The sequence below is a fragment of the Tamandua tetradactyla genome, chromosome 23 (assembly GCF_023851605.1).
Source record: "Tamandua tetradactyla isolate mTamTet1 chromosome 23, mTamTet1.pri, whole genome shotgun sequence".
Classification (NCBI taxonomy): Eukaryota; Metazoa; Chordata; class Mammalia; order Pilosa; family Myrmecophagidae; genus Tamandua; species Tamandua tetradactyla.
In genome coordinates this window covers 11146233-11428595 of record NC_135349.1, presented here as the reverse complement: position 1 = coordinate 11428595, position 282363 = coordinate 11146233, and the positions used below count along the sequence as shown (strand labels likewise).

Genomic DNA, 282363 nt, shown 5'->3' with positions numbered 1-282363 from the left:
AAATTGAATCCAACAGCACATTAAAAGAATTATACACCATGACCAAGTGGGGTTTATGCCAGGAATGCAAGGATGGTTCAACAGAAGAAAATCAATTAACATAATACAGAACATTAACAAATCAAAAGGGAAAAATCACATGATCATCTTGATTGATGCTGAAAAAGACAAGGATGCCCACTGTCACCACTATTATTTAACATTGTGTTCATGTTCAATCAGGTAGGGCAAAGAAATAAAAGGCATTCAAATTGGAAAGGAAGAAGTAAAATTCTCATTATTTGCAGATGATATGATACTACACTTAGAAGATCCTGAGAAATCTACAGCAAAGTTACTTGAGCTAATAAACAAATTCAGCAAGGTGGCAGGATATAAAATTAATGTGCAAGAATCAGTAACATTTCTATACACAAGCAATGAGCTAGCTAAGGAGTCAGTTAAGGAAAAAATCTCATTTAAAATAGCAACTAAAAGAGTCAAATACTTAGGAATGAACTTAACTAGGGACATAAGAGACTTGTGCACAGAAAGCTACATAACATTGCTAAAGGAGATCTAAATACGTGGAAAGACATTCCCTGCCCACAGATAGTAAGGCTAAATATAGTTAAGATGTCAATTCTCCCCAAGCTGATCTACAGATTCAACACAGTACCAACCAAAATTCCAACAACCTACTTTGAAGATTTGGAAAAGCTAACTACCAAATTCACCTGGAAGGGTAAGAAACCCCAAATAGCTAAAAGCATCCTAAAAAAGAAGAACAAAGTGGGAGGATTAACACTCCCTGACTTTAAAACCGTTTATAAAGCTGCCGTGGTCAAAACAGCACAGTACTGGCACAAAGACAGAAGCATTGACCAATGGAATTGTATCGAGAGTGCAGAAATAGACCACCAAATCTGTGGTCAACTGATTTTTGACAAGGTCCCCAAATCCTCTGAACTGGGACAAAATAGTTTTTTCAATAATTGGGCATGGACGAACTGGATATCAATAGCCAGGAGAATGAAAGAGGACCCCTATCTACACAAAATTTAGCACAAAAATTAACTCAACGTGGATCAAGCAGCTAAATATAAGAACTAGCACCATAGAGCTTCTAGAAGAAAATGTAGGGAAACATCAAGACCTAGTAATAAGAGGTAGCTTCCTAAACTTTACACCCAAAGCACAAGCAACAAAAGAAAAAATAAATAAATGGAAACTCCTCAAAATCAAATGCTTCTGCACTTCAGAAGACTGTCAAAAAGTGAATAGGCAGCCAACTCAATGGGAGAAAATATTTGGAAATCACATATCAGACAAAGGTTTGATTTCCTGTATATACAAAGAAATCATACAACTCAACAACAAAAGAACAAACAATCCAATTATAAAATGGGCTAAAGATATGAATAGGCATTTTTCTGAAGAGCAAATACAGATGGTTCAAAAGCACATGAAGAGACGCTCATTTTCCCCGGCTATAAGTGAAATGCAAATCAAGACTACAATGAGATACCACCTCACACCTATAAGAATGGCTGCTATTAAACAAACAGGAAACTATAAATGTTGGAGAGGATGTGGAGAAACTGGGACACTTATGCGCTGCTGGTGGGAGTGTATAATGGTGCAGCCACTATGGAAGACTGTTTTGTAGTTCATTAGGAAACTAAATACAAGTTGCCCTATGACCCAGCCATAGCACTATTTGTTATATACCCAAAAGGGCTGAAAGCAGTGACACAAACAGACATTTGCATACTGATGTTCATAGCAGCATTATTCACAATCACCAAAAGATGGAAGCCAAATGCCCATCAACAGACTAGTGAATCAACAAAATGTGATATATACATATGATGGAATATTATGCAGCACTAAGACAAAATGACATCCTGAACACATGACAAGGTGGATGAGCCTTGAGGACATAATGCTGAGTGAAGTTAGCCAGACACAAAAGGACAGATACTGTATGATTCCACTTTTATGACCAGCATAAAGTTATAATCAGAGGCTTATAATACAGAAGATAGGGGACTTAGTAATAATAGAAGCTAGAGACGGGTAAACTGTTAGCTAATGTGGTTGAACTCCAATGTAAGGGAGCATATAGGAGTGAACGTGATTCTCTAGTGGGTCTAGAAGTAATATGACCTTGCCCAGCCTCTTCAGAACATCAGATGGTTTCATCTCCCTACCCCATATTAGTGACAGACCCTTCCAATATAAAAAATTTAGAATTGCTACAGCCCACACACCCCTAAAGAGAGGGATGGAAAGATCAAGGTGATGGTGGAGTTATACATAAACATAGGACTTAACAAATGAATATGAATGCTGAATCATTAAACTGATATCTCTTTTAGTCTCCAGTATTTTACAGCAGTTAGAAGTAAAAACCCAAAATTGTGAAATTGTAACCCATGTCAAAATCTGAAATATGTTCCACAACTAAATGTGATGCTGTGCTTTGAAATTTATAGATTTTTTGTATATATGTTATTGTTCACAAAAAAAGAAGGAAAAAAGTCTATTGTGATGATAAAAAAGTATTTAAGCCCTCTAGCCTCCTATATTCTGGAGCAGCTAGAAGGGAAAATATGAGAGGATTGTATGGTAGCCCATGAAAAACTCTGGGATCTGTCCTATAACCACTAGTTGAAGAGTGCTTTGAAAACTACTGCTTTTTTATTTGTTTTGTATGTATGTTATACTATACAACAAAAAAGTTAAAACAAAAACAAAAACTCCCACTCCCTCTCCATGCATCCTTCACACCAACATTTAAACAAGGTTGGGCATCTCTTATCTTAAATAAAAGTTTCCTTGACTTCGTGTCCCCAAACAGATGCCACCCAATTTCTCTGCTCACCTTGTCAAGGGGCATCACCCATTGATTTCACTTCCTCACCACCCCCATACCAATTATCCCCTCCTGTCTCCTCCTGACCCCACTATGCCATGAAAGCTGCTCTTGGCAAGTGTGATGGTTTGAAGCTTTATGCACCCCGGAGCAGTTCATGTTTTGTTTTTTTTTTTAATTAAAAAAAATTTGTGATGGTGCACAGGTGGTTCAGTGGAGAATTTTCGCCTGCTATGCAGGAGACCCAGGTTCAATTCTCAGCTCACACACTCAAAAAAAAAAAATGTCGTGAACAAACTTCCCTATGATATACATATCACATATTTGCTTGTGTGTGTGTTTATGTATAGGTATAGTTATATGTAGGGAGACACATAAAGACATTTTATTAGAGAAGTTGTGGGTTTACAGACAATCATGCATAAAATACAGGACTCCCACACACCACCCCACCACCAACACTTGCACACTGGTGTGGAAAACTTGTTACAATTGAAAACACTTTTTTTTGTAATTCTACTATTTTTTAAACAGTAGTTACACTTGTTACAATTGGTGAAAGATTATTAAACTAGTACTATAACTACTGTCCATAGTTTACAGAGATATCTTTCCAGATATTCCCAACCTAGCTTTTTTTTTTTCATGCTTGCCTTTATTTTATTACTCTCCTACCCATACCCTGCATAATGGGAGTGTCAGCCACAAGGTTTTTACAATCACAGTCACACAATAAAAGCCATATAGTTATACAGTCATTATCAAAGATCAAGGCTACTGGGTTACAGTTCATTAATTTCAGTATTTCTTTCTGTCTATTCTAATACCCTAGAAACTAAAAAGAAATCTCTATATAATGAGTCAACAGTCGTGATCATTTGTCAAAACCTAACTTCTCAGTTATACCTCCTCCCTCTCATGTGATATTCTCTCAATCTTCAGGCATATCTAGGTAATGAGCATTTTAGCTTCTCTGTGCTGGAAATGGGTGTCGACCTCATGGGGTAGAGGAATGGAACCGGCTGATGTTTTGGAAAGACTGGCATCTCTGGGTTTCAGAGCTTATGTGGCACAGGAACCATCTGGAGGCCTTATGTTTCTGAAAAATAAACTTAATAAGTAAGACTTTTATAGAGCCTTAGATAGAGCCCAGGGTATTCTTTAGGATTTTCAGGAATATTGTTGGGGGGGGCTTGACATACTGTGGCAATTTGCAAAATCTGGAGCTGCAGACTCCTCCATCACATGGAAAGCAGTTCCTTTGTCAATGCCTTAATCTGGACATTTTTCACAGCCTCACAACTAAGCTTGCAAGGAATAAATCCCCATTGTAAAGGCCAACCAATTTGGTATACTGCATTTCGTCAGCTGTGCCAAACCAAAACGACAAGGCCACCAGCGGCCTCCAGGTTGCCACGGCCAACTGCTAACTTTCCATTGGGATCTTATTCACTCTCTCCGTAGCTTTTCACCTAGCTGGCAGGCCCCTCCTCCTCAGAACCCTCTCTCCTCTCCCACCCTTTGTGACACCCCACTCCCTGGCCTCTGCCTCCCTCTCTACCCATTCCTTCTAAGTCCCCCTTCCTGAGTCAAAGTGTTCTTTTTCTCCAGTGCACTCTCTCCTTTGCTTATCTTGCCCTTTCCCTTGCACCCGCTCTGGGCAGACATCTCCTCCAAACTATAAAGAACAGTGCTTGGCAAATACATATTAAGTGCTCAATAAATGTTAACTATTATGCTATCTCATGGGCATCTCAAACTTAATATGCCCCCAAGTGGATCTCTAGACCCCACCACTAGCATCCCTGTAGAAGAAAAACATGTTCTGCTCCAGCCTTCCCCATCTCAGTACACTGCAAAATTACCTGCCCATGTGTTCAGTCCAGAAACGTGGGAGTCATCCTTGATGTTTTCCTCTCCCTTCTCAGTGTTCCCTCTCCACCTGTTTGCAAATCTGTTGATTCTAACTCCAAAATAAATCTCAAATCCACTTTTTCTAACTCCCTGGCCACATTCCAGTTACCTCCCATCATGTGCCACGTGGATGACTGCAACAGCCTTCTAGTTGATTTTCCTTTCTCTCCTCCTCCTTCCCTCCAGTCCCCCCTCTGCCCCCACCCCACTCCCATCCCAGAAAGCCAGACAGTCATTTTAAGAAATCTGCTTTGTTCAACCCTAACTCACGTCTCCTGCCTCATATGTGCCTTTCTCCCCTCGCTTTCTCTGCTCCAGCGCCCACTGCCTTCCTCTCTGTTCCTGTAACACATTATTTAGACTTTCCCACCTCAGGGCTTTTGCACATACTATTCCCTCTGCAATTCCTTTCCTACCTAATATCACCCATCCCTCTTGTGACCATACAACACCCTGCTTACTGAACGTATCACAATTTGTATTCACATATATACTTGTTTGTTTGTTTATGGTTTGTCTCCCCTGCTGAAGTCCCAAGTTCCTTGAAGAACAAGGCCAGGTAATTGCCACATTCCTAAGTCTAAGTATCATATTTGGCATTAGCAAGAGTTCAGTAAATATTTGTTGAACGAACTGTATTGGACTGTGGATTTTTAAAGAAAGTCAGTTGTAGATCAATATATATGGAGTTGTGGCAATTACACGTCAGTCCAGAAAGAGAGATGTGCAATTACATTATTTTCTATAATCCTTCTTAGTTTCCACCCTTGAAGCCCCATTTTCCCCAAACCATCGGAAACAAGCTAAACTTGTGTTCCTGAGGTTGAGCCACAATTCCGGGATCTTAAGCAAGGCCAAGTCTGCTATAGGTGGGGAGGGAAGGAAGCTGCAAGGGTTGGGGGGAGGGAATGGATGGACAACCTCCAGCCCTCGGAAAACTGTGGCCCCTGCTGAGAGGTCAATCACCCTGTCTCCGTGGCCCCTTCGGTCTTGTGGCTTTGCAATGCATCTGCCCTGGGTCTGGGGCAGAGGAATATTTCCGCAAGGCTGGCTGTGGTCCTGAAGACCATTCCTCTCTGGGGACCGTGCGAGGTGGCAGGCGGAAGACCCCCTCCCATTCCTGGCCAAGAGGCTTGTCTTTACTGAGACAGTCCCTTCAGCTTCTGAAGCTTCTGAACGCAAACGCCAAAATCAGCTTTTCTGCTCTCAGACCTACCACATTCATCCCCAGGGGCAATGAGCACAGAACCCAGAGAAGACAGAAAGAGGAAAACAAAGGGGGAGGGGTTTGTTTCCCAGTGCTTGCCCATGCAAAAAAAAAAAAGTAAAATACAGGGGGAGGAACGAAAGACATTAATAGTTTTTAAATGATTATGGGAGGGACCAAAATGGACAGGTTCCATTGGCAGGCAGTGATGCGACTGGGGCTACAGGGGGCCTTGGGGATGGAGAGAAGTGGGTAGCTATCAGAGCTATTTGGGAGATAAAAATCAACAGAACTCAGAATTAGAGGAGAAACTGCAGGGGGTGGGGGGGTGGGGACCGATAAAGCAAAAGAAAGAGCCAAGAATGACTCTTCCGATTCTGCCTCGGGACAGGGGACAGTGGGCCCATCGCACATGGTGTTCCCACTTCTGGAACACCGTCCTCCACCCATAACCCCTTCCCCCCGGCCAACTCCTACTCAGCCTTCAGCTCTCCATTCAAGCATCACTTCTTTAGAGCCGCCTGACCTGACCCCAGGGCCAGGCCAGATTCCTTGGTGCGATGTTCTCCTATTTATTCAGTGTGCCATCACATGCCCATTAGTATCTTCTCTGCCTGGTGGAAAGTCTGAGTTGATCTGGGCTCACTCCTGCACCCCCAAACATACAGTAGGTGCCCAATAAAATAAAGGCTCCCAAATCAGGCAGAGATCGGACTGTCTCCGGTAGGCTGAGAGAAGAGTGGGGACTGCTAGGGTTCAAGATGTCCAGACTCTTTTTACCATCCCCGCTTTTACAATTTACGTGTCAAAAGAGAAGGCGGGGTCACCTGGCCCACTTTTAGAATCTCTATGTGTGTGGTACAGGGGGTACAGTGGCGGCATGCATGAGTCTGGAGGTAAAAGCTGACAAGCGCCCGTGGTGAGCAGGGAGGGCCTGTGGAGGCCCTGGTGCAGCGGGCAGAGCAGGGAGAGACCAGGAAAAGATGACTCGAGGGCGGGCCGGGTGGGGAGGCGTGGAGGGGAGGAGGAGCCGGAGGCGGGGGTTGCAGGCAGGTCCTGGTAGGATGGGCCTTCAGCGCCCACCCCCAGGGGCCTCCCTAAACTGCCCCGAAGTAAACAAACACATTCCACAGAATCCATCGTTCCGCCGTTAGTGAATTTGTTTTGCTTTGTTCACCTGTGTGTCTAGAAACGTGCCTGGCACAGAGCAGAGGCTCCAGAAGTATCTGTTGATTGCAATAGGAAGGAGCGAAAGTTCTGAAGGCACAGTGAGTCCTCCGGGAGGCACACCATTAACGGGCTGGGGTTACCGCTCCAGGCTTCAGCTTCTAAAATGCAAAAGCCAAAACCAGCTTTTCTGCTCTCAGACCCACCACATTCATCCCCAGAGGCAATGAGCACAGAACCCAAAGCACAGAAAAAGAGGAAAACAAAGGGGGAGGGGTTCATTTCCCAGGGCCTGCCCATGCCAAAAAAAAAAAAGTAAAACATAGGGGGAGGAACGAAAGGCATTAATAGACAAATACATTATATGTTTTTAAATAATGAAGGGAGGGGCCAAAATGGACAGGTTCCATGGGCAGGCAGTAATGGGACTGGGGCTACCGGGGGCCTTGGGGATGGAGAGAACTGGGTAGCTATCAGAGCTATTTGGGAGATAAAAATCAACAGAACTCAGAACTAGATGAGGAACTGCAGGGGGTCGGGGGGGGGGGGGGCGATAAAGAAGAAGAAAGAGCCAAGAATGACTTGGGGCCAGGCTGCGAGCACATTAAGCCAGCTAATGGATAGGAAGTCCCGGCACGCACGTGGAAGCAGTTTAATAAACGGGGCTCAAAAGCTGGGAAGAAAGGCAGGGAGGAGGGAGCAGTGGTGGAAGGAGCCCGGGGCGGGGGGGGGGGGGGGGAGTCAAGGAGGGGCCCCCTGAGAGGAGAGCCCCGCGGGCAACCTCAAGGGGTCTCCCGCAGCCCCCGCCCGGCTTCGTGCAGCTGAGCCCCCGGCCCCACCCGGCGGATCGGCAGGAATTTGCCCCGGCGACCTCCCGGGGCGCACTCCTGTCACCAAGGCGACCCGGCGCGGAACAAGCGGCCCGATTGTCCTAGCTCAGCCGGACAGGTGAAACCCCGGCCACGTGACCGATACTGAGCCAGGTGCGGCGACGGGACACCTGCCGCCTCCCCGCCTTAACTCCTTCGACGCCGCCGCAGGGCCCGCCGGACGCGCCGGCGGTGACATCCACTGAGCGCCGCACCAGGCGTCACGCAGCCGGGAAGGAATCCGGCGGGACCACCTACTGCTGGGTGACTTGAAGCCGATCACGTCACCTCCCTGGTCTCCAGGTGGGGATTGTAAAACAAGGCTAAGGAGACCCTCCGACTGAACGGGAAGGTTGGGACCGCCGACGAAGCGGGCGCAGAGGTGGAGACCCAACCTCACAGCAGTGGCACTTTCTGTGGTCCCCCCTGTGTGTCCCCCCACATCCACATCACACCAGCATATCGGGAGCTCCCTAAGCCGCCACCAGGGAGACCCTCTAAGCCGAACAGCCAGTGCACTGGCCCCTCCCTAAAAAGCTGGGGAGGGGCGGGCAACCCTCAGGAGGACACCCCCCCCCCAAACACACCACCAGAGGTCCTCCCCAGGTAGCAGCAAACCCTCCCCTGCCCCCCACCCCCAACATCTCTGGAGTGCTCAAGTGGAAACCACAAGCGGACTGGTTTTTCTGCTTGCCACCAGGCCCTGGCCTACCACGTGACCTGAGGGCCCACCCACTGGTCAGCTCCTCCAGGCTGCTCCCACCCCAGACCCAGGGTTCTTTGGCTCCTGGGCAGATGGTTAAGGGTCCTGGGCCTGGCTCAGGTTACCTGGGTAGGTATTAGGCTGGTGGGGATGGGGGGAAGAGGGGCTGTTTAAAGCCACCTTTGAAATACAAGCCACCTGAGTCACCAAGACTGCTTCAACCCCCCCTCATTTTCACCCACCAATTTGAGAAACACAGCTTGTGGGTCATCTCCTCCAAGGCTCCCTGCCAAGCTCGGACCAGCCCCCACCCAGGGCTCAGGTGTCCTTCAGGCTCCCCTAATGACTGTGGCAATCAACTCGCCACCTGGTGTGTTTAGAGTCCCTGGTGACCTCACAGCCCTCCTCAGAACAAAACACCTGAGTCCCCAGGCTGACTGGCATCCCCTGGCCATTTTATTAGGCAAGGAGAATGCGCCTTGGAATTAGGAGGCAGCCTGATGGTTCTCCCCCTGCAGGAGAGGTGGGAGGGAGGCTGACCCAGGTGTCATGCCTGGAAGCGCCTCTGACCCAGCCACCAGGTGAATTTTCACCCAACTTCGGTTCATGCCCTGAATCTCTCCAGGATCATTCAATAAACGATTGCACTATGCATCAGATGCGCTTTGCTCCATATGAGTTAAACATAACCCCTATCCCCCAGGAGCCGTCAGGCTGCGTTGGACATGAAAGTCCAGTTCTAAAACAACATACACAGACTCCAACAAATGCTTTGTGAACATGGGGTGGCAGAGATTAATTTCAACTGGGAAAATCTGGGAAGGCTTGAGGAGGAGGCGGCAATTTTACTGGGCTTTCAAAAGATGTATGAGACTGGAGCAAATGGCTATCTGGAAGGTGGACACAGTATTCCCAGCAGGGGGAGTGGTGGGGTAAAGATATAAAGGAAGGTGTGTGTGGTGGTTCACACAGTGGATGCCTGTTTCGGAGGTAAGAAAATGGAGTCAACAAGATGGAAAAGGATCAGTCTGGAGGAGGTGAGGAATGCTACGATAAAGTTTCAACTCTCAACTTCAGGGATGGGAAGTCCCTGAAGGTTTTGAGCAGAGGAATGCCACAATTAAGTTGGCTGGAGAGGAAGAGCACCCACTCTGACAACTCAAGGATGGACTGCAGGGGCAGCCAGCTGAGACCACAGACAGTGACAGCACCATCCCCATCACTCCGGACTGAGAGTAGATGGCAGCGGGTCAGGTTCCAAAGAGGCAATTTCCCTGCAGGATGTGCTGAGTTTTGGGGGTGGGAGGACTGTTCATTTCTCTGCTGGTAAATAGTGGAAAGTTGAGCCAGGTCAGCTCAGCCCAGCAATGCCTCCACCCGTGCAGAACACCCGACTGGTGGTCCATTCTGACCACCCACCTTGACTCACCAGAGGAACAGGAGACCAGAGTGTGGTTCTCTCACCCTGCTCCCTGGACAAGTCACTTGCCCGCTCGCCACCTGCTTCCCCATCTGTAAGGGGGGATTTGGAGGAGACCTCTAGAGTCCCTACTAGCTCTTTCTACAGTCGATAACATCAGGACGTAATGGGCCTCCAAGCTGGCGCCCCAAAGACGAATGTCACCCCTGGCGTCTCTCGTTCCCGGCGGCAGCACAGGAAAGTGCTGGCACCTCCCAAGGCGGTGCAGGAGAGCAGAGGAGCAGGACAGGTGCGGGGCCGGGCGCGGGCCCAGGCAGGTCCTCCTCGGCTTGCCAAGGACCTGCCCAGCGGCCGCCAAGAACTCACGCCCGTCACCCAGGCCATTTCGAGATCCAGTTCCCAGCTTAGCAGCGTCCGGGCTTAGCCTAGTCGGACCAGTGGGGGCGTGGCTTCGCAAGGGGGCGAAGCTACCGGCGGCGAGGAGACGCCCACGTGCACTACGTCATGGCGCCAGGGGAGGCGGTGGCAGTGCTCTAGGATTACGTAAGGGAACGTGACCGACGGCGGAGGATTACGCGAGTGGGCGGGGAGAGGGCGGAGCCCGGGCTGCGGGTGGAGCTCCAGTCGGAGCTGGGCGGGGCCCTGAGCGGAGGGGGCGGGGCGTGCGGGGCGTGCGGCGCTCCGGGTAGCGTCTCCCCGGCATGCTCCGCTGGGCTCGAGCTTGGAGGCTCCCCCGTGGGGGGCTTGGGCCCTCCCGTCCCGGCTACTCGAGGGTGCCCGTCGCTCCCAGCAGCGGCGGTGGAGGCGGCGCCGGGCCTAGGTCAGTCGAGGGCACCCGGTGGGAAGCGTCTCGGCTCCTCCCGCTCCCTCCCAGCTCCTCCCCCTCCCTCCCAGCTCCTCCCCCTCCCTCCCAGCTCCTCCCCCTCCCTCCCAGCTCCTCCCCCTCCCTCCCAGCTTTGAAGACCCGACCTTCTCCCTTTTGCCCCGCCCCCTCTTGGGTCCCTACTCCATGCCCCTTTCCCACCGGCTCAGACTCCCCCCACCTTACCCCCTCCCGCCAGGCCGCTGCCGCTTTCCTACACGCTGCTGGACGGGGAGCCGACCCTCCCGGCCCTCGTCTTTCTGCATGGGCTCTTCGGCTGCAAGACCAACTTCAACTCTATCGCCAAGGCCGTGGCGCAGCAGACAGGCAGGAGGGTGAGTTTCCGGAAGGGGTGGGGCCCGGTGGGGGCGGGATCTGGGGCGGGGCTTGGGGATGGCCGGGTGAGGCCCGCTTCTGAGCCCTCACACCTGGGACCTGCTGAACAGTGGTGGGTCTCCTGGAGCAGAGGGCAGCCCCGCGGCAGAAGTGAAGGGAGGAGGAGGTGTCTTTCCAAGAATGAAGGCCGCACGAGTAGACCCAGGAGGGCCTCGGGTTGACCCCCATTCATTTCCTCATCATTCCATTCTTCCAATCCTTCATTCAGCAGCCATATCACACGTCGACATCTGCTTCCTCCACACCCAGCTTCCATGCCGAAGCGCCAACGCCTGCCCCCAGAGGGGCTTGGCTCATGCTTGTTCACCGGGGCTGTTGGAGGTCTCACCACCTCCTACGGGAGCCATCCTTCTATGCTCTTGGAAATTCCTGGAGTCTCCTTCCTAGCCTTCTCTGGGATTGCCAACCAGGCAGGCCAGACCTTCAGACCAACAGGTCATACTTACTGGGACGTCTCTTCTCTGGCAGAGTGGCCTCCTATGCCTGGGAACTGCGTCCTCTCACCAACCCAGCCCTACCCCTCCATCAGGGTCTGTCCCCAGGCCCTATCCCCTTTTGACCTGTGCCCTGACTGTGGATGCCAGCTCAGCCACCCTCTCACCCATTCCCCAGGTGCTCACTGTGGATGCTCGGAACCATGGCGACAGCCCTCACAGCCCAGACATGAGCTACGAAGCCATGAGCCAGGACCTGCAGGACCTCCTGCCCCAGCTGGGCTTGGCACCCTGCGTCCTCATTGGCCACAGCATGGGCGGCAAGACAGCCATGCTGCTGGCACTGCAGAGGGTGAGCTGTCCTGTTGGGGCCTTCAGTACAGACTCTGAGTGGCCAGCAGGCAACCTGGGACCCACATGACTCTGGGAACTGCCCCTTGAGAACCACTGTGCCTACCTTAGGCTCCGGCCTGGGCCCCGGTCTGGTTTTGTCCCACAGCCGGAGTTAGTGGAGCGCCTGATTGCTGTGGACATCAGCCCGGTGGAGACCACATCTGTCTCAGACTTTCCAACCTACGTGGCAGCCATGAGGGCCATAGACATCCCGGCTGAGGTGCCCCGCTCCTGCGCCCGCAAGCTGGCCGATGAGCAGCTCAGCCCTGTTGTCAAGGTGATACACTCAAGCCCCCAAGGGGGTTGAAGACTGGGACCCATCAAGGGAAGTGTGGCAGCCTCAGGCCCCACTGGAAGACACACACACACATACACACTCACTCTCTCTCTCTCTCCTGCCAACTGCTGGTCCCCACAGGAAGTGGCTGTGCGACAGTTCCTGCTCACCAACCTGGTGGAGGTCGACGGGCGCTTCGTGTGGAGGGTGAACTTGGATGCCCTGGCCCAGCACGTGGACACCATCATGGCCTTCCCAGCACGACAGGATTCCTACCCTGGGCCAACCCTCTTCCTCCTTGGAGGCAACTCGCAATATGTGCAGTAAGCCAGACTGGGTGGCGGGAGGGGCGTGCCTTACTCCCCCAGTCCCCACCCTGGGGAGCTGGTGGGGAGGTGGGGATGGGCGCCTGAGGACCCCAGAGAAACCTCTGGGTGTGCTGGCTCACATGGCCATCCTTCTCTCCCCATTGCCACTCGCCCTGCCCTGCCTCTTCTCTCTTTCTCTCCCCGTCTTCCCGCTCCACCCCGTCTCGGTGGCCTTCTCTGCCCTGGACAGCCCCGGCCACCACCCTGAGATGAGGCGTCTCTTTCCTGGAGCCCAGATACAGACTGTGCCTGCCGCTGGCCACTGGGTCCATGCTGATCGCCCGCAGGACTTCCTGGCTGCCATCCGAGGCTTCCTGGCATAAGAACCCTGCGTTGTTAGCTCTGCAGCAACCAGAAGTGTTGCTGGTTCCACGTTTCTGTACAGAAGGACTGCGGTGAACATAAAGCAGGCTCAAGTTTGCAGAGGTGGTCAGACCTCAAGCTTTAATGAATAAAAACCCCAGTCCCAAGGTCCTGGGCTGCACTCTCTCACCGCCAACGCCCCCACCAACCCAGGGGGGATCGGGCTCCAAGGGGCCTAGCAGCTCTGACATCCACATGGGCTCCCCGAGTGCCCCCGGACTCTCTGTGTAGCTGACTCTGGACCCGCTGCCTCACCAGCTGCCGCATGTCCTCCTGTGGTCAGAAGAGCAGGTTCAGGGGCCAGCCCTGCACCCCACTCCTCCCCGTGCCACCCAGGCCTGCCAGGCATTCTCGCCCTACCTCCCAGTCCTCCACCTCCTGCCTCAGTCTCAGTTTCTCCTCCATGACCTCCACCAGCTGGGCCTCCGCAACTTGCAACTTGGCTCTGCATGCTTCCAGCTCAGCCTCCACTGCCCGCTTCCTGCAGGTGGCAGGAAGAGCAGCCTGAGCCATAGGCCCTGCAGGTCTGGTGCTGGGCCCTGCTGGGGGGTAGGTGAGTGTGGCCAGAGCCCCTGCTTGGGTGATGGGGGAGTGTGTATATGGCTTTCCTCCCAGGAATACCTGATGTCCCCGCCACTCTTCTAGCGGGACAGGGTCCTTGGGACGAGCCACCCACCGCCTCCCCAGTCCCTGCAGCAGCAGCCCCTCACTTGGCAATGGCTTCATCCCTTTCACGAAGAACTTGGTCCAGCGAGGGCTCTGTCTGCGTGTCCCCCAGTGCTCCAGCCACTTGAAATTCTGGGCTCCGTAGCAGGATAACAGAGGAGGGGGTGCTGATCTGGGGCTTGTCTGGAGGAGGTGCCCCAGGGACGGATCTGGGATGTTCTGTTCCTGATGTCCAGTGTCCCAGTCTCATGGACTTCTGGAAAGTAGAGCGGGGAGCTGGGGACATGCTGAGAGATTGGCAGGTCTGGTCCCTCCCTGGCCTAAGGGCAATAAGACCAGGTGGGGCATTTGGACCCCCAAAGTAGAAAGAAGTTCTCACCCGAGCCCCAGACGGACGGACGAGGTAGTTTCAGAAAGGCACTTACCCCTCTAGGGCCCCAGCAGAAAGGGTGGCCTGATGACTGAGACTCTTGTCAGCGGGGTGGGGCAGGGGGAGGACATGGCCCTTTGCCCTCCCTTCCTGGCCAGACACTCCCCGTCAGGCCCCACCCCCGGGCAGGCCAGCCCAGGCTCTGTCTCCTGGACCCGGGAGTGCTCAGCCCCTCCCCACCCAGCCGCATGCAGCCCCTCACCCCAAGGGGGCGCTCTACCCACATCGAGATGAGAAAGGGACGGAGCATGGGCCTGGCTCCGGTACCGCTCCATTGCTGAGAGAGGGGGTGCCCCGTCCCCCCTCCTGGAGGGTTGACATCTTAGTACCTGGGATGTCGTTAGCCCATAATTGTAACCTTGCCTCAGTCAAACATAAAAGGAGGGGAAGAGTTCAAATATTCCTGGTAAATTCTTCCAAACATCCCAAATATCCATCCTCCCTAGGAATATTGCTCACTCTTCCTCTGTATCCCCTGTATCCTGTGCTGGGGGCACGGTGGGTCTGCTGGGCCTTCGGGGATCCCAGCTCCCCACACCCTCCATAAGGACCAGGGAATTCTCCCCGTTGACAGGCCTTTTCAGCAGCGTTCTGGCGTGGGGATCAGGTCCTCAACTCAGCTCTGAACAGTAAATGCTTCCTTCCAGGCCCCTGGGCAGCCCCCTGTGCAGTTGACTCCTGGTTGTGCATTCGCCCCCTGGTTGTGCATTCGCCCCTGTCAGCCAGGTGCTCCTCCAACAGCCGAACTTGGCAGTTGCTTTTATGAGCTGCAGGTGAAGAGGTGGCCTCGAGCTGTACCCCAGGTACACACTTTCCTGTGTGTTTTGAGAGCCCACTCTGTGCCACGGCCAAGACAGGGCCCCTGAGCGCTCTGGAGTTAGCGGAGATGAAGCATGGACATGATCATGAATGAGCAGCAGGGGGCGTCCAGGGGCAGTGGGAGCACAAAAGGGGCGGCTCCCACATCCCACTGGTTAGAGCAGATTCGGCAGGAGCTTGTCCCGGATGCATCCAGCAGGAGTGAGCCAGGAGGGGGACTGACACTCTTCCTGGCCATTTTATTTTGTTTTAAATTTTGTATTTCAAAACAATTTCAAGCTACTTTTTTATATCACTCTTCAGTGTTCAAAAAATACCTGTTTAGGGTAAAAAAAAAGTCAAGTATGATATAAAACATTGTTCCCAGTTGTGGCGACCCTCTGGTCTCCCCCCGTCTACCACAGTCCAGGCCTTTCCTTGAGTCTCATGACCTTGGCATTTTTAAAGATTATGGGGAAGGTATTTTGTAGACAGTCCATCAATTTGGGTTTATCCAATGCTTCCCCATGATTAGACCATCGTTACACATTTTGGATAGAAATGATGCTGTGTTCTTATTGTCTCCAGCATCCGCTGGGACCATGACTGGCGGTGTGGATGTTGACCAGTTGCTTGAGATGGTATCGCCAGTGTAAAATGGCTTTTTTTTCCCTTTGTATTTAATAAGTATCAGGAAGGGGAGGTGCTTTGAGACTACGAAAAATCCTTTTCTTCATCTCACTTTCATCCATAGATTTTAGCATCCATTGATGCTTCTTGCCCTAATTATTCCTACAATGATTGTCAAATGGCACTTTTCTAATTTCTACTATAATGGTTGTCGAATGGCACTTTTCTAATTTAAATGTTCTCTGTATTTATTAGTCGGCCATCTGTTGTAAAGAACTCTTTCTTTCCATTTATTTATTCATTGGTTTTTTATTTCAGGGAGACTCTGTTTTCCCAATTGTATTTAATGAATTATAATCCATGACTGTCTTTTTATTTCGATGCTCACATTGTCCCGGATTCAGCCCGTGGATATCCCTTGCTGCCTTCTTGTGTGGACATGTCTGTCATTCTTTGGACATTTCCTTTCTTTCTGGCAGAGTAGAATGTTTCAGGTTCATCTCATTTTTCCCTGCCCAGCCCTGAAATTGGCCATTTCTTCAAGGATCCCAGGTTCTCTTTAGTGAGGAATGGTTATTTAGAAACCAAGACCTGGGTATTAGGTGTTCTCATTGCAACAAGAGTAACCCTGTTTCCAGGCCCAGTAATTGGACACACGCACACTTAAACATACACATTTACATCTGTATCTCCCTATCTGTCTATAGTACTGTTCTAGTTAGCTAGCTGCCGGAATGCAAAATACCAGAAACAGAATGGTATTTAAAAATGTGAATTTAATAAATTGCTAGTTTACAGTTCTAAGGCTGAGAAAATGTCCCCCAATTAAAACAAATCTATAGAAATGTCCAATTTAAGGTGTCTGGGGAAAGATACCTTGGTTCAAGAAGGCCGATGACATTCAACGTTTCTCTCTCAGCTGGCAGGGCACATAGTGAACATGGCAGTGTCTGCTGGCTCTACTAAAAGGGCTCTTCCAAATGTTTCCTCTTTTAAAGGATTCCAGTAACCAACTCCACCTTCAGTGGGTGGAGACACACCTCCATGGAAATCATCTAATCAAAAGTTACCACCCACAATTGGGTGGGTTACATCTCTGTGGAAACAATCGAAATGCTCCCACCTAGTACTATTGGATGAGGATTAAAGGGCATGACTTTTCTGGGGTCCACCGCAGATTCAGACCAGCACAAGTACCTATATTGAAAACAAGTTTATATTTAGATCTTGAATTCCAGCACAGAGTCCATTCTAGCATCACCACTTTCCAAATCTAACTCCCTGAGAAATCTAGCCCCTGTTATCCTCAACATATCTCATCATTTGCTCAAACTCAATGTAGGTGGCTAATCTCCCAACACCACTGGGCCCCACCTTGATTTAGATGCCCCCCCATGGACTCAGCTCCTCTAGGGCTGCCCTCTCACCCACTCTGATGTCATCCTCACCCCTGGCCCTGGCTGACACAGGGCTACCAAAGATATGCTTAAGTGCTTTACCTTCGTTCATCCATTTGTTGATTCACTCCCAAAATAGCACCTTTCAGCAAACATGTTCCAGGTATGTTTCTAGGTGAGGGGTGTAGGGTGGTCAGCAAGACAAACAGTCCCTTACCTCACGGAGCTCACATTCTAGTGCGGGAAGACAGACAGTAGAAAAATAAGCAAGTATATCAGATGGTGACAAGTGTTGTGGAGAAAAAGCAAAAGGAATGCGAAAATTAGGAAGAGTAAGGAAAAGCAGATTGCTATTTTAAACAATTTTATGGTTACCCTAAAGAGATCACCGATATCCACCTACCATTTAAATGAAGAAAACAACTACCCTAATGGATTCTTGGGTCTTGGAATAGTATATTCAGTGACAGCATCATTTATAGATTCAAAAGGTGCTGTATTTCAAATTAATAGTGACGATGACATATTTGCGAACACTGCATGAGGGAACTAAGGCGCTAGGGATGTCAGTGACACGTGACAATCAGACGGTGAGAGGCAGAAATGCAAGTGAAGGGTTTGAATCAACTTTTGCAAAAACGTGAGTGGAAAAACAGTTTCTGAATTAAATTAGTTCAACAAATATGTGATTTTATGTACATGAAACTAAATAAATATTATAAGTAGAGAGTTTATTTTTTCGTCTTCATCCCTAAAAATTTAAATTCAAATGTTTGGCCTTTTGTTTTCTTTTAATCTTCTCATTGGGAAAAGGAGGAAATAACGTGATAATTTAGCCATATGGTGATTCCGTCCCAAAGCCCCAGCCATAAGGTCACACACCAAGTAATAGGGCTTAAGCCCGAAATACCCACTGCCTGCATCCTCCTCTTCCACTCCCCCAGTAGAGCTGAGCCCAGGCCTCTGGGTTGAGCTGGGAATTGGTTCCAGGTTACTGGTAGGGTGGGTTGGGGTGGGGGAAGGTGCCAGGGGGAGGGAGAGCTGCTAACTGGGCAGGCCTCTGGGCTTCCTGGTAAAAACAAAATATCTGGGATTTGGAGGACTGGGCAGCTTACAAACTGACACACGATGCTACGACCCTGTCCGTGTTTACCTCCCCAAGCCTCTGTGTCTTCATCTGTGAAGTGGAAATCATGGAAGACCTCCCTGATAGGGTCTCTGTAAGAGTTAATTAAGGCACCTCACACGGTGGCCTGTGCTTTGTGCAATCGTGGGGCCAGGGCCAGACTTCCCAGGACCCGAGAACAAGGAAATAAGCCTTCCAGATCCCAGAAGACAACAATGGGGGTCCCTCAGCAATCCAGTTGCCCATATGCACACCCTGACACCCTTCAGCCTAGGGGCCTGGGTTATGGCCCCAGGGGCAGTTCATTCCTGAATCATACCAAAACTTCCTCGTCTTCCCTCTTTCTCTGCAGCCTCTGTTCTCCCCCGTCACTCCCATCATTACCCTTGTCATGCTGTCTTGTCGCCTTCAATGGGTTTCTCCCAGCAGGCCAAGGAGTTCTCACTGTCACTGTGTACCTGACCCGGGTACACAGGTGCCCAGCCACCTGAGCAGCCTGACCCGGGTACACAGGTGCCCAGCTGCCCGACCTGCCCAACCTGGGTACACAGGTGCCCAGACGCCCTAGCAGCCCGACCTGGGTACACAGGTGCCCAGCCACAGTAGCACTAGCAAGGCACTGCTGGCCTTGCCCAGCAGGTGGCAGCAGTTCCCAACATCAGGACTCCAGTTCGCAAAGATCCCAACCTGCCCTCTGCCCGCCCTTACAGTCTTTTGGAGGGAAACCCCAAAGTACACCCAGAGGCTCTGAGAGCTCCTCAAAGCCCAGGCTTCCCCCACCCCCACAGTGCTCCTTTATAGACACACGGCTCATCCAGGCACCCGCGCGTGTATTCATTCTCCACAAACACGCTTTCTGGGCCAGCCATGGGGAATCAACAGGAAAATCAACCCGGTCCCTGCCTTTAATTGTTCCTGTCTAATAAGGGGACAGACACCTACAGAGACTATATCCATGCAATAATGCCATGCCCAGGATAAGCCTCGGTCATTGTGGGACCACACGTGCTCAGGCTCAATTTCCTGGAGGACCATGGGGTGGGGGGAGGGACCCAGAAGGAGAGTGCTCCAGGCCCGGGGGTGGGGGGGGAAGGAGGAGGGCAGGGCATGTGCAAAGGCCCCAGAGGAGGGTGCGATGCTGGGGAAAGAACTGCAGGTGGGGATTAGACCCGGTCACAGGGTGGGAAGGAAGGAAGGAAGGCAGTCTCCAAGAGGTGAGGCGGGGCCAGATGGCAAAGGACAGACATGGGAAGCGCAGGATCTTCTCCCCAGGGCAATGAGACACCTCACTACCCGAAGGAAGCCGGAGGGGTAGGAGGGGTTAGGGGCGGGCAGAACACCTATATTGGGGGCTTACAGATGCCCTGATGACTGGAGAAGGGCAGGGCTTTGCAGAGCACTTGTCCAGACTGAGGAACCATTGCTTGTCCAGTTCAAAGAAGTGAGGATAGGGGGTGATGGATGTTACGGAGACCACTTGGTTCCCACTGGGAGTAATCCCTGCCCCTGTCTCTGTCTTTGTTCACATCCTCTACCCAGAATACCTTTGCACCCCTTCTGCCCCATATGCCTCCATGGCTCGTGCCTTCGCCTTCACTTTACCACTCAAATGCCGCCTTCTCAGCAATGCCCTCTCTGACTGTCTGATTTAACAATTGTTTTAAACAATTTTAAACAAATTTAAACAACACACACCTGGCACCCTCATCACTTCTTTCCTACTTTATCTTCTCCAGAGCATATATTATCACCATCATATATTGTCTTGATTAGCTTATCACCTCTTATCTATTACTGTGTAAAGGACTTTTGTCTTTCTCGTTTGCTGCCATGTCGGCACATAGCAGAGGCTCAATAAGTACTTTACAAACTTCCGACCCTCCATTGCCTCCCCCTTGTCTGCACCATAACGTTCAACTTTCAAGGCCTCCCTTGCTGGCCTCGCCTCCTGCCTTGGCTTGCAGGGCAGCCCCAGCATGCTCCTGAGGATCTCCAAATGGGCTCAGTGCTGCCCCCTAGTGTCCATGGACATCTTTTTCCTCTGTCCTGGAGGCCTATACCTTCCTCCCTCAACACTCAGCTCAAATGTGTCACCCTTTGGGAAGCCGCCCTGGCTGCACCCAGCACTCATCACACTAAACTGAAACCAGGTCTGTCTCTTCAGCTGCACTGGAGGCAACTCGAAAACAGAACAGCAGTCCAAGAGCATCGTTACCCAGGTAACATTTGATGAATGAATAAATAATTGAATGAAGGCATATCAGACCAGCAGGGCACACATTTGTTATGCATCCTACTATTTAATACACATCTAAATGGCTGGTGCTCTGCATGACATGGGAACTTTGAGGGCAGCTGTGTCTCCCCTTCCTTCCCTTTCTCTATAGGTCCAGGCACTGGGCTCTGGGGGTGCATCCATGACCCACCCCACTGAATCACCCCTGGATCAGGGATCAGGTGGCATCTTCCCTGCCATGTGCTCCCATACCCCTGGAGGGGCCCTCCTACAAGGAGGGGCCTGGCTTCTCACTATCAACTGAGGGCATGGCAGTGCCTGCTCCGTGGGGCACTTTATGGTGAGTTCTGAACAGCTGGAATGGGTGTGGCCACCTCCCAAGCCAGGCCACATCTCAGCCAGTCTCAGGCCAGGTTTTCCAGGAAAGGAGGGAGGGCTGGAACTGTATCCTCCAGGCTGCCTGCCAGCCAGCTAACCTGTGCCCACAGTCTGGGAGGAGTGCCAAGCCCAGGCACGCTGGACAGCAGGGGGCTGGCCTGGCTCCAGAGCAACACCTTGGCAGCCCTGGGGAAGGGAAGGAGGAAGCCTTGGCTTAAGGTAAAAAAGGTCTGGTCCAGGGCAAAGAGGGAACAGCTGGTGGGAGGTGGGGGAGCTGTGTGGCTGTTGTCTCAACAACATGCTGGCAGGGACCTGAAAGGGAGCTCCTGCTACTTACTAGCCCTACAGCATGCATCCCCTTGCACAAACCATCAGGATCCCTCTGTTAGTGCCAGACGGATCTGGGCCCCAGGCTAGGGACAGTTTAGCTTCCAGATAGGAAATGGGACCTCAGGCCTGGGGCTGGGGCTCAGGGTCGAGGATGCAGCGAAAGGGAGAGATTTCAGGTGTCTCTTCCCCAAAGCTAGAGGGCTTGCTGCAGCCTGCTGAGAGTGGAAATCAAAGGAAAAGGACTGGTCACCCAGCATTAGATCCCTGAACTGAGAAATCCTGGGGAAAGAGAGGGACAGAGAGTGAGCCTGGGTAAGAAGATGCGGGAAATGTGGGAAGGTGAGGGTTCAGCGGATGGTTTGGGGGAGAACAGAGCGGGAGGTGCTGGACGTCCGGAGGCAATAAAATCAAGGCCAGGTCTGGGGGTATCAGCCTCCAGCAGATCCCGGGGGGGATGTGATTCAGGGTCAAGAGAGAGGGGTGCTGAGGGACAGAGGAGAAAGCCGGGGCTCTGGGGTCTGACCCCAGGCAGGGATCACGCAGGGCACCAGGTCCCAGGGCTTCGACCCCGGTCGGAGGTGGGGCGGGGAGCCCGCCTCCCCGGCGAGGGCGCGAATCCGGGGCCGCCGGGCGCCGGGCCGGGGCTGGGCGGGGCCGGGCTGGGGGCTGGGCCGGGGTCCCGGGGGGCCGGGGCGGGGCTGGGGCTGGCGCTGCGCAGCCGCGGGGCGGCCGCCGCGCATGCGGGGCTCACAAGGCTGCAGCCGGCGCCGCGGCCGCCACTCCCGGGAGCATGAAGGACCGAACCCAGGAGCTCCGCACGGTGAGTCCGGCCCCGCGCGCGGCCGCTCGCCGCCGGCGCCCAGCGCTCCGGGTACCCCCCGCCCGGCCCCAGCGCGGCAGCCCCTGCGGCCCCCGGCGGGCGGCAGGGAGCGGGGCGGAGCCGGGGACCCCGACCCCTGCCTGGGGTCCGCCCCTTGGCCCCCCTGGGCGGGCGGGCTCGCGTGAGCTCGGCCCCGTTGGCCTGTGAACTGGAGGTCCGGGGCGGGGTCAGGATAAACTTTTCGGCGACCCCTTGTGCGCTTTTGTTGGGGTGGGTCAGAGGGCGATTATCGCGTTTGGGTGGCGGGACGCGAGCCGGCGGAACCGGTCCCGTCTTCATCGCCCCGCGGTCCCTCGTCTCTGTCCCTCCCCTGTCCCCTGTGGCACGGACAGACGGCGGCGCCGCGGGGGGAACGGGCCGGGGGCGGCCGCCTGCCCAGAGCCCCGGCGCGGGGCGCGCTGCGGGGACGCGGCCGTCGGGTGGGGGCGGGCCCGTGTGACGGGAGCTGTCACCTGTGGCTCCCATCACCTGTGGCTCCCCGCGCGCTCGCCGTCCCCTGCCCGCCCCGGGGCCACCTTGCTGGCTTCCGGGCCGCCCGGGCCGGCGTTTCCAGGTCCTTCCGAGGTTCGCTGGTCTGATTCCGACCCGCATCTATTTTTCCACCTGTGTCGGAGGCCCCTGGGGTGTGGCTCCCGGGGCGGGGTTTAGGGGGGATAGGAGGTTGCACGACGGTTCGGCGTCAAAGACCCTCATCACCATCCTCTTCCCCCGACTCCTCTTCACTATTGCCCTTCCCCTGGCCACTGCCATTTCCCAGGACGTTGACGCTCCCCCAAGCCCCGCCCCCGCCCCCACACGCCCTTAGTGTTGCCCAGGCTGGGGGGCGGTGACCGGGAAGGAAATGCAGCCCACCTGTGTGCTGAGGGGCGCGCGTGGTGGGGAGCAGTGAAATCAGGGCTCTGACCAGGGCGGGTCTCACCCCAGTCTTGGCTGACCACCCCGCTGGCAGGCCCCGCCCACAGTCTCTGGGGGCACCCTAGCTCAGTGGCTCTCCAGGACCCTCTCTGGCTCCCTAACTTGAAGCCAGAGTCCTAGGTCCTCTCATGTGGAAAGTTTCAAGTGTCCCTTGGGCTTTTGACCCCAGGGCTTGACCCCTCAGCCCAGAGACTCCTGAGTGTACGTCTGGGTCTCCCAATTATACTGTCATGTTTCCGGTGCTGCCGGGAGCTGGACCCCATCCCTCTCCAACCTGGTTATTCCTGGCTCCCTGCCCAGCCCCTGGGGCGTCTGGGGAAACCCCGTGAGGTTCAGAAGGAAGAAGATGGTCTCTTAACACTTCCCCTGCCGGCACTTGTGGTTGCCCTCAAGTTTCCTGTGCTGGGCGGAGTCGGAAAGAATGCTGGCTCAGTGGGGAGTGGCTGGGTGATGGATGGGCTGCTGTTGGGGCGCCTGGGGGGTCAGATGAGAGCATGGACGGGAAGCCAGTGGCGAGAGGAACCCAGTCAGCCCCTCACACCTGACCAGGGCCTCTGACTCTACCGAGGGGAAATGGATGCCTAAAGGAAAATGGGCTTGCCTGGTACATGAAGATGGGTGGTAGAAAGGGGCTTTGCTAAGTCCCTGAAGAAGGTCAGACTTCGGCTTGAACTGGACTGAGGGAGCCCCCAAAGAGCCCGGGTTGGGAGGGGCTTGAACCCAGGTCTTCTGGCTCTGGTGTGTGTCTCTGGATCCACCCTTTACCACCAGCACCCATCACACTCACACAAGCGCACATCCTAGCCCCGGGGCTCCCTCAGACCACAAGGCCTGGCTTCTCGGAATCCTCTTAGGGTTCCTCTCTGGCCACCCCTACATGGAGCATTCGGAGCCCATACTCCCTGTTGGGTGGCACTACCCATGGAGGTTTTCTAGCAGTCTAGAGGGTCAGCTGGGAGGAGCCCATGCTGGGTGCGGGAGAATGGTCAGTGGGGGTGGGGGTGGGGTAGGTAGGGGTGGAGGCAGCTCCATTCCAGCAAGTCTCTTTCCTTCTGGGGCTCAGGTTCCCATCCATGAAGTGGAGACAGGAAAACCGAGAACACCACATCTCAGGGCGAGAGCCAGTGGTCACGAGTCTCCTGTCTCTGACTCTGAATTTGGGGGAGACCTTGAACCCCAGGAGTCAGCATGTCAAGCACGGAATCCCTGAGACTCAAAAGGCTGAAGCAGGCTGTGCTAGATAGAGGTAGTGATCAGGACAGTGGCTGCCCCCCCGCCACCACCACCTCCTTCTTCTTTCTCTTTCTCTCCCACCCATCGCCACCACATTTGGAAGGAAGGCGAAGGGAGCTTATTTATAAAAGTCACACTTGGGGAAGGAGCTGGCATGTTTCCTCAGAGCTCTGCAGGCCAGGCCCAGCCCTCCAGCCTCCTCCAGCCCCCACCACTCCTGGTGCTCCTGGTGCTGCTGCTTCCCGTTCTGCAGATGGAGCGTGCAGGGGATTGGTAGGGCCCCAGCAGGCCAGCCTGGGGTTGCATCAGCAATATAGACAGGCTCTCAGGGGTCAGCAAGAGAGGTAGAAGGTTTCCTACCTTCAGGGAGCAGGTAGGAAACTGAGGACAGAAATGGGTCCAGGCCACAAAGCTAGGGAAAGACAGGGTGTCTTCTTAAGGCAGGGTTTCATGCAGCTGCCTCCTCCCCCATCTCAGAGCCCTCTCGGGTTGCCATTCTGGGCACTTCTGGAACTGACCCACTCCTCCCTGAGACAGTGTTTTCTAAATGCTGGGAATGTAGGGCCTGTGGGACCTGTTGAAGGGACTCAGAGGAAGAACGTAGGAAGGTAGGAAGCTCAACCTGGTAGCCTTCCCAGAAGAGGATTAGGGATGGTGGAGGGAGGGTGATCCAAAGAAGTGCCCAGCATGAGAAAAGGCAGAGAGGCTGGAATGCTCAACCAAGTGAGATTACTGGGAGGGCCCAACGCCTGGCCCCAAACACCACCGCCTTTGCCCGCCTTTGTGGGAGGAGACAAGGCTGGGTGGGCTTGTTCCTTAACCTCTCTAAGCCCATTTTCTCTTCTGTAAAATGGAGCCAACAGCATCTGCCTTGGAGAGTGGCATAAATGAGGATGTAAAAATGGCAGGCCCAAGTCACGTATGTCCAGTAGCTGTTTCCCTCCCTCCCACAATAAAGGATGGTCTTGGGTACCTTTTCATCCTGGGTGCAGACGGAAGGGCCTTCATGCCCATCTAGAAACCTGAGGTCCAGAAAGAGCCAGGGGTTTGCCCAGTGTTGCACGGCGCCGGCAGGCAGAGCCCAGCCTCTCTCCAGGGCTTGAAGCTGCCTCTGCCAGCTGCTCTGGGGCCCTACTAAGGGGTAGACCCAGCCTGGGTCACAACAGACACCGGTGAGGAGGTGGGAAAGGGTGACAGGGCTCACACCTTTCTTGGAGACCCTGCTTGGCGTCTCACACACCCTTGACTCAGCTCTGGGCTTCTCCACACTAGACACAGTGACTCTGATTAGTCATTTAAAAGAAGAAGGGGGTTAAAAAGAGCCCTCCAGGCAGACAACCTCCGACTCCTGCTCAGCCCCAGCTTCAGTGATGGATCAACTCTGCTGGCTGGCCAGGTGCCATCCCCTGGGACAGGCTTGGAGACAGCCCGGCCTCCGGGCTTCTTGGAGGAATCAAACTGTTGCTTCTAGGAAGGTATCCTAGAATCCTGGAGTCCTTGCCAGGAGAGACCCCGAGGGCTGTTACATTTCTGCCGGGGAAAGCTGCCCACGGAGGCTCCAGCAGGGTCTTCTTTTCCTGAAGGGCTTTATGCTGGGGGCAGCACAACTTCCCATCCCTCTCAGCTTTCCTTCCTGATCACTCAGGGGCTGGAGGTGATGAGGTGGGAGCTGAGACAACTGCTCAGAGAGGGGTGAGACCTGACCTGTTGTTCTCAGCCCTGGGGACACTTCTTAAACCCTTAGCCTCACCAGCCTATCCCATAAATTCCGATTCAGTCTCTCTAGGATGGAACCCTAGAAGTTATTTTGAAAAAATGCCCCTGAAGCATTCTGGTGCTGGACCAGGGCTAAGTACCACAGAATTAGGAACAAAACCCACCAAAACAGAACAAACAGCGGATGGATCTGGGAAGGGGAGGGAGACTTTGAGACCCCTCAGGGTTCTAGTTTGGGAAGCCCTGAGGAATAGGCATGTGGGTTCTGAGAAGGGGCCTAAGAAGAAAGATGGAGCCTGGTCTGAGCTGCTTGCAGGTGAGCTCGCCATATGATGTCTGGGCAGGTTCATACAGAAGACATTTGGACCTAACTGCCCCACAGCTTCGACCACCACCTCCACACCAAAGCCTCCCAAGTCCCTCACGCCCACCCTGCCCCCTTTCCAGAGCTGACTGCCAGTCAGGGTTGGGAGATAACAAAACAGTTATATAGGTGCCCACATTGTGCCTGGCAGCTAGTAGGAAAGAGATGTGTCCTCTTGAAGAGCCTGACGTCCACCCTGGCCAGCCCGGGGTACTTAGGAATGTCTGCCCACAACCTAATTCCTTTGTGGTCGGGAGTATGTCAGGGTTTGGGAACAAGGAGGGGTGGGGGCAAACATGCTACATCCTTGTCATTTATTCAGTGTCCAGCGAGAGCTGACTATGGGTCTGAGTTCATCTAGAGGACATCTCTAGGAAGGTGCCATGGGCTCAGGCTTGGAGGGCACCAGAGTCAGGAGCCATTAGATTCTCATAAAGCAGAACAAGGATCGAACAAAGGAAGAAATGAAGCAGGACACAAGGTCTTTATTTGAGACAGCAACTGGGAAGCTTTCCTTGGCAGGACGTCCTTCATGATCATTGGGGTGATCTGTGGCTGTATTAGTAGAGGTAGACCATGTAGAAAGAGGGCGGGGATGGGTCTAGCAGATTCTGTTTATGTGCCTTACCGCAGAAAAAGACAGATGTAGAATAGAACCAGACTGGGGCAGGAACTGCAGTTTAGGGCCGCTGGGAAGCAACCAAAGGGGGAGGAATGCTCAACTTGCAAAAAGAAACCCAGAGAGGATGTGATGCTCCCCTCAGATCTGTGGCAGGGCCAGGCCAGAGAGAGGTTACCAACAGGTTCTTTACAGCCCAAGACCAAGTCACAAGAAAAGGGGGGTGGTTTCTAATAGTTGGGACACCCCAAAATGGGTAGAAGTATCTGGGAAAGCTGGTGAGCGCTCCATCACAGGTAGTGTGCAAGCTCAGGCTGGAAGCTGAGGCCAAGGTGACTTTTCAGGTCCCTTAGGTCCCGAGAGTCGGAGACTGCGGTTCCAGTAGGGATGTGCACAGTGTATAGGGAACTGGAGGAAAGAGATGCTGATGGATACGGGGTGGGGCTGGGGAAGGTTTCCAAAAGGAGGTGGCATCTCAAGATGAGAGAAAAGTCAGCCTCTGGGAATCAGCATTCCAGGCAGAGGAAAATGCATGGAAAAAGCAGGAAGAGGTGGTGGATTGTAGGGGCAGGGAGACAAGGTAGCTGGTTATGGGTGGGGTGGGACCTCAGGCTGGGGCAGTGGGGCAAAAGGAGGGATGGGAGCCAAGAAGTCCTGAGGAAGAGGTCATCAGACCTGGTGCGGAGGGGGTGGGATGAAGGGGGAACGGTCCCCTTGGAGTATTCCACAAGGTTTTGCCATGGCTGGTTTGACCAAGGCTGTGACCAGGGTGACCGTGCCTAATGTCACCTCTGGACTGGACCCCACCTGGGTGCACCCAGCCCAGGATCCAGGTCTCCCCGTCCCTGGCGGTGGCAATCACTGCTGATTCTAGTAACTGTGGTGCCTTTAGCTTGGTCTTAGCTGACCATTCCTTTTTCTGGGAAGAGAGCCGGACAGTTCTCCTTCCATCCCATCCCGTGCATCCCTACTGGGCGGCAGGGTGTTGAAAGGTCGGAGCCCTGGGTGCCATCTCAGTTTTCTAGGGGGTGCTCCTCTGACCCACTCCTGGGCCTGGCCCGGCTTAGAAGTGTGGAAATGCCTCCTCCGTTCTCTGCATTGATGGGTGGGCTTGGGGAGGGGGTGGCCACTTAGTGGCAGCCACAGGCACTTATGGGGAGTGGGAGTGAGGATTTATGTTCGCTGCTGGGGGAGGAGGTGTGATCCCTTGATGAAAAGAGACCCCTCCTGAGCTGTCTCCATGAAGCTCCCAACCTGCTTCTTTGTCCAGGTCCCCACTTTGAGGGGTACTGGGACCCCATGGCCCCACAGTGCCCTTTACAGAATATGCTGCGTTGTCACACCCTTTCCCAGCCCCCTCCCTGCCCATTTCACAGAAGAACAAATAGAGACCCAGCAAGGAAGTCCCATGGCCTAGAACCAGGCCCTTTCCCCAACGGGCTGGAGGGCCCTGCCAGAAGAAAGCACCGAAGTGGGCACCAGAGCTGAGCCAGGCAGTGGTCCTCCCTGTGGGGCCCTGAGAAATGCAGGGTGACCTGGCCCTGCCTTCCAACCCGGGCAGCCTTGGCTTTGACAGCGGTATGGGCTAACCATGGCAAACCCAAGGTGTGGGGCGGACAGACCACAAGCAGCATTCTGGGAGGTGGGAGGTTTAATTACCCCTTGCCCCATGATGGAGTGCTTCTGACTGGCTGCTCCTGGCCCAGGTGGGGTAGGCCTAAAGCAGGCCTGGAGCCAGGCGGCAGCACAACTGGCATCTCGGGCCTCCTGGGCCCACTCTGGGCCTGCAGGGAAAGGTCAGCTTCCACTGACCAGAGGGTGGGGTGGGCAAAGCCAGCAGCCAGCAGAGCCACACACAGGCGCTCTCTGTCAGGCCTGTCTGGGAGGCTGTGGAGATGCCACCTCTCTGTGCCCTAGCAGTCAGGCCGCTCCCCACTACAGGGCCCTCCTAGAAAGACAGCTTGGGAGCTTGGGGCTCCATCTTAATTAAAACCATCAGCCAGGCTTTGTCCCTGACAGCAGAGAACATTGGCTTCTGGCAGCAGGTCTTGCGCCTGGGAGAAACTGGAGGACCTGGGTGCCAGCCAGCTAACATGTAGCACCCTTGCCCCTTAGGCTGACTCCAGGCTCCAGCCAAGAGAACCAGGCCATGAGGTTTCCTGAGCCCATGGCAGGACCTCCCCAGCTGCATGTGCGGGGGAGAGAGTGTGCTGGGAGGACCTTAGCCCTGCAGGGTAGGTCCCAGACCCGGAGGTGGAGACTTGGTCCTGACACCAACCCCACAGGCAAGGCCTCTCTCCTCAAGCGGGGTCCCCAGGCATCCTCCAGGTCTTACTGCGGCTCCACATGGGAGCCGAGGGCATGGCCCGCCTGCTCTGGTACCTGCCAGGAAGACCCCACTGGAAGGGCTTGCAGCTGTATCTGGCTAGCACGCCTGTGTGCAGACAGATGCCACGTGCCGTAGCCCACATGCCATGCAGTTTCAGGTCCAGTGGTCGTATCACGGGCCACTGATGTGTGCACACACCCCTATGTAGGCCAAGGACAGCGATGATGATGATGATGATGTCACTGTCACCGTGGACCGAGACCACTTCATGGATGAGTTCTTCGAACAGGTGGGAGGCAGCACACCCCATCCTTCCCGTACCCTGGCAGACCCTGGGTGGCCCTCACCTCTGAGCCAGGCTGAGGGTGCTCACACAGCCCACGGGCACAGTGGGTGAGTGGACTGAAGCTCAGAGGGGAGCAAGGGCTTGGGACTGGAACGTTCCACCCCTCCCCACCCCCTCACCCTGCCACCTGAAGCCTGGCCGACCCTTCCTGGAGCCCCGACCACCAGCCATCCTTGGGGCAAGCCCTGGGCCCAGGGAGCCCTTCCCGACAACATGGGTCCACAGGTGGAGGAGATCCGCGGCTTCATTGACAAGATCTCAGAGAACGTGGAGGAAGTGAAGCGGAAGCACAGTGCCATCCTGGCCTCCCCCAACCCCGATGAGAGTGAGTGTGTGTGGAGGAGGGAATTCCAGGCCTCATGGGCCTCCGGGAAGGAGGCTAACTTGCAAGGGGGCTCCCAGAACCCCTCCATTGCCTGGGTCTGGCCAGGTTGGGGAGGGCTCCATTGGGAGCTTCAGGAAACAGCCATCCCAGGCCTAGAGTAGGGGTTCAGTGCCTCCTGGACCCGGGCCTCATGCAGAGACTTGGGGTATGGGAGGGGAGGCCTTCCTTGGGCCTGGGCAAGGTTAGGCGGCCATCGCCCTTCTCCCCAGGTAAGCTGGCTGTTCTCTAAGGCAACAGAGCAGCCTATAGTCCTGGGAGTTCTGGGAGGGAGGGAGGAGGGAGCTGTCTCTGATCAATAGGAGGCCTCTCAGCGCAGCCCCTCCCTTTCCCTCACCTCCCTGGGGAGCAGATGGCAGCTCTGAGGCGTCAGCGCTGTGGGAGGGCAAGCCGGCCAAGCAGGCAGAGCTTCCGGAAAGAACTAGCAGCCCTGGCACCCGGCCACCTTGATAGCCCAGAGCCGGACCCGCTCGGGGCTCCAGGAAGCCCGCTCTCCCTCGCACAGGGAGCATGTGTGTGCTGGATTCCACTCTGTCCCTGGACACACCCTCCTGACCTGGCCATCACAGCTCTGGTTGCAGAGTCCATGAGGACACCAATAAGGGCCAGATCTTCAGCATGCAGGGCCGAGATCCGCCCCTGGCAGGGGCCTCACCCTTGGTCCCAGGGAGGCAGTGGCAGGGGCCTGGGGCCCAGGCAAGCCAGCTGGACTCCCGGGGCTTATGCACCTGCCTGCCCACACAGTGTTCCTTACAGCCTGGTGTTCATGGCCTCTCTCACTTTTCCAGCCACTTTGGGAGGTGCCGGCCTATGGGGCCAAATGAAGAAAGTACAGGAGAGGGTTCGAGGCTGGGTTTTTTCCCAGCCAGCCTCTCCCAGGGCCCAGAGTTTGATTTTATCCATGTCTCCAGCACTGCCTTCCTATCTTTGACTCCCCAACCCCACTCCCAGGACTGCTGGTGTTCTCAAGAACCCAGAATAAATCTTTGTACAGCTCCAAAGTGTGCTTGAACCCGAGGCCACTGTCACACTAGCCAAGCCCGGTGCTAGGCTCTTTTTTTTTTTTATTTTTTATTAATTAAAAAAAAAAAAGCGGTGCTAGGCTCTTGCGGGCAAAATAAGCCAGGGTGGGAGCAGGAGAGACTGTCCCCGGCCAGGATGGCATGGGGAGGACCAGCCATGGCACTCAGACATCCAGTGTGTCTGTGCGTCCCCTGCAGCTTGCTCCTGGTGGGAGTCAGGAGTAGCTAATTGTAGGGGAGGGAATAAATGGGGAGCTGGTCCTCTCACCTGTGGGGAGGTGGCGCAAGCGTGGAGTGAGGGAGCAGTTAAAGGTCTCTGCCACGGGCAGTGGGGGTGAAACCGAATTCACGGGGTGAAACCGAATTCACGGGGAGTCACAGGAAGGAGGGCAGTGAGTGGGGGCTTTCCCGGGCCAAGGCTTGCTGCGCTGCCTCTGGGGGCCGCCATCCGGCCTGGGCTATTTTGAGTCTGAGCAAAAGCGGCTGAGACGTTAGGAGCAGCTGGTAACCGAGTTTTCTTTGTTCTTACAAATAAGGCTCCCTCCTCCGCTCCTTGGAGCCCCCCACTCTCCTCCACTCACATGTTCTACTGGGGAGGTGGCCCCCATCTATGGCCTTGCTGACAGACCACTGTCACATCCCCCTCCCCAACCCTCTATAGAAGAACCAATAGCCCAAGAGGCAAGCGGAGGGTGCAGGGGGAAGAGTTATAGCCAGGAGCTCAGTCCTGGTTTCTACAGGGGGTAGGAGTACTGGGGGGCTGCCGATTGCTCTGCTTAGCACCCCAGGGGGAAGCAGCCATCATGCTCCACTTTGCCAAGTCCCTGGTAGTCCACCTCTCGCAGGAGTGGGGGCCAGCTGGGTAACCCCTGTCCCCAGCCAGCTTTGGAGAGATGGTTTCTGCTACAAGGACCCAAATCCTTCTGGCACCTCCCTCCCCCAATTTCTCCCATCATTGACCCTGGGTACCTGCTCCCTCCAGGGCTGCCTGTGCCCCAGGACCGCACCTCTCAGAACCTCTTCTCCAGCAGCTCCCACAAGGCCAGGTGCTCCGCTTCCCCCGTCTACTCACTGACCCCCAGCAGTGGCCTCCCCTAAGCTCGGCACCTAGGGTAGCTTTGTGAGTAGCCCAAGGCCCACTTCACCACGTCGCTTGAGGGTGCCCACTGACTGGGTGCTTTCCCCCATAAGCCACCAGGTAATGCACCCCCCACCTAAACTCTGGTAAACATCGAACAAATGTTCCCTGGTGCCAACCCCTGCATCACCAGCTGCTCCACAATTATCTCTGCCTTAAATTTAGCCCCATCTGTTATCTGCAGGGGGTGGGGGAGCCAGGGAGGGAGGAAGGGAGCCTCCTTGGAAGGCAGCACAAGGGGGGGGGGGGGATGAATCTACAGCTGCTGTGGCCCTGGCCGAGGTTTGGAGGGGCGGACAGAACCTCAGCCAGGACCCAGGGGTGTGCCCAGAGTCTTGTCCTCAGGCCTCTTATGTGGTAGGCTGGGCTGGACGTCGGGCGGTAAGGGAACCCAGGGTGTCTGTCCTCTACCCCCACCGCCTCCCCAGAGACGAAGGAAGAGCTGGAGGAGCTCATGGCCGACATAAAGAAGACAGCTAACAAAGTCCGCTCCAAGCTAAAGAGTGAGTTGGGAATGGGCCCTTGTCGGGGCAGGGGCTTCAGGCCTGCTTCCCTTGGGTAGGCCATGGGGTTTCACGAACCCAGAGCAAGGACTGGGTCTTGCTTTCCTTTATGAGGGTGGTATCATGCTCCCAGTCGCTCAACAGCTGCCATTTGGTGAGGCCTGTTTGTCCCAGGCTCAGGACTGGGGTGGGGACACAGATGTCCGAGGTTTTGTCGAGGGAGTAACTACCCTGGGTACTGTCCACAGTGAATTTCTGCTAAAATGGGATAAAGAAGTGGCCAGCACTACCCGGCCCCACACAGAAGCCCCCAGAATGACCCACGCTGGCATGGCCCCTTGGTGCACAGCCTTCTGGAGCAGAAAGTATGGAGATGGGCAGGCCTGAGCTGTGGGACCAAGCACAGTGGGTGCTGGCTGAGACCTCCCAAGGGGGTGTGCACATGAGCACAGGGCACAGACCTGCACACATAGTCCCAGCTGAAAGGGCCCCTTCCTTTGCTTCCCATGGGACCCTGCCATGTACACACCACACACAGACTCCCCTGGGGAAGGTATGGGACTTGAGTCAGGGCTTGTGCCCCGATTCAGCAGGTCCTGGGTGTGTGGTTGGGGGTAGGGGCGAGTGGAGGCAGGTCAGCACATGGCCGCCCCTGTGCCCCCAGGCATGGAGCAGAGCATTGAGCAGGAGGAAGGCCTGAACCGCTCCTCTGCTGACCTGAGGATCAGGAAGACGCAGGTGCGGCCTGGGGCTTCTGGGATGGGGGCACCTGAGACTCGGGGCCTCCAGGGCTGGGGCCTGACCACCCCCCCCATCTTGGACCCCCAGCATTCCACACTGTCCCGAAAGTTTGTGGAGGTCATGTCTGAGTACAACGCCACGCAGTCTGACTATCGCGAGCGCTGCAAGGGCCGGATCCAAAGGCAGCTAGAGATCAGTAGGCTGGGGGGGGCGGGGGCGGGGCCCAGGCGGGAGGGGGCGGCGTGGAGGGGCAGGGCTCAGGACTGCTGCTGAGCTGGGCGAGGACCCACTCAGTGTCAACCCCTGCTCGCAGCTGGCAGGACCACGACCAGTGAGGAACTGGAAGACATGCTGGAGAGTGGGAACCCAGCCATATTTGCCTCAGGGGTGAGTGTGGACCCCACCCCATCCACTATATCCCTACCGTGATCCTCTAACGACGACCCTACCCACCGTGACCCCTACCATGGGGCTGAGCAACATTTAGCTGCTTTGTGACGCACGTCTGTGCCTGCATCTTCCAGAAGAGAAGGCTGAGGCCCAGTGAGGAGCCGGGCCCAGGCTGAGGTCACATAAATGCTAGTAATAAATGTGCAATTAAGACTCCTGATTCCTCTCAGTTGGATCCACTTTCTTGCTGCCCCTTCCCATCTCCCACCTTCGTCTGGACCACTGTCCCCTCCTGGAGGACACCATGTCCTCGGTAGTCTCTACATTCAAGTGAAACTCCGTTCTCTGCTGAGCAGGGGGAGGTTTCTGGAAGAGGTGGCCCACAGGTGTGCAAGGCGGGCTTGTGGGTGTGGGCCCCAGGAGAGGGGCTGCATTCAGTGTGGGAGCAAACACGAGAGGGAACAGAAGAAAGGCAGAGCTAAAGCGTCCAGCCAGGGTCTCGCTGAGTCCTGGATCCTTGGGGGGGGGGGACAGCTAGTGTGGACTCCTTAAAACACTCAGAATAGGAGCTACCATGAACTGAGCAATTAGGAGATAAGCTCAAATGGGAAGTATTAGTTTATATTACTTCCAAACATATTCAGGTTAGGAAATCAGTCTTAGAGAAATTAGCTAACAGAACTAGTAAAGGAGGAGCCACGCAGCAGGGGGAGGAAGTTCAGGCCCTGCCTCTGGAACAACTTGACCCGGGCCTGGGCCATCCTAGCTGCCTTCCCATGGGCTCCGCCCCTAGTAAAAGTCCCCTCGGTCCTAGCCCACTGCCCCTGCCCTGTAGATCATCATGGACTCCAGCATCTCAAAGCAGGCACTGAGTGAGATTGAGACACGGCACAGTGAGATTATCAAGCTGGAGAACAGCATCCGGGAGCTGCACGACATGTTCATGGACATGGCCATGCTCGTGGAGAGCCAGGTAAGTGCCGGGTCCCCACTGCCCCCCACCCCCAGCAGCACCCAGGGCGACACTAACGCCTCCCTCCCTTTTCTGCCCAATATGCTGCTCCTGCTGGGAGGGACCAAGTCCTCAGGTAACTAAAGTGCCTCCAGGGCCCTGCCCACTGCTCGGTCCCACCCACCTGAAGGACCCTCCTTTGCATGGCTCTGCTTGGCTATCCAAGACCCCAGGCCTCACATGGCCTTTCCCCCCAGGGCCCAGCCCTGCGCGTCTCATCTGCCGCTCATGTTATCAAGTGTCTACTTGGACCAGGAGCTTTCCTAGGAGCTGGAGGCATAGCAGTGGACAGGACAGATGAAGGCCCTGTGTCCTGGAGCTAGTGTCTTGGGAGAAAGGAAAACCAAGTAAAGAACAAATGGAATGTTCTCCAGTTGTGCCAGATACTCAGGAGATGTTAGGAGGCAGCGATGGGGCAGAGCAGTGGTTCCCAAAGTTGAATTTGCCAAGAATCACATGGAGAGCTTGTTACAACATTCCTAACCCCATTTCCAGGGACTGGTACTCAGGATGGGCCTATGAATTTGCACCTCCGGAGTGACGCAGCTGTTGCTGGCCTGAGGACCATACTTGATCACATGACTGAGGACAGCTGCTTTGACTGGGGGAGGCCTCTCTGGGGAGGGGACTTCTGAGCTGATGCCAGAATGGTAAAAAGGGGCCAGCCACGAAGACCCCCTAGGAGAAAAATGAAGAGCCCCAGGCAGAGGGACCAGCAAGTGCCAAGGTCCTGCGGCTGGAACATGGCAAGGGATCAGAAAGGAGAGAAGTTAGAAACAAGGTGGATTGAGTTCATATCATGTAGGGCCTTGGCAGGCCATGGTGGGCATTTGGACTCTTCTAGATTGGAGGATTTGAAGTACGGCAGTGACAAGACCTGAATTCTAGAAACAGGGAGGCCACGAGGAGGCTGTTGCTGCCATCTAGGTGAGGCCCCTTAGTGATGAGGGTGCCAGTGGGTGGCGATGCACTTACAGTGCAGTCAGTTGTCCACATGCCACTGTGGATACTCTGACCAGGGCAGTGTCATGGTCAGACTGGCCTCTGGGGGCAGCATGAGACTGGATGGCAGAGGCCGGGAGGGCCATGGGGATGAAGGGAAGGAGTCAGGGCTCTTAAACTTTGAAGGCCACAGACAGAGCCAGATAGGACCCCATGCCTGGAAGGGTATGGGGGGACTCGCATCACCTTGTGAGCTGAGGTCAGCCTCAGATGCCAGCCTACCCATTCCTGCCCCTGCCCTTCCCACCTGCCACTATCCTCTGTCCGCCACCAGGCCAGCAGGCCTGGGCCCTAGCTGAGTTCTCTGCATGGTCCCCACCCCTTGGCTGAGACTGCATGGTCAATCCCACCCCAGAAGGACAGCTGCTCTGCTCTCCATGCCCTGCCCAGAGGGCCTGACCCAAAGGGCACAGGTGAGTTGCTCCCCATCCACCTCACCTCCCCCCTCTCTCTTGACTCCAGAGCACCCTCCTGAAGTTCTTCCCTGAGCTCCCTCCAGAGCCTGAGGAGAGGGCCCTCTGGAGCTCAGTGCCTTGCGGCCCTGCAGGGGGAGATGATTGACAGGATTGAGTACAACGTGGAGCATGCGGTGGACTACGTGGAGAGAGCCGTATCCGACACCAAGAAGGCTGTCAAGTACCAGAGCAAGGCCCGCCGGGTCAGCAGCCCCAGCCCTGTCTCGAGTTGCCTCCACAGCACCCGCTAGGGCGCCCCTAGACTGTCCCCCCCCCCCCGCCCTCTCCCTACAGATCACCTCTCAGAGCTCTGATCCCAAGCCCTTTCTTCAAGACTGCTGTCACCTCTGCCCCAGTTAGAGCCCCCAGCCTGTCCAGCCATCAGCCCTCATTATAGCCCCCTGCAGCCACCCCCACCCTGCCTGCTCTGAGGCCACCCTTGTTTCACCACCGCCCTCCCCCCCACAGAAGAAGATCATGATAATCATCTGCTGCGTGGTCCTGGGCATTGTCATCGCCTCCACCTTCGGAGGCATCTTTGGATAGAAACTGCCCCACCTGCCACTCTGCTCTGGACGGTCCACCCCAGGAGGCTCCCGGGCTGCTGCTGCTGCCGCCTGGCCAGGTGGCCTTCCCCACCCCAGCTCTGGCTTGCAGCACCCTCCCACCCCAACCCCCATTGCTCCTTCTTGGCCTCAGGACCCTTCACCCCAGCCCTGCCCTTGAGCCAGGCTGTCTGCATGATCTTTGTCCCAGTGTGTGTCTGTACAGAGAGGCAGAAGGGAGCCAGTCTGGGAAAGAGCCGGTGGGGTTGGGATGGGTCGGCGAGGGACAGAGTCTGGCCCAGGCCCTCAGCCTTACCAGGCAGGGCTGCCCAGGGGAGTATATGCAGCCTGTCCCTCACCTTCACTCATTCCACTCGGGCCCAGAGCTACCCTCTCCTGGAATCAAGGCACTCCTTCTGACCCCAATCTTGCCTCCAACTGACTTGTCCCTGGCCCTGGCTCTGGCCTCCTCAGCTGTGCTCCCAAGTGAGCCCCCTGAGGGGTGGGGACCAGGTGGCCACATGGTGCTGCTTTTCAGGTTAGGGGAGGGGTGGCCCTGAGGGATAGCAGTCACTGCCAGGGAGGCTCAGGGTTATAGTTTCTAGCCACGTCGAGACCAGGCTCCTTCCCTACCCAAGGGCACAGCCCAACAGGTCTTCGGCTCTCTTGGCCAAAGCCCTGGCCTCATCCTCTCTTCCCACATTCCAAAAGCCTCAAGAGCTAGCCCTTTAGGCTGGATCTGACCCCAGGTGACCCTCTGGAAGAGGCCAACTGGTATGTCTCCAGCCACTCTCCAGAGCCAGGGAAGCAGAGGCGGCCCCAGTCAGGCCTCCACCCTGCCACGCTCCCTGGCAGGCCTCAGTTAAGCTCTCAAGCCATTGTGTGTTGCATGTTTGGGACAGTGGTCCCTGCTCTCTTGTGCTCTGGGAGGTCAGATGTCACTTCAGGCCTGCAGTCACATCCTGCCTTTGCTGTCCCATTGATGTGCCATGTGCGTGTCAGGTATCTTGGTCGCAGTATTCAGCAGCCAGCCAGGGAGGGGTACTGCCCTCCCCTTCACCATCCAGGGGCTGCTTTCTCTAGTCAGAAACAGCCCAACCCCAGGATCCTTTTCCCTCTGGGACAGGCAGGGAATGTGCATGCAAATGCATGCAGCCGGGGGTGGGGCCCTGTCTGCCACCACCCTGAGCTCTGCTCCTGCCCAGTGACCATGACCACTGGCTGTGTTGCCTTCAACAGCGACTTTCCTTCCCTCTTCCACCCCTTCACCAAAGGTCTTGGTACAACCAGCTGCCCATTTTGTGAAATTTTTATGTAGAATAAACATTTGGATCTGTACCAGGGCTCTGCTCTCCATTTCTCACTGTCCAGTGTCACGGCCTTGGAACTGGGGGTGGGAATGTACGTGACACTTAGGGGATAGGGACGGACAAGCCAAGGATTTCCATCTTCCTCAACTCTCCCCCTACCCCAAGGCCTTTGATGTTCACGGGCCTGACTGTCCTATAAGGAAAGTACCATTTAGCGGCTAATCTTCAGCCTACTCTGTGAGATCAGGCCAAGTCTGACACCTGAGAACTTGGACCCTGTCCCAATTCATCTCACGTGCCCTTTCTCTAACCTCAGGGTACCCTCCTGAACTCCCAGGTCTCTATCCCAGGCAAACCAGCCCTCCGTCGCTCCAGCCCTACCCCTGAGTGTTGAGGCCTGTTAAGTCCTGTGCCCTCAGGTCCAGTCCCTCTTACCACCTTCCTCAGAAGTCGCAGGTAACCATGAGATCCCCTCAAGCAGACAGTTCCCCTACTAGACCCCCGTGCCCAGTGCAGGACCTGTCCTGGCCACCAGTAGAGAGGAGACAGGCCCCTGGCACAGAAGTAGTCAAGAGCTGAACTGGTCAACAGCTGATGATGCAGGAAAGCATGGTCCAGGACAGCCCAGCAGCGTCAGGCACAGTGTCACACCATGCTTTATCCTGACCATACTTTCCAACTGATTCTCCTCAACATAATCCTCCCTGAACAAAAGGCATTATCTGTGTTTCTTACAAATAAAAATAACACTTCCATACATTTAAGTCCTTTACACCTGATATCCGCCTGGTGAATCACTGGATTCTCCCTCCAACAGAGGAACTCAAGAAATTTCTTTAGGGCAGTAGCGCTAGAAAATGGCGAAAAACTTCACAAGAAAGTAGTTTATTGCTTTTAGAACAAAATAAGGTGCTCTCAGAACTTTCTTCAATGAAGAGAATCCTTTCAGAACTTTTTAGAACTTTTCGCAAACACTATTCTGTCAACAACGAAGCAGGCACTTCAATATGAAAAACTTCCCGGAGGGGAACGCCTGGGCTGGACAGCAGTTTGCAAGTGTGTGGACCCAGGGCTGTCCCATGGATACAGCTACACCTCAGAACCGGGGCCTGCGCTTGCGGCCGGTGTATTGGGTATCAGGCCTGACTTCCCTGTACCAAAGAAAGAACAGTCTCAGAATAAAAGGGGATCACCTGGGACCTATTTCAGACACATGTGAGCCCTCAGCGAAAACACTCACTCCTTGGATTCTAACCCTGGTAAGGTACTCACTTGCCCTGACGTCGGCGGCGCTCCTTCTTCTCCAGGACCCAGTCACGGCTCTTTCTCACCACCCCGCGCCTCGCAATCTTGTATGGAACCCTGTGCAAGAGATGTGTACTGTGAGCTGATGGACAGAGCTGCCCGGATGGCATGTGAGTTCATCTAGCCAGGGGAAAATGGTGAGTCAGAGGGCCTCAGATACCCAGATCCCCCTCTTTCAAATGTTTCATCATCCTTTCTGCAACAGAGATCCCCACTTCTAAACACTTCCCCCAACATCTGCTAGGTAGGCTGGAGGTGAGAGGCCCCACTCCCTTGCAGGCATCTTTGTGGGAGCTGACCACCTGTGGGGTATGCACACTCCTTGCCTATGAAGTCGGTAGAGGAAAAGCTACTTTTGGGGTAACCCAGGCCAGGATGGTGCACAAGAGAGCCTGAGAGTACCCAAGGAAAGCCAGAAGCCCCAGGCCCAGGGCTGCCACTTAAGGCCACCATCAGGCTCTGGGTTGGCCTGGCAGAGATTGACTGGGGGCTTCCCAGCAACAACAAATGTCTGAGGTAGGAAAACAAGGCTGCCCAGCTCATGGCAACACTGACGATGGTCCTCGAGGGCTGATCTTGGCCCTCTACCCTGGCTGAGGAGGAAAAGGACCTTCCCACAGCTCCATGGGAAAGAGGGCCTGTGAATGGGGGGCTTGAGGCCCCCAAACCAGATCCCCACCTAGCAGTTGGGACTGAACAGCTTCCAGCATAAATCCTAACTTCACTGGTTGCCTGGCATCTGAGAACAACTGCTCCCTGAGCATGCATGGCCCACAGATGGCCCAGTCTTTATGAACCAGTCTTGCTCTTGAAGAGCCGTGAATGGACAGGGACAGAGACTACAGACAACAAAGTGAGCACACGAGGCCACAGAGGTGTTGTGGCGGTGCAAAGGAAAGGAAAAGCAAGTGGGCCTCAGAGGTAAGCTGGTATGTGCACAGGCAGAGGGGGAAGACAGCATTCCCAGCAAGAAGCAATATGTGAAAATGAGGCAAGAACAAATATGTGAACATGAATGGACTGAGGGGAAGGGCAGGGCACAATAAAGCAGTCTCATTTACCTGGAGTCATGGGGACAGGAGGCGGCGGGCAGGACTGAGGCCAGAGCCGTGTGCCAGCCAGTGCATGGAGGACTGAGGGCCAGCAAGCAATCTGCTCTCCCTTTAGCAAACAGTGGGGAGTCAGCAAATGTTTTACACCAAAAAGAATGACATGACAAGATCTAGATTTTAGCAGACCTTGCTGACGGTTCAGAGAAAGTGGGGGTGGGAGGAAGGAGCCAGGTGAAAAGTAAGAGGCAACTGCAAGCCTGGATGGAGCTGGAGAGCAGGATTAATCCTGGGGAATCGAGAAGCGAAAACTGGGGGCAGAGGAGTGAAGAGGGGAAAAATTTGAGCCAAAGAAGGAACAACGGTAAGAAGGGTTATTGGGGGAAATAAGGGAAGCAGTGAAAACAGGGAATACCCCAAAATCAGGTGCTGAGAGAGAAGCAGTGACCACCAGTGGCAAAAGCCAGAGTGGGGGACTGAGGATGATTCTTCAAAGAATCTTCAAAGAAGTGAATCAGGAAAATCCTTGGCTTTCAAAAGAGCAGTTGAGGGGAATGGCAGAGAGGCCGGGTGGCAAGGATTAAGGAATGCACAGATGAAACAAAGCAGATGGGGGGGACATAGATTAGAGATAAATCAGGTGAAGATTTAAAAGAAAAAAACCTGTTTAACATTCACACAGTTATTTCAAAATGGCCTGAATGTGATGAGACAGAAGCCCAATTCTGTTTCCTACAGGCAACAGGCGCCTCCTCTTCCCTCCAGCCATCAGCGGGGGAGCAGAGCCCTGCACACCAGCCCAGGGTAAGGAGGACACCGTGCTGAGTCCTCCACACACGTGCTCCCCACACCTCAACCCACTGCCAAAGTGGGCGATACTCTCCCCCTTTCTACAGAGATGCACAGTAGGTGCTCAGGTTATAACTTACCCAAGCTTACAGTTAGGACATGCCATCTGAAGACACTGGTGTGAGGACAAAAGGGATCCTAAGATGAATGGAGGGAAGTTACTGAACTTCCTCTGTACAACAGATGGGATAATTCACTGGGAGTAAGAGGGGGCAACAAGTGATGGTCACTTTAATGCAGAGACATATAAGACAGCCCCAAACCCCCAAGGGAAAGGGGCTGGGGAAGCTAAGAGTGCCCAGGAGGCCAAGGGGTTAGACAGCATAAATCTGTGGTGGACGTGAGGCACATACTCACGGCCTTCAGTCATTCCTTCTCTGCCCAGTCCATCTTTTCCCCTTAAATGTCTTAAGACTTTTAACTCACATCAACCAGAACTAAGAAATAACCAGCTCATTCACTACCTTATAATTTACTATTCATTCAACAGATATTTAGAACCAATGTTAACATATTATTTTCAATGCCAGTGATATAAAATTCCAGTCCCCACACCACATTTGTGTTCTGTGATTTGGAGGGGTGAAGGGTGTTAAGAGAAAGAAAGAAAGGTCAGGGAAAATTACTGAAAATACTGAACAGAGGAATGACATATGCATTTAAGAAAAAGATCAGTCTTGCTGCTGTGCAAAAAATAAACTGAAAAAGGCAAAGACTGAAAGCAGGGAGCCAAGTTAGGTGGCTATTCAGTAATCCAGGCAAGAGCTGGGAGGAGCTTGAACTAGGGGATCACAGAGAAAAGGTCAGAATTGGAGTACACCAGGAAGGACAGAACTTGCGGAGGGGCTGGAAAAGATGTAAGAAAAGACTGAAATGACTGAAAAGAGTTAAGAAACAGGAGAGGAAATGTGTGGGGTGAAGACCTAGCGCTGTGTTTTTTGATGTCTGTGGGAAGCCAGGTGGAGATATGGAGGAGGCAGTATGAAAATCAGAGGTGGGGTTGAGACTGAATACATAAACTTAAGGGTTCTGAACCTACAGCTGGGATTTATAGTGGCATTTATACAGTGGTATTTACAGAGAAAGGATCCAGGCAGGGTCCCAGAGCACCAGAGAAGGAGCCAGCAGAGCAGACTGAGAAGGGATGGCCAGTGGTGCTGTGGATACCAGGACAGTGGATGTGGCATCCTGAAGGCCAAGTGAAAAATGCATTTCAGGAAGAGAGTGTTTGGCTGTCGGATCTCACTGAGCTGGCAAGTTAGGAACAGAAAAGAAAAAAAAAGATCAAGAAGTGACAAGACAGAGGCTGCTGGTGATCTTGACAAGAGCAATTTGTGACATAATAGAAACAAAAGTCCAAAAAAGTGGATTGAGAGAATGTAGGAGAGGAAGCAAGAGGCACAAGGACAAGGGGTTTTGCTATCAAGGGGAGCAGATAATCAGGAGTTATTATGGGTTAAGGGAGGGTTTTATTTTAAAAACAGGAGAAATGGTGCAGGATATCTGTGTGCCAACAACAACGGCAAAAGAGAGTCAAGACGAGGCTTCAGGAGAGGACAGGGAGAGCCGCCGCCACCACCAGAGCCCGGAGGAGATGGGGGTTCAACATGCAGGTGGAGGAGGGCAGCCTCAGGGGAGAACAAGGAGAGCTTGCCAAGCAAGGAGGGATGGAAGGAGTCATGTGCAGACTTAAAAACGAAGCCAAAGAATGAAATGTGACCCCACCAGGCAGCATACAAAAAAAAAAAAAAAAAAAAGAGACATGGCTGCCCAGAAATCAAGAAGGGTCTCAGCCCCCTAAGCCCTGAGGGAGGAACAGGCATAGTCCAAAGGAGGACTCTCATTCTAATGCCATCTTGGTGTCACTGCTGCATCTGACCAGGGAGACCTGGACCAAAGCAGAGAGAAATGGGAGTCGTCCTGTTGCCTCCACTTTCCCTCTGCCATGTCTAATAAACATGGCAGCAGTGACCCCCTGGCCCTCAGGCAGGGCTAAGCAATTGCTTTACCTTTCGTTAGTGAACGTGGACTCCCTCTCCTTGCCTCCATCCGTACACTCGTTCAGCCCCTGCAGAAACCAAAGTGATCTTAGACCACCCTAGAGATCTCTCAATCCACCTGGCCCATCCCCAAAGGGTTAGGCACCCAGGCCAGAACTCCTTTCAGCAGGTCCGAGGCCCAGCCCCATAGGAAGGAACCAAAAACTCTTTTCTGGGACCTGGGGAGCAGAGATCCTGCCTCTGATTCCAGAGGATTTGGGCCAGCCAAGCTTTGTACTCTGGGGCTTTGGCCTGCTTTATGGCCATGTTCTCAAGCCATGGAGTCTAGAGTCCAAGAGACCTGTGCCTGTAAACCCAGGGGTGCTCACCTTAGGCAGAATGCTTGAAGGCCCAGAAAACAAGCAGAGATAGAACCTGAAACAAGAAGGTGCAGAGTGAGAGCTGGGCTCATAAAGCTTTGCAGGGAGAGTCCCGTCATCCCTGCCTCCCTCTCATGAACAGGAGTAGAAAGCATGGGCCTCTTGCCTGCCTGGGGCTTGATCACCCATCCCAGCACCACTCAGTGGCTTGAAAGGGATATACGGCTATCCTCCCTCCTCCAGTCCGGGTAGTGCCCTGTCCCCCCAACCCCAGCACTCACTTCTTTGCTCTGGCACTGTTGGGGTAGTCTACCACCACACCACCGGTGAAGCCAGCCTTTGTGGCCTGGGCTGTGATCAGCTCCAGCTGAGAGAAAGACAGAGTCAGGCAGGGAAAGCTGGAGGAGCAGACAGCGTCACTTCTGCTCCTGGGAAGAAGCCAGGCCAGTCCCAGGATGGACCTAGCCTGCGAGAATTAAAGGCTTTCTCTCTCTGATTCCTGCCAATTCTGAGTCCCAAAAAAAGTCAGGAAAAGGAAATGCAGGCTAGAGCCAGTCCTGGCGGACACTTCCCTCAGGGGATTACAGAGCAAAGCATCTCTCCTAATTCTCACCTTCTAGCCAGGGACCCATCTCCCCACTCAAATGACATGAAGGGTCATCAAGTGGGACCCAGTCTCATCTGGGCTTGCCAGTGACCCCTTGTCTTTCCAAGTCTGCACTTCCTCATTCACCATCCATCAGAGGACAAATGTCAATGTCCTCCATCCCCTCACTCCCCACTTATTCACATGGTTATAGAAATCAGTATTATCAATAATACCATCTTCCTTTTCAAGAGGAAAAAAACCATCCTGCCCCACCCCCACAGTGTCCAGCCTCTTCCATCAGAGATCACTGGTGCAATCTCAGTTGCTCACTCCCTCGTTTTCCCATCAATCAGCCTAAAGCTCCTCGTCCCATCACTTCCCATAAACAGGATGGCAGGTGAGTGAAGAGCGGGATAGTCACCTGTTCTGGGCACCCCTCTCCTATTCCCTGCATCTCTAAGTAGAAGAGGGGCTCACCTGCTCCGAGTTCTCAGGATACAGCTGCAGGACAGCTCGGGCTCCACGGGCCTGCAGACAAACAGAAACATGGCTTTCTTACAAATACCCAATGGGTCAGGACTTGAAGACTTCCTTCACTAAATATTTGCTAAATTCCCATTATGCACAAGATACTGTTCTTAGAGCTGGGGATGGCAGTGAACCTCACATTTTAGTGGGGGAGGCAGCTAATTCACAGTAAGTGCCAAAAAGATGGAAAGTGACAGAAACAGTTTAGTTTACTTCTGGTTCAAGGAAAGCCTCTGAGTGACACTGAGCAGGGACCTGAATACAGTGGGGAGCTGGCTGTACAAACATGAGAGAAGGGCAAACACAAAGACCCTGAGACGGGCATGCTGGTAACCAACTCTTGGAACTTCAGAGTGAACCCCAGTGTGTGAGTGGGAGAGACACCTCATCTAAAGAAACAACCCATCCGAGGTAAGCCAGTGAAGGAGGGGACACTAAAGAGACCTACACACATCCAGTTCCTTTAGAAAAGGAAAATAACTCATTTTCAGGACTTGGATCCTAGTAAATAAAAGAAATCAAAATACAGTCTGTTTAAAGACCAGATAAAGCTAATACAGACTCTCTCAGTGGCAAATAACCACCCAGTTCCCTAGCAGAGCAAAGTGTTGGGATGGGAGGTGGGGTGCAGCGGTAAGTCTCGGAGATGTGTACACTGACAGATGTTTTCTGTTGTGACCAGACACAATGTCCCTATCCTCACTCTGCTCATGCCATGCCCCCAAACCAACTTCTGATTAAATTTCGGCATAGCAGATACAGGAAATGTCCTCAACAGAAGTAGGCCCTATTCCAAGCCAGTAAATCAAGATGGCCCACAGAACCTGAACTTGGGACAAGTGATCACAATAAGGTCCTGCCACCCCCTGGAGTCCCATGTGAATGGCCTTTCCCTAGGAGACCTTCACTTCATCATTCCAGCTGCAAGGTGAAGGAGGGCCCAAATGGGGAGGGAATCTCATACTCACCAGAACCGAATAAAGAGAAGAAAAAAAGCAGTACAGGCGCTTGGCAGGGATGTCAGATTTCTTGTTAGCATTGCAGAGCCACTGCACAGCAGAAATGCTAATAAGAAAAGAGCCTGGTCGGGAAATTGCACACCATCCCCCCTCGCCCCCACCACATCTACCCTTTTGAGACTGACACCATCCATCACTGATCTCCAGGTGAAGCCCTCCTACCACAGCTCCCTGTCTTGGAATGTGCAGGTCCACCTAAGTCACTGTTCTACAACACTGGACCCCACTCGGTATCCAGAAGTCAATGCTGACTTCCTTGCAGCAGGCCCAAGGAAGTACTGCCTCAACCTTGTTTCTAAATGCCTCGGAACTTAAATTTAAATACTCAAGTGTGTCAAGGCTGCCTCTGTCCAGCTAACTAACCCTTTGTTCCTTCCTCCATTCAAGGGAAACATGCCCTACAGTCAATATACACAGACATTCGTTCACCCTCCCCCCAAACTGTTTCCTTCAACTGCACCTGTTAAAGTGTCTTCATAGTCCTTGAACATGTAATATACTCTGCTTTCTGGCCTGCTTCTCCTCAGTGACATGCCCACACATCCAGAGAAGCCCATCCACCCCCAAGCCCCGCTGGTTTGTCCAACTGCCTCTCCCAGCTTTACTTTCCCCTATCCCTCTCCTGGGTCTGCATTCATTACCACCTTAATTAGATTATTTCAGAAACCCTCTTTCACCTTACAAGAATCTTCCTAAAACAAAAACCGGATCCTGTCATTCCCCAGCTTGAAAATTTTTGACAGCTCCCCACGTCCTGCCCAACCTCATCTTCCATGATCTTTTTCATTCCTCCCTCTGATGGGCTCCTTTCTCCACCCAGTTCTGTACCTCTGCTCACACCGCTCCTTCACTCAGAAACCCTCTCCTTGAGTCTGAATTCCTTCAGCCTTCAAGACAGCCCCAAACCTCCTCCTTCTTGAGGCTTTGCTGCACGCTCCTGCTCCCCTTCAGAGCCTCGTCTGGCAGGCCCGGCTCCCTTAGTGCACACTTTGCCTGGGTTTAGCTGCCTGGCCCAACTGTGTCTTACATGCCCAATAAACTCTAAAGGCAGGGACTGTGTTATTTCCACATTTCCTCAGCACTGCACACAGTGTTATCAACAAAACAAAACAAAACAAAACACGGATACACCAACTCTCTTACAAAGAAAAGACTACTTTTAAAACACACAGATCATAACTGCTATTTTTTTTTGCAACCTAGAACAATTTACCCAATCACGACAAAAAACACTACCCTAGAAATGGTCTTTGTTTTAAACTTGTTTCCAGATATAACCTATTTCCTTACCTAGAATAAAATCTCCAAATCCAAAGTTCCTCACAGATAACTCTGCAATTCCTACCACTCAATCTAGGATCCAGGGGGTCTCTACCAGATTAAGCTACAACTTCCTTTCCTTTTCCCTACCTCCATCCTCATCACCAAGACCCTAGACCCGATATTGCACAGAACTTACCACAGAAGACAAAGAAAAACTTTACACTTCTAACAGTAATTTCCATTTTCTAAAATCTGTTATCAAGGTACACACCCAAAGTCCAAATTACTTGACTCTGACCACCTAGAAAGAACTGAGCCTCTGAAGAGACTCAACTGCCTGGGCCATTCCCTACTTCAGAATTCTCAAAACAGAAGGCAACAAGGCTCTTGGGACCCTCCCCTACCACCCCTGCTACACACATACAAACACATATGCACACAGAGCAAACAGAATCTATACTAGTGGTGCCTGAACCTGGCAGTGCAGACAGACCATTACGGGAGAAGAGAGTTCTGAAATACAAAAATGTTTCTCGGCCTTACTCTAACCTTATAAATCTGAAATTCCCAGTACACACACACACTTTTTTTTTTTTTTTTTTTGGCATGGACAGGCTCTGGGAATCGAACCTGGGCCTCCAGCATGGCAGGTGAGAATTCTACCACTGAGCCACCGTTGCACTGCCCAGACATACATTTTTAAGTAGGCTATGTGATTCTGCTACACAGCCCGGTTTGGGAAGCCTTGGTCAACGCCTAAAAAGAGGAAGAAATGACTCTCACCTGATACAACCGTCAAAGGACCCTGGTTTGAAGGGGACACCCTGGCCCATGTCTCCCAGAAGCAGATCGCCCTCTGTGTCTCGGTCCAACGCTGCATCTATATTGGAGAAGACAAAGTCATGGAAATAGCTGTCCTCACACACGAGGAACCCACCCCACTGTCCGACGGGACTCACTTACCCAACATGTCCGGGCTGATGTCAATGCCCACCCAGTAGTGCCCTTCATCCGAGAGGTAATCTCCGCTCAGCCCAGAGCCACAGCTGGAAGTCACAAACAAACAGAAACCACAGGTTGAGCAGCAAAGGGAGGTGTTCCACCTGGACCCTCAGAATCAACCCAAGAGCTTACCCGATATCCAGCAGGTAACAGGGCTGACCTTCAGGCAAAGAGAGGAGCTCCAGTGCTCGCTCAGCCATCTTGGTCTGGACCTCGATCATCCGGGAACTGCAAAGGCAAAAACACAAGTACAAGGGGCTCTGGGCTAATATCCCCCAGACCAAAAAAAAAGCAAAGAGAGAAAAAAGGGACAATTATCAAAAGGTACTCTTTCCTGATTCCTTCACCTGGTAATTCTACTTTGGAATCAAGAAACTCAACTACAACTATTTAAAAGTGACCCCAAAAGTCCACATCATACAACATGTTATTTTCTTGTGACACCAATTATAACTGTACCTGCAGCAGAGCTGACACTAGGGAGCAAATCACTTAGCTAATGACCAACCACTGGGTACCTGAAAATCCATCAGGCTTTGATGGTATTACTTATTAATAATCTATTTTCTGGAAGAATATACTACAGCTGTTCTCATATGTAAGAATCAACAACGCTTTTGCGTAACAAAGCACCTACAGCAGTGCTGCCCTCTTGAAATACAATGCAAGCCATGTGACTTTACAGTAGTCATGGCCAAGAAGAAATTAAAGAAATCAGTAAAAGTAATTTTAGTAATAGTCAACCTAACCCAAGATGCTTAATAATATACTTTCCTTAACCCAATATGCCCCCAAATACTATTTCAAAACATAATCAACTCAACAAAATGGCCAGTAAAATATATTACACTTTCTTCATACTATACAATTCAAATAAGCCAAGTTTTAAAAGATAGCTTCTGGCTAGCTTGATGGCCAGAGCAAGTCAGTTACAAAATACCTGGGCTCTCCAAGTTAAAGGGAAAGAACCACACACAGTTCTCAAAATGCCTAAGGCTTAAAACAGGGCTCTGCAGCTACAAAAATGTTTATATTTTCTACATAATGATAACTGGGCCTGAGGTTCTCGCTGACCCTCTGTCTCAGACTCCTTCACAAAAAAGGAAAGGATGAATATCTAGATTTTTCTACAGAGTAGTGTTTGGAAAGGGCTGACTCAGAAGCCCCTGCTCCAGCCCTTACCTGCTAAATGACTCCAAGTCACCTAGCCTCTAAGAAATCCAGATATCTACTTCAACGGTCAATATTATGTCCCACCCCCAATAACACTGACCCCTTACAGGTACACTCAGTACTGCCTACTGCCTACTTTGCCACATGCTTAAAAACAAGTCACCGTGTTAAACTCTGAAAATAACCTAGGGAACCGGGTATGCTCACCCCCGTTTGAGCGATGAGGTGACCGAGACCCAGAGAGGGTTGGGTGGTTTACTTAAAGTTGTCTCTGCCAGCAGGTCTAGTGGATGGGTTCGACCCAGGCACCCCCGCCTTCCCACCACCCCAAATTCGATGCGCCTTCCAGACTCTGTCTGCATTCCGGGGCTCGCCAGCCACCGGCCCGTCCCCACCCTCGACGCCGCGCGACATCCAGGCTCCCCTCACTTGCGCACGTATTTCCCGGCCTCGTTCTTGTTGTAGAACTGCGGAAAAGAGAGAGAGCGGGTAGATCAGGGGAAGAATCGAGACGCTGCGGCGCTGGGGAGGGAGGCTGTCGGCCGGCCCCAGGCCTCACCAGCTCCGGGGGTCCGCTGTGCTCCGGTCGCCGCCCGCGACACGCCATTCTCCCGCCTCTGAAGCACGCCGAGCGCTAGCGGCGCGCGGCGTCCGGCTTTTATGCCTTCAGCCCGGCGACCGCGCCGTAATGCGCATGCCCCACTCCTCCCCCGCCTTCTTTCTACCTGATTGGCTGTTAGGCCGACGCGCTACGGACAACCCGCGCCTCCCATTGGCCAGTTCATCTTGCACCTCCTTCCGGGTTATGCAAGATGGCAGCCAAGTGCTATCTGAGGTGGCCTCGGATGTTACTGTGGACGTTGTGGCAGGCCCGCGGAGCGTCGCCAAGCCTGGGATGGAGTCTGGACCTAGGAGCAAGGACTTGTTCTCGGGGCGTCGGCCCACACTCGCGCACGGCGTTATATGACCTGCTCGGGGTCCCCTCCACGGCCACCCAAGCGCAAATCAAGGCGGCCTATTACCGGCAGAGCTTCCTCTACCACCCGGACCGCAACTCAGGAAGCGCCGAGGCTGCCGAGCGCTTCACGCGCATCTCCCAGGCCTACGTGGTGCTGGGCAGTGCCACCCTCCGTCGCAAGTATGACCGCGGCCTGCTTAGTGACGAGGACCTGCGCGGACCCGGGGTCCGACCCTCCAGGACCACCGCGGCTGACGTCGGCTCGCCCCGCAGCCCGCCGGCTTCCTCTCGCGCCCAGGGCCGGGATCAGGCCGCTCCGGGCGCTAACCGCACCATATTTGACTTTGACGCTTTCTACCAGGCTCACTACGGAGAACAGCTGGAGCGCGAGCAGCGCCAGAGGATCCGGCGCGAGGCTCTTCGCAAGCAGCAGGAGGCCAAGGCCAAGAAGGGCTACGGCTGGGACGAGACCCGAGACACAGCTTTGGTCTTCCTTCTCCTTGTCATCTTTGTCCTGATCAGCTTTCCTGTTTAATGGGAGAGAGGAGGGGAGGGGAGCAGCCCCCGGCTAGTCCCAAGAAAATGGCCTTTCCTGCCTGCCGAAGCTTGTATCTTCCCTAGTCCCCCTCTACTGGGGATCCGAAGGAATCTTCCACCCTCCTCAGTCCCACCTGCCCGGCTTAGCGGTTGAGCTGCACGTCCCTCCCCTACGGTCCAGAAAAGGAGGCTTTTCCATGCCTAAGGCCCCGAGATGAACTGTTCCAAAAGGCCAGGTGTGAAGGGTCAGAGAAGGGTTTTCTGGAGTCCCCTGGGTGAAGGCTTCCAGAGGTTGCCTCCTGATCTTGTCAACTTCTGGAACACTTGCTCCGCCTTTGTTGTAAAGCCTGGAGCAAAAATTGGCTCTTGCTGCCCCACATGCGTACCATGGGACTCCTCTATAACCTTGAAACTGTGCCATGTAACTAATTGTTGGCGGACGAAAGAAAAATTCTGGGGTTGTATGACATTTGTCTTTATGTGAATTCCCCAAGCCACAGGTGAGAGACCTAATCTAGGGTAAGAATGAGATGTGTGGAAACCTAGCCATTCCTCTCTTGTTGGTGCCAGACCCATTCCCCCTTCTGCTGGTGGCATGTGGGAATCGGAAAACAGTTACCAGGCATAAGGAATGAGTGTTCTTGCCTATATTTATCTAACTTGTGACCTTGGAGAAGTTACTCTGGATGTGATGGCAGACAAGTAAATCATCTGCTCTCAAGGTCTGTCCTTTATGCTTTATGATCTGTAGTTCTGATGGGCTCAGTGAATATAATGTGCTGCTAGTAGGGCTGGATTCATCTATGGGATGGTGCACACCTCACCCCTTTACCAGCCAGCCCCATCGCTAGCTTGCAGCCCATTCCCATCAAGAAACAAGCAAACTCAGAGCTTGAGTCTCGTGAGTGGGCTGTCCTTCTGTTTGATATGCGGTGTTTAGCACAGAGCCCACAAGCCAAGTCCTTGAAAAAAGGCTATTTAAGGCTGAGGGACACTTTTGAGGGTTGAGAGCAGAGAGCACAGGAACATTTCCCTGAGAAACAGGAGAGGTTTCCTTATCAAGGGGGAAACTGTTCCTTATTCAGAGCTGGCTGCAGGTTTTTGTTTGTTTGTTCTGTTTCTTTCTTTTTTTTTTTTTTTAACATGGGCAGGCACGGGGAATCGAACCCGGGTCCTCTGGCATGGCAGGCAAGCATTCTGGCCTGGTGAGCCACCGTGGCCTGCCCTGTTTATTCTGTTTCTACTTAGCACTAAGCAGTTGTTCATCCCTTGGTGGGGAATTGGTTGGCAGTGGAATTGTAGGTGCCCAAGAGTTTATGCAGTGGGCCTGAGTGTAAAGCTGTGGGATGGGAGAACTTTCAGGAGGTCTGCAGCAAAGGTGAAGCCCCAGAATCTAGGGTCTAGTCAAAGCCAGAGGTACTTTGGTAAAGTAACACTAGTTCCTCCACTTTTTTGCGTAAAATCTTTCTATAAATTGGGATAAACTCGCAATTGGGATAGTCCAACTTGGTCTCTCAGAAACTGTTTGATCCTCTCTGGCGTTGGAGGTTGGACAAGCTCTTAGCCACAGCTTGCAGTGACCACATAATTCAGTTGTAAAGATTTGAGCCTGCCCTGGTTTAAACCTGCATGGCTCATTGAGCCTTGATTTAGGGGATGGGAGAACATGCACTTTAAAAAAGAACATTTGCTGTTGTGACATTTCATATTTGAAAAACAAGAGAGGAAGTCTGCTGTTTTTGAAATACAAACTACAGGAAGTAAAGCTTAGCAAAATGTACAGAAGTTAATGATTTTCAGCCAAGGAGGTGGGGAATGGAAATCCTTGGGGCAGGAATTTTTTTTTTCTGCCAAAAAAGGTGTTTTTGTGGTTATTGTTTTTGAGTTAAAACACCATGGTCGTTGCTGGGACCTTTCTTATTGGCCCTTTGACATAGACCTCTCAAGTTTGTTTTCTCTTGGTGAAAATCAGAACCAAGAACATACCTTGGGGCCACAGAACCCAAAGGTGGACAGAAAGTTCCAGAAACTTCCAGGCAGGAGGAAGACCCTGACTACCTCAAAATTCTAGAACATTCCATGCAATTCTCAGCAGGGTAGTTAATAAAGTTTATTCACCATACAACTCGAAGCCTTTCCCATTGTCCAAAACCAGGCCTCCTCTACTCTGTTGGTTTCTGTCCCCACCTGCCTCAGGTCTTTTCAGGCCAAACCCAAAGAAAGAGGAACCCTACTCTGTACCCGCCTTAGAACTGAGTTTGGCCTCTGCATGAAAGTTGAGGTGTGTGGGAGCACCTTTAAAGGACCACGTCTAGATCCCTTGGTAACATCCCTCCCCTCCCAGTCCTTCCTCTGTGGTCTTGTCCTGATTCTTCCTTTCTCTGCTGCTTGCCTGCCCTGGATTCTAGCCCCTGCCTTCTAGAGGCTGCTTCCAAATTCCTCATAGTGGAAGGAGACATGCCCACCCTTAAGTCCCTTTTCTCCATTTGGTCACAAACCAAAACAAAAGTCTTTGGAAACCTGGACCAGCAGTGGGAGGCCAGAGCAGGACGGGCCCAGCCTGTCCCAGGCTGTGGTTTGGGGATCGGAATGGGGTACAGGTACCAGGCTGAATGAGCAACAGGCACATGTCCAGTGGGGAGACAGGCAACAAGGCAGGAGTGTCAGTTGTTTCCTGTGTTTAGGCAATTGTTGTTCTTGTGTTTGGATTTGATCAGGACCTTTATTTTTTATTCCTCTTGAGCCAAATTGTATTTTCCCAGTGTTGTCCTTTATTTATTGCTGGGTAAAATGGCCCTTTACAAATTTCAGTGTTGAGAGAGTAGGACTTCCTGCTTCTTTCTGAGGTTCTGGTGTTCCATTTGCTGAGTGCACCTTTTCCTCTATAATGGACCCAGTATGAGCCAAGATTATTGATGAGAATAGCGTTTGGCCAAAGAGTTCTGTTCAGTTATGCCCTGATTGACTCTGAAAGTTCCTGTAGCCACAGTCTGAGGCCAAAACACAAAAGTGGAGCCCAAGTGAGGGCTACCAACATACTCTCTTTGGGAAATGGGGGTGGGGGGTGGCAGCTATGTCTCAGAACTTTGGGCTTCCTGGATGCTGCCCAGGCCCCACAAAGAGAGGTTGAGAGAAGGCACAGATGGGTAAGTGGTGATGCTACTTCAGTCCACTGTCTCTTGAATCTCTTTGCACTAGAAAATTGGGCAGTTCCTCAGCCCTGCAATGAGGTGACATGCTGCCACCTGTCATGAGCAAGATCACGTGGGAAAGTCCCACCTAGCCTGCCCTCAGCAACTTGCGCTCAGGCCCCACTTGCAGCCCTGGTGGCCTTGGAATTTCTGCAAAGCAGTCAGGTGTCCCTCTGTTGAGATGTCTTAAGATGATAGTAAGAGTTTGGTCTGAATTGTGTGACTTCACGTCCACCACAGCTCCAAGAAGCCAGTACAGAATTCCTCTCACATTCTGACCTGAGGCCACTGTCTCACTTTTAGTTCCACTGGGGCCCTGTAGGTCCTATGGTGGTCTTAAGGTGGTCTGGTCCTGGCATCCTTCCTTTGCCCTCTCAGCATTCTCACCCTCAGCCCTGGGAAGGGACTGTCCCTAGGGGAAAGAAAGGCTGTTTCAAGAGGCCTGAGAGCAGACTTGTGGCTCACTGGTCACAGACAACCTGTTAACGATGCTTGGCTGGCACAATATCTTAAAAATAACCAACACTCAAAAATTGAGAGACTTCACATAAACATCTAGCTATCTGACATCTCTCAAAAAATAAGAAAGTGTGCTACCACTGTGCTCATATATCAGCATTATCACCATGGGAGAAGCTGAGTATCTGCCCTTTTAGACAGGACATTGCTCCCAGTTTGCTGCACTGCCCACCAACAGAGGTGAAGTATGAAAGGATATTTAACCACACACTTGCACCATTTTTGTCGTAATAGAGAAATAATTCTCTGTATCATTGATCTTTCATGTGGAAAAACAAAAAAGGACCATGCATTTCCAGAAAAATGGAAGAAGGTGTGTTTCATTGTGGGAATAGTCTGCTTTTCTGTCACCTTCCTGGCCCCTACAGGTGCCGGAGTTCACAGGTCCCTGGTCAGCAACCCATGTTGCCACTTCGTGCGGAGAGGTTGAGTGTAAATCTTATTTTCATCGTGGAACAAGAGGCCTACAGCAACGGCAAGGTCCCAGACATAACCGGAGGGGCTTTGGGACAGTAACCCCAGTTCCTCCACTCAGTTTTTTTGTATAAAACCCTTATATAAATTGAGTTGTTAGTCCATCTTGTTCTGTTAAAAACCATCTGACTCTGGCTTCAGAGGTCAAGGGCAAGCTTTTAGCCCTGGCTTTGCAGTGACCACAAGATCCAGTGGTGAAGATTTGAGCCTACTGTGGTTCACGCCTCCTTAGTTCACTGAACCTTGATTGGCAGAAAAGCACATTTAATATTATTATGTTTCATGCTTGGAAAACAGGGGGGAAGCTTAGGAAACTATGCAGAATCTAGTGATTCCCAAACAAGAAAGTAGTACACAACAGACTTCCTTGAGGATCAGGAACTCTGCTTTTAGCCAAAAGGAGTGGGACTTTGTTCACGGGGGGATTTTTTAGTTTTCGTTTGTAAAAGCACTGGGTGGACTGTAATAGCTGGGACCTTTTTCATTGGCCTCTTGATATAGAGTGCAAATTTGTAATGTCTTGTGGAGGGTCCCAGCCAAGAACATTCCATGGGGCCCCAAAACCTGAAGGTAGACAGGAAGTTCCAGAAGTTTCCAGGCAGAAGGGAGGACCTAGACTGCCTGAAACTCCCAGAACATTTCATATGCCTTTAAGCAGGCTAATGAAGTTTATTAACTATCCTACTCTAAGCCTCTTCCATTTTCCAGACCTATGTCCCCTCCATTCTGATGCTATTATCCAGGCTGCCCCAGGTCTTTTCAGGCCAACGCTGAAGACTAAGGAGCCCCACTCCATGCCCTGCCTAAAATAGTCTGTGCTCTTCATGGAAGGTGAGGTCTGTGGGAAACCTTTTGAAGGACCCCATCTGGTTCCCAGGGTAAAGCCTCTCCTCTCCCAGCCCTTCCCCTGTGGTATTGTCCTGGGTCTTTCCTTTCTCTGCTTCTTACCTGCCCTGAGGAGAGGAGGCTGAACAGGCCCTGGATATGAGCCTCTGCCTTCTAGAGCCTGCTCCCCTATTCCTGGTAGTGGAAGAAGGCTCAGACATGCCCAGCCTTATCCCCTTTTCTCAAACGAAAAACTCCCTGGAACTTTGGAACAGGGATGGAAGGTGGGATAAGTGGAGCTCAGCCTGCCTACACTGTGCTGAGAATGGAAAGAAGTTTTCCGAAGCAGCTCAGCCATCAGTCACCTCAAGCAGGCAGCTGTGGTACTGGTGTCCCTCAGCCTCCAGCAGCTCCAGTGCCAGCAGTGAGGAAAGGAGGGCCAGGGATAGAGAGGGACAGAAGCCCTCCAGGGGGCACCATCAGTGCTTTAACTGCCCTCCTGGGGCTGAGTCTGATTGCTTGGTCTTGAAGGGCTCAGTAACGCTCAAATGGGCCAGTCCCTCCACCTGCTGCTTGAGTCTCTCTAAATATCCCCATCAAGCAGTCAATCAGGCATCACTCACTCATCTTCAGAGATGGGAAACATCTACCTCCAGTAGCAGCCTCATACTGAGCCAAAATCCTGTTCCCTGTGGTTTCTGCCCATGGGTCTTGGTTCTGACCTCTGGCTCTGTGTGAAGTAGTCCTTTCGTGACTCAAAGGCTGAACGTGGCACACATGCACACACATTTGTATTTCAAATGCATCGCTCAGTTGTTCCTCGTGGGACTTAAGTCCCAGTCCTCTTCCTGATCGTGATAACTCCAAAGATGCCCTGTTTCTTTGGGTCTCTCTTAGAGTGTAAAACTTCACTGAAGAATAGAGCCAACACAACCCCTCTCTCTTTCTAGATGGTTACCTCCCCGCTGATTCGAACCAAGACCACATGAGCTTTGTCACCTCTATAGCACTCTGTCCCCTTAGTGAGCAGGACTGTCCATGCCTCCCTGCCAGACTTCATCTCATTAGATGCCCTAACCTGATTCAGGGCATGTTCCTGTTCTTCTGTCGTTTTGTCCTACACTCATCAGCCAAGCTGGCCACCAAATGTTTATCTGCGCTAAGGACAGATAACCTCCAGCCTTGTAGAGACCCCTCCATCACTCAGAGGGGGTGCTCATTTGAAAGGCCAGAGAAGGAGCAGGTACCATCCTGATGGGGCTTACAGGCACCCCAGGAAAAGATGCATACGAGTGAGGCAACTGGAGGACAGTGATGGAGCAGAGTGTGCCTCTGGCCAGAAGTACTGGTAAGTTAAGAGTTAGGAAAGACTCTCAGGGGTGGTAATCAGAGAAGGCTTCATGGAAGAGGCAGGAGCGGTGCTGGAGCTGAAGGACAGCTGGGCCTTGGATGGGCAGAGAGGGAGGGAGGGCATCTCAAGAGGAGGAGGTGCAGGAGCTGAGAAGTGGAGGCTGCAACAGCAGGGTGGCTGGTTGAGGGAGGAGAGAGGAGTCGGGCAGCATCGTCATCCTCATCAGCACATTTATTGACGGCCCCTGGGAGGCGGGGCTGGGGACAAAACATACAAAGACAAGGACCTGCCCTCAAAAAGGTTCCATTCTAAGGAGACGGGGGACAGAAAAATACAGAATGATCTTTCCTGGGGATGGCCCACTCTCACCTGTGCACGTCATCAGTCCCTGGCCTACCTTGCCCCAGGTTCTGGACCCTGGTGGGGCACAGAGTAGCCCCAGGGCCATGGTGTCCCTGGCCCCTTAGCTGGGGCCTGACCACCTGGCTCCGAGGTGGTGGCCCAGAGTTGGGGGAAAGGTAAGCTCAGGATATGATGGAAAACACTCTTACTGACCTTGGTGCTGTGCGAGTCCAGGAGAGTGGTAGGGTGCGTCAGGCCCCCTAGGCAGGGCCCCTCTGGGGGAAGTGGGCATCTTCCCAAGCCCCTGTAGGTGACTAAGGGTCTCTCATGGGGGCTGGCCCGGCGCCCCGGAGGCCCCAGGGGGAGGCAGAAAAGGCAGTTTCCTCAGCGCCAGAGGTCAGTGCCCTGCCCAGCCCAGCCCAGCACTCTCTCTGGGCATCTTCCAGGTGACCCTTCTCCCCAGCTCAGCCTCCAGGGCCAGGGCTTGCCTGAGGCCAGGGGGAGGGGCCTGCCCCTCCCCCCACCCAGGCAGTGGGGGAGGAGGAGGAGCCACGCATTAAGTTTGTCTGGGCCCCCCATTGGGGGGCCACACCCTGAATCCTACCGGTGTGGGGGCTCTGGCTGCGAGGGCCGAGGGCTCAGAATAGGGGCTGGGCCAAGGGGGCACCCGGGGGAGCTCTTCAGTGGGGGCACTGGGCGGGAGTCCAAGGGGGGCAGGCTCCGGGGCACTGCCGGTGGCCCCCGCGCGGCTCCAGTGGGCAGGATGGCTGCAGCGGGGAAGGGTTTTGGGGGATCGGCAGCAGCAGTGGGGGCTGGCTGGGCAGACCGCTCCCGGCGCCGCAGCAGCTCCTGCAGCTTCTCAGCCTGGGTCCGCCTCAGGTGGGCCAGGGCACGACCTCGCTGGAAGGCAGGCAGGAAGGCCTCCAGGCTCTGCTCCCCCAGCAGCAGCTGCTCCATCTGCTCCTGGGTCAGGAAGAAGAGAGGGTTTGGGAGGAGCAGGTCCAAAGGCTGAGGGCTGACCCTCTCTCTCCCACCCTACAGCCCTATCCATGGTGACCACCTGACACTGGGTGGCAGGGCACCTAGGTTCTGGCCGAGGCCTGCCTCTAACTTGCTGAGTGTCTGCGAACAAACATCCTCCACTCTCAAGCCCTGATTCCCCACTTATAAAATGAGGATACCATAACCAGATCTGCTGGGTCAGAAGGGGGACAGGGTCGGAGATGGGGAGCACACCTGAAGTACACACTTAAGAGTCTCAAGACCCGGTCTCCTTTTCCCCTAACCCCCACAGCTCACTGAGCATGGCGCTTCCAGCCCATGCTGAAAGGGCTCTGCCAGCTCCTCTGTGGACCCAGCCCTGTGCTGCCCTCAGGCATCCATGGGGAACCAGCAGAAAAGCCACAGGTATGGAGAACGTGGCCAGCAATGCAGCCTGCGCTCCTGTGGCCTGGGCACTCTGGGAAGGCTTCCTGGAGGAGGGGTACCCTGAGCCTATAGTGCAGGAATGAGCATGGGGCTGGTTGGGATGGGTCTCCCTCCCTGTCCCCAGGCCCAGCTCCCCACCCCTTCACCCCCCACCCCTCACCTCAGCCTCCTGCTCAGCTTCTTCCAGCTCAGCCTGCAGCCAGCCCAGCGCACAGTGGGGGCTCCAGCGATGCATGCTTTCCTCTGAGGGCCACAGAGGGACGGGGTGAACAGCCCCTGCTCTCTGAGCCCATCACCCAGCACAGACAGGCCCAAGCTACAGGATCCAGTCCTGACTCTCTCACTGACTCAGTCAGACATACTAGGCTTCCCGTCACTGCTCTGGAACATCCACTTTCCCATCTGCACAAAGCCTGCATGATCAGTTTGTGCACAGCCCTCCCCTGCAGGTTCTGCCCCCAGCCCCCAAGCAAAAGAGAAAGCTGGTGCTTGGTCTCCTGGGACAATCCAGGCCTCTCCAACCCAGCTCTACTCACTTACTGTTCACTTCCCCTTCTCTGATTTCCAGGAAACCAGGAGTAGCACCCCTCAAATTTGCCAGGGAACAGGTCTGTCCAAGTCCCACACTTCAGAGCCTGGAGCTTCCCAAGGGACAACCAGATAGCCAGTGGCCGCCCCCACCCACACCCCACCCCGGGGCTGTTTTCCCAGCTGTCTTCTCACCCAGTCGCTGCAGCTTGTCCGCGCAGTTCTCAGCCACCTCGCGCAGCTCCTGGTACTTGATGGCCAGCGCAGCCCGGCCCATCTCCAGGCGTGGCCGCAGGGCCAGGTTCTCCTTGGCCAGCGCATAGTTGGAGGCCAGGCATGCCTCCCGCTCCAGCTGCAGACCTTGGAACTGCCGGCAGAGAGGAGCCCAGGCCCACTCAGGAAGTCTGCCCACAGCCACCCTGAGGTCACCCTGAACCACGGCACCCATGAGCCAAGCCACAGACCCTGCAAGGCCCTAACCCTCAGGGTGGCCTATCCAACAGGTGCGGGGCTGCTAAAGGCCTGGCCCAGGTTTTGCCTTGAGCTACCTCCCTGTGGCACCCTGAACAGGACCCCGTGCCACTCTGAGCCACGGTGTCTTCTTCTACCAAGTGGACTAAAAGCACCTACCTCATAGGGCGGTTGTGAGCTTTAAATGAGGAAAACTATGAAGGCTTCTACAAATGTTAGTTAAATTTTAATTTTTCAATTAATATGTCTGCCCAGGTCCCTGAGGAATCTCCCTCCCTCCTCTGTCCCATTTTCCATGCATGGGCAGCTTCCCTCTTGTTCCAGGCCTTTGTCTGCTTCCTCTTCAGGTGTTTATGCTGAAAACATCCCGCCCCCAGCCCCCCTTACCCTCCAGAGTAAGGTCCACACCCTGTCCCCTCTTAGAATCCCCTCAGGTCACCCTCTCTTCCCATCATAGCCCCCCTTTCTGTCCTGCAGTGGAATCCCCACACCCCAAGGTATACACACCCCCTTTTCCTGGCTCCCTGCTTTCCTTCTCTTTCAAAGAGCAAACCCCTGTCCTTCCTGGCCCTGGAGAATGCTTTTTCCTTCTGCTGCTAGGAGGGCCGAGCCTCCCCCACCTCCGCCCCTGGAGAAGGCACGACCCTCCACCTGGAGAGGATGCACCTGCCCCTCCTTGTCTGCCGCCCTCCCGCACACACTTTCCCTTTCCGCCCCCCACAGACAAGCAGCCCGGGCCTATCTCCTGTGAAATATACAACTTTCTGTTATGGTGGCCTACAGAATACACACCTCGGGTGGCAGTACCCCTCCCCAGCAGAAGACACAAAGCCTCCTCCTGCGCCCCCAGAATGCGTACGCCCCCCCCCCCCCCCGCAACGGTGCCCCCAGCCATCACACGGGCCCCTAGTTCTCCCCGTGGAAGGCGCCTCCCCTTTCTGGCCCTCCAGAACGTGGATGTGCGAGCCAGGGCCCCCCACAACACGGCCACCCCCTGTCCCCCAGAACACACCTCCCCGAAGCATCCGCTGTAGGACACGCCTCGCGCCCACCCCGGGGATGCACGGGCGCCTCCCCGGGTCCCCGGAGCCCCACCCGCCCCAGGCCGACTGCGGGCGCCCCCTCCCCCGGGGGCGGCTCCGTGGGGCCCACTCGTACGTGCGAGGCTCCCGCGCCCCGGGCGGCCCCGCGGCCCGGCCCGCGCGGCCCTTTGGTGGGCCAGCAGGTCCGGCAGGCCGCGGCCCGGCCCCCGCGCCCCCCGTCCGCGCCCCCCGCGCTACCTTCCTGCTGAGCCGCACGATCCGGTCCAGCTTGGGCTCGTCCTGAAGCAGGTCCCGGAGCTGCCCGGTGCTGAGGATCCCAAAGCGCCCCGGGCTGCCGGGCTCCGGCCCCGCCCGCGCCGCCCGGGCCCGGTACATGCCGCCCGCCCGCGCCCCCAGCTCGGCTGCTGGCTCGGCCCGCTCGGCCCGCTCCGCCCCGGCTCGGCTCCGCTCCGGCTCCAGGCTCCGGCTGGGGCTCCGGCTCCGGCTCCGGCCGCGCGCGCCGCTCCGCCGCCAGGGGGCGCCCCGCCCGCTCTTAAAGGGGCCGCGGCGGCGGGCTGGGGGTGGGGCGGGGAGGGGGCCGGCCGCACCCCCCCCTCACCCCGGCCGAGCCGCGCAGCGCCGGCCTCCCGCACCCCGGGTGGTCGCGCCAACAGATCCGCGGCCGCCGCCCCGAAATCTGCGGCCGCGCCTCTCAGCTCCGCTGTTGCCCGGCCCGCATTCACCACGCCCCCAGGCACAGACCCTCCCACCCCAGGCGTTTACAATTTGCAGGGCTATGTCACATCCCCCCCGTTGGATTTCGCACAACGATTTTCCGAGTTTGACCCGGCACTGGGAGGTCCTGCCCTGCCGCAAACTTGGACAAACCACTCTTCTCCCCAAGCCTCAGTAGTCCTCTTCTGTAAAATGGGGTGATGATATATGGAGGATTAGAAACTGAATGTTGAGCGCTTAACACGGAGTAAATACCTACTATAAGTTATTGCTCTCTTACAGATGAGGAAATAGATTCAGAGACAGCACCTCCCCAAAGCCACGTCACAGGTAAATGATAGAGAACCCCAGTTCTTCACTTTGTGCAGAGAACACATGATGCCTGTCTGTGCTGGGTATTGGACTCGGTGCTGTGGGGTGGGAATTGTCGCTGCCCTCAGGGAGCTCCTGGATTAAGGCAGACTAAGCTAACTAACTCTGGCACAAGATGGAGAGAACGGGCCACCACATAATGGCTTCTTTTGTGATTCCCATGTAACTCCAAATATGTCACAACTGGGCTTGCTCATTGCCACTGTCTCCTTCTCAGGAAACAGACGCTCAGATTAAGTGGCTTGTCTAAAATCAAACAGCAATGAGTGAACTTGTTCCACTGCACCACGCTGCTATGAAAGCACAGAGATGGGTCCGGTGCCTTTAAAAAAGGCTTTCCAGAGAAGGTGACGTTTGAGCTGGGTTTTGAAGGATGAGTAGGAGTTCTGAAGTTGAAGAAGAAGATAATTAAGCCAAAGAGCGTCCATAAGCTGAGGCATAGGAGCTGAAAGACCCCAACAGGACTCTTCCAATGAAGTCGGGGCACGCTGGACATGAGAGAGATGTCTGGGAGAGGAGACAGGCCAAGGACTACAGTTGTTTAACAGTTTTACAACTGATATTTGATTTTACCCTTCAAGACTCAGCTGGAACATCATCTCCTCCAGGAAGGTGAAAAGTTCTCCACACCCCCAGGCTAAATATATGCCCCTCTCCTCTGGGCTCCCACACACCCTCCATATCTCCACCGCAGTTACCTTCCTTGGCAGGAACCCCCCCCCCACCCTTCCCCATTTCCCGGTTCTGAGCTCCCTGCTCCCCTTTCTGCCTCCCCTGGCACCCCTGTTTCCACTGAGCTTCACGGGGCTCCTAGATACTCCCCCAACCTGGCCCTCTCTTGGCCACTCCTACTCTGGGCTACAGGCTTTCTTCCCCCTAAAAGGCTCTGGTAAAACCTGATGGCAATAGGAGGGGATAGGGGTGTCTGCCCTGGCTTGTCCCTCCTTTCTCCCCAATTCCTCCTTTTTCAGCCCTAGCAGGTCCCCTGTAAACCTTCTCTGTGCTCCTCAGAGCCCCTCCCCAACCCACTCCTGACCCTCTCAGTAGGTAACTCATCACATAGAGACTCTTCTCTCACTTACTGACCTACCTCCTTGGATTTTCTCTGCATCTGCTCCAGCCTCCTTCTTTCCCTTCCACTTCCAGGATGGGCAGCTTCCCCCATCCTAAGCTAGCCCAGCTACCCTTGCTATGGGCCTCACCTTCACCCAACCTCTTCCGAGGTACCACCATCTCAGAGGGGTGTGTGTGTTTCTCTCTTTCTCTCCCTCTTTCCCCTTTAGGTACCTCCCTTGCACACCCATCCACAGTCTTTTAAAGTTCCCTGTGCACCCTCCATGTCCATTTCCTTACGCACATCCCATTCCGTAACGCAGTCTGACTTTACCCCCCTCCCGCCCTTCAGGGGCATGGCTCCAGCCAAGGTCCTCAACCGCGTCTTCCTTTGGGGCCTCGATGTTGCCACATTTAACACCATTGACCACCGTCCCTTTCTTGACTACACAGCAATCAGAGCCCAGACATTTGATAGAAAGCCAGATAATATCAAGTGCCAGTGAGGATGGGGGATGACCGTTATGTGTATGCATTGCTGGTGGGAGAATCAACTCATTTTGGAGAGCAATTTGACAAACTAGTAAATCCTAAGATGCTCGTATGGCACCACGTAACTCTACCCCTCTGTGGTAGACAGAATAATGTGCCTCACCCCCCAAAGTTATCTGCATCCTGATTCCTGGAACCTTTGGCTGTTACGTTACGTGGCAGAAGAGACTTAGCAGATGTGGTTCAATTAAGAATCTCAAGATGGAGAAATTATTTTGGTTTATCAGGGTGGGCCCAATGTAACCACAAGAGTCCTTATAGAGGGGAGACGGGAGTGTCATATTCAGAGAAGGAGCGATGATGATGGAAGCAGAGGTCAGAATCAGAGAGAGAGTTGAAGATGTTGCACTGCTGACTTTGTAGATGGAGGAAGAGTCCATGAGCCAAGGAATGCAGGCAGCTTCTAGAAGTTGTAAAAGGCAGAGAAACAGATTCTTCCCTAGAGACTATGGAGGGAACGTGGCCCAGCTGATATCTTGATTTCAGCTCAGTGAAACCCATGTCAGATTTCTGACTTCCAGAAATGTAAAATAATAAATTGGTGTGTTTTAAGCCACTCATTTTGTGGCTTAAAAAAAAAGTGTTACAATAGCAATAGGAAATTAATTCACCCTCCTAGGAATTCTTGCTCTCTTCCCCTAGAAGACCGGGCCAGAAATGTCCACAGCAGCAAATTTCTACTTATAATAACAGAAAGCTGGCAACAGCCCAAATGTCTAACCACAGGAGACTGGCAAAGAAACTAGTGTACTTTCATGCAATGGAATATTATACAGTCGTGAAAACGAACAAACTATAGCTACCCTTGTCAGTTTGGATGAATTTCACAGAAGGCACTCAGTCTCATATCTTTATATAAAGTTTAGAAATCAGCAATACTATACTTCAAATTGTTTGGAGATACACATACAGTAAAATTATAAAGAAATACGTGGGAACAGTAAACATCAAATTTCAAAGCATAATTGGGGGATGGAGGATGGAATCAAGGCGAGGACATAGGGGACTTCAACAGCATTGCTAATTTGATTACTTTAGCTGGTTTGGTGAGGACGCAAGTATGTACAGACTATTCTTTATAATTTGTGTAAGTCTGAAACCTTTTACCCGAAATTAAGAAGGTTTTCATAGCATCGATTTTTAGATCCTACCTTTGAGGTCAAACAGACCTGGGTTCCTCACACGGAGCTCCGCCACTTCCTAACTGTGTGACCAGGAGCAAATTCCTTACTTCCCTGAGGCTCAATTTCATCATTCATCATCTGTGAAATGGGTGGTTGTGGGAGTAGGTGAGCGTAGGATTAGATGCATGGTGTATCGCGGGTGTTCTGTAAGCAGCAGCATCCTTGGTTTTGACTTTGAAGACCCAGGCGCTCACCCTGCAAAGGAGTTGCCACATTCTCGTGATTCTGCTCCTTAAATCTGCTGTTTTCCAAGGATCTGATCCCCACACCCATTTTTTACAAAACAGCTTTATTGAGATATAATTCACACACTTTACATTCATCAATTTAAATAGTACAATTAAATGGGTAATATGTTCGGCAGAGTTGGCCCTGTGAAATATAACACACACATACACACACACACAAGCAATAATTTTCAAAGTACATTTTAACAAATAGTTACAGAACAGATTTCAGAGTTTGGTATGGGTTACCATTCCACATTTTCAGGTTTTTCCTTCTAGCTGCATCAAAACACCAAAACCTAAAAGAAATATCATTCTAGTGATTCAGCATCATACTCATTTGTTTAATCCTGTCTTCTCTGTCATACCTTCTCCTTCATCTTTGTTCCTTCTCCCAATCTATAGGGGTCTCTGGGCTATGCCCATTCTAACTTTTTCATGTTGAAAAGGGGTATCAATAATATAGGATAGGGGGATGGAATTAGTTGATGTTCTTGGAGAGGCTGGCCCCTCTGGGTTTCAGGACTTATCTGTCCTAGGAACCTTCTGGGGTTTGTGTACTAAGTAAACTTAGCACACGAAACTTTTGCAGAGTCTCAATTTGAGCCCTAGGTATTCTTTAGGGTTAACAGGAATGATGTTACTTGGGGTATGTTCTAGTTGGCTAGCTGCCAGAATGCAATATACCTGACATTGAATGGCTTTTAAAAAGGGGGATTTAGTAAGTTGCTAGTTTACAGTTTTAAGGCCCTGAAAATGTCCCAATTAAAGCAAGTCTATAGAAATGTCCAAATTAAGGCACCAACAAGAGGTCACCTTCACCCAAGAAAGGCCGATGAAGTTCAGGGTTTCTCTCTCAATTGGAAAGGTACATGGTAAACATGGCAACATCTGCTAGCTTCCTCTCCAGGCTTCTTGTTTCATGAAGCTCTGCCAGAAACGTATTCTTTCTTCATCTCCATCTAATCAAGTTTCCAATATACAGTACTGACTAGGGTTTAAAAGAAATGGTTGCTACAAGATTGGATCAAGATTAAAACATGGCTTTTCTAGGGTACAAATCCTTTCAAACAGGATATGTGGCAAGCCATGACATTTAGCAATACCTAGCTGAAGCTTACATAAGTATAGCCTCCAGAATAGCCTCTCGACCACACAATCAATTTTAGAACATTTTCTTCACCCCAAAAAAGAAGCCTGGTACCCATTAACATCACCCCCTATTCCTCCACCCCAAGGAAGACCCCACATCCAAACCATAGGCAATCACTTTTCTATCTGGACACATTTGCCTATTCTAGATATTTCATACAAATGAAATCATATAATATGTGGTCTTTTGTGACTGGCTTCTTTCATTTAGCATAAAGTTCATCTATGTTGTAGCATGGATCAGAAATTCATTCCTTTTTATGGCTGAGTAATATTTCATTGTATGGATGTACCACATTTTGTTTATCCATTCATCTGTTGGTGGGCACTTTTCCCATCACTTTTCAGTTATTATGGATTGTGCTGCTATGAACAGTTTTTTAAAATTTTTTTATTAATTAAAAAAATATAACAAATGAACTAAAACATTAACGTGATCATTCCATTCTACGTATATAATCAGTAATTCACAATATCATTACTTAGTTGCATATTCATCATTTCTCAGAACATTTGCATCAATTCAGAAAAAGAAATAAAAAGACAACAGAAAAAGAAATAAAAAGTCAACAGAAAAAGAAATAAAACGAAAACAGAAAAAAAAAGATTATACATACCATACCCCTTATCCCTCGCTTTCATTTATCACTAGCATTTCAAACTAAATTTATTTTAACATTTGTTCCCCCTATTATTTATTTTTATTCCATATGTTCTACTCGTCTTTTTAGATAAAAGGAGCATCAGACACAAGGTTTTCACAGTCACACAGTCACATTGTGAAAGCTATATCATTATTCAATCATCATCAAGAAACATGGCTACTGGAACACAGCTCTACATTTTCAGGCAGTTCCCTCCAGCCTCTCCGTTACATCTTGAATAACAAGGTGATATCTACTTAATGCGTAAGAATAACCTCCAGGATAACCTCTAGACTCTGCAATCTCTCAGCCATTGACACTTTGGCTCATTTCACTCTTTCCCCTTTTGGTCGAGAAGGTTTTCTCAATCCCTTGATGCTGAGTCTCAGCTCATTCTAGGGTTTTTCTCACTCCCTTGATGCTGAGTCTCAGCTCATTCTAGGATTTCTGTCCCATGTTGCCAGGAAGGTCCACACCCCTGGGAGTCATGTCCCATGTAGACAGGGAGAGGGTGGTGAGTTTGCTTGTTGTGTTGGCTGAAGAGAGAGGCCACATTTGAGCAACAAAAGAGGTTCTCTTGGGGGTGACTCTTCGGCCTAAATTTTAAGTAGACTTGACCTATCCTTTGCGGGGTTAAGTTTCAGATGAACAAACACCAAGACTGGGGGCTCAGCCTATAGCTTTGGCTGTCCACACTGCTTGTGAGAATATCAAGAATTCAACTTGGGGAAGTTGAATTTCTCCCCATTCTCACCATTCCCCGAAGGGGACTTTGCAAATACTTTTCCACTCACTGATGGAATCACTCCGAGATTCATCGGGGCATCACTCTGGACAAACCAACAAAATCTCATGTCCTACCTGAGATTCCAAGTACTTATGGTGTTCAGTCAAGCAATCTACATAAGTTACATTAGGAAATGCACTAGTCAAAATATTAATTTTCTACCAAATAAACATTTTTTTGCTTTAGTCTCACACATAAGGTGAAATTTTAAAATATTAATTACCATCTATTTTCAGCACCCTTCAGTAATGTCGTTCCTTTGTTCTTCCTCATGCAAAAACATTTAAAAATTTTGTACATTTAGTCACTATTATTATACACTCTAGGCATTCCTAGATTATACCATATGAACAGTTTTTGTCTGGACATATGTTTTCATTTCTCTTGAGTAAATACCCAGGAGCAGAACTGCTGGGTCATTTGCGAACTCTATGTTTAACCTTTTGAGTAACTGCCAGACTGTATTCTAAAGCAGCTATTCCACCTTACATTACCAACCGGTGATGTACGAGGGTTTCCATTTCCTCACCAAAACTTGTCATCAGGTTTTTTTATTATAGCCATCTTAGTGGATGTGAAGTGCTATCTCCTTGTGGTTTTGATTTGCATTTCCCTGATGATTAATGATGTTGCACATCCTTTCTTGTGTTTATTGGCCATCTGTGTATCTTTTCTGAAGAAATGTCTGTTTAGAGCTTTTGCACATTTTTGATTGGGTTACTTGTCTTTTTATCATTTCTAAGAGTTTTTTTTTTTTTTTTTTACATATTCTGGAAACAAGTCCTTTATCTCATATATGATTTGTAAGTATTTTCTCCCATTCTGTGAATTGTCTTCTCACTTTCTTGATGGTATATCCATTTAAGCAAAAAGCTTTAAGTTTTGATGAAATCCAATTTATTTCTTCGTTTTTTGTTGCCTGTCCTTTCAGTGTCATATCTAAGAAACAATTTCCTAAGGTTCTATCTGTTTGCTCCTATGTTTTCTTTTAGGAGTTTTATTGTTTTGGATTTTACATTTAGGTCGATGATTCATTTTGAGTTAATTTTGGTATATGGTGTGAGGTAGGGGTCCAATTTCATTCTTTCGCATGAGGATATTCCATACATTCCCCCCCCACCCCCGTTTTTAATCTGAACCTCAGGGGCACAGAAATAGAATAACCATAATTCTTGTGTTTTTTTGTTTTGGCAGGGCAGGGGGGTTTGGCATGGGCAGGAACCGGAAGTTGAATTCGGGTCTCTGGCATGGTAAGCAAGAACTCTGCCACTGCGCCACCACTGCCTGTCCAATTCTTGTATTTTTATATGCGCTCATTGGTCCATAGGTGGCCTGCTCTTATTTCATTTATATATTGTGCTGGTTTGAAAGGATGTATGTCCCCTAGAAAAGCCATGTTTTAATCTAAATGCCATTTCATAAAGGCAGAATAATCCCTACTCAATACTGTATGTTTGAAACTGTAATCAGATCATAACCCCAGAGATGTGATTTAATCAAGAGTGGTTGTTAAACTGGATTAGGTGATGACATGTCTCCACCCATCTGGGTGGGTCTTAATTAGTTTCTGAAGTCCTAAAAAAGAGGAAACATTTTGGAGAATGAGAGATTCAGAGAGAGCAGAGAAGAATGACATAGCCACGAGAAGCAGAGAGTCCATCAGCCAATGCTTTGGAGATGAAGAAGGAAAACGCCTCCCGGGGAGCTTCATGAAACAGGAAGCCAGGAGAGAAAGCTAGCAGATGACGCCTTGCTCACCATGTGCCCTTCCAGCCTAGAGAGAAACTGTGACTGTGTTCACCATGTGCCTTCTCACTTGAGAGAGACCTTGAACTTCCTCGGTCTTCTTGAACCAAGGTATCTTTTCCTGGATACCTTTGATTGGATGTTTCTATTGACTTGTTTTAATTGGGACATTTTCTCGGCCTTAGAACTGTAAACTAGCAACTCATTAAATTCCCCTTGTTAAAAGCCGTTCCGTTTTGGGTATATTGCATTCCAGCAGCTAGCAAACTAGAACATGTATGTATTTATCAATTTATGGCAAGCAACAGTGGATCTGCCACCCAACTCCACAACTGGAACTACATCCACCCAAGTGCCCCCACACGATCCTGTCCCCTACCTGCCCCCCAACCTCATGCATTTGGAGTTTATCATTTTCTTGCTTTTATTTTAACAGCTTTAATGAGGTATAATTGATATTCAATGAACTACACATATTTGAAGTATACAGTTTGATGAGTTTTGGCATTAGTATCACCCATGAAACCATCACCAAAATCAAGGCAATGGGCATATCCATGACACCCAAAAGCTTCTTTACGTCCCTTTGTAACCACTCCCTTCACTCCCCCTTCCCTCCCCTCCCCTGATTTGCCTTCTGTCACTACAGATAAACTTGCAATTTTTTTTCTAGAATTTTAAATAAATGAAACCATAGAGTGTGTACTGTTTTTTTGTTTGGCTTTTTTTTCACCCCTTCACCATAATTATCTTGATATTCTTCCATGCTGCTGCATTTATCAACTGTTTGTTCCTTTCTAAATCTCTAAGTAGTGTTTCATTATATGGAGATACCACAATTTGTTTATCCATTCACCTGTTGATTTGGATTGTTTCTGGTTTGGGGCTTTTACAAACAAAGCTGTTATCCACGTTTGTGTACAAATCTTTTTTTATGTCAGTAGGCTTTCATTTCTCTTGGGTAAATATCCAGGAACAGAATGGGGTGGGGGTGTCACATGGTAGGTACAGGTTTAACTTTTTAAGAAACTACTTAACCTCCCCCACCAGCAGTGTATGAGAATTTCAGTGGCTCCATATCCTTGCCAGTACTTTAGATGAGACTTTTTTTTCATTTTAGCTTTTCTAGCAGGTGTGCAGTTTCTGTTTTGTTAAAATACAATAGTTTTATTATATATACAAGTGATTATCTAAACCACATATTGTCCATTTGTAGCTGTCTTTAAACCTCATACGTAGAAGAGATTTTGACTACAGGCATCTTGTCTACCTGCTGAAGGAGACACCTTCCTCCCACGCTATCATCACACTGAAGGAAGCACAGGGCTGGTGTTCTAGTTTGCTAGCTGCCAGAATGCAACACACCAGAAGCGGATTGGCTTTTAATAAAAGGGGATTTATTTTGTTAGTTCTTCAGAGGAAAGGCAGCTAACTTTCCACTGAGGTTCTTCCTTAACATGGGAAGGCACAGGATGGTCTCTGCTGGCCTTCTCTCCAGGCCCCTGGGTTCCAACAACTTTCCCCGGGTAACGTCTTTCTGCATCTCCAAAGGCCTGGGCTGAGCTGCGAGTGCTGAGATGAGGAATGCCGAACTGCTTAGGCTGTGCTACGTTTCCGTTCTCTTATTTAAGCACCAGCCAATTAAGTCAAATGTCATTCATTGCAGCAGACACGCCTCCTAACCGATTGCAGATGTAATTAGCAACAGATGGGGTTCATGTACCATTGGCTTATGTCTGCAGCAACAAAACTAGGTATGCTCATCTGGCCAAGTTGACAACTGAATCTAACTACCACAGCTAGGCACAGAGGAGCCATCAGTGCAGGCTGAAGAAATGAGCAGTCAGACACTCTTGGCTGCCTCTTAGCTCCAATCACCTGCATCCTCAGAGACTCAGACCTTACCTGCCACCCTGAGAACAAGAGCCTGCTGGGTATCTCCCAGGCTGACCCCTCCAATGCAGTATCCCCCAACCTCTCTATTTGGTTTAGAGGGTCAGCATCCTGCCAGGTGCTTAGGCTCAAAGCCTTCCCTGACCCCTTCACCTTTCCCACCCTCAAATGGTCTATCTGTCCCCAGTCTTCTTCATGCAATTTTGACGTCCACCAGCACATTATTTTGTCGCAAGACCCGCTCTGGGGCTGGAGCCAGAGTTGGATGAGACTCGAGCCCTTTGGAGAAGCACAAGGAAACCCCAGCAGCCATCAGTCCCTTCAGCTCTGCAGGTCCTCCAACCACCTCCCCAGCGCCGGGCTCGGGGTCCCGGCCCAGTTCAGGGGGGTCAGTCCCTCCTGGGCTGAGGCACCCACCCACTTGGACGCTCTCTCCGGGGACCCCATCCCTAGGATGGATTCTACATTTCTTCGTCTGACCTTTAAATTCCTCCATGACTCTCTTTTTCTTTCCTTCCCACCCCAGTCTCATATACGACCTGTAGACTGTCTGCACTCCAGATCGGCTAGACTCCTGACTACTCCCCAATCTTACCCTGCATTTCCACATCTCCCCTGACTCTCTCTGTCCTTCCACCTGGAATGCCTTTCCTCACCCTGCCTCTTCTTCTGCTGTTTGAGAGCTGACCATCCTTCTCAGCCCACCCACCACCTCCCCTCCCCCAAGGTCAGTCGACCCCTCCTTCCTGGCCCACTTAGCCCCAGCCCTGATCCCAGCCTGACCTGTACCAGCATCATTTAAGAGGCACCTGTCCCCACATTTGACTGGGGGTACCCTGAGGGCAGGGACAGCATTTATGTCATCTTTCCAGCCCTCAGCAAAGGACTGGTCACATGGCAGGTACACTGTCAGGACGCCTGGGCTCAAATTCCAGCCCTACCACCCACCACCTGTATGCACCTCAGATTCATAACCTCTCTGAGCGTGCACATCTGGCAAATGGGGGTGAAGTACCCACCTCACCTGGCTGTCAAAGGGATTATATGAATTAACCCACCAAAGGACTTGGAAGGGGCGGGTGGGAGCCCTGCAAATAAGAAGTGCTTGGCACTTAGCTAGAAGGGATGGTGATTAGTTGAGTTGAATGAGGAGACTCTTCCTTAACTCTAGGGAACCCTCATATGAAGGGGGAGACACTTTTTATTGATTTTCAAGAGACTTCATTTAATAAGGAGACTTCTCACATCTCCCTAGCTTCCATTATGGGAGGGGAAACAATCGAGCAGAGGCAGTCTAACCCACCTCCCTTCTTCCCTAGCATCAAAATCATCATGAAAATCTTCCTCCTTCAGGAAGCCTTCCAGGATTGGATTGCTTGGGGGCAACTTCTTCCCTCTGTCTTCTCTCTGACGTGAGGCACCTAAGACCACACCCATCCACTCCACCTTGCTTTGCATCTTTTCTCGTTCTCCCCTTACTTATCAAGGGATGCAAACAACTGTGGCCCACTCCCACTTAGACCTTAGGGTTTCCACAGGGTATTAGCTGGATCTGAGAGGAACCCTGGAAAAAGAACATTTCATCCAAATCCTCCCGAGTCCCCTGTTTTACATATGCGTAGGGCTGCCACATCCAGGGCGCCCAGTTTAATGTGAATTTCAGATAGACATCAAGAATGAATATTCTTTCAGGATAAGTATATCCCAAATATTGCATGGGATATACTTATGTTTTAAATTTCAGATTTCACTGGGCATCCTGGATTTTTATTTGCTAAATCCGGCACCCTATATGTATGGGGAAACTGAGGCCCCAGGAGACAGAATAAGTACTTTGCTTGGTTGACAAACTAGTCAGTGGCAGAGACAGGGTGTACCACAGAACTGCCCGTGGCGTGGCTCAAGCCCCTCTCCCCGTAAACACACACACACACACACACACACACACACACACACGCACGCACGCACGCAAGCTACCTCTGACTTCCCTCTCTGCCTTCTGGGTCTGGGTATGAACAGGGGTCTGCCCAGGGCACCAGGGAGAGACCATGGAAAGTGAAACTCATGAGGATGGGAAAGAGTGGACCAAGAAAAGCCAAGCTGACCCACTTGGAACATTTGTTGAGTTGAGGGAGGTTGGAAGTAATAAGGGGGCTTTCTCACCTGCTCCCCTTCTCCAAATGCCCACCCCCAAGGAAGTGTGAATTCAGGCTGGGGTGTTGGTGGGACCCTGGTGGGCCTCCTCTGGGCCCTGCCCAGTCCAGCAGACCCACCCCTCACACCACGGATCCCCGGGTTCCACCTCTGACGCCCACCTGCTGCGGTGAAAAGGAAGGAAGGAAACTCACGGGGCAGTGGGGACCTGCTCCATCACTGGGAGCTCTGCCACAAAGGACTTTCCATCTGTCTATCCCAATTGCCCACTCCTGGCCGAGCCCTGCCCCAGGCCCTGCTCCCTCTACCCCTTGGAGCCCCTTGGAGGTGGGCTAGGTCCCTGAACCCCCTTTCCCAGTGGAGCCTCGGAGAACTGGAAGCATCGTGGCCGGATCCTGTGAATCTGATGCTTGGCCAGCACTGCCTGTCCCCTTCTCCCTAGGCTGTGCCCTGTGGGGGATTCAAGGATGTTTCTGGAATAAGTGTAGGCGTCCAGAGGAATACTCACCTGAAGGGAGGTCGGTGGGCTTCAGGAGGTGGTGGGAGCTCCCTTTGGATGCACGGAGGCTTAGAGGGGACTTGGGGAAGGGAAGGGAGGTCAGAAAGAGGGGTTTGGGGAGGGAAGGGAGACTGAGAGGGTGGAGGGCTGGAGAGCAACTCAGTGAGGGGAAGGAGGCTGGTAAGGGGAGAGGTGGTGGAGGAGAGGGAGGGAGTCCCCGAGCAGGTAGGAGGTGGGAATCCGTGAGGGGCTAGGGAGTCAGTGAGAGGGAGGGGGCTCAGAGAATAAGGGGTGCTTAAGGAGTGAAGCTGGCCGCCCAGTGAGGGGTTCAGGAGAGCTCAGGAGAGGTAGGAGGCTGAGTTCCGATGAGGGGCTGGGGCTGCGGTGCTCAGGGGGCCAACAGAGGCCGTCGGAGGCTCTGCCTCTGCCCGGTGTGGGGGCCGGACACCGAGCCCCCCGGGAGAGGCGGGGTTAAAGGGGAGCGGGCGGAGAGGGCCCCGAGCGGGGATTGGCAGGCGCTCCGGCCCACGAGCCCGGCCGGGGCTGCCCCACGGGCCACCGCCCGCCTGCGCGGCTGCCACCCACGTGCTGAGGAGAGAAGGAGGCACCGGATCAGGGGGCAAAGGACGCGGCGGGCAGGCGGCGGGCAGGTGCCGGGCGAGGCCCGCGTGCACATTCGCTGCCAGAAGCCGGGTGGCGGGCGCAGCGCACAGGGCCTCCGCCGCCCGCACCCACAGCCGCCGCGACCTGGCCCGGGCATCCCCAGCGCGCCCCCCCCCGGCGCCCGCCCCCGGCGCCCCAGGAGACCCCGGGGCCCGGGCTGGAACCGACCCCATCCGCAGCTCCTCGAGGAACCCAGGTGAGGGGCGCGGAGGGGGAGGCTGGCCAGGGCACGGAACCGTCCGTAGCCCCTCCGTAGCCTGGTGGGTGCAGCTCCCTAGGCCAAGGGGGAGTTGGGTCCTCCCTTATGCTGGACTCAGTCTCCCCACTTGCTAAACAGGGAGAGGCACTTCAAAGGCTCACCTGTGCTCTGGATGGGGTCGGGGTGTCAAGTGAGCAGCTGGGCCCAGGTGGGTGCGTGGGACTTGGCTGAGATTAGGGGCAAGGCCAGAGTTCCCCTGGGAGATGCTGGATGTCCGGGAGGGGCAGGGGGGCCTTGGGGACTGGTGGCTGCAGGGCTTCTAGCCAACAGGTGGGGGCTGGAGAACTGGCAAAGGGCCCTCCCACTGATCTGGCCTGAGAAGTCCAGGGCTTGCTTCTGGCTTCCAGCCACTCTGTCCCCACCCTGTCTTGTGGGGCCGCTCTGGTGGGAGATGAGGCTGTGGCTGGACCTGAGAATGGGAGATCTGGGTTCTTCTCTGCAGCTGTTTGCTGACCTTGGGCAAACCACCTCCCTTCTCCTGCTCCAGGGCCACAGATATGGAGATGGGGAAGGGATGAAATGGGACACCAAGGTGCTTGGGTGGCAGGGAGGGCCACCCCCACCCGGCGCCTCTGTTCCTTCACAAGGGGATGGCTTTGCAAGGTTGGCTGAGTCAGGTCTAGCCACCCGGGCATCCATTTTGCCCAAGATGCCCCTTCATCCTTGGCTCCTGGCCTGTTTCCTCTCCTGTCCAGGACCCCAGAACCAGGGAAAGGCCCAGAATAGGGCTCGGGGACTCTCAGGCCTGGGAGCGTGGGAACGGGCTCACTCTAGGCAGGCACGGGTGGCGTCAAGGGGCGGGGAGCTTCCAGCCAAGGATCTCCGAGCTTCTTCCACCAGGACGTCTCAGAAGGACGCGACCTGCACCAGGCCAGGGCTCAGTTTGGAATTAAGGTTAAAGCTTAAGTTGGGGTCAAGGCCCAGGCAGGGGGTCAGGACTTGGCCAGGGGCCTGGCCGGGTGGGCAGCTGAGAACCGGGGTCAAGGACCCCTCTGGGTCTTTGAATTCTGTGAACAAAATCTGTCCTTTATGGGGCTGGCGCCGACTGGGTTAACATTTCATTGTAAACTGAAGCCTAGGGTATGATGAGCTCCAGACCCAAACACCTGCCCAGAGACTCCTACTCCTTGCAGGCCAATGCTGTCCCTGGGGCTGTCCTTTGCCCTGTGGTGGGCAAAGGGAAGGGCAGACAGGTGTCAGGACTGTCAGGGGCTGGGAGAGACCCTCGCATTGGCCCAGTGCCCATTCCCTGGTCAGGGCTGGTCAAGAAGGAGTTTCGATCGACTGTGAAGCAGAACTTCTGGATAGGGGCAGAGAGAGGGGGCTCCCCAGGCTCAGGACAGCTGCTAGGGGAGAGTGAGAGAGGAATCAAAGTGGCTATGTGTCCGCTGAGTGCCAAACACTGCAGGGTTTCCTAGAATTATTTCCTTCTTCCTGATAACCTGAGAGGGAAAGTATGTTCACTCCACTTTACAGATGTGGAAACTGAGGTCTGGGGACTCAGTCAAGGTCACTCAGCCTGAAAGTGGCAGGCTAAGATTCACACCCACGGCAGTTTGACCCCCAGCCTCTGGTCTGCTCCCACTGCCTCGGACTCACCACCAGGTGACCTTGGCAAGCCCAGCTGCATCTCTGGGCCTCTCTCTGCTCCTCTGTGACCGGGGGCTCAGTGGGCCTACCGGGAGCAGCTGAGAAAAGGCCAGTTGGCAGCTGTGGGAGAGGGGGCTGTGTTGGCTGCCCACAGGCCTCCCAGGGCAGCTCACGGCCTTCACCCACCTCACCCACTTTGTCCATCTCCTCGGCCTCTGCCACCACTCCGGAGTTTCAGGAACAAAGCAGCTCATGTCTGCCCTTCCTTGCTCAGAGTTCGGCTGGGCGATTAAGCTGGCCTTGGAGAAAGGGCCCCCAACAGGGCAGGAGGGAACAGAACATTCCCAGGGCCGGACCTGGCACTGATAAATTGGGATGCATCCCCCTGACTGACCCCAGCTGGGCGAGTGACTCTCCTTTCTGGAATCCCTGGGCCTCCCCTGGACAGGGCGGCTCTGGGAGTCACCCTCACCTTTGCCCCTGACCAGCCCTGTCAGTGCTTTGGGCCCCTAGGCTGACATGAAAAGGGGGGTCCCAGGGAGGCCCAGCTCTCCTCTGTAGCCACCCAGCTGCTCCATCCCGGGCCCCAGGGCAGAGGTCACTGTCCTGTATTCTGTGTCCTGCAGCACCCGGCTCTTCCCACTCACCATAGTGGGAGATGGTGGCTGGGAAGGAAGGAAGGATGAAGGGCGGCAGCTGGAGAGGAGGAGAGGAAGGGGATGGAACCTACCAGCCAGCAGCTCCCTGGTTCTCACTTACATATTTGAGATGAATATAAGATATCATCATCATACCCATTTTAAAGAGGAGAAAATCGATGCTCAAAGCTTGTTATAACCTCTCCCTTGTTGTTTGAGGGTCACACTCAGAGAGGACCCTGGGCCGTCTATTGGGGGCAGGTTTGGGCACCACAGCTCACACCCTGACCCCAGAGCTGTGTGCCAGGGAGCCCTGGAAGGCAAGGACTTTCGCTTGTACATGGCCACGTCTGACCCCAATGCTCCCCAGGCATGCAAGGGTCTGGGGTGTTGGGGGGACAGCAGGGATACCCGGCCTTGACAATTATTCCACCCTTCCAAAGCACAGCACTCCGCCTTTTATTCTCCCAGGACTGACCCTCAGTAAGTGCACATAGATCCCACCTGGCCCGCCTGCTCGCTGGGCCTCTGTTTTCTCATCTGTAGAATGGGTAGACTGGCCCAGTCCTACCTGATCTGCCTCTCTAGGCTGTCCCTTGTGCCGCGACGGGGCAGCTCCCAGAGCTGGGGGGGATGGAGGCCGGGCTCGGTCATTGGTGTGCCTGGCCAGGGGGTCTAGGCAGGTAGGTGCCTGCCCCCGCGGAGCCTCACTTTCCCCGTCTGAGCCTTGCTGCCCTCCGCGGCTCACTCTGGTTCTGAAATGCTAAACTTCCTGGGCAGCTGCAGGAGTCCCGAGCGGCTGGTGAGACCCTATCCTCACGTCCTCTCCCCGAGAGCTCAGGGAGATGGGACCCTCGGGTCCGTCACTGACTGTGGAGTATTCCCAGAGTGTCTGCTCCCCTCGGGCTCTGTAACTCCGTCTCAGCTGTGCTGGGTTTGCAAGGAGGCCGAAGGGGCAGCTGAAGGACACGCCCGGGCTCTGCTGTCAGGTGGAACTGGGTTCACATCCAGGCTACGCAGCTCGTTATCTGTGTGACCTGACTCGACTGTCCTAACCTCTCTGATGTACGTTCACAGGGGGTGGAAAACAAAGCACCCTCTGTGCTTTGGTGTGCTCTGTCAAATGAGGACGGTGGCACTTGTGTGACAGGACGGGTGGGTGGACTGCTTAGGGTGGGTGGCAGTCAGTGGACGGAGCTTGGCACCCCGAAAGTGCCTGGCAAATGGTGGCCAGTAGACGAGACCCTCTGTGTGACAGCCTGTCCGGCTGACCCTGACCCCATGGACTGCTGGGAACCTGGAAGCATTGTCGCCTCCCCCGGCTGTTCACGGCACACCCAGAAGACTGGGCTGCTTCTACCCAGTCTATAAAGAGGGCAGCTGAGGCCCAGAGAAGGCACCTAGCTTGCCCGAGGTGAGTCGAAGGTTCCCCACGATCGAGGCCCCTGGGCCTTGTGCTCTAGATGGAAAAGATTCCCCCGAGGGCTCCGTGGGTGGGAATGTGAGAGGTGGGTGAGCTGGGGTGGGAGGAGCTGAGCTGCACCGCCCCCCGTGTCCGGTCACGGCCAGACTCTGATCTGATCAACCAAATCGCCCCTCATCTATTTTACTGCCTCCTTTTCTTCTCTTTACTTTTCCGCAGTTTTCTTTTTTTTCTTTTTCTGACTTCAGAAACATAGCACTTCCTATCTAAGCAGGTAGTAAAGTAACTCACTTAATCCTTCTAAAATCTGTAAGACTGTCTTAGTTTCCTGGCTGCTAAAAAGTAGTTATATACCATACAATGGATTGTTTTAAACAACAGGAATTTATTGTCGCATGGCTTTGAGGGTGGGAGAAGTCTAAATCAAGGCGCCAGCAAGGTGATGCTTTCTCCCCAAAGACTGGCGTTCTGGGGCTGGGCGCTGGCGATCCCTGATGCTTGGCTTTTTTCACACATGACAATGCACATGGCGATGTCTTCTCCTTTCTCCTCTGGATGCTTTTGGTTTCTGACTGCTCCCCATGACTGCTTCCTATGTGCCCTTCTCTATAAGACTCCCAGTAATAGGGTTAAACCCATCCTGACTCAGTTGGCCACATTTGTATAAAACAACATCTTCAAAACGTCCCATTTGTGGTGGTTCACACCCACAGGAATGGATTAAGAACACGTTTTTTTCTTGGGGTACATAACTCATTGACTGTAGAGGAGGATGCTATTATTATCTTCATTTTATAGATGAAGTTCTGTTCACAGCTATCTAGTATTCCACTGTGGAGATGTATCCCGTTTTATCGAAATGTTCTCCTAACGCTCCATTTTTCAGTGTTAGGAACAGTGCCGTGGTGGACAGCCTGTTGTATCTTTGCATGTGAATGGACATATTTTTAAAAAATTTTTTATTAATTAAAAAAAATTACAAGAAAGAAACACAAACATTCTTAATGTATACTCATTCCATTCTACACATATAATCAGTAATTCACGGTATCATCACACAGTTGCGTATTCATCATCATGATCATTTCTTAGAACATTTGCACCAATTCAGAAAAAGAAATAAAAAGACAACAGTAAAATAAAATGAAAACAGAAAAAAAAAAATTTTACATACCATACCCCTTACCCCTCCCTTTCATTGATCACTAGCATTTCAAACTAAATTTAACATTTGTTCCCCCTATTATTTATTTTTATTCCGTATGTTCTACTCGTCTGTTGACAAGGTAGATAAAAGGAGCATCAGACACAAGTTTTTCACAATCACACAGTCACATTGTGAAAGCTATATCATTGTTCAATCATCACCAAGAAACATGGCTACTGGAACACAGCTCTACATTTTCAGGCAGTTCCCTCCAGCCTCTCCACTACATTTTGACTAACAAGGTGATATCTACTTAATGCATAAGAATAACCTCCAGGATAACCTCTCGACTCTGGAATCTCTCAGCCATTGACACTTTGTCTCATTTCACTCTACCCCCCTTTTGGTCGAGAAGTTTTCTCAATCCCTTGATGCTGAGTCCCAGCTTATTCTAGGATTTCTCTCCCATGTTGCCAAGAAGGTCCATACCCCTGGAAGTCACGGAATGGACGTATTTTTGTGGGACAGATTCCTAGCAGCAAATTTGATGAGTCAAAGGGTACCAACATTTCTGCTTAATGGATTTTACCCTATGGCCATCCACAATATAGTCCCAAGTTTCCTGTCTACTAGCAGGGTAGGGAGAGGCCCGCCGGCCTGCCCATGACAGTCCTGCCTTTTCCTCACAGACAGTGGGTGTCCCAGGCTGCCCATGAAGCTGCCCAGGTGCTTCCAGTCGTGCCACATACCATCCCCTGGTGTTTCCTTCCTCCCCGCTCAGCCCTACACACCCCCTGCCTCTCCCAGTCTCACCCTGGCTGCCCTAGGCCACAGGAAATGGGAATGGCTCTCCTCTCCTCTCGCCACCTTAACCTTACTAGTCGAAAACTACAGCTTCTGGAATTAGAGCCTTAGATTGCATGCTCTGTGACCTCAGGCAAGTGCCTTGACTTCTCTGAGCCTGTCGCTCATGGTGAATGGGACAATCATAATCTCTGCTTGTCAAGTCTCCTTGAGGGACAAGAGGAGAGAATGTATCTGAAAGTGCTTTGGTTCCCGCCAAGGACCAGGCACAGAGACCAGTGGTTTGTTGGCTGAACTTCGGACACTTGAGGCACACAGAGAGATGGGACAAATCCCCAGCCTCAAGGAGGCTCACAGCTAGTGGTAGGGGAGGCAGAGGAGAAGAGGGGGAACAAGGTGGAGCTGGGTGGAGGAGGGTTGGGCCTAGGACTAGATCCACCCCATGTTCCCAAACTGAGGTCCCAGGAGCCTGGCCTGGGTTCTTTCAGCACCATCTGGGGTGGCCCAGGCTGACCGTGAGCTGCTGACCTGGGAAGCCTGCCTTCCAGCAATGGGCATGCCCGGATGGACCCCTGAGCCTGGCTCCCCAACCCTGCACCATGGAGGTATCTTCCAGTCACTTCTTTCTTCCCCTCATGTGCCCTTCATCCTCAACCCCCAACATGGCCTCGCCATGGGCTGGACCTCACAGAGAGCTGTTTGATGGAGCATCAGCCTTGGGTTCAAATCTCAGCCCTGCCACTTACCATCTGTGAGGACCTTTGGGCCTTATAAAATAGAGTCGGTCATTGCTACCATCATAATTTGCCATCCCCCAACCATTTCTGCCAATCCTAGAGAACACCGTGGGCAATATATAAGTTTCTACAAAGATTCCATGCACTAAGGTGACTTTCCAGAAACCAACAACCTGTGGATGGGTCCCTAGACTAGAGAAGTCCTGAAGGGCAGAGGGGCCAGCCTCTCCAGAACATCAGCTAGTTCCAACCCCCACCCCATATTACTGACAGCCCCTTCCAACATGAAAAAGTTAGAATGGGCATAGCCCAAATATCCCTATAGAGTAGGAGAAAGATGAAAGGTGATGGTAGAGTTATACAAAAAAGGTAGGGTTTAACAAATGAGTATAAAAGCTGAATCAGTATATTGATATTTCTTTTAGTCTCCAGTACCTTAGAGCAGCTAGAAATCAAAACCTAAAATTATAGGGAGTTGTAACCCATACCAAACTCTGAAATCTGTTCTACAACTAATTATTGCAATGTACTTTGAAATGTATTGCTTTTTTTGTATATAAGTTATTTTTTCACAAAAAAGGAAAAAGAGAGAAGAGTACAATAGAGAAGACAGAATTTAACAAATGAGCATGACTGCTGAATCAATATATTGATATTTCTTTTGGTCTCCAGTGTCTTGGAGCAGCTAGGAGAAAAAATGAAAAATCATGGAACTATAACCCATACCAAACTTTAAAATCTGCTGTAGGGTGGGCCACGGTGGCTCAGCAGGCAGGAACGCTTGCCTGCGATGCCAGAGGACCCGGGTTTGATTCCCAGTGCCTGCCCATGTTAAAAAAAAAAAAATGCTGTATTTAAATGTACTTAGTAATTTATTGCTTTTTTTGTATATATGTTATTTTTCACAATTAAAAAAAAAATGTTTAAAAATAAAAAACAGGGTTGTCCCTGCCCCAACCCGCTCGTGGAAAATAAGACATGGCCATGAAGCCACTTTGGCTGAGGGTGTGTGAATGTAAGCTGTGCCGTCCACTAGTGCTTCTCAAATTGGCCAAGTGAAGGCACCATGGTTTTGTCTTTGTGTTTTTTCAATCTGCCATGGACAGATATGTCTTTAAAATACAATAGAAAATTAATTACTAGATAAATTAAATGGGAAAAAAACACACAAAATATAAGCCTAGCTTTTAAGTAATGTATTCACCAGACATGAAATTGCTCCATTTAATTGATATAAATGTCTCTCACTTTCTGTATTTGTCTGGTCCTGAGCTGGCAGTGGTCCACGGGCCAAGCCTTGAGTAGTGCTGATGTAGAATCCCACAGTATCCCCAGGGTTTGGGTTGGGGCCAGCAGGTGTCTGCCAGTGACCTGCCTCAGCAGCTTGGGGGGCCACTGGCACCCTGCTCTCACCCCAGCCAACTGAGAGGCTCATGGTTCTCTGAATCCCTGTCTTTGTCCCTGTCGTCCCCCACCGCCCCCTGCCAACTCCCTTCGCCCCTCCCTACATTTTTAATTCCCATCCTGTCTTTCAAGGCCCTTTTCTAGCAAATTCCAGGCTGCAAGTGAGCCCTCCCTCCACTGAATGTCCCCAGTCACAGGCTCTATTTCTGCCCCTCTGAGTCCCTGGTGAGCATGCCTCACTCTCCCAGGCTGAGCTGCTTGGACACAGGGGCCACCCAACAAGCATCCGAACAGCACACACCCCACCCACCCACCCTGGGCATAGCAGAGAGCCTGAAACCAGCAGATGGTTAACATGTGCTTGTTGAATGAGCAGTTGATTGATCTTGATTTTGTTGATTTCTTGAGTTGTTGATTAACCCAACAAGTTAATTTGGGTGGGTAGATGTTAAATAGATGGAAGGCTGGGTGGCTGTCTGGACGGACATAAAGATGGATGAATGAATGGATGGATGACACATTGACTGGTGGAGAATGGATAGAAGAAGAGATGGGTGGATGAGTTGACATGAAGGATGGATAACCAGATGGATGAACAGACAAATGGGGGCACAGACTGACTAATAAGGGGTGGATAAGTTAGTAAACGACTACATGGACAGAGGGATGGAAGGGTAGACAGATGCTCACTGGATCTCTACCGTCTTAGGCGTCCTCTTTCTCTCCTTCCCCCACCCTTCCCCCCTCACCATCTCAGAACACAAAGATGAATGTTTCTTATTCGGGATGAGAGCAGTCTGTTAGGACTTGTGTTTTCATAGCAATTAAAAAATTTATAAGCAATATGACTGCCACTTGTAGAATCCCTAAACACAAATATAGAAGCAGAAAGACTATAAACTTGAAATGTGCTGCTCACAAAGGAAAGTGGGGTTTTCATTCCTAACGTGTCGAGACCCATATTTTTTGTTAGAACTATTAGGTACTTCCGATATGAAAACTGATCTGGTCCAGATTTCTCACTGTAGTTTGTAGTCATATTTATCAATTTTTTCCTTCATGGTTTACGCACCCATTTTACAGATGCAGAAATCATAACTTCCCGGACAGGGGACGAGACTTCCTAGCTCGCAGCTGGTTAGAGACCCAGTCAAAATTCCTCTCCATTCTCTCCTTCCTCAATCCCCTCAACAGTCCCTCCTCCCCCAAATCTTCCTCTGTGCCGGATTCACCATCTTCCTCCTCCCCTCACCTGGATGCCTAAAGCACCCCAGCCAAGACCCTGTCCTGGGCAGTCTTCTTTGAGGTGTCCTGAGTCTCCAGACAGGTGATAAGAGCTGAGGGATCCCTGAGAAGAAGCCGAGGCAATGTCTCTGCCTTCAAGGTGTTCAGGCTGGGTTCAGAGTGAGGCACCCAGGAGCAAGGGGCAGGTAAGGAGTAGCACTGCACTGGGTCCTGGGCCCGCACCAGGTCAGGGACAGAGGTGATTGTGGTCAGGGGACATAACCCACTGACGCTTGCTGTGCCACCAGGTACCTGGCGAAGGTGATTTGGGAGGCGGAATGGCTGATGATCTTGTATGTCGTTGTGTGTGCACGTTCAGTTTCTTTGAAAAATCCTTTCTAATTGAGTCTAATGTACATATATACATATATACCAAAAACAAAAAACAAAAAACAGTGTGCATATCGCAACTATCCAACCCAATGAATTTTCACAGAAAACATACCCGTGTAACTAGAACCCAAAGAAAGAGAATGTCGCCAGCACCCCAGGAAGCCCACTTCATTTCCCTTTCTAGTTACTACCCCCCAAGGGTAAAGGCAACTCTGACTCCTAACACCGCAGATTGGTTTTGCTGGTTTAGGGGTTTCATATATATGAAATCTTACAACATATGTACTTTCATGGCAGGATTCTTTGGCTCAACATATTGTCAATAGAGTCATCCATATGGTTGCGTTTAGTTATAAAGCATTCTTTCTCATTTGCTGCAAATATTCCGTAATATGACTATCCTGCAATTTATTTATCCATTCACCTGGTGCTAGATATCCGGCCTGTTTCCACTCTTGGGTTAATAAGAACAGGTCTGCTATGAATAACCTCGTACATGTCTTTTGGTGCACATAATGCACACGTTTTTGTGGAATTGCTGGGTCGTGAGATACGTGTGCACTGAGCTTTAGTAGACACTGCCAAGTGGTTTTCCAAAGCGATTGTATCAACTTCCACCCTCAGCAGCAGGCACTGAAGGTGGTTGTGGTTACTCTGCATCCTCGTGAGCAAAAGCTGGCATCTTTCTTTCTAGAAGGCAGGGGTTTTTGAAGGAGGATGGCCTCCAACTGCCTGGATTTGAATCCCAGTTTTCTTGTCGTGGATCTTTGGCAAAGCCTGTTTCCTCACTGCAACACCAGTTGATGATCCTGGGCTGCTGTGAAGATTGCACTGGGATTCCTAGATAGTAAGAGCTCCACATGTATTAGCTAAATGTTCAGTGCCCCCCTCAGACCTCAGTCTCCTCTTCTGTAAAACGGTGATAAAAATTCGAACACACCCACATACACACAGACTTGAGAGGACTGCCAGTAAATGAAATATATGTAAAAGTACTTAATCTTTTTTAAATTGACATATTATTCACACCTCATAAAATTTACCTTTTAAAAGAGTGCAATTCAGTGGTTTTGGGTATATTCGCAAAGTTGTGCAGCTACCACCACTATCTAATTCTAGAACATTTTCATCATCCCCCAAAGACACCCCCGTACCCCACTCCCTATTCCCACCCCCCTCCACCACCAATTCCTATAGTCCCTGGCAACCGCTAACTACTTTCTGTTTCTTTGGATTTTTGAAGTGCTTAATCTTGACTTTTCTGTATTTTTTCTTGCTTACTTATTTATTTTAAGAAAAACGAGTACATACAGATAAGCACCAAAAAAATACAATAAAGTAAAATCCCAGATCCCATTCTCAGAAATGACTGCTATTAACTTATTGGTGAACACAGTTCCAAAATTTTCCTGTATACAGTATATATACTTTTTAAGCATTTTTTACTGTCAGATATAACATATTTACCAAAAAAGCAATAATTTTAAAGTACATTTTACCAAGTAATTATAGAACAGATTTCAGGGTTTAGTATGGGCTAAAATTTCACAGTTTCAGGTTTTTCCTTCTAGCTGCTCCAGGACACTGAAGACTAAATAGAAACATCAATATAATGATTTTGTAGTCATATCATTTATTAAATCCTAACTTCTCTGTTATAACTCCTCTTTCTTCTTTGATTCTTCTCCCAATCTTCAGGGAAATTTGGGCTCTGCCCTTTTTAACTTTTTCATGTTGAAAGGAGTTACACCAATATGGGATAGGGGGATGGTATTAGTTGATGTTCTGGAGAGGCTGGCTTCTTTGGGTTTCAAGACTTATTTAGCCTAGGAACCCATCTGGAGGTTGTAGGTTTCTGGAAAGTAATCTTAGCATGTGAAAGTTTTTTTTTTTTTTTTTTTTTTTTTTTTGGGGGGGGGTGCATGGTCCAGGAATTGAATCTGGGTGTCCTACATGAAAGGGGAACATTCTAGCACTGAACCCCCATGCACCCAGTATGTGAAACTTTTGTAGAATCTCAGGTAGAACCCTGGATACCCTTTAGGATTAACAGGAATGGTTTTTGGTTGGACTCTGGCAAACTGTGGTAATTAGCAATATCTAGCTAAAGCTTGCATAAGAGTAACCTCCAGAATAGCCCCTCTGTTTGAATTCTCTTAGCCACTGATACCTTATTTTGTTACATTTTCCCCCCTTTTGGTCTGGAAGGCATTGTCAATCCCATGGTGCCAGGGCCAGACTTATCCCTTGGAGTCATGTCCTATGTTGTCAGGGAGACTTTCACCCCTGAAAGTCATGTCTCACGTAGGGGGGAGGGTAATGATTTTCCTTGCAGAGTTGGGCTTAGGGAGAGAGAGGCCACATTCTAGAGGATTCCTAGAAGCAACTTAAAGGCATAATTACAGGTAGTTTCAGCTTCTCTACTACAAAAATAAGTTTCTTAAGGGCAAGCCTCAAAATCAAAGGCTTGGTCTATTTTCTTGGGAGTCCGTAATGTTTGAGAGAGTATGAGAAGTTTTCCAGATGGGAAAGTTTAGTAGTTCCATATTTTTTCTCCAGTCCCTCTAGGAACTCTACTAATACTTTTTATTTATCAGCCCACCATAACCTGGGATGCATCCGGGTATTACATTAAGATATACAGAATTACCAGGCCTCGTTCCCATTCTGGGCTCCGTGTGTTTGGATTGTTTAAATGAGCTATCCAAGCAGGTTGATTTAGTTTATGTGTTACAGAAAATTTAAGTTCTAGACACAATAAACCTCTCTTCCTTGGGTCTCATACAGTAGGTGAAGCTCTAGAGTATATTTACTATCATCTTTTGCCCTGTATTCTGATTTACCTTAGCCCCGACCAAATCAGCTTCATTTTTATCTCTAATTGAAGCATGATCTCTTTTTTGATTACTTTAGCAGTTGTTGAATGTAGCAATGCTGACTTTCAGAGCTGCAGAGCTCCAGCTCTGAGTTTTAGGTGTCACAGAGGTACCCAAAGTTCCAGGGAAATACCAGCTTATACACATATAGCCCAGCACCTCAAAATCTAGAAACAAAACTTACAACTCTGGATTACATGTGACTGCTATAAGAGTTTACAATCTAAGCTCCAAATTTTCTTGTAAGTATTTTCTAATAGAGACCGTATCTGTTATTTTGTTTCTGGCTTATTTTGCATAGCACAGTGTCTCCAAGGTTCATTCACTTCGTTGGGTGCCTCAAGACTTCGTTCCTTTTTGTAGTGCACAATATTTCATCATGTGTGTACATCACGGTTCGCCATTCTGCTTCTCAGTCATTGTACCCCTCATTCCCCTCCATCTATTGAGCATCATGGATAATGTCCAAAATAAGCAATCCATGTCTTACAGTGTCTTCACTTAGCTGTACAATCATTAGCACTATTAATTTTAGACAGTTTTCATTGGTCCAAAGAGACAAGAACCGATAAATGCATCCTCACCAAATAGCAAATCTAAACTTTCCCTTATCATTTGTCCCTCCACCCCAATTATTTACCCCTGGCATTGCTGTGGTACTGTTGATGTGTTCCTAGTAACTATAGACCATTGCATGTAATGTTAATTTCCCCCCATACCCCTTTATTCTTGACTCTTTGTACAAGATTAAACTTTTGAGGTAGTTTGTGCAAGAACTTATAATTGTAGACTTAGTGGATGGGATACATGGCATTATACAACCTCTTTCAATACACCCTTTCAGTGTGGCAATATTACTTATAAACCCACTAATGAACTGCCTTCACTTCTTTCCATGCCCTTACATTTATGTTCAACCTCACTGGGTAACCGTTCATCCATCCCTAGTTTCTATGTACCTCTAAGTCTCCTATATTCTCCATTGTAAGCCTCCGAGTTTACTTTTATGACAGTCATCAGAACAAAATCATACAGTATCTATCCTTTTGTGTCTGGCTTATTTCACTCAACATTATGTCCTCAAGATTTATCCACGTTGTCATGTGCTTCAAGACCTCATTTTGTCTTAGCTGCTACATAATATTCCATTAAATGTTTATACTACATTTTGTTTTTCTACTCATCTGTTGATGGGCACTTGGTTTGTTTCCATCTTTTGGCAATTGTGAAAAGTGCCACTATGAACGTTGGTGTACAGATGTTTGTTCGTGTCACTGCTTTCACCTCTTCTGGGTATATGCCTAATAATGGTATTCAAAATTTATGTTTTGATTAGAGCATTTCCTAATATAACTTATGTAGACAGCTTAATTGAACACCATAAGTACATGGAACCTTGAGTAGGACGTAAGATTTTGTTGGTTTGTCCAGAGTGATGCCCCATTAAATCCCAGAGTGATTTGAACAGTGAATAAAAAAGTATTTGCAAAGTCCCCTTCAGGGAATGGTGAGAAAGGGGGAAAATTCAACTTCCCCAAGTTGAATTCTTGATACTCTCACAAGCAGTGTGGACAACCAAAGCTATAGGCTGAGACCTCAATCTTGGGGTTTGTTCATATGAAACTTAACCCCACAAAGGATAGGTCAAGCCTATTTAAAATTAGGCCTAAGAGTCACCCCCAAGAGAACCTCTTTTGTTGCTCAGATGTGGCCTCTCTCTCCAGCCAACACAACAAGCAAATTCACCACCCTCTCCCTGTCTATGTGGGACATGACTCCCAGGAGTGTGGACCTTCCTGGCAACGTGGGAAAGAAATCCTAGAATGAGCTGAGACACAGCATCAAGGGATTGAGAAAACCCCTAGAATGAGCTAAGACTCAGCATCAGGGGATTGAGAAAACCTTCTTGAGCAAAAGGGGGAAGAGTGAAATGAGACAAAGTAAATTGTCAATGGCTGAGAGATTCCAAACAGAGTCGAGAGGTTGTCCTGGAGGTTATTCTTACGTATTAAATAGATATCACCTTGTTAGTCAAGATGTAATGGAGATTTCATTTTATTTCTTTTTCTGAATTGATACAAATGTTCTAAGAAATTATCATGATGATGAATATGCAACTATTTGATAATATTGTGAATTACTGATTATATATGTAGAACGGAATGATCATATGTTAAGAATGTTTGTGTTTCTTTCTTGCCATATTTTTTTTAATTTAAAAATTAATTTAAAACTTTAAAAAAAAAGATGTAATGGAGAGGCTGGAGGGAACTGCCTGAAAATGTAGAGCTGTGTTCCAGTAGCCATGTTTCTTGAAGATAATTGTATAATGATACAGCTTTCACAATGTGACTGTGTGATTGTGATAACCTTTGTGTCTGATGCTCCTTTTAGCTACCTTGTCAACAGACGAGTAAAACATATGGAGTAAAAATAAATAATAGGGGGAACAAATGTTAAAATAAATTTAGAGTGAAATGCTGGCGATTGGTGAGGGGGAAGGGCAGGGGGTATGGTATGTATGAATTTTTTTTCTGTTTTCTTTTTATTTCTTTTTCTGAATAGATGCAAATGTTCCAAGAAATGATCATGATGATGATATTGTGAATTACTGATTATATATGTAGAATGGAATGATCAAAAGTTAAGAATGTTTGCGTTTGTTTGGTGTTTTTTTGGTATTTAAAAAAATAAAAATTTAATAAAAAAAATAATGGTATTGCCAGGTCATAAGGAAACTCGATATTTAGTTTTCTGAGGAACCACCAAACTGTCTTCCACAACGGCTATACTATCATGCATTCCCACTGGCAATGTTTAAATGTTCCTATTTCTCCACATCCTCTCCAATATTTGGAATTTTATGTTTGTCTAACAGCAACCATTCTTATAGGTGTGAGGTGACACCTCATTGTAGTCTTGATTTGCATTTCCCTTATAGCTAACGAAGATAACCATTTCTTCATGTGCTTTTTAGCCATTTATATTTGCTCTTTGGAGAAATGTCCACTCGTATCCTTTGCCCATTTTATACTTGGGTTATTTGTTCTTTTGTTGTTGTATTGTATAATTTCTTCATGTACACAGGATATCAAACCTCTGCTGGGTATGTGGTTTCCAAATATTTTCTTCCATTGAGTTGGCTGCCTCTTCACCTTTTTGACAAAGTCCTTTGAGGCACAGAAGCTTTTGATTTTGACAGTTCCCATTCATCTATTTTTTTCTTTCATTTTTTGTGCTTCAGTGTAAATTTTAGGAAACTATCTTTTATTACTAGGTCTTGAGGATGTTTCTCTGTATTTTCTTCTAGGAGTTTTATGATACTATCTCTTATAGTTAGGTCTTTGATCCTTTTTTTATACTTGTTTTTTATCCATTTTTAGTTAATTTTTGTATAGAGTGTAAGGTAGATGTCCTCTTTCATTCTTCTGGCTATTGACATGCAGTTCTCCCATGCCCATTTATTGAAAAAACTATTCTGTTCCAGTTCAATGGATTTGGGGGTCTTGTTCAAGATCAATTGGCCATAGAGTTGGTAGTCTATTTCTGCACTCTCGATTCTATTCCATTGGTCAATATTTCTATTTTTGTGCCAATGCCATGCTGGTTTTTTGTTTGTTTGTTTTGTTTTTGTTTATTTTATTTTATTTTATTTTTCCATGGGCAGGCACCGGAAAGCGAACCCGTGTCTGTGGCATGGCAGGCGAGAACTCTGCCACTGAGCCACTGTCGCCCAGTACCACGTCGTTTTGACCACTGTGGCTTTATAATAAGTCTTTTTAAAGTCAGGAAGTGTTAGTCTTCCCACTTCACTCTTCTTTTTAGGATCTCTTTAGCTATTTGAGGTCTCTTTCCCTCCCAAATAAATTTGTAACTAGCTTTTCCAAGTCATCAAAGTAGATTGATGAGATTTTGATTGGTATTGCATCGAATCTGTAGCTCAATTTGGGTAGAATTGATGTCTTAATGACATTCAACCTTCCTATCCATGAGCACAGAATGTCTTTTCACCTATTTAGATCTTCTTTGATTTCATTTAGCAATGTTTTGTAGTTTTCTGTGTCCAGGTCCCTAACATCCCTGGTTAAGTTTATTCCTTGATACCTGATTCTTTTAGTTGCTATTTTGAATGGAATTTTTCCTTAATTGCCTCCTCAATTAGGTCATTACTTGTGTATTGAAACATTCCCAATTTTTACATTAAACTTGTATCCCACCACTTTGCTGAAATTATTTACTAGCTCAAGCAGCTTTGCTGTAGATTTCTCAGGACATTCCAGGATCGTGTTATCTGCAAATAATGAAAACTTTACTTCTTTTCTATTTGGATGCCTTTTCTTTCTTTCTCCTGCCTGATCGTTCTAGCTAGGACTTCTAGTACGATATTGAATAATAGTGGTGACAGCGGGCATCCCTGTCTTGTTCCCAGTCTTAGGGAGAATGCTTTCAATCTCTCACCATTAAGTATGAGGCTGTCTATGGGTTTTTCATATATGCCCTATATGATGTTGAGGAATTTTCCTTCAATTCCTATCTTTTGAAGTATTTTTGTCAGAAAAGTATGCTGAATTTTGTTGAATGCTTTTTCAGCATGAATCAATATGATGATGTTATTTTTTTCCCTTTTGATTTGTTAATGTGCTATGTTACATTGATTGATTTTCTTGTGTTTGAACCACCCGTTTATTTCTGGTGTAAACCCCACTTGGTCGAGATATATAATTCCTTTTTTTTTTTTTGCACGGACAGGCACCAGGAATAGAACCCGGGTCCAGCATTGCAGGAGAGAACTCTGCCTGCTGAGACACTGTGACCTGCCCTATGTAATTCTTTTAATGTGTCATTGGAGTCGATTTGCATTATTTTGTGGAGAATTTTTGCATATGTGTTCATTAGGGAGATTGGCCTATAGTTTTGCTCTCTTGTAGTGTCTTTATCTGTTTTTGATATTAGAGTGATTTTAGCTTTATAAAATGTGTTAGGGAGCTGTGCCGGTTTGAAACTGCTGTGTACCCCAGAAAAGCCAGGTTCTTTAATCCTGATATAATACTGTAGGGTGGGATCTTTTTTGTTAAGTTGTTTTCATGGAGATGTGACCTGCCCATTTGTGGGTGAGACCTTTTGATTAGGTGGTTTCCATGGAGAGGTGTCTCTGCCCGTTCAAGGTGAGCTTTAATCTGCTTACCGGAGTCCTTTAAGAGGGAACCATTTCGGGAAAAACTCAGAGCTGACACAGACAGAGCCTTTTGGAGATGCAGAAAGAAATCCCCCCCCACCCCGGAGAGCTGTTTGAAACCAGAAACCAAAGGACTGGTAGACGCCAGCCACCTGCCTTCCCAGCTGACAGAAATGTTCTAGATGACATCAGCCTTTCTTGAGTCAAGGTATCTTTCTCTGGGTGCCTTAGTTTAGACATTGCTATGGTCTTGGAGCTATAAATTTGTAAATTAATAAATCTCCTTTATAAAAGCCAACCCATTTCTGGTATATTGCATTCCAGCAGCATTAGCAAACTAAAACAGTAGCATTCCTTTCTCCTCAAAATTTTGGAAGAGTTTTAGCAGGGTTGGTGTTAGTTCTTTTTTGTAAAGTTTGATAAAGTTCCCGATGAAGCCGTCTGACCCTGGGCTTTTCTTTGTAGGGAGATTTTTTGATGGCTGATCAACTGTCTTTACTTGCAAATGGTTTGTTGAGATCTTTTATTTCTTCTTGAATCAGTGCTGGTTGTTCGTGTGTTGCTAGGAATTTGTCCATTTCATCTAAGTTGTTTAGTTTATTGGCAGGTAGTTCTTTATAATGTCCTCTTATGATTTTTAAAATTTCTTCAGGATCCATGGTAACTGAAAGGTTTAGGAGGCAAAAAGGTGAGAAAGAAGGATGATAGTCTGGGAAATTTCAAGTGGGTGGATTTATTTCTGCACTCCCAGGCTGAGCTCACCAAATTCAAGATGGTGAGAGGTGAGTCAGTGCCTGGGTGGTGGCGTGGGCAGTTTTTAAGCGAGGGGGTCAGGTGACGCCTGGAAGGGGCAGTTCTCCGGAAGTCAGGTGTCTGGAAGGGGCGGTTCATCAGTTCCGGAAGTCAGGTGTCGGGAAGGGGCGGTTCCAGAAGCCACGTTGGGAGGGGCGACACAACCTCCGCAGCTCCAGTTGCAGTGCCCTTCCCGGTTCCCCCGACCTAACAGCAACAACCCTCCTCTCATTTCTGACTTTATTTGCCTCCTCTCTTTTTTTTTTATTTTTTTTTATTGATTTTCTCAAAGAAACAACTTTGGATTTTATTGATTCTTTCTATTATTTTTGTTGTTGTTGTTCTCCAGTTTGTTTATTTCTGCTTTCACCTTTGTTATTTTTCACCTTCTGTTTGCTTTAGGATTAGTTTGCTGTTCTTTCCCCCAAGTGAGAGTTAAGCCTTGATTTTTGCTGGTTCTTCTTTTTCATACAGACATTTAGGGCAATATCTTTCCCTCTCAGCACTGCCTTTGCTGCATCCCCTAAGTTCTGATATGTTATATACTCATTTTCATTTCTCTTCACATATTTATTAAGTTCTCTAGCAATTTCTTCTCTGACCCACTGATGATTTAAGAGTATGTTGTTTAATCTACATATATTTGTGAAAGTTCTAGTTCTTTGGTGGTTATTAATTTCCAGCTTCATTCCATTCTGGTCAGAGACAGTGCTCTGAATAATTTCAATCTAATTAAATTTATAAAGACTTGTTCTTTGTTCCAGCATATCATCTATCCTTGAGAACATTCCATGAAGACTAGAGAAGACTGTACATGCTGGTGTTTTGGGGTGTAATGATCTATATATGTCTATTAGGTCTAATTCTTTTATCACATTGTTTAAGTTCTCTACTTCCTTGCTGATACTCTGTCTGGTTATTCAATCTATAGAGGAGAGTGGTGTATTGAAGTCTCCCACTATTATTGTTGAAACATCTATTGTTCCCTTAGTTTTGCCAATATTTACCTCATGAGCTCCTTAATTGGGAGCATAAGCATTTATGATTGTTATTTCCTCTTGGTGAATTTTCCCTTTTATTAATATGTTCTTTGTCTCTTATGACATCTTTATATTTAAGGTCTATTTTATCTAATATTAGTACAGCTACTCCTGTTTTGGTTATAGTTTGCATAGAAGATCTTTTTCCATCCTTTCATTTTCAATCTATGTGTATCCTTGGGTCTAAGATGTGTCTCTTGTAAGCAGCATATAGATGGATCATGTTTTTTTAATCCATTCTGCCAATCTGTATATTTTAATCGGTGAGATAAGTCTGTTAACATCCAAAGTTATGACTGTAAAAGCAGTTCTTAAATGTACCATCTTATCCTTTAGTTTTTATTTGTCAGAACTATACATTCTTTTCCCTCTCTCTTTCTTTATCTTTTAAGTTACCCTTACTGATACTATTCAATTCTGTGCCCTCCTCCAGGCCCCCCTCTCCTGTCTCTTTTTTTTCAGTTGGCAGAATTCCCTTTAGTATTCCTTGTAGGGCAGGTCTCTTGCTGACAAATTCTCTTAGCCTTTGTTTGTCTGAGAAGATTTTTAATCTCAATTTTGAAGGACAATTTGGCTGGATAAAGAATTCTTGGCTGGAAGTCTTTCTCATTCAGGATCTTAAATGCATTATACCACTGCCTTCTCGCCTCCATGGTGCCAGTTGAGTAGTCTGAACTCAGTCTTATGTGGTTTCCCTTGTAGGTGTGAATTGCTTTTCTCTTGCTCTTTCAGGACTCTTTGCTTCTCTTCAGTGTTTGAAATCTGATTAGTATGTGTCTTGGAATTGCCCTATTTGGGTTTATTCTATTTGGGGTTCATTGGACTCCTTTTATTAGCATATTTATGTATTTTATAATAGTTGGGAAGTTTCCCCCCCCATCATCTCTTCAGCTAACCTTCCGAGGCCTTTATGTTTCTCTTCTCCTTCTGGGACACCAGTGATTCTTACATTTGTGCTCTTCATATTGTCACTTATTTCTCTGAAATCCTTTTCCACTTTTTCCATCTTTTTGCTATTTGTTCTCTTTGTGCTCAAGTTCAATTGTCCTGTCTTCTAGCTCATTTATTCTTTCTTCTAGCTCTTTAAATCTGCTGTTGTGTGTCTCTAGTATACTTTTAATCAGGCCTACATTCTCTTCCATCTCTGTGAGATCTGCGTTTTCTCTATTTATTCTTTAAAATTCTTCTTTATGCTGTTCCAGTATCTTCTCGCTATTGTTTATGTCCTTATGAACATCCTTGATTAGATGTTACAAATTCCATGTGTTGGAGAAGCCATAAAATATCGCCAGCATGGCTGCCGTGGCTGATGCAAGGCAACACAAAATGGCTGACCTTAAATCTGCCCTCCGCCCTAGCAACAACAGTGACCAATCCCAGAAATCTGCCCTCCGCCCTAGCAACAACAGTGACCAATCCCAGAAATCTGCCCTCCGCCCTAGCAACAACGGTGACCAATCCCAGAAATCTGCCCTCCGCCCTAACAACAACGGTGACCAATCCCAGAAATCTGCCCTCCGCCCTAGCAACAACGGTGACCAATCCCAGAAATCTGCCCTCTGCCCTAACAACAACGGAGACCAATCCCAGAAATCTGCCCTCCACCCTAGCAACAATGGTAACCAATCCCAGCCTGACATGTGTCCCTGCACGCTCCCAGCCTATATAAGCCTGTGCACTTCCTCAATAAAGCAGACGCCTTCCACTCACCCCTGAGGGTTGTCTCCTGGGTCGTGTGCTGTGTGCTGTGTGTTTGTGTGACTGACTCAGTACGGCCACTTACCCCCAGCCATCAGCTAACCAGCCATCAGCTACCCAACACCATGTCCCCTCCGATGTTTTAACTTGGTCGTTTGGCTGGGCCATATCTGCCTGAATCTTCAGGTGCTTTGTGATTTTCTGTTGCGTTCAGGGCATTGGATTGTCTTGAAAAGGTTGTTTTGCAAGTTGGTTTCCTTCACTTGCTAAGGTTGTGTGTTTGTTTAGGTTTGTGTTGAAAGTCTCTCTTTGCACTTGGCTTGTCAGGAATTCCCCGCCAAACCCAGGCGGGTCTCATGGAGGGTGTGCAATTCAGTGTGAGGCTCCCCAATAGGTGGCACATATGAGCCACCTCTTCCTCGTCAGGCCCGCCTCTCCCCAGCTGCGGCAATTCCATCTGAGTAAATGGAGACCTACAGTAATCCCAGCCAGGGCCTCTGATCTCCCTGCGTGCTGGGAGCCACCAACCCTGGGGCCTCCTGGGGATGAGTGTGTGCACCTCAGCAGACACCCCACTTAGGGGCCAGCTGGGTCTAGTGGCCCTCAGGCTCCTGCGTGGGGTAACCTTGGGCTGTGGGCCTGGGTATTTCCACTGCACCTGCCCGCAGCTGGCCTGGGAATGCCTGGAGGTTGGTCCTGGTGCAGAGCAGGGCGTGTGGTCCCAGTGCAGGCCGGGATGGCTGGTCACCGCGTGTGGCTAGGCATGCTTCCGGGACGTCTCCCAAGCTAGCCGCTGGGGTAGGCTGGAGTGGAGGAACAGTCCGCTCCTTTGGAGCTGCACTCCCCATGGGTTGCCACTTGCCCCCAGCGGGTCTTGCCCGAGCTCACTCACCCCGTTCTCTCCGTCTCAGTTTCTCCACTTTTTCCTCCCAGACCACCCTGTGTAGTGTAGAAGACCTTCTCTGGTCACTTACACCCTGGAACTGCAGCCCCGCTCTTTCTTCTCATCCCTTCTCTCATTGTTCCATGGGACAGGGTGAACTCGGCCCATCCTATTCTGCCATCTTCCCAGAAGGGTATTTTTTAACTTTCGAAAGAGTAAATATTAAATAACTAGCACTGTGACAGGCACTAATATGCACTCAACCAATTATAGCTCTGTGCGTGTGTGAGTGTGTGTGTGTGTGTGCAGAGATAGAAAGAGGGCACTTAGCAGACAGAGAAAATATAAACTCACTCATTCAACAAATACCCATTTGCTCATTCTCACTTGAGGGGAAAAGGCCTGTGGAGAGAAATAAGACGAGTCTTGCTTTCGGGAACTCGCCACCTAGTGGCAAAGAGAGGCGTGAGCACTCCACAGGGTAAACGCAAAGCAGAACGCATTGGGACAAGAGCTGTGGGAACTCAGAGGTATTATTAACCTGGGGAACTTGGGGAGGGCATCCTGGAGGGGGTGGCACTCCAAGGATGGGCAGGCTTTCCGGACGTGGATGTGCGCTCTGAGCGAGGAGTGCTGAGAGCTGGGAGGCAAGGAAGGCGTGATGACACATGATGGGGTGCGGCCAGGGCTTCCCAGTCCAGGAACAAGGCGTGTCTATAGAGAGAGGCTAGCAACGTGGGGCAGTGGGTGACAGAGCCAAATGGGAAAAGGGAGCAAGGGGCTGAGCCAGGCCAGCTCACGCCAAGCCTGGGAAGGGCACTGTGGGCTGGCTGTGAATCCCCCCACCGAGCCACCCTGTGTCCCTGCAGCATTTTTTTACCCCTCCAAGCCCACTGTGGCTGGACTCATAAGAGGAGAGGGTGGTGGCCCGGATGGGTGAAGGAGCCTGGGTTTCCGGGTCCCATCGACTCTCCCCTCTCTTAGCTGTGGGACCTAGGACAAATGCTTCCCCTGCCTGAGCCTGGTTCTTCCAGTGTGAAGTGGAGGTGATTTTAAGTCACTTTGACAGGGTTAGAGCTGATGGTTCAAGCGTCTGGCACGATGCCTTGGAAGGTGCCACCAAACGTCCAGATGGATGGGCTTGGGGGCGGCTGGACAGGCAGGTGACACACGACTCAAGTCCCCTGCAAAGCCACCCCCCTCCCCAATTTCAGTAATTGATATTTCAGAAAGAAAGAATGGAAGATGTCACCATGGTTGAAATCAGAATTCAGGGCCTTCCTTACATTTATTGTACAATTTAGCCCACAACGGAGGACTCCAGTCTGTTCAGCTCTCAGGCCTTCAGAGGCATTGTCGGGTCCTGAGGAGGGCAGAAACGAATTGCGGGGGCCATTGAGGGGCAACTGATGGGTAGGGAGATGCAGGGGGCGGGGTGGGGGGGAAGAAACCAGCCGCTGCCCTCTCACCCTGCTCAGACCCAGCTCAAGGGAACATCTCTGGCACTGCAGGAGTCAACTGGGAAATGTCCCCCTGGGGACAGGAGGCCCAGGGGAGGTCTCGGTGGGGTGAGCTGGAGGGATGGATGATGCAGACTTAGCTCCAGGGGTAAAGCTGTGGGGCCCTAAGAAATCACTGAATACATGCAAGTGAGAAACAGATGCCGAGTAAGATTTGCCTGGGTCATTCATGAAATTAGAGGCAGGACAAGGCTAAAGCCGGGGCCCCTGACTTAGGCTCAGGGTACTGGAGAGAGGGGACCCTGCTAACTACCCCCATCCCCGCCCTCCAGGAAGCCCACTGCGCCAGCGCCTTCTAGTGCCCAATAGCCCTTTCTGCGAGTGGTCCCCAAGTCCCCGGGGCCTGCTGAGGGGAAGCAGGAGCTGCAGAGCCCCTGGAAAACAAGTCCTGCCTCCAGACCACAGTCTAGGGGAGAAGCCACAAGACCAGGGGACGGGCCCAGAAGGGGTAAGTGATGACTGTCAGTCAAGGGTCCCAGGAGGGCCATTTGGGGATGGAGCTCCCAGGGCACGGCAGAGATCGGCAAGGAGAATGTACCCCTGCCCTGGGCAGCAGCCAGTGATTAGAGGAAGGCAGCCGGACCCTCAGGAATGCACAGTGACTGCGCAGCAGGGACAGAGGCTTCCCGGCCAGGGGAGGTGGGTGTGAGCAGCCTCAGGAAAGAGCTCTGCTGCGCTGAGATGCTGCGGTCTGGAGGAAAGCCCTGTGGCCCTTTTCCACCTCCGGCCTCGGCTGACTGCCTCCTCCCCCTTTCCCTCGGCTCAGGTGGGCGCGCATCAACCACACATGTGACAAAGCGAGGGCGATTGCCATTTGCTTTTTTTTTTTTTTTTTTTTTTTTTTTAAAGACAGAGAAGGAAGGAAGGGAGGAAGAAAGGGAAACATTTTTAAACATTTTCTTGTTTTATTATATTTTGTTTGTTTGTTTGTTTTTTACATGGGCTGGGGCCGGGAATCGAACCGGGGTCCTCCGGCACGGCAGGCAAGCACTCTTGCCCGCTGAGCCACCGCCGCCCGCCCTGCTTTTTTTTTTAATTTAATGAATATTTATTGATGACTAATATGTACCAAATACTGTTGTAGGCACTTAGAAATAATCTATGAACAAAACAGATTAAAAAGACAAAACCAGAACAAGAAAGTCTCAACTGGGATCCTTTTATGGGTGGCGGGAACACAGGGAATTAAGAGGGAGTAAGAAGATAAGAGTGAAAAAGTTGAGGCAAGTATATTGAGGACCTTGAATCTTTTGTTAGTAACCAAACGGGCTGGATTTAAGATATGAATGTGGGAACTCTGCATGCGAATGTGGACTGAAGCCTGGGAGTGAGTAGGGTTTCCCAGTGAGAGAAGAGGCCTGAGGAGAGAAATTTGAGAGTTATAAATATTAAAAGGGCCGAGTAGGGGGAGAGCTGGTGGGCACAGACCAAAAAGGAATTGCTAGAATATAAGGTTCCTAAAGGAAGGAACCACAGTTGTGTTTTCGTCACTGGATCTCCAGTGTCTAGCAGAGTTCCTTAAACACAGTAGATGCATATTATTCTTTGAAATGAACCATTATTGAAGGGTAACATTACTCATCTTGGAGAGGGGAGAAAAACTCTAAGAAGTGAGTCTAAAAAAATCTTCCCTAGAAGTTATAGCAGATAAGTAACTATTCTGTCTCTTATCTGCTTGCCCCTTTAGCATTTGCTTTTCATCCTCCCCAGCAGGGACAGCACTGGGTGGGCGGTCTGGAAATCTAGGCCAAGCCTTGTGGCTGTCCCTCTCTAGAGGGAGTTTCTCTGCCCCTGAGGGTGTCCGGGAGCTCCCTCTGAAGTGGGGTGATGACCACCTGCCCCTGAGGTTGTTAAAGGCTTCAGTGAGGTGGCAAGTGTGAATGCATCAGCCCAGTCTGGTTTCTGTCCCCTGGGAAAGAAGAGGGTGTTCAGAAGCAGGGAAGGTGAACCCCAGGGTCAGTGGGAGAGGGGCCCGGGGCTCCTAAGCCCACCTGCCTGGACAGGCTACCTTGTCAGCCCTGGTGCATCCGGGGAACCATCCGCGTGGCCCAGCAGGACTGCCACTCACGGAACCCCTGGGCCTCTCTGCACAGGTGGCAGTCACGATAGTGACTTGCAGCCATCGTGGCCATGAGGCAGGGAGGTGGTGGTTAGATGAGGGGAGTAGTTAGTGGGGTACTGGGCTACTAGTTAGGCCACAAGGGAGGGGAAGCACAAATCACTGAGGTGCTTCCAGTCTGAGGTGTGAAGGACCGACAGTCAATTCATCCCGAGATCCCTTTTTAGGAATGAGGAGGGGCGGTTCCATTAGGACTCGGAGGGTTGGAGGAACAGGTGGGAGAGGAGACAGGGACCACCTCCCCTGTCCAGCTCGCGGCCCCGCCCCCGGGCTCACTGAGGAAGCCTCGCTAGCCCCGCCCCGTCCACTCCGGGTCCCCGCCCACTAAGCCGCCCCGGGGGTGGGGTTATGCTAATGAGGCTGCCAGGTCCGGTCAGCTGCGCCGCGGCTCAGTAGAGCCCAGCGAGGCGACAGCGGCGGGGACCATGGCCGGGGCGCTGGCGGGTCTGGCCGTGGACCTGCAGAGCCCGCGGGTCGTCCCGAGCCCGGACACGGACTCGGACACAGACGTGGAGGAGCCGAGCCCCCGGCGCAGCGCGGGCGGGCTGCTCCGCTCGCAGGTCATCCACAGCGGTCATTTTATGGTGTCGTCGCCGCACAGCGACTCGCTGACCCGGCGGCGCGACCACGAGGGGCCCGTGGGGCTCGGCGACTTCGGGCCGCGCAGCATCGACCCCACACTTACCCGCCTCTTCGAGTGCATGAGCCTGGCCTACAGGTGAGGGCGGCGTCGGGGCCCGACAGCCTCGGCTCTCGGTGGCGGGACCCCGCGCACCCCCGCCCCGCCCCGGGCCTCGGTCCCCGGCTGCTCCTGGAGACGCCGGCCACGCCCTGGACACCCCCTCCCCAGCGCCATCGGCCCCCGACGACGAGCCTGCGCACGTCCTGGTTCCCATTCCTGGCCCCCACCTTTTCCCCGCCACTACCCACCTCCCCCTCTCGGGGCGCAGACACCCTGCCCTCCACTTCGACCTCCGTCGGCCCACGTCGGGTCCCTCTACCCGGTTCCGGCTCTTCCACCCCCAAAGAAACACCAGGGCCTCCCTCGCGTTCCCAGGATACCGGGCAGTCCCCACCGGCCACTCCAGGGCCACCCGCCTGCTGCAGCCCTCGGCTCCCTCCCCAGCAGCCCGGGCCCAGACCCGCTCTGTTCTTGCACCCTCGCGATACCACCCGCCGCGCCCCTGGGTGTCCCAGTTCCTAGCCAACGTCGACTGAAACTGACCCCGTTCCATTTCCACCACCACCCCCAACAGCCAGGACCCCTCCTCTTGGGTGGCAGGAGGAGGGCGCCCCAGGTGGTCCCGGAGAGGTGCAGGTCGCCGAGGTTCCGGGCCCTGCAGACCCGACAGGGGGTGCTGCACGCCGCGCGGGACGGGTGCCCGGGGAGGCTGCCCGAGACCCCTGCCTAGCGCTTCGCCTCCGCTCCACGCCCGCGTCCCCGGGGAGGGCGCGAACTGGGGTCCTGGCCCAGTGCCCTGGAGCAAAGTTCCCCGGAGCGCAGGGATCAGGAGAAACTATCAACAGAGAGCCCGGGGGCAGACAGGGCTGTCGCCCGGCCTTGATCTTTTCCTCTGTGCAAATATTCCTCTTCCTCCGCGGCGCCGCCTCGGGGTCTGAGAACCGCGGCTGGGGGCCCCGGCACCTGCCGCCCTGAAGCCGGAGCCGCGGAAGGGGGTGGGGAACCGCGTGGGAGTGCTGCGCGCCCCCCCACACACACACACCGCGGCCGCCGAGCCTCGACCCCATTGGCTGGAGGCGATGTAACCTTGGCCCACAGGCCCTGGCCCCGGGCCCAGGTCGTGTTGCAACCTGATCGTCCAGGGCGCCGGACCGATGAGGAAAGTTCAAATTCCCGTCCCTTTCCCCCCCCCCGGGGGATCACGGGACCGCCTCGGACAGGGCATCTCAGGTCCCGGCACACCGGATGCAGGCACCCCTCCCCCCACCCCTGGCTCCCCCATAGTCTCCCATTTCTCCAGCCTCAGCTTACTGCTTTTTACTGAACGCTACTCTGCCTGGCCCTTGACCTACCCCTGACATAGGTGACATGGGAAGGTGGCAAGGTAGGGGACAGAGCACAGCCCAAAACTGCCCCTCTGAGAGGCTGATTAGGAGGTGATGGAACCCTGATCGGGGACAGTTTGATTATTCCCCGAACACCCAAAATATTAAATCTCTCTGCTGGGCCCTGGGTGGGAGCCTAAGCGCCAGCGCTGGAGGAGGCTGGGTGCCTAGGAGCCGTGGGTTTTCGCATTTGGTAGGGGAAAACACAGAGGCTCAAACTGGGACAGTGTTTTCTCTTCAAAGACCCCAGTTACAGGGGTTCCCTGGAAGAGCAAGAATTGTAGAAGCCAGAGCATCTCAGGAGTGGGACCCTGAGGCAAAGTGCACAGAAGTGGGTGGGTGCAACCCAGCAGCCCATGGCCTGGGCAGTGTGGGCCCGACTTCCCCTGTCCTGTGGCCCCAGGGGTAGAAGCCCCAAGGGAGGTAGGTTCTGGAGGACCAAGAAAGCCCTTTCTCACGGCCACCGCTGGCTATGGAAAGAGGGAGCTCAGGACCCTGTCGTGGGCACTTTAAGGGGAACCCTGGGAGGTTAAGGGGTGGGGAGGAGCCCAGCGCCAAGATTTCCACATTTTCGATGGGCTTAGAAGCTCTTGAAGGCTGGCCCCTGCTGCCCTGCTCCCCTCCCAGCTGCCCGGCCTTGTGCAGACCACGTCTTCTCCTCCTGTCCTACACGTGGTCACTGTCTCATCTGCCCCAGCCCTGCCTGGGTCACAAACCCACACTTTCAGCAGGGAGGCGGCGGACGGAAGGCAGGCAGGCTGGTGGGCCCAGGCAAGGGCAACTCCCCAGGAATCTCCCCCAAAAGAAGCTAGCCCCCGAGTCAGAGTCAGAGTTAGCATGAGCACATCACCACCCCCCTGTGTCTCCCCACAGGGCAGATGGTGTTGATGTCACCCCAGGAGGGAGGAAGCCCAGCAGGGGTGCCTGGGTTATGTACTCTATTTGGGTAATGAAGCCTGTTATTCCCTGGGGCAGCCGTCCCACCCCCCACCCCTCAGCCCCAAAGCAAACATGGGAGCTTGGAGACCAGAAAGGAGAGGGGGCCCAGTGACCCATGCACCTGAAAGGCTGCGGGGAGAGGGGCCGAGGAACCTGACTTCCCACCCCCAGGATCTTCTACCTCCCACGGGGAAGGGCAGAGGCCCCGGTGAAGGCAGCAGGCCTGGCTTTCTGAAAAAGCCTAACTGAGGTGGGAGCGGGCGGGAGCTCAATTTCCCATGTGAGCAAGGGTTGGAGAAGGTGGAGTAGTATGGGGATGGGGGTGGGGAGCCAGCAGGGGGCTGAGACCCTGACCATCTTGACCTCCTGGGTGGGCTTCCTGGAGGTGGCAGACTTGGACTGTGTCTAGCAGGATCCTGAGGGTGAAAACCCCTCCCACCCACTGTGGGTGTGACTAACCTGGTCAGTGATGCTGTCTCCTCACTGCCCACCATTCCACCGTTCTAGCTGCCTTCCTCTGGGCCCTCGTGGCTTTCGGTCTTGCACTTGAACCTGAGAAGAGTTACACCGTCCAGCTTGGGCCACACGGCCATCCTGAGGCAGTGAGAAAGTGGTGCCTCGCTGCTCCGAGGCCAGGGCGGGGAAGAGGTGCCCTTCTCCACCCAGGCCTACTTAACCCTGCCGCGGACGTCTCCTGAGCCTGAGGGCCCGCAGGAGGAAAGGCCACGGGATCCTAATGAGTTGCAGCCATGGGACCTTTTCCTTCCTGGCCCTTAGTTTCTTAAGCAAGAAATGGGTCTAAGACCTTGGCCCGTGGGGCTGGGAGACACGCCTGGGATACCACTGGGCTTTGTGGCTACAAGGACTGAGCTAATAAGCAGGTTGCAGCCCTGGCTTTAGTCCTGATGGGAGATTAGCCAAGTCTTTCCAAGAATGTAAGGACTAATGGGGCCCTGCAAGGTAGTTTCCAAGACTGACTCCTCGGTTAGGAATTTCAGGCAGGTTGGAAATTAGGGACGGGATCAACTGGTCCCTCAAATTGCCCCTCATAGATAAGTGCAAAGCGCACAGGGAGAGTGTGGGGCCAGCACCTGCTGAAGCCCCCCCACCCCATCCCGCCTCTTCCCCCTCCCCCACCCCCCTGACCCAGCTGTCCATCCCCTCCCCTGACAGTGGCAAGCTGGTCTCTCCCAAGTGGAAGAATTTCAAAGGCCTCAAGCTGCTCTGCCGGGACAAGATCCGCCTCAACAATGCCATCTGGAGGGCCTGGTACATCCAGTGTGAGTGGGCACGAGGGGCCTCTGCCCCCAGCTGGGGTCTCTCCCTGGGCACTCTGCTGGCCTTTTGGGGAGACCAGACTCCCAGCACCTGTGTCCCTGGAGGGTCTTGGGGAATGTGTTCCAAAAGGAAGCACTCCACTGTGCCCACCTTAAGAAGCTCTAAGGTGGGCTGAGATTTGGGGGACAGCTCAAAGTCCATTGTGCATTTCATTAGTGCTGCCAGGGGCTGCGAAGGTCGCAGGGAAAAGGGGCCTTAGACACTATCGGGGCAGTCACATGCCCGCCTTACAAGTGGGGGTGCCGGGGACCCATCATGAGTCTCCACCTGCCTTTCCTTAAAGCCCTTACTGAACACCTGCCCTGAAGATTGGGGAGAAGGGGGCCCAGAGAGGGTCTGGTGGAAGGGACTCTGGACTTAGAGCCACCCAGAGCTGGTTTCCACACCATCTCTGTCTCTTGCTGGCTGTGTGACTGTGAACAGGTTGCCTAGCCTCTCTAATCTGTTTCCTCATCTGTAAAATGAGGCCAGGAGCACGACTCCCTTTCACGGTTAGCCTGGGAATAGCCAGCAGGAGAGGGCCTGGCACACAGTAGGTGCTCAGTAAATGATGGTTGAGTCACATTTTGCCCTTGAGGAGGGCTGAGTCATTTGGGGATATAGGACCTACCTCCTGGCGTCAGAGCAGCAGAGATTGGGGTGCCTCAGACCAGTTGAGCCCCATATTGGGACCTTGTCCAGCTCAGTTAGGTTCCGCTACAAGGTCAAAGGTTGCACTGAGCTAAGAACACAATCTGGAAGGACCAAACACACAGTTTTCTCTGTACCCTGAACACCCCTGCCCCTACCCGCTGTGCTCCATCAAAGCAGAGAGAGGGAGCGTTTTCTGGTTTCTATTCTTGTACCTGGAACTTTCATAAATCATCTTGTTTAAGGCTTCCCAGTGCCCCTGGGCAGGAGATATTATTACCCCCATTTTATGGATGAATGGATGAGCAGCTGAGGCCCGGAGGTGAATGGCTTGTTCAGGGTGGCAGCGTGTAAGAGGAACAGAGCCAGCTATCGCTGGCAGGAGCCCGGGGCTCTTGCCACTGCTCCCATCTGGCCAGCTTCCAGCCCTCACCTAAAAAGACACATCTCCAGAGGGCAGTGGATGGGGTCTTCAGGGAACTGGATGCAATTTGCCTTTTGGGATGCTTTCTCCGATCTCTGCAATTTCTGAGAATTCTCGGAACAAGCCTTGGACAAACAAAGGAGCTGTTAGGCAGGCAGGAGCCAGCATCCTTCCCTCTGCAGTAGGAATTGATGACAGCCAAGGCATGCTACTTCCTGGGGTGCTTCTTCTCCCCAACAGACCCTGGTCTCCAGCTATGGCACAAGTTGCTGGCAGGACTCCATGTTCTGTGTTAGACAGAGCCGGGTTTGAGTCCTCCTCTAATACTTCCTAGCTGTGAGACCTGAGCCACAGCTTACCTATCTGTAAAATGGGATAATAATAGGTCCTCCTGCTGAAGTTTGTCCTGAATTTTCAGTGAGATCATCCATATCTTGGCACAGGGCCTGGAACCCAGAAAGTGTCCCTTGAGGTGAGCTGCTGGGATTTGTTATTATTGTGCTAATAGTGGCAGCACATGGTTGTCATATAATAAATGCCAGGACCCATCCCGATCCCTGAGTACCAAAGGTTGGAAGGTGGGCTTCAGGGGAGGGGCAGGGGTGGGGGTCTGCTCTGCCGGTGCCTGTGGTTAAGCCAAGAAGGCCACCTGGCTCAATTTAGAACCGGCCTACTGCCCCTCTGCAGGCTCCTGGCCTCCAGGAACCCTTCCTCCTTGATCAACCCAGCTCCACAACGACCCAGGTCTCCTCTGAGCTCCTGGAGCACTTTGCACCTCTCATGGAAAAGAAGGACTTTCCCCCTAGTGTTATCTCATCTCATTTATGTGCTTTCCTTATCTCCAGGAAAAGCTGTGACTGCCCTGATTCACTCCCATACCTGTCCCAGCTTAAGTGCAAAGCGTAAAGCGTTAGGTGGCGGAGTAAATCGCTGAATTTACCAGCATCAAAAAATATTAACTAAAGCCTGCCCCAGCCCCAGGAAGCCACGTTATCAATATCCTTCTGTCCAGAGGACAGAGTCCCTGGGAGGGGCAGGGAAGAGCAAGGCTAGACACGCTCAGCCCTGAGTCTTTGAGGTCCCCGAACAATCTTAATCTCATCTGGGAGACCCAGGGCAGATCCTTTTTGGGACCTTTCCTTGCTCTAACCCCCTGGGAGTCTATAATCAAAGGGCTCGTGTCTGAGCCATACTCTGCCACCCAAATCAAACTTCTCCCCCTCTCCTGTGGGCATTTGTCTGGAAACTCCTTCCGGACAGAACTTTGCAGATGCTGCTGCAAGTCCCAATAAATGTCATGTTCTGGGGGTTTCCCTCCTCCATGTTCTCATTTGTCCCAGGTGAAGTGTGTTGAGGCAGGATGGACCCTCCTGGATACCTATGAAGGGGCAACGATTGTCTTCTTTCTGGGGGGTGGCAGGAAAAGTCGACGGGGGGTGGGTCGCATGATTGCCTCCAGCAGAGGTCTACTGGGTGCCAGTCTCTGTGCCAGACACAGAGATGCAGGGCTAAAGGGCACAGCTCCCGCTTTTACTCTCAGTGGGGAGGCGGGCACACAAAAAAATAAGTGAGGCTACATGAAGAGTGCTGGGGCCTCAAGAGTGAGGCAGACGGGACCATAGGGTCTCCAAGGAAGGAGGGAAGACTTCTTGGAGGAGGTACCATCCTGAAGGGTGGGATGATGTGGACAAAGCAGGGGAGGGAAGGGCAATCCATATGGAATGAAGCCAGAGGTGGGCTCTGTGTATGTATGGGGGGGTACAGCTCAATTTGGCTTCAAGGTGGATCATATGAAAGAGACGGGAAGGTGGGAGATGCCGGCAGGGGCCAGGCCATGGAGGGGCTGAAAGCTGAGCTGTGGACTGTGAGGCCAGAAACTGGGAAGTCCGGGTGAGAATGACAACAGACCTGGAGGGTGAAATGCTGGAGCGAAAGGGACAGTGGAAGACATATCACAGACCCTGTGGAAGTGAACACTTTGTCCATGGATTAGTCTAGGAATTCTGGTTGTCCCTGGGAGGCTTTTGTGCTTGTGGGTAGCGTTGGCATCAGAGCAACCCAGAAGCTCAGGCTTGGGAGGGAAATTCCCAAACATCCTGAGTGTGACAAGCCTAAAAACATCCTAGCGGAAGGTCCCCAGGCAGCTAGGAAATGAGTCGAGCTGGAAAGGAGCAGGATAAGAGAGATTTGGAGATCGCTTTGCAGAGGGGACAGTGAAAAGTAGTCAAGGAAGCAGGAAAGCAGAGAGCTTTCCTGGGGCTCAGGGTGGAGGTGGGCGCTATGCTGAGCTCATTGGGTGCTCTGCAGCTGAGGTCTGGGAGGTTGGGACTGGGACAGGGTAGGGGCCTTGAGTTCCAGAGCTGGGTCAGAGGGGTGTGGGGGCAGATGCCGAGTTACAGGGAATGCAAATAAGATGGGGAGGCGAGAGAGTGGAGGTGGCATGTATTTACAGACAGCTCTTCCAGAATTTGGCGGAAAGGGTCAGAAGGTTAGCTTCTAGGAGTAACAAAGTTTTGGAGATAAGAAAGAGCTTGTGATGTGTTTATGGGACAAAGGAAAGGAGTCTGTGGAGAGGCAGGATTGGAGACTGGGGGAAGGGAGAAGTGGGAGGAGGACTAAGAGGTCAAGGAGAGGTTCTCTGAGATGAGAGGAGAGAATTTAGGTCTCTGGGACAGCCCCATTTGGCAAGCCTTGCTATGCACCTACTAGCTCCCGAGGGAGGCAGAGGAGGTGTGGAAGGTTCAATTCACAGTACCTCATAGGAGAGCGAAATCTGGGAGGGCTAGAGTAGGCAGGAAGGCTTCCTGGAGGAGGTGGCACTTAATCTGGGCATGGAAGCCCAGACAGGATTTTGCAGTGTGTCACTCGAGTCCCAGTCCCCTTGGGATGGGAAATCAGGGATTCAAGCGCCCCTGATCAGGCCCCCTTCCCCCAGATGTGGAGCGGAGGAAGAGCCCCGTGTGTGGCTTCGTGACCCCCCTGCAGGGGCCTGAGGCTGATGAGCATGGGAAACCGGAGGTAGCTGAAGTTCGGGACCGCCCGCCCACCTGCCCGCCCCGTCAAGCCTGGCCCCTTTCTCCTGGCTCAGTGGGGATGGGGTGAGGGGTGGGGACTGGGGACTGGGGTGGTGCGACTCCCTGCCCGCACGGAGCCCCTCACTCTTCCCCTCCCCAGGCCGTGGTCCTGGAGGGGAACTACTGGAAGCGGCGTATCGAGGTGGTGATGCGCGAGTACCACAAGTGGCGCATCTACTACAAGAAGCGGGTCAGTCGGGGCCCAGGGGAGGCCTCGGACCTTTGCCCCGCCCCCGCCGCTCTGGGGAGACCCCGCCGAGGCCCTCCGCTGCAGACCCGGGCTGACAGCGCCACCGTGTGGCCGCGGCGTCTCCTCACACCTTCCTTACCTCCCGGGCCGGGTAGAGGGGGGGGGAGTCCCAAGAGGAAAGGGGGGTGGGGGGTGGGGGCCCATTGATGTGGGATAGCTTGTGTTCAGCTCTGTATGTCCCTACAGCTCCGAAAGTCCAGCAGGGAGGGGGATCTCCTGGTCCCTAAGCAGGTGGGTATCCTCTGGACACAGAATTGATGACTTGGGGCTGGGCAGGTAGAGCAGTGGCTGGGGAGCCTTCCTCTGGCTGGAGCCCCTTTCCCTTGGGAAGAGGAGCTTTGGAAGACGCTGAAGTGGGGAGACCCCAAGCCTTTGGTTGACTGAACAGGTGTTGGCTCCCAGGGAAGCAGAGAGCCCTGAGAACCGGGTCCCAGCAGGAAAAAGTATAGGGTGCGGGAAGGGGACATGGACTTCGACAGTCCATCCTGGTCTGTCTCCATGGAGGGGGGTGTTGTTGGAGGCAGATGGAGTGACCGTGACCTTCCGGGCAGCAGGGAGAGGGGTCGGGTGCGGAGGGTCTTTTGGCAGGCTGGCCACTTCACCCTTCACGCAGTGGGTGACCCAGAGGGCACTCAGGGGGCAGTGGGAGACCACTGTTTCCCCAGACTGGGCAGGAGTGGGGGGCAGCAGAGCCCCCAGGACAGACGGCTGTCTCCCTAGGCGGATGGGACGTGGCCCCCGCCAGAGAGATGGTGTGAGCAGCTCTTCTCCAGCGTGGTGCCTGTGCTGCTGGGGGACCCCAAGGAAGAGCCCGGTGGGCGACAGCTCCTGGACCTCGATTGCTTTTTGTCCGACATCTCTGACACCCTGTTCACCACCACTCAGTCTAGCCCCGCGCCCCTGGAGCTGCCCCCCGGGGAAGGTGAGGGCCTGCACCCTGGGCAAGGGGTCAGAGAGAGAGAGGCCCAGGCCTGGGAGAATCCAGGCAGCCGGGGAAGGATGGCTGGGGGTGGGGGGAGCTGGGTGCCCCCCCCCACTCCATCCTCCCTGCTGCTGCTGACGTCACTGCTGCCCCCTCCAGCCTACATCGGCAATGCTGACATGATCCAGCCGGACCTGACGCCGCTGCAGCCCAGCCTGGATGACTTCATGGAGGTCTCAGGTGGGGCAGGCCCCTCCCCCCGCCTCCCTCCCCTGACCCCAGGGCCACCAGCCTATTGGTTTCTTAGCTGGCCCTCTCGAGGTACTCATCGCGTCTGCGTGAGTGCCAAGTGGACAAGCGTCTGATTTTGCAGACTTCCCCATGTTGTTTTCTTCGCTGAGCTGTAGATCTGGGCAGCTGTTCCCCATATTCATACATTTAGGGGCCTCTGGAGCTCTGTTGGGGGCAGGGAAACACCAGAGCTCAGCCTGCCTCAGCCAAGGCCCTGGGCACAGAAGAAGGGTCTCGGGGATAAAGGGCTTGTTTTCAGTGACCCCTCCACCCCTCCCCACTGGGCCCTGGGCCTGTCAGTCAGGAGGTGGAGGCCTATGGGGCGGGGACTAGGGAATGAGGAACCACCCCCGCCCCTGCCCCAGCCCCGGGCCTGGCTGGGGGCTGTCGGGGGCAGAAGTGTCCATGGCAGTGCCCTGGGAGCAAACCAGCCTGCCGGGGTGGCCGCCCCATCCCAGCACACGGGCCCCAGACACAGGTGGGACCAGCTCCCCAGGTTCTGGGCAGAAGCGGGACGGCCGAGGTGAGGAAGGGGCTGAGGACCGGGCTGAGCCTGTCTGGGAGGGTGACTTCTCGCACCCCAGGCTGGCTGCTGCGGGCCCCCGTGGGGAGGGCGTGGATCCCGTGGGGCCGGGTGCACCACCGCCACCTGGGCTGGTGCTGGGATCGTCCCTAAGAGCTGTCAGTGGAGAGGCCCCGGCCGGAACCCCCAGGGAGGGGTCAGGGCTCGGGGAGGGAGGGGGATTCAGTGAGGGGAGGGGCTCAGGGAGGACAGGGGTATCAGTGCGGGAGGGGACCAGGGCTTTGTGGAAGGAGGGGGCTCAGGGTGGGGTGGCATATCAGTGGGCTGAACAGGGGCTCAGGGAGGGAGTCAGGATTCAGTGGGTGGCTGGGGTGAGGAGGCCACTTCTCTCAACCCCGGTGGCTGCTGGGGTGGGGGCAATTCAGGCAACCTGTGGGGAGGGGGAGGCTGTGGACGCAGTGAGGAGATGGGTTGCACCTCCAAGACCCCTGCGCAAACCCTGGGGGGCGGTGGGCAGTGGCCACGGCGGGCAGGGAGCGGCTCTGTGGCCTTCTGGGGCTGGTTCCAGAGCCCAGGCCACGCTCGGGAGCCCTGACACTGAGCCCGTGGTCCCGGGGGTCGGTGACCCCTCAGCCTCTGCCACCGGCCCCAGCAGCAGGGCCCAGGCCGGATCCCTTCCGGCCCCTGGCTGAGGAAACACACACCCCCACATACACACTCAGAAACACACGTGCACACACTCCCGCACTAACTCACACTCAGATAGATGCACACAGGCACAGGCATATGCTCACTCACACTCAGACACACACTCATGGATGGACCCACATTCAGACGCATGCGCACACTCAGGCATACACACACACTCAGACACGTGTGCACACACACGTATGTTCACGTGCGCACACTCAGGCTGGCACAGACCAGACATGCCCACGCACAAGCCAGGTTGGCAGAGACACAGTTTAGCCCTGAGGACCCCGGGGCAGGCGCATGGGGCAGCCCAGCAGTCAGCGGCACACAGGCAAGGCAGGGTCACCCACCACGTGTGCACAGGTCTGACCTCCGCGGGGTTCTCGGTCCTGTGTGACCCTGTCGAATCCACACCGGATCCTCCTTGGCGAGAGCTCCTGGGAGGGGGGCCTGAGCAGCTCTGGGGGCGGGGAGGTAACAGTGGGAAAAGGGACCCCACTGAGGGCTGGGGGGTGGGAGGGGCTGCCAAAGTGGGCTGGTGTCTGACCAAGCCAAGCAGGCCTGGGGCGCTGGCGCGGGCCAGAGGCTGGTCAGGGTCAGAGAAAGGTGTCCGGAAGGGAGCGGGCGGCGGGCGGACCCGGCCCGGGATGTGGTTAGGCCACAGGCAGCTGCTTCCCAAAACCAGAATAGCCCGGGGCTTACACAACCAGCACCCCAAACAATCAGCTGTCCGCCTTCCCGCCAGCTCTTCCAGGTTTCCAGCACCTTCTCACTCCTGCCCCGCCTCTGAGCTACCCTGTGACCCCTGACCTTCAACCCCGCTTTGAGGCCCAACCATGTGGGACCACCTGTTGACCTTCCAACAAGCCGCCCTTGTCCCAGACCCACTGACCTCCTGACCTCCTCACCGCTGACTCACCCCTTGAACTCTCGTCAGCCCCGGGCGCCCCTCCCTACCCCAGACCTCCTCCCCGTGGGCCCACCCCTTTCTCTCCTTGGCAGTCTCTGTTGCCCCCCACTTCCTTTCTTTCTATCCCCCCAACATAGCTGGCAAGGGGAGCAGGCAAGGAGACTGTCCAGGCCTGGGGACGGGGAGGGGAGCCTCAGGAGCCAAAGTGTGGGGGCTCAGTGGGAGGGCAGCTGCCTGGGGTCCCTGCTCACCCGTCCACACCGCCCGCTCACTTGCTGTCACCCACTTGGGCCCATCCCACCCAAGCCTCGGTGGCTGCTTCCCCTGAGTGAGACAGAAACTCTCCCAGTTTCACAATGTCCTGGGGAAGGCTGGCCCGCGCCCGCTGGCCCCCACCCCGCAGCCCGCCCGGCCTGGGGAGAGGGCAGCAGACCCGCTCTCCTCCCACTGTTTCCCACCCGCAGCCTCAGCCTGACTGCTGCCACCCTGTGTGTCTGAATTACAGACTTCTTCGCCAACTACCGCCCTGCACAGCCGCTCACGCCTTTGAACTTCCAGGAGCCCCCCGGCTTCGACCCCATGGCTGATCCCCTCTTCAACAATGGAATTCTGAGCCCGGAGGTGCCCCCTGCCCCCTCAGGCATGGCCCCCCTCTCAGGCAGCCGCCTGCAGGTGAGCCCACTGCCCCTTCCCCCTGCGAGCTAGGTTGCTTGACCCATGCCCTCCGTGTCCTGGAGGGGGTCAGGACCTGAGTGTGCTTGGCTGGAGAGGAAGGAAGATCCCCATTTCTGCCAGGGTACGAACCAGCTGGGGAAGCAAGAACCCCCTGGGACGTGAAACCAGACAAGAGCGCTGTGGCAGGGAGGCTGAGGGCAGGGAGAACACAGAGTAGGCCTCCACCGAAGGCTGTGTGCGGATGGAAGGCTTCCTGGAGGAGGGGGAATTCTAGCCCCCCTAGAAAGCTTGTGAATGGGTCAGGATTGGATGGAAGAAGAGACCAGTAGAGACAAGCCAGATGGGAGGAACAGCACAAACCAAAGGTGCTGAGCATGGATGCTGAGGAAACGGTGACTCGCCCATTTTGGCTTAAGAATTCTTAGCCCCAGTTCAGATGTTGCCTCCCTGCTGCTAGGTTGGATGGCTCTTCCCTGCTTCATCAGACTTTCCAGGCACTATTGTAGTTGATTACTGAGATGTCCCTCTCCTCCACTGGACTGTCCTCTGTACCTAGCACAGTTCTGGCACACAATGGGCACTAAATGGTTGTCCAATGAGTGAGCCAGTGAGCAAAATGGTTGCCCAATGAGTGAGCTTATTGTATGTGGGTGATTGGGCGGAGGGGTTTTAGATAGAGGTGGATAGATATGCGGGTTGGTGAATATATGCGTAGGGAAGTGTTTGGTTGCCTGGAAGGGCAAGTGGAAGTATAAGTAGATGAATAAATAGTTTGGTGACTCAGTGGAGAGACTGGTGGGTGGATAAATGGCTATGAATGCATGGTTGGTGGTTAGATGGGTGGATTATGAATGGGTTGGTGGATGAATGGAAAGAGAATAGATGGTTGGATGGATTGGTGATTAGGTTAATCCCCAGTGGGCTGGTGGAGAGATAGATAAATTAACTTGTAGATGAAGATGTAGGTAAGTGAATGGATGGATGGGTGGTGGGTAGATGGATGGATGGGTGGATAATTGATGTGGCAGATGAATGGATAGGCAGGAATGTCAGTGCTCTTTCCCATGCCTGATTTGTGCATAAACGTGTTCCATTCTCTCCCGTCATTAGATTGTTTCCCTATTGTGTGTGTGTTTGGGGAAAGGGAGGTGGTCATTTCTCCTCTCTCTCCCCTGTGCCCAATCCAGAGCTCAGCTGGGGCAGGAGGCTGCCTGGGTATCTGCAAGGGCCAGTTTTCTCCCGTGCTCTCTGAGTGTCTGTCTGTCTGTCCCCCCAACCAGGCTCGGAACAGCTGCCCTGGCCCCTTGGACCCCAGTACCTTCCTGAACTCTGATTTCCTCCTTCCTGAAGACCCCAAGCCCAAGCTCCCACCCCATGCCACCCCTCCACCCCTCCTGCACTACCCTACCCCTGCCAAGAAGCAGAATCTGGAGCCCTGCCCCGCAACCCCCTTCTCTCCCATGGCTCCACCCGCTGCTTCACTGCAGGAAGAGGCTCTCTTCTCCCCCAAGTTCCCCCTGCCTACTCTCCCGCCTATCCCAGGTGTGCCAGCGCCACCTGCTCCCCCAGCCTTCCCTCCCATCCCGCAGCCTGTCCAAGGCCTCTCCCCATCCCCCTTCCCCTTAGATCTTCTGCCCTCGGGCTATCTGGAGCCCCCATTTGGGCCTCACTTTACAGTGCCCAAGGGTGTGCAGCCCAGTGGCAAGCCCCCCACCTCATCCCCTAGGGGACGGAAGCCCAGCCCCCCCACCTTGGCCCCTGCCACTGCCAGCGCCACTGCCATTGCTGGAGGCAACAACCCCTGCCTCACCCAGCTGCTCACAGCAGGTGAGATGGGAAGGACAAGGTGGAAGGAAGGGGGGAGGGGAGGACCCATGGGGGAATGGGCAGCCCATGGGAGCAGTGGGTGAAGGGGCAGGCTCAGATGTGGGGGCAGGGCATTCAGAAATCAGAGAAGTGGGACTGGTTCCCCAGAGGAGTGACAGCTCTCAGGAGGGGAGGGATATGATGGGGTGGGGGCCAGCCCTGGCGGCCGTCACATTTCTGCCTGTCCACAGCCAAGCCTGAGCAAGTTCTGGACCCACCACTTGTGTCTGGCCCCAGCCCCCGGCCCCCAGGGTCCCCGGTAAGAAGGCGGGCACTGGGAGGTGGGACTCAGCCCAAGGCCTTCACTCCAACTCTGCACCCTTCTCTACCCCAGCAGGAGATGGTCCCTGAGTTCCCCTGCACCTTCTTTTCTCCGACCCTGGCCCCCACACTGCCCCGGCCACCTCCAGGCCCGGCTGCAGCGGCCCCTCCCAGGCCCCTGATTGTCCCCAAAGTGGAGCGGCTCTCGCCCCCAGCACCCAGTGGTAAAGAGGGCTTAGGGGGTTTAGGGGACTCTTGGGGATGGAAGGGAGAGTTGGAGGGAGGTGGGGACTGCATCTGGGGGCAGGATGAGCGGGACAGGGCAATGTGACCAGATGCATCAGTTTCCGCCAGACATGCCTGTCGCCTGTGTCCTGGCCGCAGGTGGAGAACGGCGGCTGTCTGGGGAGCTCAACTCCATGCCGGGCCCAGGCGCTCTGAGCATCATCCGCGTCTCCCCGCCTCAGCCCACCCTAAGCCGGGGTCGTCCAGACAGCAACAAGGTGGGCGCCCTGTCCCCCAGCACAGCATCCATCTGCCCCCGCCCCAAGCCCTCGGGGGTTCCCTCCTTGGCTCACCCCGTCGTGTCCCCCAAGACGGAGAACCGGCGCATCACGCACATCTCCGCAGAGCAGAAGCGGCGCTTCAATATCAAGCTGGGGTTCGACACCCTGCACGGGCTGGTGAGCACGCTCCACGCCCAGCCCAACCTCAAGGTGAGCCCCGGCCCAGGCCGGCGCCCCCAGGATCCCCTCTCCGAGATCCAATCCCAGGGCCCTCCAGCACCCTCTCCCGCGCCGGGCCCCAGTGGGTTCCAGGCTCGGACGCGCCTTTGGCACCCTGAGCCCTCACCGGTGGCGCCCACAGGTGAGCAAAGCCACCACGCTGCAGAAGACGGCCGAGTACATCGCCATGCTGCAGCAGGAGCGGGCAGCCATGCAGGAGGAGGCCCAGCGGCTACGGGACCAGATTGAGGAGCTCAACGCTGCCATTAAGTAGGCCGGCCCGGGCGGGGCCGGGGCCAGGGGGTCCGGCCGCTGGATGCCCCAGCCCTGACGCGCCCCCTGCCCCCAGCCTGTGCCAGCAGCAGCTGCCTGCCACCGGGGTGCCCATCACACACCAGCGTTTCCACCAGATGCGGGACATGTTTGATCACTATGTTCAGATTCGCACGCTGCACAACTGGAAGTTCTGGGTGGTATCCTCCCACGGGCTGGTCCCTGGGGGGCAGCTGGGCAGGCGGGGCAGGGCCGGAGCTACAGCCAGGGCAGGGTCAGCTGTACCAGCTGGGTGTGTGTGTGGGGGGTGTCTTAGAGCTGCTCCCCAGGTGCGGAGGGAGCTCTGGTTCTGCCCCCTCCTTCTAGGCCCTGCGCACCTTGGCTGGCAGGGTTGCTCAGTGATGAGCCGAAAAAAACTGAGGGGGGAGTCCCTAGGTGAGGGGAGTACAGACTTGCCCCCAGGAAATGGCACAGGGCCATTTGGGACCACCTGTACTCCGAGTGGGGTGAGTGGGTCCTGGAGAGGACATGGAAGCTTGCTCTTTGCCCTGGCTTTGGGGTCAAGCTCTTGTTTGAGAAAGGGCTGGAAACCCAGGGGTGGGGTCTGGCCCAGCAGAGTGGAGCCAAGGAGGAGCCAGGGGGAGGGGCTTGAGAGCCAGAGAGCTGGACAGGCATTGGCAGGAAGAGGAGGCTGCAGCGGGAACCGCATGGTTCAAGGTTAGACAGTGGCTCTCCTGGGCTGGGCCAGGTGTTGGGGGTACATGCGGGGGGGGGGGGGAGGGGCTACTGACAAGACCACAGGCTACTCCTTGACCGGGCCCAGTTCAGCATCCTCATCCGGCCCCTGTTCGAGTCCTTCAACGGGATGGTGTCCACAGCCAGCCTGCAGAGCCTCCACCAGACCTCGCTGGCCTGGCTGGACCAGTACTGCTCCCTGCCGGCTCTCCGGCCGAGTACGTGAACCACCTGCCCGGGGTCCCCCCAGCCCACTGGAGGGTCCAGGCCTCAGGCAGTGGCTGTTCACCCAGCCTAGGGTTTTGGCCTTCCCACCATGCCCTCTGGATGGTCCTCTACCACCCACATACCTGTAGACAGAGGTCCTGGGAGGGGCCAGCAGACTGGCCAAGCAGGAACCTCCCACCCATCCTTTCATCTTCAGCCTCAAGTGTGGGGCCCTGACCCCAGGAGCTGTCTCTGTTTCTCCCTGTAGCTGTCCTGAACTCCCTACGCCAGCTGAGCACAACCACCTGTATCCTGACGGACCCAGCCCGCATTCCGGAGCAGGCCACATGGGCGGTCACCAAGGGCGCCGTGCGCCAGCCTCGCTAGTGTGGACCAGGCCTGCTGCCCACCCAGCTGCCCCAGAGCTGTCTTCCCTGTGCGTGGGCTCCCAGACCACTTCTGGGCAGTCCCTCCTGCGTCTGGCCCTCGCAGTCCCCTTCCCTGAGCACCATCAGGCCCCAGCGTGCAGTCTCTTCCCACCTCCAGGAAGCGAAGTGCAGAGAGGAGCCGAGACCCAGTCCCTGCTCTACCACTAAGTCACCCCATGACCTTGGGCAACTCATAATCTCTCTTTGGGCCTCTGTGTTCCACTCTGCAAAATGGGGTTGGGGAAGATTTAACCAGATGATGATTCCGGGCCTTCCCAGCTGTGACCTTTGTGGGCCTAAGTTGGCAGTTCAGGGGCTCGAAGGAGGGAAGAGGATGACCCTGCCCCCCTGCCCTACCCCCTACCCCCCTGCACAGGTTGGGCACAGGCCTCTGTTCCTGAGCAGAGAAGCAGAAAAGGATATTCCCTCCCTCTGCTCCTTCCCTGGCACTCGAAGGTGCTGCGGCCTGGCTCCCCTGGGTGAGGCCAGGAAGCTCTCATCTGGGTTGAGACCAGGGCAGGGGGTGGCCAGAGCAGGGCAGGCATCTGGGGTGTGGATTTTGTAAGACATTCTTGACCAATAAAAACAAAACTGCCAGCCTGTCAACGTTATTCTCCAGGTGTCTCCAGGCGGGCAGTGGGGTAGTGGAGGGCCTCGGGGGCCAGGAAAGGACTTTAGTTGTCACTCTGAGCAGGAAGCCACTGGAGGGTTTGCGCATAACAAGGTCGGACATGACCTCTTAATAAGCGCCCCCTGGGTGCTGAGTTGAGAACAGGCCATCGGGTAGTAAGGGCAGAAACAAGGGGACCAGTCGGGCGGCTGTGACAGGAACCAGGATACTTTCTGCAACACGTTTGTGGGTGGAGCCAATGGGATTTGGAGAGAGGAATCAAAATGACTCTGAGGTTTCTGGCCTGAGCAGCTGGAAGATGGGAGCTGCTGTTAGCTGCGATGGGGGTGGCTGTGTGTGGGGGGCGGGGGGGGGGGGGGAGGGCAGCCACCAGCACCTCTTCTCAGAAGGAGCTTGGGTCGGGACTGGAAGCTCCTGCTGCTGGGTCGGGTCTGGGAAAGGGGTGTATCTGGGTTCTCCAGAGAAATAGAGCCAACAGCATATATGTGGGCATGTTTGTTTATTTCTTCGTGTGTCTGCTTTGGGGGATTGCCTCATGCGACTGTCGGGGGTGGGAAGTCCAAAATCAATGGGGAAGCTGGTAGGCTGGAAACTTCAGCAAGAGTCAGCATCGCCGCCTTGAATCTGAGCTTGGTAAGGGAGCCTGACGGGCTGGAAACTCAGACCAGAGTGGGGTAATCTTGAGGCAGACTTTTGGCTTTGGGTTTTTTTTTTTTTTTTTTTTGCTTTTAAGTCCCTCAAGTGATGGAAGGAGGTGCCCCAACATTGTCCCCTTTACCATCCTTTACAGCTGATTGTCAGTGCTAATCCCGTTGATAAAATCCCTTCAAGCAACATCTAGGCTGGCGTTGGACCACATCCCTGGGCACCTGTGGCCAGCCGGGTGGACACATGGCATTAACGGTCACAGGTGACCGAAGGGATGGAGAGGAAGGCTTGGGAGGCTTTCTTTTATCCCAAAATACAAAGGCTAGGAGGACTGGGCTGGGGCCTCTGGACTGGCCACTTGCTCCCCAAGTATCCCCTCCCACTGTCCATCCCCCCTTTTGGGGCTGTCAAGCCTAGTAGGAAGGGCTGTCTGCTCAGATGCAACTAACCAGACAAAGTCAGGGGACGAACTAATTCTGTCCGAGGCTGGGAGCAGAGGGAGGGCAGGGGCGCTGGAGTAATTGTTTGGTTGCAAGCAACAAAGCCACACAGTCTACCCTCCAGTAAAGGGGTTTAGTTTGCTAATGCTGCCAGAATGCAAAATAGCAGAAATGGACTGGCTTTTATAAAGGCGATTTATTAAGTTACAAGTTTACAGTTCTAAGGCCTTCAAAATGTTCAAACTAAGGCAGCCAGAGAAAGATACCTTGACTCAAGAAAGTCCGATGTCTGTCACGTAGGAAGACATGTGGCTGGCGTCTGCGGGTCCTTGTTCCCGGTTCAGTTGCTTCCAGCTTCTGATACTAGTGGCTTTCTCTCTAAGCCTTCACTTAGCTTCTCTGGGGCAAGACCCTGGGTTCTGGCTTGCTTAGCATCCCATGGGAAGGCACACGGCGACACCTGCTGGGCTCTGCATCTCCGAAGGTCCATGTCTACAGGTCTGCTCTACCAGCATCCCGACTATCTCTTGGGCTGCATGTCTGCATCTGAGCTTCCTCTAAAATGTTTCCCCTTTTAAAGGACTCAGGTAAAGTCATCAAGAACCACCTGGAATGGGTAGAATCCCATCTCCACCTAGTCAAAAGATCACACCCACAATTGGGTGGGTCCCATCTCCATGGAAACAACCAAATCAAGAGGTTCCACCCTAAACAAAAGGTCTGCCCCCACAAGACTGGATTAGGGAAAGAACAAGGCTTTTCTGGGGGTATATAACCATTTTAAACTATCACAAGGGGGTACCCTGGAAGGACACAATTTTACTGCTGGGAATTTATGCTATTGATACACTCAAAGGGGAGCAAAATCATATTTATGAACAATGTCATTTATTCCAGCATCATCTGTAACAGCAAAGGATAGGAATCAATATAGACATTTGTCCACAAGGAAAATGTTGACAGTTGTTGCTTCCAGGGAGGAGACCTAGTGGCAGGGTTCAGGGTGAGAGGGAAATTTTCCACTGTATCCCCTTTTGTTTCCTTTGAATTTTGAACCATGTGATTATATTGCCTATTCAAAAATTAAAAGAGAAAGGCAGGCCACAGGAGGCATATCGCAGAGCTGGTGAGAAGGGCCCCTTCACCCTTGCTCCTCTTTCAAGGCCGCTTCCTCCTTTCCCTCATCCAGCCCCTCCATGTCGCCCCCCATCCCACATTTCCAGAAAAAAGAATCCAGTTGGATCACCTGGAGAGGGGAGTCCTCTCACCTTGCCTCCTTCAACCCCAGCAGGCTGGAGAACATGAGATCCACCCAAGAGGGCTGGAAATGGGACTCTTCTGCTCACCACAGCACCCCCATTTCCTGGCAGACTACCTGGCATACATTGGGTGCCTAATAAATGCTGGTTGAATGGATGCATGGTCCAGGACCTCCCCAGAGGCACTGATGTTCCAGCTGGCATTGAAGGATGACTTGGGACTCACCAGACGGAGGAAGGAAGGAAGAAGCTGTAGTGCACGTCAGGACAAGGGAGAAGGCATGGAGGCAGGATCGGGCAGGGCTGCCCTGGGGGATATAATCATGCCATGGGCTGTGGGGAGGGTGGGATTGTGGTGGCAGATAAAAGTGGGGCCAAATGAGGGTGGCCACACTAGGACACCTGGGTGTGTCCCTAGAGTCCACGGGAAGCCACGATCAGGTTTGAGGAAGGGAAGTAAATGATGGTTTTGGGGCCAGGAGAAGTTTCAGAGAGGTTTGCCACCTTGAGTTTGAAGAGCTGAGACCAAGGAGTAGAAGTGACAGAGGCATCCATTGGAACCATTTGGAGGGAACACGCTGCCTTGGGTGGTAGTGATCTTCCCAAAACTCAGGGTATGCAAACAGCAGGTGGATGCCTGTGCGGTTGGGATGTCTTAGAGGGAACTTTTACTTCAGATGGGGAGTTGGGGTAGAATGTCTCAAAGGTCCTAATACTTCATTCTTCCATTCATCATTTAACAAATATTTATCGAGGGCCTGCCATGGACCTTTATTTGCTCTGGGAGTTCACTAAGGTGTCCCTCTCTCCATGGAGCTGACATTTGGTGGATCAGCCTGGTAAGTGTGCATTCACTGACATCTCAGAACTTCTGGAGATATCCCCAGGATGTAAACAGCAGACGGAGTCCTCTTTCAGGTGTTTTTTTCCATCCCCCCCCATGTATAATAATAACAGTAGCGAAATAATTGCACACTTATCTAGAGCTTACTATGTGCTAGGCACTACTCTAAGTTGTTTTGTTTAGTAATTCAGTCCTTACAACATCCGCCTCAAATACAAAGCACTTAGAAGAATGCCTGGCACGAAACACTATCTAAGAGTTATAATAATTAGTCCCATTTTTCAGTTGGAAAAAGCTGAGGCACAGAGAGGTTAAGTAACTTGCCCAAGGATGCGCAGTTAGTGAGTGGCTCAGAGGGCTCCCCACTGCTCCAGATTACCGGGCTCCAGGGTCTCTGCTTTTAGCCACTTCCGCTGTGGAGGTATCAGGTGCACCAGACTTGGAAGTACTACTTGCTGTTCTGGAGAAAGGCTTGAAGTGGTTCAATGGAAGGTAAAATCCTGGCAGTTTGTATTCTGCTGTTTTCACCGACTCAACCACTGCCAGAGAAGTTCCCCTCGACCCACTGTCCCTCCAGAGGCCTCTTAACAGGTGGCTACACTTACGCTCTCTCCTCCCTCCCACCCAGGTCTCACCCTCGCGTGGACCCTGATTTCACTGAGGTCGCCTCTGACCCCCTCAATGTCAAATCCAAGGCCAGTTTTTCGGTCCTTCCCCTGAGCCTCCCTCTTGAACCACACTTCTTTGCCAATCCGGAATTCTGGCCCGTAGTCGCCTTCCTCCTCGCTTCCCAGTTCCTGCAGTGGGAGCCTCGTCCTCAGCTGACCCTTCCTCGGCCCTCGGCCCCTCTTCCCCTTCCCCTTGACAGCAAGCAGTGCCAGCCCCTTTGGCCTCTCTGCTGAGGACCCCTCCTCTATCTGCTCCACTTCCTCTCCAGAAACACATGACCATGTGCCAACCTGCCTCTCCCTTAACCTTAATGGAGCCCAAACAGAAGTCGTCATTCCCAAGGCTGCAGTTTTGCCATCTCCACCTCTCACGGGCCCTCTCCGTGCTGCCCACCTCAGGAAGCGTGCCACCATCCAGACACGGTGCAAGCAAAAAACAGTCATCTTCTGCTCTTCCCTTCCCCCACCTCCAGGCCCCACGGTCTCTGTTACCGAAGCCTGGCAATTTGACATCTATCTATGCCACTGCCACCGCCGTGGTCCAACACAACATCACCTCTTACAGTCTTGCATCAGCCTCTTGTATCCCTTACAGCTGCTGAAACGTGCATTTGAATAATCTGGGATTTTAAAGCCCTGACGACCAGGTCCACTCTGGACCAACTAGATCAGAATCCCGGGGTGTGGGGCTTAGTGCAGCCAAGCTTCAAAACCGCTGTGATCGAGGCACTGAGCTGCAAACAAAATGTGCCTCTTGGGGGTGGGCCACAGTGGCTCAGCAGGCAAGAATGCTCGCCTGCCATGCCAGAGGACCCGGGTTCAATTCCCAGTGCCTGCCCATGTTAAAAAAAAAAAAAAAAGTGCCTCTGGGGGTTCAAATAAGCTTAAATCTGTGGTTCTCACACTACACAGAGCATCAGAGTGACCTGGAGGGCTTGTTGAACTACAGATCGCTAGGCCCAACCCCCAGAGTTTGATTCAGCAGGTCTGGGGAGGAGTCTAAGAATAATTGAGAACTGCTGGTTAAACAATGTAGAAATGTATCATTTCACCAAACACACAGGCCAGAGGTGGGGAGGGCTCCTGTTGATGCCAATTGGATCTCATGAGTGTCAATCACTTCTTTGGCTCTTGCTCACCTCTGACAAGGCCACACTTCAGAACAGACACTCAAAGGCCTGCAGGTTCTCCAGCCTCATCTCTCTCCATAGCCTCCCTCCCCTCGCATTCCAAGGGGTCCTACATCAGCAATGGTTCCAGGGACACGTCATTCCACCGTGCCCTTGGGAAGCACGATCCCCACCATGAAGGAGACCTAGGTTTTTCTGTCTCCCTCTACCTTCCCATCTCCCATCTCATCTTTTCCCTGGGGATAACCTCCAAGTCCCACACAGCACTGTTCCCTCTTATCTACACAGGAATCACATCTGTCTCTATGTCTTCACTCATGCCTTGCTTCCACCTGGCATGGCTTCCCACGTTCTACTTCACCTGTCCAAATGCCCACCTGGGCAGGTACAGCCACCCCTCATGGCTCCTCAAAATCCGCCGGGATGTTCTTCATTCCTGATGTGTCCAGCTTGCCCAAACCCTGCTTTGTGTCATTCGTTGTCCTCCCACGTGTTGGCTTTGGCTTCCAACTGGACTGGACAACACCTTCCCACAGCCAGAGTGACGCGGTGGAAGGAGGATGGCTCTGGGAGGGCAGTAGAACTGGTTCAACTCTGGGTCCTATCATTTGCTCACTCCTTGAGCTTGGGTAAATCACTTAAAGTCCTTGAACCTACCTTTTTTTCATTTGTTTAAAAAATTAAAAGTTATTTTATAACATCACCAGTATTTAAAGGCTGCGGTAAAGATCAACCAAACTCAAGGATGATGCAAACAGCAGTTACTCTTGCTTCTCGTCATCCTCCAGGTCAAAAGGTTGGAGCTAGACATCCCTGTATTTGTCCCCAGCTTTACTCGCCACCTGTGTGACCTCAGGAAAGTCACCTAACTTCCTAGAGCCTCAATCTCCTAATCTGCGGGATGAGGATGCGAGGAGATTAAATAGAACACAAAGCTGCTGGATCAATAGATGTCACTTATCCAAAAATGCTTGGTGAATGAAATTCTTAAAAGAGCTGCTCTGTCTCTGGATGGTAGAGAAGGTGCCAATGGCTGGGCCTGCCATCCTAAATAGCAAATTAGGGGAAAAGAAGTCCTAGGATGCTGCGGACACCCTCTCCAGGCCCTCCCCACCCCACTGCCCACAGCCAAGTCAATGCCAGTTCCCCTCAAAGGACAAAAGGGAAGGAAATGGGGCCGCTCTGTTTGCTCTCTGACTGGATCTGTTTCCTCACTCGAGATTGTGGGTATGTCTTCTGCAGCAACCTGCCCTCTCACAGCGTCCTTCTGCAGTCTGGCAGGCCTTGTCGATCAGGGGAAGGCCCTCCGCGGGAACAGAAAGGTTTGAAACTGGAACCCCAACCCTGACACCTCCACTCTCTCCAGGCCTGCAGAGCACCCCTGCTCTGGAACATTCCACTCCACCCGGGCCCCCTGTGAACTCCACAAACTTCCTGTCTCCTTACTTTCCGTCCTGGGGTCTGATCCAAATTCTATCAGCTAGTCCTTCAGAATAGCTCCTTTTTCCGGTGAAACGTGAATAAGCTCTAGGTTTTATGGATGTCAGTTTCCTGGTTTTGATTTTGTATTGCACTGTAGCTATGCAAGATGTTACCATTCGGGGAAACTTGGCGAAGGGCACTTGGAATTCCCTGAGCATTTTTTCCCATTCGCTGTGAATCTATTATTATTCAAAAACAAACAACTTTTATTTTGGTTTTTTTTTTTATTACAAATGCCCTTTTCAACTTCCTTTCCACGTCCCAGGCCGTCCCCAAGTCCAGGCCCAGGACACGAACTAGATCCTTAGCAACCACCACCTTTGGTCTCCACTCGCTAGTCCATCCAGAGGATTTCCGAGATGCAGTTTGCCTCTCGCTGGCCCTCACGGCCCTCTCCAGACCTTTCCAACCTCACTTGCCACTGATGCTCGCGCCCACCCCCGCCCGCCCCCGCCCGCCCCCGCCCCGCCCCGCCCCCGCTCCGCCCCAACCCCGCCCTCCAACCCCACCCCTGCCGCCCTGCTCCTCTGGCCTCCGCAGAGGCTGTCCCACACTCCAGTTCCTGCATTGCCCCCTCACGCCCCGGTCACCACTTATGTCCCCACTCAACAGTAAAAGCCCATCGAAACTGCCCAGATAACAAGACCTGCCCACCGGTTAAACGGGAATAATAATCCCAGCCCGACCTCCTGGAAAGGATCCAGTGGGATCACTGTAATAACGCTTTCAATAAACGGTTAGCGGTAACTTACTCCAGGGTAGGCCAGAGCGGGGCCTGCAGACTTCGCTGGAAACTTCCCCCCAACCCCTACCCACCCCCAACCCCCCATACCTTCCTGCTCAAAACAGCCTCAACCGTCGGACCCCACAGAACGGTTAGACCCCGCCCCTCGGGCCGCCCCAACGGCCGGCCACGCCCCTCGGGCCGCCCCAACGGCCGGGCCCCGCCCCCGCGTGCGTGCGCGGCCGCGCCGAGACGTGCAGGCGCCCGAGTCGCCCGAGGCTGAGGTGGCAGCGGCCCCGCCAAGATGGAGTTGCCGCAGATGCCGGAGCTCATGGGGCTGTCGCTGTTGCTCGGGCTTCTGGCCCTGGTGGCGACGGCGGCGGTAGCACGGGGGTGGCTGCGCACGGAAAAGGACTCGCGCGGCCGGCCCGCCGGTGAGTGGGGCATGGGCGGGTGGGGCGACCCGCGGGACCCCGTCCCCGGCCTCCCCGTGGTCCGAGCTGCCGGCTGGGCCCGCGGTGTTCCCGGCCTCAGTTTCTCCTTCGGTGAAACAAGCTTCGCTTGCAGAGACGAAGTGCCGCCTCGGTCGGCATGGTGGCCCCCTTGGGGTAGGGATTGTTAGGACAGGGCTTCGGCGCTGGCCGGGCCACTTTACCTCTGAGCCTCACCTTGTCCCCGGGATTGCAAAGAAGAGTTCGCTGCAAACTCTTAAGCGCGCCACATGTTGGTTGTCTGATGAAAATGACATTCATTTGTAAGCACTTTCTCTCTAGTTCCAGCACCTGCAGCAACATTTGCAAATGAGGACCTTCTACCCTGTGATAAATAGGCTCTTGGGAGTCGCAGGCGACTAGAGTCTCTTCCTTTAAGGAATCCAGCATCAGTTAAGGGAGAGAGCATCTAAAGATGCCAGGGAAAATAAAGTATAGAAAATACAGAAACCAGCTGACATTTAAGTTGTACAGAGGAGGTCAATACTAGAAACTGAGGAAGCAGGAGGGAGGGAGCTCAGCTTTTTTGGGGAGAGGGGTATCAAGGAAATCTTCACTTGAGAGACAGGAACTGTGAGGTAGGGTCTTGAAGGGCGGATGTGTAAGAGTTCTCATTCTCAAAGACACCAAGGAAGGATGAAGGCAAGGAATCCATTTGACTCATGTGAGAGGGGACAGGAGGGACAAGGCTGGAGAGATTAAGCAAGGCCAGGTAGAGGCCATCATTGTATGCTAGGCCCAGGAGTTTTTTTTCCCTGTAGGAACTGTAGAACACCTTAAGATCTAACAAACGCCAGCTTTAGTGCCTTGCTTGGTTCTCAGTGAAATCAGATAGTTCATGCAAAAGTGACTGGCAGCTGTCCTGCCCTGGCTACGTGCTCAACACATGTTGCCTTATTCCTATCCCCAAGTATTCTCTGGGACTCCTTTGAGCTTTGAAGGCTGCATTGGGTACTCTACTTCTCACTTTGTAGATACTAGCTCATTTAAGGCCTGGAAAAGGAACTTGCCCAAGGCCAAGGCTACCAGTTAGGGTGGTGCACATTATTCCCTACAGAGTTTGTACTGTGTACCCACCAAGTGCATCAACCCAGAAGAGGCACCATTTTTTAATTTCCACCGAGGTACTATATGAATTAACAACAAGCAGCCTACCCAGGATCACTTAGTGGTAGAGCCAGAACCCAGACTTCTGTTTTTATCCATGTTATGCACTCTCTCTTCTCGAGGTCAGGGGCCCTATCTGGTTCATCGCTTGGCCTGGCAAATCATAGGTAGTCAGTAAATGCTCATCAAGGAACTGGATGGATGACATGGCCCTTCCTTATAGGACAAAAAGCAAATGGACTTCCACTTGACAAATCACTGGGATCCAAGAAGCAGAAACAGAATCAGCGGATTCGCAAGGAGAAGCCACAACAGCATAATTTCACTCACCGCCTCCTGGCTGCGGCACTGAAGGTACGTGGGTACCTGCACACAACACACGTGCACAAACACAGCCGTGCACACTTTTCCATTTTAGTACTCTGCATGTTATAGACCTCTTGGCCTCTGACCAGAATCAGTGGGGATGCCCTATCCCATCCCTTCTCATCTCACCCCACCCTCTGCTGGCTTTTAATCCAGACAGCAGGGCCCCAGAGTCATGGCTGCAGGTTGGATTTCCACATCTACCTGAGGGGTTCCTGTTGACACTTCCTGTAACCCTTCCCCTAGAGCCACAGTGGGAACATATCTTGCATGGACTTTAGCAGCAATGGCAAGTACCTGGCCACCTGTGCTGATGATCGCACTGTCCGCATCTGGAGCACCAAGGACTTCCTGCAGCGGGAGCACCGCAGCATGAGAGCCAATGTGGAACTGGACCATGCCACCCTGGTGCGCTTCAGTCCTGACTGCAGGTGGGACAGGATGGAGCTCAGGTTTTCCTGCAGAAGTCCAGCCTCAGGCTTACTATCCTTCCCATATCTGTTTGAGGTAGTGAGAAGGACCCGGGGTCTCCTCTGCTTGGGAGGGCAGAAAGAGTGCATCTAGGTTGTGTGAGCACTTTGCTTCCTGGAGGACTATGCAGCTACACAGCAAGGAAGCAGGGAGGCAAAGATTTCTTCCTACCCAGAAAGTACCAAAGCCTGGCTCCCAGATATTCTTGGAAGCCAAAATGGATTTCTAAACTCTAGAGTGAAACTAAAGGAAACTAGAACTATGAGATTCCTATTTTCGGAGTTTTAAGAGATTTTGAACCAAGGGGTTAAGTTGTAAGACTAAGGTGTAGGGCATGACAGGAGGTCTTGGTTTTCCTCAGACTCTAGCATAGGACATGGTACACATAGGCCTCCATGTCCAAAGGAGTGAGTGGCTTGTCTGCTGCCTGTCTCTAGAGCCTTCATCGTATGGCTGGCCAATGGAGATACCCTTCGTGTCTTCAAGATGAACAAGCGAGAGGATGGGGGCTACACTTTCACAGCCATTCCAGAGGACTTCCCTAAAAAGCACAAGGCACCCATCGTCAACATTGGCATTGCTGACACAGGTGAGAGGCATTTGGATGATGGGTGCCTAAAGCAGAAGAGAGAATGACCCCAGTTGTATTTGCTGACTGAGAGTTAATGCTCAGCCCCAATGTGATAGAGGGCTCTGGCTCTAAATAACCTGACTCTGTGCCGCACCCCTAGAGTCCTGGGAGCCACAACAAGTTCCCAGGGAGGCAGGTCAGAACCACAGACTTCAGCCAACAGAAGGCCTTACCTGTGGTGACCCTTGACCTGGGAGGGGGAGCATGAATACTTTGGGCAGCAGGGGCTTTAATAAGAGTCCCTTAGAGAATGATGGTTGGTCAGGTCGTTGTCCTCACCAGCTCATATCACTCACTCCCCCACTGCCTTCAGGGAAGTTCATCATGACTGCCTCTAGTGACACGACTGTCCTCATCTGGAATCTGAAAGGCCAGGTGCTGTCTACCATCAACACCAACCAAATGAACAATACACATGCTGCTATATCCCCTTGTAGCAGGTGAGGAAGGAGAGCCTTTGGCACCTGGGATCAGGAAAGTTTAGGGTTGAGGGGCAAGGACAGAACACAGAGTGAACTTCAAATAGAGTGTGGAATCAGGAGGTTTCAGTTGAGGTTCCACCTCTCCCACTTCCAAGTGATGTGATTTCATGCAAGTCGCCCCATCGCCTTAGTTTCAGTTTCTTCAGCTATGGTTTTTAAAAGTTTGGGGGTAGAGGTACTACCTATTTTACTGAGTGGTTGTGAGGATGAACAGAGATCCTGCTATATAAAAGCCCTTTATAAAACACAGTGTACTTAAATATGACATTATTTACTTTCTTGGGAAAGAGGTTTAGTGGGTTTTGAGAAACAAGATGCCCAATTTTTAAATCATAAACCAATCTGGGGTTGTCTGGCAGGTTTGTAGCCTCATGTGGCTTCACCCCAGATGTAAAAGTTTGGGAAGTCTGCTTTGGGAAAAAGGGAGACTTCCAGGAGGTTGTGCGAGCCTTTGAACTGAAGGGCCACTCTGCAGCTGTCCACTTCTTCGCTTTCTCCAATGACTCCAGGAGGTGAGTGAATCCTCTCTGATTTCTTACCAGTGGGCTCTCGACCCCTCTTGCCAACTCAGGGACCTTATCGTGTAGCTGCCCTGAATAGGTAGGGTACCTGGCCCTCAGCAGCAGGTAGATAGAGCAGTGCAGTTGGCTTCCTAGCTGGAGCCCCTACAGCTGTCCAGGGCCCTCCCGTCCAGGGTGTTTTGGAACTAGAGTTGTAATTTTACATGCTGCAGGATGGCCTCTGTCTCCAAGGATGGTACGTGGAAATTATGGCACACGGATGTGGAATACAAGAAGCAACAGGACCCCTACTTACTGAGGACAGGCCGCTGTGAAGAGGCGAGCACCATGCCATGCCGCCTGGCACTCTCCCCTGATGCCCACGTCTTGGCCTTGGCCAGTGGCAGCAGTATTCATCTCTACAATACCCGGCGGGGTGAAGAGGAGGAATGTTTTGAGCAGGTCCATGGGGAGTGTATCACTGAATTGTCCTTTGACATCACTGGCCGGTTTTTGGCCTCCTGTGGGGACCGGGCGGTACGGCTCTTCCACAACACTCCTGGCTACCGGGCTGTCGTGGAGGAAATGCAGGGCCTCCTGAAGCGGGCCTCCAATGAGAGTACCCGCCAGAGGCTGCAGCAGCAGCTGACCCAGGCGCAGGAGGCCCTGAAGAGCCTGGGTGCCTTGAAGAAATGATTTTGGGAGGGGGCAGCAGGAAGTTTCTGGCTACATGCTATCGCGGCCAGTACCACTCTTCTTCCCAGGCACTCTCCAGCTGGAAACCTTTGGAAAGGAGTATTTTGATTTTCCTATTAGTGACCTCTGTCTTTTTACTTCCCCTATTGAAACATTCTTGCTTATTTAGTTCTCTCTTCTTTCTGGTTGTGACTCCTGGTCTTCCTTGACCTGTGAGGCTAATGACTAAGGTGCTTCTCTTCCCTGGACCCAAGATGAATCTGTATCATGCACTGGAGAATAATAGATTGAAGAGGGAGAGATAATAGTCTTTGGCCTTGTAGCAGCATACCCAAAGAAATCTGCAATTGTGGAGGTAAAACCCAAGGAACACCTGAGTACTAACTAGCAATTTTACAGAGATGGGAGACTAGGATATCTTCCAGTTCAAAACTGTACTTGGGGGGTAAGAGAAAGGCTTGTCTTAATCTAGGCTAGGCTCCGATGTCCATCAAAAAGTAATTAAGGGATTTTATTCTGTGCCTCAGGTTTCTTGTAAAATGGAGAAATTTTTCTCCTCTTCTGTGACATCCTTGCAAAAATGTGTGGATATGAGGGATTTGGAAGAAAGGTGGAAAAGAGTAGTGATATATGTTAGCTATTGTCCAGTTTCATTTCTTAACTCCCAGATAAAAGTGAGAATCAAACTGGTTTGAAACCAATTAGAAAGAGATAAGCACAGTCTTCGGGAAGGCAGTTTCTGGGACTCGACCATACGTATCTATTTGGTTTTGCATCAGTTTATGTGGAGGCCTCATAGAACCCCAAGATGGGGGCCTCTCTCTTCTGGGAGATTATGTAATGTTTTCAGTTCATCAAATGTTTTGAGTGCCTGCTCTGCCCAGCATCATGCTAGACCCTGAAGTTAAATATGGATAAAGTATGTTCTCCCAACAAAGGTGGCAGGCAGGAGAGAGAACAGGTACATTGTTATCTCCAAAGTGCTCTTCGCCAATTCACTCATAGTAGAAGGCTTGTAAAAGTTAAGGCAAGAGAGAGGCATGAATCAGGACAGAGGCAATGAGTATGAAGTTGAAGGAATAGAGATTAGGTATTTAGAAGTTAAAATTTTTGAATATAAGGACTGCGTGGATGTGGGAGGTAAGGGAAAGGAGAACTCTAGAAGACTTCAGACATCAGTTTATTCATCCAAAATCAACTTTTTTATCTCTCTTCCTAAAACCGATGCCTTCCCCAGTCTTCAAACTCCATAAATGTTTGAACAAGCCAACCTTGGAGTTATCTTTGAGTACTCCATTTTCATTACCAATGCTCCCCACTGCTACCATCCACTCCATCAGAAAATTATTTTGAATAAACTGTGTATCCTGAATCTCTCCATCTCTTCTGTTACCATCCTGGTCCGAACCACTGTCACCTTCTGGACTACTAAACACACCTTCCTAATTAGTCTCCCTGCTTCCTTTCTTGTTTCATTAAATCGCTTTTTCCCATAACAGAGGGGTCTTTTGAAAATGTGAATCAGACCTCACTATTCCCTAGTTTAAAAAAAAAACAAAAAAACTGCAAAGACTTTCTATCACACTTGTAATAAAATCCAAAAATCTCTCCATGGCCTAAAAGACCTTATGTAATCTGGCTTCTTCCTTCCTCTGTGACTTTTTTCCCACTCTCCCATCCACTCTTACCTTAACATTCCTTAAGCCAGCCAGGTTCTTTCCAGCCTCACATGGGACTTGTGCCATGGCTGTTTCCTCTGCTTGGAAGCATTTCCCTTTTCTGTTGACAGTCTTGTTATGCTTGTCATAATTCAGTAAATAACACTTCAGAGAGATCCTCCCTGGCCACCCAATCTGAAGTAGCCCTTTCCACCAATCATCACATGTATCATGTTAGCTTATTTAGTTTGTTATTTAATGCTATCTGAAATTATCTTGTTTGGATATTTGTTTCAGGGGTTTCAGTTAAATACTTAAATGGAGTCAAGGGGGTGATTTTAGTGTGTGAATGGGGCCAGTTATCTGGGTGTAAGACAGTAGAAATTGGTGTGGATTAAACTGACCTGGGGGCATATGTCCTGGGTAAGGAACAGGGAGGTAGCTGCTGCTTATTATTGAGGAATCCAGACAACATTGCTTGTTTCAGGGAAGCTGTTTTAAATGTTGGCAACTTATTAAAAACACTATATGGACCAAACAAAATACTAATGTGGGCACAGGCAGCCCACTGGTCTCTCTTGGCAGCTTTTGGATTGTTTCTTAACCCACTGGAATGTGAGCCCCATAGCGAAAGAAGCCTTGTCTGTCTTACTTGCTCTGTAACCCAAGCACAGTGTCTGCGACAGAGTAAGCTCAATAAATGTCAAACTCTGACCAGGGACAATCGACACAAATTCCAGTATCCTCTGTTTATGTTCTCCCAATTATCAGAAGAATGAGACTAAAATACTTCTTTGCATATCTGCTTTGTATGATTTCTCATTTTATGTCCAAAACAGGAAGTGACCATAGAATGTTGATTAACTGAAGTCAAAAGTCTTAGGTTCCATTTTCAGCTGGTTCACTTTCTGACTCAAGACTTTGAACAGGTAGATCACTTGACTTCTCTGAGTTTGTTACCTCACTTATATAACAGGAATCTTGTCTGTTCTGCCTACCTTGCAAGGGGTATGAGTTTCTAGTGAGATGAGTGAAAGCACTAAAAAATCATCACAGAGACTCTGAGGAAAGAAAGCACCGCTCACCAAAAATGAGGTGCTTCTCTTGTAACCATGGAGGTGTCTGGATATTAAGAGCAGAGGTTACCAAGCTTTATGAGCCGAAATCCTTCTGTGTGTAGGCAGCATTAGTATTTTAATACAACTATTTCAACTTCTTGAAGTTTTTCAAAATAAAAAGTTGGAGAATATTAAAATCTGTGATATGTAGCCTATTTTAATCAGTCGTCAAAAATAGAAAAAAATTGAAACTACAAAATTGCACAAAAATCTATGGATATATAATCTTGGTTGGTGACCATCAAGGTAAGAATACTTGTATTTACAAAATTTTTTCTAATTAGAGACTCCTGGAAGTAAGTAGGAAGCATGTATTACTGTGATGAGTAATCAGGGATGGTGGCTTACTTCACTCAGCCCTGGATAGACTCAGCATTGCCCTAAATTAACCACGCGCTCATAAACTTGATAATTTGGGGATTTACATACTCCTCTACAAAATTCCAGAAATATGGGTCTACTTAATGAGTGTGGTTTGGTTTCAGCTCACTTGTCTTTGAGTTTGAGGTCCAGTGATGAAACCGAGGTTGGCATTGCAGAGTCAGCCACAGCAACTGAAAGCCTGATTCATACCCAGCAAAACCTGTGAATGTCTTCTGAAATTAACTTTATTTCCAAATCTTCATTTCTTCAAGCATCAAAATCAGATTCCAGAGAATTCAGGGAAGTTTAGTAGTGGAGAATGAGTACGGTCTCCGCTTGTTTTGTTAGTATACATATCCAGTTTCAGTCTGTTTGCATTTCCTTGATCACGTCAATAGTGGCTAACATTAAGTGCTAGACATTTAATCTTCACAACCTCACCATGGTTTTTGGCTCATCCATTCTAATAACCGTATTTCAGTTTTTATTTGGTAAACGACCTCTTCCCAGACCTTTTCTGCTGGGTTGAAGTAGGTAGCGTGTGTGCTTGTTACCATGTGTAGGCCTGCCTGAGAATAAAGCCAGCATAGGAAAGCAGAGCCAGAAGATGCATGAGACTAGGTGCTGATGCTGTTTAGACTGCTGGAGCCAGACAGCCCTGGAGTTTCCGCCCCCAAACTTCTGGTTACAGGAGCCAGTAAGTTCCTGTTTATGATTAAGTCACTTTGAGTAGGAATACTCTTACTTGCAATTGAAAGAGCAAGTATTTTAGAGTCCAAGTAAATTGCCCAAGGCACATAACTAATAAATGGTAGACCCAGACTTTGAATTCAGGTTTGTCAGGTACTCAAGCACAAAACATTAATCACCAGGCTCTCCCCAAGATTTGTAAAGCCGAGGGCAAGAATACAAATGGAGGCCCGGGTGCCATGTCTTAGATAAACTGTAAATCATGCTTCAAGTATGTCCTATCCTCCTACCTTAATAAATATAACATCCTGGAAGGCCAAGTTCACATTTAGAATTCTCAGACTCAAGAGTTCTATGCCAGGTATGGTGACAAGGCAACCCGTCCATCACTGGACCTCAGTTATCCAATGGTCAGGGCCCACTCCTGGTTGTTAACAATATTGCAAGAAACATCCCTTCATCTCACAATGCTGTCTACATCCCTGCAAATTGCCCCCGACCTCCCCCTGGGGTATGCACACTGGCAGCACTGCCTTTATGAGGAAGACCCCAGGAAAGGGGCTTATACAGGCCCTGGAAGCAGGCTTGGGTCTGTTTGGGTAGGGAATTCCAGGGTCCTGTGTACCCAGCCTATGGTCTGGAAGCACAGGGAGGTTGGGGGTGGGCACAGATTTTTGCCAATCACATTTCTTTGGTCCTGCAAACTGCCTAGTGGAGAGGAGCCTGCAGGAGGGACAGGTCAGGCATACTCTTGCCCAGGTCTGGGAGTGGCACTGTTAACCTCTGGCACTTTTTCTTCACTGCAGTTTCAAGGTCAAGGTACTGAGTTCTCCTTAGCATGTAAGAAATAGTCTTGTGAGTTCCTAGGGATTCAGCCAGGTGTGTGTCTGTCTCCCAGAGTCCTTTAATTGTAAAAGCCCTTGAAATGTGGAAGCAACCCTTTATTTTCTTAAGCAGTATCTGTGACTTGGTCACCACATTTACTGAAGTCCACAGGCTCTCTCTGTTCTGATCTTGAAATATTTCACAGACCAGCTGTAGCCAGGACACCAGCATTGAAACCATTCACATCTTGATCACTCCATCACATCCCAGGAAAGCCTGGATAGAGAAGGAAGCCATGGGGAGAGAGCATCTCGGCTTTCTTTCCAACTGACAAAGCTTTTTGTTTTTGTTTTTTATAATTTTTTATTTAAAAAAATTACAAGAAAGAAATGCAAACATCCTTAATATATATGCTCATTCCGTTCTACATATATAATCAGTAATTCACAATATCATCACATAGTTGCATATTCATCATCATGATCATTTCTTAGGACATTTGCATCAATTCAGAAAAAGAAAAAGACAACAGAAAAAGAAAAAAAATTTACATACCATACCCCTTACCCCTACCTTTCACTGATCACTAGCATTTCAAACTGAATTTATTTTAACATTTGTTCCCCCTATTATTTATTTTTATTCCATATGTTCTACTCATCTGTTGACAAGGTAGATAAAAGGAGCATCAGACACAAGGTTTTCACAATCACACAGTCTCACTGTGAACGCTATATCATTGTTCAATCATCATCAAGAAACATGGCTACTGGAACACAGCTCTACATTTTCAGGCAGTTCCCTCCAGCCTCTCCATTACATCTTGAATAACAAGGTGCTATCTACTTAATGCGTAAGAATAACCTCCAGGATAACCTCTGGACTCTGTTTGGAATCTCTCAGCCATTGACACTTTGTCTCATTTCACTCTTCCCCTTTTTGGTCGAGAAGGTTTTCTCAATCCCTTGATGCTGAGTCTCAGCTCATTCTAGGATTTCTGTCCCACGTTGCCAGGAAGGTCCACACCCCTGGGAGTCATGTCCCATGTAGACAGGGGGAGGGTGGTGAGTTTGCTTGTTGTGTTGGCTGGAGAGAGAGGCCACATCTGAGCAACAAAAGAGGTTCTCTTGGGGTGACTCTTAGGCCTAATTTTAAGTAGGCTTGACCTATCCTTTGTGGGGTTAAGTTTCATATGAACAAACCCCAAGACTGGGGGCTCAGCTTATAGCTTTGGTTGTCTGCACTGCTTATGAGAATATCAATAATTCAACTTGGGGAGGTTGAATTTTCCCCCTTTCTCACCATTCCCCGAAGGGGATTTTGCAAATACGTTTCCACTCACTGATCAAATCACTCTGGGATTCATCAGGGCATCACTCTGGACAAACCAATGAAATCTAATGTCCTACCCAAGGTTCCATGTACTTACGTTGTTCAACCAACTATCTATATAAGTTATATTAGGAGATGCACTAGTCAAAATATAAATTTTGTACCAAATAGTTTTTGATTTAGTCTCACACATAAGTTGAAATTTTAATGACAAAGCTTTTTTCTTCCTTTCATTGTAGGTGCTCTCACTGCAGCAAGTGAGCTCAGCTTTTTTCACTAAATCAAACTTCTTAAACTGCTTACTGGCTGGTAGTGTTGGTTGAGTTATGTTTTTCCTTTTGTAAAAAAATATCAAAATCTCAGTTAAACTGAATGCCCCCGTTCTACCCTCTCATCTTCCCCCTTTCTTTGGTCATTACATCTTTTCTGCCAGCACTGAACATTTAATAACAGGGGTGAACATTTAGGGAGCAGATACTTGTTCTTAGTGCTTTACTGATGACTCAAATCCTCTCAGTGGTTCTGTAAGACATGTACTATTAGAATGAATTTCTATTTGACAAATGGGGAAACTACAGAATTTCCTCAGGTCATTTAGGGGGTGAGTGGGCTGAGCTGGGATGTGAACTCATGGAGTCTAGAGCCAGCGCTCAGTCTTTAACTGCTGTGCCACAGGTTCTCAAGTGGTGTGAGCAGTGGAAGCACCTGGGGAACTGGGTCTAAACACTGAGGCCCATGTCTCTAATGGGTCTTGGCCTCTGTAGTCTTTATTGGCTCTCAGATGAGTCTGACACCGAAGTTTTGGCACAGCTGCACTGTGCAGTCTGCTTCTTTCTGAACATCAGTAAGCCATGGCCCTGCCTGAGGGTGTATTCTGTCCCTCCAGGTGAAGTGTTTTCTTGCTTCTGCCTGGTGGAAGAGAAACTGAACCTGACCAGGATTCCTTTACATCACCTGAGGCAGCTGTTACAGGACCCTTGCTGCATAGTGCACACTGCCTGCAAAGGGTCTGCACCGAAGATTCAATGCTTACCCAAACATTGTATGGAGACTCTACAATGTCTGTGGACATTGTTAGGCTTTGGAGAAAAAGCATCTACCCTATATTCAGATGTCAGCCTCTAGGTTAACTTTTCCTCACCTACATTAGGGCTGTCCAGCACCCTGTACTGCCCTTAGGCTATTATTTGTCAAATGGCTTTTTAAATACCTGTTTTCTCGTCTGCATGTTCGACCAAACAGGAAGCTTTTGGTGAACAAAAACCGTGTTCCTCAGCCCTAAGCACAGAGCCTTGAACAAAGTAGAAATCATTTAATCCATAATTGCTGAAACCCAGGGGAGGCCTCTCTGAGTTTGCCTAGATGTAGGACAAGTCTTAATTCATGAGAAGAGATAAGAAAAGACTTCCAGGTGGAGAGCACGTGTGTGCAAAGGCCCGTCGGCACACTGGGGAAAGGTGTGAATTTCTCTGTGTTTGGAGCACACTGGTGTGTCTGGGGAGCTGGGGAACTGGACAGGAGAAGCGGAGAGGGATAGTGCAGAAACTCTGTACCTTCCGGGTCAAATTTATAAAATAAATATTGGGGAAGGGCCAAGGGCCGCATTGACAGCACCTCGCCTCTCGCCCTGTCCGCAGCACGTGCCACCCACTTCCCGCGCACCCGGGCCAACCTGGGAGCTGAGGGGACTTCCAAGGCGCTCAAGGAGGGAGCCCCGAGCAGGACGCGCAGGCGCGCTGAGGCCTCGAGCCCCAAGGGGCGGGCGCGGGCGCGCGCTTCCTCGCGCACGCGCGCGCGGAGGGGGCGACAGCGGCAGTGACGTTGCTGCGGCCGCCGAGCGGCGCGCGATTCCCGGTGTCGGGGGAGCAGTTTCACGGCCCCCGCCGCTCCCGCCGCCGCCATGTCGGGCCGGTCGGTTCGGGCCGAGACTCGCAGCCGGGCCAAAGATGACATCAAGAAGGTGATGGCGGCCATCGAGAAAGTGCGGAAGTGGTAAGTCACGGGTCGGAGCCGAGAGTCCCACTGAGGGTCGCCGCCAAAGCTCAGAGGAGCGCGGGAGTGGCGGGCCGGGTGGGAGCCGTCCGGCGCGCCTGGGGGGAGGGGGCAGCAGGAGAAGGCGGGAGGAGGGTGTCGCTCACGTCTGCGTGAGGTCAGAGGGCGCGCCAGCTGCGGCCAATCAGCGGGCCGCCCGGCTCGTGGATCCGCCCGCTTGCCGTGGCCGCGCGTGGTCGAGGAGGGGCTGCGGGGTCCTGCGTCCACAGCCGCTCTTGGTACGTTCTGTGGACCTGGGTGCCGGGTAGTCGGGAGGGTGACCTCGCCCCCGGCCTTGCTGAGCCTTGTTACCGCCGCTTGCCTACCCAAGCACTCTTGCGTTTTTGAACTGTTCCGTAATAATAGTTAATCATAGGGAGTGTTCAGTTTGCCAGACTGAGCACTTTATGTATTATTAACCCAATGAAGTTTGTTAGACTTTCTCCGTCGGTCTACCTGCCCTCGAGAGCACACTTGGCTCTCTAGCTTGGCTTTCGAAACCGATACCCTGCTCTTCCCCAGATACTCTTTAGGCGAACCTTCCAGTTCACACTGCGCGAATGTGGTAGGTATTTTCTCTTAGTGCTCTGGAGGCCTAAGAGGAGTACAGACCTAGCTAGCCCTGGTTTGGGAACGGCTGCGTAGCCTTTATTGAAAACAGTAGTTGAGTGCCTGTTTGGTATCAAAAACTGCAGTGCGTTATCATATTTAACTTTCACATCGATCTTGATCCCTTCATAATCCCTTTCCTTCCCTTTTTCTGTAGTTAACTACTTCTAATGATCTGAAAGCCCAGGTAGCCTTCCCCAGCCCTTCCCACCTTTACCCTCAACCCCCTTCACAGCCATCCTTACCCGGACTTTGTTTGTCATTTTCCCAGAAGACCAAGCTTCCTTCCTTCCTTTCCCTAACATGCGAGTTTTCTCTGTTGGATGCTTATAACAGCCAAGTCATGACACTGGGGTTTCAAAGAGAGAGTTTATTGCTACGTGTCAAGCGGGAGATCAGAGGGACTATCAGCCCCCAAATCTGTTTCCCTGAGTCTAAAGAGTTCAGGGGTTTATGGTTTCAAAGAAGGGGAGATGGAGTTGTTAACATTACAGTAACAAGTATGCACAGTGCTGAGATTAAGCTAGAATAGCCATTACAAATAGTAAGTATACACAAGGTTAAGACCAGGCTAGAATAACTATTATAATAGTAAGTACACGCAGGACTGAGACTAGTTGAACTTCAGTAATTTCAGGTATTAACTTTTGGCTTTTCTACAATATAGAAGGAAAAAAAATCTATGTAATGATTCTGTAATCATAGCATTTGTTAATGCTTAATTTCTCTGTTACAATTCCTCCCTCTTTCCCTATTCTTTTTTCTTGTTTACAGTAGAAGCAACGATTCTGTTTTATGTAGCTGGAGAATAATTGCATTTTAAACACCTTACTTGTATTTTTTAAATTAGATCAGTTGTAGGTTGTTCTAGTTTGCTAGCTGCTGGAATGCAATATACCAGAAACAGAATGGCTTTTAACAAGGGGAATTTAATAAGTTGCTAGTTTACAGTTCTAAGGCTGAGAAAATGTCCCACTTAAAACAAGTCTATAGAAATGTCCAATCACAGGCATCCAGGGACAGATACCTTACTTCAAGAAGGAATGCTGGTGAAGTTCACAGTTTCTCTCTCAAGTGGAAGGGCACGTGGCAAACACAGGGTTTCTCTCTCATCTGGAAAGGCACATGGTAAACACGGTCAGGGTTCCTCTGTCATTTGGAAGGACACATGGCAAACACAGCATCATTTGCTAGCTTCTTCTCTCCTGGCTTCCGGTTTCATGAAGCTCCCTGGCAGGCATTTTCCTTCTCCATCTCTAAAGGTCACTGGCTGGTGGAGTCTGTTTCTCATGGCAATGTCGTTCTGCTCTGCTCTCTGAATGTCTCATTCTTCAAAATGTTTCCTCTTTTATAGGACTTCAGAAATTTATCAAGACCCACCCACATGGGTGGAGACAAGACCTAATCCACCTTAACCACACTTGATTAAATCACATCTCCACGTAGATGCTCTGATTACACCTTCAAACGTTCAGTATTGAATAGGGATTATTCTACCTTTATGAAATGAGATTTTGATTAAAACATGGCTTTTCTAGGGAACATACATCCTTTCAAACCAGCACATAGGTTTACAGAAAAATCATGCAGAAAGTAGAGCATTGTTCCTTATTTCTTTAGACTCAAGGGCTTCATATATGATTGGAACTCAGTAATTACTACTTAAATCATTCATGGTTCTGCCCTCCTGGATGCTGTAGGAGGATTAGAATTGGCTTACCTCTCTTCCACCGTTTCACATTTCCTCCCCCACCGACAGCCTGGGCCACATTATCATCCTCTTTCCCCTGGAACCCTGCACTAGTCTCCCACATCTCCCTGCTTACCCTCTTATCTACCTCCCCAGACCATGCATTACATTGCAGAGTGATTTCATTTTTCTCACATAGCAGAGTGACCTTTTAAAAATGCACATCTTATCATTGTCCTTCCCTGCTTAGAAAAGGATGCTTCTGTGGCCTCTCCTTGCTCTTAAACTGAAGGCCACTCATATTGCCTCTTTCTTAGGATGCTGGCCATCTTTCAGTTGGAGCCACATTGAAATTCTTGCACCCTGGCAACCTTCTTCCTCTCTCTTCTCGTCCCACCCTTGCCTAGCTCACTCCTAGAGCTCAGCTCAGGGAGACGTGAGATCTCTGATCTTGATCAGGTCTCTTTCATAGAAATTACCACAATTCTATTCAGTTGAACTAAGAAATTTCCTAAATGTGGCTTTTTTAATGTGCAAAAGTGGCAATTTTATATGTTTCAAACTAATTATTAAATGACTTATGGTGAAATGAGTTGTTTAATATCTGTTTCCAGCTGGAATGCTGCTGCCTCCCCAGGGCCTAGCCCATGGTCTTGTATATTAAATATCTGTTGAATAAATGAGGAAATGGAATGGCTTGTTCAGGAATTAACTCCAATTTCTTAAATCTTTAGTCCATTCTTTCGGTTACATCACAGTCTCTTTACATTTCTGTGATGTCATCATTTTTTGTAACTTCAAATTCTTGAGACTTTTCAGAGTTGGTTCACGTCTGTGATAAAGCAGCTCCCTGCCTTTGGTCCTGGTTCCCGCTGACAGCAAGTGTCTGGTCAGGGCACTAGTGGCTCTTAGAAAAGCAGATTCATTGTCACTGCCTGGCATGCTTGAGGAAGGAACTTTTGGAACAAAGGAGACCCTCCTCAGTTTTCTTTCCTCCAGAGAGCATTTGGTGGTGGGCCTGGGAGCACACTGAAGGTGCTCTGTGTGTGTCTTAAGAACACTGCTGATTTACTGGGGCGAGTCTAGATAGAGTTGTGAGACTTTAAAAGTCGGATTTAGACAATGATCTTGGGCTAGCGTTTATTGAATACTTTTGTTTACTCATCTTGTCAGCAGGGCAGTAATCTGCCATTTTTTACTTCATAAGGTTATAAGGAGAGACAGAACACTTTCTACAGAGCTTTCAACCTTAAAAGTTGAAATTTGAAAATTTCTTCTGAATAATTTCATCTTTCTTTTTACGGTCTCAATATCCCAGAATGGGAAGGGATCCACAGATTCTACCATCTCCACTCCCAGCAGCATGCGTGTCTCTCTTGGGCCTGTTTATCCCTTGGAGGGGCCTTTAGATGGAGACAGGAGACGAGGCACAGTCAGTCCAAGGTCAGCTTGGAGAGAAATCATTTCTAAAATGATCACAACATTCTTTATTTAAATTTATTTTAATAAAAAGTTTAACCTGTAAGTTTATTTCTGCTGACTATATTTTTAGTAGTGATGGAACAGTAGAGATTTTGAAGATGTGTAAATAAGCTGTCATCTTTTTATTGAAGTTATTGTTTGGTAAACTGACTAGGAGAGAGAGAGAATTTGGTACATTGGTCAAACACAATGTAAAAGGCAAACAAACAAACAAAAAAACATGCCATTTAATAAGGGTTACCTGAGAAGGGACCCAGGAGCAGTGCTGTGGCTACAGAAAGGCTAGAATGACTACTTCAGACGCCCTCCTTTACTGGTTTGAGTCTATAAAACCAATGTCTCTGGGGCCTTTTTATGCCAAGGGGCTGAGGTTAGGCAGTCGGTTGATGCAGACCTCTGTCCTGGGATTCACTGAGGAGTGTGTGCCAAATGAATGACTGCCCTTCCTCTTACAGTGTAACTAGAAATATAGAACTCACATTCAGTAAAGAGGAAAGCACACAGAGTAATTCATGTGCAAGTGAAAAAGGATGTAGTGCGCCATGGTGCTGTATGTGCGCAGTGGTGCTGTGTGTGCGCGCGCCATGGTGCTGTGTGTGTGCCATGGTGCTGTGTGTGTGTGCCATGGTGCTGTGTGCACGCCACGGTGCTGTGTGTGTGCCATGGTGTTGTGTGTGTGCGCCATGGTGCTGTGTGTGCACGCCGTGGTGAACTGTGCGCCGTGGTGCTGTGTGTGCCATGGTACAGTGTGTGTGCGCACCACGGTGCTGTGTGTGTGTGCAGTGGTGCTGTGTTTGTGCGCCATGGTGCAGTGTGTGTGTGCCATGGTGCAGTGTGTGTGTGTCATGGTGCTGTGTGTGCGCCGCGGTGCAGTGTGTGCGTGCACCGCGGTGCAGTGTGTGTGTGCCGTGGTGCTGTGTGTGCGCGCCGTGGTGCTGTGTGTGTGTGCCGTGGTGCAGTGTGTGTGTGTGCCATGGTGCTGTGTGTGTGTGCCATGGTGCTGTGTGTGTGCCATGGTGCTGTGTGTGCGCGCCGTGGTGCTGTGTGTGTGCCATGATGCTGTATGTGTGTGCCAGGGTGCAGTGTGTGTGTGTGCCATGGCGCTGTGTGTGTGTGCCATGGTGCTGTGTGTGCCATGGTGCTGTGTGCGTGTGCCATGGTGCAGTGTGTGCGCGCGCCATGGTGCTCTGTGTACCATGGTGCTGTGTGTGTGTGTGCCATGGTGCAGTGTGTGTGTGCCATGGTGCAGTGTGTGTGTGTGTCATGGTGCTGTGTGTGCGCACCATGGTGCTCTGTGTGCCATGGTGCTGTGTGTGTGTGCCATGGTGCTGTGTGTGTGTGCCATGGTGCTGTGTGTGTGCCATGGTGCTGTGTGTGCGCGCCGTGGTGCTGTGTGTGTGCCATGGTGCAGTGTGTGTGTGTGCCGTGGTGCTGTGTGTGTGTGCGCCATGGTGCTGTGTATGTGTGCCATGGTGCTGTGTGTGTGTGTGCCATGGTGCAGTGTGTGCGCCCGCCATGGTGCTCTGTGTACCATGGTGCTGTGTGTGTGTGCGCCATGGTGCTGTGTGTGTGTGCCATGGTGCAGTGTGTGTGTGTCATGGTGCTGTGTGTGCACCATGGTGCAGTGTGTGTGTGCGCCGCGGTGCAGTGTGTGCGTGCCATAGTGCTGTGTGTGCGCACCATGGTGCTGTGTGTGTGTGCCATGGTGCTGTGTGTGTGTGTGTGCCATGGTGCTGTGTGTGCGCGCCGTGGTGCTGTGTGTGTGCCATGGTGCAGTGTATGTGTGTGCCATGGTGCTGTGTGTGTGTCATGGTGCAGTGTGCGCGCGCCATGGTGCTCTGTGTACCATGGTGCTGTGTGTGTGTGCCATGGTGCAGTGTGTGTGTGTCATGGTGCTGTGTGTGCGCCATGGTGCAGTGTTTGTGTGCGCCGCGGTGCAGTGTGTGTGTGTGCCATAGTGCTGTGTGTGCGTGTGCCATGGTGCTGTGTGTGTGTCATGGTGCAGTGTGCGCGCGCCATGGTGCTCTGTGTACCATGGTGCTGTGTGTGTGTGCCATGGTGCAGTGTGTGTGTGTCATGGTGCTGTGTGTGCGCCATGGTGCAGTGTTTGTGTGCGCCGCGGTGCAGTGTGTGTGTGTGCCATAGTGCTGTGTGTGCGTGTGCCATGGTGCTGTGTGTGTATGCCATGGTGCTGTGTGTGCGCGCCGTGGTGCTGTGTGTGTGCCATGGTGCTGTATGTGTGTGCCATGGTGCAGTGTGTGTGTGTGCCATGGTGCTGTGTGTGTGTGCCATGGTGCTGTGTGTGTGCGCCATGGTGCTGTGTATGTGTGCCATGGTGCTGTGTGTGTGTGTGCCATGGTGCAGTGTGTGCGCGCGCCATGGTGCTCTGTGTACCATGGTGCTATGTGTGTGTGTGCCATGGTGCAGTGTGTGTGTGTCATGGTGCTGTGTGTGCGCCATGGTGCAGTGTGTGTGCGCGCCGCGGTGCAGTGTGTGTGTGCCATAGTGCTGTGTGTGCGCACCATGGTGCTGTGTGTGCGCACCATGGTGCTGTGTGTGTGTGCCATGGTGCTGTGTGTGTGTGTGCCATGGTGCTGTGTGTGTGTGCCATGGTGCTGTGTGTGTGTCATGGTGCAGTGTGTGTGCGCACCATGGTGCTCTGTGTACCATGGTGCTGTGTGTGTGTGCCATGGTGCAGTGTGTGTGTGCCATGGTGCAGTGTGTGTGTGCCATGGTGCTGTGTGTGTGTGTGTGCCATGGTGCAGTGTGTGTGTGCCATGGTGCTGTGTGTGTGCGCCGTGGTGCTGTGTGTGTGTCATGGTGCAGTGTGTGTGTGCACCATGGTGCTCTGTGTACCATGGTGCAGTGTGTGTGTGCCATGGTGCTGTGTGTGTGTGCCGTGGTGCTGTGTGTGTGTGCCGTGGTGCAGTGTGTGTGTATGCCATGGTGCTGTGTGTGTGTGGGCCCACGTATGGATATGTGAGTTCCTGTTCCTTCTCCAAAACAGCCTCCAACTCCCTTTCCAGCCTTATCTTCTACAACTTCTTCCTGAGTATTCTGGGCACTCAACTTGAGTACTTGCTGCTTCCCAAACGCAACATTGGCCCCCCCACCTCTGCTTGTTCACAATCTACACCCTGATCCCAGAATGTCTGTGCCTGGTGAACGAAAAAACTACTCATGCTTAAAGTTTTATATGAAAAGTTACTTCCTCTGTAAAATAAAATAAAACCTTAAAGACCCATGGCTAGGCTTTCACGGGAGGCTCACCTCTGTGAGCAGGAAGCATCCTGCCTTGCTGCTGTGGGTTTGTTTTTTTTTTTAATTTTTTATTTGAAGCTATGATTAGTTTTAAGTCGAATTGTGTTTCACCTGGAGTTCAAACCGAATTCATAAAATTTCTTCACTTCATGGGACACCCCAGACCTTCTTTGTCTTTCAGTCTTCTTCTCAATTCCTTTTCCATCTTCCTGTGTCACATTGATTTCCTTACTTTTTCATTCCTTATGAGCTGCCCAGTACGGACCGTATCATAATACCATCACTCCTGCAAGGCCTTGGATAATAGGAGTTTATAAATATCACTGGAATTAATTTTTGCAAAATAAAGAATTGATGCCAGCTAAATACTGGAGTCTGAAAAATGTGCTAGCACTCTATATTCGTGTAATATGAGTTAAAAAAGCCTCTTTGTGTGGAGAGGTAGCAAGTATAAGGTTCAGAGCCACAGTTTGGTAGGGAAGTCTTGCTGAAGGGATGCTTTTGTGCGGAAGGGTAAAGTATAATTTGAAGGAGAACAAGTATAAGGCATTCCAGATTGAAGGGATGATCTACTGAAAAGTAAAAAAACACAAATTATGAACAAAAAACTACTTTGTTTTATCAGCTCTAAAAAGTATCTTTCTTTTAGGGAGAAAAAGTGGGTGACTGTGGGTGACACTTCTCTTCGGATATTTAAGTGGGTTCCTGTGACAGACAGCAAGGAGGTAAGTGTGGAAGAAAGGCAAAAGGACAAAAAGGTACTGTTATCTTATTTTACCTCGTTGATTGCCTGTTGATTACAAAGGAATTCATTTCCCCAGAATTGAGTTTAAAATCCTTCATTCAAGGCACCCTCTGTCACTGGTCCCTGCAGGGCCCCCTCCCTTAACTGCCCTCTTTTGTTGCTCCCCCCGACCCACTCCTTTTCCAGAGCACTCTGCAGCCGGGCTGCTCCCTAGGCTTGTCAGTACAGTTTACGCAACACAGCCTTGCCTATTCCTTTCCTCGTTCCTTATTGTCTGTGGCTGCTTTGGACTTAGAGTGGCAGAGCTGAGTAGTTGGCACAGAGACCTACTGGCCGGCACAGCCTGAAAGATATACTCTCTGGCACCTTAGGAGAAAGTTTGCCCCACTCTTACTGAGTAGCTACCCACCATGATGTATTTTATTTATGTATATATGCTTTTATGATGCATATTCCATGGGTTTATTTGAATGCCTATGTATTCTTGGAAAATACATAGTATCGTTTCATCTGTGTTTTTTGTTAACCTTTACATATATATATATTTATATACATATATGTATAAATCTCTTTCAGTTTCATCTTTTTTTGTTCAACTTTATTTTTGAGAACTTTCCATGTTTCCATAAATGTAAATAGAGTTATTCCCTTTGAGTCTTGCATTGTATTCTCTTACATGCAGTGACCACATTTTATCTACACATTCCTTAGATGATAAACACCAGATTGTCTCCAACTTTTGTTTTTTAACCTTTTTCCTCCTTTTTTAAAATTTCACATGTAAAACACCGCAGCTATATGATGATACTGTGAACCACTGATTCTATAATTTAAATGATTGTTATATGTGAATATATAATAAATCTCAAAATTGTATTTAGAAATATATAAAATGCATAGAAGAGTACACAACTTCATAAAGGTACGCTCCAGTGAACAAACATAAAGCTAATGCCCTTGTAAAATCCCCAGGTCAAAAAAACAGAACATCCCAAGCCCCAGAAGGCCTCATTGCAACCCTTCCCGTCATCCCTTGCCCTTCCTCTGCAGGCAGTCGCTCTCCTACTTTGGCTTTTCTCACCGCTTCTCTAGTCACTTGTGTACATTTTTAGCTTTATAAAGATGACATCATAAAGTAATTTTGTACATCGTGCTTATTATGTTCATTGTTATATTTGTGAAATCCACCCATGTTACTCTTTTTGGAGCTGTCTGTCCCTTTTTACTGCGGTATGGAATTTCATTACATAACTATACCGTACTTTATATTTCTGATTCTCCTGTAGGTGGACATTTGGGTTGTTCCTGGTTTGGGGTAATAGGAGTAATGTTCCTGTGAACATTATTCTTCAGTATCCAGGTCAACACGTGCCTGAGCTTTCCTAGGACACATTCCTAGGAGTGGAATTGCTGGGTCTTAGGTGTGTGTATTTTGATATACACTAGCTGATGCTAAAATATTTTCAAAAATGAGTGTATCAGTTTATGCTCCCACCAGAAGAATGCGAGTTCTCATTGCTCTGAATCTCCGCCAGCACTTGGGACTGTTAGATGTGAGTGAGGTGATACCTCACTGTGGTTTTAATTTATGACAAATTAGGTAACCATAAGATCAAGCACCTTCTTTCAATGTTTACTAGCTTTGGAGGTTCTCTTTTAGCAAGTACCTGTTTAAATCTTTCATCTATTTTTCTATTTGACTGTGGTTTTTTTCTTCTAGAATTCTCTGTGTATAATCAATAAATAAGTAGTGTATTGATTCTGTGCTATCCATACCATTTCCCATTTATGTGGTTTGCCTTCACATTCTATTGATGGTGCGTTGAGTGACAAAAGTTTTTAATTTTAATGTAGAGGAAGATTAAATTTATTTTTGTATAATTCATATTTTTTATGATGTTTTAAAGAAATTTCTTCTTTTGAGGTCACGAAGATAGTCTTTTTTTTTAAACTTTTTATTTTGAAATAATTTCAAACTTACAGAACAGTCGGAAAAATAATGCAAACATCATACAGAGAACTCCAACATACCCCCACACCCCCAATACCAGATCCATCAATTTTAACATTTTGCTACCTTTGCCATATCATTTTGTCATCTGTCTATTTAACTAGATATCTGTCTGTCTATCTATCTACATCAGTTTTCTGAACATTTGAGAACAGGTTGCACACATTCTACTCCTTGAGCACGTTACTGCCGTGTACATTTCCTATGAGCTATGGCACCTGTGTAGTCATCTTAAATACAGTTATCAAGTTCGAGAAATTTAGTGTTGCTGAAAGGAACCTTTTCTCCTCTATTCTTAGATCCCATCCATTATCGTATGTGGCATTTAATTGTCATTATCTCTTTAGTTCTCTTTTTTTTTTCTTTAAATGGTGGAAACTTATACACAACATAAATCTTCCCATCTCAGCCCCTCCCAAGCATATCATCGAATAGGATGAATCACATTCACAGGGTTGCCGTCCCCTCACCACCATCCATTACTCTGTCTTGCCCTTCAGAAAAAATCGTATTCTCATTTTCCATTAACTGCCCACTGCTCCCTATCCCCACCCCTGGGAACCTGTATGTGTCTTTCTGTCTCTAAGAGTTTGCATATTCTTTGATATTTTCTTTGTGATTATTATGGGGTTTAAATTTAACACCCTAAATTTATAACAATCAGATTTGCTTTGATACCAAATTAACTTCAGTAGCATCAATAAACTATGTTCCTGTATCTCTCTATGCCCCCATCTTTACGTAATGTCACAAATTACATATTTATTCATTATAAGTCCAAAGCTATTGATTGATTATTACATTTTATGCATTTGCCTTTTATACCCTGTAGGAAGTAAAAAATGGCTTACAAATAAAAAATATATTAGTATGTGTATTTATATTAACCCATGTCATTATCTTTTGGGATATCTTTATTTTTTCATGTGACTTCAGTCATTTGTCTTGTGTCCTTTTCTTTCAACCTGCTAAACCCCCTTTAACATTTTTTATGGGGCTGGTTTAGTGGTGACAGAGTCTCTTAACTTTTGTTTATCTGGGCATGTCTTAATCTTTCCCTTATTTTTGAAAGACAGTTTTGCTAGATTCAGGATTCTTGGTTGGCAGTGTTTTTCCTTTTAGCACTTTAAATATGTAGTACTGCCTTCATGCCTCCATGGTTTCCAATGAGAGATTAGCACTTAATCTTATTGAGGTTCCCTTGTATGTGACATGTTGTTTTTTTCTTGCACCTTTCAGAATTTTCTCTTTATGTTTGGCATTTGATAGTTTGATTATAACGTGGTGCAGTATGGATCTATTTGGTTTTATCATGTATGGATTTTGTTTTAGTTTCCTTGGCTGCTCAAGCAAATACCATGTAATGATTCAGCTTAAACATTGGGAATTTATTTGCTCATGGTTTTGGGGCTTGTTCTAGTTTGCTAGCTGCTGGAATGCAATATACCAGAAACGGAATGGCTTTTAAAGGGGGGAATTTTACAAGTTGCTAGTTTACAGTTCTAAGGCCGAGAAAATGTCCCAATTAAAACAAGTCTATAGAAATGTCCAATCTAAGGCATCCAGGGAAAGATACCTTGGTTCCGGAAGGCCGATGAAGTTCAGGGTTTCTCTCTCAAGTGAGAAGGTACATGGTGAACACAGTCAGGGTTTCTCTCTCAGCTGGAAGGGCACATGGCGAACACGGCATCATCTGCTGAATTCTCCTCCTGGCTTCCGGTTTCATGAAGCTCCCCAGGAGGCGTTTTCCTTCTTCATCTCCAAACGTTGCTCGCTGGTGGACTCTCTGCTTCATGGCTATGTCATTCTGCTCTGCTCTATCTGAATCTCCCATTCTCCAAAACGTTTCCTCTTTTATAGGACTCCAGTAAACCAATCAAGACCCACCCAAATAGGTGGAGACATGTCATCACCTAATCCAGTTTAACAACCAGTCTTGACTAAATCACATCATCCAGGGAGATGATCTGATTACAGTTTCAAACATACAGTATTGAATAGGTATTATTCTACCTTTATGAAATGGGATTTTGATTAAAACATGGCTTTTCTAGGGGGCATACATCCTTTTAAATCAGCACAGGGCTAAGAGAAAGTCCAAATCAAGGCATCAACAAGTTGATGCTTTCTTCCTGAAGACTATGGTGCTCTGGGGTTAGCTGCCAGTGATCCTTGGCCCTTAGTTAGGCACGTGGCAAGGCATGTGGCGGCAGCTCCTAGTCTCTTCCGGGTTCTGTTGATGGTCAGCTTCCGGCTGTTCCCTCTGTGGCTTTTTTTCTTAATTTCATTCTTGTTATAAAGGACTCTGATAAAAGATTAAGATCCACCCTGAATGACGTAGGCCACACTTTGACTGAAGCAAGCACATCAAAATGTCCTACTTACAATGGATTCATATCCACAGGAGTGGATTGGGTTTAAGTTCATGCCTTTCTGGGGTACATACAGCTTCAAACCATCTTAGGTTTATTCATGTCTTTCATTAAATTTGGGAAGTTATCAGCCAGTATTTTTTTTTTTTTTGGCCTTTATTATATTACTCATCTACCCATACATTGGATAAAAGGAGTGTCAGTCACAAGGTTTTTACAATCGTATATATGGTTACATGATATATGTTATATAGTTATACAGTCATTGTCAAAGATCAGGGCTACTGGATTACAGTTCAACAATTCGGGTTTTTCCTTCTAGCTATTCTAATATACTAGAAACTAAAAGGAAATATCTGTATAATGATCAGTAGTTATAATCCTTTTTTTAAAAAACTTTTTTTATTGTATAATATAGCATATATAGAAAAGCAAAGGAAGAAAAAAGCAATAGTTTTCAAAACACTCTTCAACAAGTAGTTACAGGACAGGTCCCAAAGTTTGTCATGGCTACCATACCATAATCCTTTTTTAAACCTAATTTCTCAGTTACACCTCCTCCGTCTCATTTGATCATTCTCTCAATCTTCACGGATATCTGGGCAATGACCATTTTAACTTCTTGGTGGAGAGTGGGTGGTGACTTTATGGGGTAGAGGAATTAACCTGGTTGATGTTTTGGAGACTGGTACCTCTGGGTTTCAGGGCTTATCTGGCATAGTAATAATCTGGAGGCCTTAAGTTTCTGAAAAAAATAATAAACTTACAAAGAAAAACTTCTGTAGAGTTTCAGATAGAACCCAGGGTATTCTCTAGGATTTTCAGGAATAGTATTGGTGAGGGCTTGGCATACTGTGGCAATTTGCAGTATCTGGCTGAAGCTTGCATAAGAGCAACCTCCAGAGTGACCTCTTGACTCTATTTGAAATCTCAAGGCCTTCGCTATGGAAGGGTAATCAAGTGTAAGTACCAAACAATATTAGAACAGCAAAGAGAAGGTTTCATAGATAATCTTGGTTCTTCAGGTATCAGAAACTTCCATATCATAGCAGTAGAAGAGTGGAATGGAATCCACCTACCAAAGACTTAGTCTGAAAAATTCCTTTTGGTGTTGCAGCCAACAAGGCTCCCTGTACTTATGGCATCATCTGCTGGGCTAGAAGATCCAGCCAGCTTTCTACGGTATTAAAAACCTTTATTTTACAATCTCTGCTATAGATCTCAACACCACCAGCTATATCTTCAGGCAGGTAAGCCTCCTGATCAATTTGAACAAAATTGGTGGCAATTTTATACATAGGAATTGCTTTTTGCACTGCAGCCTTAACCAGAGGGAGGTTCTGTTTCCTGCAACAAATCATTCAGGGCCCCAGCAGCTGGTACAGACCCTGGAGGAGCAGTCCATCCAGCAGCACTTGGTACCTGGTTGAATTTTTTCCCAGTTTACTGAGTCTCTGCTTCGCTTCATTTCGTAGGTCTATGATAAGGTCACCTCTGGTTCTGAGGATTTTGTGCCTTGCTTGATTCGTCATTTCCTGTTGTTCATAGCTTCTGTCGGGGAATTGAGCCCTGAAGCATCTCAGTCTGTCATCTTGGTTGGGCTGGGCCTGTATCTTGTCTTTGGGCTCTCTGTTCTGTTCTACTATTTTCCCTTTCCCTGCACGGAGTGACCATTTTACTTACTATGAGTTTGTAGTGTGTCTTAATATTAAGTAGGATGAGTTCTGTCTCTTGCTGTAGATTTTTGGGAAGCTAGCCTTAATCAATGTGAACATATTTCTTCTATTTTTAGTTTCCTAAGACTTCTTAAAATCATGAATTGATATTGGATGCTTTTCCTGCATTTACTATTACGTTCACGTGGTTTTCCCCTCTAATGTATTAATACAGTGAATCCCATTAGTAAGGTTTCTGATAGTGACCCATTCTTACATTCCTAGGACAAGTTCTACTTGAACAGCTTTTTTTCATGTAGTGTTACATTCAGTTTATAAATATTTCATTTACAATTTCTGTGTCTGGTTCGTAAGTACAATTGAGCTGTAATTTTCTGTCCTTATGCTGTCTTTACCTTATTTTTGGTATTAAGTATCCACCAGACTCCTAAAATGAATTAGGCAGTTTCTCTTTTTTCTAATTTCTAAAACGGCTTGCATAAGGTGGGGAAGTGTGTCGGACCCATCCCTGGTGCCTTCCGCGCCTGGTGACGGTGAGGGGGGCGTGTTCTCATCACCGTGGCTTTCAGCGTGACTGATGTACCTCCGTCTTCTCTTTTTGTGTGCTTATTTGCTATTTTGTGTATTTCCCATAAGTTTATCCATTTCACATAGGTCAGTGGTTCTTTCATGGGGCAATGCTGAGTCTCCCCTTCTTCCCCACGGCCCCAGGAGTGTTCAGGAACGGGGCAGGCTACCTTTTGGTTGGCTGGTGCCGCCGCCCTTTCTGTGGCCCCGAGCCGGCCGTGCCCCGCGCAGAGCTGCCCGTGCGGGACACCGCCCCGGCCTTTCCCCGCGACTCCCCCGCAACCTCGGTCCTGACAGTCTCGCATAGACCGCAGTCTCGTTATCTTGGTAATTATTTTGCCTTTTTCACTCAGTATTTGGTTTATATGCATTTTCCCCTCACGCATTGTTCCCCAGTATGTGATCTGCCTTGTTGCTGTTCCTCACATCGTCATAAAAAATCGACTTGTAATTTTTATTAGCCCTTTCATTTGCTTGCTTTGTTCTGTTTCACTAATTTTTGCTGATATAGTTGTTTCCTTCTCTTTTTTTAATTAAGTTTTACACTTCTGTTTTTTTTAGCTTCTTTGTATCAAACACTTCACTTTCTTTTTCCAGTTTTTCTTTTCTTTTCTTTTTTTTAATAAATTTCATTCCTTTAGTCATCTCCCACAGATTTTGACATATATAGTCCTTTCGGTGTCATTCACCTGCTCTTCATAAGTTCCTCTTTGATTTCCTGTTTCACCCAAAGGTTATGAAGTAGAATGCATTTTAGTTTCCATGTATGTGGGATTTTTTTTTTTTAGTTATCTTTTTTTTTTTTGAAATCATACCATTCTACATATGCAATCAGTAATTCTTTTTTTTTTTTTTATTAATTAAAAAAAGAATTAACAAAACAATTAGAAATCATTCCAATCTACATGTACAATCAGTAATTCTTAATAGCATCACATAGTTGCATATTCATCATTTCTTAGTACATTTGCATCGATTTAGAAAAAGAAATAAAAAGACAACAGAATAAGAATTAAAACAATAATAGAAAGAAAAAAAAAACAAAAAAAACAAAAACAAAAAACCTATACCTCACATGCAGCTTCATTCAGTGTTTTAACATAATTGCATTACAATTGGGTAGTATTGTGCTGTCCATTTCTGAGTTTTTATATCCAGTCCCGTTGTACAGTCTGTATCCCTTCATCTCCAATTATCCCTTCTCTCTTTTTTTTTTTTTTTAATTAACGGAAAAAAAGAAATTAACCCAACATTTAGAGATCATACCATTCTACCCATGCAATCATTAATTCTTAACATCATCACATAGATGCATGATCATCATTTCTTAGTACATTTGCATTGGTTTAGAAGAACTAGCAACATAACCGAAAAAGATATAGAATGTTAATATAGAGAAAAAAATAAAAGTAATAATAGTAAAATCAAAACAAAACAAAACAAAAACCTATAGCTCAGATGCAGCTTCATTCAGTGTTTTAACATGATTACTTTACAATTAGGTATTATTGTGCTGTCCATTTTTGAGTTTTTGTATCTAGTCCTGTTGCACAGTCTGTATCCCTTCAGCTTCAATTACCCATTGTCTTACCCTGTTTCTAACTCCTGCTGAACTCTGTTACCAATGACATATTTCAAGTTTATTCTCGAATGTCCGTTCACATCAGTGGGACCATACAGTATTTGTCCTTTAGTTTTTGGCTGGATTCACTCAGCATAATATTCTCTAGGTCCATCCATGTTATTACATGGTTCATAAGTTTATCTTGTCTTAAAGCTGCATAATATTCCATCGTATGTATATACCACAGTTTGTTTAGCCACTCTTCTGTTGATGGAGATTTTGGCTGTTTCCATCTCTTTGCAATTGTAAATAATGCTGCTATAAACATTGGTGTGCAAATGTCCGTTTGTGTCTTTGCCCTTAAGTCCTTTGAGTAGATACCTAGCAATGGTATTGCTGGGTCGTATGGCAATTCTATATTCAGCTTTTTGAGGAACCGCCAAACTGCCTTCCACAGTGGTTGCACCCTTTGACATTCCCACCAACAGTGGATAAGTGTGCCTCTTTCTCCGCATCCTCTCCAGCACTTGTCATTTTCTGTTTTGTTGATAATGGCCATTCTGGTGGGTGTGAGATGATATCTCATTGTGGTTTTGATTTGCATTTCTCTAATGGCCAGGGACATTGAGCATCTCTTCATGTGCCTCTTGGCCATCCGTATTTCCTCTTCTGAGAGGTGTCTGTTCAAGTCTTTTTCCCATTTTGTAATTGGGTTGGCTGTCTTTTTGTTGTTGAGATGAACAATCTCTTTATAAATTCTGGATACTAGACCTTTATCTGATATATCATTTCCAAATATTGCCTCCCATTGTGAAGGCTGTCTTTCTACTTTCTTGATGAAGTTCTTTGATGCACAAAAGTGTTTAATTTTGAGGAGTTCCCATTTATTTATTTCCTTCTTCAGTGCTCTTGCTTTAGGTTTAAGGTCCATAAAACCGCCTCCAGTTGTAAGATCCATAAGATATCTCCCAACATTTTCCTCTAACTGTTTTATGGTCTTAGACCTAATGTTTAGATCTTTGATCCATTTTGAGTTAACTTTTGTATAGGGTGTGAGAGATGGGTCTTCTTTCATTCTTTTGCATATGGATATCCAGTTCTCTAGGCACCATTTATTGAAGAGACTGCTCTGTCCCAGGTGAGTTGGCTTGACTGCCTTATCAAAGATCAAATGTCCATAGATGAGAGGGTCTATATCTGAGCACTCTATTCGATTCCATTGGTCGATATATCTGTCTTTATGCCAATACCATGCTGTTTTGACCACTGTGGCTTCATAATATGCCTTAAAGTCAGGCAGCGCGAGACCTCCAGCTTCGTTTTTTTTCCTCAAGATGTTTTTAGCAATTCGTGGCACCCTGCCCTTCCAGATAAATTTGCTTATTGGTTTTTCTATTTCTGAAAAATAAGTTGTTGGGATTTTGATTGGTATTGCATTGAATCTGTAAATCAATTTAGGTAGGATTGACATCTTAACTATATTTAGTCTTCCAATCCATGAACACGGTATGCCCTTCCATCTATTTAGGTCTTCTGTGATTTCTTTTAGCAGTTTTTTGTAGTTTTCTTTATATAGGTTTTTTGTCTCTTTAGTTAAATTTATTCCTAGGTATTTTATTCTTTTAGTTGCAATTGTAAATGGGATTCGTTTCTTGATTTCCCCCTCAGCTTGTTCATTACTAGTGTATAGAAATGCTACAGATTTTTGAATGTTGATCTTGTAACCTGCTACTTTGCTGTACTCATTTATTAGCTCTAGTAGTTTTGTTGTGGATTTTTCCGGGTTTTCGACGTATAGTATCATATCGTCTGCAAACAGTGATAGTTTTACTTCTTCCTTTCCAATTTTGATGCCTTGTATTTCTTTTTCTTGTCTAATTGCTCTGGCTAGAACCTCCAACACAATGTTGAATAATAGTGGTGATAGTGGACATCCTTGTCTTGTTTCTGATCTTAGGGGGAAAGTTTTCAATTTTTCCCCATTGAGGATGATATTAGCTGTGGGTTTTTCATATATTCCCTGTATCATTTTAAGGAAGTTCCCTTGTATTCCTATCTTTTGAAGTGTTTTCAACAGGAAAGGATGTTGAATCTTGTCGAATGCCTTCTCTGCATCAATTGAGATGATCATGTGATTTTTCTGCTTTGATTTGTTGATATGGTGTATTACATTAATTGATTTTCTTATGTTGAACCATCCTTGCATACCTGGGATGAATCCTACTTGGTCATGATGTATAATTCTTTTAATGTGTTGTTGGATATGATTTGCTAGAATTTTATTGAGGATTTTTGCATCTGTATTCATTAGAGAGATTGGTCTGTAGTTTTCTTTTTTTGTAATATCTTTGCCTGGTTTTGGTATGAGGGTGATGTTGGCTTCATAGAATGAATTAGGTAGTTTTCCCTCCACTTCGATTTTTTTGAAGAGTTTGAAGAGAATTGGTACTAATTCTTTCTGGAACGTTTGGTAGAATTCACATGTGAAGCCATCTGGTCCTGGACTTTTCTTTTTAGGAAGCTTTTGAATGACTAATTCAATTTCTTTACTTGTGATTGGTTTGTTGAGGTCATCTATGTCTTCTTGAGTCAAAGTTGGTTGTTCATGTCTTTCCAGGAACCCGTCCATTTCCTCTAAATTGTTGTATTTATTAGCGTAAAGTTGTTCATAGTATCCTGTTATTACCTCCTTTATTTCTGTGAGGTCAGTAGTTATGTCTCCTCTTCCATTTCTGATCTTATTTATTTGCATCCTCTCTCTTCTTCTTTTTGTCAATCTTGCTAAGGGCCCATCAATCTTATTGATTTTCTCATAGAACCAACTTCTGGCCTTATTGATTTTCTCTATTGTTTTCATGTTTTCAATTTCATTTATTTGTGCTCTAATCTTTGTTATTTCTTTCCTTTTGCTTGCTTTGGGGTTAGCTTGCTGTTCTTTCTCCAGTTCTTCCAAATGGATAGTTAATTCCTGAATTTTTGCCTTTTCTTCTTTTCTGATATAGGCATTTAGAGCAATAAATTTCCCTCTTAGCACTGCCTTTGCTGCGTCCCATAAGTTTTGATATGTTGTGTTTTCATTTTCATTCGCCTCGAGGTATTTGCTAATTTCTCTTGCAATTTCTTCTTTGACCCAGTCGTTGTTTAGGAGTGTGTTGTTGAGCCTCCACGTATTTGTGAATTTTCTGGCACTCTGCCTATTATTGATTTCCAACATCATTCCTTTATGGTCCGAGAAAGTGTTGTGTAAGATTTCAATCTTTTTAAATTTGTTAAGACTTGCTTTGTGACCCAGCATATGGTCTATCTTTGAGAATGATCCATGAGCACTTGAGAAAAAGGTGTATCCTGCTGTTGTGGGATGTAATGTCCTATAAATGTCTATTAAGTCTAGTTCATTTATAGTAATATTCAGATTCTCTATTTCTTTGTTGATCCTCTGTCTAGATGTTCTGTCCCTTGATGAGAGTGGTGAGTTGAAGTCTCCAACTATTATGGTATATGAGTCTATTTCCCTTTTCAGTGTTTGCAGTATATTCCTCACGTATTTTGGGGCATTCTGATTCGGTGCGTAAATATTTATGATTGTTATGTCTTCTTGTTTAATTGTTCCTTTTATTAGTATATAGTGTCCTTCTTTGTCTCTTTTAACTGTTTTACATTTGAAGTCTAATTTGTTGGATATTAGTATAGCCACTCCTGCTCTTTTCTGGTTGTTATTTGCATGAAATATCTTTTCCCAACCTTTCACTTTCAACCTATGTTTATCTTTGGGTCTGAGATGTGTTTCCTGTAGACAGCATATAGAAGGATCCTGTTTTTTAATCCATTCTGCCAATCTATGTCTTTTGATTGGGGAATTCAGTCCATTGACATTTAGTGTTATTACTGTTTGGATAATATTTTCCTCTAACATTTTGCCTTTTGTATTATATATATCATATCTGATTTTCCTTCTTTCTACACTCTTTTCCATATCTCTCTCTTCTGTCTTTTTGTATCTGACTCTAGTGCTCCCTTTAGTATTTCTTGCAGAGCTGGTCTCTTGGTCACAAATTCTCTCAGTGACTTTTTGTCTGAGAATGTTTTAATTTCTCCCTCATTTTTGAAGGACAATTTTGCTGGATATAGGAGTCTTGGTTGGCAGTTTTTCTCTTTTAGTATTTTAAATATATCATCCCACTGTCTTCTAGCTTCCATGGTTTCTGCTGAGAAATCTACACAAAGTCTTATTGGGTTTCCCTTGTATGTAATGGATTGTTTTTCTCTTGCTGCTTTCAAGATCTTCTCTTTCTCTTTGACCTCTGACATTCTAACTAGTAAGTGTCTTGGAGAACGCCTATTTGGGTCTAATCTCTTTGGGGTGCGCTGCACTTCTTGGATCTGTAATTTTAGGTCTTTCATAAGAGTTGGGAAATTTTCAGTGATAATTTCTTCCATTAGTTTTTCTCCTCCTTTTCCCTTCTCTTCTCCTTCTGGGACCCCCACAACACGTATATTTGTGCGGTTCATATTGTCCTTGAGTTCCCTGATACCCTGTTCAAATTTTTCCATTCTTTTCCCTATAGTTTCTGTTTCTTTTTGGAATTCAGATGTTCCATCCTCCAAATCACTAATTCTATCTTCTGTCTCTTTAAATCTATCATTGTAGCTATCCATTATTTTTTCTATGTTTGCTACTTTATCCTTCACTTCCATAAGTTCTGCGATTTGTTTTTTCAGTTTTTCTATTTCTTCTTTATGTTCAGCCCATGTCCTCTTCATGTCCTCCCTCAATTTATCGATTTCATTTTTGAAGAGGTTTTCCATTTCTGTTCGTATATTCAGCATTAGTTGTCTCAGCTCTTGTGTCTCATTTGAGCTATTGGTTTGTTCCTTTGACTGAGCCATATTCTCAATCTTTTGAGCGTGGACAGTTATCTTCTGCTGCTGGCGTCTGGGCATTTATTCAGATTTCTCTTGGTGTTGGACCCAGCAAGGTTGTAATATTTTTCTGTGAAATCTCTGGGTTCTGTTTTTCTTATCCTGCCCAGTAGGTGGCGCTCGTGGCACACGTTTGTCTGCGGGTCCCACCAGTAAAAGGTGCTGTGGGACCTTAAACTTTGGAAAACTCTTGCCGTCCTGGGGGTTCGCTAGCCGAAGCGGCTTGAGCCGGCCCGTGGTCCGAACGCAGGGAGGGTTGCTGGTCGCCGCAGCCAGGGAAAGAGCCCGTCCGAATTTCCTAGTCGGCCCTGGGAAACAAGCGTGGCAGGAGGGCGCCAGCGGCAGCGGCCCGCCCGAGAGAGTGCACGTTCCCGGGAGTCACGGGTTTGGAAGGGGCCTCCCCCACCCGTCACCGTTCTCCGCGGCCTGGGGGTTTCCGATCCAATTCTCTCAGTTGGTCCGGGGGCTGCGCGTGGTGTGGGCGCCAGTCGCCTTGGTTTCAGGGGACCACCTCTCCAATTCTCCCAGCCGGCCCGGGAAGGGGGAAGGGAGTAACTCCGGCCGCTTGCCACCCCGCCCGGTAAGGCCCGCGCGCCTCGGCGATCTCACCCGAGCTGCTTCTCTCAGCCAGCCAGCCGTTCCAGGATGGGGTACGCTGTCTTTTTTATCTCTGTTGTGTCTTTGGGCGCTTTCTGTATCGTTTCTACTCCCCTAGTAGGTGTCCTGGAGAAGAAACTAAGATCCGCGCGTCTTACTAAGCCGCCATCTTCCAGGAAGTCCCGCAATCAGTAATTCTTAACATCATCACATAGATGCATGATCATCGTTTCTTAGTACATTTGCATCGGTTTAGAGGAACTAGCAACACAACAGAAAAAGATATAGAATGTTAATATAGAGAAAAGAAATAAAAGTAGTAATAATAGTAAAAACAAAACAAAACAAAACAAAAAAAACCCTATAGCTCAGATGCAGCTTCATTCAGTGTTTTAACATGATTACTTTACAATTAGGTATTATTGTGCTGTCCATTTCTGAGTTTTTGTATCTAGTCCTGTTGCACAGTCTGTATCCCTTCAGCATCAATTACCCATTATCTTACCCCGTTTCTAAATCCTGCTGGACTCTGTTACCAATGACATATTTCAAGTTTATTCTCGAATGTCCGTTCACATCAGTGGGACCATACAGTATTTGTCCTTTAGTTTTTGGCTGGACTCACTCAGCATAATATTCTCTAGGTCCATCCATGTTATTACATGCTTCATAAGTTTATCCTGTCTTAAAGCTGCATAATATTCCATCGTATGTATATACCACAGTTTGTTTAGCCATTCTTCTGTTGATGGACATTTTGGCTGTTTCCATCTCTTTGCAATTGTAAATAACGCTGCTATAAACATTGGTGTGCAAATGTCCGTTTGTGTCTTTGCCCTTAAGTCCTTTGAGTAGATACCTAGCAATGGTATTGCTGGGTCATATGGCAATTCTATATTCATCTTTTTGAGGAACCGCCAAACTGCCTTCCACAGTGGTTGCACCATTTGACATTCCCACCAACAGTGGATAAGTGTGCCTCTTTCTCCGCATCCTCTCCAGCACTTGTCATTTTCTGTTTTGTTGATAATGGCCATTCTGGTGGGTGTGAGATGATATCTCATTGTGGTTTTGATTTGCATTTCTCTAATGGCCAGGGACATTGAGCATCTCTTCATGTGCCTCTTGGCCATCCGTATTTCCTCTTCTGGTAGGTGTCTGTTCAAGTCTTTTTCCCATTTTGTAATTGGGTTGGCTGTCTTTTTGTTGTTGAGTTGAACAATCTCTTTATAAATTCTGGATACTAGACCTTTATCTGATATGTCATTTCCAAATATTGTCTCCCATTGTGTAGGCTGTCTTTCTACTTTCTTGATGAAGTTCTTTGATGCACAAAAGTGTTTAATTTTGAGGAGCTCCCATTTATTTATTTCTTTCTTCAGTGCTCTTGCTTTAGGTTTAAGGTCCATAAAACCGCCTCCAGTTGTAAGATTCATAAGATATCTCCCTACATTTTCCTCTAACTGTTTTATGGTCTTAGACCTAATGTTTAGATCTTTGATCCATTTTGAGTTAACTTTTGTATAAGGTGTGAGATACGGGTCTTCTTTCATTCTTTTACATATGGATATCCAGTTCTCTAGGCGCCATTTATTGAAGAGACTGTTCTGTCCCAGGTGAGTTGGCTTTAGTTATCTTTTAAAAATTGGTGTTTTTAAATTTTACTGAATTGGTAGGATGTTAGTTCTTTGGAATTTATTGGGCCTTACTTTGTGACCTGGTACATGAGTGATTTTTGGATCCTTCACTTGTGATAGAAACAAATAGACTTTCTATTTAGATATAAAATTTATCACTCAAAGTATTCATTATGTTATTTACATCTACTCTATCTTTGCTTATTTCATGTATGTTTGATCTGTAGGTTTCTGAGAGGGATGTATTAAATTGTTCGTTTGCTTTGTAAAGCTTTTCAAAATCTGTTTTCCTCTGAAGGTGGTAAGACCCATAACACACTTCTTTAACCAGCTGTGCTCTTTACCACTCCATCCGCTTCCATCCCTACACAGACCGAAGTCTGTTTTGGTTTGCTAAAGCTGATGAAATGCAGTATCCCAGAAACGGACTGGCTTTTCACAATGAGGATTTATTATCTCACAAATTTATAGTTCTAAGGCTATGAAAATGTCCCAGTTAAGGCACCAACAGGACGATACCTTCTGTGAAGACTGGTTATGGCCAAATTTGGGCTCCTCTGTCACATGAGAAGGCACCTGGTGACGTCTGCTGGCTGGTCCTTCTTTTCCGGGTTTCCTTGCTTCAGCTTCTGGTTTCTGTGGGGCTTTTTCTCTAAACTTCTCTGGGTGTTTCTCTGTAGGCTTAGTTTCAATAGGAATTTCAGTTCAGAAGTTTTACAGATATAAAGTGATTGCTTATTAAGGCCAAGTAAACACTATTATTTACTAATCCTTTGCACCAATTTCTTAATGCTTTCTCCTGAATTTGTCTTCTTGCTAGAATACCTCCTTCAAGAGTTTCATCAAGGAGAGGTTTTTTGTGAGGAAAATGTTCTGAAAGTATATTTTAAATTTTGAAAGTACCTTTGTTTTGTTTTAATTATTCATTTTTAACCTGCATATAAAATTCTAGTTTCAAATTCACTTTTTTTCAGCCCTTTGAAGCTCTTTGTTGTTCTGTTTCCAGCGTTGCTGTCAGTGGATCTGATGTCAGTCTGATTTTTGATCCTTTGTGGATGATCTACTTGCATTCCTCTGGAAGCTTTTAGAATTTCTTCCATCTTTGATCTCCCGGAACTTCTGTTAGAATATACTCTAATGCTTTCATCTAACTCCTTTATTCCTAAACTTTTCTCTCATTTGTTCTGTCTCTTTATCCTTCATATTCTAAGTGAATTTCTTCACCCCCTGTGTTCTCTTAATCTTTTCTTGAGCTGTATCTGTTTCTGCTATTGAACTCATTCACTAGATTTTTATTTTTAACAATTGTATTTTTCATATCAAATTTTCCCAATTGGTGGTTCTTCAGAGCAACTTTCCATTGTCATCCTTACCTTTCTGAGAAGACTTACTATATTTAACTTAAGTTCTTTCTGGTCCATTAGTGCTGCCTCCTGTGGTATAGGTTTTTCTGTTTATTATCTTTCTGATGCTTGTTTTTCTCCATTGTCTGGTTAGTATTTTTCCAAGCATTCATCTTTTATTCCGTTAGGTCTCTCAGCTGCCTTGGCTACTAATATGTAACTGAGGGGAGAAAGTAAGTTTACATTCTGGTTTTCCCTTCTCTAAATTAATTTAGGGGATGGCATTGGGAATGTACCTCAGGGTTCAGCCTTTCCCTTTACCCACCTTCCATCTTCTCTGTCCTCTAGGACCAATCCTCCAAGTGCTTCCTTTATCTGGAGCAGCCACCCCTCCTGTCATTGCCAAACCCAAGGAGTTGGAGGGTGGGAAGCAAGGGGCTCTGGGACTACCCTTTTATTCCTCACCTCATGCTGGCTGCAGTGATACCATTACCCACAGAGGCCAAGAGGCAGGCAGAAGAGTCACCTGTCAGTGTATATAGGTGGGGGGAGGACATATATTCTGCAAGAAAGCCCCAAGCCCATCTCATAGTAAGCCCCCGGTCCTTTCCTCTTTCATATCCTCCCTCCCCAGGACTCAGCCACCTTCATCTCTCCCGAGAATGTCTCACAGTGTTTGTGTTGTATGCTAAGCTTGGCTCTGAGGTCAGTCAGTCTCTCTGCTCCATCTTTTAAGGTACTAACACCTAAATTACTGTTAGATTATGGAGAATGATGATGATCAAGTTGGTAAAGAAAAAAATGTGAAGAACACAAAGAAGTGGGACATTGTTGGCCAGAACGTAAATCAGCACAAACTTCCCACAGGTGATATAAATATATATATACATACTTAATGCCTTCAGAATATCTGTTCCTTGGATCCAGAAGATCTCTAGGAATTTATCCTCAAGAGATAATCATGATATGCATAAGTTATATCTATAATGCTGAGCATCATGGTATTGTTTGTTACATTTAAAAATTGCAAGCAAAATAAAGCTCCTGTTGTAGAGAATTCACTAAGTTATTGTGCACCCATATCTTGGCAAAGCCTTGTAACGGTTACAAAAGACGTTTTAGAACATTCATCAATGGAATAGGAGTATTTCTTTGGTGAAGGAGAGGAGAACCAATTTATAAAACTGTATTCTGACTCACTTTCATACAAATACATATACAGATTGCCTCTGGTTATACAGATAACTTTCTTTCTGTATTGTCAGAATTTTCTTTAATGAATACATATTTTACATGAACATAGAATTTTAAAAATAGAGATAAATGAGAGATTGGAAAAAAGTAGTGATAAAGCCAATTTTGGCATGAGTGCTGGGAAACTAGCACAGCCACCATCCTTTTAGAAAGTGGGGAGGTACAGTGTATTTCAAGAAAAATAATATGTTGAGCCTATTCATGTAGAAGGAATAATTTTTGTGAATTCATCTGAATAAAAAAATAATGCAGAAAAAGAGTGAAAGTTGAGTGTGGTACAAAAAACAGACAAGGCCCTAAATAAGTTAAAGTTAAATGTCCAGTAGTTGGATAGTGATTGAGTTACGGTTTATGGAATTTTAGCCTTTGTGGTAAATTGGTGAAGTGTTTTCAGTTACATTAAAATGATGTCTGTGTATGAAAACAGAAGGGAAGGACACATGTAAATGTGGACAGTTGATTTATTGCAGAGATAGGAATGAGGTTTAACAAAACCTAAAATGTCTTACTAACTCAGTGCATGAATAGACATGTATAAAATGTATAAATAGGTAAATTTGAGATTACCCAGATTTAAACTCTTAATTTTGGGAATGATTATTTATTTAACTGTGCATGTTTGTGGCCAGCTAGCACTTACTCTCCCACTTGGGGTTCTGCCATTTGTGTGACTTACATCCTCCTTGGAAGAAATGACGTTATGGGTAAAGGTAGACATGGGGAGCAGGGGTGAGCCTTTTGAAAGGGTGGACTTGGTTAGTCAGGAGTAAGGCTATAAGGGGTCCCTTGGTCCGGCCGCTGCCTGTGCTCCATATTAAGTGACTCCTTTCTTTGTCCAGTCAGAGCTCCATTCTGCCCGCCCTTTTCCCCCAGCTGTGCCGCTATCACAGGAATCTCTTTCAAATGAGTGTTGTCTGTTTCTCACCCTTCCCCTTCTGTTGAGAGAAGGGCTGGATAGAACATTTTGATCAGAAATCAGAAGAGTACCACAGGGAACTCTAGGAGAGGCATATGCACCTGCCTCTCACTTTTGAGTCAAGATATTAGGGCAGGAAGGAGTCATTTTGCAAATGAAGAAACACTAAGGCTTGGGGAGAAGCACCTTGCCCAGAATTCTGTTCTTCTGGTCCTAGTTTCTCTTGCTGCTATTATTATTCCTTGTTCAGTGCTAGCTGTACCTTTGTGGCCTTTCCGATGGCACCATTCTCCGTTTCTGTGAGTCTCTCCTACTCGGCTCTGTCATATTCCTCTTTTTTCCTTTTCTAGAAAGAAAAGTCAAAATCGAACAGTTCAGCAGCCCGGGAACCTAATGGCTTTCCCTCTGATGCCTCAGCCAATTCCTCTCTCCTTCTTGAATTCCAGGGTGAGTTGCATCCATATGTCTTCCTTGCAGGAAAATGAAAACTTAGATGAATCCATTAATGATAAGAATAGTTCTGCGTATCATTTCAGTGCCTGTTGTTTTGCTGGTATTTTTCCTAGGTACTTTATGTATGTTTTTTCATTTTAACCTCACAATAACCCTGCAAGTAAGGTAAAGAAACTGAGGCTCAGAGAGGTGAAATTACATATCCAGAATCACATAACTAGTAAGTGACCGACTCCGTGTTAGGTTCTAGTTTGTCTGGATCACCAGCTCTTTTCTTAGACTGTATGCTTTACAACAGAGCCCTAGAGTTGGCTGCCCAAAGCCAGGGCATTTGCCTGTCCACTGCTGGTCAGGCTCTGCCTCCTGCACTGACCATCAGTGCCTGCCCTGCCGCCACAACGTGACCTCTCACCCCTCCACATCAGAGATCCTCTATGAGCACTTTCACTTCAGCCTCTCCTTTTCATTCTTATATCATCAGCCTGTGATGTAAACCAAGCAGTTGTTACTAATTCTTTATTTAAGGAAACTGATGCTCAGAGAAGAAGAGCATTTCTCTGAGCTCAAAAGTGACAGAATTTTGTTCTTTTTATTTAAACAAAGAAACAAACAGACAAATGCTGTTCCCATTTTACTGTGGAAGTCAGTGGTCTTTGTAGGGGTAAACACTGGAGAGGATTTATGACTTTCTCTTTGGAATTAGACATGATACTAACTTGACATGCAGGTATTCCCTCTTGCCTCTTTCCTCAGCCCAGCCAGGGCCAGTGTGATAGAGGGATGGGAATACCAGGGGAAGGTTTTCTTTAGTTAGATGTGAGCTGTTCAGTAAGCATAAAGCTTTGGGAGAAATAGGAGACTGCATTTGCACGGTCAGATCACCATCTCATTCTTCTGATTCAGTAAACATTTCATCAACACCTACTATGTGCCAGGTACTGTGTAGAACACTGGGGAGCCAGGAAAAATAACTCACAGAGCCCCCGTAGAATGTAACAGAAGGAAGTAGGTATATCATATAATAAATGCAAGCTAGAGTGAGGAAATGAAAGAGAGGGTTGTCTTTCCACCCAAGGGAGCCAGGGAGGTAGGCCTCTACAGAAGCAATGACGCTTGAGTCAATGGTCGGAATGGCTGGAGGCTTTTGAGGATGACTAGCGAGGCATGTCAGCGGTGTAAGCAGGTGGGTAAAGGTACTGTGCAGGAAGCAGCTCTTGAGTTATGGTCCACTATGGCTGGAAGAATGGCCAGAGGTGAGGAAGGATGTTGTGTGTCAAACCAGCCCTGAGAGGCATCGGGGTTTGCAGTTTATCCCTGAGGCAGCGCTGGACGGTCTAGGAAGAGCTCAGGGGCAATGATGTGAGACACAGTTTGCAGTCTGCAGGTCTTAAGGACAGAAGAGCAGTGAGGTGGCTATTGCAGTTGGACAGGCAGGGGGCGATGAGGCTGCACTGAGGCATGAGAGAGAAATGAATGCAAGCAACCTCAGTGCAATCAGATGGACTGGAGCAAGTGACCAGATGCTGGAGGAGAGGAAGGAGGAGGAGTTGTTGACCCCTGTGCCCTATTTTCTTTTTTTTGTTTGTTTTGTTTTGGTATGGGAAGGCACCGGGAACCGAACCCAGGTTTCCAGCATGGCAGGCGAGAACTGCTGAACTACGGTGACCCACCCTGTGCCCTATGTTTTTAACCTGTGTGGTTACTCTAAGCCTTGAGACACAGCTTCCCAATGGAAGGTCTCCTAGTCCTTGGTGCAGTCAGGTGGAACTTGGGCAGCTGGAGACTTTGAGCTGACATCCCCAGCCTCCTTCAGAGGCCAGATAAACTGGATCATTTTCTACACATCTTGTGATCAAAGAAGGATTAGGAGGCACTGAGCTTGAGGCCTGGTTACTGCCTCCCTGCCATCGGACATGGAGAAACTACCACCTCCAAGCTGTAATTGGTGAACAGTAGAGAAGAGTCAGTGGGCACCTACTGACCTGCCCAGAGCATAAAGTTCATAGACTTAAAGATCCTGGCTGCATCTGCTGCTTAGAATATGTTGGGGGATCAAAAATGCTTAATTAGTCGGCATCAACTTTGCTGATCATCTGCAGTACGTTCGAGCCCCTCGCAGGGCGACTTCTCAGGGTGTCTTCAGCAGTGATCCTTGTGCCCAGGTGTGACCCTGGCTGCCTGAGGAGATGCTGGGCCCATAACCTGGGACTGAGTTACTCAGGAAAAGCACCACCCTCAGCTGTCGCCTTCATTGTGTTTGGGTTTCAGATGAAAACAGCAACCAGAGTTCTGTGTCGGACGTCTACCAACTCAAGGTGGACAGTAGCACCAATTCAAGCCCCAGCCCCCAGCAGAGCGAGTCCCTGAGCCCAGCTCACACCTCAGACTTCCGCACCGATGACTCCCAGCCACCCACTCTGGGCCAGGAGATCCTCGAGGGTGAGTCCTGGGTGCTCCAGGAAAAGCATCCTAGAGACCTTTCCTTTTGCTTTTTAGAGCACGAGCTTCGAGAGTGGACCTCAGAACCTAGCAGTGCCGAGCCCCTTGTTACCAGCTGGGGGCGTTTGGGGAAATGATTGTATTTTACCCTCCACAGAATGAAGGAAGCACATAGTGAGTGCCAGGCTGTGTGGACCACATTTTTCATATTTGATGCCTGATTTAATTCTCCCAAAACCCTGTGAGAGAGCAGCTGTTGTCTCCATTTTACAGATGAGGAAATGGAGGATTAGAAGGTTAAATGGCTTGTCCAAGGTCACATAGCTGATAACTAATGGAACCAGGTATCAGTTTAAGTCCTTCTAACTTCAAAGTTTCTGCTCTTTGCATCACATCCTGCACATTTCTTGTTATAGCACATAGAAAGGTGATAGATAGGTTACAAGCCCTTGTTAGCACCCCTGTGACCTGTTACCAGTGAGACAACAAAATAGAGCTCACTGCTGTTACATACGTTAAATTTATGCTGAATGAAAGGTTTAAAATTCCTTAATATTTTATTATTCAATAAAAGATTGAGTATAACCAAGCTTTGAATATAACCAAGCACTCCAAAGCCCAGTGGTTTAAAACAGTAATCATTTTCCTGTTTTTGGTTATTACAGATAAAACTGTTATGATCATTTTAACAACAGCAACAACAAAATGGAGTTCACATCCCTGTGGAAAATGCCAGTGATAGTTAATCTTTATTTGTTTACTATTTGCCAGGCTTTGTTCTAAGTGCCTTGCATGTATTATCTCAGCTGATCCTCATACAACCCTCCATAAAACTGAGAGACTGATTTAGAATAGTGAGGTTTGGGTTGGAGAATGACAAGATGGGCTGCTTCATCAGCCCCAGTTGGCTGCAGAATAGACCAACCTCCCCAGGCTGGCACTTAGGCCCTCCAGGTCTGGCCATACTTTGCCCATATTTTACTGTGGCTCCTCTACAAGTCTCCTGAGCCCAGCCCCGAACCTTTCCCTCCTTCTTTCACACATTCGATTCCCAGGCTGGGAATTGCCTCCAAACTGAGTTGCCTCCAAACAACTCTTAGGAAAGCTCCCCCAGGTTGAGACGGAGATCCCACAGCAGTCTCCTGCCTCAGGGAAGCCCTGTAGTTATGCTGACCTTGCTGCTTTTTCAGAGCCTTCCCTGCCTGCCTCGGAAGTTGCTGATGAACCTCCCACCCTCACGAAGGAAGAGCCAGTTCCGCTAGAAACACAGGTAAGGAGGCATTTGGATTTTCTGGGTTTCTAAGAAAAAAGTCAGGAGACTGTGGGTGTGAAGTTGGCTCTGTGGCATGGACTGTGCTGTGGTGTGGTGGGGGGAGGGCACCAGGGGAGCAGGTTCCTGCAGGTTGGAAGGAAGGGGGAAAGTTGGGTTGTCTGTGAGGAGGTTGAGGTAGGCTGGGGAGCATGGGCTCTGGTGGGCTCTGCTGCAGCGGGACGGCGCTCTCATCCAGTGCTCTGGCTGCTCCAGGTTGCCGAGGAAGAGGAGGACTCACGTGCCCCGCCGCTGAAGCGCTTCTGTGCGGACCAACCCGCAGTGCCGCAGACAGCCTCCGAGAGCTAGCACCTCCGGGCCCCGCTGCCTGGCCCCCGCCTCTATTTATTGCATTGTGGTTCTGGCCGTGCTGTGTTGCTGGGATAAGGGCAAGCACTGGGGTCCAGCGCCTGCACATAGAAGCCTTCCGGCCTGGAAGGCTGGCTCAGGATTCGGGCTTGTGCCATTATCTTCCCGTCCCTGGCCCCTCTGTCTGCTTGCTCCTGAGAAGAGGAGCACTCATGTCCTTCTTTGTACCCCAAGTAGGCTAGAGCGTCAGCTGTCCCAAGGCTCATCTGTCACCTCCAGGTCGCAGCCTCTGCTCAGAACCTTTGGGTTGAGCTGCTGGCGCTTCTGCAAGAGGAAGGAGATGTGGAAGGCGCCCTCTAGCGAAGAGAGTGCCTAGGATTCCTTGAACCTGAATGGAAGCCTTAGATTTATGGATTTCGGGTCGGGCTAGGGCAGCATAGGCTGTTAAAGAATGACGGGGTAGAGACTCTGGAGGTAGAGCAAGGTCTCCTCCAGGAAGGGGAGGGCTCTCTGCCAGGTGGGGCAGGAAGTCCATGGAGACTTCTGCTGTCTAGGCATTTCTGCCCATCCTGAGGTTGCCCTGCCTCTTCTGGGCTCACTAGCTGCTGACAGTCCTTTGTCCTCCACTGTAACTGTCCCCTTCTCCCAACATACACACATGCGTGCACACAGCTTTCCTTTTTCACCTGTACGTTTCATTCCAGCATCCCTGGCCTGCTACCGTGGCCCCCAACACTCCTGCCACAGACTGCCCCAGCAAGAATTTAAGGTTCTGACAATATTACCCACCCCCCACAGTACTCTTTCAGCTCAGACTTTCTAGAAAGTTCCCTCTTCTTTAAAATCTGCATGTTAATTAAACTCTGTGATTTTATTTTTTTGTTTCAAAAAGTTTTAAAAAATGGAAATGGGCAATAGCGAGTGAAGACATATTTTAGCACTGAATAGAGTATTTTTAAAATTAAACTATTTGAAATATGTCTTGCTGGTATCTGAGTGCTTCATTCTAAAAGACTGCGGAGGCAGAGGTTGGAGGGGTGGTAGCTAAGTTCTTGAGGAGTCCCTGTGGCCTGGGTCCTGCTGGTTTCCTGTCCCTGCAGTGCACCGAGATGGAAATGATTTGGAGACTTCCTTTGAAGGTGTCATGTACTTCAAATTAGACTTCTGTCCTCGTGTGCACTGAATGGAAACCAATGGATGAGTTTTCACAGAGCTTCAGGAGGGACTCATGACTTCCTCTTTTTTTGACTTTAAAAAAAATTGTGGTAAAATACATGTAACATAAAATATACCATTTTAAAGCATACAGTTCAGTGGTACTAAGTTATGCCGCAATCATCACTATCTAGTTCCAAAACTTTTTCATCATCCCAAATGGAAGCCCCAAGCCCATTAAGCTGTCATTCTCCGTTCCTCCCCCAAATCCCTGACAATCACACATGTACTTTCTCTCCACGAATTCCTTTTTGTTCTGATTCCTGAGGAAAATAATAGGGCCATGGTTGAAAAGTTTAACATGTTCTTTTATAAAGTTATCAGATGAGCACCACAGATACTGGAATTGCTGTTTGTGGTACCTAAAATAACGCTTTAATGTATAAATAAAGGAAAGTATTGAAAGTGTAATAAAGGCTTAAGAGACCGACCATAAGGCAGATTTGAAAAAAAGAACCAAATAGAATTTCTATAAATGAAAAACAGAATTAGTGAAATAAAAAAGTATACAGAAGAGAAATATAAAAAGGCATTACACAGTTGGCTTCCGTGGTTACTGTGTGAGCAGGTGAGGCAAGAAGCAACCAGCAATGTCATCCCTGAGCGGCCCACAAGCTGGCCTGGGAGAGGGATCTCTCCACAAAACAGGACAGATTGCGGCGTGGGGAGGGCTGAAGTCCTGGCCCACAAAGGAGCATGTAGGACAGTGAAAAAGGTGCATAGCAACCATTCTCCTGCCATTGACTTCCACCTCACTACCACTTCCTCCACATTCAGGCTCGGACTCTCCACCCCCATCCTGGAATCGTGATAGGCCAAGATGCGGAGAATGAGAAGAACCAAAGGAGGAAAAGTCAAAGACTGACTGTAAGTTAATCACAAATAATTCGTCAGTTCCGTCTGGGTAGTGTAGGCGCAATGCACGCGCACATTGGAATCATGATGGAAAATATACAGCCTGCCTAACTAACAGGGGTAAACGCTAAGGCTGAGGAGAGCTCGAGGCATTTTGCCCAAGAGAACCTTGGAGTATGGAAAAAATGAGTGCATGGGGTTAGGGGCCCACGTCTAAGTTACTCCTTATGTATGAAAATGACATTTATTTATTTTACAAATAGTTGTGGAAAACATACCGTGGGTTTTCCAAAAAGGTACAACTAGTAGACCCACGGCCTCTGTCTCTGAGGAGCTTTTAGTCTGGTGAGGGAGAGCAAGTTGAGAGGAGTGTGCCACGTGGAGGGTGGTGAGGGCAGAGGACTCTTAGGGCCGAGAAAAGAATCTCGGAGGCTTTGCAGTCACTTTGCAGGTGACGTTTGAGCTGGGACTCAAAAATTTTGTTCTGGATGTGAGGAAATAATAAGGAAAGACTGTTCCGGGCAGGGGCTTAGCATGAGCAAATGTATGGAGGCAGCCTAGCAGCGGGGTATGTGGGGAGTAAGCAGCTAATGAGGTTTCTACTTTCTGCAACTTTGTATTTTGAAAAATCAAAGCTACATAAAGTTGCAAGAATGGTTCAATAGACATGTATACACCTTTCACCCAGATTCACCAATTATTAACATTTTGTCACATTTCCTTTTTTCAATGTGTCCTTGTTCTTTTTTCCTTTTTTTCTGTATTACTTAAAAATAAGTTGCCATCATCAAAACACTTCACTTCTAAATACTTGAGCTTGTGTCTCCTAAGAACAAGGACACTGCCCAACATAACCAGGGTACCATTATCACACCCTAGAAATGTAAATCTCCCCAGTTGTCCCAATAATATCCTCTACAATCGTTCTCCTGGCATGCTGCAGCTCCCTCCCCCTATCCAGGATCTAATCTAGGAGTACATGTTGGATTTTAGTATGTCCCTGTAGTCTCCTTTAACTTAGAACCTTTCTTGGGAAGTGGGTAGATGGGTGTCTTTCATGTCACTGATGTTTTTGAAGGGTCCAGGCAATTATTATACAATGTCCCACAATCAGGATTTATCTGATTTTTTTTTTAAATAAGGATTCAGGTTAAACATTTTTGGCAAAAAAAAAATACTACAGAGATTAAAAAATAAAACTACAGAGGTGATACTAAATCCTCCTTACCTTCTATCAGGAGGCATATACCATCAGTTTGTCCCATTGTTGGTAAGGCCAAGTTTGATCACTTGTCTAAGGTGGCATCTGCCAGACTTCTCGAGCTTTAGGGTTCTTTTGTACCTTTGTAATTAATAAATAATCTGTGGGGTGATGTTTTGAGCCCATTCCCAAACAGCCTTTCACTCAATGATTTTGGGATCCATTGCTGATCTTTTTCTGAATTAATTCATTGGAGGTTGCAGAAATTGCAACCTTTTCACAATCTACCATTCTTTTTCCATTTATTCACTGACAGTTTCCTGTAAATAACAGCTTTCCCTTCTCCCCTCTCCACTTCTGTTTCTTTCTCTCTTTTTTAGCCCCCTTGAGTATTGCTACATACAGACTCATGGATTTTTATAGTCAGTGCATGATAAGCCACCACTATCACTTTTTTAATGTTCAAATTGGCCCAGATTTGTCCATCAGAGTCCCTTGATGCTGGTTCCTGTGTCCTTTTGACATGTCCCCATCACTATTTGTGAAGTTTCTTACTTCAGGCACAACAGTGTGTTCCAGGCTGATCTTGAACTATGCCTTATGCCTGCCCCAGTGTGAAATGAGTCATTTCTCCCAGGAGCCCTGGATCCTTTCAGTGGGGAATGGTATTTAGAAACCTAGGCAAACCCAGTTTTGCTAAAGAATAATAAGGAGTTTGAGGGAAAAAGAAAGATTGAGAACAAATTGTGGGAGGCTTTGAGGATCAGGCCAAGAACTTAGCAGGGAGCCAACCTTTGGGAGCTGTCGCACAGGCGAGAGACACATCTTAGCAGAAAACATGCAAGATGCCACAGAGAAGAGGGAGATGCATAGGAACGACTCACATATCTGATGCTTCTGCATGTATTGAGAGGAGATTTGCATATCTGGGGATAGAGCACTGGTAGGTACTGTAATAGATTCAGGTGTCAACTTGGCCAGATGATGGTGCCCAGTTGTTCTGTTGCTGTGGACTTAAATCATCAGCATATGAAATTCATCGATGGCTGATTACATCTGTGGTTGGCCAAGGGGAGTGCCTTCTGCAATAAGTGAAGTTTAATTTAATTAGATGAGGCTTAAAAGGAGCCCAGTACAGCTTAATAGCCTCACACACCTCAGCTCAGTGCTGAGCAGCTCAGACCCAGGCATATGGAGACGCAGAAAGGAAACGCCCCCAGGGAAAGCTAATTTGAACCAGAAGCCAGGACGGAAGGCCAGCAGACATCACCGTGTGCCTTCCCATGTGACAGAGGAATTCAGAAGAAAGCTACCTGCCTTTCCTCCAAAGAACTGTAAAATTGTAACTAAATAAATCCCCTTTATAAAAACCAGTCCATTTCTGATGTATTGTGTTCCAACAGCATTAGCAAACTAAAACAGGTGCCTAGAAAACGCAGTAAGCAAACAGACCTGAACAATCAAGGGAAAGCAAAAAGAATGTAAGAAATATAAGCAGTTCAACACCTAGATCATGTGTGAATATGTATATAATCATGACTTATTCACTATTGATTTAGCCAATTGCAGTATAATTATTTTAGCAAGATTTTATATATTTGTGTGAGTGTTGGGGAAAGTCAACACCTAATATTTGAAACTTTAAAACTAACAAATAACAGTAAATATGTGTTATTTAAAAATGTGGAGGGAAAAAAAACGAAGCTGGAGGTCTCACGCTGCCTGACTTTAAGGCATATTATGAAGCCACAGTGGTCAAAACAGCATAGTACTAGCATAAAGATAGATATATTGACCAATGGAATCAAATAGAGTGCTCAGATATAGACCCTCTCATCTATGGACATTTGATCTTTGATAAGGCAGTCAAGCCAACTCATTTGGGACAGAACAGTCTCTTCAATAAATGGTGCCTAGAGAACTGGATATCTATATGCAAAAGAATGAAAGGACCCGTATCTCACACCCTATACAAAAGTTAACTCAAAATGGATCAAAGATCTAAACATTAGGTCTAAGACCATAAAACAGTTAGAGGAAAATGTAGGGAGATATCTTATGAATCTTATAATTGGAGGCGGTTTTATGGACCCCACACCTAAAGCAAGAGCACTGAAGAAAGAAAGAAATAAATGGGAGCTCCTCAAAATTAAACACTTTTGTGCATCAAAGAACTTCATCAAGAAAGTAAAAAGACAGCCTACACAATGGGAGACAATATTTGGAAATGGCATATCAGATAAAGGTCTAGAATCCAGAATTTATAAAGAGATTATTCAACTCAACAACAAAAAGACAGCCAACCCAATTACAAAATGGGAAAAAGACTTGAACAGACAATTCTCAGAAGAGGAAATACAAATGGACAAAAGGCACTTGAAGCGATGCTCAACGTCCCTGGCCATTAGAGAAATGCAAATCAAAACCACAATGAGATATCATCTCACACCCACCAGAATGGCCATTATCAACAAAACAGAAAATGACAAGTGCTGGAGAGGATGCGGAGAAAGAGGCACACTTATCCACTGTTGGTGGGAATGTCAAATGGTGCAGCCACTGTGGAAGGCAGTTTGGCGGTTCCTCAAAAAGATGAATATAGAATTGCCATATGACCCAGCAATACCATTGCTAGGTATCTACTCAGAGGACTTAAGGGCAAAGACACAAACGGACATTTGCACACCAATGTTTATAGCAGCATTATTTACAATTGCAAGGAGATGGAAACAGCCAAAATGTCCATCAACAGACGAGTGGCTAAACAAACTGTGGTATATACATATGATAGAATATTATGCAGCTTTAAGACAGAATAAACTTATGAAGTATGTAACAACATGGATGGACCTTGAGAACATTATGCTGAGTGAGACTAGCCAAAAACTAAAGGACAAATACTGTATGGTCTCACTGATATGAACTGACATTAGTGAATAAACTTGGAATATGTCGTTGGAAACAGAGACCATCAGGAGATAGAAATAGGGTAAGATATTGGGTAATTGGAGCTGAAGGGACACAGACTGTGCAACAGGACTGGATACAAAAACTCAGAAATGGACAGCACAATACTACCTAACTGTAATGTAATCATGTTAAAACACTGAATGAAGCTGCATGTGAGAATGATAGAGGGAGGAGGGCTGGGGACATAAATGAAATCAGAAAGAAAGATAGATGTTAAAGATCGAGATGGTATAATCTAGGAATGCCTAGAGTATATAATAATAGTGAAATGTACAATGTACAAATTTTAAAAATGTTTTTGCATGAGAAAGAACAGGAATGTCATTATTGCAGGGTGCTGAAAATAGATGATAATTAATACTTTAAAATGTCACCTTATGTGTGAGACTAAAGCAAAAAATCTTCATTTGTTACAAAATTTGTATTTTGACTAGAGCATTTCCTAATATAACTCATGTAGATAGTTTGATTGAATGTCATAAGTACTTGGAATCTCAGGTAGCACGTGAGATTTTGTTGGTTTGTCCAGAGTGATGCCCCGATGAATCCCAGAATGATTTAATCAGTGACTGGAAAAGTATTTGCAAAGTCCCCTTCAGATAATTTGAGCGGGGAGAAATTCAACTTCCCCAAGTTGAATTCTTGATATTCTCACAAGCAGTGTGGACAACCAAAGCTATAGGCTGAGCCCCCAGTCTTGAGGTTTGTTTATATGAAACTTAACCCCACAAAGGATAGGTCAAGTCTACTTAAAATTTAGGCCTAAGAGTCACCCCCAAGAGAGCCTCTTTTCTTGCTCAGATGTGGCCTCTCTCTCCAGCCAACATGACGAGCAGTCTTACCACCCTCCCCCTCTCTGTGTGGGACATGACTCCCAGGGGTGTGGACCTTCCTGGCAACGTGGGACAGAGATCCTGAAATGAGCTGAGACTCAGCATCAAAGGACTGAGAAAAACCCTAGAATGAGCTGAGAAATAACATCAAGGGATTGAGAGAACCTTCTAGACCAAAGGGGGAAGAGTGAAATGAAACTAAGTGTCAATGGCTGAGAGATTCCAAACAGAGTCGAGAGGTTATCCTGGAGGTTATTCTTACGCATTAAGTAGATACCACCTTGTTGTTCAAGATGTAGTGGAGAGGCTGGAGGGAATTGCCTGAAAATGTAGTGCTGTGTTCCAGTAGCCATGTTTCTTGATGATGATTGAACAATGATATAGCTTTCACAATGAGACTCTGTGAATGTGAAAACCTTATGTGTGATGCTCCTTTTAGCTACTATATCAACAGAAGAGTAGAACATATGGAATAAAAATAAATAATAGGGGGAACAAATGTTAAAATAAATTCAGTTTGAAATAGTGGTAAATGAAAGCGAGGGGTAAGGGGTATGGTATGTATAGTCTTTTTTTTCTCTATTATCATTTTATTTCTTTTTCTGTTGTCTTTTTATTTCTTTTTCTAAATCGATGCAAATGTACTAAGAAATGATGAATATGCAACTATGTGATGATATTAAGAATTACTGATTGTATATGTAGAATGGAATGATATCTAAATGTTTTGTTTGTTAATTTTTTTTAATTAATAAAAAAAGTTTAAAAAAAATGTGGAGGTATATACAAGAAGAAACAAAGCTTAATGAATTGAAAATGGATGCCTGGGGGCATTGCCTGGGGGAGCAGGAAGTGACAGCGCTAAGGGAATTTTTTTTGTGACCACTTGTAGAACCATTTTTTTAAATAAAATTTTATTGAGATATATTCATACAGCATAGTAACCATCCAAAGTATACAATTACTAGTTCATAGTACCATCACATAATTGTGCATACTGCCCCATGATTAAATTTAGAAAATTTTCATTACTTTAGAAAATAAAATAAAGAAAACTCTAATCCTCCTATTTTCCTTATCATCCCCTCCTTCATATTACTGACCCATAGTATTGGTGTGGTGCATTTGTTACTGTTGATGAAAGAATATTAAAATATTACCGTTAACTATAGTCCATAGTTTGCCATAGGTACATTTTTTCCATATATCTTTTGTGCTGGTTTGAAATTGTTAATCTACCCCAGAAAAAACATGTTCTTTCTCCTAATCCAATCTTGTGGAGGCAGACCTATTGTTTAGGGTGAGAACTTTTATAAATAAATAAACATATGTGTGTGTGTGTGTGCCTTTTTTCTTTTTTTGGTATGGGCAGGCTCCAGGAATCAAACCCCGGTCTTGAGAATTGGCAGGCAAGAATTCTGCCACTGAGCCACCACTGCACTGCCCTAGGGTGAGAACTTTTGATTAGGCTGTTTCCATGGAGATGTGACCCACCCAATTGTGCGTGAGATCTTTTTTTAATATATATATTTTTACTGAGACATCTTCATGCACTACACAGTCCATCCAAAGTATACAATCAATAGCTCACAATATCATCACATAGTTGTGGATTCATCACCACAATCATTTTTAGAACATTCTCATCACTCCAGGAAAAGAGAGAAAAAAAAAACATTCCATTCTCCTTACCCTCCCTCTCATTGACCACTAGTATCGCAATTTATCCAATTTTTTTACCCATCACCCCCCACCCCATTATTTATTTATTTTTATCCTTATTTTTTACTCATCTTTCCATACCCTGGATAAAAGGAGCATCAGCCACAAGATTTTCACAATCACAGTCACACTGTAAAAGCTATATACACAATTGTCTTCGAGAATCAAGGCTACTGGAAAACTGTTCAACAGTTCAGGTACTTCTCTCTAGCCACTCTAATCCAGCATAAACTAAAAAGGGGATATCTATATAATGCATAAGAATAACCTCTAGGATTATTCAAACTCAGTCTGAAATCTCTCAGCTACTAAAATTTTATTATGTCTCATATCTCTTCTTCCACCTTTTGGTTAAGAAGGCTTTCCCAATCTCAGGATACCAGGTCCCAGCTCATCCCCTGGAGTCCTGTCCCATGTTGCTAGGGGGATTTACATCTCTGGGAGTCATGTCCCACATAGAAGGGAGGACAGTGAGTTCACGTGCCAAGTTGGCTTAGAGAGTAAGAGGCCACATCTGAGCAACAAAAGAGGTTCTCTGGGGGTGACTCAGCCATAGTTATAAGTAGGCTTAACTTCTCCTTTGCAGGAAAAAATTTTGTAGGGGTGAGCCCCAATTAAATTGGTTGTCCCCAGTGCTTGCAAGAATATCAGGAATTTCCCAGGTGGGGAAGTTTAATATTTCCTCCTTTCTCCTCAGTCCCTCCAAGGGGCTTTGCAAATACTTTTTTATGCTCTGACCAAATTACTCTGGGATGTATCAGGGCATCACACTGATCTGTACAAACGACCAAGATCTCACTCCCTATTCAAGATTCCATGTAATTATGGGGTTCGAATAAACTGACCATACAAGTTAAATTAGACATTGTGCTACCAAAAATATAAGTTTTGCACCAAATAAACATCTCTTCCTTTGATCTCACACAGATGTTGAAGTTTTAAAATATGGACCATATCGTTAACCTGTATTCTGAATTTACCTCAGTCCTGTCCAGATGAGCTTCATTCATATATCTCTAGTTGAAGTCTGACCACTTTTTCAACTTTTTAAACAGTTGCTGTATGTGGTAATGTCAACTTTCAAAGCTTCAGGGCTCTAACTCTAAGTCTCAGGTATAACACCAATACCCAAAGTTTCAGGGAATGACCAGGTTATACATAAATAGTTCAGCCTCTTAGAAGTTAGAAATAACAGTTACAACTTTGGAATAGATGTGACTGCTGTAAGAATTTACAATCTAGGAACCTTTACAATAGGACTTAACCTGATAACCTATGCACTCAATTTCAATTCTCTGAGTTTGTGTATCACAGTTAGTTCAAATTAGAGAGGCATGGTAATATTTGCCTTTTTGTTTCTAACATCTCATTCAACATACTGTCCTCAAGGTTCCTAGTTGCTTGTCCCACAACTCCATTCCTTTTTGCAGCCATTCAGTAGTCCATTGTATGTATATGCCACAGTTCCTCCTTCCATTCCTCAATTGATGTACCCTTAGGCCACTTCCATACATTGCAAAGACCAGCCACCATAAACACCATTGTACAACTGTCCATTTGTGTCCCCACTCTCAGTTCCTCAAAGTATACACCTACAGGGTTGCAGGATCTTATGGCAACCTGGTGGGCCCTTTTGAAAAGGTGGTTTCTCTGGAGATGTATCTCCACACCTCCACCCATTCAAGATGGATCTTTTTTTTTTATTACTTTCTTTTGTTGGCAATAATTTCAAACTTACAGAAAATTTTCAAGAATGGTACAAAAATGCCCGTTTTCTGTAACTCTTTACCAAGAGTTACCTATGATGTTTTGTACAGTTTGCTAACTGGCCATTTACCTATCATCTATTTATTTATATCTCTCCACCCAATCTCTCTTCCTACTTTTTCTGATTGAAGACTGCATACATTATGTTCTTTTACCTATTACCATTCCAAATTTGCTAAGAATAAGAGTATGTTCTTACACAACCACAATACAGTTATCATTTTCAAGACATTTAACATTGAGGCAATTCAGACTAATGGAGATAAATCTGTCCATATTCCAAATTTGGAAACTGTTCCCATAATGTCCTTTACAGAAACATTTTCACTAGTAGCGGATCCAGTTTGTTGTACTAACCACTCTGCTTGTGGGACATTTTGTGTACCTCCGGCACACAGCAGATGCCGGGTAGACATCAGGACTGGTGTGTAGGTCTGTATTTATATCTGCACAGGGTCATCAGTGAATGGCAGTGATCAGCTTCCCATGGGCTGGACCATTATGACCCTGGACCCAGGACACTAAAGCTGCGCTGTCAACTGTAGCAACCATGGGTGACATGGAACTATCGAGCACTCGAAATGAGCCTAGACTGAATTCAGGGCAAAAACACATCAGATTTTTAAGGCCTAGTGCAAAGAAAAGGAAGGATGTAAATATCTCATTAAGAGCTTTTTATAGTGATTACATGGTGAAACGATAATCTTTTGGATATCCTGGGTTAAATAAAATACATTATTAAAATTAATTTCACTGGTTTCTCTTTGCCTCTTTATACATGGTTATTTGAAATGAAAATGATATACATGACTCCCATTGGGGCTTGCGTTCCATTTCTGTTGAGCAGCACTGCTCTGGATTAAGATCCTGGGCAAAGTTTGTGTCTTGGGGGGCTGCCTTGCACACCTGATGTTTCTGTGTTCCCCGAATGATGATAAAGGCAAGAGCTGGCTTGGATCCCTTAATGCCTGATCATAACAGCATTTATTCACTCATGGTGGGATCTTAGCCTGCTTACTGGAGTCCTTTAAGAGGGAACCATTTTGGAAAAAGCTGCCTTGGAAATGCAGAAAGAAAACGTTCCCAGGGAAGCTGTTTAAAATCAGAAGCCAAAGGATCAGTAGACACCAGCCATATGTTTTTCCAGCTTACAGAGGTTTTCTGCTTGAGTCAAAATATCTTTCCCTGGATGCCTTAGTTTGGATATTTTTATGGCCTCTGAAGTGTCAACTTGTAACTTAACAAATGCCCTCTATAAAAGCCAACCATTTCTGATATATTGCATTCTGGCAGCATCAGCAAACTAAAACACCCCTCTATTGTTAACTCCTTACAAAAGTGTTGTATGTCTACTCTGATTCATGAAAGAACTTTTTAATATCTGTACAGTCAATCATGGCATTGTCCAACACAAGATTCACTGTATTATACATTCCCATGTTATAACCTCCAACTTTCCTTCTGGTGATATACTTAACTCTAAACTTCACCTTTCTACCACATTCACACGCCATTCAGCACTGTTAATTATTCTCACAATAACATGCTACCATCATATCTGACCATTTCCAAACATTTAAGTTCACCCTAGTTAAACATCTGCACCTATTAAGCAACTGTTCCCCATTCTTTAGCTTCTTTCTATATCTTGGTAATCTGTATTCTATATTTTATGTATATGAGTTTATGTATTATAATTAGCTCATTTCAGTGAGATCATACAGTATTTGTCCTCTTGTGTCTTACTTATTTCACTTAATATAATGTCCTCAAAGTTCATCCCTGATGTTGCCTGTTTCAGAACTTTATCCCTTCTTATTGCTGTATAATATTCCATCCTATGGATATACCACATTTTGTTTATCCATTCATCTGTTGATGGATACTTGGCTTGTTTCCATTTTTTGGCAATTATGAATAATGCCACTCTGAACACAGGTGTACAAATGTCTGTGTCCCTGCTTTCACATCTTCTGGGTATATAACACATAGCAGGATTGCTGGTGGTAAGGCAGCTCTATACTTAGCTTCCCGTGGAACTGCCGAAGAACCACTTTTGAACTATGTTTTCATGTTTCTTTTCGGAACTATGTTCATTTTACCATGAAATAATGCCAGTGTTTTTAATGAAAAAAGTCATCATCCTAGTAGATTGGACCAGAAATAATTGAAGGCCTGAAGTGGAACACTATAGAGAGGTAGGAAGGGGAATCGGTTCAAGATTTTAGGCAAGGAGAATTGATGGTACCTGGCTGGCCTTGTGGCTGCACAGCTCAGAAGAGAGGTGAATGCTGAGCCTGCCTGGTTGAGAGGACGGTAGCCCCTTTTAACAGAAATTTAAAAACCACCCAGACAATGCAGATGGTGGAGGGGAGGGAGACGACAGGCTGTGGGTTTGGGATGTTTTGAGTTTGAGGAACCAACAGGAGAGGACGGGGAGAAAGGCCATTCAGAAGCTGGAACTATCTAAGCAGGAGTTGTATCAGCATTAATAAAGGATGGTATACCGCAGGACAGAGCTCCATATAACCCAGTCCCCAAAAACCAGCCCTACTGACAAGCTCACATCATAAAACTCCCCATTGGGGCACTGTGCATGTGTGGGTAGTGTTATTTCAGTAGCTAAGCAGCCACAGCTCTCTGAGCAGGCATACTTGGCCAGTTTGGTAGCAGATCTGGTGGAGACACCTGGAAACTACAAATTCTGACTTCTGCTCTTTATTATTAATTTGCTCATTAAAATGTTGGGAGAGAAAACATTCAACAATGAATTACGCTAAGCCGATGGTTTAAAAAAAAACAACTTGCAAGTTCATTGAAAAGGGGATGTGGGCTGGAACCATCAGGTAAAGGCACTGGAAGACTGTGCAGGCAGTTCAGTGGGAGAATTCTCGCCGGCCGTGTGGGAGACCCAGGTTCGATTCCCCGCCATGCAAAAACAACAAACGACAAAAAACATTCAACAAATGGTGCTATGAACTGCACAGGATACGCACACAAGCAAAGGCATTGGAAGGAAAATGTAGGATTCAGATTTATTGAGGAGAAAGAATTCTGATGGGGAGGGGAAGGAAGGGGAAGGGATGGGAAGGGAAGGGAGGGGAAGGGAGGGAGAGGACGCATCCAGTTGGGGTTTGCTGAGAGTTAGGAGCCCTAAGATGACATGGGAAGAGTAAACTCAAATAGAATGAAGAGTTTTGTAGGCACCTGGAGCCAGTGAAAATTTCAGAGCAGGAAACTGACCAACTGTGTTAACCCAGTCCATCCCAATGTTTTTGTGGGGCTTTTTGACATCTTATGGCCAAGATATCAAAATCTTGTGTTAATTAGCTCATTGATTGTAAGAATGACCCCTAAAAATTAAAAAGAAAAAGGAAATCCACCCAGAAAAAGAAATATTAAAGATTATTTTTATATAGTAAAATTAACACTTAACCACAATGTATTACTTTAATCAGAAAAACAGATTTAAAAAAATACAGAAAAATATAGAGAAGATAAAACCATAATGCCACCTCTCCAAGATAGGCATTGCTCCTTATTTTGGGAACCACTCATTAGCTCTTAATTGTAGGTCCCGGGGCCCCAACTGACAGGCTATGCTCAGGAAACTCCACCTCCAGCTTCCACCTTCCTCCCCAGCTCTTCCTTAAAATTTCCAACTGTGTTCTGGATGGTTCTTCAGGGTACTTACTACTGGAGATTGAATCTTGTCCCCAAAAAGAATATGTTCAAGTCTTAATCCTGAACCTATTTGTACATAGGACCTTGTAAAGATGCTATTATTAGTTAAAGCGTGGCCAAATTGAATCAAGGTCGGTCTTAATTCACATCACTGGAGGCCTTATAAAACGAAGAAATTCAGATGCAGCCAGACAGTAGAAGCCAGAACTCAAAAGCAGCAGGAGAAAAGAGGGCAATTGGCACATGATGAAGGCAAAGAGGTGAGCCAAGGAACCCCAAGGATTAACAGCCAGCCAGCCTCAGAAATTCCTGTTGTCTAAGTCAACCCATTGTGTGATATCTGTCAAAGCAGCCCTGACACATGAAGACAGTACCTCTATGTTCCTGTAGCTGAATTCTCCCATCTAAGACCTGTGCTTCAACACCAGGGTTAGATTACAGCCTGGTGGTCCCAAGCACTGTAATGATTATGATGTCCAGATAATCATTATTAATTAGAATTGGATGCTTTTTCGAAACATTGGATTTTTTCCAAAAACTTTTTCCTTAATGTTTCAGGGACCCTTACTCTGCTGGTGCCCAAATATGTGTGTGTTCTGCTAAGTATCTAGCTCTGCTAATGTCACCTTGTCTATACCTCTCAAATCTTTCCTGCTCTCCTATCCCCACTGATCATCCACTGGAGGTAGCTGGTATCTCTGCCACCAGCTACTGCAATTCCCAAGTAACCATCCACCATTATTTCCTTTGCTGATTTCATCTCTCCATACTTTCTGCCTCAACACTCCCAAGGGTTAGTCACCCAGCTCTGGACTTAATACAGTCTTTGCCCTGCCTACAATGTCCATACCTCATTTCTCTGCCTAGAGAACAATTTATCTTTTCACAATCAACTCACATCCTCTGAGAAGGCTTCTTCTACTCCTCTTGGAAGAAATGATTAGAAGGAAAACAAGCTTCTTTCTCTGCTAAGGGATTAGAGGAGGCTTTGCAGAGGTGATGTTGGAACTACAACGTCCCTCGTGCGAGGATTTTCTTCTCTCCTTTGGGTGAGAAGAGGAGGTAAGGTTCTGGCCTTGGCAGGCTGCATTCCGGGGACACCTAACAGTCCAGTCCTGTTGAAGAACAGGCTGGAAAAGCATGTTCTGGGGCCAGACCGTGGAGGGCTTTGAACCAAGAGAGAGAATTAATGAGTGTTTCTAATCTTGCTGGACATGCAAACAGATTTTGGACTATGTGGGTGTGGTCTGCTTGGAGAAGCAGCTCGCATACCCTCACCTTGCAGGCACAGTTACTGCTGTTTTCCTACGGCGTGCTTCCTACAGCGCTCACCACATAGAACTGTGGCTGTTTCTTATTATTTTTAAGACAGTCTCTGTGTCTTATACACACACACACACACACACACACACACACACACACACACACACACACACATCCCCAGAGCACTCTGGAATATTGTGTTAGTGTAAAGATACTGCAAGTATCTTTATAGATATGCCCTTAAATATATTTTTCCAAGGAAGCTTCTACATTCTTTCCAGCAAGTCCCTTGAGTGCGCAGAAACTAGTATAATCCAGATTTCGACTACCCACTCTTGTCCAGTACAAACTAACTTTTGGGTGAGCAAGGCTGGGGTTCAAACAGTCCTTCAATACATTCTTCGCCTGGATCAGGTATTGGGGGTTACTTCCCGCCATCCCCTCCTCCCACCCCAACTCCCGCGTCCCGGGCGTGGTCCAGCGCGGCGCCTTTAAGAAGGGGGCGGAGCACAAGGGAAAAGACAAAGCCCCTGGCCGCGCGCTCCCCCTCCCCCCTCCGGCGCACCACACGGACAGTGGTGCCCGGATGTCGGTGTCGCCCCGGTGACAGATGGCGCAGTGTCTGTATATGTGAGGGGGCTTACCTGGTGCGACCCCCTTGAGTTCTCGGCCTCTCAATCCCCAATTGTCCTCAACTTTCAACTGCCCCGCTGGAAGCCCGCACGCCTGTCACCGGCGCTTACATAACGTGACCTTTCACCTCTTCATACTGCCCTCTATTGCGCTGCAACCCAACTACGCAGCAGGGAAAAGGGGGTGGGCCCCAAGCACAGAGCGACACCTTCCCTGAACCAATAGGCTGCGAGCGCTGACCAGTTCTCCGCCTATTGGAGTATTAGCCACCGGCGCCACAGGGGAGCAAGTTAGTGTGCGAGCTGGCCGGGCCAGGGGGAGGAGGGGAATCTCCCGCCATTTTTCAATAATTTCCTCCGGTGCCGCTGAGGAGGAGTCCTGACTGCCGGACTAGGAGGCCCGGAGCGAAGGGTGGCCGGAGGCTGCCGGGCGGCGCAGAGGCGTGTGCGGGACTTCTGTGCCTTCGCGTTCGGCTCCATGGATCTCGCGGGGCCGTGCCACCAGTGAGGGAGCCGGAGTTCGCGCCGCCCTCTCACCCCTCCCCTCCCCCACCCCACCCCCGGGAGCGCGGCGCTCGCTCCGGCCGCCGGGCCTAGTGTTACGCCGCGGGCTCTCCGAGGCGCCACCGCCATCCCCGCTGCTGCTGACGAGGGCAGCGCGCAGAAAGGCCGCCGCCGCCGCCGCGATGGCGCCGCTCCTGGGCCGCAAGCCCTTCCCGCTGGTGAAGCCGCTTCCCGGAGAGGAGCCGCTCTTCACCATTCCACACACTCAGGAGGCCTTCCGCACCCGGGAGTATCCTTTTCCCTGCGCGCCGGCCAGGCAGCCCTCGGGGTGGGGCAGGATGGGCCTGGGGCTCGGCTGGCCCGGGGAACCGCGCAGCCCCGCGCCTTGGCAGCTGTCAGCGCTCTCGGCCCCCGCAGGCCTGCAGCCGGGCCCAAGCCCGCCATTCCGCTGGGGCGGGGGGCGGGGGGCGCCGGCCGGGTCGGGCCGGGCCGGGGAGTCGGGCCCGCCCAGGCCGCCCGGAGCCCAACGCTCTCCATCCGGTGCCTCAGCGCCGGCTGCTTACTTTGTCCCCGGGCCTCGCGGAGGAGGAGCGATCCCCTGAGTTGGCTTTAGGCCGTAAGTACTAAGGGGAGCAGCCGGGTTTCCTTTGCCCTGCCCGCTCCCCCTTTTTTAAAAAATTAAACATTCTCCTTAAGTTTAATGAAATTGTATTCGCGTGGCCTCTTGGGCCCAGCTCGTACAAGTCTCGATTGCTTGTTACCACAGTTCCTGAGGGGCACTTCTTTTTTTTTTCCCGTTGCAAGTGGACTGTAGGCCAGCGATGAACTGACAGGACTAAGAGACACAAACCCAAGCATGAATTTCCACACTCAGAGGAAAGGGGGGAAAAGTTAGGTTGGAGTGAAGAATTTTGGGAGGAGCCGATTGATGCCTGCCTTCTCTAGGCATGACAGGTTTGAAATTTGGAAGATTTAGAAGGAGATTGATTTTTTTAAGATAAAGTCTTTTTAATTTTGAAATAAAATAGCGAAGCGTACCTAAAATTTCCGTGGCTGTGTATTAGGAACGTGGGGTTGATATTTTACATAGGAACCTTCATCTCTTATAATCATTCAGGCTTTTTGCACAAGCGTAGGCTTTTAATGGGAAATTGCAAGACTTTTATTTACCTGTTTTTAATGGATGCCAGGTGACTCCTTTTTGAAGCTTCAGTGCAAACAAATGCCAAAACAAATTTCTAAAATAAGCTTTACTAATGTACTGACGCCTCAAGTGAAAGCTAATTAGTTCTATCAGCCCTCTCCCTTTGGAAGGACTTGATCTCTTAGTAGTTTCTGCTTGCTTACTTCTGTGTAGGGGGAAGTGGCCATGTGAGCGATTTCATTTTTCTTTGATCTGGCTTTAATGTAGTATTTTATAGGATAATCTTGTTCGAGTGCAGTTTGTGAATGTTGGGTGCTTACATACAAAGAGACTTGGAAAATGAGGTCCATGCTGTCGGAAGGCTCCTGAAGAAATATAACTGTAGCATCTCGGAGCTGAAATGGATCTTGGATGATGGGATCTATTCCTTTTTGCCTAGTGAACCCAGAGGGTTGAGGTTGATTTGTTAAAGGTCGCTTTCTCTGTAAGTAATGCCACATCAGGAGTAGAATTCAGTATTTTTTTCTACCGCACCCTGTAAGTAAATCAAGAGAATGTGGAATTCGATTATTCCTTTGGTTCTAACTCATTTAAATGTTAATCCACTTTCTGTATCAGTAGAAAGGTTTCATTTAAGGGGGAGAGATTTAGAAAGGGTTAAATTTTTTTTGTCATTGTCCCATTAGGACTTTTGGAAAGCTTTGGAGAACTCCCCCAGATTTGTTAAATACAATATTTTAATGGTAACATTCCAGAACATTGGAGTAGAAATTTACTTGTGGGAATCTGACACATCCTTGTCAAATGTCATTCGTCTTTTGAGCAGTGATGAGTATACACACCCTGTTATTAATAGATGTTAACTTTTCAGATCTGGTTGTAGTAGAGAATGAGAATCATCCAATAGAGAAGAAACAAATTCTAAATCTGTAATATATATTGAGCCGTGTAAAAAATAGCTAATTTAGGGCTGGTAACGCTTTTTAAAAATCGTTTAGTGACACTCATTGAAATGTAATTATATATATAAAGAGTTAACTTTTTTTTTGAGGAATTAACTCTGGATGGTAGTTGAAAACTGAAACGTGAAACTCTAAGTGATTTGTATTTAATACAAATTATTCATTTTTAAAAATTTCCCATACCAGTATTTAGAATCCTTTTTAACAAAGGAGTTTTTGAATTGTATTACTTATTGGGGGAAAATTGCTCCCTTGGGAAGTGCTACAAGTGGAAGCACTTCGAGGATGGTTTTTAAACAGTTGTATTTTATGGTTGGCAGGTTGGCATGTTTCTTTATTAGGTCATTAGTGGTTTCATCCAGGAGGACAAATAAGTAGTTGGGTAACAGCTGCATTTGAAGTGTTTTATTTCCAGTTCTCAATTTATATTTACAATTATGTTTTAATAGTATTTGAGACTTTAATTTTCTCCTAATACCTTCCTTTTGATTGCCTTCGTACTCCGTAGCAGATTTGTATGATATTTTATTGTCTTAAAGCTGTAGGTTGGTATGTTCTTGAAGGCATTATATTGTACATCGTCATTAAACTTAATAGCGGTAGTTTTGAATAATGCATGCATTTAGTGACTAGTGTTATATGCTACATATTGATGATTATGTTTATTGTACTATAGCTTTGAATCTGTGGTACATTACTCCCTAGGGTGGTATCTAGTTGGAAAAAAATTAACATTATCAGAATCAATTCTTGATGTGATTATTTGACAATATGGTGATGATATACTCTAACTGTATTTAAGTCCAGATGGGTTTTAAGCAGGAACCAAAGTTAAAAGCGGCCTGCTGTAGAATAATACTTTTGTTGCATTGCTTCAGCTGTCCTATTTCCTAAAGCTTAGAAACTATAACTTGTGTAGCATCACTGTATGGGAAATTTCAGGTAGTGCAGTTACAAGAGTCTGAGAACATACAGATAACCTGTGGTTGTTCTAGGCAAGAATGACTTAGAGCATATTTTAAGAGTTGAGGAACTGTAGAATTTTCTAGGACAGAATTTTATTGGACAGTTGGAATTATGAGCTTGTTGATTTCTATATTACTTTAAAATATTAAGTTATGCTGTATTTGGGTTGTTTTTAAGTTAATGATAAACTGGCCCAAAGAGAGAAAATAGGATAAAAAGTAAATCTTGGGTAGGCCTATTTGCCTTCTTTTCACTTAACGTTCTTACGGTTACAGGTATGCTTTTTTAACATCCATACTTGTCTGGACCATTCCCTTTCGGGCTATTAAGAACTATATTGAAATAAACAATTCTTATAAGGCCAAAGAGAACAAAGATCCAACATACTGTGGAAAGAAGGTAGTTGTTGAATACAAGACAAAGTATATGCATATGAGGTAGTCAGGGATTTAAAAATATCTTATCATTTATAGCTTACACAACCTTTGGAGAATTGCTTTGACATTTTGTCGACAATTATATGTGCAGCAGTCGCTGGAACATAAAAACCTCAATTGGCATTTGCTCTGAGTGGTTATTTGAGAATGAGTGATTTATTTTGGTTAGCCTAAAATCTGAAATAGGATTTAGAGGCAGCTGACTCTGTATCCTTCTAATGAATGGGCTTTTTCTCCCCCTTTCATATTATTTTTTTTCCGTATTTTTCTCTTAGCCTAAGTCAAAGTAATAACCAAAATGAAGTTACATAAACTTAAAAATGCCCATTGTTAGGTGGTTGGTGTAGGAAACTCATTTTTAGACTTTGGAAATTAATCTAATTTAGGTGAATAGTCAAATTTTTATTGTGGCAGGATATACAACAAAATTTCCCATTTTAACAACTTTCAAGTATACAATTCAGTGGGATTAATTATATTCCGAATGTGCCAGTCAACACCATCCATTACCAAAACTTTTTTATCACTCCAAGCAGAAAATCTGTATTCCTTAAACATTATGCCCACCCCTCTATCTCTGTAGTCTATTTTTTATCTCTATAAATTTGCATGTTTGAGTTTTTTCATATTAAGTGAAATCATGCAATTATTTTCCTTTGTACTGGCTTTCACTTACATAATGTTTTCAGGATTTATCCCAGTTGTATGTGTCAGAACATACACAGGAACATAGTTGTAGGGAATCATAATGGCTTAAATTTTTTTTATTGTAGCATGTATCAAAATGGCATTGTTTTTATGGCTAAATAGTAGTATTTTGTTGATCTGTTCATCTGATGGTGGGCACTAGAGTTGCTTCCACTTTTTGCCTATTGTGAACAATGCTGCTGTGAACATTGGTGTGCAAGTATTTGATAATTAGAAATTTTGAATTTATATCATGAGAAGGCATTTGCTCTGAGATATAAACTTTAGGTTTAAGGTGCTGTCCAATAGAAATAAAATGCAAGCTATATGTAATTAAAAATTTTCTAGTGGCCACATTTACAAGAAGGAAAAACAGGTGAAATTCATTTTAATACTTTCTAAGTCAGTATATCCAGAATGGTATTTCAATATGTAATCAATATTAAAAAAGTTATTGAGGAAATTTACCTTCTTTTCTTCATACTACGTCTTTGAAATCCACCATGCACATACCAGTTTGAGCTAGCCACATTCAAGTGGTTGTAGGACAGCAGAGCTTAGAATATTAATTTGTCATGGACATGTCTTTTATGGATTTCTCTAAATTTTCTTGTGTTTATTTCATTTTCAGATTTTGGAGAAAAATGTTTTGAAAGTTATCTTTTTAAAATAACCATCTTATTTATTAGGAGAATGGCCTTTAAAACTAGTTCACCAAGTAATTTCTGCGTTAATCCATTTTTTGAGCATTTGCTATCTGTCAGGTACCATGTTGAGTGCTGGACACAAATTTGAATAAGACAAGGAGCTGTTCCTCGGAAGAGTTTATAATTTATTAGAAGTGTCAGATATATAGTTCTCTGTAATACACTTGAATCACCTTTCGTCCTAATTGGACTTTGCATACTGAATCCTAATATTTTTGGTTGGTTTTGATACAGAAATACTGTCCTTTTATCCACATCTTAATTGTCCTCTTTGCTTTTATTTTAGCTTTTTCGTTATGTTACCAGAATAGCATGTGGTACTTCTGGTGTGACATCGTTTTGAAAATGTTAAACTGATACCTTTTTATTTTGGGTCTTCTGATTGATTTTTTGTGGCTCTTTTATAAAATACATTAGCACATTGGGTCTGTTGACTTTAGGAAATAGTTTTCAAGGACTTTTAGATTCTTCTAGATTGTAACTGATCATGTAGCTTTTATCCTGAAACTGTAGCTTGGTTTGCTTTTCTCTAAAGATGTTTATTTTTTGTGTGATCTTTGTTTCACTGCCTACATACGTTCAATGATTTGTGAATTTGATCTTCTAGTTTATTTTTAAAGGCTTGAAAGTAATCATAGTTAACACTGTATATTTCTTTTTTCCAGAGATGTGCTCCTAAATATTTAGCAGTTTTTTTGTTCTCTCAGTAAACATTTGAGTATCTACTGTGTCAGTCTTCTTAATGCTCAGGGTACAGTGACATCTGCCTTTGAAAAGTTTAGTCAAGTGGGAAGGGTATATTATAGTATAATTAAATAGTAGGATGATGTGAGCTGTATGGAGTGCTGGGGGAATACTTATGCATACATGTGAGAAAATTAATTTTTTAAAAGATATTTGTCTACTGTATGTTATGTTAGTTCCTGGATATACAGTAGTAATTGAAATAGACATAGTCCCTGCCTTCACAAACAATAAAGTGTTTTGGAGGAAGGATTGCAGATATCTATAGCTTATAGGTAACCTGTAACAATTGTGGAATTATTTCTTGTTCATATATGGCGTCTGTGTCTTCTTATTCCAAGACCCAGGCTGGAGGTCAGTTTTCCCTAATAGCTTTTTAAGCCTCTTCCTGCAAGTGTCATATATTACATATTCACATATCTATTGGCCGAAGCAAATCAAGCCCAACATCAGTAGAGTGGGGATGTATATTCCTCGTTACAGGAAGCTTGCGATCCATATGACTGTGGGTGGAGATGTAGGATCTTCTTATGGAGAGGAGGTGGATATTTGGAAACAGTAAGAATATCTACCATATTTGAGGATCCAGGGATGTCTCCTGGGGAAAGTTATTATTTTTTTTAATTTTATTTATTTTGTGTTATCAAACAAAAACAATACAAGCATGAACATTCTTAACATGCAACATTCCATGTATGGTGTACAATCAGTGGCTCACAATATCATCACATAGTAGTATATTCATCACCATGATCATTTTTTAGAACATTGGTATCACTCCAAAAAAAGAAATAGGGCGGGCCACGGTGGCTCAGCAGGCAGAGTTCTTGCCTGCCATGCCAGAGACCTGGGTTCAATTCCCGGTGCCTGCCCAAGAAAATAAATAAATAAATATAAAAACAAATAAAAAGAAAACACTCACACAAACCATACCCCTTAGCCCCGCTCATTGACCGCTAGTATTTCCATCTACTCAATAAATTTTAACCTTTGTTCCCCCTATTTTTTTCTTCTATACCCCTTACCATTCCCTTTCATTATTCACTAGTATTTCATTCTACTCAATTTATTTTAGCATTTGTTCCTCTTATTATTTATTTACTTTTAATCCTTATTTTTTACTCATCTGTCAATATCGTAGATAAAAGGAGCATCAGACACAAAGTTTTCACAATCACTTAGTCACATTGCAAAAGCCGTATCATTATACATTCATCTTCAAGAAAAATGACTACTGGAACACAGCTCTACAGTTTCAGGCACTTTCTTCTAGCCTCTCTAATATACCTTAAACTAAAAAGGGGATATCTATATAATGCATAAGAATAACCTCCAGGATAACCTCTCGACTCTGAAATCTCTCAGCCACTGATACTTACTTTTTCTTATTTCTCTTTTCCCCCTTTCGATCGAGAAGATTTTCTCAATCCCTTGATGTGTGTCTCAGCGCATTCTCGGATTTCTGTCCCATGTTGCCAGGGAGATTTACACCCCTGGGAGTCAACGTCCCTTGTTGTGAGGAGGAGGGTGGTGAGTTTGCTTGTCCTGTTGGCTGAGAGAGAGGCCACATCTGACCACCAAGAGAGGTTTTCTGGGGGTGACTCTTAGGGCTGATTTTAAGTAGGCTTAGCCTGTCCTTTGCGGGGAGAAGTTTCATATGAACAGACCCCAAGATTGAGGGCTCGACCTATTGATTTGGTTGTCCCCTCTGCTTGTGAGAATATCAGAAATTTTCCAATGGGGAAGTTGAATTTTCCTCCTTTCTTGCCATTGCCCCAAGGGGACTTAGAAAATACTTTTTTATTCACTGTTCAAATCACTCTGGGATTATGGGGACATCACTCTGGACAAACCTACAAAATCTCATGTCCTATTCAAGTTTCCATGTACTTATGGTGTTCATTTAACCTGTCCATATAAGTTATATTAGGAAATGCACTAGTCAAAATATAAATTTTGTACCAAATAAACTTTTTTTCTTTAGTCTCACACATAGGTTAAAGTTTTAAAATATGAATTACCATCTATTTTTAACACTCTGCAATATTGACATTCTTTTGTTCTTTCTCGTGCACGAACATTTTAAAATTTGTACATTTAATCACTATCATTATACACTCTAGGCATTTCTAGATTATACTATCTCAATCTTTATTGTCTATCTGGGAAAGTTATTTTTAAGTTGAAATCTAAAAGATGATTAGGATTTAGTTAGAAAAAGAGTAGAGGTTTATGTTCCTGGGGATGAGTTTCAAGAGTTTGAGCATGTAAGTTCAAATGAAATTTCTTTATTTAAAAAAATGGAAAGATATTTTTTATGGTTGGAGTGAAGAAATGGGAATGGGGAATGGATTTGCTTAGTGGGAAAGGAGAGAAAAGGATTGCATCACACAGGTCCTTGGGATGTAGGCTGAAAAGTTTGAACTTTGCCTCTAAAATTAGTAGGGACTAATGAAAAAGTTCAGCAGGGTAAAAACCTAGTTATATTTAGTCTTTTAGGTTAGGACGATCACTATGGCTGCAGTGTCTGTGGCCTCCAGCCTAGAGGCAGCTAAACTAGTTGAGGGCCGGCCATTGAAATAATGCAGGCAATGGATAAAAATAAAGATCTAGATCTGAATAAAGATACTAGTCCTTGAGGTGGAGAGAAGTATAATAGAAGAATTTCAGAGATGTATGAGGTAAATTTGACAGGATTTGGTGATAAGGAAGAAGGAATCAGAAATAATGTTTTGAGTTTTCACTTGGATAGTGCTGTCGTTCTCTAACAAAGAGAACCCTGGAAGAGGAACAAATGTTTGCTTTTGTTTTATTTGATTGGGAGAGAGAAGGAAAGTGAAGAGTTCAATTTAGACATTCTTTTATTTTTCTTCACTTTAAACTTTATTTAGAAATACTTTCAAACTTATACGGCAGTTACAAAAAAATACAAATACCAGAGAACTCGACATACTGCTATCATCCCAAATACCCAGATAGACAAGTTTTTAACATTTTTGTCACATTGGCTGGGTCATTCTCTCTGTCATTCTATCAATCCATCTGTCTGTCAGCTGGTCTGTATATCCTTGTTTTTTGAACACTTCAGTGTAGATTGTATGGCTCATGCTCCTTGAACAAGTGGTACTGCCATGTCCATTTCCTAAGAACAAGGATGTTCCCTTATGTAACCACTTAAGTGCAGCTAAGTTGTTTACACTGATACAAAACTTTCAGTCTATATTCCAGTTTTTCATAAGTCACAATATCTTTTTGAGCCTTTCTCTTCTCTTGTTAGATCCTATCCAGAATCATATATTGTTCCTTTAGTTATGCTTTCCTTTTTAAAAAAGTTTTCATTTCTTTCCCATCTCAGCCATTCCAGAGCATACCATTCAGTGGGATTAATCATATTCACTGTGTTGTGGTCTGTTACTAAAACTTTACCATCTCTCCAAACAGAAATCCTACTCCCATTTTGCATTAATTTCCCTTTTCCCCTGCCCCCAGCATCCTGTATTCTAATTTCTGTCTCTGTGACCTTGTATATTTCTGATATTCTCTTTGTAGTTAATAGGGCTTAAATTTAACATTCTGAATTTATAACAATCTTGTTTGCATCGACACAAATTTAATTAACTTCAAGAGTATACACAAACTTTGTTCCTCTACCCCATCCCCTCGATTTGAACTTTTTTTTAAATCATACCATTGATTTTGTTATACTATAGGAAATGTATCATATATCCTTTATTTGTGTGAGATCTCTGTATGTACTTCAAGCGTTCTTTTTTTATATAACTTTTTAAATTGTATAATATAACATATATACAAAGCAAAGAAAGAAAAAAGCAATAATTTTCAAGGTGCACTTCAACAAGTAGTTATAGAACAGGTCCCAGAGATTGTCATGGGCTACCATTCCATCATCTCAGATTTTTCCTTCTGGCTGCTCCAAAACACTGGAGGCTAGAAGGAATATTAATATAGTGATTCAGCAGCCATATTCGTTTATTAAATCCCATTTTCTCTCTTATACTTTCTTCCTTTAACTCTTCTCTCAATCTATAGGGATCTTTGGGCAATGCTATTGTGGCTTTTTCATGTTGAGAAGGGGTGTCCACACTAAAGGATAGGGGGATGTAATTAATTGATAACCTGGAGAAGTTGGTCCTTCTGAGTTTCAGGATTTATCTGACCTCAGAACCCTCTTGAAATTGTACGGTCCAGGAAGGCAGACTTAGTGCATGAAACCATTATAGAGTCTCAGTTTGAGCCCTAGGCATTCTTAAGAGTCAACAGGAGTGATGTTGATTAGACATTTTAAATATTGAGTTGCTGTAGGTATCCAAATGAAGATGTCCAAAATGCTATTAGATATCTGGGTCTGGAGTTCAAAGAGAGAAGATTGGGCTGGTGCTAGGAATTATCAGCAGATAGATGGTAGTTGAAGTTGTGGGACTAGGTAAGGTTACCTGAGGAGAAGGTTGCTATACACAGAGCTGTGATTTTCAGATGAACTTGGAGAGGCAAGTAGCAGGGAAGAAAAGACTTTCATAGTTTGACAAATCTTACTCATTTTGGCATTCAAATATATTTTGTTTGAAAGACATTTTCCCCCTTTTTTCTTTTCAAAATATTTTAAGTCCCAGAAGATAAAGCTCAACAAAACCATAGTTGGTGGAGGGATTTTTCAATTCTGTGAAAGCCCGAGTTGCTTCCTTTGGGAAATATATTTGCATCTAAGGGGGCCTGAGGGCAAATAAGATTTGTAAAAATCTGGAGGCATGGGTGTAACAAATGAATAAACATGGTTGAGAAGAAAAGGGTATAGGGTGAGAAGCACGAAGGATCTGAGAAGAGTATTTCCAGTGAGACCAGTTAAATGCTCTAAATTGTGACTGGGTGAGAAATGAGGATGAAGGGCTAGATTTAGATAACTTTTTGTTTTTTGGAGAGAAGGAAATGACTTGAGAAACATATAGATGGTTGCAATTAAAGAGTGAGGAGAAAATTCCTTGATTACTGATTTGGACACTAGAGCATTTAGTGAGGTTGGGAATAGCTAGTGTGTTTAGAAAAGGATGTTATGGAGGCATCACTGAGGCATCCAAGTGATACCCGTCTTCCATACTGTTGGCCATATAGGTTTAGACCTAAGGAGAGCAACTAAGAGGTTCTACTTCTTAAAATAACAGCTAATAGTTTAAAACCTATTCTCTGTGTATTAAAATGTTAGTAAGCTTTTTGAATGTTTAAATAAATCCACTTACTGATTCTTCTTCTGTCCTTAATTTTACCTCCCCTCCGTTCTCCCACAGCAAACAGATAGAAAGCAGCAAATCCATCTTGCTGATTACTTAGGTGTAGTAATTTCTTTGTGGAAGCCATCCTATTATTTCCTTTTCTCTCTTTATATAGGTTTTTATAAATTTCCAGTGATTGGAAGTCTGACTCCTGGTTTTTTACTGGTCCTCTATTTTTTTTTTTTAATTAATTAACGGAAAAAAAGAAATTAAACCAACATTTAGAAATCATACCATTCTACATATGCAATCAGTAATTCTTAACATCATCACATAGATACATGATCATCGTTTCTTAGTACATTTGCATCAGTTTAGAAGAACTAGCAACACAACAGAAAAAGATATAGAATATTAATATAGAGAAAAAAATAAAAGTAATAATAATAATAGTAAAAAAAAAAAAACCTATAGCTCAGATGCAGCTTCATTCAGTGTTTTAACATGATTACTTTACAATTAGGTATTATTGTGCTGTCCATTTTTGAGTTTTTGTATCTGGTCCCTGTTGCACAGTCTGTATCCCTTCAGCTTCAATTACCCATTATCTTACCCTGTTTCTAACTCCTGCTGGACTCTGTTACTAATGATATATTCCAAGTTTATTCTCGAATGTTGGTTCACATCAGTGGGACCATACAGTATTTGTCCTTTAGTTTTTGACTAGACTCACTCAGCATAATGTTCTCTAGGTCCATCCATGTTATTACATGCTTCATAAGTTTATCCTGTCTTAAAGCTGCATAATATTCCATCGTATGTATATACCACAGTTTGTTTAGCCACTCGTCTGTTGATGGACATTTTGGCTGTTTCCATCTCTTCGCAATTGTAAATAACACTGCTATAAACATTGGTGTGCAAATGTCCATTTGTGTCTTTGCCCTTAAGGCCTTTGAGTAGATACTCAGCAATGGTATTGCTGGGTCGTATGGCAATTCTATATTCAGCTTTTTGAGGAAACGCCAAACTGCCTTCCACAGTGGCTGCACCATTTGACATTCCCACCAACAGTGGATAAGTGTGCCTCTTTCTCCGCATCCTCCCCAGCACTTGTCATTTTCTGTTTTGTTGATAATGGCCATTCTGGTGGGTGTGAGATGCTATCTCATTGTGGTTTTGATTTGCATTTCTCTAATGGCCAGGGACATTGAGCATCTCTTCATGTGCCTTTTGGCCATTTGTATTTCCTCTTCTGAGAGGTGTCTGTTCAAGTCTTTTTCCCATTTTGTAATTGGGTTGGCTGTCTTTTTGTTGTTGAGTTGAACAATCTCTTTATAAATTCTGGATACTAGACCTTTATCTGACATGTCATTTCCAAACATTATCTCCCATTGTGTAGGCTGTCCTTCTACTTTCTTGATGAAGTTCTTTGATGCACGAAAGTGTTTAATTTTGAGGAGCTCCCATTTACTTATTTCCTTCTGCAGTGTTCTTGCTTTAGGTTTAAGGTCCATAAAACCGCCTCCAATTGTAAGTTTCATGAGATATCTCCCAACATTTTCCTCTAACTGTTTTATGGGCTTAGACCTAATGTTTAGATCTTTGATCCATTTTGAGTTAACTTTTGTATAAGGTGTGAGATACGGGTCTTCTTTCATTCTTTTACATATGGATATCCAGTTCTCTAGGCACCATTTATTGAAGAGACTGTTCTGTCCCAGGTGAGTTGGCTTGACTGCCTTATCAAAGATCAAATGTCCATAGATGAGAGGGTCTATATCTGAGCACTCTATTCGATTCCATTGGTCGATATATCTATCTTTATGCCAATACCATGCTGTTTTGACCACTGTGGCTTCATAATATGCCTTAAAGTCAGGCAGCGCGAGACCTCCAGCTTCGTTTTTTTTCCTCAAGATGTTTTTAGCAATTCTGGGCAACCTGCCCTTCCAGATAAATTTGCTTATTGGTTTTTCTATTTCTGAAAAATAAGTTGTTGGGATTTTGATTGGTATTGCATTGAATCTGTAAATCAATTTAGGTAGGATTGACATCTTAACTATATTTAGTCTTCCAATCCATGAACACGGTATGCCCTTCCATCTATTTAGGTCTTCTGTGATTTCTTTTAGCAGTTTTTTGTAGTTTTCTTTATATAGGTTTTTTGTCTCTTTGGTTAAATTTATTCCTAGGTATTTTATTCTTTTAGTTGCAATTGTAAATGGGATTCATTTCTTGATTTCCCCCTCAGCTTGTTCATTACTAGTGTATAGAAATGCTACAGATTTTTGAATGTTGATCTTGTAACCTGCTACTTTGCTGTACTCATTTATTAGCTCTAGTAGTTTTGCTGTGGATTTTTCAGGGTTTTCGACATATAGCATCATATCGTCTGCAAACAGTGACAGTTTTACTTCTTCCTTTCCAATTTTGATGCCTTGTATTTCTTTTTCTTGTCTAATTGCTCTGGCTAGAACCTCCAACACAATGTTGAATAATAGTGGTGATAGTGGACTTCCTTGTCTTGTTCCTGATCTTAGGGGGAAAGTTTTCAATTTTTCCCCATTGAGGATGATATTAGCTGTGGGTTTTTCATATATTCCCTCTATCATTTTAAGGGAGTTCCCTTGTATTCCTATCTTTTGAAGTGTTTTCAACAGGAAAGGATGTTGAATCTTGTCGAATGCCTTCTCTGCATCAATTGAGATGATCATGTGATTTTTCTGCTTTGATTTGTTGATATGGTGTATTACATTAATTGATTTTCTTATGTTGAACCATCCTTGCATACCTGGGATGAATCCTACTTGGTCATGATGTATAATTCTTTTAATGTGTTGTTGGATACGATTTGCTAGAATTTTATTGAGGATTTTTGCATCTATATTCATTAGAGAGATTGGTCTGTAGTTTTCTTTTTTTGTAGTATCTTTGCCTGGTTTTGGTATGAGGGTGATGTTGGCTTCATAGAATGAATTAGGTAGTTTTCCCTCCACTTCGATTTTTTTGAAGAGTTTGAGGAGAGTTGGTACTAATTCTTTCTGGAATGTTTGATAGAATTCACATGTGAAGCCGTCTAGTCCTGGACTTTTCTTTTTAGGAAGCTTTTGAATGACTAATTCAATTTATTTACTTGTGATTGGTTTGTTGAGGTCATCTATTTCTTCTTGAGTCAAAGTTGGTTGTTCATGTCTCTCCAGGAACCCGTCCATTTCATCTAAATTATTGTATTTATTAGCATAAAGTTGTTCATAGTATCCTGTTATTACCTCCTTTATTTCTGTGAGGTCAGTAGTTATGTCTCCTCTTCCATTTCTGATCTTATTTATTTGCATCCTCTCTCTTCTTCTTTTTGTCAGTCTTGCTAAGGGAATCAATCTTATTGATTTTCTCATAGAACCAACTTCTGGTCTTAATGATTTTCTCTATTGTTTTCATGTTTTCAATTTCGTTTATTTCTGCTCTAGTCTTTGTTATTTCTTTCCTTTTGCTTGCTTTGAGATTAGTTTGCTGTTCTTTCTCCAGTTCTTCCAAGTGGACAGTTAATTCCCGAATTTTTGCCTTTTCTTCTTTTCTGATATAGGCATTTAGGGCAATAAATTTCCCTCTTAGCACTGCCTTTGCTGCGTCCCATAAGTTTTGATATGTTGTGTTTTCATTTTCATTCGCCTCGAGATATTTACTAATTTCTCTTGCAATTTCTTCTTTGACCCACTCGTTTAAGAGTGTGTTGTTGAGCCTCCACGTATTTGTGAATTTTCTGGCACTCCGCCTATTATTGATTTCCAACTTCATTCCTTTATGATCCGAGAAAGTGTTGTGTATGATTTCAATCTTTTTAAATTTGTTAAGACTTGCTTTGTGACCCAGCATATGGTCTATCTTTGAGAATGATCCATGAGCACTTGAGAAAAAGGTGTATCCTGCTGTTGTGGGATGTAATGTCTTATAAATGTCTGTTAAGTCTTGTTAATTTATAGTAATATTCAGATTCTCTATTTCTTTATTGATCCTCTGTGTAGATGTTCTGTCCATTGATGAGAGTGGTGAATTGAAGTCTCCAATTATTATGGTATATGTGTCTATTTCCCTTTTCAGTGTTTGCAGTGTATTCCTCACGTATTTTGGGGCATTCTGGTTTGGTGCGTAAATATTTATGATTGTTATGTCTTCTTGTTTAATTGTTCCTTTTATTAGTATATAGTGTCCTTCTTTGTCTCTTTTAACTGTTTTACATTTGAAGTCTAATTTGTTGAATATTAGTATAGCCATTCCTGCTCTTTTCTGGTTGTTATTTGCATGAAATATCTTTTCCCAACCTTTCACTTTCAACCTATGTTTATCTTTGGGTCTAAGATGTGTTTCCTGTAGACAGCATATGGAAGGATCCTGTTTTTTAATCCATTCTGCCAGTCTATGTCTTTCGATTGGGGAATTCAGTCCATTAACATTTAGTGTTATTACCGTTTGGATAATATTTTCCTCTGACATTTTGCCTTTTGTATTATATATATCATATCTGACTTTCCTTCTTTCTACACTCTTCTCCATACCTCTCTCTTCTGTCTTTTCGTATCTACCGCTAGTGCTCCCTTTAGTATTTCTTGCAGAGCCGGTCTCTTGGTCACAAATTTTCTCAGTGACTTTTTGTCTGAGAATGTTTTAATTTCTCCCTCATTTTTGAAGGACAATTTTGCCGGATATAGGAGTCTTGGTTGGCAGTTTTTCTCTTTTAGTAATTTAAATATATCATCCCACTGTCTTCTAGCTTCCATGGTTTCTGCTGAGAAATCTACACATAGTCTTATTGGGTTTCCCTTGTATGTGATGGATTGTTTTTCTCTTACTGCTTTCAAGATCCTCTCTTTTCCCCCTAAGATCAGGAACAAGACAAGGATGTCCACTATCACCACTATTATTCAGCATTGTGTGGAAGTTCTAGCCAAAGCAATTAGACAAGAAAAAGAAATACAAGGCATCAAAATTGGAAAGGAAGAAGTAAAACTGTCACTGTTTGCAGACGACATGATACTATACGTAGAAAACACAGAAAAATCCACAACAAAATTACTAGAGCTAATAAATGAGTACAGCAAAGTAGCAGGTTACAAAATCAACATTCAATAATCTGTAGCATTTCTATACACTAGTAATGAACAAGCTGAGGGGGAAATCAAGAAATGAATACCATTTACAATTGCAACTAAAAGAATAAAATACCTAGGAATAAATTTAACCAAAGAGACAAAAAACCTATGTCAAAAAAACTACAAAAAACTGTTAAAAGAAATCACAGAAGACCTAAATAGATGGAAGGGCATACCGTGTTCATGAATTGGAAGACTAAATATAATTAAGATGTCAATCCTACCTAAACTGATCTACAGATTCAATGCAATACCAATCAAAATCCCAACAACTTATTTTTCAGAAATAGAGAAACCAGTAAGCAAATTTATCTGGAAGGACAGGTTGCCCCGAATTGCTAAAAACATCTTGAGGAAAAAAAACGAAGCTGGAGGTCTCGTGCTGCCTGACTTTAAGGCATATTATGAAGCCACAGTGGTCAAAACAGCATGGTATTGGCATAAAGATAGATATATCGACCAATGGAATCGAATAGAGTGCTCAGATATAGACCCTCTCATCTATGAAAATTTGATCTTTGATAAGGCAGTCAAGCCAGCTCACCTGGGACAGAACAGTCTCTTCAATAAATGGTGCCTAGAGAACTGGATATCCATATGTAAAAGAATGAAAGAAGACCCGTATCTCACACCTTATACAAAAGTTAACTCAAAATGGATCAAAGATCTAAACATTAGGTCTAAGACCATAAAACAGTTAGAGGAAAATGTAGGGAGATATCCTATGAATCTTACAACTGGAGGCAGTTTTATGGACCTTAAACTTAAAGCAAGAGCACTGAAGAAAGAGATAAATAAATGGGAGCTCGTCAAGATTAAACACTTTTGTGCATCAAAGAACTTCATCAAGAAAGTAGAAGGACAGCCTACACAATGGGAGATAATGTTTGGAAATGACATGTCAGATAAAGGTCTAGTATCCAGAATTTATAAAGAGATTGTTCAACTCAACAACGAAAAGACAGCCAACCCAATTACAGAATGGGAAAAAGACTTGAACAGACACCTACCAGAAGAGGAAATACGGATGGCCAAGAGGCACATGAAGAGATGCTCAATGTCCCTGGCCATTGGAGAAATGCAGATCAAAACCACAATGAGATATCATCTCACACCCACCAGAATGGCCATTATCAACAAAACAGAAGATGACAAGTGCTGGGGAGGATGCGGAGAAAGAGGCACACTTGTCCACTGTTGGTGGGAATGTCGAATGGTGCAGCCACTGTGAAAGGCAGTTTGGCGGTTCCTCAAAAAGCTGAATATAGAATTGCCATACGACCCAGCAATACCATTGCTAGGTATCTACTCAAAGGACTTAAGGGCGAAGACACAAATGGACATTTGCACACCAATGTTTATAGCAGCGTTATTTACAATTGCAGAGAGATGGAAACAGCCAAAATGTCCATCAACAGAAGAATGGCTGAACAAACTGTGGTATATACATACGATGGAGTATTATGCAGCTTTAAGACAAGATAAACTTATGAAGCATGTAATAACATGGATGGACCTAGAGAATATTATGCTGAATGAGTCCAGCCAAAAACTAAAGGACAAATACTGTATGGTCCCACTGATGTGAACGGACATTCGAGAATAAACTTGAAATATGTCATTGGTAACAGAGTCCAGCAGGATTTAGAAACAGGGTAAGATAATGGGTAATTGAAGCTGAAGGGATACAGACTGTGCAACAGGGACCAGATACAAAAACTCAAAAATGGACAGCACAATAATACCTAATTGTAAAGTAATCATGTTAAAACACTGAATGAAGCTGCATCTGAGCTATAGGTTTGTTTTTTTTTTACTATTATTATTACTTTTATTTTTTTCTCTATATTAACATTCTATACTTTTTCTGTTGTGTTGCTAGTTCCTCTGGACCGATGCAGATGTACTAAGAAACGACGATCATGCATCTATGTGATGATGTTAAGAATTACTGATTGCATATGTAGAATGGTATGATTTCTAAATGTTGTGTTAATTTCTTTTTTTTTTTCCATTAATAATAAAAAAAAAAGATCCTCTCTTTCTCTTTGACCTCTGACATTCTAACTAGTAAGTGTCTTGGAGAACGCCTATTTGAGTCTAATCTCTTTGGGGTGCGCTGCATTTCTTGGATCTGTAATTTTAGGTCTTTCATAAGAATCGGGAAATTTTCAGTGATAATTTCTTCCATTAGTTTTTCTCCTCCTTTTCCCTTCTCTTCTCCTTCTTGGACACCCACAACACATATATTTGTGCAGTTCATATTGTCCTTGAGTTCCCTGATACCCTGTTCAAATTTTTCCATTCTTTTCCGGATGGTTTCTGTTTCTTTTTGGAATTCAGATGTTCCATCCTCCAAATCACTAATTCTATCTTCTGTCTCTTTAAATCTATCATTGTAGGTATCCATTGTTTTTTCCATCTTTTTTACTTTATCCTTTACTTCCATAAGTTCTGTGATTTGTTTTTTCAGTTTTTCTCTTTCTTCTTTTTGATCAGCCCATGTCTTCTTCATGTCCTCCCTCAATTTATCAATTTCATTTTTGAAGAGGTTTTCCATTTCTGTTCATATATTCAGCATTAGTTGTCTCAGCTCCTGTATCTCATTTGAACTATTGGTTTGTTCCTTTGACTGGGCCATATTTTCAATTTTCTGAGCGTGATCCGTTATCTTCTGCTAGTGTCTGGTCATTTAGTCAGATTTCCGTGGGTGTTGGACCCAACAGGTTGACAGATTTTTCTGTGAAATCTCTGGGTTCTGTTTTTCTTTTCCTGCCCAGTAGGTGGCACTCATGGCACATGTTTGTCTGCGGGTCCCACCAGTAAAAGGTGCTGTGGGTCCTTTAACTTTGGAAAACTCTCACTGTGGGGAAGGTTCGCCAGCCGAAGCGGCTTGGAAGAGTGCCAGCTGGCCCGGGGGTCCAAACGCAGGGAGGGTCGCCGGCTACCGCAGCCCGTGACAGCACCCATCCGAATTTCCTAGTTGGCCCGGGGCGCCAAGTGTGGCGGGAAGGCGCCAGCCGCCGCGGCCTAGGAGAGTGCACTGTTCCCAGACGGACCGGGGAGTCACGTGTTTGGAAGGGACCCTCCTGGTCACTGTTCTCCGCGGCCTGGGAATTTCCGATCCAATTCTCTCAGTTGGTCTGGGGGGCCGCGCGTGGAGGGCGCGCCAGCCGCCACGGCTTGAGGGGACCACCTGCCTAATTCTGCCAGCTGGCCCAGGAAGGAGGAAGGGAGGGAAATGTCCTCATTGCAACAGACAGGCCAGCGCTTGCCCAATCAGATGAACAGGTACCACAACTTGGCCAAGTTGACACCTGTCCCTAACCATGACAGTCCACCCCTTGTCAACTTGGCACATATATATATATATATATATATCACCTTAGACCATACTTAATTTCCAAATGAAAACAAATAAGCACACATTTTTTTCTTTTACCTGACAATACTCAACTGTCCTGCATATAACTGGAAACACATTAAATCTCTCCAGAATAGCGTGCAAATCCTTGGGCAACATTCATTCTTAAACTTGATATCTTACAACTTAAATAGTATAACACAAACAAAACAGCATTACAATCCTCGTTTCTGTAACTGATCACGTGGTCGAAGTTCATATTTATCACTACCTTCTTCCACTACCCATTCCATGTTCCCTTTCCCCTCAGCAAGCACTTCAGCTGGCCGTGGTTCTTTGCCTGGTGGGGTGACCCAAACCTTCATTCCTGAAGTCTCAGAGCCATTAGTGGTCCTGCCTGAATTGTGTTGTTGCAGTTTTCCATTGATTTTAATCACAGGGCATGGTAGTACTAATAGACGCCCCAGGGGATCTCCTATATTCCAAGAAAACTCTTCTTTACCTCCATTATGTAGTTGCAGTCCTACTTCCTTCTGATAGTCTCGGTCAATTACCCCAGACAATAATGTAATCCCCTTCTTGGTGTGTTGATCCAGAGGCATAAGTAGCCCAAAGTGGCCAGGTGGCAATCTTAACTTCCAGTTCAGTGGTATCACTGTTGTTTCTCCTGGAGAAAGCACACCCCGTTTTGGAACTAAAACCTGTAGACCAGCAGAACTCAGGGTAGCAGGGACAGGAAGCAAAAATTTTCCTAGTGGATCACTAGGAGTAATAGTGAGTGGCACCACACCCATTTCCACCCCTTGGTTCCTGGACCCATGGATCCTGGCTATGGGAGAAACAGCACCATACAGTGGACGCTGATTCAGAGCATACACAGCTTCCTGGAGAACATTACCCCAGCCTTTCAAGTTTTTGCCACCTAGTTGGCACCGTAATTGAGTTTTCAAAAGGCCATTCCACCGTTCTATCAACCCAGCAGCTTCTGGATGATGGGGAACATGGTAAGACCAGAGAATTCCATGAGCATGTGCCCATTCCCGCACTTCATTTGCTGTGAAGTGTGTTCCTTGATCTGAAGCAATGCTATGTGGAATACCATGACGATGGATAAGGCATTCTGTAAGCCTACGAATAGTAGTTTTGGCAGAAGCATTGCGTGCAGGGAAAGCAAACCCATATCCAGAGTATGTGTCTATTCCAGTTAGAACAAATCGCTGCCCCTTCCATGAAGGGAGTGGTCCAATGTAATCAACCTGCCACCATGTAGCTGGCTGGTCACCTCAGGGAATGGTGCCATATCGGGGGCTGAGTGTGGGTCTCTGCTGCTGGCAGATTGGGCACTCAGCAGTGGCTGTAGCCAGGTCAGCCTTGGTGAGTGGAAGTCCATGTTGCTGAGCCCATGCATAACCTCCATCCCTACCACCATGACCACTTTGTTCATGAGCCCATTAGGCAATAACAGGAGTTGCTGGGGAAAGAGGCTGACTGGTATCCATAGAACGGGTCATCTTATCCACTTGATTATTAAAATCTTCCTCTGCTGAAGTCACCCTCTGGTGTGCATTCACATGGGACACAAATATCTTCATGTTTTTAGCCCACTCAGAAAGGTCTATCCACATCCTTCTTCCCCAGACCTCTTTGTCACCAATTTTCCAATTATGGTCTTTCCAAGTCCCTGACCATCCAGCCAAACCATTAGCAACAGCCCATGAGTCAGTATACAAACGCACCTCTGGCCAGTTTTCCTTCCAAGCAAAATGAACAACCAGGTGCACTGCTCGAAGTTCTGCCCACTGGGAGGATTTCCCCTCACCACTGTCCTTCAAGGACACCCCAGAAAGGGGTTGTAATGCTGCAGCTGTCCACTTTCGGGTGGTACCTGCATATCGTGCTGAACCATCTGTAAACCAGGCCCAAGTTTTCTCTTCTTCAGTCAATTCACTGTAAGGAACTCCCCAAGAGGCCATAGCTCTGGTCTGGGAAAGAGAAGGTAATGTGGCAGCAGGAGTGGAAACCATGGGCATTTGTGCCACTTCTTCATGTAACTTACTTGTGCCTTCAGGACCTGCTCTGGCTCTATCTCGTATATACCATTTCCACTTTACAATAGAGTGCTGCTGTGCACGCCCAACTTTATGGCTTGGTGGGTCAGACAACACCCAACTCATGATAGGCAACTCAGGTCTCATGGTAACTTGGTGGCCCATGGTTAAGCGTTCAGTCTCTGCTAAGGCCCAGTAGCAGGCCAAAAGCTGTTTCTCAAAAGGAGAGTAGTTATCTGCAGCAGATGGTAAGGCTTTGCTCCAAAATTCTAAGGGTCTGCGTTGTGATTCTCCTATAGGGGCCTGCCAAAGGCTCCAGACAGCATCTCTATTTGCCACTGACACTTCCAACACCATTGGATCTGCTGGATCATATGGCCCAAGTGGCAGAGCAGCTTGCACAGCAGCCTGGACCTGTCGCAGAGCCTCCTCTTGTTCAGGCCCCCACTCAAAATTAGCAGCTTTTCTGGTCACTCGATAAATGGGCCAGAGTAGCACACCCAAATGAGGAATATGTTGTCGCCAAAATCCAAAAAGACCCACTAGGCGTTGTGCCTCTTTTTTGGTTGTGGGAGGGGCCAGATGCAGCAATTTATCCTTCACCTTAGAAGGGATATCTCGACATGCCCCACACCACTGGACACCTAGAAATTTTACTGTGGTGGAAGGCCCCTGTATTTTTGTTGGATTTATCTCCCATCCTCTGACACGCAAATGCCTTACCAGTAAATCTAGAGTAGTTGCTACTTCTTGCTCACTAGGTCCAATCAACATGATATCATCAATATAATGGACCAGTGTGATGTCTTGTGGGAGGGAGAAACGATCAAGGTCTCTGCGAACAAGATTATGACATAGGGCTGGAGAGTTGATATACCCCTGAGGTAGGACAGTGAAAGTATATTGCTGACCTTGCCAGCTGAAAGCAAACTGTTTCTGGTGGTCCTTACTAATAGCTATTGAGAAAAAAGCATTTGCCAGATCAATAGCTGCATACCAGGTACCAGGGGATGTATTGATTTGCTCAAGCAATGATACTACATCTGGAACAGCAGCTGCAATTGGAGTTACCATCTGGTTGAGTTTACGATAATCCACTGTCATTCTCCAAGACCCATCTGTTTTCTGCACAGGCCAAATAGGAGAGTTGAATGGGGATGTGGTGGGAATCACCACCCCTGCATCTTTCAAGTCCTTAAGAGTGGCAGTAATCTCTGCAATCCCTCCAGGAATACGGTATTGCTTTTGATTTACTATTTTGCTTGGTAGGGGCAGTTCTAGTGGCTTCCACTTGGCCTTTCCCACCATAATAGCCCTCACTGCACGAGTTAGAGAACCAACGTGGGGATTCTGCCAGTTGCTCTGTATGTCTATGCCAATTATACATTCTGGAACTGGGGAAATAACTACAGGATGGGTCCGGGGGCCCACTGGACCCACTGTGAGACGGACCTGAGCTAAAACTCCATTGATCACCTGGCCTCCATAGGCCCCCACTCTGACTGGTGGTCCAGAGTGACGTTTTGGGTCCCCTGGAATTAATGTCACTTCTGAACCAGTGTCTAATAATCCCAGAAATATCTGATCATTTCCTTTTCCCCAATGCACAGTTACCCTGGTAAAAGGCCGTCGGTCTCCTTGGGGAAGACTTAGAGGAAGGTTAACAGTATAAATTTGTGGCAGTGTAACAGGTTTCTCCCCCATAGGGACCTGGCCTCCCCTTCATTCAAGGGGCTCAGGGTCTGTAAACTGTTTCAAGTCTGGAAATTGGTTAAGGGGCCGTGACTCTGTGTTTTTGTAATTCAGGTTAGACTTCTGTTCCCTTGACCTAGAACTCTTTTGTTTATACAGCTCCAACAAGAATTTAGTAGGCTGCCCTTCTATTGTATTTCTAGGCACCCCATGATTTACTAGCCAATGCCACAAATCTCTGCGTGTCATATAATTTTGATGCCTCCTTTGAGTTTGTTGTCTATTATAATACCCACGTCTACCCTGTCTTTGGTGATTAAGTGCTGCCACCTGGCTTCTGCCAACTCAGGATCCTGTCATCCCCATTGTGTTTAAGGATTCCAGCTCAGTGACAGCAGTTCCTACAGTAATATCTGACCTACAGAGAAGTGCAACCACAGAGCTCTTGAGGGATGATGGTGCTAGTCTCACAAATTTATTTCTCACTGTTCTGGTAAAAGGTGCATCCTCTGGACATTCCTGGGGTGTAAGAGCAGGCTTTGCATGATAAATCCACTCTAACATCCCAATCTCTCTAAGCCTCTGGATCCCCTCATCTACATTATACCAGGGCAGTTCTGGCATTTCAACCTCAGGTAATGTTGGCCACCTTTTGATCCATGTTTCAACCAACCACCCAAACAAGCTGTTAACACCTTTTCTAACTGCTCTAGCTATAACATTGAATGCAGAATCTCTGCTTAGTGGGCCCATATCAATAAATTCAGCCTGATCCAGCCTTATGTTCCTCCCACCATTATCCCACACTCTTAAAATCCATTGCCACACATATTCCCCTGATTTCTGTCTATATAAATTGGAAAACTCACACAGTTCTTTTGGAGTATAACGTACCTCCTCATGTGTGATACTTTGTACCTCACCTTTAGGGGCCTGTTGGGACTTTAGTCTAGTTATAGGTCTAGAAGAAATGAGGGGTGGTGGGGGTGGGTCATGAAAAGAATTAGAAATATCTTCCAAGCCATTTGCTTCAGGGCTTTCATTTGCAGTTTCATCTGGTGAGACAGGATTAATCACTCTAGGGCTAATCCCTTCAGGAGGAGGTTGGGTGGCCAACTCCTCAAGGCAGGCTGGAGGTGGGGCGGCTATATCCTCAGGGCAGACTATTACAGGGTTATCTAAAGAAGGCTCAGCATGGTCTAGGGTTTCAACCTCACCCCCAACATCATTATCAATCCATATGTCACCATCCCATTTTTCAGGGTCCCACTCCTTTCCAATCAATGCCCTCACTTTAACGGCAGACACCATGCAAGACTGAGATTTCAGTTTACGTTGTAAAGTTGCTACTCTAACAATAAGATTCTGAGTCTGATTTTCAGAGATCTCAAGTCTACGGCTACAGGAAATAAAATTTTCCTTCAGGATACTCATAGAAACCTCTACATCTTTCAGACGGCACTTAAGCTTCTTGTTTGAAGCCTTAAGCCCATCCCTTTCACCCTTTAATGTAGACAGTGTATCTAACAACAACCAACCAACATCTCTATAACTCTTATTCCTACAAAACTCTGTAAAGGTGTCAAAAACATTATCCCCCAGAGTCTGGCTTCACAAGCGAAGCATTAGGAGAATCGAATGATGATATTTTGACTATCTCCTTTGCCAACTCAGTCCATGGATTGGGAGTGTCATTCTGATTACGGGAATCAGAGTCCTTAGTGTCTCTGAGCCCAGTCAGAGTAGAAAACCATTCATAAAAACCCATTTTTAAGATTCTGTTCCTTAAGAACCACTCCTGGTACCAAGATGTATTAGTTAGGGTTCTCTAGAGAAACAGAACCAACAGGGAACACTTGCAAATATAAAATTTATGAAAGTGTCTCACGTGACCGTAGGAACGCAGAGTCCAAAATCCACAGGGCAGGCTGCGAAGCCGATGACTCCAATGGATGGCCTGGACGAACTCCACAGGAGAGGCTCACCAGCCAAAGCAGGAATGAAACCTGTCTCCTCAGTCCTCCTTAAAAGGCTTCCCATGATTGGATTTAGCATCACTAATTGCAGAAGACACTCCCCTTGGCTGATTAACTCCGGCCGCTTGCCGCCCGGCCCGGGGATGCCCGCGCCCCTCGGCAATCTCACCAGAGTGGGTTCTCTCAGCCAGTCAGCCGTTCCAGGATGGGGTACGCTGTCTTTTTGATCTCTGTCGTGACTCCGGGAGCTGTTCTGTATCGTTTCTACTCCCCTAGTAGCTGTTCTGGAGGAGGAACTAAGATCCGCGCGTCTTACTAAGCCGCCATCTTCTCCGGAAGTCTGGTCCTCTATTTTGTGTAATCATTTAGATACTAGCACCAGTCCAGAGAGGAAAGTAGACTTTTATTTAATTTTGGCATATTTGTAGAAAGATACAGTGTGGGGCAGTACTTATACTATTGGTAAAACTGTATGAATTACATATGGATTGGTCTCTACTATCTGCCTTCTCACTGACTATAACCCTGGAAAATCAAGTATCTTTGTATGTTAAAAATGAATATTTGTTTAGTTTTGAGGTTACAGAGGGAGTTATTTAAATAATTATTTCAGCCACTATAAAAAGTGTCATTTGGAAAGTTCAGGGATTGGCAGCTAACCCTCTGGTTATGGTGTCAGCTTATTTTCTTGCGCAGCATCCGTTGTCGTGCTTACAAGTAGTTACTTGCCTTTTGAATTTGAGTGTAACTGGGTGATAGTGAATTCCAGCTGAAATGGCATGGAAAGAGTTACTGTGTGTGGCACTAACTTATAATGAAGTTGCAACTGCCTAAACGATGACTGGTAAGTGATCTAGTGAATGTAATGTTACTGGAAACAAGCATAAAGACTGGGTAAACATTATTGTATCAAAAATATTTTTAGCGCTTTATGGAATTTGTTTTTTAAACCCCAAGAATCAGCAGCAATTTCCAAGGTAGCCTGGAAGTCTGTAAGTAAATGGATTATTATGCACAAATTTACTCCAGACTGTTCTGATTGTGCTCTAGTCATCTCGTCTTACTGAAGAACTAACTCAATAATACTGAACTTGCTGACCATTTGAGTTGTATAACAGTACAATATAGGTTAAATTCTTACTCCTTATGACTCGTGTTTTATTTTGCCTTTATTTTTTCTTAAGAGTTTTTGGTGTGAGTCTGATGAAATGAAGCTTGGGTGAATTGAAGAAATCACATTTGCACTAAAATATTAATACTTTATTTGTAAAACAAGACAGACTATTCCGATGATTCTTTATCTTGTCTTGCTAAGTGACAACCTTTATTCCAATTTTATCTTCTCTGCTCTACATTGTAGAAAAGATAATTGTAGGTTTTTTTGTGTGTAAGTATTTTATGGGTCTGGGTTAGTTGTCTCAGTTGCTTGAATATTGTTTTCCTGAGCCACTGCCAAAAGAGAGTATGAAGCCCGCTTGGAAAGGTACAGTGAGCGCATCTGGACATGTAAGAGTACCGGAAGCAGTCAGCTAACACACAAGGAGGCTTGGGAGGAGGAACAGGAAGTTGCCGAACTGTAAGTATTAGAAGCATTTCTCTTCTGGCTCTGTCTTCACACTGTTAGGAAATGGGAAGTAGTAACCCTAAGCCATATTTGTTTTTAAATTTATGGGTTATGATTTGGAATACTTGACATTAGTGTAAATTGTTGTTGGGTGCCTTTGCCTAGAAACAGCTTGGCTTGTGTAGCAAAGTGTGTAGAATATATATTTAGTCATGTGTGCACTTACGTGTGTGTTTACCAGGCTTTTAAGTGTTCTTACTCTATACTTGTAAATACTCTGGAAAGTTGGTTCTAAGTGAAGGAATCACATATAATCTAGAAGTGATATAGAGGCAGCAAATTAGCAGAAAGTTTTCTTTATTTTTTGGTCACTTAAAATTTCAGACAATATTTACAGTAGCTGTCAAAAATAAACTGTGGTAGCAGTTTATCTAAGTGGAGAGGTTGTCTTTAAAAATCTGTTCAAATTGCCTACTTATCTGTATATTCTTTCAAGGAAAATACTCAGAATTTGGGCAGAAGGAGCATGGAAAAGATAGATAGAAGCTAGGGATGCTGAAAGAGTATTCTTTTTGGACTTCGATATAGAAGCTTTTTCCGTGGATTTCTCTTTTTTTTAAATATTTTATTTATTAAAATTAACAACGAACAAACAAAAGCATTAACATATCATTCCATTCTACATATATAATCAGTAATTCTTAATATCATCACATAGTTGTATATGCATGGATTTAGAAAGAGAAATATAAAGACAAAAGAAAAAGAAATAAAACAATAACAGGAAAAAAAGATTATACATACCATACCCCTTACCCCTCGCTTTCATTTATCACTAGCATTTCAAACTAAATTTATTTTAACATTTGTCCCCCCATTATTTATTATTTTTTTATTAATTAAAAAAAATTGCAAGAAACAAACATTCCCAACACATAGACTCAGCAATTCACAATATCATCACGTAGTTGCATATTCATCATCATGATCATTTCCCAGAACATTAACATCAATTCAGAAAAAGAAATAAAAAGACAATAGAAAAATATAACAAACAGAAAAAAAAAAAATTTACAGGCCATACCCCTTACTGATCCCTTTCCTTGATCACTAGCATTTCAAACTGAATCTATTTTAACATTTGTTCCCCGTATTATTTATTTTTATTGCATATGTTCCTCTCATCTGTTGACAAGGTAGATAAAAGGAGCATCAGACACAAGGTTTTCACAATCACACAGTCACATTGTGAAAACTGTATCATTAGACAGTCATCATCAAGAAACATGGCTACTGGAACACAGCTCTACGTTTTCAGGCAGTTCCTTCCAGCCTCTCCATTACATCTTGGATAACAAGGTGATATCTACTTAATGCATAAGAATAACCTCCAGGATAACCTCTCGACTCTGTTTGGAGTCTCTCAGCCATTGACATTTTGTCTCATTTCACTCTTCCCCCTTTTGGTAGAGAAGGTTTTCTCAATCCCTTGATGCTGGGTCTCAGCTCATTCTAGAGTTTTTCTCAATCCCTTGATGCTGAATCTCAGCTCATTCTGGGGTTTCTGTCCCACGCTGCCAGGAAGATCCACACCCCTGGTAGTCATGTCCCACGTAGACATGGGGAGGGTGGTGAGTCTGCTTGCTGTGTAGGCTGGAGAGAGAGGCCACATCTGAGTAACAAAGGAGGTTCTCTTGGGGGTGACTCTTAGGCTTAATTTTAAGTAGGCTTGACCTATCCACTGTGGGGTTAAGTTTCATATGAACAAACCCCGAGACTGGGGGCTCAGCCTATAGCTTTGGTTGTCCTCTGTGGATTTCTCTTGATAGCAGTAAGCAAAAAGTACATATAATTTAGGAATCTAATTCTGTTCTGCTCTTTTGCTGGTGTAACAGCACTGGGTTCAGTTGAGACCTGGGTTGTACTAATGGCTCCATCACTGACTAATAGACTAAGTCTGTTAACCTGGCACCTATTTCTTCTTTGCCTGGGTCACTTGCTTGTTCCTTCTTGTATTAGTGTTATTTATGTATATGTCTCGTTTAGTGTACTAGACCAGATAGGCTTTTCTGTAAAGGGCGGGTTAGTAAATATTTTAGGTTTTGTGAGCCATGCAGTCTTTACGAAAGCAACTATAGACAATACACAAATGAATGAGAGTGGCTATTTTATTTACAAAAAATGGGAGAAGACTGGATTTGACCCAGGGGCCATAGCTGACCTCTGTAGTAACCTGTAAACTTCTTGAGAGAAGAGCTCATATTTGACTTAATCTTGAATTGGTTACAGTGTCTAGGCACAATTCTTTGAACTGTATAAGCACTGACTGTTTGCTTTTATAAATAGAGATAATGCTCCCTTTTTATAGGTGTTTTTTTTTTTGAGTGGGGGCGGATATGTGTATGAAAATTCTGTGCAAATAAGAGATATCACCTTTTGCCAACAACAAAATAAGCATATAAAGGGAGGTAAGGAGGAGGCTGGTTATTGTTGCAGGTAATATGATTATGTACTTGAAAAACCCAACAGGATCAAATGAAAAACTGTGAGGAATGATTGAGAGAATTCTGTTTAAAAAAAAATTTCTGTACACAAGTTGATAATAAAGTGCAGTGGGAACCTCGTAGTTTCAGGGAAAACTTCAGGGGACTTCACAAAGAAGTTGATACTTGAGCTAAGGTGAAGGTGAGTTTGTGCCAAATTACATAAGACAAGATGAGGCATTTGTATTAATTTAATGAACAGTGGAGAATGTTAAAGATTTTTGAACAGAGAACATGTAGTTGAAATTGGGCTTTGAGAAGATTGATCTGGTAGTAGCATGTAGGATGAATTGAGGGAAAATGCAGGTGGGAAATCTATGTAGGATGGAATAGTATTAAGATAGGGTATCAGGGAATCATGGCATTATTGAGAATAGAAAAATGAGATGAATTCTCTAATCCTTTCTGAAAAATGGGTTCTTTGGCTATAACTTTGAAAAGCCACCGCACGCTTTCTTCTTGAAAAGTCATAAAGCACATTAGCATATTAAAGATTTTTAGTAGACCTGTGTTCTAGTTTGGTAGCTGTCAGAATACAATATACCAGAAATTGAATGGCTTTTCAAAAGGGAAATTCAATAAGCTGTAAGGTTTATAGTTCTGAGGCTGAGAAAATGACCCAATTAAAGCAAGTCTGTAGACATGTCCAAGCTAAGGCATCCAGGGAAAGATACCTGATTCAAGAAGGCTGATGAAGTTCATCTCTCTATTGGAAAGGCACATGGTGAACACAGTTGGGGTTTCTCACTCATCTGGAAAGGCATGTGGCAAACACGGCGTCGTCTGCTAGCTTTCTGTCCTGGCTTCCTGTTTCATGAAGCTCCCTGGGAGGTGTTTTCCTCCTTCATTCCTTCCTCATCTCCAAAGGTCCCTGACTGGTGGACTCTGCATCTTGTGGCTGTGTCGTTCTCTGTTCTCAAAATCTCCTGGCTTTCTCTCTTGTTGTTCTCTCTGAACCTCCCGCATTCTCCAAATTGTTAACTCTTTTTTAGGATTCCAGTAAACTAATCAAGACCCACCTAGAATGGGTGGAGACACGTCTCCACCTAATCCAGTTTAACAACCACTCTTTTTTTTTCTTTTTAAATTTATTTTATTTATTAAGCATACCAGCATACAAACATAAACATTCTTAGCATATGATCATTCCATTTTACATATATAATCAGTAATTCACAATATCATCACATAGTTTATTCATCATCATGATCATTTCTTAGAACTTGATGATCATTTGCATCAATTCAGAAAAAGAAAACAAAAAAATTCATAAATACCATACCCCTTATCCCCCCTTTCATTGATCACTAGCATTTCAATCTAGTAAATTTATTTTGACTTTGTTTCCCCTACTATCTATTTATTTTTAATCCATATGTTTTACTCATCTCTCCATAAGGTAGATGAAAGAAGCATTAGACACAAGGTTTTCACAGTCACACAGTCACATTGTGAAAGTTATATCATTATACAATCATCTTCAAGAAGCATGGCTACTGAAACACAGCTCTACATTTTCAGGCAGTTCCCTCCAGCCTCTCCATTACACCTTAACTAAAAAGGTGATATCTATTTAATGCATAAGAATAACCTCTAGGATAACCTCTCGACTCAGTTTGTAATCTGTTAGCCACTGACATTTTATTTTGTCTCATTTCTCTTTTCCCCCTTTCAGTTGAGAAGGTTTTCTCAATTCCTTGGTGCTGAGTCCCAGTTTATTCTAGGATTTCTGTGCCAAGTTGCCAGGAAGGTCCCCACCCCTGGGTGTCATGTCCCATGTAGAGAGGGGGAGGGCAGTGAGTTTGCTTGTGTTGGCTGGAGAGAGAGGCCACATCTGAGCAACAAAAGAGGTTCACTTTGGGGGTTAAGTCAGTTTTAGGTAGACTTAGCTTATCCTTTGTGGGGATAAGTTTCATATGAATGAACCCCAAGATTAGGGGCTCAGCCTGTTGCTTTGGTTGTCCCTACTGCTTGTGAGAATATCAAGAATTCTCCACGTGGGAAAGTTGAATTTTCCCCTTTTCTTACCATTCCCCCAAGGGGACTTTGAAAATACTTCTTTATTCACTGTTCAAATCACTCTGGGATTTATCAGGGCATCACTCTGGACAAACCTACAAAATCTCATGCCCTACTCAAGTTCCATATACTTAAGGGTGTTCAATTAAGCTGTGTGCATAAGTTATATTGGGAAATGCACTAGTCAAAATATAAATTTTTTTTTAATATAAATTTTAACAACCACTCTTGATTGAGTCACATCTCCAGGGGGGATAATCTAATTAAAGTTTCTGGCATACAATACTGAATAGGAATTAGAAGAAATGGCTGCCTTTACAAAATAGGATTAGGATTAAAACATGGCTTTTTTAGAGTACATACATCCTTTCAAACTGGCACAACCTGCAGTAAAGAAATTTTAGCTTGTTTTTTAGTCTAGTGGGTTTCAAACTTATTTGACTTCAGAATCCATTACATTGGAGGGAAGTTCTGCAAAACACAGTTAGGAAATGTTTACATGATTTGAGAACCAACTGCGTATATGGAGTGATAGGAATCATTGAAAAAGGTAGGTTTTAAATTTTTTATTCAAAGCAGAAATGATTTTTTTTCTGACTATAAAAGTAACACATACTTGTTATAAAAATGTAAACACAGATTTAGTAAAAGACCCTGTACATCATTGCCTAACCTACTTCCCCCCCAAAAAAAATAACTGCAGACTATGATGTTTTAAGCCTGAGTATGTGGGCAGCTTAATGGAAAGAGAGAGTGAATTTATGGGGACCAGGTATAATTTAGGGAATTGAGGAAGTCTGAGGATATCCTGGAAGGGTGATTAAGTTGGGAAGGAGGACAATGGGAAGAAGACAAAAGTAAATCTTAAATTAGGGAGATTAATAGGGTATGATTGGTGACTAAAGATAACTCAGTAGGTTAATTGTGAATATGTTAGGAGATTTTAAATCTAGCAGGTATCAATTGGAGGGACATTTGTGGTTATTAACAGCACAGGGAGTGACTGAGAATATTTCCTCACATATCATATGGTAAACCTAATACTGGCATTTGTGTGAATGCTCTCATGCCTGTTTTCTGCCCTTCCCTCACCTCCTTCCAATAGGTATTAAACTATCTGGGCAAAATTAGATAATCTAACAACTGTCCATTTAGGTTGCTTATCATTTTCTGCTACCATAAAGAATCCAGCTGTGAATATCTTTGTTTACTTATGACCTTTTTGATAAATATTGCCAAATTGCTTTCCAAAAGGATTGAAACAGGCTTTCACTTATGTGTGGCAGTCACTCTGCACTGTTCTTTTGTTCACATTGGGTGTGGTAATTAAAACAAATTTTTTTGCTAGTTTAGTTAGATAAACTAGTTGTACTTAGTTTAATATGAGAAAATAAGTGAAAAGGGGTACTTCATTGTTTCACTTTGCAGAAACTTTGTAGTTAAAGGCATGGTTCCAGCCAACATGTTAATTCTTTCTGATTTATCTTCCTTCTCTGTAGAATGGAAACTCTATCAGGCACCTCACAAGATACTGTGAGAACTAAATGAGGACTACATGAAAGCATTTATTAACTGAAACATTACACAAATAAAATCAAGTTATGTTTGCCTAACCAAAAAATGAACAAGGGGCATGAATATAAATAGTTCACACCTAAAAAGAGAAACTCATACTGGGAAGAACAAACTAATGGGAAAATTCAACCGTACTAGTGATGCAGTTTCAACTTACGGATGAGAAGATTAAGCTGGGTAGATCAGTATCGCAAATTTTTGTATTCTCTGGTACCTTACATAAAATTGTTACATAAATGTTTGATTTGACCTGAATTAAGTTTGTAAGTTTTTCTGTATTTCGTTAGTAACTAATAACGTTTTTACTTAGTTTGAAGGAGGAGTTTCCTGCTTGGTATGAGAAACTTGTTCTGGAAATGGTTCATCATAATACAGCCTCCTTAGAGAAGCTGGTAGATACTGCTTGGTTGGAGATCATGACCAAATATGCTGTGGGAGAAGAGTGTGACTTTGAGGTAAACCTATTTTTGTGTGTGATTTTACTCACTAACCATATGTCAGGGTTGGCGCTTTGTAAGCAGATGGCATAATTGAATTGAGTTTAATAAAGGGGGTATTGACAGCAGTCTGGTCACAGTTGTGGAAAACTAACAAGGAAAGGTTAAATATTCCAGGGCAATCAACAATGGAGAGATATTACTATTTCTGCACCCTAAGGGGACACTGGAACCCAGAAAGAATAGGCAGAAGTAGTTGGAGAAGAATACTTTGAGATATAATCAACCTACTAGTTAGGGGAATAAATACCTCAGTCACACTGTTTTCCGACCCTCTAATTTTCTGCTGATGCTTCCCATGTGCTAAACTCAACTTGAATATAGAGAGTAAGGGATCCTTTTGAATATAGTCCATCCAGGTCCACCTGCCCAAGCACAGACCAAGATAGAGAAGAATGGAGGTGAATTTGGAGTGGCAAAAGGAAGATATTCTGTGCACACGTGCAAGATGGAGGAGGAAATGTTTGAGGAAGGGAAAAAGAGATAATAGCGAGCTATGTATATCTCTAAACATATAAAAAGCTGTTTAAATTTGTTAGTAATCCAGAAAATGAAATCAGTTTTAAACACATCCATATCAAGAAAACGTCAAGATAATACCAAGTTTTGACAAGAATCTTCTGCTGATTGTAGTGTAAATAGCACAACTACTTTGTTTAAACAAACACTGACATTACTGAATATAATTTAATTTGCATAAGTCCTTTGGGCAAGGAATTTTTTTTTTTTTGACCAAGGATTTTATTCTTAAGTATTTACCCCTTAATATTGTCCCAAGAGATACATATAAGACTATTCCTAGCAGTATCCGTCTTATCCCAAACTGGAAATAATCCAAGTGCCCATCAGCATACAAAAGGATAAATAAATTGTTACGTCGTGGAATACCCTATGGCATAAAAAATGAATACTCCAAAAGAAGGAAGTCACAGAAGAATATAGTGTGGTTCCATTTATTTCAGTCTCAAAACAGGCAAAACTATTGTATAGAAATGCATACTTACGTAGTAAAACTGATAGAGGACAACAAGGAGATGATTAATATACACATGTAACTCAGAACAGTTGTTACCTGGGGAGAAAGGATAGGCACATTAGGAACTTCTAAGTTACTGCTAATGTTCAGTTCTTAAACCTGCGTGGTGGACACACGGGTATTCATTTTATTATTCATTAAACTATGTTTTACATTCATTATATGTTAGACAAAATATGTGATGTCTGTTGGAAGGGTACCTCAAACATTGCCTTAAGTGCTATATTCACTTTATTCCAGATGTTTATTGATGACCTATTATGTAGAGGACCAGTTTGACAATTAAGTTGACAAATTCCTGAAAAGAATCAAACTAACAAGACTCATTCGAGAAGAAACAGAAACCTTCATAGCCCTTTCTCTATAAATAAATTGAGTCTCTTTAGTGAGTTTTAATAGTTAAAAATCTTCCCACAAAGAAAATTCCAGGCTCAGATATCTTCACTGCTAAATTCTAAACATTTAAGGAAGAAATAATATCAATTCTATACAAACTTTTGTAGAAAGTAAGAGAGGAAGAAATACCTTGCAACTCATTTTATGATGCTGGTATTGCCCTGATACCAAAATCATACAACTGTGTTACAAAAAACAACAAAGCTTCAGACCAGTATCCCTCATGAACATAGATGTAAAGATCCTAAACAAAATTTCAGTAAGTGCAGTCCATATTAAAAGAATAATACATCATGGGCAAAGGGTGTTTATCCCAGGAATGAAAGATTGATTTAGCATTCATAAATCAGTGTAATTCTCCATATTAGCAATAAAGAAAACTCAGTAGTCTCATAAAAAACATTCGACAAAATCAGAATCAGTTCCTATAAAAATTTTCAGCTAACTGAATAGAAAGAAACTTCTTCAACCTGATTAAGGGCATCTACAAAGTAACCTCTAGCTAACATCATTTCTAGTGGTAAAAGACAGAATGCTTGCACCTAAGACAAGGATGTCTGCTCTTCCCACTCTACTTAACATTGTACTAGAGGTTCTACTCACTGCATTATGTCAAGAAAAAGAAATAAAAGGCATCTAAATTGGAAAGAAAAGTAAAACTGTCTTTATCTGTCGACTATATGGTTGTCTATGTAGAAAATCATGGAGTCCACCAAAAAATTACTAGAATTAATTATTGAGTTTTAGCAAGGAGGCAGGATATAAAGTCAATATACAAAAGCCAGGTAATTTTGTGTGCTAGCAACTAACAGTTGGAAATTGAGATTTAAAAAATCAGTATCATTTATAATTAGCATAAAAATATGAAATAATTAAGCATAAATGTGACAAAAGTGTAAGACCTGTACGCTAAAAATCATTGAACATTGCTGAGAAATTTAAAGAAGACCTTAACTATGTAGAGATATACCTTGTTCATGGATCAGAAAAGATGTCAGTTTTCCCCAAAATGATCTGTAGATTCAGCAAAATTCTAATAATATCCTAACAGCTGATTTTGTAGAAATTGCTAAGGTGATTGTAAAATTCATTTAGAAATGTAAAGAACCTAGCCAAAACAACTAGCCAAAACCTTTTTTCACAGCTTTGAGAAAGAACAACAAAGTTAGCAGTCTAACACTATCTTATTTCAAGGCTTACTTCAGAGCTTCAATAATCAAGACAGTCATATGTAGGGAGGAAAAAAAAAAAAGGAAAAAATAATCAACACAGTATGAAATTGGCATAAAGATAGACAGATCAGTGTAAATAGAAGGTCCAGAATTAGACCCCTCCGTGTATGTATGTATATATGTGTGGTTTTTTAAAATAGAGGTACAAGAATGATTCATCTGAGAAGGGATAATCTTGTCAATAAGTAGTTCTTGTAACGATGTGATATACATATTTGCAGGGTTTTTTTTTTTTTTTGAAGAAAATTATGGAGCTGATTTTTACACATACTTCAGTCTGACTGCTGTGCAGTAATTACCCTCTACAGTATACCCAATACCAATATGTACATTGGTACATATGTGAATTATGAATTGGATTGTAATTATTTTATTTTCTAATAAGTCATATTTGAATTTATAACTCAGAAATCAAATTGGAAAAAAACGATTGTATCTGGCTGTTTAAGAGTTTTAGTGAACTTTTATTAGGCGAGGCGGAATGTATATTGAATCAAATATACCTTCACTGTAGCCTTGCATCTGTTCCTATTTACTATGTCTGAATTTTCTGTCTCCTTTATAGGTTGGAAAGGAAAAAATGCTGAAGGTGAAGATTGTAAAGATTCATCCTTTGGAGAAAGTAGTTGAAGAGGCCACTGAGAAGAAATCTGATGGTACCTGTGATTCTCCATCCAGTGATAAAGAAAATTCCAGTCAAATCGCTCAGGACCATCAGAAGAAGGAGACCATTGTAAAAGAGGACGAAGGAAGGAGAGAGAGTATTAGTATGTATGATGCTAGCTTTCTATAGTGAGTTACAAGACCCTGTTTATTTTGTTATACATAAATCTTTTAGAGTTCTCTGGCAACTAAATTTGTATTTAGGTTTTGTAGCTAGAAATGATTTTGTTCATTTATGATATGGAAGACAACTAAAAAATCCACAGTGTCAACCAAGACTTCAGTCTCCCTAAAACTATTAAGATAGGAAGTTGTTCCTTTAGTTGCTTAGAAATCTATGTGAACATTCCTAGCTACTCAAGAGGGCAAAGAAAGTCTGCTTTCTTTTTCTCTTAACGTTGAAAATATGTACATATGTGTGGAAGGCGGTTACTTGGCTACTGACCCTCCATCTACCCAGTCTCAATGGCAGAGACCTGGGAAACCTTTAACATTCCCACATCTAGTTGGTCAAAATTCCTCTTGACTACTCTGTCTTTCCTTCTACATTCCAGTTAAATTTAGATGTTTAGGTTTGCACCTTCTAATTTCCTTCAGTCTCACTTTCTCCTTTTATTCATCTTCTAACTGCTAAACGTGTTACGTTCTTTTTCTAAATTTTTTCACACTAGTGATCTTTCCAAAATGCACATTTAATTACTTATTCCAAAATCATTCTTAGGCTTCCCAGTGCCCACGGGACAAATTCTGTTCTTCTTAAATAGTATTCAGGGCCCTTTATCACTGCCCCTGCTTACCTTTTCAGACTGATTTTTTATATGTCATATTCACCCATAACTCATTATAATCTCTGAACAAGTCATATCCTTTCAATACTTTCCAGCCCTGACTGCCTTTCAGACTGTTAGGTATTTCTTCTCTTTGCTTTCATAGTATTCTTCTGTACCAAACTTTATTATAATATTTACCACTTAGTATTATTATTTACTTGTTGATTTCCCTCATAGACTTTAGGTCTTTGAGGTTTATGGTTAATATAAACTTTGAGGACTTTGTAGTTAATCTTTGTACCCCAGTACCCGGTACCTGGTGCAGAATAGGGGTTAAGTAAAATTATTATGAATGAATGAATAAATAGAATGAAAAGAACTGTTTTTCCACTAATTTTCTTTTGTATTGATTTGATTAGATGACAGGGCACGCAGATCTCCACGAAAACTTCCCACTTCCCTAAAAAAAGGAGAGAGAAAATGGGCTCCTCCAAAATTTCTGCCTCACAAATATGATGTGAAACTGCAAAATGAAGATAAGGTTGGTTAGCATTTTACACTAAACCTCTTATGTGTGGTTAATGTTGTTTAAGAAAATATCATAAGGTTAGTGTTCTTGGAAAAAATGTGCTATTGAATATAAATGAATGCTTTTTCTACAACAAATTCTGAGTTTACTGTTAGTAATTATGACTAAGTTAAATTTTCTTTCCTAGGAAATTAAATGCATTTCCTTTTTTATGGGAATCGCTACAATAATAAGAGTAATTTACTTTTTTTTTTTTTTTTTGAGACGTGTTTAGCATTTTTTATTGGGTATTATACATGAACCATACCAAAATGCCTTTTGTTAATTAAAAGGCAACATTTCAGATGTTAAGATTCAAGGAGTTTTAACTGGATTGGTACAGTTAAGACCATGAAGATAAAGCGGGCATAGCTACCTTATTTTCAGCACCTGCCTTTAAATAGGCTGAGGAACACCAAATGAAATCCAGGTGACTCATGCTCTGTTCTATGAGATGTTGAAGGGATTTACCTAGTATTCAAATATATTCATAAAACCAGTTATATAAATCTAAATATAAAACCGATCTCATAGATGATGACTTGGAATTCACCATCTCTGTGAAAAGTTGAACATTACTGATTCAACCTAGCCTCAAGTCCAATTTTATCTTTAAAAAGAGGAAAAAGAGAGAGCGCTTGCCAAACCAGAATTACCATCAGAATTTAAAAAGTTTGATCATATTCATTTAATTATAAGCTAATCTTATTAATTTAGGACTGTGCATCAAAAATATACTATAAGCCATTCATGATCTGAATTCTGGTGTATCAGATTAATTTAAATATGAAACATGTAAAAAAGTCACAAAACATCTGTTTTATAATAAATAATTAGTGGCCAACTATTAACTCATTAGTTGCTTTTTTGATATAAGCCATCAAGTCTGCCCTTTTTGCCTTCTTCTTAATCTGAGCAAAGATCATTTTTGGTCCAGGGATATACTTCTTGGGATTCTCCAAATACTCTAACAGTGTCTCCTCTTCCCAAGTGATATCCTTCTTCTTGTTGGCATCTGTGTAGAGAATCCAGGGGTCTGACCTGTCTTCTGCCCAAAGAGACGATGCAGATTTGGCCCAGGCTTGTGCTTGCCTCCCTTTTCCACGATGTGGCACTGGGCACACTTTTGAACAAAAATTTTCTTGCCTTTCTCAACATCACCCATTTTGAATTTGCTCTCTCCTAGCATACAATATGAAGGTCCCCGTTCAGAAACTGGACGTCCTGCTCTCTAGTCATTTACAGTTAAACTTCAAATAAGAATGTTTACAGTGGTTATGGACTTCCTGAGGAAATATCGCTTCTCAATTAAAGTAAAACTACTTTTAATATAATTAAACCCAAAAGTTGAGTCAACTCTGCATCAGTGCTTTTATAAGAAATTTGTGGTGTTACTAACTTACAATAATAAATACCCTTAAAGTAATTTAGTACTATCTTTTATTGATTCTGAGATGTTCATTTTTTATATTTTTATATGTCTTGAATCAGTATATATCTTAATATCAGTTGGTAAGCATTTTTTCTTAGTGGTACATAGAAGCAATGTGTCATTTCGTGCAAGTACTCATACCATCCGTATGTGTGGAATCTTAGATCCTGTAAACTGAAAAGGGTGCAGTGAAGAACTGGGTGTGAAAGGCAGCTGCACATTTGTCATCATATAGTAACTGTTTTATAAATGAAACGGCCAAGGCCTGTAAAGTTTAATAACTACCAAAGTTTCTAATCTAGTAATATTGGGATTGAGAAGGATCGTAACCCAGATCTTTTGCCGTTGAGGATACTGTTTTTTTCCCTACCTGTCAACATTGGCGAGCTTTATCCTATTTTGACTCTTTTTTTTTTTTTTTTTTTTTTTAGTTTTTGTTATTTTTTTAAACATGGGCAGGCACCAGGAATCAAACCCAGGTCTCCAGCACGGCAGGAGAGAATTCTGCCACTGAGCCACCATCGCACCACCCTTGACTCATTTGTTTTATACTTAGTGATCTGGAGATGTGGTTGGATCATTAGAAATTTACTGGGAATCCATTAGGATTTTTTATCCAATTGAAAATGGGATGTTATTAAATACAGTTTGTCACCAAATTTCTCGTCTCCTGTTTCAGCAAGAAAGTCTCAGTCATTTCCTTAATTGTCATTAGTATTATTTTAGTTTTGCTCATGCATAGTAAATATTAGTCTTGGGAAGATAGGAAATACAAATAAGAAAAAAATTATCTCTGATCCTACATCAAAGATGATAAATGGTGAATATAAATGCAGTTAATAATGGTTAGCTCTAGAGTGGCTTTTAAAGTAGAAGTATTCTATGCATATTATTTTGTAACTTACTTTTTTCATTTACTGTAGACATCTGCAGTACTAAACTTTCCAAAGGAATGTTCTCAGATTGTAGTGTGTTTGATAGGCACTAAAGAAGCTTATTGAAAATGTAAATTCCCAGGCTTTACCCCCAGAGATTCTTCTGATATAGTTAAGTTTGGGATGAGGCCCAAGAATCTGCGTTTTAATTGCACCCTAGATGATTCTGATAAGTATGTTCTGACTGAAATATCGTTTTGGTTTTCATGTTTGCCTATCATTCTGTTAATGTGGATGGATAAAGTTTAATTTTAAAGTCAATCCCTTATTGATAGATCTTTAGGTAATTCCCCACTCCATCCCCCCTTTTTTCCTTTTTATAAGTGGTTGGTGGTTGATTTGACCTCTAACTCCCTAAGATAAATTCTTCCAAGAAGAATTGCTGGTTCAAAGGGTATGTGTATTTTTAGGACTTTGATACATATGACAGATTGCTTAGCGATATCTTTAAATTGATATTTTATCTCTGAACATTATTGTGTTTTTTCTTCTGTATTTGTTAACCTAGATCATCAGCAATGTACCAGCAGACAGCTTGATTCGTACAGAGCGTCCACCAAACAAAGAGATACTTCGATACTTCATACGACATAATGCATTACGGGCTGGTACTGGTGAAAATGCACCTTGGGTGGTAGAAGATGAATTGGTTAAGAAATATTCCCTACCTAGCAAGTTCAGTGACTTTTTACTTGATCCATACAAGGTAAGATTATCACTAATGCGTGGCATAGAGCTTATTAGATGAGTTTATTTTCTTTGGTAGCTCTGATACGATTAGATTTATAATGGATTTTGAGCTCTTAACATAGGAAGTCAGTCCAGAATTTGTCAGATATTTCTGTTTGGTATAGTTTGCAATGTGGGGTTGGTAGAGGAGAGCTCACCTGAATATTTCCCCAGTTCAGTTTATTTTGTACTATGCTCGCATAATTAAAAACAAACAAGCAAACGATATACGTATGCTTTTCTGCCTCAGATCCTTTTTGGAATGAGGTATTGTATAATTAAAAAATTTTGTGAATCGTTTCCTAAAAGTGAAAACTAATTTTGTATGCTAGATAAGATGATTAAATAAACTGGCAGCCTTCAAAAAAGCTTGAGATGAGTATTATTTTATATAGTAGCTTAATAGAAAGTCTAACTTTTCTCTCTTGATAACTGCTTTCTTTTTTCTTTTAAATCATCTCATTTGCACTTCAGAACATTCTTGTGCAGTTACATGAATGGTACATATATTAATCCTGTTTTCCAGATGGGGAAACTGAGATCTAATCTAATTAGAAACAATAAGAAGTAGATGACCAAAAGTCAAGACATTGGGCCTAGGATTTCTGATTTTCTCTTCCATCTCTGGGTCATTCCAATAAGATTCTTTTTTTTAATTTAGCTTTTGAGGGTATTCATTATTCTTTTATTGATAAATTTACTTATTATTATAATGACTATGATTTTCATCTTGGTTTCTGGGCCAGAATGGGTCCAGGAGAGGGCTATTGATCCATTAAAACTGAGTCAGACTTCTAAAATTTCTTTTTTTTCTCTCCATCTCTTTAAACTGTGGAAAAATATGGAAACATGAAATTCTAACAAAATTACCTGTTATCTCAGATTAATTTTGCTGGCAAAAGTACATTAAAAAATAATTTTCAAGTAATAAGGACCTCCAAACAGTTTAGCTTTTAGCAGGTTTTCTTATTCTATGCTAGCAAGATAAAGCATTATCTTCCATTACACCCTTTAAATTTTTACTATTTGCTAAAAAAAATTGAGGAATTTGTTGGCATTTTCTAGGTCATATTATTTAACTTATTTATGGAAATACAGTAAATCAAAGTTTTTTCTTAAATATTGTATGTATATAAGAAGAAATTTTAGTTTCTTGTCATTTCATCACCATGGAGTTTTGGAACCATGATAAAGCTTTCTGCTATTATCTTAACTATATGAAAACCCCATACAGAAAATCATCTCTGAATGTTTAAGACTTACAGATCACTTGAATCCTTAAATATTTTTCCACTTTTTAAATGTTAAAGCTCTTGGTTGTGTATTTTATTTTATTTTTTTAATTTTTTTTTGGGGGGGGTGCATGGTCTGGGAATTGAATCCGTGGGCATTCTGACCACTGAATTAACTGTGCACCTTCTTGTCTGTATATTTTAGATGAATAGCTCAAGCATGTGAATTACATGAAAGACTGAGTATCATTAATGAGTAAAAGGTCTTAGGAGTTTGTTGGAACATAAAAGCTGATCCAGGTTTTTTTTTTTTTTTGGATATAGATTCTTTATAGAAGTGAAAGACTAGAATTCTAAGAACTTACATCAGTGTTTAAATTTGAACTTAATTATTTTAAAACTTTAAGTTGATGAAATTTGGCTCTGATACAGATAAAGAATAGGAAATGCAAGCTTATTTAGACTAAACTGCTGTAATTAGGAAGTCATTCTACCCAGTGGGAGCAATTGAGACATGTAAAATACCATCTCCAAAATAAAGACCACATACTCCTTTATGTATTTCCCTTCCTTAAATTATTTCTTATTCCCCAATATTATTTCACACATCAATGATTATCTCCTGTTTTGCATTTATAGTATTTTCTTTTTTGTAAAATTAATTTTCTTAAAGGATTTTTGGCATCTCAGCCAGGGGTAGACTATTGTACAGAGCACAGATGAGTAGTCCCTAAAACAATGCTCTCAGTTCTTTCCTCATCTAAAGAAAATTTTAATGCTTTGAGAATTAAAGTTGATCACATATGCTCTGCCCATCTCAATGTGTTTAATGGCAATAAGTTTAAAAACATTTTTTCTCTCTTGACCTCCTCTTTGGTTTTTGTAGAATTTAATGTTTAATAGGATGCTGAATACACTTACTGTAGAAAGATAAGACACATGGATTGGGAAAGCAAGTTCTGGACAGTAGTTTTAAGAAAGGACTGATGGGGAGAGTTTAGGTGAAATAGAAGACAATTATTTAGAGACAGAGAAATTTTGGAGTGTTAGCTGACTAGGGTGACAATGAGAGGATGTGTTCGTGATCTAATTTCACCTCTTTCTAGATTATAAAATACTTGAGAATAAGGGCTGTTTTACTCGTTTATCTTGTGATATTTAGCGTAGTACCTTGCATATAGTAGATGTCTATTCAGAAACCATTTTCTTAAGTTCCATTAGAAGTTTTATTGAAGAGAAAAAATGCTACTGGCTGTTGGGTATAGGGATAGCATAATTTTTTATGGCCCTAGTCACTTGGAGAAACGATTACCAAGGCTATTGGATGATAAAATAATGGTTATCTAAGATGAAATCAGCCATCATAAAAAGTTACTTATTTCCCTCTTATAATAATACATTGCAGTCCTAGTATTTCATGAATCTTAGACTGTTTGGATTCATATTTTGGACTGGTAAATGCTAGTAAGGAAGTTTTTACATAAAGATGTAACAAAAAAATAACACTTTTAAAGACATTGGGAATCCTGAAACAATTTGGACTAATTTAATATGTTTTTAGTACATTTTTAAAACAACTTACTTTGAAGTAATTTTATACAGAAAAGTTGACAAAATAGTATAATTTCCTTGCAACTTTCAACTGTTACTTAAATGTTAACATTTGTTTTCTCATTTTTCTCTCTTTACACACGTATTTTAGTCTGTGCTATTTTGAATTAGTTGTAAGATAGGTTGTCTTTAATTCTTTATTGTGTATTTACTAAAAACAAGGATATTTTCTAATGTAACTGTAGTACAATTATTAAAATCAGGAAATTAATGTTGAAACAATATTATCTTGTCTATAGATGTTACTGAGATTTTGTCCATTGTACCAACAATGTCCGTTTAGCCCCCAAAATATTTGTTTTGATTTTTAACCTTTTGATCCAGGATCCATTATGATTTCACATGTTGAGTTTGACAGGTCTCTTTAGTTTCTTTTAATCTGGAAAGGTTCCTTAGATTTGTTTGTCTTTAAACACCTTGGCATTTTTAAGATTACAAGCCAACTTTTTTTTTAACTCTCTTCAATTTGGGTTTGTTTGCTTCCTCATTATATTATATTCAGGTTATAAATTTTTGGTAGAAATTGGAATTGACGTATTTTTTTCTCAGTGGAGACACATGATGGAATTTAGTTTCGTTGCTAGTGACATTTTTAAATGTTGTTTCTTACCTGTCTTAATAATTGACATTTCAAGTCAGTGTTCATAGTAGTAAGATTTTTCTTGAAATACATTTTGATTCTAAAGACTTTTCTTTTTATGAATTAGATGTGAAAGAAGCACTTTAAGAATTACATAATAGTTTAAAAAATAATACTCATTTCCAGAGCACCTCAAAAATATTTTTGGTAACAGATATATCTCACACAATTGCAGATAATGATCTCCATCAAATCTGTAACATGGAGCCTTGAGTGATTGAGAAGAGTGAAATAAGAATCAGAATATAAATTGCCAAAGTTTTCTAATTTAGGATTCTTGTGGTTTAGACTATATTGCTTAAATCCAACTTATCTGAGTGAGCTACTACATACAGAGTTACTTCATTTTTATGTCATTTATTAAGAAACATGACTTCCTTTAGGTAGGTATTTGTAGTGGTGGTATGTTTCAGGTGGAAGGGAACAAATGTAGAATTGTTTTTCCTTTTGCATTCTAGTTTCCTTTTGGTGTCCATGTTGCAGAGACAGTAATATTTTTTTATGTGTAACAATTAGGAAGGGCCTTCACCCCAGAATTATACTACTACTAATTCAGGTGTCCACTGTATTTTTCTCCCTCCGCCATTCATTGATTACTTGTGCTGAGTGGGGTGCAGGGGAGACCCTTAGCACATAAGTGGTTTTATACTTTTTCAGATCCCCCTGAGTCCAGCCTTGCCGGCTCCCATTTGGCTGTGACTGCCCAGCATGCCCCATGCTGAGATGATCCAGTTACTGAAGGACTGCTTACGCGGGGAGCCGGCCTGTTGGGAGGGGGTTGGGTGAGTTCATATATATATATATTTTTTTTCATTTTTAAGAGAAAAATTATATGGTGTGACTTGGCGAAAAACACACCTCTTGAGCTAAGCTACCCCAGCTCTTTCTTGCATTATTTCTGCATAATTCTGTGCTTCTAAGTGGAAGAAATTTAAAGAACCATATGCTAAATTTGAGTGACTTTTTGAATAGAAAAATAATCAGTAAATTAAGAAGTGGCCCAATTATAATTGACCTTATTAAAAGATTCCTGTTTAAAATGCTAAAAATGAAACTTAATCTCACTTGAGTCTCCTTTTCTTTCTAGTGATAAATTTCATTTTAGGATGACTTAAAGTATAGCATGTTATCCTAAGTATTAGGAAAAGAATCAGTGTCTGTACTCTGAAGATTTTCAAAGTCTTGCTGAAGAGAGGATGGTTAACTTTTTGAAGGGACATTTGTCTTTTTTGTCTTTAATACCTGCTAAGGTAGTGATGGGTCTTGTTCTGTGATTTTCAGGATGGTCTCTGAAATACTGTTTTCTTTGGAGCCTTGATGTTATCTCTGTCCAGAAGGAGAATGAAATTTTAATGTATCTTTGTTCTTTTTTTACTATTTTGAAGTTTAGTGGCACTGCTTCTGGGGGATGAATCTCTTGAATATCAGTAGGGTTTATAGTCTATAAAGCTATAAAACTTTTGTTAGCCAATCCTGATGATTACTTTTGGGAAGCCAAAGTAATAAGTTAAAGAACTATAATTTGCTGTGAAATTGGCCTTTTAATTTTTAGAGTACTTAACCAGAAGTAAAATTTGTTAAGGATATCCTACTCATTGCAGACCATATTTCTGTATCTTATACTGCCTTGGTTCTGTGACTCTGTTTTTCTTATCCTTAATGTTTAAATCTTATTTGTTATTATAGTAGAGCTTACTAAATCTTAATAAGTCTGTTTGCTTTAATTCTAACAAAAGCATAGAAGTTCTTATCTCTGGGATTTATTTCACTATAGCCATTACCCTGTAGTTTTTTTGGTGAGGGCTCATAATTTCATATTCACCAGTCTTTATCTATTTCCTTGCTTCTTGTCTCATGTTACAGTAGCTTCTCCTGTCCTGCCTCCAGACTGCTTCTTTACATGTTGCTCTTGACAAATTAGTCCCTTCCACTTAAAAATCTTAAATACAGCATGTCCCTGAGTAACATCTATAGCTTAGCTGCTGTTGGTAATAGAAATTACATTTTCTAGAGGTTTTCTAGTCTTTCTCCTAATCAACTTGCAACAAGAAATTGTTTAAAATTGTCTGTGCTCATGTATTGTTTGGTTATTTCATTTAGTTTGGGTTTTAGCTGCCAGACCTTTTTCTTCATAATTGTTTTGTTTTTTTTTTCAAGTTTCAAAATCACAGCTTTTTTTTTTCTTCAAAAACATTTAAACAGAGAAACAGTGGTTTCATGACAAATGGAATAGGTTTTAACCTATTAACTAATTCTTTATGATGGGGATGGGATATGGGAAGTTTAAAGAGAGAGAAGATGTGAAATAGTTGTCTAGGTGAGTGGGAACGTGAATAGAGTAAGGGAATATATTGTGATTACTATACAGCATTTATAACCTGTCTGCGGACCTGGACATGAGTTTAAAGCAAGCACTTAATGCCATATTTTATTCAAACCAGTTTTAAGTTGAATATGTGCAAGACCAGAACTGAGTAGAGAGTTTGAGTTTAGCAGGGTTGTGGTTTTTACCAAGTAGCTATAAAAAGCAAGAGAGACAAAAGTAACTGTAGATTTATGTAAGAAATTGATTATAATGATTTAATTTGGATAAAGAATGATAAGAAAGTGAGGGTGGTAAAAATGTGGTAGAATTAATCAGTTTTAGATCCTTGTGAAATTGAAGGATTGTAGAGTTGGAACACTTAAAGGCAGTGAGTTTGAAAATTGGGAAGAGATGGTCAGAATATATGAAATTGAGATTATAGCGAATTTACAGTTATTAATGTATTCACTATGGGGGTGGGTGGAGAACAAATTAGAATTTGAGGAACCAGGAATCTGAGTCTGGAAATCTCCTTATCTGTGAGCATTGTTTTGTTTTTGTTATCTCACCAATTCTTTTAATAAAATATGCCTCTGAAATTAGATAAAAACACTTAAATTAGTATACTTTCTATTTAAAAGCATATAATACCCCCAGTTAGAACAGGGATTTGAAGGACAAAAATCCAGTGCTGTCTTAAGAGCAATACTTTTTAAACTCCTCACGTATTACCATTATCTAGCTCAGGTATCCTTAATCTGAGGTCCGCTGATGAGCTTTCTTAAATTGTATGCATAACTTTTGTGTTTTTCTGAGAAAAGCGTTCATAGATTTCATTATTTTAAGAAGTACTAACCTGTGCATTAACAAAACTAGTTGTGTAGCACACATATTTAATAACAGATTTTTAAGTCTGGGTATAAAGAGAATTTTGTATTGATATAGCAAAAACGTTAGCTAACATGTGATTTCAGGGATGCAGTATCTTTGAGGAGAAATAAATATGTAGCTTTATCTGAGTAGCTGGAGAAGAGGGCCTTTAGGATGCTTAAATAAACATTGCTTCTTTAAACTAGTTTATTTAAATTTACTTTTCTCCTCTGCTTAAATTCTAGTACATGACTCTCAACCCTTGTAAGAGGAAGAATACTGGATCCCCAGACAGGAAGCCTGCAAAGAAATCCAGGCCAGACAATTCTTCTCTGAGCTCACCTTTAAATCCCAAGTTATGGTGCCATGTACATTTGAAGAAATCCTTGAATGGCTCCCCACTCAAAGTGAAGAACTCAAAGAATTCTAAATCTCCAGAAGAGCATCTAGAAGAAGTGATGAAGATGATGTCACCCAATAAGCTACATGGTAACTTTCACATTCCTAAGAAAGGCCCACCTGCCAAGAAACCGGGGAAGCACAGTGACAAACCTTTGAAGGCAAAGGGGAGAAGCAAAGGCATTATGAATGGACAGAAATCCACAGGGAATTCCAAATCTCCCAAAAAGGGCTTGAAGACTCCCAAAACCAAAATGAAGCAGATGACTTTGTTAGATATGGCCAAGGGCACTCAGAAAATGACACGAGCCCCACGGAATTCTGGGGGCACACCTAGGTCTTCAAGCAAACCTCATAAACATCTGCCGCCTGCTGCCCTACACCTCATTGCCTACTACAAGGAAAACAAAGACAGGGAGGACAAGAAGAGTGCCCTGTCCTGTGTTATCTCCAAAACAGCACGTCTTCTCTCTAATGAAGATAGAGCTCGTCTCCCAGAAGAATTGCGAAATATTGTTCAGAAACGCTACGAGCTTCTAGAGCATAAAAAGAAGTGGGCCTCTATGTCTGAAGAACAACGCAAAGAATATTTGAAAAAGAAACGAGAGGAGCTGAAAGAGAAGTTGAAGGAGAAAGCTAAGGAACGGAGAGAAAAAGAAATGCTTGAGAAACTAGAAAAGCAGAAGCGGTTTGAGGACCAAGAGCTGACTGGCAGAAACCTTCCAGCATTTAGACTGGTGGATACCCCTGAAGGGCTGCCCAACACACTCTTTGGGGATGTTGCCATGGTGGTGGAATTCTTGAGCTGCTATTCTGGGCTACTTCTGCCAGATGCTCAGTATCCTATTACTGCTGTGTCCCTTATGGAAGCCTTGAGTGCAGATAAGGGTGGTTTTTTATACCTGAATAGAGTGTTGGTCATCCTCTTACAGACCTTATTACAAGATGAAATAGCAGAAGACTATGGTGAATTGGGAATGAAGCTGTCAGAAATCCCTCTGACACTACATTCTGTCTCAGAACTGGTGCGGCTATGCTTGCGCAAATCTGACGTTCAGGAGGAAAGCGAGGGCTCAGACACAGAAGACAACAAAGACTTGGCACCGTTTGAGGATAATGAAGTACAAGATGAGTTCCTAGAGAAACTGGAAACCTCTGAATTTTTTGAACTAACGTCAGAGGAAAAGCTACAGATCTTGACTGCACTCTGCCACCGGATTCTCATGACATACTCGGTGCAAGATCACATGGAAACCAGACAGCAGAAGTCTGCAGAGTTGTGGAAGGAGCGGCTTGCTGTGTTGAAGGAAGAAAATGATAAGAAGAGAGCAGAGAAACAGAAACGGAAAGAAATGGAAGCCAGAAATAAAGAAAATGGAAAAGAGGAGAATGGGTTAAGCAAAACTGATAGGAAAAAAGAAATTGTGAAATTTGAGCCCCAAGTTGATATGGAAACTGAAGACATGATTAGCGCTGTGAAGAGCAGAAGGCTGCTTGCCATTCAGGCTAAGAAGGAACGAGAAATCCAGGAGAGAGAAATGAAAGGTAAAATCTTATGTTGAGGAAAAAGGGGGCAAGCCTTTTAGAAGATAGTAAAAGGAAATTACTAAAGTAATGATAGGATCTATAGTTTTGTCATAGCTCTGTAATTACTTCTGTATGTAATAACCCAGCACCTACTAAGTATGTAATGTTCTAGCAAGAACGTTCAGCCTGGAATTCTGCTGTTAATGATACTTTTGCCTTAGACCAATGGGATGTTGGAATCTATTCTGGGTTTAGTCAAGTTTCAAATCTACAAACAGACATGGTGGAAACAACACATTTGTTGACCTGGGCTCAAATCCTAGGTAGCTCTGACTTAGCTGTATGCTTTTGAGTGTTGACTTATCCATGCCAAGTATATTTTCCTCATATACTTGGTAAGATTGTTTAAACAGATGAATGACAAAGTATTTAAAATCCTTAGCACAGTTGCCAACTCAGATGTTAATCTTTTCCTTATTATACGGCTTTTAAAAAATTTGTGGTAAAATGCATATTTTTTATTTCTTTTTCTTAATTGATGCCAGTGTTCTAATAAATGATCATGATGATGAATATACACTATGTGATGATATCGTGAATTACTGTATTATATGTAGAATGGAATGATCATATGTTAAGAATGGTTTGTGTTATATTTTTAAAAAATTAATTAAAAAAATACATAACATAAATTTACCATTTTACCCATTTTTTAAAGTGTATAATTCAGTGAGATTGAATACCCTCACAGTGTTTTATAACCATCACCCTATCTGTATCCAGAACTTTTCTTTATCTCCAAGTAAAAAGAAACTACCCATTAAACACTAACTCCCCATTCCTATTATATTGGTCTGTCTGTCTTTATGCCAGTATTACACTGTCTTGATTATTGTAACGTTGCAATAAGTTTTGAATTCAGTAAGTTTGAATCCTCCAGCTTTGTTCTTTATCAAGATTGTTTTGACTATTCAGGGACCCTTGAAATTCCCTATAACCTTTAGGATGAGTTTTTCTTTTTCTAAAAAATATGTCGTTGAAATTTTGGAGGGATTGCAGTGAACCTGTAGATGTCTTTGAGTAGTATTGTCATCAATAATAATATTGTTTTCTGATCCATCAATAAGGGGTATCTTTTCTTTCAAGTCTTAATTTTTTTCAGCAGTGCTTTGTAGTCTTCAGTGTACAAGTGTTTTCCTTGGTTATTTTTTTTTTTGTCCCTTGGTTAAATTCATTCCTAAGCATTTTGTTCTTTTTGGTGGTATTGTATTTTCCTAATTTCCTTTTTGTTTTGTTCATTGCTAGTGTATATAGAAATATAACATTTTTATGTGTTGATTTTGTATCCTGCAATTTTGTATACTACAACTTTGCTGATTGCATTTATTAGCTCTAACAGTTTGTGTGTGTGTTCTTGAGGGTGTCATCTGTAAATAGAGATGGTTTTACTTCTTCCTTTCCAAGGCTTCCCTTGGATATTTTATTCCTTTTTCTTGTCTGGTTGCTCTGACTAGAACTTCCAGTATGGTGTTGAATAGAAGTGGTGAAAATAGGCATCCTTGGCTGATTCCTGATCTTTGGAGAAAAGCTTTCAGTCTTTCACTGTTGAGTATGACTTTACCTGTTATTTCATATATGGTCCTTATGTTGAGGAAATTCCTTTCTAGTCCTAGTTTATTGTTTTTATCATTAAAGGATAGTATTGAATTTTGTCAGATGTTAATCTTCTTCAATTGATGATCGTATGTTTTTCCCCTTCATTATTAGTGTGGTGTACTACCTGTGTTGAACCATCCTTGCATTCCAGGGGCAAATCCCATTTAATTGTGCTGTGCAATTCTTTTAATATACTGTTGCATTCATTTTGCTAGTATTTTGTTGAGAATTTTTGCATCTATATTCATGTGAAATAATTGGCTTGTATCTTTTTCTTTTCTTGTGGTTTCTTTATCTGGCTTTGATATTAGGGTAATGCTTTTTTTTTAATTTTTTTTTATTGTATAGTATAACATATACAAAGCAAAGAAATAAAAAAACAATAGTTTTTAAAGCACTCTTCAAAAAATGGTTACAGGATAGATCCCAGAGTTTTTCATGGGGTACCATACAATCCTCACATACTTTTCCATGTAGCTGTTCCAGAATGTAGGAGGCTAGAGGGCTTAAATACTTTTTTTATCATCACAATCAACTTTTCTTTTCCTTCTTTTTTGTGAACAATAGCATACATACAAAAGAGCTATAAATTTCAAAGCACAGCACCACAATTAGTTGTAGAACATATTTCAGACTTTGATATGGGTTACAGTTCCACAATTTTAGGTTTTTATTTGTAGCTGCTCTAAAATACTGGAGACTAAAAGAGATATCAGTTTAATGATTCAGCATTCTTATTCATTTGTTAAGTCCTATTTTCTGTTTATAATGCCACCATCACCTTTGATCTTTCCATACCTCTCTTTGGGATTGTTTGGGCTATGACAATTCGAAATTTTTGCTATTGGAAGGGTCTGTCACTAATATGGGGTAGGGAGATGGAACTATCTGATGGTCTGAAGATGGGACCAAAGACCCATCTGGAGGTTGTAGGTTTCTGGAATGTTATTCTAGTGCCTTGAACCCTTGTGGAATCTTATATATTGCCCTAGGTATTCTTTTGGATTGGCTGGAATGGTCTTGGTTGGGGGTTAGCAGGTTTTGACAGGTAGCAAGGTCTACCTGAAGCGTGCATAAGAGCAACCTCCAGAGTAGCCTCTTGACTGTATTTGAACTCTCTGCCACTGATACTTTATTAATTACACTTATTTTCCCCCTTTTGGTCAGGATGGAATTGTTGATCCCACAGTGCCAGGGCTGGATTCATCCCTGGGAGTCATCTCCCATGTCTCCAGGGAGACTTCACCCCTGGATGTCATGTCCCAAGTAGCGGGCAGGGCAATGATTTCACTTGCAGAGTTGGACTTAGAGAAACTGAGGCCACATCTGAGCAACAACAGAGGTCCTCCAGAAGTAACTCTTAAGCATGCCTATAGGTAATCTAGCTTCTATGCTACCTATATAAGTTTCACAAGAGTAAGCCTCATGATCGAGGGCATGGCCTATTAATTTGGATATCCCTAAGGTTTGACGCAGTAGCAGGGAATTCCCTGATGGTAAGATTTAATAGTTCCGTAGTCTTTCTCCCCTCCTTCAGGGGACTTTGCCAATACTTCTTGATTATCTGCTTAATATACTCTAGGATGTTTCCAGACATTACAATAATCTATATAGTATTAAAGGACCTCTTTCATACTCTGTACTTTCTGTGTTTCAGTTGTTCAAATGAGCTATGCAGATAGGTTGAATTAGATTATGTACTACAGAAAATTTCAGTTCCAGACCAAAGAAACCTTTTTTTTTTTTCAGAGAAATCTTTTTTACATTGGTCTCAAAGAGTATGTGTGGTTCTGAAATACAGACACTCTTCTTTACCCCTATATACTGTCTCTTATAGAGATAGGAAGTGTTTTTTCCTCTTCATGTTTTTGGAAGACTTTGGGAAGAAATGTTTGGTAGAATTTATCAGTGAAACCATGTAGTCTTAGACATTTCTTTATTTGGGGGTTTATGATTGCTGATTCAAACACCTTATTTGTTATATGTCTATTCAGATTTTCCATTTCTTCTTGAGTCAGTTTTGGTAGTTGGTGTGTTTCTAGGAATTTATCAGTTTAATTTAGGTTATCTAATTTATTAGCATACAGTTCATTAATATTCTCTTATCCACCCCACCCTCTTTTTTTTTTCCCTGTAAGGTTGGAACAGATTCTTCTCATTTTTTTCCTTAGTTAACCTAGGTAAAGGGTTATCAGTTTTTTTTAGATCCTTTCAAAAAATCAACTTTTGGTTTTTTTTATTTTCTCTATGAATTATCCTTTATTTCATTTATCTCTCCTCTAATCTCTATTATTTCCTTCCTTCTCCTAGCTTTGGGTTTGCTCTTTTTTTCTAGTTTCCTTAAAGTATTCAGTTAGGTTATTGATTTTGAGAACTTTTTTCCCTTGTAAAATAAGTGTTTACCTCTATAAATTCTCTCAACACTGTTTTCATTGCATCCCATCAGTTTTGGTGGTTGTGTTTTTGTTGTCATTTGTCTTTAAATATTTTCTAATTTCCCTTGTGATTTCTTCTTTGACCCATTGATTTAGAGTGTGTTGTTTATTTTCTACACATTTGTGAATTTTCCGATTTTTCTTCTATTATTGATCCCTAGCTTCATTCCATCGTGGTTGAAGATACTTTGTATTTATCCTTTTTGAGAATCCTGTGACTATTCCTTTCAGAAAATACTTCATTTAATACTATTTTAAGGACTGTTATAAACATTTCTTCAGGATTGTTTAAAATATCTTAATAGAAAGTTAATTTTTGGAAAGAGAAGATTTTGCATTGAGTCAATAACTGAGACTTCGCCAAAATTCAGAAAACCTAGGAGGACCATATTTAATTTCTTACTCATGTGTCATTTCTCGTAACGCATAAGAATGAGGAGAAAAAACCTGAAGTTTGGTGAGCATGTGTCCACTTTATACCAGCCACTTTTCACTCCATATCTTATTTAATTTGTAACAGTGAATTTACTAATTGATTCTTTTTCTCTTTAATAGTGAAATTAGAGCGTGAAGCTGAAGAAGAGCGAATACGGAAACACAAAGCAGCTGCTGAGAAGGCCTTCCAAGAAGGAATAGCCAAAGCAAAACTAGTTATGCGTAGGACTCCTATTGGTACAGATCGAAACCATAATAGGTATGTTATTAGACCTAATTTTTATTATTTTGTAGGGTCATTGTATTTGTATTTGTACAAAGTACAAAGAATTGACAGGCTTTCCTTTTCATGGAGTTTGAAAACAGTTGCTTATCCCACGTGTACTGAATATTTAATATGCCAAATGCTAGGGTTATAAATTGAATGAGACACGTCCTGTCCTTGAAGATCTGACAAATATAAAGCTGAAATTATAGTGAGAGCTGAAATGTAATCCAAATATATATCTTTAAAAATGATATTATAAAGACATATTTTAAATGCACACAATGTGTGAAACCTAAAGATTGAGAAATATTAGAAGTTATAAAAATTGCAGATATTAAATGAATTTTAAATTTCAACAATTTTGGTGTGCTTTGCTTTACCTTATGTTATAATTTGCATTTATTTGGAATTATGAGCAAAGACGAAATTCTGTCAGTGGTTGTACTGAATGCAAAGTGATGTTCTGTAGTCACTTCCCCTGTCAATAAAATCTTCCTGCACTCCTGATCTATTTGTTATCCATACATGGTTATGATATTGAAATGTGGTTGTGATTTGTAGATACTGGCTCTTCTCAGATGAAGTTCCAGGATTGTTCATTGAAAAAGGCTGGGTACATGACAGCATTGACTACCGATTCAACCATCACCGCAGAGACCGTGCAGACTCTCCTGATGAGGATTACTGTCCCCGCAGTAAGTATATCTGGTAGTTATGTTACCCTACTCACATAGGGCCAACATTAAAGACTACTTTTCTTCTCTCACTTTTTACATTGTAGAATTTCGTCATTGCCTTCTTAGGTAGGTATATTTGGGTAGTGTTAGGAAGGTGCAAAATACGTAGAGGAAAGGAAACTAACATTTAATTACCAGCTTTGTCCCTGGCATAGTGTGCAAAGATATTTAAAGAATATTTAGTCAACCCTCTCCATTCTAAGTGGCAGTACTTTTAAACTTTAACCTATATAATTATTCTTCTATTTATAGAGCATGTTATCTGAAAAGGTAAAATGCTATACAGTAGTTAAGAGAAGTTAACAGCTGTTGACATGGGAGTGTATTTAATATGCAGTGCCATGTCATTGGTTATTGGGTTTGACACTATGTACAACTTAGGTTTGAAATTAGGAATTGGGTATTTACTTAACCTTATGTATAAATCTTTCTTAGGTAAGAAAGCAAACCTAGGCAAAAATGCAAGCATGAACATACAACATGGACCAGCAGCAGAAATTGCTGTAGAGAACACTGTACCCAAACAAGGGCAGAACCTATGGTAATGTGAGCATTCGTCCTGTTGCTCTTTGTTTTTCCTTTTAAATGTTAGGGAAGAAAGTATTTAATATAGTGACATCATTGAGTTAGTAATTATCAATTAAGGCCATTTTGTGTGACTTTGATACATATGTTGGCTATCTTAAATGCATTGTTTTAAAAGCATACATGATATTAAGAAAAAAATTAATAATGTCTTTAACCCGTCATACCCAAAATATTATCATTCCAACATGTAATAAACATAATAAAAGGTATTAAAGTATTTGTGTGTGTGTGTGCGTATATATATATATTTGTACCAAGCCTTTGAATTCCAATGTGTATTTTACATGTAACAGTACATCTCAATTCGAATTAGCCACATTTCAAGCACTTAAGAGCCACCAGTCATGGTTTTTGGTAAGAAAATGTTTATTATTCCTAAGGTTTGGAGTTTGGTTTGATTTTTTTTTCCTGTAATGTAATTTTGTATGTTATATGCTAGTTCTAACATATCATTGGAAATGCTCTTCTGTATTTCTGGGAATAGAAAGGTTTAGAATTTTTCTTCTTGTTATTTAAAAGAGAAAAATGTGCACGCAGAACAATTAGTCTTTGTGTGCAATCTGCTTTTGGTCAGGGAGCTAGTTTTGAAGGTCTCTTCTGCTTAGATAGTGCGTTAACTACTTTAACTATGATCACCTTTGATTTAATAACCTCTTTTTTTAGTTTTGGGGCTTGTGGATAAGTGTGCCTATTAACTTGAAGTTATGTCTCATTTTATATCTGAATAGGGAAAATTGGTGTACTAGAATAGGTTTAATATTAGGCCTCACAGAAACAATAAATTTTTTGTTCTATTTCTGGATATTACAGTGTGAAAATGTTTGGAATTCTCTTCCAACTCACGTCATCAATGTTAGAACCCTTTCCTAGAGTTTGATTTTTTTTCCTCCCAGAGTTATCAGGTCTCTCTTGCCTTTCTGCAGGTTTCTATGTGATAGTCAAAAGGAACTGGATGAGTTGCTAAACTGCCTCCACCCTCAGGGAATAAGAGAAAGTCAGCTTAAGGAGAGATTAGAGAAGAGGTAAGGATTTTCATCTTGTACCTCACATTTTCCTACTTCAATAGTAGATATTTAAAATATTTTAGGTTTTCTTGTTAACCCATAGAAACTACTAAAAAAAATTTTTAATGATGTTTGTGTCCCTTTTATGTTCATATTTCTTGATATTTTCTGGCACATCATTCTTATTTGAAAAAATATATCTGTTAAACCATGTATATACAGACTAACAGGATAATACATTGAATAACGCATGCTGTGCATTCAACTTTGAGCATCATTGTAATTAGGCAGTCTTGCAAATAAAGTAATAGAGGCTCAGATCTTTAAAAACTGTTCTGTCAGTATTCAAAAAAGTCAAAAAGTAGAGATAACCCAGTGTCTTTTATTGATGAATGGGTAGGCAAAATATGGTATATCCGTACAATTGAATATTATTCAGTATAAAAGGAACTACTATTATGTGCTGCAACATGGATGAACCTAAAAAACATGCTATGTGAAAGAAGTTAGACACAAAAAGCCACATATTATGTGATTCTATTTATATGAAATAGAATAGGGAGAACTATAGAGACAGAAAGTAGATTAGTGGTTGCCAGGTAATTGGGACATGGGAGGAAATGTATAGTGATTACTAATGGATGCAGGTTTCTTTTTTAGGGTGATGGAAATGTTCTGTAATTAGATAGTAGTAATGATTTTACAACATAAAAATCACTGAAGTGTACTCTTTTAAAATGATGTATTTTATGTTATGTGAATTCTGTCTCAAAAAAATCTTCAGAATTCATATTAGCTTGATTGAGATTGCTGTTCCTTTTGTTTTAGTCATTGCAACCTTTTTCTCTTCTTTATGTCATAGACGTAAGAGAACAAACTCAAGATTAAGGTAATAGTGACAAAAATTTAATTATAGTGGTAGACTTTAGTATATCCTCCCCGTTCGACAGATCTAGTAGGTATAAATGAGTAATCAATATCCCTCAAATAGAGAATATAGATTTTTTTGTTATATCCATTCAACATTTATAAAAATTGATCATATACTTAGCCACAAAATCAGTCTCAACCTTTTGTTTAAAAAGTAGAGACCTTCAGGATACATGATCTGGTCATATTGCAGTCAAATTAGAAATCAACTCTATGAAGCTGACCGAAAAGATCTTAACTGCTAGTTATTAAAATACATTCTAGATAACTCTTAATTCAAAAGAGACACTAAAAAGAAAACTAGAAGACAGTGAAAAAGAGTCCTTCATGAGAAAACCAGTGAATATAGTGAACCTTAGTACTCAACTTTAAATGACCTTAAGCTTTAGTGTTTATTTTGGTATAGAAGGCCATCAGTAAAACTTTTATAACCTACCCAGGCTGGAGTCTTTAACAGAGTCCTTATTGCTGGGGCTTCAAAGAGTTAGTCTTAGTATAGAGTGAATGAGAAGGTCCTTGTATAGGTTTACAGCCCAGATTCATGTTTCTTCTGTGTTATGGAGGATTCTAAGCCAACTCTCCCAGATTGATAGCGATTACAGGCAACTGACATAAAGCAAATGCACATTCTCTCTAAAGGTATACATCTTTAAACCATACTTCAGAAATTCCCATATATAAAATTCCCTGAAACTCAGTTAAAAAAAAAATCACAAACTACACAAGGAAACAGGCTCCCAGAATGAGAACTAGCAAAAAGCAATAGCTTCAGTTGTTAAAAATCAACAAATACAGACAAATGCCATGTTTGGAATGAATCAAGAAATGAGAAATGTGAAAATTTGTGGAAGAAGTGAGACTATTAAAAAATACCAAGAAGAGACAAAAAAAAGATCCAAATATTCTTTCAGAAATAAAGCATGTCATTTAAGTAGTTGAAATTTAAACATCTTAAAAACTCTTTTATCTCCACCCCCGTGTTCTAGGTACCAGGACATTATTCACTCTATCCATCTGGCCCGGAAGCCAAATTTGGGTCTAAAATCCTGTGATGGCAACCAGGAGCTCTTAAACTTTCTTCGTAGTGATCTCATTGAAGTTGCAACAAGATTACAAAAAGGGGGGCTTGGATATGTAGAAGAAACATCAGAATTTGAAGCTCGGGTAAAAACATAGAAAAACAGTCTTTTGAAAGTTGTACTCATAGAAACTCAAATTGGAGTTATTGTCTGATATTTTCTTGCCTTCCCAAGATAACCCCGGAAATTACATGTTTGGGTTTGTCTTCAAAGATGTATGGAACCCAAAATTCGCTTTGTACTTGAGATATTTTTCCTTTGTCATCTTCCACTGTTATCTGGAAAAAGTTTATAGTTGTCTCAGAACCTTTGTTAAGCTGAATGAAAATTGGTCATTGATTCATAATTATTTAGCATTATTTAACATTTCCTTTGCCATGTGATAACCTGTATGAAACATGTTTGGTCATCTTGCTTTTGTTCATTTTTTTTATACCTAGTCAACTCATTGGAGTTGTTTATATTGGCCATTTTCTCATATTCTTAGATGGACTGCATTTCAAGGCCATCATTCACTATTCAACAAGCCGCACTTAAGTGGTTTAGGTAAAATAGTTCAAGAGACTCCAAGCCCCACATTACCTAGGTTTCGGTATTGAAGCTAGAGAGATGACTATTGATAATTATTGTAGAGAGTTTTTTAGTGATTTTATATCCCACATAATTCCAACCATTAATATTTGTATTTTTTCCCAAATTATTCATATGCATATGGCATATGCATTCTTAAATTTGTGTGATTTTTATGAAGTTTCATATGTATCTTTTCCCATTTTTCCTCTTCTATAAATAGTTTTTATTTATTTTACTTAGTCTTTGTAAATAATAATCTATGGAGCAGGGAATTGATATGACAAGCTTCTACTGTAAGAATTGTGTTTCTATTTGTTTGCTTCTCATAATTGGAAAATTATGTGGGTTTATTTTTCTTTTTAATTAATCTCAATAAATTCATGATACATTTTCTAGGACATAAGATTTGAAACCATAAAAGGTTCTTAAAAATTTTTTGAAAAATAGCTCAACCCAATGGATTTTGCCATTTTCAAGCCCTACATATTTACTTTTTTGTTTATTTAGCAAATACATCTCATTTACCTGCTATGTGCCAAACCCAGGCCCATGTATTGGTCTATACTGGGTTATCAGCGTTTTTGTTTCTGCTTGTGGGTGTAATATAGTATCTTATTTTTAGTTTACACATGTTATGTCACTGACAAGGGTAGTGAGCAGTGTTTAGGGATATGATTTTCATCGAGTGTTTTAGCTTCTGTTTCTTCATAAAATAGATGTGAGACTTAAACGAGATCAAGTATGTGAAGCATATTACCTCGTATATAGTTAGTAAGCACTCAGTAAATTTTGATTCTCCTTCTCAGCTTGTCTTTGCCTTAGGGCATAGGTTCACATAGGAGGCACCCATTCACCCATTGCTGAAACAATGAATTATGTAACTTCCTTAAATAGAGGAAGTTTCAGCCTGTGGGAACCCTTTGGGGAAATGGACTGCATAAGCCATTGGATTAAATGAATGGCATATGGCCCTTTTGATATTTTGGTCTAGGCTGATTTAAATTTAGATGGATGGTCTCCTTGCAGCTATTCCGTAGTTTTTCTCTCAAACTGTTTTTTAAATGATTTCCTGTAGGTAATTTCATTAGAGAAGCTGAAAGATTTTGGTGAGTGTGTGATTGCCCTTCAGGCCAGTGTCATAAAGAAATTTCTTCAAGGCTTCATGGCTCCCAAGCAAAAGAGAAGAAAACTCCAAAGCGAAGATTCAGCCAAGACCGAAGAGGTAGATGAAGAGAAAAAAATGGCAGAGGAAGCAAAGGTACTTAGTTACTGAATATTAGTTTTACCATTGTTTAGAAGAATGATTTGCCTTTAAATAATCTAACCCTATCCTTTTTAGCTACTATAAGCACCGTATCCTGCACCAGTGATCCGTATTTACTGCTTTCCAGTAGATTTCTGGTTTTAAAACCAGTCTTATAGAATTACAGGGAATGATTGGCAGGGCCTCTATAGCTGGATGATGGTCAGAATGGGTGTCCTCCCCCTTTTAAATCCAGTTCTGGTTTCTTTTGTTTTTTATTATTCAAATTCTCTGTTTCTTTATTAATCCTCTGTCTAGATGTTTTGTCCATTGATGAGAGTGGGGAATTGAAGTCTCCAGCTATTATGGTAGATGTGTCTGTTTCTCTTTTCAGTGTTTGCCACATGTATCTTTGAGCATTCTGGTTTGGTGCATAAATATTTGATTGTTATGTCTTTGTACTGAATTGTTCCTTTTATTAATACATAGTTTCCTTCTTTGTCTCTTTTAACTGTTTTACATTTGAAGTCTAATTTGTTGGATATCAGTATAGCTACTCCTGCTCTTTTCTGATTATTATTTGCATGAAATATCTTTTCCCAACCTTTCACTTTCAACCTGTGTTTATCTTTGGGTCTAAGATGTATTTCCTGTAGACAGCATATAGAGGGGTCCTGTTTTTTAATCCATTCTATCAGTCTATGTCTTTTGATTGGGGAGTTTAATCCATTAACATTTAGTGTTATTACTGTACGGGTAGTACTTTCTTCTACCATTTTGCCTTTTGGATTTTATATGTCTTATCTTAATTTTTGTTCTTTTTACCTTTACTCATAGTCTTCCTTTCTACACTCTTCTCCACACCTCTCTTTTCTGTCTTTTCATATCTGTCTCTAGTGCTCCCTTTAGTATTTCTTGCAGAGCTGGTCTCTTGGTCACAAATTCTCTCAGTGATTTTTTTGTCTGAAAATGTTTTAATTTCTCCCTCATTTTTGAAGAGCAGTTTTGCTGGATATAGAATTATTGGTTGGCAGTTTTTCTCTTTTAGTAATTTAAATATATCATCCCACTGAGTTCTCGCCTCCATGGTTTCTGCTGAGAAATCTACACATAGTCTTATTGGGCTTCCCTTGTATGTGATGGATTGCTTTTCTCTTGCTGCTTTCAAGATTCTCTCTTTCTCTTTGACCTCTGACATTCTGATTAGTAAGTGTCTTGGAGTACGTCTATTTGGATCTATTCTCTTTGGGGTATGCTGCACTTCTTAGATCTGTTATTTTAAGTCTTTCATAAGAGTTGGCAAATTTTCAGTGATAATTTCCTCCATTAGTTTTTCTCCTCCTTTTCCCTTCTGTTCTCCTTCTGGGACACCCACAACATGTATATTCGTGCACTTCATATTGTCCTTTAATTCCCTGAATCCCTGCTTGTATTTTCCCATTTTTTCCCCTATATTTTCTTTTTCTTGCCGGATTTCAGATGTTCCATCCTCCAGTTCACTAATCCTATGTTCTGCCTCTCGAAATCTACCATTGTAGGTTTCCATTGTCTTTTTCATCTCTTCCACTGTGCCTTTCATTCCCATAAGTTCTGTGATTTGTTTTTTCAGACTTTCGATTTCTTCTTTTTGTTCATTCCTTGCCTTCTTATATCGTCCCTCGATGCATTGATTTGGTTTTTGATGAGGTTTTCCATGTCTGTTTGTATATTCTGAATTGTTTCAGCTCCTGTATCTCATTTGAATTGTTGGTTTGTTCCTTTGACTGGGTCATATCTTCAATTTTTCTAGTGTGATTTGTTATTTTTTGCTGGAGTCTAGGCATTTAATTACCTTAATTAGTTTATTCTGGAGATTGTTTTCACTTCTTTTACCTAGGGTTTTCTTCTTGCTGGATGAATTTGTTGTCTCTCTGTTCTTTGACATTCAGTTCAGCTTTTTCTGGACCTCTAGCTTAGGTTTTGTTTAACAGAGGAGAATTTTTCAGTTCTTGTTTTCTTGTTTCTTGCCCTGTTTGTATGGTGCCTTTTTCCCCCCACCCTTAGGAGGGTCTATTTAGGTATTCTAGACCCCAGCTGGATTTTCCCAGACCAAACTGGCCTCCTATCAGGCGAAAAGAGTCACCTGCATCAGTTTTCCCTGAGGGTGAGACTTAGCAGGTTGAAAGACTTTTCTGTGAAGTCTCTGGACTCTGTTTTTCTTATCCCGCCCAGGATTTGGCGCTTGTCTGCCTGCAGGTCCCACCAGCCCAAGATGATGTGGTACCTTTAACTTTGGCAGACTCTCCCTGCTGGGGTCATGGTGGAGACAGAGGAGAAGTTGTAGGCTGGTTTTAATGGCTTCAAATTACCAAGCCCTGGTGTTTCAATTCTTTAAAGGAGCGATTCCACCTGAGTTGGGCTTCACCCCTCCCGTAGGGAAGGCACAGACTCCAGACAAACCCTCAAACAAGGTTGTTTCTGCCTATGCCCTGGGGCAGTTGCAGCCTAAGAAGTCCTGCCACTGTATCCAAAGGCATTCAAGCCTTTGTAGAAACACAGCCACAAGAACCCCTGTTTCTTTTCTTTTTTTTCTTTTTCTGTCAGCCCTGCCCCCTTGGCGTCAGGGCAAAAGTGAGCAACTTCTGCTTTGACCAGGTTCACCTGAGCTGGGGGCCTATTTTTAGTAGTCAGAATTTGTTAATTCCACAGTTGGCATTTGGTTGGGCTCAACTCCTGCTGCTGGTGAAGTCTCTTCCTTTCCCCTCTGGAAAGCAGCCTGTGGCGGAGAGGTGCCGGCCACCGCAGCTTGGGGAACTCACAGTTCTGGGGAGGCTCGCAGCCGGTCCAGCTGGTCCAGACTGGGTTACACCGTGTGTCCGGTAACTGACGTGGCCCCAGGAGCTGTTCTGTACTGTGTCTCGTTATTTAGTAGTAGTTCTGGAGGACGAACTAAAACGCACGCATTGCTAAGCCACTATCTTGGCCCCACTCCCTACAAACATACTTTTATCTTAATCCTTCTTTCTACTCTTTAAAATGGAGTCTTGTTTTTTAAAAGGTGGTGGTCGGGCAGGCCGTGGTGGCCCAGCAGGCAGAGTTCTCACCTGCCATGCCTGAAACCCGGATTCTATTCCCGGTGCCTGCCCATGCAAAAAAAAAAAAAAAAGGATGGTGGTGGTTTTTTAATTTTAAAAGTTGCATGCCTCCTAAGTAAATCAAATTAGATACAGGTAAAAGGAGAAACAACCCTTATCCCCATTTTCATTCCCCAGAGATAACACTTTTGAATAGTTTAATATTATAATATTAATAATAGCTGTTCTGTGAACATACAAAGATACTTTTGTTGGATTTCCACATAATGGAATCCTACTATATATAATGTTCTGCAGATTCTCACTCAGCACTGTATCCTGGGCATCTCCTCCCTCTTCCCGTCTTGTTATTTTAATATCTGAATGTCCTAACGATAAACAGATCGTCTCTAGTTTTTCTCTATCAGAATAATTAGCTGTTCCATTTTGTCTGTTTTGTGTGTTAGCTCTCTTCTTAAGATTATTTGTAAATAAAATAATTTGAAAACACTGTATGGTCACACTTCCCAGTCAGTATCTAATGTGGAATACATTTCCCTAATTTTAGATTTTCTTCCCTTTCTTATTCCCTCATCCCCTTCCTCCCTTCTTTCCTTCTTCCTTCTTTCTTTTCCTTCCATTAAGGGCCAGTCACGGTGGTAAGTCTGGAGGTTGTAGAGATGAATAAAAGTCACAAGTTTAAGAGTGGGAGACAGAGAAGCTAGGAGACCTTTATAGTAATGTGACAAGTACTGATGACAAAAGCAGTATTTTGGGCTCACCTGTGAGGGATACCTAGGGCAGATTAGAGGAAACTTCCCTGAAGGGCTAACACATAAATTAGGATTTTGAAGAATAAGTAGGAATTAATCAGATCATGGAAGGAGACGTAGGTCTTTTAAATTGAGCTGAAATTGGCTCCTTGAAGTGGTCACTGACAGTCCTTATTTTACTCTCCCAATTTATACAGAATGGTTTGCTCCCTTTTCTAAAGTTCCTCAACCATTTGTACATGGTTATCATGTTCCCCCTAAGTTTTATTTTGGATAAGGGGTAAGCAGAGCAGAGAACTAAGATACAGTAAGATAAAGGCCTAATTATAAATTAATGACTTAGGCTCAGAGAATTGACACATAAATGTCATTATCTTACTGGGATTTAGTTCTCACCTTCCTCCATGTTTCTTTTAAATGGTTTTATAACACTTAGGTAAGATGAGGTCTAAAGCATTAATAGTTAACTAGCCTTCTTTCCTAAATCTCTTCTCAGTAGGCAGAATTTCTAGCCTGGGTGAGTATCACACGGTTTTTATTTTTAACTGAGTTCTGTACTGGAGAGCTGCTTTCTTGATGTGATTCTTTTAAGAGTTACACCTTTCTTTGCTATTTCTTTTCTTGGAACAACATTCTCTTCTCGTTGAGTAGTTGCAGAATTCTCAACTCCATAGTGAAGTACCTTTTTTTAACTTGTCAAGTGAGGCTTTATTCTTAGATTGGCTAGGGAAGAAAATATGAGCACTTTGCAGATTTAACCTTGGGATTCAGGCACAGTATATTAATGGAAAGCATAGTAGAGTTTCTTGGCAAATGAATTAGGTTCCCTATAAAGTAGTTCAGCAATGTTCTGCATTTTAAATGGTATAATGCCGTACAGCTCCCCACCAAGGGTGACCTTTGCCACAGCTCTGAAATTTTCCACTGTCCTTTGCTTTGAAGGTTTCCACTTCTCAAGGGCCAGAGTATTTTCAAGTGGTTCTAGGTTGTTGCATGAGCTATTTCAGTCTCTAATCTGGTCTTCGGTTTCTTGTCTTGTAAAAATAGATTAACTCTGAAATCCTTCTTTGTAATAGTTGATAATTCCAAATATTGAATGATTATTCACTTCCTCAAATTAAATGGAAAAGACAGTATGTGATTTGGCAAAATCTTGGGTTTTGGTTAGCTCTCTCTTTACTTTGGTTTCAGTTGTCCTGACAACTTCATCATTGGTTTTTCCATTCTTTTCTGGAAGAATATGATATAAAACTTTGTTCTGTCTTTGCCAGGATATGGTGTCACATTTCTGTTGTTAAGCAAAGGGATTAATGGTAGTTTGTATTGTAAGCTGGCTCCCCCTTGATTCTGTCATAACCATTTCTATCTAGGGGCTAAGTTTATTTAATTGCTGTATGGTAGAGAATTTGAATTTTCTACCAGTATAGTGTCTCTATCCTTCCAGCAATACTGCCTGGCATAGTTTTTACTGGATGTTAGAGGTGATAGAGGTCAAACTTTTTCTTGCAGGTATGTTTGTTTGTTTGTTTGTTTATATATTTTTATTGAGAAATCTTCACACACATACATTCCATACATGGCATACAGTCAGTGGCTCACAGTTCATCACATGGTTGCGTATTCATCACCATTATCATTTTTTAGAACGTTTGTATCACTCCAGGAAATAAAAAAAGAAAAAATCCATACCTACCATATCCTTACTCCCCCCATTGACCACTAGTGTTTCCATATACCAAATTTATTTTACCCTTTGCCACCCCTTATTTATTTTTTAATCCATTTTTTTTTTTTTTGCTCATCTGTCCATACCCTGGATAAAAGAAGTGTCAGACACAAGATTTTCAAAATCACACAGTCACATTATATCTTTATATAGTTATCTTCAAAAATCAAGACTACTAGAATGCAGCTCAACAGTTTGAGATTCTTCCTTCCCTACCCACTTCCTTCCCCACCTACTCCACTGAGAGAAATAAAAGGGGATATCTATAATGTATAAGAATAATCTCCAGGATAACCTCTTGACTCTGTTTGAAATCTCTCAGCCACTGAAACTTTATTTTATCTCATTCCTCTTTTCCACTTTTTGAAAAGAAGGCTTTCTCAGTCCCTTAATGCCGGGTCCCAGCTTATCCTGGGAGTTCTGTCCCATGTTGCCAGGGAGATTTACACCCCTGGGAGTCATCCCATGTACAAGGGAGGGCAGTAAGTTCACCTGCTGAGTTGGCTTAGAGAGAGAAGCCATATCTGAGCAACAAAAGTGGTTCTCTGGGGTGACTTTTAGGCCTCATTTTAAGAGGGCTTAGCCTGTCCTTTGCAGGAATAAGTTTCATAAAGGTGAATCCCAGGATTGGGGAGGGCTCAGCCTATTGATTTGGTTGTCCCCACTGGTGGCAAGAATATCAGAAATTCTTCTGATGGGAGAGTTGAACATTTCCCCCTTTCTCCCCATTCCCCCAAGGGGACTTTATAAATACTTCTTTATTCATTGCCCAAATTACTCTGGGTTGTAGCAGGGTATCACATTAACCTGGACAAGCCAAAATCTCATGCCCTATTCAAGATTCCATGTGCTTTGTGTTCAACTAAACTGACAATACAAGTTAAATTAGGAAATACGCTACCCGAAATATAAATTTTGCACCAATAAACATCTTCCCTTTAGTCTCACACAGAAGTTGAAGTTTTAAAATATGGACGATATCATCCTTTACCCTATATTCTGATAAACCTTAGTCCTGTCTACATCCGTTTCATTCATATCTCTGCTCAAAGTCTGATCACTTTTTCAACTTTTTAAACAGTTCCTGAGGTACTGCTTGAGTCTCAGGTGTCACATAAATACCCAGAGTTTCTGGGAAAGACTGTGTTATATACAAACAGCTCAGTCTCTCAGAATTTAGAATTAACAGTTACATCTCTTTAAATATATGTGACTCATGTTAAGAGCTTACAATCTAGGACCCTTTACAATAGGCCCCAACCTGATAACCCATGCTCTTGACTTTAGTTCACAGAGTTTTTATATTATAGTTAGTCCATATGATTGAGGCATGAAAATATTTGTCTTTTTTGTTCCTTACATTTCATTCAACATACAGTCCTTAAGGTTCATTCACCGAAGTTGCATGCCTCACAACTTCATTCCTTCCTGAGGCCTGCTTAGAAGCCCATTGTATGTTTATGCCATACTTTCCCCTTCCTTTCCTCAGTTGTTGTACCCTTAGGCTACCTCCATTCATTGTGGATCGGAAACACTGCGGCCATAAGCACCAGTGTGCAAATGTGCAGGGTATCAGGATCACATGGCAGACCCACCTCTAGCCTCCTGTGGAACCACCGCACTTGCAGCTGGGTATTTTTTGTTGTTGTGTTTTTTGTTTTATTTTTTTAATTTTTATTTATTTATCTATTTTAAATGTAACATACAAACACAAACGTTCTTACCATATGATCATTCCATTCTTGGTGTATAATCAGTAACTCACAATATCATCACATAGTTTTATATTCATCATCATGATCATGTATTGGAACATTTACATCAGTTCAGAAAAGGAAATAAAGAGAAAAAAGAAAAATTCATACGTACCATAATCCTTACCCCCCTCCTGTTCATTGATCACTAGCTTTTCAATCTACTAAATTTATTTTAACATTTGTTCCACTATTATTTATTTATTTTTAATCCATATGCTTTACTCATCTGTCTATAGGTAGATAAAAGGAGCATTAGATGCAAGGTTTTCACAATCACAAAGTCACATTTGCATCTGGTTTTAATTAAAAGCTGGTAGCGGGTCCTTCCGGAGAAGATGGCGGCTTAGTAAGACGCGCGGGTCTTAGTTCCTCCTCCAGAAAAGCAACTAAAGAAACAGAAACAATACGAAACAGCTCCCGGAGTCACGACAGAGACCAAAAAGACAGCGTACCCCATTCTGGAACAGCTGAACGGGCAGGGAGAATCTGCTGCGGTGAGATACCCGAGGGGCACGCGTTTTCCCGGCCGGGGCGGCTGGCGACTGGGGTCCCCTCCACGCACGTGGCTCCCCGGTCTGACTGGGAACGTTGGATAGCGGGGCCCTCCCGTCACGCTTGGCGTTTCGGGCCAGCTGGGCAATTAGGACCGGCACTCTCCCAAGCCGCGGCGGCCAGCGACCCCCGCCTCCACGCGCGGTTTCCCGGGCCGACTGCCCCGCAGACAGACGAGCGCCACGAGCGCCACCTACTGGGCAGGAAAAGAAAAACAGAGCCCAGAGATTTCACAGAAAAAGCTTTCAACCAGCTGGGTCCCACACCCAGGGAAATCTGATCAAATGCCCAGACACCAGCAGAAAATAATGGATGACGCTCGGAAAATTGAAGATATGGCCCAGTCAAAGGAACAAACCAATAGTTCAAATGAGATACAGGAGCTGAGACAACTAATGCTGAATATACGAACAGAAATGGAAAACCTCTTCAAAAACCAAATCAATAAATTGAGGGAGGACATGAAGAAGACATGGGCTGAACAAAAAGAAGAAATAGAAAATCTGAAAAAACAAATCACAAAACTTATGGGAGTGAAGGACAAAGAAGAAAAAATGGAAAAAACAATGGATACCTACAGTGGTAGATCTAAAGAGACAGAAGCTACAATTAGTGAACTGGAGGATGGAACATCTGAATTCCAAAAAGAAACAGAAACTATAGGGAAAAGAAAGGAAAAACTTGAGCAGGGGATCAGGGAACTGAATGACAATATGAAGCGCACAAATATACGTGTTGTGGGTGTCCCAGAAGGAGAAGAGAAGGGAAAAGGAGGAGAAAAACGAATGGAAGAAATTATCACTGAAAATTTCCCAACTCTTATGAAAGACCTAAATTTGCAGATCCAAGAAGTGCAGCGCACCCCAAAGAGAATAGACCCAAATAGGCGTTCTCCAAGACACTTACTAGTTAGAATGTCAGAGGTCAAAGAGAAAGAGAGGATCTTGAAAGCAGCAAGAGAAAAACAATCTGTCACATACAAGGGAAACCCAATAAGACTATGTGTAGATTTCTCAGCAGAAACCATGGAAGCTAGAAGACAGTGGGATGATATATTTAAATTACTAAAAGAGAAAAACTGCCAACCAAGACTCCTATATCCAGCAAAATTGTCCTTCAAAAATGAAGGAGAAATTAAAACATTTATAGACAAAAAGTCACTGAGAGAATTTGTGACCAAGAGACCAGCTCTGCAAGAAATACTAAAGGGAGCACTAGAGTCAGATACGAAAAGACAGAAGAGAGAGGTATGGAGTAAAGTGTAGAAAGAAGGAAAATCAGATATGATATATATAATACAAAAGCCAAAACGGTAGAGGAAAATATTATCCAAACAGTAATAATACTAAAAGTTAATGGACTGAATTTCCCAATCAAAAGACATAGAATGGCAGAATGGATTACGACCCAGCAATACCACTGCTAGGTATCTACTCAAGGGACTTAAGGGCAGAGACACAGACGGACATTTGCACACCAGTGTTTATAGCAGCATTATCTACAATTGCAAAGAAATGGAAACAGCCAAAATGTTCATCAACAGACGAGTGGCTAAACAAACTGTGGCATATACCTACGATGGAATATTATGCAGCTTTAAGACAGACTAAACTTATGAAGCATGTAATAACATGGATGGACCTAGAGAACATTATGCTGAGTGAGTCTAGCCCAAAACTAAAGGACAAATACTGTATGGTCCCACTGATGTGAACCGACATTCGAGAATCAGCTTGGAATATATCATTGGTAACAGAGACCAGCAGGAGTTAGAAACAGGGTAAGATAATGGGTAATCGGAGCTGAAGGGATACAGACTGTGCAACAAGACTAGATACAAAAACTCAAAAATGGACAGCACAATAATACCTAAGTGTAATGTAACTATGTTGGAACACTGAATGAAGCTGCACCTGAAACATGGTTTTTTCTTTGTTTGTTTGTGTGTTTGTATCTTTTGTTTTTGTTTTTTTCTTTTTCCTTTTTATATATATATATATTATTAGTATTATTTTAATTCTCTTCTCTATATTAACATTCTATATCTTTTTCTGCTGTTTTGCTAGTTCTTTTCCTAAATCGATGCAAATGTACTAAGAAATGATGATCATACATCTATGTGATGATACTAAGAATTACTGAGTGCATGTGTAGAATGGAATGATTTCTAAATGTTGTGTTAATTTCTTTTCTTTTTTTTGATTAATAAAAAAATTTAAAAAGAAAAAAAGAAGCTGGTAGCGGGCATTTTTTGGTGTTTTTGTTTTTAATATGCGGCCTGTTTGGAATTTTGTACAGTGGGGGGAAACCAGAATGTTCTTTCAAATCTTGAGTACCTAGTGTTATTTGCCCACAGTTAGAGGCTAGTTGAAATTTAGGCTGGTCCAGGTGGATGTAGCAGGATGGTCATGATTATGCAGCATGTATAATGCAAGAGCATCAAATTAGGAATTTGGAAAAACTTAATAGTTGGCTCAGAACCGTTGTTCAGAAAGAGCTTTTCTGTTAAGCTGAATGAAAAGTGGTCATTGATTCATAATTATATAGCGTTATTTAACATTTGTTTTGCCATGTGATGCTTGGTGTGAAACATGTTTGCTCATCTTGCTTTTTCTAATACCTGATCAATTTATTGGGGTTGTTTATGTTGGGCATATCCATTAGTGCTAGCATTAAATGCTGAGACATTGGACAGGCTTTCTTCCCATGTAAAAAAAGTTCATAACAGCATTATTCATAATAGTCATTAAGTGGAAGCAATCCAAATGTTTATCCACTGATGAATGGATTAACGAAGTGTGATATATCTATACAATGGAATATTATTCAGTAGTAGAAATAAATGAAGTACTGAAATATGCTGCAATGTAAATAAACATCGAAAATATGATGCTAAGTGAAAGAAGCGAATCATAAAAGGCCATATACGGTGTGAGTCCACTTACATGAGATGTCCAAAATAGAAAAATCCATAGCGACAGAAAGTAGATCAGTGGTTGCCAGGGCCTGGGGGGTCAGGGTATAGAAGAGTATGAGGAATGATTGCTGATAGGTACACTGTTTCTTTTGGGGGTGATGAAAATATTCTAAGATTAGATTATGGTGATAGTTGCATAACTGCAAATAAAAGAAAAATCATTGAGTTGTACATTTTATAGTCAGTAAATCTGTTTTAAAAAATAAAGGAGTTATGACTTGTTTCCAGGATCCTTTCTAGTTTTTCACTTTATGTATTTTATTTTGATGAGGCCAGATAAGCTATTGAGTGCTGAATTTTATGATTTATAGGAAATTTCTTCTGAGTTAAAAAATGACTATTTTCTTATATACATATGTGTAGCATATGTCCACTAGAGAACAACAAAGCCCATTTATAGCCATTCCTTTTTTAAAAAGCCATTTTCAAAAGAACTGGACCTAAAATTTTTGTTTTAACTTTTTAAATTTTATTTATTTAACTTTTTATTTTGAAATAATTTCAAACTTATAGTATAGTTGGAAAAATACAAACCCCATGCAGAGAACTTCATCATAACACCATCTGCCCAAGTACCTAGATCCACCAGTTTTAACGTTTTGCAGCCTTTTTCCATCTGTCTGTCCTTCCTCCTTCCTTCCCTCCCTCCCTCCTTATCTGTTTTCTGAACATTTGAGAGCAAATTGCAAACTTCATACTCCTTGCACACATAGTACCTCCCTGTACATTTCCTACAAAACGAGGATATTCATTTATGTTACCACTTTAAGTGCAGTTATCAACTTCAAGAAGTTTAATTTTACTATGTGGCTTATATTCTATAGTCCAACCTTTTCTTATGTCCCAATAATATCCTTTTAAGCCTTTTCTTCTCCATTCTTAGATCCCATCCAGTGTTATGGATTACATTTAATCATCTCTAGCTTCCTTCTTTTTTTCTTAATTGTAGTAACATATATACAATGTAAATCTTCCATTCTAACCCTTCCCAAGCATGACATTCAATGGGATTAATTACATGGTGCATTATTCTCACCACTGTCCATTACTATAACTTTCCCTTGACTCTAAACCCTATGCTCACTTTGTATAAACTCCCCCACCCCTGGTAGCCTGTACTCTATTTTCTGTCTCTATTGCATAGTCTCTGATATTTTCTTTGTGGTTACCAATGGAATTACTAATTCTGTAGCAATCTTGTTTGCGTTGATACCAACTTAACTTCAGTAACATACATAAACTATGTTCCTGTGCCCCTCCATCCCTCTACCTTTATGTAGTTCTTGTCACAAATTATATATTTATATATTATAAGTCTAAAACCATTGATTGATTGTTACATTTTATGCATTTGCCTTTTAGATTCTGTAGGAAGTAAAAAGTGGGGTTATAAATAGAATATATAATAGTATGGGTATTTACATTTTCCCATACATTATCTTTACTGGAGATCTTTATTTGTTCATGTGGCTTCAGTTGTCTAGTGTCCTTTCCTTTCAATCTGTTAAACTCCTTTAGCATTTCTTGAAGAGCTAGCTGGTTTAGTGGTGATATAGTCCCTCAGCTTCTGTTTATTCTGTGAATGTTTCCCTCACTTTTGAAAGACAGTTTTGCTGGATACAGAATTCTTAGTTGGCAATTTTTTATTTTGGCACTTTAAATTTATCTTGCTGCTGTCTTTCTCGTCTCTATGGTTTCCACTGAAAAGTTGGTATTTATTGAGAGTCCTTTGTGTTTGACATATTGCTTTTCTCCTGTGGCTTTCATAATCTCTCTATCTTTGGCATTTGACAGTTTGATTATAACAGTGGCACGGTGTGAAGCTATTTGGGTTTATCCTGTTTGAAGTTCACTGAGCATCTTGGATGGGTTTATTCAGTCTGTCATTAAATTTGGGGAATATTCTTTAAATATTCTCTCTTCTTCTGGGGCTTCCATGATGTGTATGTTGGTCTGCTTGGTGGTGTCCTTCAGGTTCCTCAGGCTCTGTTCACTTTTCTTCATCCTTTCCTCTTTCTGCTCCTCAGACTGGATAATTTTAGTCACTTATCTTAAAGTTCAGTGATTCTTTTGCCAACTCCAATCTGCTGTTGACACCTTCTAGGAATTTTACATTTCTGTTACTGTGGTCTTCAACTCTTTCGGTTCCATTTTTTAATTTCCGTCTCTGTATTGATGGTCTCTTTGTGTTCATCTACCAGTTTCCTGATTTCCTTTAGTTCTTTATCCACATTTTCCTTTTGCTCTTTGAGAATATTTAGGAACTTTTTTAAAAAATTGAATTAGTGGATTTAAATCCAAAACCTGTCCTTATCCTAAAATGCTGAGATCATCCTTTCTGTTCCATCATCCATGCCACATTAAATCACATAAATATTAAAAAGCTGAGGTTTTAAAACCAAATATTTTGGAAAATATTTTCTCCTAAGTTGCAGTTAATCACTACCACTCTCTGTACACACCATAAACTTCCATTCAGTTGAGTATTGACTAGTTAGTTCTTTCTGAATAACAGGTGAAATTGCAGGTCTATAAAATGCTAGTCTTTGAAACCTTCTTTTTTTTTTTTGCATAGGCAGACACCGGGAATGAAACCAGGTGTCAGGCATGGCAGGTGAGAATTCTGCCACCATCACACCACCCTGAAATCATTTTTGAGCAAATCAAAGCAGGTCCTCTCTTGTTCAGTTTAGGGTATAAATTAAGAACAATTGATCTCTCCAAACTTTATATTTTTTACAGGGGACAAAATTCAGTCATGACCCAGATAAGCAATATGACCGCTACAAGGTTGATGATGCTAAGATAGGCTGGTCTCTGGGCTTCTGGTATATTGCCTATGCTTTACCTCATCCAGCTTTGTTGTATTTTCTATCAGATATATCCCCTATATTTGTGTTTGTTTATATGGATAATCATCTAATCATTTAGGCTAGAACTACTTTGAAAACATTAAAAAATATATATCACCTTGGGCAGTGCAGCGGTGGCTCGATGACAGAACTCTTGCCTGCCATGCCAGAGACCTAAGTTCTATTCTGCAGCCTGCCCATGCCCCCCCCCAAAAAAAATCTCCTTTTGACTAGCAAAAACAGCAACATGGATGAATTAACCCCAAGGCATTTCTTTTCTTCCTTTGAATGTATATTTTATAGAACACAGTCGTGTTTATCATGGGAAATTTCTAGTTATATTTGCATATAAAACGTATCCCATCAGATGTTTTACTTGGAATGATTCTCAGTTAACTCATGTTTTCTGATGGGGGGTTGAAGCAGTGTGGGTTATGCTTAGAGTTAATTGGCCAAAATTAAGTCAGGCTCGTGTTACCTTGGGACTTTAAAAATTCCATTTTGGTTAAAAGTTGGTGATATAGTTAAGAGAAATATTTTGTATTGTAATGTATCTATAATACATTAATACAATGCTTTCTAGGATTATGTTACATATTAGTCCAGAAACTGATGATCTTGGGAACCAAAGTTTTATTAACTACAGGATTTATTGTAAGCCAGCATCTACTGCAGTGTTCCTGCCTTTTTTTTTTTGCCTGGGCAGGAACTGGAAATTGAACCTGGGTCTCTGGCATGGCAGGGGAGAACTCTGCCACTGAGCCACTGTGCCACTGTGGCCTGCTCTTTTCCTGCTTTTTTGGAGGGGGATGGGGATGCATGGTCCAAGAATCAAACCCAAGTCTCCTGCATGGAAGGCGCATATTCTACCACTGAACCACCTGTTCCTGCTTTTAAATGACACTTTAAGTGGACTTCATTAGAAAAGACTTCTCTAGTCATTCTCTTTCTTCACCCCCACCCCCACCCTCATTCTTTGTGCGATCTTTGGCAAGGTTTTTCACCCTTTAGACCCTTGATTTCTTCTGTAAAGTAGTTGGGTTATACTGGAGAAGCCCTGGAAGGTAAATATACCCAGAATTCTCTTATCTTTTCTTACTCTTCTTCAGCATATATGCCTTGTCATGTCTTTGAGATCATTGTAGTAATGTTGCCCTGGTTCTGTTTAGGTTGCATCTGCACTGGAGAAATGGAAGACAGCGATCCGTGAAGCTCAGACTTTTTCCAGAATGCATGTTCTACTTGGGATGCTTGATGCTTGTATCAAGTGGGATATGTCAGCAGAAAATGCTAGATGCAAAGTTTGTCGAAAGAAAGGTATATTTAGACCAAAGTTGTCAATCTGAGTGTTTCATAAATGAGGATTTTCACTCCCAGGATCTTACATTGTCTCAAAAATAATTCTGTACACAGCTTTTTATGTGTGGAGGGGCAGATTTTATCTTTTCCTTCCAGGTCTATAAAATTCTAGTCTTTGAAATCAAAGAAGGCCCTTGATTACTCATTTTAGAGTATAAATTAAGATCAATAGATCTTGCCAACATTTACACTTTTTTTATAGGGTGAAAAATTAGTTAACCTGAAATTTTAAATGCTTCCAGTAGTTATCCTTAACATGCGTACTACCGGCAGGGGGCAGTCTTCATCCATTTTATAGACTACTCCAGCTTGATACCAGTCTTTCCAGTACAGAGGCTATAGAGCAAAATTGTGAGACTGTTTAATGCTGAGATCTTTCCTCATCCCATGTGTGTGAAAGGACCTTTATGTCTAAAAGCTCCCCAGTGATTGACATCTCAGTGGCTAAAGTTATTTTGTGAATTTAGGCTGTGGGTTTAATTCCACAGGATGAAAAGACCTATGTAAAATCATTCAGTTGCTGGAAAAAAAACTGTTTTAGAATTAAGGTTGGAGAGGGGAAATGACCATGTTAGGATGGTTTAATATATTTTCAAATGTAAGGAAACAGAAGGACTTGAGAACCCTATCAAATATGAATTGGGAAGCATTTGGGGGTTTGGAGTGGAAGACAGAAAGTGTAATAATTCTTAGGGGATTTGAATCATCCCTTAGAGATGAGAGCAAGTGAAATTTCCATTATTTCTTTTTTCTTCTTCTTCCTAGTATATGTTAACTGTCGTATTCTAGCCCTGGGGAGATTTTAGGATGTAAATCAGGAGAACTGAACCCTAAATTATCTATACTCTAGTTTATATTACATTTATTTTTTGAAGTAGTTTGCATACTTTTGAAAATGGGGTAGTGCTATACTGTTAGAATGTTTGTTCTTCCATGGTATTGAGAGCCAGCGGCTCTTTCTTAGAACTCATTTACTGTTGCCACACTTCAGACAATGTCATGTAAGTTTATTTCTTTGCAGGTGAGGATGACAAACTGATCTTGTGTGATGAGTGTAATAAAGCCTTCCACCTGTTTTGTCTGAGGCCGGCCCTCTATGAAGTACCAGATGGTGAGTGGCAGTGCCCAGCTTGCCAGCCTGCTACTGCCAGGCGCAACTCCCGTGGCAGGTGAGAATTTTTTCTTTTAAAAATAAATGCATGAATAAATAGTTATCATAATTAAACTCCAGTTATTCAAGCTGAATGATTCTCAGGAGCTTTAGTTCATCTTTTCATTACAAAGATAATTTAAGGTACTAAAGTAGGAGCTCAGAGGGCTCTGATTTAATTTTAGGTTAAGGTTGACATTTCTAGTTTTCACTGCCAGCCACATTCTGTATATTCCTTTGACCTTACTGCCTTCTCAAGTAACGATATATCTTCTATACTACCCACTTCTTACTTTTTTGTGTTACTTCTGCAACCACCCCCTGCTAAAAATCCTCAAACTCGCTACCTTCTTTGCTCAAACCTATATTATCCTTCTTATGTTTAGAATGTTGGTGTTGGGTTGGACATCTTCTTCTGCCTTTTCCTCCATATCCATTCATTTGCCAAGTGCTATCAATTCAATGTCAAGATGTGTTACAAGTTAATATCTTGCTCTCTATTCTCCACAGTCCCTGCTGTCATTTACCCCTCCTAGTCTCTCACCTGGGCCCCTTCAGTAGCTTGTCAACTCTTCTTCCTTGCCTCTTATTTTTCTCCCTCTTATCCATCCAATCATTGTGGTAATAAGAGTGACTTACATTAGGCACAGATCTGCTTGTGCCACTTACCTGTTCATAAACTTTCAATTTTTCCTTTACCTCCAAAATACCTACAGTCTAAACTCTCTAGTCTAACTTTTGTGACTCTTACCACAGTACTAGCCTATGTTTTTATGAGCTCTGGTTCCCGTATTTATATGATTGTCACAGACTGCTCATTATTCATCTTTACTGTTTTCAGCTTTCTTTTCAGCTGGGAATACTTTTTCCCTGGAACTCCCAATTGGGTTAACTGCCCATGGCCCAGCTAAAATTACGCTGTCTTTTTGAAATGACCTCAGATCCTTAGCATTAATTGTTCCTTCTCTGTGTTCCAACTGAGCTTTAGATATCTAAAACAGTATTTAGTGTGCCCTGCCTGTAAAAGTAGTTTTGCACATGACTGACTTACAATGAGATTGTTTATGTCCATAGAGTCGAGATAGTACTTTGTTCATCACCCTAACTCTAATAAGGCCAAGCACAGGGCCTTGTAAAGAGCTTGGAGATACCTAATATCTGATCAAGTTAGTGCTGTTGTTTTCCACATTGGAATTTGAGGTTGTGAAAAGGTAGCTTACAGGCACTCCAGCTTGGCCTTTCTTTTAAAGAGCCAGATCTGTTTGATCCTGACCCCGCCTAGCAGAGCAGTATTACTCTGTTATTTCTTACACTATGCCAGCTACACTAAGAGATATGAGGCATGTTCCTCTGAAATGGGGGGGTGAGGGGGAGCTTTGGACCAGCTGTTCTGATTAGGGATTACCATTGCTTTGATGTCACAATCATCTGCAAGCTGTTTCAGCTCCTGGAAGAGGGCCATCAAGGTGGAGTAACACCTGTCAGGGCTCTGTTTGTCCTTTCAGCTCACTCTAGAGTTGGGGGCAGCTTTTAATACCTGAAATGTTACATTATCTGGCTCCTTTTGTGAGACAAAAGGAATAGTGTTTTGTATTATTTTATATGGTAAGGGGCAGGGTTTTGTTTTGTTTTTGATTTTTATTTTGCCAATGGTGTCTTGTCCCATTTGAGGCCTGGTGGAGAGAGCCACATTGTTGAAGCTGTGGCTTTCATCCTGTTCCCTGTGGCCTGGCCTGGATTCAGGTCCCCTCCCCTTGTCATCAAATGTATCTACTTTGTGAAGAGAACAGAGTTTCCAAGTTTCCTGTGGGACAGTAGCCCTTCTCGGGGTCACTTTGACCTACAGCCATGCTCCCTGAATGATTTCTGCTCCTCACAGAAATTATACCGAAGAATCTGCCTCTGAAGATGGTGAAGATGATGAGAGTGATGAAGAGGAAGAAGAGGAAGAGGAGGAAGAGGAGGAAGAAGATTATGAGGTGGCTGGTTTGCGATGTGAGTATTCGGTGTGCCTTCATAGTTAACCTCAGGGTCCCCCAAGTTGACTTGAAATGACTGGGTTGGCATTAGATTATTCAGCATCAACATCTTGCTGTTTTCTTGTTTCATACATGTTGTGGCTGTAAGCAACTCAGTTGCCATATTTTCAAATTGGTCTTTCAAGATGCCATTTAACCAAGGTGAGGTGACTTGGTCTCAGATGCATGAACCTATGGTAAATCCACTTGCTGTAAGACTTACAGTGGCATTTAGGGCCTTATGTATATTCATGACCTGCTGGTTCTGAACCTTTCAGTATAGGGAGAAAATGCGTAAGGCAGATCTAGGCCCGTTGTCATTTCCTAACAGTTCTTTTGGTCTCTAGTTTAGTGTTGCTTTCAGAGAAGTTATTTTTATTTCTCTGTTTATAGTGATTTTCTTTCCCTGTAGTTGGAGGGGTTAATAGCTTTGCTAATTTGAAAAGAAAAGACTGATGTTTCCCTGGCTTATGCTCACATTTTTTAGGAAGGTTCAGCTCTGTTCTTACTAGTTGCTGGTAGGGGAAAAAAAACTAAGCCTCATCATTTTTGTTCACCTCATTGACTCTTAATTCTCTCACGTTCATTTTTCATGAGTCTTTGAAAATGTTGTCATCTTTCTAGTCAAATATAAAATCCTACAATGTAGCCTTTTAACAGCCTCACTTTTTCCAAAATATACCATTCTTTATAGGTAAGTAGAAAAGAGACCTTAGATCAAGGTTTTGCTGAGCCTTTAAAGAGATGATACACTTTCCAAGACCATAGAAGCTCTGAATGACTGTATTTGGTAAAAGGAGAGAGAGGATGTTTGGCATGACCACCTTCTTAATACTGTGGTGCTGTCTTGGGCCTTACCAAAGATCTTTGGACCTGCACAGTTGTTCCCCTCCTCCTACACCCACCCCATCTTCCTTCGGGATGTTAATATTAATAGTTTCATTTCTCCCATTTCTACTGGGCCTCCTTTTGTTCCTTCACTGGATATGACTTTCTGGTATCCCAGGGTAAGTGGACAGAAAGCCCATTAACTCTACATTACAAAGAGACCCTCAACTATTGGCCAGAGAACAATGATTTGGATGCCCATTTGTCCAGGAACTGATTCCACATATAGCAATGTATTGATTCTGTTTGTTTTATGTTTCAAACTGGTGATTGCTTTTCACTTCCATGCTATGCTCTTTCCAAGAAATTGTTTCCACGCTGGGTTACTAGGGCCTCTGCCAGAAGAATCGAAAAGTATTGGTATTTCAGAGCCCTTTGTCTGCTCCACCTGTTAGGTCACCAAGTATGTGGTTCCCTAGTATAGCTCCACACTTTGGGCTGGTAGCTGTTGCCAGCATCCCAAGCACTATCTTTGGATTCAGCTTCTCACTCTCTTACCAGCCTAGTTTTGAGCAAGAGACCCTGAAATAGCAAAAGAAGGGTTATCATGGTCCCGAAATAAAATGTAAGACATTGTCTACTGATTCTGTGTATCATTGCCTCTCAACCCCCCATCTGTCCAAATGGCACCTCCCTACCTTCTAAGCTGTTAGCAAGAAAAGGTCATGGAAAATTTGTTTAGTGAAGCCTTGAGTTAACCTTATGGAGCATTGCACTGAGAATATATTGCGGAGTGTTGGCTTGTCCAGGGCTGAGGACCTGATGTAAACCTGAGATGCAAGTAGTCTCTCTGGCCTTTGTGCTCTTTATTCTCTCTTTGGGGATCCTGAGCAGGGTTGTTAAGGAAGTGACCTAGCCCACACTGGCCGTGCTTTTCAGAAATGCAAGAAAGCGGGACTGGAGCCAGCCCTAAATTGATTCAATGAGGGAGGCTTTTGGCTCTTCACATTTGTATCAGCTTTTCTCTCAAAAGACTGGGATGGTGAGTGTAGGATCCTCTAGGGATTATGACATGGCCTGTTCTGCAGTCACATTCCATCTCAGAGGTGAATACATTGACTCTCTGAGGCTGGGTTTGGACTGTAGGAATTCCAGGTAGACTTACTAGTGAATGGCTTCTCCCTCTGCTGAATAAGTTTGCAGTGAACTCCTTCAAGAGCCTCATTCCTGGGAGTCACTTGAACCGGGTAGTGGTAGTGGAGGGAAATACTGAAATAATTGGCCTTCTGAGGAGACTCTTTAAAGGTCTTTGGCAGTGATGAAAGGTATCCATTTTTCCTCTACTACTGCAACCTTTTAAAAGAGATGACAGCTTTGGTGTCCTGTTAGGTATAGGGCACAAGATAAATAGCAAGAGCGCTTTATTTTCCAGCGTGAACCAACGAAAGTCATTGTTTTGCTTGTCCAAATTAATCCCCTCCATCCTTCTCCCCATCCCATAGACGTGTTCCCTTTATCCTCAGCTGTTCTGCTCTGAGTCCATATTTTTTTATTTCAGTGAGACCTCGAAAGACTGCCCGGGGTAAGCAGGGCATCATCCCCCCTGTGGCAAGGCCAGGCCGACGACCAGGTAAGAAGCCGCATCCTACCAGGAGGTCTCGGCCAAAGGCACCACCTATGGATGATGCTGAGGTTGATGAGCTGGTAAGAATTATTTATCATCTTCTAACCTTTCTCTTTTTCCTATTTATTATTCCCCCACCCCCACATTAGGAAGTCATCAGACAACAGGTGGGAGCCTCCCCCTCTCCTCCCTCCTCCTTACTTTGGAGGCTGATGAGGCAGATGGGCGGGCCTGTAGGCTGGCCCTCCAGGAACAGCTATGTCCGGCATTCCCCTGCTGTAGCCTACAAACATTGTCTGCTACAGCTAGCAGGCAGCCTGCAACTTGTTGAGGATTTTAAAATAGTATCCATGTGTCTCCATTGGGCTCAAAGGGGTTGGGTCTCTGTTGTGGGAATGTCAGTAATGCTGGAGCCTCACTTACTGTTTGGTCTTTTGTCAACAGTTGTTACGGGAGGGACATTACCCTTCCCTCTGCTCCCTGACCAGTATAATTCTCATGCTTTTGCTTCAGATTTCACTTGAGCTTTAAAAAACTGGAAGGGGACTCTTGAAAATGTTTGTTTTGACGGATCAGATTGGTGTTGGAGATGGGTTGGGGTATAAAGCAGGCCATTAGGGAAATCTAAGGACAGTAAAAGATCCTCTTGCTTGCCCAGCCATAACTTCTTCAACTGGCTATTACTGCTGTGAGTCACAGCTTGTGACCCCTTTTCTCCTTGGCCATTTAGCTTCCACATGCCTTTAGTGAAAGAACCCAGGAAAGGAACTGTACCTCTGTCTTTTCTGCCCCGAAGTTGGCTGCTGGTGGTCCAGATAACCCCTCTGGCTTTCTGCAGTTGCATGTTTATACTCATCCAGTGTATCACCATGATCCCATCTGTTCTCAGAGGGTTAGGGTCCTGTTGATAGGACAGTGGCCCTCTTTAGCTGACCCTTAGCAGGGCTGATACCAATATGGCAGCTGCTCTCTGCTTTCTGTTTCTTTGACTACCGTCCACCCAGGAGGAGGCAGGTGGGCTGATGGGAAGGTGCCTGCCTGCAGGGCTGAGAGTCCTCTCTGACTAGAATGTCAAATGACCTTGGCTATGTCTGCTATAAGAAAATGGCTGAACTCCTTTTCCTTTCCTTTCTTCTTCTCTTCTGTTCTTTTTTCTTTTCTGCAGATATACACATTTTATGCCCCTTCTCTTCTTCCTCTCTTGGTCTACCTGTAATAATGTGTCCTCTTTCTTTGGTACCAGGTGCTTCAGACCAAGCGGAGCTCCCAGAGGCAAAGCCTGGAGCTGCAGAAGTGTGACGAGATCCTCCACAAGATTGTGAAATACCGCTTCAGTTGGCCTTTCAGGTGAGTTCTGTATCCCCAAGCACAAGGGTGGGGGCCAGATGAGAGTGTTCAAATAGGGCTTAGGTATTCAAGCTGAACACCTAGAAACTTCCCTGATCCCTTTCTTTTCAAGACATGTGGCAATGGCAGGGGAATTAGCCTCCGAAACTAGTAGGAGAAGTCTTAGGACAAGGTGAACATACCTGTGTCTGCAAGTTGACTGACCACCAGGTGTGGAAGTCTCAGGCTGGTGATTTGACAAGGGTTTTCTCAGTTGCATTCAAGGCTATGTTAATATCTCGATTTGGTTCTTTTCCACAGGGAGCCTGTAACCAGAGATGAGGCTGAAGACTACTATGATGTGATTACCCACCCCATGGACTTTCAGACAATGCAGAACAAATGTTCCTGTGGGAGTTACCGTTCTGTGCAGGAGTTTCTCACAGACATGAAACAAGTGTTTACCAATGCTGAGCTTTACAATTGCCGTGGCAGCCATGTGCTAAATTGCATGGTGAAGACAGAACAGTGTCTGGTGGCTCTGTTGCATAAACACCTTCCTGGCCACCCATATATCCGCAGGAAACGCAAGAAGTTTCCCGACCGGCTTGTTGAAGATGAAGGGGACAGTGAACCAGAGCCTGCTGGACAGTCCAAGGGACGAAGACAGAAGAAATAGAGAGGCAGGGTCCTGGTAAGGGAGCTAAAATTGAGAGAATAGAAGGAAAGGGCAGGGGAAGGGTCGGAGAGAAGAAAATTGCAAAAGAACTTGGAAGGGAGTCCAGCTCACAAAAGTTCAGAAATGCCCGTCATCTCAAGTTTGTGCTGTTTTTGTAAAACTCCCCTCAGGGCCTTCTTAGAGCAGAGCTCTTTGGGAAGTCTGGTGTTGGGTTGGTGGTCTCTGCCTAGAAAGATTATGGGCAGAAAAGGGCCTTTACCTCCCCTCCCCACACACACACATTTCCGAGAGTTTCCAGGAAGAATCCAGGTATGGTTCTTTTGTGAACCCACTGCCTTTCCCTTTCCTCTTTCCCAAGGCCCTTCCCACTTCGGCCACCACAGCCAGTGCCAAGCCCCTCTGGTCTCCAGGGGAGGGAATACTGCATTATATAGAAGGATCGAGAGTAATCAGGCCAACTGGGGAGACTGTTGATTTTTTCTTTCTCTCTCCAATCTGTATTTATATAAAATCTTGTTTCCTTAAGCCCATGCTCTGTCTCCCTCCTTCTCCCTCTCAGGTGGCGGTATCAGTGAGTGCCATACAGAATTCTCTATTCACCAGCATCATGAAACAGTAGTGGTCTTTTGAGTTGATCTTGGCAGAGTGAAGGGACATTTCCCGGAGCCATTCCTGAATACTTCTCCCTTTCCTTGTGACAGCTTTCTCCCCACCCCTCACCCCCTCAAAAAAAAACTAAGGCACTTCGCTTAGAGACTGGAGTCCTGCTTATAATCATGCATATAACCTTTACTTTGGATGGATCTGGTCAGTGGGGTGTTGGAGCCCAGCCCACCCACATACCAGACAAGCTCTTAGGGGAGCAGAAGAAAAGCAGGAAGAATTTTAATGTTTAATTTTTTTAATTGACTTTTCTAGTTATTGAAAGTTGCTTGTTTCAGCAGTGATATTGTATAAAGAACATCTTGTAAAATATTTCTCTCATCTTGCTTTGGCACATGTACAGTACAGTTTATATGATAATGTGTTTGCTTTAATCCTCCCCCCCCCCGCCCCCACCCTGTCTTCTCCTTCAGCCCATCCTTTCTTCAGAGAAGTTGGGTGGTGGCTCGCCCAGGCAAGCAGTGGGGTCTGGTTGAGGGAAGGGGATCCCTGTTCCCACCATGGTGGCTGGTCTGCCCCTTCCATCCGCTCCAGCTGCCTCCCGTGCCATTCTGGCCTCAGAGTTGGAACTCCTTGAGAACCTGGATGTTTTGGTGGTCAGTGTCAGTAGGAGGGGTGGGGCAAGGAGCCAAGGAGACGCTCAGGAGCCCTTCCCTCAATGAGTCTAGCACTAGTTGTTATATATAGGTAAAACTTTGTAGTCTTCTTTCCCTTTTATGGCAGATTTTGATAAAAATACGAAACAGGGTTTAATATTTTCTTTTCTATCAACTTTGAATTTGGAAAGTTTCAGCACCTAAGCCCTTCTGTACCTATTTAAGTTAAAGGAAAAGAAGTTCAAGGGGATTATAACTCCTAGAATTTGAGAATAAAGTCTCTAATATTAAACTTCAAGGTGTGGTCCCTATGTTTTCCCTGTCCTCCTTGCCCAAGGACTTGGGAAATTTGCTCCAGTGTCTGGTGGATAGGTTTACCGTCCCTTCCCCTGCAGTCTCGAAGTTGGCACTGACAGTCCAGTTTCATCAGCCCGACCACCCAGACCTTCCCCTGCCTCTTATCCTAAATCCAGTCTATTCTTGTTAATAGTGAGAATCCTATGTTTTACTTCAGTGACAGCTGAAATGTTTGTTGTTTTTTAAATGGTCTTTAAGGAGGAAGGGCCCCATTAAAGGGTGAACTTGTAATAAAATTGGAATTTCAAATAAACATTATGTACTTGTGTTTATAAAGAAGAAACAACCTGGTGAATCGTTCTTTGCACTCTTGGGGGTGGTAGTGGATGGTGTACTCCCAAGCGCTGCATTCCGCTTAAGGAACCTTGAAGTTTGGAGCCAGTTCTTCTGTGAAGGTGCAGCTTCAGGACTTGAGCAGGCAGCTCAGTCTTTAATCACAGGTGAGATTCACCTACTGCATTTCTTACCTCCCAGGAGACATGTCTGACACCCTGGGTAATCGAAGCATGACCTAAAATCCTCACATCCTCTCTTGGCCTTGACTCTGTCTAAAATCCGGAAAAAAGTAATGAAACATTTGAAGCTTTTAAGAATGAGGGGAAACTAAGTTTTCCTATTTCACTATGGGAATTTATATAGTCCTTTTCAAACAGAATGAAAGTATAATGAATTCCCTTGTGCTAAGCTTCGTCAGTTCTACTCCATGGCCCACCTTGTTTTATTTATGACTTCGTTGTTTTTTATGCTGAGTTAGTTTAAAGTCAGAGGCCACTGCTGTGATCCCCCTTACTTGGAAACAAAGTGACCGGTTCCTGACCAACTGGAGAGGGCAGTGCAAGGTGAAAAGGGAAGAACATTTGAGGAGAACCTTGGAGCTCTGGGTTCAGGTTCTGCCACCACCTCACTGAGTTTGGCAAGCACCTGCTTTGAACCAGGGCCTGGGCTGAGCCCTTGACAGGAGCTTTCAGTCCTGCAGAGGAGGAAGCTGGCTTGCCCCAAGACCAAATGGGAGTTGACTAGCTTGTCCATTCCAGGCCTCTGGTTCTGGAGAAGGGAGTTGTGTGGCCTCTTAGTGTTTTCTGTATGCTAATGGCTGCCAGCCTATATCCTCGAAGTTGTGTTTCTTGGGTGGGTCTCTTAATAAGTCCCTGGGAGTCTGTCTGTGTCTATCCTTATCCTATGCAACTGTTCAGTCATTCTTCTCCACTCCCTTATTCCTCAGGAGTGTGACCTTGTGGCAGCCACTTTTGTTGACAACTACAAATGGGGACAAGAATACAAAGGGAACTCTATTCCCCAGGACAGAAGTCTGAATGTATATATCTAGGAGTCCATTAAGACTTCTTCATCCCTGGTCTCTGGGCAAGAGGGTCAGGATTCCAAAAGCAACCACTCTTAAGAAGAGGTGCCTTTTCCATTGGGAAACTCTCTTGCCATGGAGCTAGATGTCCTTAGCAGGATACTGAGTGGGAAAACTGCAGCCGGGTAGAAAGAAGAACACTCTTGTAAGACTTCTCTAACACTTGCACAGAGGTTTGGCCCCTGGGGAGAACCATAGGGGTTCCCCTCCAGTGTGGGACTTCTGGGCGAGTGAGGGGAGCTGCTGACCCCCCTAGGGCCTCTTCAAGATCCAGCCTGCTCTTAGCCAAGATCAGCCCTACTAATCCCTGTCAACTCTGAACGGTTTCTCTGGAACAAGTATTGACTGGGATCGGGGCTAAGTTCTGTTAATTCGGCCCTCTACCATGCACAAGCTCAGACCCAGGCTGACAGGCTTGGCCCACACATCCACATACAAGCTGCACTCCGAGATCCAGATGCTTGGGCACCAAGGCTACTGCGGAGGGCCGGGGGACACAGGTTCAAGCGCGCAGATGTTGGTTTCTAAGGTATTTTTATTTGGCTTTGGAATTTTCTTTTTTTGGACAGACATTCAGCCGTGGGATAACTTCTGGTCTCCTCCCTCTTCCCTCAACCCACTTTGCCCAGCTTCTCTGGATATATTCTCCCTAGGCTATAACCCCTGCTGTTGCTCATACGGTGAAATAAGAGGCAGAGGGACTAGGCCCACTGGTGTGGTAGGAATTACAAAAGCACTAGAGTCAGACTTGAATTCCCAGCCTCTGCCTCAAACCAGAAGCTGTGTGATGTTGAGTCAGCCAAACCCTCTTCAAACCATTCCCTGATCTGTAAAATAGGGATTGGAGGATCAAGTTGGAGGGTTGTTATAAGGGTCTGTAATGTGTTTCCTTCCTTTTCCTCCAGGGTCTGGGACTTTTCCATAGTGTCTTCTAGAGCTGAGAAGCCTTAGCTGGCATCGCCCTGCCCTCCTTCCCAAGTCCTTCATATTGAACCAACTTAGCCTCAAGGGACCTGTCCTCCCCTGGAGTCTGTCTTTCTGACTGCATTACTTCCCCTACCCTCTCAACTCCGTCCCGTGCCAGCTGCCCTGGAAGCCAGCCACCAGATTTTTCCACTGAGCCAAGCACACCCTGCCACCTCCCCTTCCACTGACTGGCAAGTAATAGGGGATGAACCAGTGCCACACGATGCTCACTGCTTCACCCCCACACATGACTTGCTTTCTCTTCCCCAGGTCTCAACTCCTTCCTCTCCTCTCCAGCTTCCCCTGCCCTCACTGAGGCCCTTATCATCTTCAAAGCCCAGCTGGATACAATTGCTGCCCTCTTCCAGTCCCAACTTGGATCCCTTATTATCTTTAGTAAGCTTGTTCTGTTTCTCACTCAAGGACATTCAGACAGGCAGTTTCAGTGTGTTCGGGTCACTTGGCTTCAGTGGTCAAAGAAGGCACTGGGACTTGATTTGTGCTGTGTGGGGGTTACAATTTAGATGGGGAGAAAGGAAAAGGAGGGCACACCACAAGTAAGAAACCACACAAGCACAGGTGTGAGAGCCGCAAAGTGCTCTGGGGCCAGGGACACTGTTCTTTGTGAGGGACAGCCCTTAACCCCTTCAATCCATGCTAAGCCTGCCTCTGGGAATTTGGCCCAATCTTGATTTTCATCTGGTTCCTCTCTTGTCCCTGTGAGACTCGTGGGGGGGGTATAGGGCAAAGAAGACTCACCTGAGGGGGCCCCTGCCTAGGTTTGGGGGGCTCAGCCCTACTACTGATAGGAAGCGGCTAGCCTTGGGCATGTGAGCTCCCCTCCCTTGGGCCTCACTTCCGGCAGCAGGGTGGGCCCCTGGGGCCTCTAGGTACTCATACTGATTGCTGGCTCTGTTAGACCCACACCTGGCTGGAGTTACAGCAGCCAAGGCAGAGGCCAAGGTGGGGCTCAGGGGTCTGACCCTAGGCTGACGGGTCTCCAGGACAGTCACACATAACCTGCTCCCTTAGGGTGTACAGACAGGAACAAGTCTCAACAGCCCTGGGTTTCCCTGGCACACAGGTATACATGGTAGCTCTGCCCCAGTAAAGAGCCAGGCACATACTCCCCTGCACCTGCCCCATTCCTCACTGCTGCTATCAGCGCCTCAAAGCTTTACACAATCCTGAAGGAGCAATGTGTGTGTGTGTGTGTGTGTGTGTGTGTGTGATAATTCCCACTATACTCCAGGGCTCTCCGTCTCTAAACCCAAGTCTGTGCCACCAAGATGCCCACATACCATTTCAGCTCCACTCTACCTAGAGACATAGGGGTACAGGGGGGGCACTCTGAATAGGGCCCCAAGGAATGGGGCAGATACCACAGCAGTCTTGAAGCAAGCAATGAGACTCCAGCCTCAGCCCCCAAGTCCCAGGCAGGGCTAGCAGAGTAGGCCCGCAGGAGACAGTGGGAACAGATCCTATGGTTCTGAGCAGAACTTCGAGACAACTATGACACCCACTGATAGGCTCATTTTATACAGACATGCAGAAAGCAAAGTCAGGAAAAGGGAAAACTTGCCCATGGGCCCCAAGCAAGCTAGATTCCCCAGGGCCAGAGGTGGAATTCCGGGAGTATCCCAGCAGGCATCCCGGACTTATGGTGGGAGCCCAGAGACCAGACTCAGAGACTGACAGGCAGAGGCTGCCAGCAGGAGCAGAGACAGGTGAGAGGGCGAAAACACCCCCCCCACACACACACACACTTATAAATGAGTCTGGGGTTCCTGCATAACACAGCTGTGCCACCGGGGTGCTTCCTCCTGATTGCTGGAGAGCCAGAGATTGGGCATCTGGGAAGGAGCCCAGCACCCACTTCCCCAGCTCTATTCACCAGAGGCCCTCTCCCTCCTAGCCTCTCCCTCCCCACCCCAGAGAGGACTCAGCAGTGCCACATGGGGGTTTATTCCAGTCACAGCTTCCAGAGAAACTCAACAATAAATTACACCATTAAATAAACTCCCTGCTGGACCATACCCCCCCACACACACCTTCGCCTCCTCTTCTTCTGCCAGGGCCCTGGAGGGGCTCAGCCAGGCTACCCCCACCACTCGCCCCCCATTGTGGGGGATAGGGGAAAGAGCCTCAGTGAGCGAGCGAGGGGTTGAGGGAGCGTCTCCTCGCCCTCGTCCTCAGCCCCCTGCACTCACTTGCCTGACCTTGACAGCTGGGCAGCTGCTAGTCAGCTGTCTTTTCGGGAGGGGAAGGACTAGGCGAGGGTCGCGGCCACCCCGGTCCAGGCCTATGTCTGTCCCTAGAGGTGCGCAGGGTTCTCCAGAGCCGGGTCCGTCTTAGTCATGTGCAAGACCACGGTGGGGGCCTTGTAGTGGCAGTGGGTGCCACGACCATAGCCCCCAGGGGCCCGGCAGGCCTTTGCCCGGGCCCGGCCAGCTGCCATCTTGCGGTGGCACAGGCTCTGCCAGGTCTGGAAAGTCTTGGAGCTCCACACCCAGACTCCGCTGGTGATGCCCACCACCAGCGACATGAAGATTTTGAGCATAAAGACAGCCACAGTGGGCACCGAGCCCCCTGGCAGGGAACAGTCCCGCCGGCCCCCGGGCACGGTGGCTGCGGAGCACAGCTGCTCGGTGGCTCGAAGGCGCCAGAAGTCCATGTTGAGGCGCTCATAGACGTAGCAAACGATGACGCAGGTGGCGGGCACCGTGTAGAGGATGGAGAAGACTCCAATCTTGACCATGAGCTTCTCCAGCTTCTCTGTGTTGGTGCCACCGGTCTTCATGATCTTGCGGATGTGGAAGAGGGCCACGAAGCCCGTCAGGAGGAAGCTGGTACCCAGCACCAGGTAGCAGGAGAGGGGCACCAGGACAAAGCCCGTGAGTGCGGCCGCGTCCATGCTGGCCACGTAGCAGAGCCCAGTCAGCTCATCCCCGGCCACCTTCCGCAGCGTGAGGATGATGATGGTCTTCAGCGCCGGCAGCCCCCAGGCGGCCAGGTGGAAGTAGCTGCCGTGTGCCTCGATGGCCTCGTGGCCCCATTTCTTGCCGGCGGCCAGGAACCAGGTGAGGGTCAGGACCACCCACCAGAGTGAGCTGGCCATGCCGAAGTAGTAGAGCAGCAGGAAGACGAGCGTGCAGCCCGTGTTCTCCAGGCCCTCCTGGATCACGTAGAGCGCCCCCGCCTCCTGGTCGCAGGCCACGCTCTGGGCTCCGGCCACAGCGCGGATGAGGAAGGCCAGCGAGTAGACGTTGTAGCACATGGAGAGGAAGATGATGGGGCGCTCGGGGTACTGGAAGCGGTGAGGCTCCAGCAGGAAGGTGAGCACGGTGAAGGCAGTGGAGAAGAAGCACAGCGCCGACCACACGGCCATCCAGACCAGGGCGAAGTCCTTGTCGCGTCGCGACCAGAACACCTCCACGCCCGGCACGCAGCGCGGTGCGCATGAGCGACTCTTCTCCACGTACTGGAACTTCTCCGGATTCTCGCAGGTGCCGCCGCCGCCCGGGCCCGGGGCACCGTCGGCGGGGGGCCGCGCGGGCCGCGGCGCCACGGGCAGCATGTCCAGGCCCTTGTGGGGCTCGCCGGGGCCGGCCGTGGCGTTCTCGGGCGCCTCCATGCAGAGCGCGTGCGGGTCGTTGCGCGTGGGCAGCTGCGCGCAGTCCAGGGAGTCCGGCCAGCCGAAGTTGAACTGCTCCATGATGGGGGCGCAGCGCAAGCGCGCCTGTTCGCACATGGGCCGGCAGGCGGGGATGGGCGTCGAGACCTGGTCGGTGCACATGGGCGCGTAGAGCGAGCACAGGAAGAAGCGCAGGTGGCCGTGGCAGCCGTACTGCACGAGCGGCGCGAACTCGTCCAGCTTGGCGGCCGCCTCGCGCTGCGACTCGTGGCCCAGCAGGTTGGGCATGCGGGTCAGGTTGTAGCCGATGCCGCGGCACATGGGGATCTCCACCGCCTGGCACGGCGCCGGCCCGCGCCCGCGCTCCGGGTCGAAGCGGCCGATCTCCAGCGCCGCGCCGCCCGCCGCTAGCAGCTGCCACAGCAGCAGCGCCCGGCGCAGCGGCAGCACGGCCATCCCGGGCGGCCCGGGCCGAGGGCGGGAGGGCGGCCCCGGCTCACTCGGGCCGTGCCGTCCGGCGTCCCGGTGCCTGCCCGCCGCGGCGCTGGGCGCGGGCCATCGCCGTGCCGTCCACGTGTGCCCGGGACAGCGCGCGGGGAAGCCGCCCGAGGGAGAGGAGCCGCCGAGCCCGCCGAGCCGCCGACGCCGCTGCCACCCCAGCGGCCGCCGAGCCAGCGCGGGCACCGCCTCCCCGGGCGCCTCTACAAGACTCGGGGGCGGGGCGCCGGGTGGGCACGCCTAGGGGCGGGTCCCTTGTACTCTGGACACGCCCCCCGTCGGTCCTTAAAGGCGCCGGGTCTCTCAGCGCGCTCAGGCACCCACAAGGAAGGAAGGGGAGGTCCCGCTCACCTTCCATTTCCACCCGGGTTTCCCTCTTCCCCTGCAGCTCAGCCTCTCCCCTGCTGCCACCAACGCCCCTTACCTGGTCGCCTCTTTTTGCCCCAGGAGGGGAGTCCATTTCGAAGGCCTCCGCGCACGGGAAGCCTCAGCCTTGTACCCAGTGACAACTGGGGTCCAGCCTCTGCCTCTTCACAAGCTGTCTGTGACTTCGGCCTCTTCTCTCTGAGCCTTAGTTTCCTTTTCTGTAAAACAGACAGATAATCGTACTGTTAAAATTAATCACTGTCACTTGTTGCGCAGCTACTTCTGCACAAATGACTTTCTCAGCAATGCGGGAAGATTGGCTTCCTAGCCCCATTTCTCAGATGGGGAAACTGAGGCTCAGGGAGATATGACATACTCAAAGGCAAAGAGCTATTTTGCTGGTCTGACTCCTGATCCTAGACTCATTCCACAAGTCCTCTTTGCTCCTGTGGGCAAGGGATTGTCACTGTTCTCAGCTGGGAGCCTCGGTTCTCTAGGATGCTCCCCTTGGGACCTCACCTTTGGCTCCCAGGGTCGAGATTTTTGAGGCTGCTTCTCACAGACCTGGAGGACTTTTGACACTCCCAGCTGCTGTCTCTCTTGGCCCCTTCTCTCCTCTTAGTTCCCTGGGAGGGCTAGTGGATTTCCAGAGAAAGCCAGTCTGCCCAGGTTGCCTGCAACTCTCCTGGCGCTGCCCCCACAGAATGCCAGGTCCACTCTGACCTACAGTGACATCCTCCGGAAAAGCTAAGTGCCCCCCTCTTCACCACACTGTCCCTAGTTTCACCACCCACTCCCTAGCTGACAGCAGGCAGATGAGTGAGGTCTGAGACTGCACCTCAGAGCTGCCCCACTCCCCAGGCAGGAGAGGCATTTCTGAGGGGCCAGGTTTGCTGGGTGCTGCCTGGGGTGCACAGATCCTTCCCCTCAGCCCACTAGGGGTCTGCCATGGTTCCCGAGCAGCCTGATCTCTCTGGGTGAAATGCCAAATGCCGGCCCCCAAGCCGCCCAAGGAGCCTGCTCTGGGACCCCCTTAGAGATGGCCAGCCCACCAGCACCCCCATTTCATAGAGGAAGAAACTGAGGTCATAGACCACGCGGCCCCTGTCCTGTGGAGTCTGCCGTTGTGCCCCCCACCCCCACCCCACGACCCGACTCCCCCTTGGCCTGGAGAGACCTGGAAGATCCAAACACAGGCCCCGCCTGAGTGCAGGGATGGGGCCAGGCGCCGCAGGAGCTCAGAGATGCTTAGAGGATGGACGAGTGAGTGAGCAAGTGACCTAATATAGCAGGGACACAAGGAAACGGGCCGAGAACCTGCATGAGTCAAGCAGGCTGTGGGCACTTTACCCGGCGACCTGTCAAATCCTTCTCACAGTCCCTTTTTTTGGTGATCATAGGTTGTGCCCATTTTACAGATAAGAAATCAAGGCTCAGAAAACTCAAGGTCCTTGTCCAGGATCACCTGTAACAGTCAGGTTTGGCATTCAGGTGCTTCCATTTCAGGCTCCTGCCTGTCACCCCCAGCAGAGGGTCACCTCCCACCGGCCAGCTTGGTTGCCACCCACCCCAGTGTGGAGCTTGGAGTGTTTTGGGGACTCTGAAGCGTCCGGGGTAGCAGGGTGGTGATGACAGAGACAGTGGCCATGATATTTCCCTCCTGGCCCCACAAATAGTGTGAGGAGAAGGAAGGGAGGATGGGGGCACGCTGTTGCTAGCACACAGACTCTCACCCTGCAGCGGACATGGGAGATTGGGCCCCAGTCGAGACACCTCCAGCCCCGGGCCCAGCACCCAGCACCCACTTGGCCCACGTGAGCCACCATGAGAGGTGTCCCTGCACCCCAAGCCACGGAGAGCAAGGCCAGGTGCTGGGCCTTCCTAAGGACCTTGAAAGAGGAACTTGGTTTGACCACCTGGGCAAAGATGACGGAGGGTTCCAAAGTGTCAGAAGGACAAGCCCTTCCAGGCAGGGCCCCCACCCACCTCTTGCTTTCCCCACCCATACTCCTCCCCCAAGACATCATGCCAGCCTAGCACCCGGGCTGTTTCCCCAGCCTAGAAGGCCCTTTCTCCTCTTCTGTGTTGCAGGCCAGACTAAAACATCACCTCCCAGGGGCAGCCCCCCATCTCCCTGGACAGGGCTGCAGGCTCTGCCTGCCTGTTGCCCCAGCAGTGCTCCCCACCCGCTGCCAACACCAGCAGCCTGGGCCATGGGAACAGTTTATTCCTCTGCATCTGGCCTCAGAGAGGCAGGAGCGCAGGGACAGCCGTGCCCCCACCTCCCAAGCCCCCTCTGATGCGGCCACATTGGGCTCAGGCTGCAGGAGGGATGTTCCCAGGACCGGTCAAGATGCCAGGATGTGCGCGCCCCACCCCGGCCAGCCCCGGGTGGAGAGGAGCTTGGGCCATCCTCCCGCAGCCCTAGGGGGAAGGGGGGAGGGCGTCCCAGGAGGGGGGGGGCGCGGATACCAGGCCTGTCGCCATGGCAGTAGCAGCTCCTGGGAAGCCAGAGGTGGGGGACAGCCCCTCCCCCATGCAGATGCTGCCTGGGAGAGAAGAGGCCTCTGGGCTGCCTGCCCACCCACCCGGCTTTGTCACTCGATCCCCTTCTTTACAAAGGCCCCACAATACCGAGGCACTCACTGAAAGGGAGAATATGGGGAGGACAGGAGGAGCTGGGGTGCGGGAGCGCCATCCGCGCCCATCCCCACGCCTGCTCAGCGGGGCAGAGGGGGCCAGAGATGGGGGCGAGGTGGGAATGGGGTCCCCCCTTCCTCCCTCCCCAAGCTCAGGGGAGTGGGGGGCCTTGGCCGTGGGCCTACGAGTTGCTCTGCACACATGGGAAGATACCCCACCCCCCGTCCTGAGTCCAGCAGCCCCCCCAGTCTCCCCGCTCTGCACCCCCACCCCCTCCCGGAGGCCCCTTCTATACCGCCACCTCCTGGCACTAGCCCCCCGCCCCCCTCCACCCAGCACCTGCTGGTCTCTCAAGAGAAAGCCTTTCCCTTCCTCCCTTCCCCAACTCAACTCTGGAATTGCCCCTCCAGCACGCCCCGCCGCCACCCGCTGCCCGCTGCCTGCCTCTGCGCCTTGCACCTGTGCCTGCCTCCCATGCACCGGGGGCTTCGGGGCCCAGGCTGTGCGCCCCCGAGGCTCCTTGGCCCCGAGTAAACTCCTCTGCATGATGAATGAGAAGACTGATGTCAGGAGGAGGGAGCCACAGATCCTTCTAGAAGAGGCCGAATGCTAGTGGGGCCTGGGGTTGGGGAGGGCGTGTGGTTTGGACCTAGTGGGGACAGAGGGGTCTACGTGGGCTCAGGGCCCCCCTGGTGAGCCAGAGAATGGAGCCAGATGGGGGGTGGCGTCCTATCCCACCCCCCCTCCAGGTGCCAGGGACCCCTCAGGAAATGTGTGGTCATGTCGGACCCTGCAGGTCCACTGTCCTGGCTCCCCTCTCCGACACACAACTGGCTCCCTGCGACTCAATCATAGGTCCTGTGGGGGCGGGGCTGCACGGGGCCCTGGGTGGGGGCTCAGGGGGTGTCCCCGCCTCCCCGCAGAGAGAGCCCCGCTTCCCACCAGCCCGGCGGAGCCTCCCTTTAGGGCTGGAATGGACTGTTCCATCCTAACTAAAGAAGCGCTTTTAGAATCCCTTATTGGTCTAAAAAAAAAAAATCACATTAAGAGGTGAGCAGAGAAATAAAACAAAATAGTGGGCAGGACAATACTACCCCCAGGGCACCCTGTATTAAGAGCTCAGGTGTCTCTCTTGATACTTTTTTCCCAGATTGTACAAATATTTAGACACGTGTAGTCCCTTCTTTTCTTTCTTTCACTAAAATGGAATTACACTGCATGTATCACAACTTGTTTTTCTCCCCCTAAAAGTCAATCAGTGAGAGATGGGTGGAGTGCCCAAAACCGTGATGGGCATTCAGTATTCACCGTACATTTCGTTCAACTTCTCTGTATATTTTTAAATTTTCATAATAAAACGTTTTTTAAAAGTCTGCCACAAATGTCCTTGCAGATCATCACGTGGGATCCAAAGTCCTTCTTTTTGATGGTCCTTTTGGTTTTCATGGTGTGAAGGTACCATGAAGTTTTCAGTGAGTCCCTAAGGACAGACATTTAGGGTGCATCTCTCACCCTCTGTGTTACCCACGCAGGTCTGGAAATCTGGGGCGGGCAGGTGGTAGGCTGTGTCCAGGGACCAAATCCTGTGTTTTTGTAAATAAAGTTTATTGAAGCACAGTTGTGCTCAGTCATTTGCCTTTTTGTCTGTGCTTTGGAGCTTCGGCTGCTGAGTTGAGTAGCTGTGAGAGACTGGACGCAGTCAACGAAGCTGAAAATATTTACTCTCTAAAGTGCATATTGCCTTTTTAAAGACAAAATTTGCCAGCCTCTGAGCGTACTCAGGCTTTTATTTCTAGAACGTAGAGTCTGAGAATTGGGGTGGCCGAGTCCGTGAATCTTTTTACAGACTTATGAGGTTTAATAGACGCATAATGCATGTGTTGAGTTTTGATACACATGCACACTTGTAAAATCGTCTCCATGACCCAGGTGATGAGTGTATTCCAGCTGGAATGCAAATACCGTTCTTGGAAGTAGCACATTAAGAAAGCTGATAATTGGTACACAATACAGTACGGTGCGAAATGAGCTTAATAATGATCATTTATTAAGTACTAACTGATATCTCACTTTATCCCCCAATGCATGATTCATAAATACTGATGATTA

The 282363-nt window shown here is 46.2% G+C and overlaps 11 protein-coding genes, 1 non-coding gene and 1 pseudogene across 21 annotated transcripts; 7 read left to right on the top strand and 6 right to left on the bottom strand.

Moving 5' to 3' along the window:
• Nucleotides 1-10798: 10798 nt before the first annotated feature.
• Nucleotides 10799-13288, top strand: ABHD11 (abhydrolase domain containing 11). Its single transcript, XM_077140947.1, has 6 exons — nucleotides 10799-10957; nucleotides 11199-11334; nucleotides 12008-12181; nucleotides 12329-12499; nucleotides 12641-12822; nucleotides 13058-13288. The coding sequence occupies exons 1-6, from the start codon at nucleotides 10839-10841 to the stop codon at nucleotides 13188-13190; spliced, it is 915 nt and encodes a 304-aa protein (XP_076997062.1). The 5' UTR covers nucleotides 10799-10838; the 3' UTR covers nucleotides 13191-13288.
• LOC143667120 (BICD family-like cargo adapter 1) lies at nucleotides 13094-14409 on the bottom strand. 3 transcript variants are annotated; one of them, XM_077140950.1, is made up of 4 exons: nucleotides 14276-14342; nucleotides 13941-14152; nucleotides 13591-13711; nucleotides 13094-13503 (listed from the first exon to the last, which is right to left on the bottom strand). In XM_077140950.1, the coding sequence occupies exons 2-4, from the start codon at nucleotides 14144-14146 to the stop codon at nucleotides 13357-13359; spliced, it is 474 nt and encodes a 157-aa protein (XP_076997065.1). In that variant the 5' UTR covers nucleotides 14147-14152; nucleotides 14276-14342; the 3' UTR covers nucleotides 13094-13356. The 3 variants fall into 3 exon arrangements, with proteins under 3 accessions (XP_076997065.1, XP_076997064.1, XP_076997063.1); XM_077140949.1 differs by having other exon boundaries at nucleotides 13095-13503; nucleotides 14322-14409; XM_077140948.1 differs by lacking the exon at nucleotides 14276-14342 and having other exon boundaries at nucleotides 13096-13503; nucleotides 13941-14263.
• Nucleotides 14410-21968: 7559 nt separating this feature from the next.
• On the top strand, nucleotides 21969-36933 carry STX1A (syntaxin 1A). Of its 2 annotated transcripts, XM_077140943.1 has the most exons (10): nucleotides 21969-22041; nucleotides 29486-29566; nucleotides 29849-29948; nucleotides 32594-32668; nucleotides 33333-33406; nucleotides 33497-33605; nucleotides 33723-33796; nucleotides 34635-34772; nucleotides 36361-36471; nucleotides 36737-36933. In XM_077140943.1, exons 1-10 carry the CDS (start codon nucleotides 22012-22014, stop codon nucleotides 36812-36814), a joined length of 870 nt encoding a protein of 289 aa, XP_076997058.1. In that variant the 5' UTR covers nucleotides 21969-22011; the 3' UTR covers nucleotides 36815-36933. The 2 variants fall into 2 exon arrangements, with proteins under 2 accessions (XP_076997058.1, XP_076997057.1); XM_077140942.1 differs by lacking the exon at nucleotides 36737-36933 and having other exon boundaries at nucleotides 36276-36465.
• Nucleotides 36934-38992: 2059 nt separating this feature from the next.
• BUD23 (BUD23 rRNA methyltransferase and ribosome maturation factor) lies at nucleotides 38993-49969 on the bottom strand. Of its 2 annotated transcripts, XM_077140941.1 has the most exons (12): nucleotides 49819-49969; nucleotides 49689-49726; nucleotides 48219-48314; nucleotides 48048-48130; nucleotides 47868-47964; nucleotides 45771-45867; nucleotides 44752-44802; nucleotides 43967-44052; nucleotides 43695-43740; nucleotides 43336-43394; nucleotides 39396-39485; nucleotides 38993-39274 (listed from the first exon to the last, which is right to left on the bottom strand). In XM_077140941.1, exons 1-12 carry the CDS (start codon nucleotides 49864-49866, stop codon nucleotides 39220-39222), a joined length of 846 nt encoding a protein of 281 aa, XP_076997056.1. In that variant the 5' UTR covers nucleotides 49867-49969; the 3' UTR covers nucleotides 38993-39219. The 2 variants fall into 2 exon arrangements, with proteins under 2 accessions (XP_076997056.1, XP_076997055.1); XM_077140940.1 differs by lacking the exons at nucleotides 49689-49726; nucleotides 49819-49969 and adding an exon at nucleotides 49467-49658.
• Nucleotides 39934-40067, bottom strand: LOC143667851 (small Cajal body-specific RNA 20). Its single transcript, XR_013168161.1, has one exon.
• A 57-nt stretch (nucleotides 49970-50026) lies between the features above and the next one.
• DNAJC30 (DnaJ heat shock protein family (Hsp40) member C30) lies at nucleotides 50027-51218 on the top strand. Its single transcript, XM_077140946.1, has one exon. It carries the CDS (start codon nucleotides 50072-50074, stop codon nucleotides 50750-50752), a length of 681 nt encoding a protein of 226 aa, XP_076997061.1. The 5' UTR covers nucleotides 50027-50071; the 3' UTR covers nucleotides 50753-51218.
• Nucleotides 51219-57215: 5997 nt separating this feature from the next.
• VPS37D (VPS37D subunit of ESCRT-I) lies at nucleotides 57216-61301 on the bottom strand. The gene is made up of 4 exons (XM_077140945.1): nucleotides 61164-61301; nucleotides 59608-59779; nucleotides 59045-59127; nucleotides 57216-58419 (listed from the first exon to the last, which is right to left on the bottom strand). The coding sequence occupies exons 1-4, from the start codon at nucleotides 61299-61301 to the stop codon at nucleotides 58057-58059; spliced, it is 756 nt and encodes a 251-aa protein (XP_076997060.1). The 3' UTR covers nucleotides 57216-58056.
• A 39398-nt stretch (nucleotides 61302-100699) lies between these two features.
• On the top strand, nucleotides 100700-118464 carry MLXIPL (MLX interacting protein like). 3 transcript variants are annotated; one of them, XM_077140937.1, is made up of 17 exons: nucleotides 100700-101007; nucleotides 104469-104575; nucleotides 108623-108705; nucleotides 108862-108951; nucleotides 109198-109242; nucleotides 109732-109933; nucleotides 110093-110173; nucleotides 112856-113022; nucleotides 114306-114852; nucleotides 115083-115150; nucleotides 115229-115376; nucleotides 115537-115655; nucleotides 115749-115868; nucleotides 116020-116147; nucleotides 116227-116350; nucleotides 116974-117103; nucleotides 117361-118464. In XM_077140937.1, exons 1-17 carry the CDS (start codon nucleotides 100715-100717, stop codon nucleotides 117477-117479), a joined length of 2571 nt encoding a protein of 856 aa, XP_076997052.1. In that variant the 5' UTR covers nucleotides 100700-100714; the 3' UTR covers nucleotides 117480-118464. The 3 variants fall into 3 exon arrangements, with proteins under 3 accessions (XP_076997052.1, XP_076997051.1, XP_076997053.1); XM_077140936.1 differs by having other exon boundaries at nucleotides 115226-115376; XM_077140938.1 differs by lacking the exon at nucleotides 108623-108705 and having other exon boundaries at nucleotides 100901-101007; nucleotides 115226-115376.
• A 7134-nt stretch (nucleotides 118465-125598) lies between these two features.
• Nucleotides 125599-131588, top strand: TBL2 (transducin beta like 2). 2 transcript variants are annotated; one of them, XM_077140934.1, is made up of 7 exons: nucleotides 125599-125780; nucleotides 127168-127298; nucleotides 127557-127741; nucleotides 128219-128370; nucleotides 128726-128852; nucleotides 129254-129406; nucleotides 129628-131588. In XM_077140934.1, exons 1-7 carry the CDS (start codon nucleotides 125651-125653, stop codon nucleotides 130088-130090), a joined length of 1341 nt encoding a protein of 446 aa, XP_076997049.1. In that variant the 5' UTR covers nucleotides 125599-125650; the 3' UTR covers nucleotides 130091-131588. The 2 variants fall into 2 exon arrangements, with proteins under 2 accessions (XP_076997049.1, XP_076997050.1); XM_077140935.1 differs by lacking the exons at nucleotides 125599-125780; nucleotides 127168-127298 and having other exon boundaries at nucleotides 127604-127718.
• Nucleotides 131589-137876: 6288 nt separating this feature from the next.
• BCL7B (BAF chromatin remodeling complex subunit BCL7B) lies at nucleotides 137877-170243 on the top strand. Of its 2 annotated transcripts, none has more exons than XM_077140931.1 (6): nucleotides 137877-138068; nucleotides 145799-145874; nucleotides 165102-165198; nucleotides 167473-167643; nucleotides 168834-168913; nucleotides 169169-170243. In XM_077140931.1, exons 1-6 carry the CDS (start codon nucleotides 137977-137979, stop codon nucleotides 169259-169261), a joined length of 609 nt encoding a protein of 202 aa, XP_076997046.1. In that variant the 5' UTR covers nucleotides 137877-137976; the 3' UTR covers nucleotides 169262-170243. The 2 variants fall into 2 exon arrangements, with proteins under 2 accessions (XP_076997046.1, XP_076997047.1); XM_077140932.1 differs by lacking the exon at nucleotides 137877-138068 and adding an exon at nucleotides 138366-138672.
• A 15381-nt stretch (nucleotides 170244-185624) lies between these two features.
• BAZ1B (bromodomain adjacent to zinc finger domain 1B) lies at nucleotides 185625-271043 on the top strand. Of its 2 annotated transcripts, XM_077140928.1 has the most exons (21): nucleotides 185625-186196; nucleotides 212469-212585; nucleotides 219021-219165; nucleotides 222437-222638; nucleotides 223724-223845; nucleotides 226748-226945; nucleotides 233872-235570; nucleotides 240199-240337; nucleotides 240908-241041; nucleotides 241519-241624; nucleotides 242595-242693; nucleotides 244592-244769; nucleotides 246333-246515; nucleotides 259914-259952; nucleotides 261360-261507; nucleotides 262571-262718; nucleotides 264579-264694; nucleotides 267104-267249; nucleotides 268413-268516; nucleotides 268817-269189; nucleotides 269734-271043. In XM_077140928.1, exons 1-20 carry the CDS (start codon nucleotides 186090-186092, stop codon nucleotides 269172-269174), a joined length of 4488 nt encoding a protein of 1495 aa, XP_076997043.1. In that variant the 5' UTR covers nucleotides 185625-186089; the 3' UTR covers nucleotides 269175-269189; nucleotides 269734-271043. The 2 variants fall into 2 exon arrangements, with proteins under 2 accessions (XP_076997043.1, XP_076997044.1); XM_077140929.1 differs by lacking the exon at nucleotides 259914-259952 and having other exon boundaries at nucleotides 185628-186196; nucleotides 268817-271043.
• LOC143667778 (cytochrome c pseudogene) lies at nucleotides 224706-225060 on the bottom strand (annotated as a pseudogene).
• Nucleotides 270239-277221, bottom strand: FZD9 (frizzled class receptor 9). The gene has a single exon (XM_077140930.1). It carries the CDS (start codon nucleotides 277204-277206, stop codon nucleotides 275431-275433), a length of 1776 nt encoding a protein of 591 aa, XP_076997045.1. The 5' UTR covers nucleotides 277207-277221; the 3' UTR covers nucleotides 270239-275430.
• Nucleotides 277222-282363: the final 5142 nt, after the last annotated feature.

Excerpts from the sequence above, each read along its gene's own strand:
- TBL2 (XM_077140934.1), top strand. The coding sequence starts at position 125,651 with ATGGAGTTGCCGCAGATGCCGGAGCTCATGGGGCTGTCGCTGTTGCTC. Across the intron at positions 127,299-127,556 it reads TCCTGGCTGCGGCACTGAAG|AGCCACAGTGGGAACATATC; the intron begins GTACGTGGGTAC and ends CCCTTCCCCTAG. Across the intron at positions 129,407-129,627 it reads TTCTCCAATGACTCCAGGAG|GATGGCCTCTGTCTCCAAGG; the intron begins GTGAGTGAATCC and ends TACATGCTGCAG.
- ABHD11 (XM_077140947.1), top strand. The coding sequence starts at position 10,839 with ATGCTCCGCTGGGCTCGAGCTTGGAGGCTCCCCCGTGGGGGGCTTGGG. Across the intron at positions 11,335-12,007 it reads CGCAGCAGACAGGCAGGAGG|GTGCTCACTGTGGATGCTCG; the intron begins GTGAGTTTCCGG and ends CCCATTCCCCAG. Across the intron at positions 12,823-13,057 it reads GGCAACTCGCAATATGTGCA|CCCCGGCCACCACCCTGAGA; the intron begins GTAAGCCAGACT and ends TGCCCTGGACAG.
- BAZ1B (XM_077140928.1), top strand. The coding sequence starts at position 186,090 with ATGGCGCCGCTCCTGGGCCGCAAGCCCTTCCCGCTGGTGAAGCCGCTT. Across the intron at positions 222,639-223,723 it reads AGGAAGGAGAGAGAGTATTA|ATGACAGGGCACGCAGATCT; the intron begins GTATGTATGATG and ends TGATTTGATTAG. Across the intron at positions 223,846-226,747 it reads AACTGCAAAATGAAGATAAG|ATCATCAGCAATGTACCAGC; the intron begins GTTGGTTAGCAT and ends TTGTTAACCTAG.
- BCL7B (XM_077140931.1), top strand. The coding sequence starts at position 137,977 with ATGTCGGGCCGGTCGGTTCGGGCCGAGACTCGCAGCCGGGCCAAAGAT. Across the intron at positions 165,199-167,472 it reads TCTCCTTCTTGAATTCCAGG|ATGAAAACAGCAACCAGAGT; the intron begins GTGAGTTGCATC and ends TTTGGGTTTCAG. Across the intron at positions 168,914-169,168 it reads CAGTTCCGCTAGAAACACAG|GTTGCCGAGGAAGAGGAGGA; the intron begins GTAAGGAGGCAT and ends TGGCTGCTCCAG.
- VPS37D (XM_077140945.1), bottom strand. The coding sequence starts at position 61,301 with ATGTACCGGGCCCGGGCGGCGCGGGCGGGGCCGGAGCCCGGCAGCCCG. Across the intron at positions 59,780-61,163 it reads TCGTGCGGCTCAGCAGGAAG|TTCCAAGGTCTGCAGCTGGA; the intron begins GTAGCGCGGGGG and ends CTCTGCCGGCAG. Across the intron at positions 59,128-59,607 it reads GGACAAGCTGCAGCGACTGG|AGGAAAGCATGCATCGCTGG; the intron begins GTGAGAAGACAG and ends TGTGGCCCTCAG.
- FZD9 (XM_077140930.1), bottom strand. The coding sequence starts at position 277,206 with ATGGCCGTGCTGCCGCTGCGCCGGGCGCTGCTGCTGTGGCAGCTGCTA.
- LOC143667120 (XM_077140948.1), bottom strand. The coding sequence starts at position 14,182 with ATGTCCCCAGCTCCCCGCTCTACTTTCCAGAAGTCCATGAGACTGGGA. Across the intron at positions 13,712-13,940 it reads AGGGATGAAGCCATTGCCAA|GAAGCGGGCAGTGGAGGCTG; the intron begins GTGAGGGGCTGC and ends TGCCACCTGCAG. Across the intron at positions 13,504-13,590 it reads AGGAGGTGGAGGACTGGGAG|GAGGACATGCGGCAGCTGGT; the intron begins GTAGGGCGAGAA and ends TTCTGACCACAG.
- BUD23 (XM_077140940.1), bottom strand. The coding sequence starts at position 49,621 with ATGCAGACAGAGTCTGGAAGGCGCATCGAATTTGGGGTGGTGGGAAGG. Across the intron at positions 44,803-45,770 it reads CTTCTCTTTATTCGGTTCTG|GCCCGTGGAGCCCGAGCTGT; the intron begins GTGAGTATGAGA and ends GTTTGTCTGCAG. Across the intron at positions 43,741-43,966 it reads AACAGTGCCAGAGCAAAGAA|GTTCTATCTCTGCTTGTTTT; the intron begins GTGAGTGCTGGG and ends TTCTTGTTTCAG.
- STX1A (XM_077140943.1), top strand. The coding sequence starts at position 22,012 with ATGAAGGACCGAACCCAGGAGCTCCGCACG. Across the intron at positions 33,606-33,722 it reads CCAAAGGCAGCTAGAGATCA|CTGGCAGGACCACGACCAGT; the intron begins GTAGGCTGGGGG and ends CCCTGCTCGCAG. Across the intron at positions 33,797-34,634 it reads CAGCCATATTTGCCTCAGGG|ATCATCATGGACTCCAGCAT; the intron begins GTGAGTGTGGAC and ends CCTGCCCTGTAG.
- DNAJC30 (XM_077140946.1), top strand. The coding sequence starts at position 50,072 with ATGGCAGCCAAGTGCTATCTGAGGTGGCCTCGGATGTTACTGTGGACG.
- MLXIPL (XM_077140936.1), top strand. The coding sequence starts at position 100,715 with ATGGCCGGGGCGCTGGCGGGTCTGGCCGTGGACCTGCAGAGCCCGCGG. Across the intron at positions 101,008-104,468 it reads TGCATGAGCCTGGCCTACAG|TGGCAAGCTGGTCTCTCCCA; the intron begins GTGAGGGCGGCG and ends CTCCCCTGACAG. Across the intron at positions 115,869-116,019 it reads ACGCCCAGCCCAACCTCAAG|GTGAGCAAAGCCACCACGCT; the intron begins GTGAGCCCCGGC and ends TGGCGCCCACAG.